Genomic DNA, 254988 nt, shown 5'->3' with positions numbered 1-254988 from the left:
TAAAGCTTCTTTCTTGTGAGTTATATCTCTTTTCATTGGCGTTACTGTGTCCCTTTGAGATTCCATTGCCTTTGGGCTTTACGTATGTGGTGGTCTTTATGGAGCTAATTGGGTAAGTTACTCTCAAATGTGCTTTTATTTGCTCTGATAATTATTTAGAGAAGTGTTTTTTTCCACAAAGGTAGACACTTCATCTGCTTTATATAAAAATGAAAGATAGGAGGGAAATACTGTAATATCTGTTTGATCAGCTGGTGTGTTTTTGGCACTTTTAAAAGCACTTTTTCCTGAATGGCATCTTGGAGTGGATTAGAGGCAATGCTGTTTCTCTGCTTACATAGCGCATGTCCAAATGCATTGCGTGGTTCGCTTCTATACAAATACCATGTACTCGTTCTGAAAGGCCTCTCAAAGATCCCCTTTTGCGAACAGTTAAGGTGACGTTTCATGGGACAGGAGTTTGAATGACAAAACCAAATCAGTGCGTTTCTGACCCCTGCTCCCTGCTGCTGGTTCCTGTTGCTTCATCCTGTTTCACCACCACTCACCTGTGTCACATCCTCAACTGGATCAGCAAGGTGGTGCGTGTTTTAAAATAAACACAAAGGCTATTTTTGAGACCCACATTGGGTCAGAGCTGCGGTTTAGAGTTGTGCTGGCACAGCTGAGGAAGAAGTGAACTAGAGCACAGGGATCCCTTCAGCCAGCTTCACTGCCAAGTCTGTGTATCATGAAAACTCGAGCCGAAGTTGTCATACCTCAAACAAAGCATCTCTGGGGAATTAGTGACTACTTGGGGTGTTGTGGACTTCAGTGTAAAACCACTTCTGGCCAATGACGAATGCCTAGGAAATATGCTGCTTTGTTTTTGATCAAGTAGGAACCTTTGCAAAAAGGGCTTTCAACTGAAAAAAAAAAAAAAAAAAAAAAAAAAAGGATCGAGCCTGAAAATCACTTGTGCGTTAGTTTAAACCTCTGGGTTTGTGTCTTGGAAGCAACGTGCTAAGGCCCAGTCTAATTGTTTGTGATGTTATTAGGGATGAGAGAAAGCACTGCTGCTGGAAGGCAAGCAAGTCCGTTGTCAAGGGATTCCCTCGGGGGAAAATAAAACCTGTGGCACATCTAGAAGTTGCTGCCCTTCCAAGATGCTTTGTGTTGTGCTGGAGGAAAAAATTTTGTAAGCTATAATCAGACAGACTGTGTTAAATGAGCTGCTCTGGGACCTTCAGCCAATCTGTCTGGCTCTGCATTAAAACTGGGAGCACTCCTGTGGTCTCTGCAGCCACCCTGAGTGTAAGGGTAGCTCTTTCTAAATGCAAATATGGCTTTTGCCCTCATCGTCTGACTGAGGCTTAGACCAGCTCTAACTCTAAAAGTAATTTAATTGTAATTTAATTTGATCAGATGTTGCAAGCACTCACATGTTTGCCTTTAAAACCAGTCCCATGAATAGTTTCATTAATGTTGCAGAAATTGTTTTGGTGATTGTAGTTGAATATGTGCATATATTGTTGCAGGATTGAGAGAAAGCTGCTTGCACTGGGTAGATTTTTCTTGAGATTATTGTTGTTTTTAAAAGAAGTACACATTTTTAAGGGACTCAGTCTACCGATAAATGAAGTCTTTTGATAATTTCAAGCAGATTATTTTTACCCATCTTTCTGAAGTTCTCATTCAAAAGTTGGTATCTCCCTGGATTTTTTTTGAAGACTAGGAAAGTATTAACTCAAACTATTTTTTTTATGAAATCACAAATATGAGCAATATATGTAAGTATTATAGACATAGTTTTTTAAGCTGCTCTAATGAACTATTAAAATTAAACTGTAAAAGAAATCTGTTCCATGCCAAAATCTTTTGATGAAGGAGTGGTGTCAGGTTATTTATGAGGAATGAGTTCTCTTGTTTATAATTCCAGGATTTTAACAAGTAAGGTGTTTTCCAGGGTCATATGCAATCCGTATCTGTCATCTTGGGAGTCAATAAAATACTACCTGGCTTCCTTTGCTTGCTTGTTCCCTTCATGCATTGCAAAGAAGTTGCAAGAAAAGTCCTTGATCCTTCCAAGGACACGACATGGTTGCACTCCACCAGCCTCTGCCGCGTCCCCTGCGTGTTTAACTCTGCGCCCTTATGGCTCGTGCCGGGCCCAGCTGTGGTTGTCGATGCTCCTGTATTCCTCGCGAAGGCCTGTTGCCGCGCGTGAGTGAACACTGATGTATTTAATTCGGAGTGATTGTAACGGATAAGACACTTTAGCTACCAGCAGCTGCTGGATTTTGTGGCCAGCCTTTCTGTGCAAGGCTGTTTGGGAAGACAAGAGTGGTCTTCCTGGAAACACTTGTGTGCTGCTGAAGCTGAACTGATGGAAGCTGACTTGAGCAAAAGATTGCAATGCCATTCTAGGAGCTGTTTTCATTCTTTTACTTTCTTTTGTGTGAACAGGAGTGTTTTTCTCAGGATTTTAAAAGAATTCAAAAAATGAGCGATAACTTTAAAGTTAATGAATACTTGAAATATAATTTAAGGTGTTTTTTCTTCCAGATGACATCGTAGTTATAATAAAGTTTGTAGATTAGTAAAATAGAACATTTTAAACATAGATGTTTGATATATATATATATATAAATATATAAATAAAATATATATATCAAATATATATATATATATGGGTTTTTTATATATATATATATATATATATATATATATATATATATATATATATTCTGCAGGACCATTTAAGAAAATTTGGGCCTAAAGGTAACACTTGAAATACTGGTTATGGCTGTACTCAGGACCTGATAATAACTATAGAATATTTCCTATCACTAGTGTGTGGAGCCTACCATTTATAGGATTTTGTTAGCAACGGTTGTCCCATAACGGTATGGACGTCCGTGTCCTTCTCGCTACTCACAGTCTCCACTCACCTTTGTATAGTTAGCGATGGTAATTGTGACTGTGTGTATGTGCAGCTTAGAAACGTGCAGCAATGAGCTTCCTGTACAGTTAAATTTGATATTCTCCCCATACTAGAGAAACCATTTCAGCAAAGATTATCGCATAGGCAACTCAGGAGCAGAAGATTTTTACGTGCCATTACTCCGTACGTCTTCATGGAAAGGTAAAATAATCCACAGCTGAAGTTCAAGGACCTTACAGCTGGGGTCACTGGTGTTTTATTTTATCAGATCACTTCTGTGATTTCTACAAATGCTGTTAGGCAAATAAATATAAAAAAAGAAATCTCATTGTGCACTCTCCGTGGAAATTCGTGGTGATTCTTGCATAAAGCTGATAACGTAGAATACGTCTCAGTTCACAGAAGGCAGTGCAGGTGTCTAATGGAAGAGTAGCATCGCCTTTTGAAACCAAGCTATCTTTTCGAAAAATAACCAGCCACTGTCATCTTTCTAAGAGTTGTTCATAGTTGTGGTCGACATGTAATTGAAGTGGATATATTTTTAAAAAAATCGGTTGTTTTCTAAATGGTGAAAATTATTATTGCTGTTCATTAAATCGAGGTCTTATGCTTTGAAGGTTTGCACTTAGAGAGGAGCCACACTTTGAAGTCTTTGCATTTTGTCATTATGAAACGTCCACTGTGAAAACTAGTCCCAGGTTTACTGGAAGAGCAGAAGACCTGCAGTTCAGGTGCATAATCAGAGTAAAAATGTCTAATGGTATTCAAAGCATAAGAACCCATAAAAAATAAATATATAAAATACATTCTGCTGTCTCAGAATCACTGTGTTTTTTATTATTATTTTTATTTTTATGCTATTATAAAATATCAGGTGATTTCAGATGAGTTTAAAATACTACTTCTTCCCTTGGTGCATTCTGAGGAACTCGTGCTTCTCTGAAGGTTACCTAGAATTGATGCAAACACAGACTTTTTGATAGGGATGTTGAATGGATTTCCAAAGGGACATTACACATCCTTGTACGACAGGCCCTTCTGACACGGCAAATTTGAACACGCGCTTCCATCGCGTGCTTTGGGAAATACCTTAAACCGAACCTCTAGTCTAACCTTCTGCACGTAATGGGCCAAGTTGTTGCAGGGCTGATGGTTGTTTTCATAGGGCAAAAATTGTCCTAGCAGCTGGCTTGGTCTGTTGGGTGGTAGTTGCTGCTGAAGGAGTTTGGCAGAAGGAGAGAGCTGTGGCTTTCTCTTCCTAAGTGATCTCATAGGATGGGGTTAGCAGTTGCCTTCCTGGTCCCAGCATGTTCCCCAGTGGATAAAAGCTAGGTGTATAAAAATTAAGGCCCAATTTTCCATAAGTATTTTGATGAGAATTAGATGCCTAAGCTGTTATGGTGCTTTTGATCAAACTTTTCTTCCATTGTTTTTATTTGAATTGGTTGTTATATAAGAACAGTGTGAATTTACAGGGATTAAAATTATATATATATATAATACATATATATAGTTGAAATCCTGAATCCATCAAAGCTGATGGAGACCAGCAGGACCAGAGTTTCTCCTTGTGTCACGTAGCCACACAGCGTTTTTCAGAACCTTTGCGATTAAAATTCTGTACCGTTGCCTGTTAATACATGGGATGTTAATTGTGCCAATAGCATTTTCACATGCAGAAATGAGTTTTATGGGTAACTGTATTCTGTTTTCTTTTGTTATTCTAGGAAAGAGGATTTTAGAAATACGTTGCTGCAAAAATGGAGACCAGTTGGCCTCAGTAGATGTGATGTTTTAAAGAATTTCTGTTCTTTAGAGAGAAAGATCTACTGTCTAGGTTATCAGTGGTTTTTTATGTTTTAAATATCTTTATTATCATACAAATACTATTTTTGTTGTAGTTCAGCTGATATATCTTCAGCAGATTTAAGATCAAATGTGTGTGCGTGAATATATATTTATATATATATATTACTGTACATTATTTGCATTAAGCAGTTATTCTTCCCCCAATCTTACTATGTGATAGTGTGAAGACATTAGCTATTACTAACCGATGTAAGTATATTAAAGAACACTGTCAAATACTTTCATTAATATTTTTAATTTTCCATTCATCATAATCCCTATTTGGAACGTGAGGAAGCCTCATTTGACCTCAGCTGTTTTCCTTACAGCCCACGTGTACCTACCCCTGTATCACTGCTGAAGCACAATCCATCATTTGATTATTCTAAATACTGACTGTTTTGCAAACTACCTTGCTTTGTTTAATTAATGTTTGTACAGAGATTTTAAAATATAAAGAGCTATATCATTGCTAAGTTTCATCATTGTTTTTGTATATCGAGGTCATCGGTGTCAGTAAAAACACAACGTTCAGATGAAACGGGTGTCACAAAATCTTGTGCATATGCTTAAAATGGTTATTTTGCTTCTGTCTTGAAGAACCACTTGAGAGGTAGCATAGAAGCTGCCACCTTGGTCTCGGAACTTGCAGCTTTTGTGACAGAAAAGGAAGGGAGGGAGGAATTTCTTACTTGGGAACACACTGGCCCGTACCTCACATGGAGTAAGGGGCACCTGTAGATGCTGCCACTGCTTATAAAGGAGTTGAAATGGGAAATTTTGGAGGTGAGAGCTGCTGCTGGCGCCTGTGGGACAGTAACTTGTTGCCTCATACCGCGCTGGCAGCGCTTCTCTGCTGCTTGGAGCGCGGGCAAGGGGAGGGGGAGAAAATCACAACTCGGAGGTGAGTGGCCTCTGCCAAGGGACCTCTTGGGGGAGCCAGCTCCTCCGAGACATCACTGCTTCTCCAATGTGACTGCTCAGCAAAGGAGCAGTGTGGGAGCTGGAGCGAGGTGGGGAGCTGAGTCTGGGGGTGCTTCAGCCCCGTTCCCCAGACCTCTGGGGTGCACTGAGGCAACACACCTCAGTCTGCCTGCAAGATATGTAGCCAGAGGCTGGCTACAGACCAGCATGTGTCCTTGAGCTGAGGGTATTCAGTGTTGTCGGGCTGTCTGCAAGAAGCATCGATGTACCTGGGATTATGTTCTCACCCTATCAGCTCAATTTTGTCGCAGGGCAAAGGGGCTGTTCTAGCCCTCGGGTATAGCTTGAGTTTGGATGCCTGACCTGTAGGGAGGTACCTGGCTGGGCATGGAGGGCTCCGGTTTGGGCTCTGCTTGTTGTTGCTGGCAACTTGCATTATTCCCATTGCCTTTGCCTTTCTCCTTCTAAGCAACCAGTATTATTTTTTAGTATGAGGAAGCTTTGATTTCTTCTGAATTAACCATGTTGGCCCCAGCAGGGTCTGCTGCCCACTAAGTCCACCCAAATGCCAAGTGGATGCGCTAACTTCTGGGGCCTGGCCTTAGACTGTCACCAGCGTTTTCATCCAAGAAAGTATCTTCCAGGGTTTGGATCCTGCATATGTGCATAGCCTGAGCATCCCTGACTTGGGATGGGCTGGGTGAACTCTGCTGGGCGCCAGCAACTCTACCAGGAAACGTGTTGCACCTGCGGGAGGTGGAAAGGGAGCTCTTCAAGTGCCAGGGGACAGTGAGAGCCCTGCCTCCCGGCTGCTCACACTTAAACTGTTGACTGTCCCTCTGAAGCAGGAACATCCATTTCCAAACGTGCACTGTTCATCCCAGCACTGTTCTACCTTGCTCCACACCTGCAGTTTGGTCTGACCCCTCTTGAACAGCCCAGTGCATCCTCCATTCTCTCCAAATGGCTCCTGCAGACATCAAGCGCTCTATCAGGCATCCACCCTGCTAGAGGGGGAGCAAGCCATAGAGACCTTGTGGCCATTAGCCTTTGTGGTGACAGCAAATAAACTCCCATCTTCTCTTCTTCTGCTCATCCCAGGAGGGAGGATGTATACAGCGGACTTCAAGATGGGCTGCATACCATATGCCAGACTGGGAAGCCCTGAGATATGCCGGGACTCTGGAAATGTTGCTTTTATGTCCTGCTTAAAGCACAGCTCGGTCTGCAGCAGCATCCAGAAACCATTACTGCTACTTTAAATAGCAGCAAGCTGAAATCTGTTCCTGTCACGAGAGACCTGGAACTGTTTCCCCTGGCTGAAGTGGCCCTGATAAAGGCCTGGAGAGTTGAAAGATGCCCTCTTTGTCGTTAAATCAATCAAAGAGCCACAGAAATGCCTTCTCAGATCTGCGCCCTTGGCTGGGGTGCAAAGTGATGGGCTAGCTGCACCCGTGAATGCACCTCCCACAGCTGGGTCCAGCCCTCCAGGAGCAGATGCAAAGCATGCAGTCTGCTGAACTGGTGCTCTTCCTACACATTTCCACATGCAAAGCAGTATGTTTTTTGACAATAGAGAAGACAGAGTGAAAGAGCAAGATGGGAAATCCCTGCATTGATGATGCAGTTGTGACTCAGTGCACTGTGTGGCTCAGTGAACCTTCCATACAAACAGCCAGTTGCAATACAGGAAAATGAAAGACCAGGCATGTGCAAAAGAAAGCATCAGCAATACGAAAATGTTTTCTGAGATGTCTTGATAGATACTGTCACCAACCTTGAGCTGTGGTCACCAGCCCAACCAGGGGTTCTTACTGAGTCTCTCCACGTGTTGGTTGATGCTGACTAGTGTAAGATTTGGACACTGCTCAGAGGGGAGAGCAAAGAGACTTTTAAAGGCACAACACAGATGTGACCTTCTCTGCCACTCGGAATTCATTCTGAGACAACGCTGCTTTCTGTTTCCTGAAAAAAGGCAATAGTTTTGTGGATGAAGGATGAGTGAGCAGGGACTGATTCCTGGAGAGATTTGCAAGCAATTCTTGATCTGCCTACATCCGCTCTGGCCCTCTCTGCTCAGCCAGCACCCCTACGTAGCAGAAGTGCTGGTACTGTCAGGATTCCCCCGTACTGTTTAGGCCTGCTGGGATTGTCTTGAGCCTCATGCTTGTTCAACCTGGGCTCTGGCTTATGGGGATCTGTCCATGGTGACTGGCTGCACATCTCCGAGGGAGGGCAGGATGGTGCCTGGGGATGCTGGTGCGTGGACCAATAGCCATCAGCAGCCACATGGGTCAGAGGTGTTACCAGGGACCTCTGCCTTTTGTCATTCATCATATTGCTGTCAGAAACATGGTCAGGAAAAACCCCACCCTGATCTTGCCCTTTCTCCTCCACTCGTTGCTATAGGGCGTTGCATCATAAGCCAGCTCTACCAGCACCGGCCTTGAGACGAGCTTCTGGTTAAGACGAGATGTTTCTGGCAGCCCAGCAACATTGAGTCTTGTCCAGCCTAATGGCACTCTCAACTGCACAAAGTAACTCTGCTCCCTTATTTGCAGGGCCATGTGTCTGCCTTATTATTCTTTAAACAAGTTGGTCCCTATGGCTCCAGTTGGAGGGAGAAGTCAGTGTCAAGGCTTTGTCTTTCTTGAGGTTGTATTTTGGCATGGATGTTGCACCAAGCTCCATGGTAGTCACTTAACAGCAGATGATGATCTCCTTCAAGGACATGGGTCTGGAAGGCATTTCTTTGTGCAATGAAATGAGGCTGGTGGCAGATGGGAGCAAGGAGGATATATGGAGGAGCTGTTTCTTCCAAAGTTGACACTATTTTTACCCAGTTCCTTTGACTTAGAAATTGGTGCCCTGTGGCAATTTCCTTCATTAATAGTATGTGAAGGTTATGGGAGAGATAAGTCAGTAGATTTTTATGCTCTTGTGGCTTACAGGAAGCACCTGTCTGTGGATGCAATGGGATGTTCTGATGGATTTTTTTTGCCCTACCTCCTTCTGCTCTGGCTCTTGCATGAGGAGTGAATTAGCCACAGAAGTACTGACTATGGGATGGTGAGTGGCACATCGTGCTCCATTAGCTGAATTCACAGTGAGTGGCAAATAGATACATGCTCTTCCAAGCATGCAAATGTGTCTGGTGTTCAACAATCAGAGGCTGAGGAAGGCAGCCCCATGGCTATGTGGCCCTGTGGATGGGCAGATGCACAGACACACGGCTGTTGCTGCCCTAGAAAAGTGTTGACTGCACGGGGACCCTGGGAACCAGGACCAAGGAAAAACCTTTACCACCCTTGGAGGCAACCATTGATTGTCAGGGCCATGCTTATAGTGTATGAATATTGCTGTGTCCCTAGCACAGCATCTAATTTTACAGTCGCACTTTACAGTTCATGTCAGCAAAAAATTTGGTTTTCACAAGGACAGCAAAGGTTTTTTGGGGTATATCCTACTGCCAAAATTCATAGTCTAGCTAATGCTCAGGTTAAGGCTGTTCAAATAAAGATAGGGCTTTGTAAACAGTAACAACTATTTTAGGGGACATGCAGGAATGGTTGCAGGCCTTTTTTTGAAATTAAAATCAAGTAAAAATATCTCCAATCGTAGGCATGAGAAACATGACCCAGCGCTGGTCACACCTCCACATTGACATATTTGTCCCCACTGGACATATTTGACCTGGCTGTTATTTTTTCCTGGACTACATTGTAACTCTTTAAATTGGAAATTATGAGTGAAGATTGCAGGATTTGAGCTCTCAGAAGAGCTCAGGAAGCCCCAAGGAGCTCTGCTGCAGCATGTGGTAGATTTTGCAAGTCTTCACAGGTTTGAAAAGAGAAAAAATACTCTCAAGGGCTGGCAAAATAAAAGAACAGGACCCTTCAGCTTCTGATGCTCTTGCTCATCCTTGCAGAGGGCGGGGGAAGTGTTACCCTCAACTTGCATGTTCTCCTGCCACATCTGCTATGAGCCCTTCTGCAAGTGGCGTCTGTCCTCAGTCCAGCACAGCACGGAATAAGTTTCCTGAAATGCAAAATTCGTGCTGAAGATGCACTGAGGATGGGACTGGGATGTAATGTCCCTTCTCCTGCAGCTTCCCCCCCCCCAGCTCCTCCCCTTGAGCCCCTGTAAGTTACTGCTCCCCGAGGCATGCCAGTGTTGTCTGACGCTCCTACAGCTTCTGTATGGTGATTATCCAGGATTGTTCCATTGAACTGATCAGGTCTTTTACATCATACACAATGCAAGTGTCCACCAAACCCTCTATTTCCCTGTCAATAAGTATGCTGGGAAAATGGATTAAATACCAGTTTCATGGTGCTATGACTACCGGTATCAAGCATCCAGGAATTTCTACCCTTCCCAATTATGCTTCAGAGGCCACAGTAATTAAAATGTGTAATCGAATTTTTACACCTGGCTTCTCTCCTGATGGAAAAGGTTACTGGTGACAAATCCTCTCCTTTCCCTTCCCTATGTTTCCCCTTGTTAGCGGAAGGAAGCTTAATGCAGGGCCAGTTCATTCAAATTGGCTGCAAAACTGTGATTGTCATCACAGCAAGAATTGCCCATATCTTTCATTTCTTACTGGGAAATTATGCCATGCTGCCCAGCCAGGATAGGGCTTTGCAGGCTTATTGAAATTTGTTCTCTGAAGATTTTTTTCAGGGCCCTACATATCATTGCAGAGTCTTGGTGTTGTCTTGCACAGTGTGTAGTTAGCATGGATTTGCTGGCTGTTGGTGTGGGGTTATCCAGGGTGATGCCATGGAGAGCTGCACCGGGAGCAGCAAGGATGAGGTGGCAGGTGACATTCTGCAGTTCTCTCTTTCTGGACAGTTTAATGCCAGTAACAAGGATGCTTTGTTGGAGCAGAGACTTGCTCTCCCGCAGCAGCTACTCAGCTATCAGTACTGATTCAGGGACAGATCAGTGGCACCATGTGGGATTTGCCCTAGGAAGCCCTGAGTTTAATCATGAGGTTGCATTCATCCTGCAGAAAAATGGATTCCTATTCCTGCTGTGCTTTGGTGGGTGGCATTTGTTACTTGGCATCCTTGGGAGAAAAATCAAATTGGCTGGATGCTGTCTAGCTGACATTAGGGAGCACCTCAGGCTGGGAGAGGCAACGCTGCTGATATGAGTCCTCTTGTCATCTGCTACTGTAGCCTCAGAGCAGCCCATTACTCCAGGAGTGACAGCCGACCTTTTTGCGCTGTGTTTGCATCACATTACAACCCCTCTTTCTGCTTTGGTTTGAAGCAGTGTGGGCCTGGCCCTGGGTGGTGTTTCAGCACCAAACATGGGCAGAATTTGGGTGGCTTTATCCAAAATAGATTTAGAGGAGCCACCATAACTCTGCAGGTATCACCTTTCTTTGCAGGTGACACCTCTGACAGCTTTGGTTCCTGCTTTCAGGGATGCAGTGGGCCAGGGCAATGCGGTCTGGGAGGTGAGCTGCTAGGATGCACCATGGAGGACCCAGCTCCCACCCCACTTATGTGGCCGAGGTTGCACTGGGGGCACACACTGGCCATACAGAGGGACATGGGAATCCCATGTTGGTACCACCAGAGACGGCTGCCGTGCCCCCCGGGGTGGGAGAGACAGCTGCCACGGGAGCTTTCAGTCTGGTGGCTGTTTGCTGTGCCTCACTGCCCACCAGTGTCACCTGGGACACGGATGTTAGGACAGGGAGGTGTCAGTGTGGATATCAAGATAGAGCAGTCAGCAGCTAAGAGCACATGGCTCAACTGATGCAAGGTTAAATGTTTCCATATCTCTGTGCTCCAGGTTATGGGCAGGACATCACGGACTGCACGCGAGGAGGCATGTGCAAGAGCAGAGGAAAAAGGCTCCTTGAAATTCAGTCTCTCACCAAGTAGGATTTGTTGCATTTTTTTATGTCATTTTTCACTCCCTACCCCCAACGGACCTGCTACTGAATTATTTTCCTAAAAGTCCCTTTAAAGCTTCTCTGTTGTAAGTTAATTGCTTGTGTTAGTCTATCCCTGAAAAAATGACCCAAGTTAATTACAGTGATTGTTGGGAGTATTGTTGGGCTGAAGGCAAAAATAGTCTCCAGGTGAAACACAGCAAGCATGAAAGCCTTCATCTGCACAGGCAGCTCCCTCCTTCCCCAATGAAGTCTATTGCTTTCCTTTTAAGTCAGCAGAGTAATTAAAACATCGGCTGGCTGCTGTTTTTATTCTAGAGGCCAAAACCCCCTTGACAGGTGCTGTTTGCACTGTGACTTGTATTGGCCATTCCTCACTTCTCTTTTGGGGGGAAAGGCCAAATAGCACCTGGATGTGCATGCCAACATAGCGTGGACATGGCCTGCTGTGGGCAGATGAGTGAAGGCAAGAGAGCTGCTCCTTTGCAGGCACCCATGGACACTCACTGCACCCCAGGCCAGCAGCTGCCCTGACAGCGCACTGGCGGCACCTAGAAGGAGCAACACTCATGCTGGGGAAATGGAGATGATGTCTGGATGCAAAGAGGGAAACTGAATACATCTGAGCATGTGCAGAAGGGAATAGAGCTAACTGAGCTTGCACAGAAGGCAGCAGAGCACATCTGAGCATGTGTGAACGGGAAAAGCGCCTAACTGGGGGTGCAGAGGGGAATGGAGCTATGTGAGGGTGTGAGGAGGGGGAGGGAGGTCGTGTGAGCACACGAGGAGGGTAAAGAGCTGAGCTGATGGTGAATGGAGGGAAATAAAGCTCATCTGAAGGCTCTTGGATGAGGAATGAAAGGATCAGTGTTCATATGGCGGGGAGTGGAGCGAATCTGAGGATGCGCAGAGGGAACTGGAAGAGATGTGAGCATGCATGGAGGTGAACAGAAGTGACCTGAGGGTGAGTGGAAAGGAACAGAGATAACCCGGCTCTGCATGGAGGGAATGGAGCTGATGTGAAGGCACACAGATGGGAATTGATAGGATTTGTACTCACATCACGGAGAGGTCTGAGGATGCACAGAGAGTGGAATAAATCTGACTGTGCCCAAAGCAGAATAGCAAAGATGAGTGGGACTGGGTGTGCAGAGGTGCGTGCTGGCACGTAGTCTTAGAGCTCCCTTGTCAGGTTCTGCACTGCTGCTTGGCTTTTCTTGAGGATATTTGATCCCCCTCTCTGGGAGGAAACTGGGATTTCTAAAAGCTTACTGTTTTGTTTTGCTTTTCTTCCAGCCTTTCTCTTCCCCAGATTATGGCAGGGAAGCATTCACTGCTGAGGTGGGTTTGCAGCAGAAATGCTTGACCTTAGGCAGTACGATGAGGTGTCACTTTGCAGATGCCACTGCTAAGAGGCGACAATGGGGATCCCACAGCCTCACAAGATGTTGGTGGCAGAGCTGGCACTGAGAGTGGGGCCACCCAGCCAAACCCAGCTTGGGTTTTTGTGCCCCTGCCCATTTCTTTGCCTCCTTTTTAAAGCAGAGAGGCAAAAAACAGTGAGGTTAAAGAAGGGTGGCAGAGGCAAGGGTGTAGCGAGCATCTGGAGAGCAGGGGCAAGAGCTTAAGCCCTGGCCAGACATGCCGGGCACAACCATCCCTCTGGGAATGGAGTGCTCAGGCCCCCAAAGCCGGAGCAGGTTTGAGCTGCGCTTGCTCCCCACTACAGAGCACTCACCCAACATCTGTTCCTGCTCCTGCCTCCTCCCTCATGTCCTGTCCTGGGCTTGCCAGTGCTCCCTGCCAGGTTCTGGCACTTCAGTGTAACAGCATAGCATCGCCTGTGCCAAAACCAAAAACCCCTTGTGAGGACATGGGAGCAAACTGGGGCCAAGATCAATGCAGCTCTCCCCAGAGCCCCTGTGCCCAGCTCAGGCCCCTGTGCTACAACTTAGCCCAAATGCCTGCTGTTTGGTGCTGCTGTCTCTCCGCTGCAGAGAAGCTGGGGATGGCAGCGGGGCCATAATGTGACCTGCCCATCAGCATGCAGGAGGCAGTGTAGGAGGGGGTGCACAGCACCACCCAAGACTGATACAAACAGCCATTTGGCATCATGTGCAGAGGCGCCCTCACCAAACAAGTCTTGTGGGTGACTTCTCCAAACAACCTGGAGATGACAGCATGAAGTGCAGCGAATGTCCCAGGTTGGACACGGAGCATTCCTTTGCCTCTTCCTGGAGTCAAGAGCCATGGCCATGGCTATCAGCTGTAGCTTGAGGAGGAGGAGGAGGAGGAAGAGAATGGATGCAGAAAACCTAGCTGGGGCTCAGGTGGCATTTCTCTAGCAAGGTTTAACATCCTGTGGGAGGGGAAATCTCACCCACCCGGAGACCAAACCCTTCCTCTGCCAGAAAATGCATTTACCTACGGGCTGGCACAGCCCTACTGCCCCAGTGCTGTGAGCAGTATGAGGGACGCTGACTCAGCAGCTGGAGCTGCACGCAGGCAGTGCACACCTGCCAAATCCAGGCCCATCCACACTCAGCATAGCACCTGGGCTCTGCGCAGAGCACTGCCACAATTTGGTGCTTCCTTCCAGGCAGACAGGTGTCTGGGCAGCGCAACCACATGCTGGCTGCATGCCTGCTTTAGCAATGCTCCTGAAGAGCTTCCCAAGGTTTCTCCCCACCGGTCTCCACACAGTGCTGTCAGGGCAGAGCATGAGTCATGGCTGCTGTGCAAGCCAGCGCTAACCCACCGCAAACAATGCTCATGGGTAGCATTCCTTCACAAGAAAAAGAAAGCTAAGAGCAGGGGAGGCCCCAGAGCAGGCACTTGGCTATGCTGTGGCCCTACAACCTGCCCGGGGACAAGGTACCAGGCCAGGACATGGACCTCAGTGGAGTCCGCACTGCCGACCTCACAGCACCCCCAAAACTGGCTGTGATTGGAAGCAGCAGACGCTCATGGCCTGACGGATCTGTGCTGCAGGCCAAGCCCCAGTGACCAGGAGCACTTCTAGCCTGCTGCAACCACTGCCCGTGGGCACTGCCCATCCCCACCGGGCCAGAGCTGTGGTCTGTGGCCACAGAGGCCAGTGCTCCCAGGGCGAGAGCTCATGGTAATGCAGGCCTCCCCCACTGATCCCCGCAGTCCAAAAATGCACACAGATTCTGAGGAAGAACCAGCCAGGCACCCACATGAGACAAATGCTCCATCACCCCAGCTGCATTTAAACCATAACAGCCCAACCATCACTTTGGTACCTCCTGCATTGCAGCCTGGGGCCATTCATGTTCTGCATTTGGGACTAGGCCAGAAACAAGCTCTGGAGCAAAACACAAGAGGGCCAAAGAGCTGCAGCAGGGCAGCACTCACCCCACACCTTGGTGTGGGGAGCTAAGGCCTTCGCAGCTGCTATTGGGTCTGGCAGACCAAGGAAGAGAGGGGCTGAGTCTGTCTGCCCCTGTGAACAAGGAGGCTGCCCCAGCCCCAAGAGACAGTTAATTAACAATATTGCAAGTTCCAGAGGCAGAAAGGAAAGGAGCAGCACAGTCACCCAGTATTGCACCCCCTCCAGATGGGCAGCAGGATCTGAGAGGTGCAGCAATGATGGTAGAAAAGGAGCTGGCCAGCAAAGCACTGGGCACAGAAAGGTGTGGCATTATCACTTCAGTTTGACAGAGAAGGAAAGAGGGAATACAAGGGGACTTGCTTCTAGGCACATCTGAAAAGAAACACCAGGACCCAGATGGGCACAGGACAGACCCATGGACACCCATGCCAGCCATTAGTCTTTGCTGCTTCTTTTCAGAACATTGTTCCCTGATAGAAGGAAAGCAACTCCCACCTCCCCTCCAGCTCTGCTGACAGCCTGAGCAGCATCCCAGCACTCAGGGCTCAGGAGACAAACACCCTAGCTGTTTCACAAGCACAGTGCTCACTGCAACCCTCCTCTCCCATTTCTCAAGCGAAGCTGGGGCCATTTGCAGGCAGCAAGTACAACACATGCCCCAGTGCACCCACTATGGACTAGACTCCAGTGTTTCATTTAAGGCCTTGCTGTTCAAAAAAAAAAAAAAAAAAGGCTGGTGGTGGGGACCCCTGGATTTGGCTAGCAGTGGTGACGAGGCAGGCCCAGGGTGCTGCATGGAGGAGAGGTGTCGTTTGGGGCTGATGCCCTTTGCACCTCATCCCCCATGTGTCCCCCATGTGTCCCTGTCCCCATTCCTGGAGAGGTGGTTGAGCTGTGTGTTCCCTGAGAGGAGGGCCCAGAAAGCATCCCCTGCTACTTGCTGGACGCCAGGGGATCGCAGGGCCATGTGCAAGGGCCCCGTGAGTGAGGTGCCGGGCGAGGGGCTATTTCTGCATCTGTGTGATGGGTGCAGGCTGCCGGTGCTGCAGAGGCAGCAGCTGGAGCGCGCTCTGCCCAGGGGAAAGGCCGCCACGCTGAAAGGAGCAGGAGCCCTGGTGCAGGCAGGGTGGGTCAGCCCTCAGCACTTGTCTTGTGCTGTCCGTGCCCCCGAGCGTGTGGGTGACCCGTTCCCCTTGGCTAAAGGTGCTGGATAGAGTGGGTTTCAGGGCGTGTGGCTGGACAAGATCACATCAGAGTCGGTATCAGAGCTGACCGCGTGTGGGGCACATGGCAAATTCTCACAGGGCAAAACCCAGACGTGGCCAAATGCCACAACGGTGTCACCCCCGTTAGCCTGTCCTTTAATCCTCACCCAGAAGCTCAGGACTCCTCCTCCATCCACCCCTAGGCACAGCTTGACACCTTCCAGCTGCATTCTTACCTGAAGAGCCCCTCCACCACCCTGCCTTCCTGGCCTGTCTTTCCGGAAAAGCACAGAGCCATCCGTGACAGCATTGCAGTCATGTCAGCTATCCCACCATGTCTCTGTGACTGCAAGGAGATCATAGCCCTGCGACCGCACACAGGTCTCCAGTTCCTCCGTTTATTCCCCATGCTACGTGCATTGGTTTACAGGCATTTCAGTCAGGCAATCGAGCACGCCGCTTTCCCAGGAAGGGTGCAAGAGGATGCCCCATAGCCATGTAGCATATGCACTTCCCTGGCTGCAAGCACCCGCTGGACGCATCCTGACTTGAGCCGCATTTTGTTGACTATCCTTTCTCTAGAACTCTGCCCTTCTGCTCGCCTTCCTGGTTTAAAGCCCTCTTCACCAGGCTGGACAACCTGTTGGCAAAGATTCGCTGAGTGCCCCGCTGAGTCACGTGGATCCCCTCTCTCCCCAGCAGTTGCAGACCTTCAAGCATGGTGCCATGGTCATAGGAACCCAAAATCCCATTGTCCACACCAGCAGTGCAGCTAGTTGTTAATTGGGAAAATTCGCCTACTCCTTCTCCCAGCCTTCCTCCTCCCTAGCAGGATGGAGCAGAAAATCCCCTGCTCCCCCAAACCCTTCACCAACATCCCCAGAGCTCTGAAATCCTGTTGCATTCTTTCGTAGTTGCCCTTGGCATCATTAGTGCCCATGGGAAAGAGCAGAAGATGGGAAGAGTCCGACGTGTGCACAAGTCTTGGCAGTCCTTCGGGGACATCTCACATTGGAGCCCCTGGCAGGCAGCAAACCTCTCCAGACAAGAGGGCAGCTCGGCAGATAGGTGCCTCTGTCCCCTGCAGCGGGGAGTCACCCCTGACAATCGCTCACCACTTCTTCTGGGTGTTCCCGCAAGGCACAGGGTCTGTGGGCCCAGCTGCTTCCCTCAAAGCTGTGCCCAGCTCCCCTTCAGCCTGGAGGCCACTAAGCCTGCTCCTCAATTGCAAGGCTTCAGGAGGAGGAAGGGCTTTCTCCTGCCACCAGAAGTGACCAGTTTGCAGCCACCTTCTACAGTGCTGTGATGGAGTGTTTCACTCGGCACAGAGCCCTCCTGCAACTCCTCTGCTGTGCGCGATTGGGACTCCTGGAGCCATATGGCCTCCGAGAATACCCTGTCTGCCTCCTGCTCCTTCTCACAGATGCTACGCAGCCTACCGACTTCCTCCTGTAACTCCTTTACCTGACGACACAGCTCATCAACAAGAGCACACCTTTTGCAGGAGGTGTTGGGTTGTCAGCCCGGGCCTTGGGCAGAGGCCCCAAGCATTCCCTACAGCCTGAGACCTGTAGAGCTGCATCTGCTGTCAGAGGGTCAGCATGGGTCGAAGCTTCTGACACAGCTGATGCAGCAACACCAACAGCTAGTGGTGAATGTGCTTTGCAGTGGGTCAGGACCATTCCTGAGGAATCGGGCACTACTAAGACTGCAAACAAATGGGCCTTCTTGCACCCTTGTGCACAAGCTGCTGCTGCTGCCTCTGTTCCCTGTGCTCTGGGAGCTGGGCTCTGGGCTTGGCTCCTCAATAGGCCTCTCCCTAGCACTGTCTCACAGGGTGCTTGACCTAGCCTAATCACGGGCCAACTAGATCAAAGGCCCCAACTCCCGCAGGCAAGAGAGCTCATTGGTGGCAGCTACAGCTAGCTAAAGCTTCTCCCAGGAGAAGTTAAGGCCTCCTGCGGTTGTCCTTGCCTAGCTCCCCTTTCCTATTAGCAGCAAGCACCTGCTAGTTCCACGGGGGTCACCACAAAGTCCCCACAACTTCCAACAAGGTCCCCCAAGGTTCTAAGCAGAGCCCACACAGGGCTGCGCAAACTGCTGCATCTCTTTGCTGCCTCTGTTAGCTGCTTTTTGGTTGGAGTTTGCAGGAGAGGAGCCTGGCCTGGGGCTCGGGATGCTGGAGAGAGACTTGTGTTGGTCTTGAGCTCTTTTACTGTCATCTCCTCAGGCTGGGCTTTGTTCCAGCACAGGCAGTGCTGTTCTGTTGCACTGAAGTGCCAGAAGCCCCCAGTGAGGAGCAGAGCCCTGGCCTGGATGGGGAGGGAGAAAAAGATGCAGGTGCAGGAGGGCATGTGGTAAGTGCCCCCAAGTGTGGAGGCAGCAAAGCTCAACCATGCCCTCGCTTTGAGGTGTGAGCAGCTCACTCCTGGAGGGGTGGTTGTGCCCTGTGTGTCCTGAATGCAGGGCCCTTGCTGCTTGCTGGAGGCAGGGGGAAGCCAGGAGGCCTTGGCCAAGGATGCTTAGAAAGTTGAATAAAAGTCCTGACAGGCCCTTGGAAAGGAGAAGTCTCTTGCGCCCTCCCCTCCTTCCCTACCCTCCTGCCCCCAGTCCTCCGGCTCTGTGACCAGCAGCTCTGGTGCAGCCTGCAGTGCGTGCCTGAAGTTGTGGTTTGGGGCCAGGAGTGAGAGACTTTGCTCTGGCGCTCAGGGCGTCTTCTTTACAACCTGCCCTCCGATATTTCTCCACATTGAGGAGATCCTTCCAGAGCCTGCTCTCCTGCAGGCTAAAGAGTGGCAGCTCGCCCAGCCTCTGCTCATCTGTGAGATGCTCCAGTGCCTTAGTCACCTTGGTGGCCTCTTGCTGGCTTTGCTGCAGCAGGGCCATGTCTGTGTGGTCCTGGGGCAGGCTTGCCAGCACGCAGCACTGCAGGTGTGGCTTGAAGGAGATGACCCTCGAGTGTCCACCAGCTTTCTTGCCCCCTCCTTCCCTCTAGGGCCCTGTTGCCTGGCATTCTTCCAGGCGCATCCCTGAAGAGGCCAAAGGCTGCTCTGCAGCAATCCAGGATTGTGAGCTTGCTTTTGGTCAGCTTGCTGCTCCCAGGATCCTGAACTTCACCATCCTGCGGTCAATGAAACCAAGGCTGCCCCCCGCCACCCCATCCTCGAGATTTACTGGGAGCAGAGCTTGCTACATGCCTGAGTGTACGGGCACTTCCACGAGGTGCCCCTCCCTCCCTGCCCAAGGGTGTGTATTTGCCCCAACTCCCTCCAGCTGCCTCCAGCCCACCTCTGGGTGTTTCGGTTTAGGAGGTCTGAGCGCCCCAGGGCTGTATGAGGGCCCTGATGACCCCAGCTTGGACCGTTCTCCCCAGGGCATGGTAGTGATGAGGCAGACCCAGGATGCCGCATGAAGGAGAGGTGTCATTTGGGGCTGATGCCTTTTACACCTCATCCCACATTTGTCCCTGTGGAGCGCTCACTGGGATGGAGGAGGACAGGGACAGTGAGGAGCAGTCATGGGGGAGCAGGGAAGGATGGGAGCAGCCTGAGGGCACCAGACCACCATGGGGGCCTGGGGCACCCGAAGGGCAAAGAGAGGTGTCGTGGGGGAGCAAGGGGGCCCTGGACCCCCTGAGGGGACACACCCTGCCCCTCTCGGGCGGTGACAGGTGGCACTAGGGTGACAGTGGGGCCCCTTGTGACTGGGCTCCTGTGACCCCAGCAGCAGCGTTGCCAGGCGCCGGCGCGGCCTCGGCCCCGCAGTGTCCGGGAGGACGGTGGCAGGAGAGGACGGGAGCGTGTGGGGCTGGCAAAGGAGGCCCTGAGTGCACCCGAGCTTTTCCCTGTTGTCCCCGGGCAGCCCCGTGGAGCCTTGGCCGTGCCGCTCAGGATGGCGGAGAGACGACCCCGCCGCCCTAGCGTGGCCTGGAAGGAGGAGGCGGAGGCCGATGGGGCCCTTGCAGAGGGCAGCTGCGAGCTGGAGCCCCACGAGGTGCGCACGCCCCAGGCGCTGCCAGGTGCCCCCCCAGTGGCGGGGACAGCGCTGCGGGCTCTGTTTCTATCTTGGCTGCCCTCCTTTCTCCCATAGATGTTTGGGGAACAGCACCAGCTTGCTGAGAGGACAGACATCCTGCTCACAGCCATCGGGGGCATGGGAGCTCCCAGCTCTGGTGTCGCGCAGGTGGCTGCTCCTGAGCTTGTGAGCGGGGATGCCTCCCTTTTGGAGCACGTATGTAGCGTGTGGGTGGCCTGCCTGGGGATCAAGCCCTTTGGGGGATTGTTTTCCCGCCGAGTCCGGGCCTGCCAGGCACCCGATACCCTGTGAGGCCAGCACCGAGCGGTGGCACGGGCAGCCGTTCTCGGTGGGAGCTGGGAGAATGGCTGCAGTGTGGCAGCAGCCGCGCTCTGAGCTGTGTTCCCTGCAGGTGCCAGAGGTGGTGGGGCACATCTGGAGAAGTGTGCAGTCCGTGAGTGAGGCGTCTGCACGGCACAGCCTGGACAGGGCTCTCCTGCTCTCCTGCACGTACCCCAAGGAGGTGGTTGTGAGCCTCTTGCGCTGTTCCCCATCCTGCGACAGGTAGGAGCCCTGTGGCCTTGAGTGTCTGGGGCCTCGCAGCCCTTAGAGCTCATGCCCTGTGGGCTGTGGGAGAGCTGGAGGTGTTCAGCCCTCTGCTGAGGGGCTGGGCCGGCCGCCTGTGCCCATGTGGCAGCCCTGGTGCATGAGGCAGGGCTGCATCAGGCAGAGCTGATGCCGGGTGCCTGCCTTGAGCCCCTGAGGCCGGTCACCTTGCTCCCTGCCTGCAGCACAAGGCACTTGAAGTTGGCCCTGTGGTGGCTGGTGGGGCAGGGCAGGCTGGGTGCTGCCGGCAAGGGGCAGTGGGCAGAGGCAGGGCTGGCAGGCAGCCCAGGCGCTGTGGGTCTGCCCAGGCCCGGGCACTGCGGCTGCGGCACCCGCTGACAGGGCTCTCTGGGCCTGCAGCGCTGCCGAGGCCATGTGGGGGGTGCTGGTGTCGAAGCCCGTGGCAGCGAGGAAGGTGCTGAGGGAGCTGCTGAACGTGCTGGTGGAGTGGCCAGTTCACAAGGCAGTGACCTCGGATGGGGACGACAGGGACGTCTTTTCCTTGGCTGTGAGTTTCCAGACTAGGCCTCGCTTGCCGCAGGAGCGCGCTCATCTCTGCGGGCAAGGGGCCCCCTCTGCCCATCCCGACCTAGGCTGCCCCAGCTCGCTGGGCTGCTGCTCACCACTTGTGCCCCCTGTGCCCAATGCTGGAACCATGTGTGGGTGGCCCTCCGCCCTGCTCCGTCTCTGCATCGTGCTTAGTGGGCTGGAAGCCTGAGTTGGGGGCAGGCTTAGGGATGAGGGCCGAGCTAGTGGTCTGGCAGGAGCAAGGCACAGCCCAGGTAGGCCTGTGCATTGCGGGAACGTTCACCTTGCCCTCGATGCAAGGAAGGCTTGTTGTGGGCATGTCAGAAAGAGAAGCTGATCCCCAGGAGCTGCCCTGGCTTTCCTCTTGCTGCACAGCCAGACTGCTTCTGCATGTGCCACGGCCCAGGGCAGTGCCTGAGCATCACCACCAAGACTGGGCCATACAGCAGGGACATCTCAGCAGCGAGAGCTGTCTCTGGGTGTTTTCTGCAGGCAACCATGGCGCTGCACGAGATCCTCCAGCCCCTGACGTGCCCACGGGAGGTGAAGGCGTTTTTCCCCCAGCTCTTCCTGGTGCTGCTCTTGCAGACTTCCTTCACTGCAGAGCTGACGCCGGAAGAGGCGGAGATGTGCTGGAGGGGATGCCAAGGAGGAGAGTGTGCTGCCAGCAGCCCCGTGAGGTGCTCCATCTCAGCCGTGCTGTCTCTGCTGCGCACCTTTCGGCAGGGCCAGGGTGCCAGTATGAGCCAGGCTTTGCTCTGCACATAGGTTCACAGTGCGGACCCTGAAAGCACTGCTTTGCCGTGCTGGCTACGAGAGCCAGGTGCTGGCCATGGTGAAGAAGGGTGGCTGGGACACACTCCTCAGAGCTGAGACCCACCACAGGGGAGTGGGTTTGCTGGCCAGGTGAAAGTCTCCTTGTGCCTGTGCTGTCCCAGCCTTTCTGCCCTGTACACAAGGTGCCTCCCAGAGCTCGCAGGGGTGCCCAGCTCTCCAAGAAAGCCTCAGCCCTTGTGACCAAGGCGTGGCAGATAGAGCAGCCAAGTCAGCTCCCGCTTTATCACTGCCCATCGCTGCGAGCTGCTGGGGAAGGGAGAGGTGATGTTCGGAGGCACAAGAGAGGGTGACGGCCAGGAGCAGTCCCCTGCCAAAGGCCTGGAGGGCCCTCCTGAGAGGCTGCGCTCGTGCCACTGAGAGCCCTAGGGGAGGGTGGGGTGTGTGCAGGCAGGAAAGGTGTTTTTGCCACCTCCCCTGGCCAAAGGAGCCTAATGATGCTGGGCACGGGCTTTCTCCTGGTGAGGTGTGATGGGGAAGGACCATGCCTCCCCATGCAGATGCTGCTGGCTGCTGGAGCTGAGTGCAAATGCAGTCTTGCCCTGCCTGTTATGGCCCCTAGGGCACTGGCTAGAGGGACAGGACAATGCAACTGCAGAAGAGGTTTGCCTGGGCTGCTCAGGCCAACAGTGCCTTCTTCCTTCTGGCAGAGAGATGAGGAAGAGCTCAAGACGCCTGCGAGCTTTCTTCTTGCGCCAGCTGTCAGTGCTGCTGCACGTGGAGGAGAACTACCAGAAGATCACTGCCATGGCTTTCCTCGTGGAGGTGAGCCTGATGGCGGGGGTGCCTCTGAGCCCTCTGCTCTGCTGTGCCCTGCTGCGGGGTGGGTGGCAGTGAGTGGAGCTAGGGCAGTGGGTGCACTGCGAGTTGTACCCGTGACTTGACCCATGTTGACCCAGTGGGGTAAGTCTTGTGCCCACCTGTATTTCCTGCCTCCTTTGTGGATGGTGGAGAGGAGCGGAGGAGCAGCACCAGGGGCCCTCTGTGCTCTCTGCTGCCTTAGGGCCAGGCATTTTCTGGGCCTGGGGCCCTTGCCCGGAGCTGCTGGTGGGTTGCAGCACTACGTGATGCAGGGAGTTGTGCCAAGTCCACCAGTTGCTCCCTGCAACGTGTGTTTCAGCTTCTGGCTTGCCTAGACCTTCGCTTAGAGGATGATGATGTCCTGAAGCTCTTTGCGAGGCATCTGCAGAGCCACAGTCAGGTCATGCGTGGGCTGGTGCTCAGAGGCCTCATCCTGCTGTGCAAGAGACCAGGGATGGTGAGCAGGAGGGGACAGCTGGGTGAAGCTATGCAGGCAGCATGGGGCTGGGTGCGGGATTCTGGGGAAGACACACAGGGGGCGACTGGTCAGGTGGAGAGGAGCCGGTGCTGCCCTCTCCCAACTCCCTGCGCCCCGACACCCCACACTGCAATGGCTCTGCCAGTACGTAAGCCCTGCCTGGCAGCAAGTTGCTGCAGTATTAGCCGTGCCAGCTTCTGGGACGGCAGAGGGCAAGCAGGTGTCTACTAGCCAGGCATTTTTGCCAGGGCAGTCTTCTGTTTCTTCAGCAAATGAGGTTGTGTTTCCCACAGGTAAGAAAAATGCAGGTCCTGCTGCCAGGCATCATGGAGCAACTGTGGGATGCAGACAGAGACGTCGGTACTAAGGCCCTGGTGGTGCTCAGAAATGTGGTGCACCACCTGGGCAAGGAGAACGTCGCCTGCATCGCTCCGCTGCTGGCCGAGATGCTGCTGCCACTCTTTGATTATGTAAGGCTGGGGGGGAGAGCGGGGTGCCCTGCTGGTGTGCCTGTGCAGGTGTGTGCGGGATGACAGCAGTGGTGGGTCTCCCTGTGTGTGTGTGTGTCCCAGCATATGAATTTGTGTTTCCCACCGGAGGCCCTGGGCGCTGCCAGGAGCCTTTTTGCCCGGTGGCTGTTGGGATCATGGCCCTGTGCAGCCCGGGGTGTCCTGGACTGTGGAACTGCGTTGTGCCAGTGCCCTCTCTGCCCTTGGCTGCTCCATGCTGTGCTTGGCCTGCGCAGCACCAGGGGCACGCCTGGGTGGAAGGAGACTGTGAGCTTGGAGCAAGCAGTGCTGAGCTGCCCCCTCTTCCTTCCCACCAGGAGCCTAGGCGTGTGCGAGAGCTCTCCATCCAGCTCTTCAGAGATGTGCTGGAGGTTATGGTGGGCACCAGAGACCATCGGCTGAAGAAGCAAGTGCACAGGAGCCTGCTCCCACTCTTCTTCCACACACATGACGAGAGCCCAAGCGTGGGGCAGGTATGGATTTCTAAGCAGGGGCTTAGAAGTTTTTGAGTAGAGCTTGAGAAGCTGGGCATGGGCTTTTCCCAGAGCTGATCTCCCTGGTCCCACAGTGCGCAGCTGCATTCCGAGGTGGGGGAGAGACCCAGGGAAGGAGAGGTATTCAGGAGAGGGGTCGGGCCCTGTGTCCTGGGTACCCAGCTCTGGGTCGGAGGCGCAAGTCTGGGCAAGGGAGCAGGACGGGGAGCCCAGCACCGGCCTTGGGAATGCCTGTGGGAGATAGTTGTGGCTGGGTCCTGTCTGGGTGTCCCTGCAACTGCAGGTCTTCAGCCTCCACCTGGCCTTGGCTGCAGCTCTTGGCGGTCTCTGTTGTTCTGCCCGGGCAGGAGCAGTTGCCGGAGGTGGTGGTTGGCCGTGTGTCTGCCCGGGGCATTGAACCCCGTGGCAGACTGGGTGCCCAGCTGCTGCCTCTTCCCATGGTGGGCCAGGGAAGGCCCCAAGGATTGCCAAGAGGAGGGGGATCCAGGGTCTTGTCCCATGGGCTGCGGTGGCACCTCCCAGTCTCTGCCGCTGTGTAGGTCTCGCTGGAAGCCCTCCTTGGTGCTGCCAAGGTCTTGAAGTGGGAGCAGCTCAGGCATCTGGCTGAGACAGCGCAGACATGGAGGATCAGCGAGTGCCTGGTAAGGATGGCCCCAAATCCCCCAGATCCAGCCCCCAGATCCAACCGGGCAAGGCCTGTCCCCCACCATGCCCGGTGTGTGGGGCCCTCTGCTGTGCCCCTTGCCCTGACTGGCGCCCAGAGCCGCCAGCCTAGAGCAGCACTCATGCTGCCCTTCTCCAAGCATGCTGCCCCAGCGGGCTCTTCTCCAGCTGGCCTCTGCCCTTACTGATCCCTGGGATGCTAAAGCAGACCCTGGCCCAGCTGGGCCTTGCAGCAGGAGGGCACCTCAGCATGCCTGGGGAACAGCCTGCCCTCTGCTCCCTCCAGCGCTCAGTGCTGGCCAGCTTGTGCACGGGAGTCATGAGCATGCCGGCAAGGGAAGCCGGTCCGGGGCAGGGGGACTGCCTGGCTGCGTGGGGAGGCTGCACGCCAAGACCATGCCCTTGTGCTCTCTCCAGCTGGCGAGGGGCAGGAGAGGACCAGAACACCTGCGCCAGAGCCTGATGTACTTGGAGAGCCCCCAGGAGCACTTGCGAGAGGTGGCCGTGAGGTTCACTGGTGAGCCCCAAGTTGGAGCTGGCGTGCCTCTCTGCTTCGGGGCAGATTGGCCTCAGCCCCAGCTGCTGTGCTGGCAACAAGAAGCAGGGTGCATGGCCAGGCTGCTAGGGCCTGGGCACAGGGTCACTGCTTGGGGTGGGCTGCGGAGCAGGATTTGTGAGGTGCTGTGTGTGTGTGCCTAGGGCTGCTCGGGCAGCGCATGAGGGGCTGGAGCAAGGAGAAGCTGGAGGACATCTGCAGGGGTGAGTGAAGGCAGCAGGGTGTCAGGCAGGGCTGGTGGGAGGAAGGCAGATGCTGGCCAAGGAGTTGCAATCCTCGTCACAGGCGAGGAGGACACTGCTGCCTGTGGAGAGCAGTGGTGGAGCAGAGAGCAGATTTTTAGGCGCCTTTAGGACATTCCTGGCCAGCATCTCGCAGCTGATGCATTTGTCACCCTGCTGCCTCCTGGCTGTGGGCAGAGCTGGGTGGGCCTGGCCGTGTCAGGAGGGGATGCCTGGGCTCTGTGCAAATACAGGGCCTTCATCTCTGCTCTGCTCCTTTCTCTCTCAGCCCTGCAAGGCTTGCAGGAGGACATCAGCCCTTCCATCTCTTTCCTGGCCACGCAAACCATCCTGTTCCTGCAAAATCCACGGAAGCAGTCTGAGGCTGGAGGCACCCCCGAAGGCCTGTGCTACCGGCTGAGAAGAGCGTGGGAACGGTGGCGCTCTCCTCTGTGTGGTGGTTGCCTTTGCTGCTGGAGCTCGGCCGCATCGTGATGCCAGCCTGCTCTGCCCACCAGGGCCACGTGAGTGTGCGGGGAAATCGAGGGGCTTCCTGGCCTCCCCCTGCCTGCCACCCACCTCCAGCCCTCAGGCCCAGCCTGGCCCAGCCTTGTGCTGCCCATCCACCCTCAGGTGTGCTCTCACAAAAGAAGCAGCTGTGTCTCTTCACCACGTGTAAGTGTCTCTTCTTTAGCGAAATGGACTGGGGGGAAAGTCAGGCTGAGAAAGACTCGGGCTCAGCCTGGGAGGGGGAGGGCACACACTCTCTGCAGCACTCTGCAGCAACCACAACATGCCCCTCTTGCAGCAGTCCGAGCAGCCCCTCGTTTCCCCTTGCAAAAGGCTCAGGAACAAAGGGAAGTGTGCAGTGGCCTTGAGAAGCCATGACCTGTTCTGCAGGAGGAAGGACCCAGAGCTGGCCCCTCGCCAGCGCTGGCTTCCCCTGGTGTGGCTGAGCCCCGGAGTGAGCAGGCTGCTGAGATACTCTGGCTCCAGCAGCCAAGTCAGCTCGCGTGCTGGGAAAGGCTCCGTGGCCAGGGGGCAAGGCTGCAGACGTTGCTCTGCCCTGCGGCCTCCCCTGCCATGCTCAGAGAGGAGGAACCGCTGCGCTGCGCGTTGCACGCCAAGGGCTGTGGTTGCCTGCGGCCAGGCACCTCAGGATTTGCTCCTGCAGGCACGAGAGCAGCAGAGCCCGGAGCTCTGCACAGGCAGTAGAGGCTCCAGCATATCCTCAAACAGATTTTACACCTTTTAGATGACAGTTTTATGCCTGGTGATTTCTTTCCTTCAAGGCCCTTCTTCCAGGCCAGAATAGGACTTGTTCGTGCTGTAACAGTTCCACGGCCATGTCTGATCGGCCAGGATTCAACTGGGAGCCCCTAACAGGCCATGCATAAAGCAGATCACCACTGCCCATCGAGGAGGCATCAGGCCTCTGGGCCCTTTGTCCGTCCAGAGTGCTCAGTAAATCAGTGCTGCCGGGCAGACACTTTACTACAGCCCACCTGTGGGCCACAGAGCCAAGACCCGGGCTCAGACTGGCTTGCCCCGGTGCAATCCCAAGGGCACAGAACAGGGGCTGGCAGTGGCTCAGCCCCTGCGGGGTTGCTGTCACGGGCTTGGCTGCCGTGGACAGCAGCTCGCCCAGCCCTGTGCGGCTGCTGCCCTCCCTTGCTCGGCCCTGGCTCTGCTCCAGGCTGGGCCCGCAGCCCTCGGTGAGGGTAGAGCCAGTGCCTACCACCTGTGCAAATGCTCATGGTGCTGCCTGCACCCTGGGCCCCTTACTTCTGTGCAACTCATATTTTGCAACCAGAACTCACTAGATTGGTTGGTCATGCCTGACCAGCACATACTAACAATTTTCTGCAGCTATTTTATTTTGGAGTCATTTCTGAAGCCTCCAGGTTGACTGCATATAAAACGTAGATGCCAGTGTCATCTCTGCTAGAACATTCCAGCACTATCGTAGTTCATTATAGGGCTTGGGGGGTAACATGTTGAGTAAGATTCAATGACTTAAGGACTTAATTAATTTGAGACTTAAATTAAAGTAAGACTTTTACCTAAAACATTTATTTGGCAGCGCCACATCCCAAAAGATTTCAATCACACAGCAAAAAAACAAACAAACAAACAAAAAAAAAACACTCAAAAAATTAAATTATATTCCTGTTGTCTCTGTTTTCAATTCCTTTGACAGAGATAGATGCCGTATTATAATTACCCAGATCATCTGCATAGTGCTATTTGGTGTTAGGTCACTATAAATCCTCTCCCAAACAAAACAGGGTTAACTTCAAAGATAGGATCTGGCTGGAATCTGTAGATCAAAACTGAGGTTCAATTTCAGAGCCTCAGGGAGCATCCTGCGGACTTCATCACTTTAACTTTCATCTTTGGCTGATATTTCTTAGTTATATCCATAATTTTTATTTTTTTTAAAAACCCTATGAGCCAATCTATCCAGGGACACAGCTCCTGGACTAATGTGCCAATAGGACAGTGTCTTGCCATGGACTTTTACTGAAGTGATGACCTGATGACAGATCAGATCATAGGTTGGGGATCTGGCTTGATCACCTACCAGCAGTGTCCTGATGGTAGTGTCTCCCAAGGCAGTGCCTGCAGAGTGGATGTGGGAATAGTAAAAAGCAGCCTTGCTTGAGCAACCAGAGGCCGTGTTGGGGTGACCAAGGCAGAGACCTCTGATGACAGCTCCCACCCAGGACTATTTGTGACACCTTCCCAGGCTACTTCTGTGCTGAGTTTATGCAATTGACGAGATGTTCTCTTTAGTGTATCTCTAAACAGTGTTGAGATGAAGGTGGGGAGTAAAACACCCAGGAGTTTCCTGCAAACTGTTTGGGCAAGTACATTTATATTTTATTCAACCACCACATGGGAAGAGCCATTTACGCACCACCACTGCTGACCATCTTGGTGCTTTCAGAGTAGTAAGTCAAAAACCATACATTCAAACTTGTTCTTATTCCAGAGAAGCAGATAATGTTCTTGACCCATGCACAGAGGAGTCAGGTGCTGGCTCTTCAGTGTCTTGGATTATTTCCTCTTTATTTTACCAGGGTTGAAAATCCACTGTCCTCCATTTTTTCAGAGTCTCTTGGGAAACTTTGACATTCAAGCTGGCAGTCAGAAATGTATGCAGGGTTGCAGGAGAAAGGCAGCAGCTGCAGAACTGATCAGGCAAGCTAAAACTGTACAGCTATAGCATCACTCAGATGCAACCACTTAGGTTTAGTCTGTATTATCAAGCCAGGCAATCAGAGCCTGCACCACCAATACACTACATACTCTAACCAATCAACCCCCAAACCAATAGCTAAATACTCTTCATGTAACACCATCTTGATAATACAATTCTCACCTTCGCCTCCTCTTTTAAAGGTGTAGGCCTGCTCATCTTCCACTACTGCCTGAGTTGGGTTTATTGCAAGCTTTGATGGATAGCAGTAAATGGAAAGAAAATGAGCTAGTCAGTCTTAGTTTGACAGCTATAGGCTGTCCTCAGTCAGGTTGCAGGGACTGCTGTGTCCGTGTGGAAGATGAAACAGTCAACTGCAATGACTGCTTAGCTAGAGAGAGAAATACTTGTAGTCAATATGGTTTTGTTTGGAAGAAGTTCTTGATGGGGGGGAACAAGGCATCTTCATAGAAATTAGCATTTTAAAAATTCTGTCCATGTCCTTTGAAATTTTCCAGTATTTTTTAAATGGAACTACAAAGCTTAGTCTGTATCTGTCCAAGATTTTATGAAAAATAATTATGAAATACTCATGTTCCTCAGGAAAATGGACTTTAATAAAACTGAGACTACAAAAGAGCCTTGAAAAAGGTATCTCTGAGAAGGAAGTCTATTTGTATGCCCCAGATCTCTCTTATTTTGAGCAATGAAAATCAACTGCCCCCAGATGAATAATCTTAACCCATAATAGCAAAAGCTATTAACAATAGCCATTATTGCAAAGTATCTAGCAATAGCTTGATGTAACCCTCTCATTTGCAGGTAAACTTTGCATTCATATGTTTCACAAGTGTGTTGAGAGAGACTGTAAGAAGGGCTACAGGTATGCCACAGAAAATGATCTGGGTTAAAATAAATAAATAAATAAGTTAGGCTCATTGCACGGAAGTAACATTTTTAAATTGTAAAGCCAACTAACCAATGAAAGTGAACACTTGAGATTTAGGCTACTGTCATTTCCAGACACTCACTGAAGCTCTGACTAGCTTCTCGTCTCTTGCAGGTTGTTGACCTCTTTCCTTGCAGACCTGCAAGGACTTCAGGTTTTGGGAGGAAGAAGGACCATGCTGAGAGGCAGCCATGATCCTTGCTCATGCTAGCCAGCTACTTGATGTTTCTCAAGCAGTGTGGCCACTGCCTGAGAAATGTTTAGAGGTCAGTGTGTATCTGCACAAACACTGGAGCCAAACCGCTTTATTGTGAAAACCAAGTACGAGTTCAAAGTGATGATGCTGAGAAAATGCCCTTCCCATATATAAGTGATATGAGCAAGCATCTGAGGCTGATTAAAAAAGTGCATATGGATTACTTTAAAGGCAACCACAGTTGCCTTATTTTTACACTTATCCACAATCCCTAGTTCAATGCTGGTTGAAGGAGAAAGCTGCCAGATTTCAGTGTGCATCTGGAGAGCTGGCTTTGCTGCTGATCACAGCTGGGTCTGCTGTCTCCACCTGGTGACAGAAAGGCTGCACTGGAGTCAGTCAGCTCAATGCCCAAGAAAAGACATTCTGAACGAAAAAGAAAAGAAAAAAAAAACAGCAGGCTTTCACAGTGATTTCACAGTGATCACAGCTGCACTTTAGGTTCCTCCCCAGGTTTCAATTTTCCTCTGGGGAAAGGAGTGGGAGCAGCCACAAAACACGTGATGCTTGTCCTTGAAAGTGGAGACAAAAACCATTATGGTACAGTTGTGGATATTGTATCTTACAGATACAATTGTTCTTCCTCTTATTTTTGCAGTTATGAATGTATCTTAATCATACACTGAGATAAATACAGAGAGGACTTAATCTGCAAGTTCGTCTACTATAAAAATGGAAGGTAACAGTATTAACACAAGGATACAAAGCTTATGACTAAGCTGTTTTGTACAATGGGATAAGCATTAACCATTCTGTTTAATTAGTTGTTCTGAAACCTAGAAAGCAGCACGACAGTGGTAGGAAAACACTAGCTAATGTGGAATCACAGCGCAACTTGTAATAGAAATAGATATATTAGCGCAGATTGTCTGGACCAGTTGAAAGGCATTATGGACACTTACGAATGTAAAATTATGTATGAACGTGTACATATATATTTGTAAATATGTATTATAACTGCAAAAATTAAGGGGAATAATGTTTCAAGATCTAGCAGAGCTCAGAAACAAAAAGGAAATCTCATACCTTTATCCTCTGCTGCCACCTTTTGAGGTTTTTTTTGTGATGACAGCTTTCAAGAGAGAAAAAAAATATTTTTAAAAATCAAAACCTGTGACTATGTCACTTTGCTGTCACCTCACTCTTTTCTCTCTTTTTCTCTGTTTCTATTTGAGTCAGCAAGGTGGATGTTATTTCTCTGAAGTCTAATTGCATGTGAACTTGTCCCCTGATACATATGGTGACCCTTCACCTAGTTCAGTGCGGCAAAACAGCACAGCCACAAGGCCCACCACTCCCCTCTATGCCTTTTCCCAGGGCTGCACCACTTTCAGGGCCAAGAGGTTTTAGCTTACATCCAAAGAGAAGCTCCCCTGCACCAGCTTGTGCCAGCTTCTTGTCCTTTTGCCACACACCTCTCAGGAATGTCTGGCTCTGTAACCCTTTTCACGCAGTGGAAGACAACAGTTAGATCCCTCTTTCATTTTCTCTAGGGTGAAAAGATCTCAGCTCCTTCATCCTCTCCTTACAGGCCATGTGTTCTGGCCTCCAACCATCTGGACACTGCCTGTTTGTCAGCATCTCAACTGCTGGCTACACTGTTGCTAATGCAGCACATCATGGGACAGATGATGAAAAGAGCCTTCCTGGAGCATGCAGGTGTTAAGATTATCTCAGCCTCTCCTTTACTGGAAATGGATGTAAGAGTCAGATGAGACAGCAAAATGCATGGTAATAAAGCAATAAGAAGCATGGACCACATAAAATGCTACAAAGCTTTTTATTTTCTTAATGAACTGAGGTATACGTTATATGTAAAATGCCACCATCACTTTACATGGCACACAGGCTAAATGAGAACATCTGACTTGGTGGGAAAAGGCACTGCTTTGAAATGCTAGGCTCTCCACTCCACCACCAGCAAGAGTTGTTTGCTCCACAGAGATACAATAAGCAGCTGGTAAGGACAGGAGAGTTGATACTGCTCTTTGTCTGAGGTGTCTTCACAGCTTTTGCTGCAGTTGCACAGGAGGAAACAACCTCATTGTCTGGGAGCATCTATGAAACATACAGCGCACAGTGCAGGTGGGTAGTAATATATTCCTACAAAAGCCAAGAAAAAAAGGAGCAAATAAAGGGACCTCTAACGGGAAGGTATTCTGGTAAAATTGATCTTAAGGAGAAATACCTGTTTCACATGTCTGCTTGAAATGTCTCTCCTAGTTCACTCCTGAAAAAGTTTCTTGAGGATAACAGAGCCACATAGATTTGCAGGACAAGAGACCCATCTGAAGCACCAAATGGAGCCAAATACTGCCTGGGGTCAATTCTGAATAACAAGAGACTGTAAGAGCTAGATCTGGTATTTACAAAACCTTTGTCTAATAGGAACCACACTCTCCCTTCTGCTGGTAATGCAGAACTTGCCTGCACAGTGCTTTTCTCATACACTACTGACCAGCTGACTCCAGAGACCACAACAGAATATGAAGCATCTGCTGGACTTAAATACATTATTTCAGGGCCCAAAGACCTGTGTCATTTTCCTCAGTTTGCTTCCATGGTTGAAGTAAAAACATAAGCATAGAAAAATCATTTGCCGATTTACTAGGATGATTAGTTTAACTGACATGGAAACTTGAAAGTCCTTTGAGCATGTTTCCTAGCCAAGCATCATTGCCAAGAACTCAGTTAACTGAGTGGCAAAATCACCCAAAAGGATACTGACATTCGCATCAGTCCAACTGAATGGATCTTTGGGAGGAAGATGGGAAAAAGCTTCTTATATTAGGATAAAACATATGAAATACAAGCTTTCTTTCATCGCCCTACAAACTCAATCTTTATGCCTCTCTCAGCATGGACTGTCCCACTAAGACTATCATTAGAAGAACTCAGTGCTTATGTAGAAATATCATCTCCTCTTTTTTTCATGAGCACTGACTGTATTGGAGAGTTTGTTCACAAATTACTACCTAAAAATAGAAGATTTCCCCAAGGAGCTGCAGAGTTTATGCACAATCTGCAGCTTACATAGTGCAGGGTCCAAAAATCAAACCACACTTTTTGTGAATAGAGAGGCAAGCACCAACCTGAACTAAAGATAACCAGGTACAGACAGAAATGCTGTACAGACCACAGTTGTGTTACAGTTATAGAAGTTAAACTCTTTTCCTCTTCTCCAAAACTTCAAAGGAAAAGCTTGGTTTACTTCATTTGTTACTCAGTTTCAGGACAAAGTTTGGCTTTTCAGTTCTCAGTTGTAGTGAGTAGTATTGTCCTGTAATCCGCTGACCAGTGAACCCTAGGGCAACTTTGTTTTCTTTGGTCCCATCAGTAGCTTGCTAAGAAAATGAATATTGCTTGTGCTTTAAAACCCAAATATCAGATAAACACTAAGAAAAGGGGAGAGGATTGAGTTGTAGCTTGGTCAAAGGGATATAGTTCCTTGTAGTCTTTCTTTATTCTTTTGTGCTCACCAGTACTGAAGTCCTTGAATTTCTTTGCACATTAGTATACAATTTTCCAGTGAGTTGGCTGCTCACAGTTTTTCTCTTTCTCACCACAAAATCGGTTATAAGTTGTTTTTGGATCAAATCCCAAGATCTCCCTTTCCTCATGAATCCGGAAGGAAAATGTTGAAACTGAGGTGCCTATAAAATACCTATGAAGAGATCAGAACTGGTTAGTAAAGAGGGCTAATTTTTAGAGTACAAGTAACTGATCTCAGTCCAGTGAATTTTAATGAATAATTTGTAATCAATTGTATGTTGGTCAAAGACAATATTTAGGTTTGTGACTATAAAATATGGCTCCACTAAGAAAAGCCAAATTCGCTACCTTGCATGTGCACAGATCCACTGGTCAATCACAGCCACTCCCCCGTCTTTGTAGAGTTCTAGCTCCTCCCAAGTGGGTTCAAACCTAACCATCTCAGGCAGTAGTTTCTTGAGCAATTCGACCTCTGAATAAGGGAAAGACACAAAGGACTCAGTTCAATTTTATGTTAGAAAGCACAATTCCGTTGTCAGAAAATTAAGTGCTTAACGGGACCCTGGGTGAATAGCTACAAAGCATGGAAAACCATAATCTACCTACGAATTACAGAATCACAGAAACAGTTGAGAGTTGAATTCTAGAACATTTTGCCAAATGTCAGAGTATTTTAGGCAGGGGAAGGAATCAGGGAGGCAGAGACACATTGCCAAGGGAGGCAATTCTGACAGGGTGGTGAAACCTGCAAATGGCAGAACTGACATGACTACCAGTTTTACTGTTTAATCCCACAGGGGTGATATATCAAGAGACCTTGAATAACAGCAAAATTGGATTAGTTATCACAGAGTCCAACCCTGCTGAGTCATTCTTGCAGATATTGTACCTGCGAGGTATAATATGTCATGTATTGAAACATAATCCCTAGATACTACCAGGAGGGGATGGTAGCCCTGGGACAGGTTCCAGAAGGGGAACCCCATCATTGGGGGTTTCCGAAAGTCTTGGCTAGACACAACTGGGGCTGCCCTGTGCTGATGTTGGGGGATAGTCCTGCTTCAAGGGAGAGGCAGGATAGGAGACTTCAGCGGCTCCTTCCCGCTGGCTCATCAGTGAGTCTACAAAACACAAAGGAAAGAGATGGGATGTAAAGAAGAGGAGGAGTAGGTAAAAACACCACATCCCTCATCCAGTTCCCAATCTCCCACCAAACAGACTGTCAAACTGCTTATGGGAAACACCAAACTAATGCCTGGGTACCACTCATCCTGGTTGGAGGGAAAAGGCTGCCCAGTCCCATTCAATTTACTGTTCCGGATTACAGACATGTGAATTTCCAGACATTCATGAAAATGAAGTAATAATTGCTGCGTTCATTGTCAGAAAGTTATCAGTCCTAAACTGACTGCACTCTGCCTACCCTCTTCAACAGCATCAGTGGCCAGGAAAACTTTTTCAAGTTTATGCATGTCCAACAGGCTGCGGATTTTCTTCACCGCTCCTTGCAGGGTAGGTACATCTTCTCTGTGACCCCAGATGAAGTCTTTCCTTCTGAGATGAACTCCTAGGTATGGACCACCTAGAGCGGTGCCTGTCTTAGCCTAAGCAAGAAAGATCATATGCTTTAAAACTTGGAGGCTCATGAATTTCCAGTCATTCATAAAAATGCAGTGGTAATTGCTGCACTCATTATCAGAAGTCAATGTCACCACTGTTGATTCTTACTGAAGAAGTCTGGGAATATGAACGTATAATCACAATGATCTGAGCTGTCAGAGCCAAATTCATAGGTAACTTCTATCATTCCCTGCAGCATACAGCCAAGACTAAACAAGTCAAAAGAAAAATATTACATTTATTATGGGAAACACATTCTGTTACAATTTTACCTTCATCTGTGTCCAGTCCTCATTGTAGTAAGTCCTGTCTGCTTCATCTGTAGATTGAAGGTATTTGTTTCTGAACTCGTTTCCCACCACACGGAGATGTTTAGCAAACACCATACTCCGACGCGTCTGTTGGAATAAGAGCATTTGCCAAGTCAGGAATAGGAAGAGAGCTAAAAACAAGTAAATAGAGGTAGTTTCACATACATAGAGCTCCTGGGATGTGTTTATTTTTAATACATCCATGCAGCATACAAGCAACAATTCCTAACATTTCATATTAGCTTTATCTGTTTAATCTGAATCATAACAACATTTTATCCAGTATATTCAGCTAATCCTGCAATATAGGGGTGTACTGAGTGGACTGTAGGTATCTACAGCAGAGGACAGTTAATATACCAAATTAAACACTTCAGTAATATGCCTTATCTTTAGGGAAGGGAGGGATGAAAGCTGGGCAGACTTGTAAAATACCTGTAAGTAAAAATGCTAAAAAAAAAAAAAAAAATCGCTGTAGCCACTGACACTCCAATCAAATTCAGTAGTTACCATCTCATACACAGTTAGCTCATAGCCTTCTTACCTTCTTATTAACAAGCACATACAACTGAAGTAAGTAAATTTCATGTGACCAAGGATACCTCATGTGACTGCTGACCAAGGATACCCCGGAATTTGGTCTAATTCTTAATTTTATAAAAGGCTATTGTCCCTGTTGAGTGATAAGCACCAAGTGCTCTGAAAATGCTGCACTGATTCTGCCTTTGCTTTGCTTTAGCAAAGAGGCAGAAACTAAAATTACTGGCCTTTTCTCAACTTTGCTGAGAGCAGCTGTCTATCCATATGCCAAATCACATTTAGTTTTCTGTAAGATCCATCAGTGTGGTAGCAGATGATCTATCCTCCTTTAAATACTTAATGGAAACACAAGTTTGCCCTTCCAGGATCTTTTAAGAGATCAGGATTGGCCTTCTAATTTCAAATCCTCCAGCAGTCCTTGATTCATATCAAGACAGGATACACACATACACCATCTACTGCAGAATGCTAATGCTGCAGTTCATGGAGAGACATTTTCACTACTTTTTCTTATTTGTCAGCTCAAAATGATTCTGTTGAGCATGGAAATGGGCTATCTTACCCAAGATGTTATGAAGAGGTTATACCCAAGAGGCAGCAGAAGCACACTTACATAACTCATGGCAGTGCAGTGCACTAGGGAGGACAGTAAATATCTTCAAAAACTATAGTCCCGCAACAAATATCTTTAAATTTCTCTGTCCTGACAGACAGTCCAGTTCACTAGATCTAGTTCGAGTGCAATCTCTTGCTGAAAACAGGACTGACTAGATACCTTCCTGTTTAAATTTTTCGATGAATCTAAGTTTGTGGGGGTGGGCAGGGGAGGAGGCCTGTTTTGTTGGTTATTTTCTTTTAATGCTTTGAGGCAGTCCCTCAGAAATGATGAAACCAAATGTAAAATCATTGGCTTTTTCAGAGTTGTCTTTAGAGAACTTTATGCTTCTGTAGAAATAGTGAAGCATTCACATGGTCTGCATGCTATATTGATGCTCTTCATGAGATTAAACAGTTACTGTTAACCCATTTTGGGAAGTCTTTCTGCTCCATAGCCATTAAGAATCCAAAATCAGTACCTTTCAGCATGCAGCGATCGAGAAGTCTAGCCAAAAATAGTGACAATGGTAACAGCAACATGGCTCAATACTAACTTCAAATATTTTTGGACACTGAAGAAGTAGGTTGCAAAGGGATGCTGGCTTGTTACAATTTAAAAACTTCTTAGAAGGAAGAAGGCATCTGTTAGCATTGTTTGTAATGAACTCCAGATGTTATCCACAGAGTTATCCCATGTAAGTGAACTGAACGACACTCCGCATTTGAGCTCTTCCCCAGTTCTTATTTCTAAACACCTGAATTTGAAATAGTCTTCACAATGACATTCTGGCACTACTCAGTGAGGTCACCCCTCCGCACTGCCGTTGTAATATTGTGCCAAGACTTGAGCTGGCCACACAGAAAATTTTGATCAAAGTTTAACCCACATTTCATTGGGCAGATTTAGCAATATTACTAAACTTAAAAAAGGGGGGAACAGAAAGAGGATTTCTAAAGACTCAACAGATGATTGTATGCTCATTCTAGTGGTTGGTGCCATGAAGATCTGTCTTAGCCAGATGAATAAAAGTGTCTACAAATTCAAAGTATTTGCAGACTTTTTCCTTCAAAGCTTTAAACCTCCTTTCAGTTTGTAAGCATGGGCACCACAAGCTGTATCTAGACTGAAAGTCACTTAGATTGATTCTGCAGCAAAAAAGATGAGTCTAGAGCAAAAAGAGCCCAGAACACTGCTAATGGAACATAATTACAACATGCCTACTTTCAGAACCCAATGTACAACTGCAGGTTTGTGCACACACCTGAGGTAGCTTCAGGATATGGGCATGTGAACAAGATAGTCTGGATAACAAGGTAACATGCTTCAGCTGACCTCTGGTAACTGCTGGTGTGCATGGAAACCTGTTTGTACACCCAAGAGCAGAGAGGCCTGCAGTGTTTAGCCACCTGGAGCAGCTCTTAAAATATCTTTGGCTGTATTTTTGCTAGCTGCCATTCTCAAGATATAGCAGTAGATACATTCTTATTTCCCTCTTTCAGTCACTGAAAATTGAAGATCCGTGTCTCCACAGAAAAAAATACATTTTTTGAGAAGCTCAAGTTGTCAGTTTGTTGGTTTAAAATTAAAAAAAAAATGCAAGTCAAATCACACAGGACATTTAAAAGATTTGCATGCTTGTCTAGAGTCTACCTAAAATGTTTGCCTACTCCAGGCATAAGACAATTGTGTAACCTGTTCAAGATCTGATGAGGGAAACAAAGCCCTGGTTCCCACCTAAATGGCTTGAGCAATGAAGTCATAAATAGTTAGTTGATATGAAGCTCCCCTAAAGAGATGCCCTAAAAGAATTGAGAGCTTTCCATCCTCACAATGTGCTAACATTTTAAGCTTCTGAAATGAGTCATACACTGGAACATGTTTCTCTGCATGCAACTTGCAAGAACAAATACTTTAATAAATCTTTAAACAGCTAAACAGCTTCTTAAGTGAAACACATTAAAATTTTTTTTCTTAAATTTTAGCATTTCATATCATATTATTTTGAGATGAAAAAGTATTTTTTATTACTGATTTTGTTTGTTATTTTACTTGGAACATACTGTTATGCTATATGTGTTTTGCTCAATAAATGAAAATTTTCTCTATTTCTTTGTCTGTATGACTATATCAAGAAAAAACAGTAAAACTAGAAGTTACACAGGTAGTTAAGAATTAAAAGACAAGAAAAAAATAATATTTTCCAGGAGACTATAAATTTATTTTACAATGTTTAAAGCACTGCTGTTAAGCAATGTGTGTTATGAATCTACATGGGTTCATGTCCTGATTTTTACAGGATTACAAGTCAGATTCAGAAATGATGAATAAGTCATGTTTTGGGGAAGTTATTCTCAATGAAAAATTCATGGTTAGTAAACTACAGTCTTGTCCATTTCTGAAAAATATACCATATACAAAGTGAATAGCCAGATATTTATAGCTGACAAGACTGAAGTTGAGACAATTCGTTTCATAGTATCAGATGATTTACTTCCTCTTAGAAACTTGAATAATATGAAACCCATTATATCATAACTCTTATTTTCCTATGGCTGGACCTTTATTTTTGTCATTAAAAATAAGTCTTTTTTTCATGGGGATTACTGTACTGCTGAGCCTTGCGTGAGTTCTTCCAAAGTGCTCAGCATTGCATTGAAACTGGTGGGAATTTTGCCATCAAAGCCAAGGAGGAGAGAATTAAGTCAATACTGAACACTCTGGGGAACCAGGAAATGCCTAACTTTGATGCCAACTAGTGATGAAACCACACAAAGGCAGTTCCCTTTGACTGTAGATGCATAGGGAAGTAATTCCACACACAACCCCTTGCAGGTCTGATTCTCTGGAGATAAGACATCAGAACAAATTCCTGCATTACATTAATCCACAGCAACTTAAAGACAATGTTTAGAGCGCACTACTGAAATACAAGACACAAGTTACTTTCAAGATTACCAACTCAGAGAAAAAAAACGAAGTCAAACTGAAGTACACACTAGTTACTGAATTTTTATCAAAAGCAAGTAGAAAATCTGGAGAAGCTAACTTGAAAATACTCACATTCCAATAATCTTTCCCTCCGTAGTGGTCATGAAGAAGGTTTTCAGCTCTGTCTAACATCACTGACCTATTAAAAATTGTAAAACTGAGTGCACTTCTCTTAGGAATAGATTTACATCACTATGTTTCTTTATACAGCAGCCAGGATAAAGCACAGACTATGATCTCTCTGCAAAGGGGACATAGGGAACAAGGGATTTGTTACCAATCTATTCTGCAAAAAACAAACTGCGACCCATAGCCTGCTGGAGAGACAACGGAACTATGCCATTGTATAATGGTGCTCTCCTCTTTAATAATTGTTACACTTAACTGTGATAATTAAACATAGACAAGAAATAACAATCCCTCACATAGCCCTCACAGTAATTCTTATTGGAGATACTGTACGATTGTCAAAGGGGGAAAAAGTGATCCAAAGGGGTGGATAGAGAAGAAGTGACCAGTGAGATAATGCTCACGCTGAGACCACCTGAGAGTCTCTTGTAGGCAGGACTGTATTCTCACAAAAGCAAAAGTTGAGGTTTTTTCTATGTGTGGATTAAAGTGCCACACAGTAAAATAGCAGAGCAAAGAGCATATAAATGCTATAAAAATGTGTGTTAGCAGCTATATACATATTTTATAGTGAAACTTCTTCACTGACATGAAACAGCCTGTGTTTTTTGTATAGTACACACAGTATAGGATTGTTTACTAGAAGTATAACTACGCTGCCAAAGTTGTGAGAAACATAAGAGGTATTTAGAGTTTTAAGCAGCTGCGAATACAGGAGGTGTTGATGTAGTCTGTGTTCTGGGTGGATTGAATAAGCAAACACAGAGAGAAATGTTTTTGCAGAAGGGTAGCCAAGTCATTATCTGGATTTTATGCTGCTAAAATGAGAGGAAGCAAATAATCAATCGCCTTTTGATTGTCATTGCTGATGAGCAGCTGGACACTTTTACCTACGGCTATAAATTATCTGGAAGATAGACTAGATTGTGCCAGTGGTGAAGTACTACATATAACAGAAAGCTTGAAGGTGAATCAGATCAATAGCTTAAACATGTCAATCAGCAAGACAGAATTTCTATGAATGACCAGGTCTGAATAGTAATAAAGAAGTATTAGGACTGTACAACTGGTTGTCTGGCCAGAATGGCAGTATCAGAAAAGGAGAGAGGCTGTGGAGCATGAGTCACTACAGCCACAGGGGATTTCAACTATCCCATGCAGACTGAGCAAACGTCATAGCAGGATACGACTAAGAGACTAAAATCTTAGACACTGTCAAAGACAGTGTGATGAACCAGCTAGGCAGGGAGCAGCTCTTGACAGAGTCTGAAGTAGGCGCAGGACACAGACCAAAATCTCATAGTGGAAGAGCTGATCTGTGATACTAACCATAACATACTTATATTCAAGATCTTACAGGATCATCAATGGCTGAAGAAAGCCTACCACAGTGGCATTCAGCTTCAAAAAGGGAAGCTACACAAAAATGAGGAAGTGTTGTCCAAATTAAGACAACAGAAAGGCTCATAAACTCTACGAAATTAAACAGAAAACACATTAAGGCAGGCCAAAAAAGAATTTGAGAAGCAACTAAGAAAAGGTCTAAGAGAGGTTTTGCTTCTTTGCTTCTGATGGGATGCACTGCAGATCCCCACTGCTCTACTGAGGAGAAGCTTCACCTCATTTCCAAATAAACTGTGCTGATATTATATTTTTGGAAGTATTTGCTTTCAAGGCAAAACTACACTCTAGCTTACATGATTTGTCTTCCTCCTATGGATTTATTCCCCTGATGTACTTATAGACTGCAATTATATCCTCCTACTGTTCCTAGCTTTTGCTTCGCTAATATGTCTCTGGGTGTTAAAAGGTCACAGCTGACTGCAAATATTCTGCTACTGAGAAAACGTAAGCATGCTCCATGTCTCTCATGTGATGGCTGTCCATTCCTCTGATCATTCTAATGGCATCTCCACACCTCAGAGCAGAAAGCTGAAACGTGCTGCTTGTTCTCTCTAAATCTAGCTCACACTAATGGGGACGGACATAAAAGACCAGGCACTGCCTTTCAGAATCTGAGATGTGAACCTAAGAAACACCAACTCTACTCTGTTCGTTCTCTCTTGACACAGGATGAAAGGGTAAAGGCAGGAAAAGTAAGCATAGAGGGGTAAGTACATTTAGATACCTGACTGAGAATAAAAAGGAGCTCATGGCAATTTCATGTTATTAGCATTGTGGCATTTAACATAACTTGCTATTAGGTCCTTTTTAGAGTATAAATTCCTTCTACAATGATTTTAATAGACCACAATAACTCAGCGATGAAATACTGCAACTGTTGCATAAGGCGCATAAACTCTCCCCACTCTTCCACACTGGCAATGGGTTTGTGGGCATGCAATGCAACAATACATAGTGACATAACGTAGCTCACTGGGCTGAAGTGTTCTTCAAAAGGATGGGAGCCACAACAGAGGCAGATCCTTGGACAGACAGACAAGAGACATTTAGGCCTCGTGTTTCCTCATAACCCCAGAACCATCCTCTGAAAGAGAACAAAAAAGTATTTGTTCATATGCCTGTATTTGAAATTAATGTTTATATATAAATGAATTGAATCAGCAGTATGCCCTCAAAAGAAGACGTATAATGTAAACAAACCATTCAGTGTCTATATAGATTTTATATGATATGTTGATTTACTAGAACTAGATCTTCCAGTATCATTATAATATTTTGTTACTGATATGGTTTAAAAACAAAGAAAACTAATTCCAAACATTCAGGGATTTACAACACTGTAATAAGCACGCGAGACCCTTCTATTAGAGAAGGCAAATTTCTTACTGAGTGCAACAAAAAAGAACACTAAAAAGACTGCAAGATACTACCTGTAGTATTCATGTTTGTCTTTGGAATACATAAGCTGGTCAATGCAAGGCCTTTCATCTATTTTCTCTTCCCACGTTCCTTCTTTCCATCCTTCTGCATAGCCTTGTAGGACATACACCTGTTCAATAAAGGGACCACCTGACTCTGAACAGGAAGCAAAGCAAAGCATTTATAAGCCCAGAAAACCACAGGATAAAGGTATGAAATAAAGTTACCTATAGTTAAAAATCTACTGTAAATATTAAACTAATCTCTCCCCTCCCTATTTTCCCAATAAAAAGAAGGGATGTTCAAGTGAGGCATAAAAGCTAAATGGTCAGGGTCAGGGTTTGTGACAACTTGTTAGTTTCACCCAACTGTGTGCTATTTAACGCGCCAAAAGGAACTGAAATACCATGAAAGCCTAAATACAAAAGTTGGGTAAAGTGAACCTTTTGCAGAACAAAAGAAGCCTGTCTTTGTTCATACTCTTCCATGTGCTATCTTTAGGTATCTGTTTTCTACCATTAAGTGTACTCCCATTTAGATTAATTTTGCCAATTGATTTATGTGAAGTATTTGAATACATGCAGCTTTGACTATGAAAAAAAGGATTTTCGTTGAAGAATCCACTTCACAGCTTTTACTGTCCAACAGTCTCCAGAAAAAGATGGCTTATTTGTAATTCACCAAAGATATGCAAGCTTCCCCCTCTCTCAACAGGGTCAAATAAAGTGGGAGTATCTTTGGCTTTCATCGGGGTACTAACTGTCTTTCCTAGGGGTCCCTAAGCAGGACCACAGGGCTACACAAAATGTTGAGTGGCAACTCAGGGTGCAACAGGGCTGAATAATTTTGGTTACTTTGTGTTATTCTGTGCTACTGCTTTGTACTCAGTACAACCAGTACTGCTTTGAACTCACTTTGTACTCACAAACTGTAGCGTGGATCCCACTTCCTTTTCATATGAATAAAAACTGGTAACTGGGAACACTTGGATTTTCAGGGGGAATTGGTAAACTTTACTTCAGTTTAAACCTGGCATTTCAAATTAAGCGATACTTCTTTTTACTACAAAACCACAAGGATATTTGATATGGTTTTAATTAAAGACATTAAAAAAGGAATTGGCATCTTTCAGACATCTCTTACTTTTATGATTAAGAACAGGTCTTTTCTCCAACAAGTTTCCTTCCCCACTTTCTAAAATATGATAGCCTCCAATTACTTTTACTAGCAAAATTTTGCAAATTTTTAAAATTTAATCAGGCTGGAGCACAAAGAACAAGGTACAACTTCTACACATTTGGAATTTAATCACATCAAAGATTCTTTTTCAAAAAAATAAAAGTCTATTTTGAGTATAAGTAATTCAACTGGATAAAGTCAGCATTGTTCTAAGAGGGCAGATTAGATAACCCTCCTGAACCTACATGTTTCTATAACGTAGACAACGAATGACAGTTTAAAAAGAAATGGCCTGTAAGAATTTTAAACAAGGATAGCCAAGGTTAAATACTGTGGCATAGTGTTCAGCAACATGAAAGAAATGAAAGAATATCTATTTCTCCTCCTTCCTTCTACTATTCACCCTCCACTGGAAGATAACAGCAGGGCTGTTTTCAAACAAACCAAATCAATCAGAATTAAGATTAAAAAAAATGTTCAAGTCTATGAAGCCTTTTTTTTTTTTTTTTTTGACTCCCCTTTAGGAAAAGCCAAAGTAAGTACAAGGACTCACCTGTGAAAAAGAAACACTTCAAACATTTAGTTGTTCACAGATTGTATTATTATATGCTTTACCTGCAATGAACTGCTCGTATTCAATGACAGGGATGTTTTTACTGAGGCTTGAGAGATCAAAAAACGCAGACCACGGGATTCGAACTTGCAGGATGTCAGGACTCTGCCAGTGATAAAGACGTCCCCAAGGAGGCAGAACTAGCACCCAATTTTCACTTTTCAGCAAGGTCTTCAGCAGTGACGCAATGCGAATATAGACATCTCTGCGAAGGTTGAACCCTTCAGGAGGATTTACGTCATACAGGAGGTATCTAAAGAGAACAAAGCAATATATTTACGTCACGGACATTTTAAACCACTCGCATGAATGATTTTTTCCTCCGAAATCACTCGGTGATTTCACTCTGCGGGGATGGAAACCATTCCCCTTTTGTGAGTTTGCTGCCTTGAGAAGGGAGAGGGATGGTGCGAGAGGAAGGCTGAGCAGCACGTGCTGCATCGCCAGAGCGGCCTGCTGCCGAGCCGCAGTCGGGACAGGGGTCCAAGGGTCTCCCACCACGCTGGGACCTCGCCTCGGGACCCCGTTGAGGCAGCTCGTACCACGAGCGACGAGGAAGAGGCCGCCAAGCCGCCACCGTGATCGTCTCGCAGGTCCGGGTGGCAAGGCAGGTACCACCAGGCTGCGATGCGTGACCGGCGCAGCGGCCGCCGTGCGCCCGACACCCCACAGACCAGCACGTTAACGCAGAGGGACGTGCCCGAAGGGCGGTCGGTCGCCCGTCCCTCCCCCACCTTCCCCCCCTTCCGCAGCCCGCCCGCTCACCGGGTGCGCGGCGCCGCGGCGGCGGCGGGGGGCAGCGCGGCGGCGCCGTGGCCCGCGCGGAAGGCGGCGGCCGTTGGCGGCCGTTGGGCGGCCGTTGGCGGCGGGCGCGTGAGCGCCGCCAGGCCCAGCAGCAACGGCAGGACGCGGCGGCCCGGCGCCGCCATGGCCGCGCGGCGCCACGTCCGGGGCGGCCCCGGCGCCGGCCCGGCCCCTCGCGGCGCGGCGCCCACGGCGAGAGACGGCGGCGGAGCAAAAGCGGCTTTACTGGGGCGCCGCCGGTGGCGGCACGTCCGCCGACAGCCCTCCCCCCCGCCGGCTCCCTCAGAAGAGGTCCGCTGTCAGGGGCCGGAGCTCGGCGCCGGTGGCTCTGCTCAGCTCCTCCAGGATCTCCTTCTCCTTCTGGTACATCTGCGGAAAGGAGGAGGCACAGAGGAAAACCCCTAAGGCGTGGGCAAGCACCATCCGCCCCCCTGCAGCCAAAGCCACGGCTAGCTCCCACCTTTCAGAGGACGTTTAAGAAACACTCCTATGAGTAGGCATTTTGCAAAGCTTTTTCCAAAGTGGACTGTCACTCAGTCATGTGTTCCCCCAGCCTGATTAATTAACACCTTACAGGAGAGAGCATAAGCTACTTCCCAGAGAGGAAACCCTGTAGGAGCAGGGCTTGTTTTTTACTGCAGGTAATTTTCTGTGTGATCTTAACCAGGCAGTTAAATTAATCTCAGTTCCACAACTGCACTACGTTTAAAAAATTTTTTTGAGATTTCCTAAAGGAGACAGACACGTTATTGCACCAAAGTGCATGTTTAAAATGCCACCCATGTTCTGCTCCTGTAAAAAAGGCATTTCTTTCTGGAAATGTTTTGTCTTGACAACTTTGCATGGCTCTTTCACCCATTCCTGCACAATGGAGGCACAGTCACACCTCCAGAATTACCTAGCTAAGAGTCCATGTGCAACCCTGTGTTTGAACTCTGTAAAAATTCATATACACAAAACACAAACATCTCAAGTGCCATTGACATAAACAACAGAGTTATAATTCTGTAATTTTGCTTGCAGGGACTTAATATTTGCAGACAATCAAGATGAATTAAATTAATATGAGTAAAAATAATTAATACGATTAAAAAAGCTGCAGGGCCTTCCATGTCAGTGCCAAGATTTGCGGGTTATCTTATCGTATGAGACACTAGAAAAGGAAATTCATTTGGTTTTGGTATGATGCATTACATTACATATAATTGCATGCAATTACATAATGCGTTATCTGCTACAGTTTCTGTCTGTTACTGTATCATACTATAAAGCTTCCCAACCTGAGGACACCATTATACCTGTTGCCACTGTGATTTCGTGTTGTGCTGGTAGCCAAGCAAATGACACAATCCATGGGCTGCAGTCACCTGTACAGAGAAAGAAAAATAAGCAATGCATACTACAGATACCTAGCGCTTGCCGCTAGCCTGCAAAAAACAAACTCAGCTCTTCCCAAACAAGCACAGTAACAAGATGCTGTTTCTGTATACAGACTTTCTCCCTACCCCCGATCAAACTCCACCTTTTCTGCCTTAGAGGAAAAAAAAGAGTTTAGTGGGCGGGGGCAGCTCACCGCGAGGACGCTGTCGAAGTCCTCCCCGCTGCGGCGGCACTGCTCGCCGATGTACTCCACCCCCAGGAAAATGTCCCCGAGGTTGTACTCGTCGCGGAAGCGGGGCCGCGGCAGCTCCCCCGCGGCCACCTGGTGGAAGGGGAAGGAGAGCACGTCGGTGGGCTCGTCGCGCCGCCGGTAGGCCGCGTTGAGCCGCCGCATGGTGCCGTTGCTGGCGCAGACCAGCGCCACGTCGAAGCGGGCGGCACCCAGGGCGGCCCGCAGGGCGCCGACGGCGCGGCGGAGCGGGGCGCGCCGCACCACCACCGCCCGCTGCGCGTTGCGGATCACCACGCTCATGGCGCCGCGAAGGCCCGCACCGTGCCGCCTCCCGCGCCGCCTGGCCCCGCCTCCCGCCCCGCCTCCCGCCCCCTTGGCCCCGCCTCCTGCGCCGCTCCGCCCCGCCTCCCGCCCCCTTGGCCCCGCCTCCTGCGCCGCTCCGCCCCGCCTCCCGCCCCCTTGGCCCCGCCTCCTGCGCCGCTCCGCCCCGCCTCCCGCCCCCTTGGCCCCGCCTCCCGCGCCGCACCGCCTCCCGCCCCCTTGGCCCCGCCTCCTGCGCCGCTCCGCCCCGCCTCCCGCCCCCTTGGCCCCGCCTCCCGCCCAGCTCCGCCCCGCCTCCCTCCCTGCCTCCCGCCCCCCGCCTCTCTCCCCGCCTCCAGCCCCCTCTAGGCCCCGCCCCCGCCCCGCCCCCCGCCCCTGCCGCGCCTGCGCCTGCGCCTGCGCCGCCTGGCCCGCCGAGCGGCGGCCATGAACGCGGGGGGTCCCTTCCGCGGGCCGCCCGCGGGCGGCTTCCCGGCGCCGCCGCTGCGGTTCGGGCAGGGCGCGGTGTTCGGGCAGGGCGCCGCCGCCGCCGGCCTCCCCTTCGCCTCGGGGCCCGCCGCTGCCTTCGGGTCGCCCTACGGGCTCGGCCAGGCGCCGGCCTTCGCGGCGGCGGGCGGCGGCGGCGGCGGGGCCCCGGCGGCGGGCGGCAACGCGGACTTCAGCTTCAAGCCGCCCACCAACCTGGGGGCCTTCGCGGGGCTGGCGGAGGCGCCGGGCGGCTGCGGCAGGGCCTTCGCGCCGCCCGAGTTCCGCTTCAAAGCGCCCGAGAGCGCCGCCTTCAAGCCGCTGGCGGGCGCCGAGGCGGAGAAGGGCCCGGCCGCCCCCGCCGCCTTCACCTTCTCGCCGCCCTTCGGCTTCGAGCCCGAGGCGGGCCCCGAGGCGGCGGCGGGGCCCTTCTCCTTCCCGCGGCCCGGCGCCGCCGCCCTCGGGCGCCCGGAGGAGAAGGGCCCGCGGCCGCTCTTCGGCGGCGCGGAGGAGGCGGGCGAGGCGGCGCCCAAGGGGCTGAAGCGGAAGGAGGAGCGGGAGCGGGAGCGCTCGCCGCGGCGGGCGGCGGCGGGCGGCGGCGGCGGGCGGGCGGCGGCGCCGCCGGAGAAGCGGGCGGTGCTGCTGAGCCGCCCCCGCGGCGGCGCCCTCTTCGGGCGGACGCTGCGCGACGTGCTGCGCAGCCAGGGCCGCGGCCACCGCGACGACGGCGAGCGGGCCCCCAGCGGGGAGCCGCCGGCAGCCGAGCCCCGGGAGCCGCCCCGCGAAGGTGGGCCGGGCCGGGCCGGGCCGGGCCGGGGGGCCAAGCACCCGCTGCGGGGCCGCGCCTCTCACCTCCCCCCGCTCTTCCAGGTGCGGCTCCCACCACGCCGGGGCATCGCTCGCGAGCCGGCGAGAGCGTGGACAGCCCGAGAGGGCTCTCGCCCGGTGAGCTCACGGCCATCCAGTGCAAAAACGTCCCCGATAACCTTAACGACAGGAGCGTGCTGGAGAAGCACTTCGGCCAGTTCGTCAAAGTCCGGCGTATCATGACCCGGCGCAATAAGAAAATGGCTGTTCTCCACTTTTTTGATCACGTGAGTACCGAACGTCGTAAGTTCGAGGCACACATCTCAAGTATACATCTCAGGTGTTGTAAATTCAAGGTATAAATTAAGTGCTTAGGCACCTACTGACTTTCGCTGTCATGAAAGCTATGCCTATGTGTGACAACACTGTATTTTCCGTACGAAAGCGCACGCAGATGAGAGCAAGTTGTGTTATCACAGAATGGTTGAGGTTGGAAGGGACCTGTGGAGATCATCTAGTCCAAACCCCCTGCTCAAGCAGGGTGCTGAGCTGACAGAGCCGTATTTAAAACGAGATAGCTGCCAGAGCTTTGCCTAACTTTAGCTGTGCGTTTAGTGCCAGGCTGAAACACCAAACAGATCTTTCCTGCTACCTAGTTGCTGTTGTGTTTCACCTAAACCTAAAGTTAAGCTATTGCACTGTTGCTTGAAATCTCTGTAGCATCAAGGATTAGGTGAACTAGTGCAATCTTTGCAGGACACTGCTCTTTGGGAGTACTGACCTTATGTCAGCACTGAGATCTGTTGAGGAGCTAGTTCTGAGAATCTATGCTCTGTTTCTATTTTGCGGTTAAAAATACACCTTTGATCTCAACTGTTGAAAGCTTGATGCAGTTTTTACAAAAGAAGCAACTTTGGGGAAGCCTGCCCAGTTCTGCTGACTATATGTTGGTTTTAAGTGTGATAGAACTTTGCAGAAATTGGTAAATGTTTATCTGTGGCAAAAACTGCATTATACAGTGTTGTGGTCCTATATTAGCTTTCATATTGTGCTTTGCTTTCTTTCAGGCTTCTGCTGCTCTTGCCAGAAAAAAGGCCAAAGAGTTGCACAAGGACATAGTAACATTTTGGCAAAAGAAGAAGACAAGTAAGTCTTTATTTTCAAATGTGGTAATTGAATGATACTTAAATAGAGTGACATCTCCTCCTGTTCTTGTTTTGTTTCTCTTGTACTGAGGACCATAAGAAAATGATCTGCACAGCAGGGATATGCAGAAATATTAAAACTTCCAAAATGTGGCAGTTCTTTGACTTGCGCTAGCCAAATTGTTTGGTGCACAGTGTTCCTGGGAGTGTTGAAAGTTATTTGTTAGAAGAGCATAAAAAAATGTTTTCCCTGCATCGTATTGGATGTTCCAGGTAGTCCTGTCTCTGGCAGCAGTGAATGCTTGCAGGAAAGAATAAGAACAGCATAAATTAAAGTATGTAGTTGCTTTTGTAGTAATTTCTTAGCCTTCAGCAGTTGTGGTTCAGGAGCCCTGGAAGCCAAAAGTTTTCTTAACACTTGAGAAATTTTATGAAGTTCTCCAGTAGCATCTCTAAAATTTTATGGTGAGGCGTTCAACAGCTTGCTCTTGGAGTGCATGAAAACTGACTGACTTTTGGATGTTTGCTGCATGATATTTTGGTATGATACCCACATTATTGTATTGAAAGAGACGGTGAACAGTTGTTGCTGTTTTGTCCTCACGTGAGTTGTATCCTTATACACTTCTGCCTCTTAAGTCCTCTCTTTTCCAGCCTGAAGAGTCCTTGTCTCGCATGCAAGCTCTTCCATACCCTTTTTACTGCATGTATTATTCTTGTTTGAACTTTCTTCTGGTTTGTTGCATCATTTTTGAGATGGAGTTTGGAGCTTTATGAGCGTTCATGGTGTGCATGCCATGCACGTTGTTGGTCTATACAGTCGTGTTCTCTTACCTTTTTCTAATAGCTGAGCGCACTGTTTTCTTGCTTTTTATTTTTTCGCACAAATCTTACTGAGTTTGATTTGCACAAGTGTCAGACCTCAGTGACGAGCAGTTATGGTCAGTTGCCAGCATCATGTTTTTTATTTAAAGTTAGGGTTGTGTTTTCCCAGGCTCTTTGTGATACATTTGTCTGCTGCTTTGCCCAGTTATTTAGCACAAAGTCCTTTAGTTGCTCTCCTCAGGTTGGCCTTATCTTTACTGTCCTCTTGTATCGAGAAAGTTTTAAATGGGAGGGTTACAATTGCATTTGAAAAGTCCATTATTTCTGCTCTTGAGTTCCTGTTGAGTAAAACACACTGCTTAGTCTGAGCCAAAATGCTGTTTCTGAGTGCTTGAAACCACCTGAAAGTGTTGAAGACACTTGAAATGACAACCTAGGTTTACAAGGGAACTTCTAAGCCATTCCTCTAACCACACAGGAAAATAATATGACAATAGTCATTTTCATGCTCCTATCTAGAAGCAGAATGGTCCTTTGGGATATTTGAAAATCCAGTTTCATATGCTCAGCTACCTACTTCCCAGCAAAAGCTGGGATGTAGGCTTTCAGCTTTTAGGAAAGTTTTCTCTGGAATTGAATTACTGAATATTTTAGAGTGAGTTTCTTCAGTTGTTGAAGTTGCTGTTGTGGGTATAAACAATTATATATTCTTTGACCAAGAAGAGGGAGCAGTATGCCTGCCTGGCTCTGGGAGAATTCAGCTTAGAAATGGGAAATCTGGATTCTGGTCCCTGCTTGGAATTAGGGTGGGATGTGAATGGCTGTCATTCACACCCAAAGGAATACTTGAACTATGAAGTGCCTCCTTTTCTTCAGTGTTGGGAATGCCGCTTGTGTACCTTTGGAGATTTTTAACCTGGGCATACACTTCAACTGTCAGCAAACGCATCGGTCACTGCAACTCTGACCCATCAGAAATTTATCTTCATAAAAAATGAATAGCTGCAGAATTGTCTTCCTGAGGATAAACATCTTAAAGCAGGACCTATATGGGTGCCTGTTGTCCTTTTGCATTTTATTGTGATATTGAAGTCTACGAGAACATGCATGTCAATATTCTAAAAAAGCTAGATCTGAAAAAGAACTTAAGATATTCAGCTTGATTAAAAATTTCTTCCTAGGAATGGATGTTTTCTCTTTGCAAGGTGTAGATTTAATTCTTGAAGGCATGTAAGCACTAATCTAAGTTTTGGTATGTGAAATTAATTATTAGAATGCTTTGAGGAGAGCACTGGGAACACTTTAAGAGATGTTGCTTACATTGGTGAAATGGATTTCATGTCCAGCAGAGACTTATGACTTGGAGATTATATCCCAAACCTGAGATGCGCTAAATTCAGATGATGATCAGAATTTATTAACTGGGAATCCGCTGAGGAATTACAGTTACTGCTAAGTAAATGAAAATGCTTCTTCTCTATGGATCAGTGATACTGAATAGCAATTGCTAGATTTATATTTGTACCTGATAAAACTTCTAGTGCAAGTTATTTTATAAACTTCATATAAATGCACAAAACCCTGACTTTTAGTTTTATTTCCTCATAATATTTTTAAACACATTCCAGCTTTTCCCTCTCTGTGAAAAAAATTGGAGTTGTTGGTTAAATAAATTGGCATATAATCTGGGTTTGTATTATATATCACTTCAGGTCCTGCAAAAAGAGAATTTTCATCCAAGGAGAAGAAAGGAGGTGAAGATGAAGGAAGGCAAAGCAGCGAAGAACAAAACTATCAGCATTCCCCTCTTCGGAAACCTTTAATAAGATCCTCTGCCAGTGGTGTCCTGCCTGGTAAAAGGTATGACTACTCCTCAAGAATCTATCTGATAGGAAATGAAGTGGTAGGAGGAAATGATAATCAGAGTGTACTTTTTTGTTGTTTTTTCATAACTTGAGTAACAGCACCTGTAAGAATGAAACATGAGGAAATAGAGTAAAACTGTGTCCAGTCAAGGCCAAGCACTAATAACACTGTTTTGTGGTTATACTACGAACCATTATACCAGATATTACATCTGTTCCTGAAGTGAGTGATTTCACTGTAGACAGATACGGCTCTGTGGAATGAGAGTCCCCTTTTCAGAATAGCTGGCGAGTTTGTCATGTTGTTCCCTTTCAAATAACTAGCCTACATATGAGTCCTTCTATTCTGTGTCAACAGTTGAAATTGCAGACTTGGTATTTTTGTTGTTGGTGGTCCTTAGTGGAGTGTGTAGCTTGGCTATAAGATCTTGCACCTGAGGTGTGGAGTCAGATTAAAAATTTTCCTTGAAAGTGGATGTTGGCAGGTGCTCGGTGTGAATGTGTAACAAAGGGCAAATTCACACTAATTCCATCTCTCATACGTACTTCTGGCTGCCAGAGATTCAGGGACATCCTGGGCTGGAACGGTGCTTGTGCCCTGCTACAATTACCAGTGAATCTTCCTGCCATCTGTCTGTTCTACTTCTGAACTTGTTTGTACCACTACGGTGTGCTGTAGTATTATATTTCCTACTTCAGGTAAAAACTGTGTGGAGAAAGAACTCTTCCATCTAATTTAAACTGGCAGATTTAATTGCTTAGCTTTTTAGTTTTGTTCTCATTGTGAGTAGGATTCATGGTCATTCCCTATAAATACTCAGTCTGTTCATAACTGCATATGTGGTTGCCCTGTCTGTTTCAGTTATCATTCCAGTCTGTCCTGGTATGGAATTCATTTTTTACTTATGATTCTTCCTGCCTATCTCCACCTACGTTTTTCTTGAGACTGAAGTGGTGAGAGGGGAGAACTTCTGTATAAAACTTACTCAGATCATACGTAGATTTGAGGCAATTGCTTGTTACTTTTCCCTAGTTGAAGAATGGCTCTGGTATGAGATATTTTCCTCCTTTATTGTAAGGGAACATGGATACAGAGAATCCATTCAGCTTTTCTACTATGGCTTTGTTTTCCTGAAGTTTTGTTTTGCAAGTTGAGTATCTTCTGGCCTAACCAATTATCTGGAAGCCTCCTGTCTTTGAGGCATGTGAAAATGATTTTTCTTAGTTGTTTTACACCTTCAGCAAATTGTTTTACACCTTCAGAATCTTCTTAGATGGCCTTTATTGTGGTTTTAAGTTTATCTGCACTTTTTGTATGTCCTCTTTTTATTTCCAAAGTTGGAGGATACCCCTTTACAGGTGAATAGCCTCTATTCTGCCGTCAAGTTGTACGGGGTGATGGGAATGCTGATTTATAGTCCTCTTGGAGTTGTTGGTTAACTTCTCTGCCTGTATTGTCTTTAGAAATGCTAAATGCTGCATTACCCTGTAAGCATCTTACCATTTAAGCAGCTACTTTGATTTTCTTTTTAATTGGTTTTGTAGTTTCTGTGCAGTTCTTATTTAAGATAAATGTTATTGTAGTTTATTTGGGGCTTTCTTCCTAAAAAGGTATTTGATTTGAGCTTTTTGGGGATGCTGCTTCAGAGCTTTTCTGTTACAGTTGCATTTTGAGCAAGGTCTTGTGCTGGGATATTAAGCTAGCAGGGCTTTTCCAGTTGATTTCTCTAATCAAACTTGGGAATCATCACTCATGGTATCTAAAAACTTGTTATATTCACCCTTCCTAGCATGCTTAAGAATACCTCACTATGTTGAAATTCTGCATTATTATTTTTGCCTCTATATGCTCTGAACTTCATATGATCATACATTGGTTTTAAGTTTTCCTTATGAACTCATCTTGCACATTTGTCAGCTAAAAGCAAGTAATATAAACATGGGTTGGTGGAATAATTTATGCTCATGCTGTGTTTTAGAACATGAAGATTCTCATGTGGATGATATCCATTTGATATGCATTGTCATATAATTGTAAAACTAGAAATACGTTGTGAAGTAATGAATATTCCTCAGTTAAAAAATTCTTACCGGCACCTAAAAATCTGTTAATAATTACTTGCTGCAAAAGGCATTCATTTCATCATGCTACTATGTGGCTTGATCAGGCTACTTTGTGGTTTAAAATGCAAGCTGCTGTGTACTATAACAATATAAAGTGCTACAAAAGCCATTTGATACTGTCTGCTCTAAGACAGGTTCAGTTATACCATTTTAAAAAGGTTGAGGTTTGCAGCGTAGTTAAGGATGGTTGCCAGTGTTGTCGAAGCAGTGCAGCATATTTAACTAAACTTGCTCATGGTGCTAAGTTTAGCTTGTTTCAGCCTTAGTAGGTGGTATATGCCTTGTTTACTTGGTGTGTTGTCCTACGAAGAAAATATTATAAACAGAGATACTAATGTACTAAACAACAGTGATTCCTTTAAAACCAAGGCATGTGGTAGTTAATTATTGATGAAAACCTTTTGTTTTTAGCTCTCCAGCCAAGAAATCTGGTCTCCGGAAGGCGCTACAGTTTGAAGCAGATCTTTTTGATTCTAGTTCTGAAGGGCAAGGCTCAGAGAACTTGGGAGCTTCCTTGTCATCTCTCAGTAACCTGATAGGATTAGTGGCTGAAACATCAGAGGAAAGATACCGTCTTTTGGACCAAAGGGATAAAATCATGCGGCAAGGTAGTGTTTGTAATTACACAAATTCGTATGAGTGTAACATCAATTTATCTGTTGGGAAGAAATAAGTGTATAGTATCTGTTGCATAGCTGTAGACTGGATAATGTTGAACAGTTCATAAAATATTTTTCTGTTGTAGGGGATTGTTGTACATACTAATATCTTGTAGAATATGCAAAAAAAAAAATCACATTTTTATGGATAGTGAATGCCAAGCTATTTTTCTCTGGTGAAAGGATTTTTGAGTACCTCATTGCAGTACATCTTGAGCCCTGACAAAAAGGCAAAACACTCCCTTTTACCAATAGGAGGAAAGTAAACAGGGACAAGGACTCAATTTCCTCCTTGCTGTGCAGGTCTGCCTCTCCTTTCCATGACCCTGGAGTTCATTGTGCTTGAGTGGCTCAGCTAACCAGAAAGCTGGGTTGATTTCCCTTTCCCTGGGCTGATCTGTTGTCAGGCTAGAATCCAATCAGCTTAAAGTGAGCTGTCAGGAATTGGACCTGTTTTAAAGAGGTGGGGAGAGAAATGCACATAATGAGTAGGAACTCGTGCCTGCTTATATACACTCTTTAGCTATCAGCTGCTGGTCAGCCAGGCTACCTCATCTAACTGCACTACCATGTGTGCCTGACTTGTAATTACAGGGTCTTGGTTTCCGTGACCTTAGGAGAGCCACGTAGGTAGGTTTGCACTCTTGCAGGTTCTTTGAAGAAACCTATGCAAAGCCTATCAGTGTTCCTCTAAACGTGAACTATTACACAGTTGAACATTGTTTCAGGAAATGTCTGCTTCATAGAATCAGTAAGGTTGGAAGGGACCTCCAGAGATCATCTAGTCCAACCCCTCTGCTCAGCAGGGTCACCTAGAGCATGTTAGGCAGGGTTGCATCCAGGCAGGCTTTGAAGATCTCCGGAGAAGGAGACTCCACAACCTCTCTGGGCAACCTGGTCCAGTGCTCTGTCACTCTCACAGTGAAGAAATTCCCCCTCACATTCAAGCGGAACTTCCTGTGGTTCAGTCTTTGCCCATTGCCTCTTGTCCTGTCACATGGGACAACTGAAAAGAGTTGGGCCCCATCTCCTTATACACATGGATAAGATCCCCCCCCCCAGCCTTCTCTTCCCCAGGCTGAAGAGGCCCAGCTCTCACAGCCATTCCTCATAGGGTGGATGCTCCAGTTGGCTGATCATCTTTGTAGCCCTATGCTGGACTCTCTCCAGTAGCTCCATGTCTCTCGTACTGGGGAGCCCGGAACTGGACGCAGTACTCGAGATGAGGCCTCACCAGGGCTGAGTAGAGGGGCAGAATCACCTCCCTTGACCTAACACTCTTCCTAATGCACCCCAGGATAGCATTGGCTTTCTTGGCCACAAGGGCACATTGCTGCTTCATAGTCAACTCGTCAGCCACCAGCACTCCCAGGTCCTTCTCTGCAGAGCTGCTCTCCAGCAGCTCAGCCCCCTGCTTGCACTGGTGCCTAGGGTTATTTTTCCCTAAGTGCAAGACTCTGCACTTGTCCCTGTTGAACCTCAGGAGGTTCCTCTCTGCCCAACTCTCCAGCCTCTCCAGGTCTCTCTGAAAGGCAGCACAGCCCTCAGGTGTATCAGCCACTCCTCCCAGCTTGGTATCATCAGCAAACTTGCTGAGGAGGCACTCTGTCCCTTCGTGCAGGTCATTGATGAAGAAGTTGAACAGGATGGGACCCAGTACTGAGTCCTGGGGGACACCACTAGTCACAGGCCTCCAACTAGACTCCACGCCACTGATGACGACCCCCTGAGCTCTGCCTTTCAGCCAGTTCTCAATCCGCCTCACTGTCCACTCGTCTAACCCACACCTCCTGAGCTTATGTAGGAGGATGTTATGGGAGACAGTGTCAAAAGCCTTGCTGAAGTCATGGGACACAACGTCCACTGCTCTCCCCTCATCTACCCTGCCAGTCATTCCATCATAGAAGGCTATAAGATTGGTTAAGCAGGATTTCCCTTGGTGAATCCATGTTGGCTACTCCTGATCACCTTCTTTTCCTCCATATGCTTGGAGCTGTTCCATCCCCTTTCCAGGGTTGGAGGTGAGGCTGACTGGCCTGGGTCCTCCTTTGTGCCCTTTTTGAAGACTGGAGTGACCTTGGCTTTCTTCCAGTCCTCAGGCACCTCTCCAGCTCTGCAGGACCTTTCAAAGATGATGGAGAGCGGCCTGGCAACAACATCCGCCAGCTTCCTCAGTAGCCGTGGGTGCATCCCATCCAGGCCCATGGAGTTGTGAATGTCAGGCTTGCCCAGAAGGTCTCTAATCCTATCGTCCTCAACCAAAAGAAAGTCTTCCCTTCTCCAGACTTTCTCCCTCACGTCCAGGCTGCAGGATTCCTGAGAGCTGCCCTTAGCAGTGAAGACTGAAGCAAAGAAGGCATTCAGTAACTCTGCCTTCTCTGTATCCTTTGTCACCAGGACCCCCGCCCCATTCAGTAGTGGCCCACATTTTCCCTAGTCCTCCTCTTGCTGCTGATGTATTTGAAGAAGCCCTTCCTGTTGTCCTTAACATCCCTTGCCAGGCTCAATTCCAACTGGGCCTTAGCCTTCCTCGCCGCATCTCTACATACTCTGACAGTATTCCTGTAATTCTCCCAAGTAGCCTGTCCCCTCTTCCACATTCTGTGTACTTTCTTCTGCTGTTGGAGTTTTGCCAGGAGCTCCTTGCTCATCCATGCAGGTCTCCTGCCCCCTTTGCTGGATTTCTTACTCATAGGGATGCAGCGCTCTTGAGCTTGTAGAAAGTGATACTTGACTATTCACTGTCTCCCTTGGACCCCCCCCCTTCCTTCTAGGGCCTAAACCCATGAGATTCCCCCAAGTAGGTCTCTGAAGGGCCCAAAGGCTGTTCTCCTGAAGGCCAGGGTTGCAATCCTGCTTGTTGCCTCACTTCTTTTCTGCAGAATCTTGAACTCCTCCGTTTCATGGTCACTGCAGCCAAGTCTTGTTCTACAGTTTTGGGTTGTAGGCCTTTTCATTTTTCATTCTGATCTCACCTCTTCAAAGCTGACTCTGAATTGTTTTAAGAAGTTATTTTTAATATCAACTGATTGTTCTGTCTCTTGATGTGGAACTGTAAAACAATGACTGGTGCTTGGTAAATTAGGATACAAAACACAAAGTATCTTTAGAAACTTTAGCCTTTCTAGCAAAACTGTTTTTCCTGCTGTACACCTCAGTATCAACATCCCCGGAGCATGGTGCAGCCCTGAGACAGAGTGGGGACCTCATCCTTGAGGGTTTCCAACAGCTAGTTAGACATAGCCATGGCTGCCCTGATCTGGTGTTGGGGGCTGTCCTACTCCAAAGTGGGGGGAGGCTGGATGGGAGCCTCTAGAGGTGCCTTCTCACCAACTCTTAGGTGAATCTTTGCACTCACAATGAACTTTTTGATGTCTATCCATTGAGCCTCCAGCTGAGGCATGTGGTATGTTTAGGGCTGTGTTGGCACATTAGGGTAATAGCTGGTAATGAAAGCAAAAAGGAGCAATGCTTAGCATTATGATTTCTGTTTGTTTGTAATGTTCTTAGCTCGAGTAAAAAGGACTGATCTAGGCAAAGCGAAAACTGTTGTTGGCACTTGCCCAGACATGTGTCCTGAAAAGGAGCGCTACATGAGGGAGACAAGAAACCAGCTCAGTATCTTTGAATTGCTTCTAGGATCTGACAAGGTATGAGCTTTCTGTATGCAGGGATTTGCTGCTCCCAGTACATCTGTTCACTTACTGTGCTTACATAAAGCTGTCAATATTGTTTAGCTGTTATTTAACAGAGTTAATTCTGGTGGAAAAATTAATTTCATTAGTCTTTCTATCTGTTCAGGTCCCTATTATAAAACAAGAATGCTAGGGAATTGCTGTTTCACTGTGACAGTGACGTGTCTTTTTTAATTTTATAAGCTTGGCTAGAACTGTAGTTTGGGGGTAGAAGCATGCAAATGTTGGTGATGAGTTTGAGACTTCCAAATCAGCACATGATTCTGTCATGAAATAAATATATTTGCTATCATAGCAGGATTGCCGTTAATAGGGCTGTTAATGTAAACAGTAGAGAATCTTTGAGCAGTCTGCTTCATGCTAATGTAAAGGCATGGATGTGATGAAACCCTCTGTATTCCTGAAAAAGTTAAACTTTCTTTCAGTTATCCCTTCTCTGCCTATTACAGGTAGATCATGCAGCAGCAATCAAGGAATATAGCAGGTCTTCAGCAGATCAGGAGGAACCTTTGCCTCATGAACTGAGACCCTCTGAGGTGTTAAGTATGACCATGGACTATTTGGTGACAAACATTATGGACCAAGGAGAAGGAAATTACCGAGAATGGTATGACTTTGTATGGAACAGAACTCGTGGAATAAGAAAGGTGAGTACTGGTAGATGGAGATATTTGGTAATAGAATGCAAATTGCCATGTGATGCTGTGAAAAGTGAAGCAAAATGTAGCAGGAATTCAAACATTCAAGTTGAAGTCTGATTCAGTAGTCAAAATACAGATTTTTCATAGGTAGTGCCGGATGACTGTGCTCTTCAGCCTTAATTGAAAATACATGTAATGCTTTGTTTATCCCTTATAATTAGGATATAACCCAGCAACATCTCTGCAATCCGCTGACAGTGTCTCTGATTGAAAAGTGCACTCGCTTTCACATCCACTGTGCTCACCATTTATGTGAAGAGCCCATGTCCTCCTTTGATGCCAAAATCAACAATGAGAACATGACTAAATGCCTGCAGAGCTTGAAGGAAATGTATCAGGACCTGGCTAACAAGGGGATTTATTGCAAGAGTGAAGCAGAGTTCAGAGGTTATAATGTTCTGCTGAATCTCAACAAGGGTGATATTCTCAGGTGGGAAGAATGGATATCACTTGTTTTCTCTTTGCCTTTGGGAAATAATGAGATTACAATTTGTCTGCAATTAATTCAAATGGAAATGAAGGCTTTAATTGCAAAATTATTTTGCCAAAGCAAAGAAATTAAGAACTATGTTGTTTTAATTTTTGAGTAGTTAATTTTCTGGCATTTTAGAGAGAAGGTAAGAACTGGGGAGGACTGTTTCTTTTATTCAAAAGAAAAATATCTGAGGGTTGAACAAGCCTTCAGATTTTTTTTTTCTCACTGAGGCAAGAGAGCAGTTCAGCATATCCAACTTCTTCTTCTTCTTTTTTTTTTTTTTTTTTTTTTAACAAGCATGCCATAGTAACTGAGCAGATTTGTTTCAAGGTAGAGCTTTTTTTTATTTTTTTTATTAATCTTAGAATGCAGCAGAAAATGTCAGTGAAATGCAAAACACTTGTCTCTGCATTTAGTTATCTCCATTTTCATCTGGTAAACTCACTGGTTTGGGAAATGGGGTGGTTTAAGGTGCTTTTGGCCCATGTTTAGTAAACTGGGTAACGGCTGAACCCATGTTTGCATCTCTTTGAAGTTGCAGCTCAGATACAGTGGAAGGAGTTTGCAAAAAGGGGAAATTTTCAGGTGCTATAAAGTTATTTCTCCTAATACTACATTTTCATCACATTTCTCTATATGCAGTGTTTATAGAATAAATTTCAAACGACAATTGTGTTTTTTGTGGTATATGGGGCAAAGGAAGAGTTTATTTTTAAGTTAAGCTTTTTTATTAAAATGGGAATATTAAATGGGAAAACTTGGCTTTCGTATTGCTTTCAACTTCTTAGGAATAAATTTGAATAAAACTTGCCAGAAGACTTTAGAAAAGGACTTGTGGGCAAATAGTGACTGTTTCGTTTCCTCAGGGTGGGACAAACTGCTATCTTAAACTGTCCTAACAGGTGTTTTGACTTCACCTTTTGATTGAGAAAAGTGTGGTAATTTCATTCAAAGAAATGAATGCCTCTTACCAGAGGTATATCTAAGCTTCCCTGCCTTATCCACAGTAGTATTGAGTAACAGACTTTTTCTGGGCAATGCCAGTTTTGCTCTTCTGGTCATCTTTTAATTTCCTTCCTCCTGAGAAGTTGGAGCAATGCACCTAAATATTAACATGGTGCTAGTGCTGATTATGCTGACTGCATTAGAATACACATGATGAGTTCAGCTATTAGTTTTGGTCATATAATTTGAAAGTCGTTTGTCTCTCTTAAAGCTTCTCTTCTTAATATTGTTTTGTTGGAGGTAGCTATCCAGTTGTTATTGTTAATGTTGAAACAGGTTTCTCTGTCTTTGTCCCTGCAGAGAAGTGCAGCAGTTTCATCCAGAGGTTAGAAACTCCCCTGAAGTTAGATTTGCAGTTCAAGCGTTTGCTGCTTTAAACAGCAACAACTTTGTGAGATTTTTCAAGTTAGTACAAGCAGCTTCCTATCTGAATGCCTGTATCTTACACTGTTACTTCAGCCAGGTAAGAAAAAGGCAGGTGGATATTTTCTAAAGGGTTAACCTGTAAAACAGTCTGGGACTTTTGGAAGGAAGTTTTTTCAGAAAGTGGAAAAATCAATAGATAGTTACATATCTCAAAATCTTGTGCTTACCTCTTCAGAGACTTTTAAAAAAATAATCAGAATTTTTTGCCATATTGTAAAATGAATTATCAATTTAAACTACTATAAACCCTTGCAAGCTTTTGCTCCTGCCCCAGACCACAAAGGATTGTACTCAAACAGTGTTGAAGAGGAGTAGAATCTAGAAAGCAAGTGGCATGAAATTTGAAAAGAAAGTTAAATCTGAAAAACTGTTTGCATGGAGAGTCCAAGGTTGGGTGTGGTTTTTTTTCTTTGGTTTGGTTTTTTGTGTTTTTTTGTTTACAAAATACTGCTTTTCCTAGTTATAACACTTTCATAGTTATTTGGGGTTTGAAGAACTGCAAGATCTTGAACTTAGTGGTCACATGGCTTTCTTTTTATCTTCCCTCAGATTCGCAGAGATGCTCTCAAGTCTCTCAATATTGCTTACACTGTGAGCACCCAAAGATGTACAGTGTTTCCCTTGGATCACCTTGTCCGCATGCTGTTGTTCAAAGACTGTGAGGAAGCAACTGATTTCATAAGTTATTATGGCCTGAGCGTTTCTGATGGGTAAGTGGTAAAGAGATTGAGCCTGAAGGTGCCCAGTGGGGTTAGATTAATGTTAAGCTAAGTACTAACATGGACAGGCCCTCGATGGAGTTTGCAATCAAAAAATACAAGCATAAGCAAAGGTTAGGGAGACTGGACTTTATGCAGAAAAAGCACTAGGGCAATGATAGGCAAAAAGGCTTAATAATCTTTCTATTTTTATTGCTGTATCTATGAAAATTTCCTTGATTTCACTTCATTCACTAAAGAAAGGGGGTTTGTGTTTCTATAACTACTATGTCTTTCCACACAGCTTTTTTTGTACCGGTACATGAGTGTTTACCAGGCTTGTTAAGGTGCTTGGGGTTTCAAGAATAAACAATTTCTTCTTGAAAATAGGTAAAAAGCAGGAGAGGCACTCCCCCAAAGGAGAGGCTGTGTATTGAGCTTAGTCTTTCTTGGACTCTAGGGAATTGTTCCCTAGAAAGAGACATTGTGAATAATGCAGTCAAAGGAAAAATTTTGATTTAGGCCTTTTTATCTTATAGTTGAATTTTAGTAAACTGTAGTTCTGTAGGAAGTTGGGATACATTTCTCATGAAGCTGACATGTTATGGTGATGCAGATAGGATGGGGTGAACTTGGATATTGTAAAAGGTTGAGATTTTAGGAGTAAAAGGAGTGTGAGAAAAGGAAACGTTGAATGGGAGAAGAGAGCGTAAAAGTCTTCATTGGAAGATGAGGAGGGTGTTCAAGGCCAACAGAATGTCTGCTGTGAAAATGCATAAATTATGTGGTGCGTTGATACATACAGACTTGCGATCCAGGCAGCTGGAGAAGGCAAAAAATTGAGTCTGTCACTTAAAGTGCTCCATTTGCTATTACTACTCAGCTTGGAAAGGGCAAATTAGTAAGACTGTAAGTGCCTGGATTGGAGTAGGATTGTGTCTTTTAAAATGATTTTTGTTAGGTAGTCTGAGCATCTTTGTCCATCACAAGTTCTATTCTGTCATGGGAGAATAGCAGTTAAGATAGTATTCTTACCTTTCCTTCTCTGGTTGCAGCTGAAGATTGAGATCTAGGCTACAGGGAACAGTTTTGAAAGCCCTGTGTCTGCCTTGCTTAGCTAACTAAGCTGTCATACTGAATGTATAGGCTGCAGAAGCTTTAAGTATATATTTTTTATTTTGCCAGTGCTTACGTGGAGCTGAATCGCTCGGCTTTCTTGGAGCCTGATGGATTACCCAAACCACGGAAATCGGTGTTTGTCAGTCAGAAACTGACTGTGTCAGTTGGGCAAGTTGTAAATGGAGGACCGTTACCTTCAGTGCCTCACCACGTGCCTGTGAGTAGCTTCAATGGACAGAACAAATACACTGGTGGTAATACAACTGTGGACCAAGCTAGTAGCAGCCAGAAATCCAGTGTGGATGCTACAGGTAAGTGTAAATGAGTATTTTAAACACTGTTTAGTAACATACTGCTGGATCACTTTGTGAATATCTTTATTTTACAGAGCAGAAATTGCTCTTGGCTGACATAGATTGAAATTGCATTCAAATTTGGGCATGATAAAAGCATGTTTTGACTTTAATATAGTTACATATCTGTAAAAGCTAACAAACTTCAATATTAAAAATATATTTATCAATACAGAAAATATACTAATGGAAATAAGCTTAAAGTTTTATCAACATAGGTGAAATAACTTACTGCTTTCAGATTGTCAAGTTCCCTTTTCAGTTTGCAGGTTTTGTATATTGCTTGTTCTCACTGTGTATAACTAAGTATCTTGTCTTCAAGCTGACTGAATTTATATTCTCTTTCTGGTCCTGATTGAAAGTATAAATATTGTGTGTGTGTGTGTGTATATATATATATATATATTTATATGTAAAACAATTTAATTAGCCCATGCAATATATTTTAACTTCAGGGCAGCAAGCTTCCATTTTGGACTTGTGTGATAAATCTCATCAGGTTATAAAACAAATAAGCTTTTGAAGATAATAAGTAGCAGGAGTAATTTAGCTTTTCCTTGTGATTAAATTGATTTTCTCTTAAGGGCTTGATTTCTGTCCCCTCCCCTGCCCTAGAAGGAAGAATGGAAAGCAAAGTTGTGGAATTAGATGTTGCAGCAGTAAAAGTCCAGCCCACAGCTCATCTTATGCCTTCACTGTTACCTCGTCCTCTAATGCCGCTGCTGCCTCCCGCCCAGACAATTTCCCAGTCTGTTGGACAACCTGAGCTTCTCCCTTCAAAGCCTCAGCCAGTATACACAGACACGGTAAGGGAAGTTAAAAACCCTTTGAGCATCTGGGAAAGATTTAGAAAATTATAGAATGCAACTAAGATCTGTAGATTGTCTCCAGATCCAGGAGAAACTCCCTGATCCAGTGCTGTGGTTAGTTTAAGTAGTTGTTTCCTCAAATTTTTTATTCCAAAAAGAAAATTCTTGTGTAATTTTAGATGCAGGTCTGAAGATGTCACTGCTTGCTTGCTTTCTTTGGATAAACAAAGGTCTGTCTGTTAGCATTTATTTGAGAAACTTCTAAGGCGAAAGTCAGTGATATAGTAAAAGTAGTTATATTGATTTAGCAGGCAAATTTTATTTTAGTGAATATTTACCTATGCCTTTAATATTATGATACTTATTTGAAATAAAATAAAGTCTTAAATGCATACCTTATGCCCTTGTGCTTTCCCCATCCCGCCAAGGTTTGGATTTATGCTAATACTGAATCTATGTTGACACATCATATTGCTTTGTGTTGGTTCTTGCACTTACAAAGTTAGCAGGTAGAAATATCGTTGTAGTTGCCAATTACAATCAGTTAAACAATTTTGGAAGGCTTTGCTCCCAATTTGTGTGTGTGTGTGTGTGTAGGCTGTCTTGAGTATGAATCCAGTTTCCTTTATCTGTTTCCTCCTCTGTGTTGTAGGACATTGCTGAGGTGGTGGATGGGCTTGTACACGACGTCCTCAAAGGAGAGTGCAGAGAAGTCAGCCGAGCGGGAGTGGCTTATATGACTGCAGCCATCTGGTAAAGAACATTTTCTGCTGGTTCTTCTGGAATTCATTGTCATCAAAGTTCCAGTTTGGCCTAGCAGCACCATGTACAAAGATTAAAACTAAGCAAGGCAAGGTTTGTAGCAGAGGGAGATTCTCTTACTGATGCAGTGGAGGAAAAATCAGCCCTTCCTTCACAGGTCCATAGCCTTTCTGATATACATTGATTAGATGATGTGCTTCTATAAACCTTATGTGGGATGACTCTAACATCACTGCTACCACAAACGTGTTGTGGATGTGAAGGTGTCTGAACAGGGACAAGAGGAGTAAGTTCAGGTCTGGATTACCGTTTGCTTCAAATAATGTTTCTACAAGAGAATTCAGACTTGCACACAGGGCATGGTGAAGGGCCATCTGGATGTCTCTGGACCATCTTCTCATTCTCAGCAGGTCTGTTGCCAACACTAGATCATGTCAGCTCTGGCATTGTCTAGCCAAACCACTCACAGCTTTGGCATTAAGTACCAACTCCAGTCAAATTATCCTATCCTAAGGAAAGGAAGCCCCAGAGCGGTCAGTTATGCTGTCGGCAAGTTGCATCACTGGGGGAACTCATGCTCATTAAATAATTCTGTGGTGCTGGACCTTACTGTCCTCTGGTAACTGCAGAGTGGGATGTGCAGCAACAGTCTGGCTGTAAAACGTTCTGGATGTCTGTCTCGCTCTAAATAACAGCATAGGAAAGGAAGGTTGGTTGCTTTTATACACATGTATGTTTTATTTCATCTATGTTGCTCAGTCCCAGCAGGCACAGTTAGAACCCTTTGACCCATGATTCAGCAGGCTGATAGAAGAATTAGCTTTCTTAATTTTGTTAGTCAGATTCTATTTTTAGCAATTCAGTTCTGGATTAGTTTGCTGGGTGTTGGCAAAGAGTAGGACAAGGACATAGCACAAGTGTTCTTGGGCTTCCATGTTGATGAACTATCTCATTTCATATGCATTCCTCTTCACTCTTTTACCCATCCAAGTATACTCTTGTTCTGGGCTAGAAAAATGGCAGAAATCTGAAATGATATGAGCTAAGCATGGCAGAGGCTGTGAACCAGGAATACACTGGTTGCTACACTATGGTGATCTAGCTTATTTTGTTTGGTTTTGACTTCTTTATTCAGGAAAAGTGAACATGATAGAGAATTATGTTATTCTAACTGTTTATTTTTGCTTCCACCTGGTAATGTTAAATTAAAATCAGAGTCCACATGTGGCTTTTAAATCTTGACCTGAAATGAGAAATCTTGGTCTCAAAGAAGCATGAGTATTTTGGCTAACCAGGGGCAAATGCTGAATTTGCAGAGTAACAGTATAACACAGGTTCTCTGTTGTGGTCTGTCACTTTGATCTGTCTCCTTAATGGCTCTGGATTGCCTGTAGGCCTTCTGACTTGCAGGATTTTCATGTAGGCATTTCCTTTTTTGGATTGAGCAAACAAATGAGTAGTTTGTTTTCAAAGCACCTTAAACAGGGCTTCCTAAAAGGGTCAAAGGATGTTATGCATTTGTGAAAGAAAATTTGTGAGGATCCAGAGCGTAAATGGGGCAAAGCACTTGGAAGAGAGAAGGTGATCTTTTTTTTTTTTTTTTTAATAAATATAGGTTTGAGTGCGGTTAAGCTGCATCATGAGAATTCCTTTCCTACAAAAATTTGAACTGTTCTGAGCTGTATTAAATGTAAAGCAATTGGCCTGTAGGTTTTGGATGCTTTAAGGGATCTTCTAAGCATTAATTTCCTTCATGTTCTTTGTGTCCTGTCAAGCATTAACATTTTCAGTAGGGTGGTTCAACCTGTTGGTTCATTGGTCCATCCTATAACATATTAATGTAATTAAAAACAGATTTAGGAGACCAAAATCATGTTGTCATTCTGCTTCAAGCTTGAGGAAAGCCACAGATGTATGTGTCGTGCCTAGTCTTTAAGGTTCTGAATGAAAATTTGCAGGATTTGAAAAGAGAATCACTGTTTTTGCACAGCATATCGGAGGCCACTGTGGAGGAACTTCTGGCTGAAGTGATGGGGGAGATGCTCAGACAAGTAGCGGGAAGCATGCATAGTGCAGAAAGGGAGCGTGTTAAAGAAGAAAGGCGAAGAGTGGAGGAAGAGAGGTGAGTTGCTGGTCTTGCAGGGTGGTTTGTATATCCCTCCTGGACAACATAAAAAGAGCAGGTGCAAACTGGCATCACTGGATGTGTTCTCAGACCCTGTGCCTTTCTCACATCTTGAAATCTCTAGATTTCTCTCATCTTGAACTGCCCTGAGATCATAGGGAGGGAGACTGTCCCTTTTGTATTTTCACATGATCTACTAGTTAATTTTTGGGTAACCTCACAGAGCCACTACAGAAATGGTGAGTGGGAATATTTGGGGAACTTCAATTCACCTAACGCTTCCAGGGAAGGAGGCACGTCCTGGCCTCGACGTGTGCAGGAGCTTTTTATTTCCAAGGAGTGAGCTATTTGTCTATAGTTCATTGGAGTAAGAAAGAAATAACCCCAAGATCAGCTGGCTCCATTTTGTTTATTTTTAGGGAGAGAAAACAGTGAGTGGGAACTTAACTTTAGGTGAATTAACTGTGTGTCTGATGCTGCATGTAACAGTTGTGTTATGAAGTGGAAGGCTTGGCAATTGCTGCTTGCGTAAACTTGTTCCTTCCTTCTAGGCAAAAGAAGGAAAGAGAGCAGTTAATAAAACAGTTGAGTCAGTTGGTGGGTATGGAGTTGATGGAAGAAGTAATAAAGGAGAGTGTTCAAGAGACATCAGGCAATGAATTAAAGTAAGTACTATGTATTGCACACCATACTCTGTTTAGGATGCTTTTTGAGAGTAAGAATTTGTCAGGAAGTGGCGAGCTTCTTGTTTCACCTTCCTCGAGGTCATCTGCAACAATAAGGTACTTTAAAGAGAGGGAAAGTGGACCTAGTGTTACAGCATGTTGTCAGCTTGCAGTTGCACTGTTATCAGGCAGAAGTAGTCCTCTGGGGCGAAAGTAATAGAAACTTTAGAAAATTTAGAACAAGGCTGCCCTATGTGCTTTTTCCTCTGACTGCATTATGCCCTAGCTGTAGACTTGCCTCTCGTTGTACGTATTTCTTTTTATACTGATCACAGGCTTCCAAACTTGAATGACTTTTCTGATCACAGACCTCATTTAGAAGTGCCATAGATTAAAAAGCAGCATATAAAATTCTTCCTCTTTTGCTAGGTGTGCTGATGGACTCTTTGTTTGCAGTACAGTCAGTTGTTTTAGCACTTGCCTTCACCTTACTGGAGGTCTTGGCTTGTTTCATTTTTGAATTAGGTGTGCCTTAGAAAGAGACCGGAGAGCACGTATTGCCCGCTGCTCAGAAGAAGTCTGTGCTCATGTAATGGACCTCTTTCTGGAAGATGAGATTTTCCAGATTGCTAAGGAAACTCTTCAGGAGCTCCAGTGTTTCTGCAAATATCTGCAAAGGTGAGTTGCCATCCTGTGATACAGTTGCTTTTCTTGGGAGTATTGACAAGCCAGTGTTAATGGTTTTAATTAAAAATGCTTGTGTTTGAGACAGCTGTTGCTGACTTGTTGGCTCCACCATAAGGATAATCTTAGTCTTACACTGCTAATATATAGAATCAGTAAGATTGGAAGGGACCTCTGGAGATCATCTAGTCCAACCCCCCTGCTCAGCAGGGTCACCTAGAGCATGTTAGACAGGGTTGCATCCAGGCAGGCTTTGAAGATCTCCAGAGAAGAAGACTCCACAACCTCTCTGGGCAACCTGGTCCAGTGCTCTGTCACTCTCACAGTGAAGAAATTCCCCCTCACATCCAAGTAGAACTTCATGTGCTTCAATTTCTGCCCATTGCCTCTTGTCCTGTCACATGGGATAACTGAAAAGAGTTTGTCACCATCCCCTTGATACCCTCCCTTGAGGTACTTATACACATTGTTAAGATTCTCTCCTCAGCCTTCTCTTCCCCAGGCTCAAGAGGCCCAGCTCTCACAGCCGTTAAAAACACAGAATAGTTGAGGTTGGAAGGGACCTCTGCAGATCATCTGGTCCAGCCCCCTTGCTCAAACAAGGTTAGCTAGAGCATATTGTATAGGATCACTTCCAGGCAGGTTTTAAACATCTCCAGGGATGGAGACTCCACAACCCCCCTGGGCAACCTGCTCCAGTGCTCAGTAACTGCCAAAGGCGGGGACTGAGGGTGGGATTCAAACCCACATGTGCAGAGCACAGTGGATTAGCAGTCCATCGCCTTAAACACTTAGCCCCAATGTATGGGGGAGAGGGGTATACTTCATCAAAGCCATTTAACGAGCTTGGTAAGAGACTTCTAGAAACTTGTAATTTCTCCTTGGATGTTTTCTACTGAGAGTTTGTTTTTCTGGATATGTGTTAAGTGGTTACTGTAGTGGTCCAAAGCAGAGATACATTTTCCCTCTGCTATGCTGCCCAAGTGCAGCCCGGTGGAGATGCTTCAGTTGGTGTTTCACAGCATTAGAAGAGGAAGCAGCAGGCTGCTTCTCCCCATCCCCCCTCCCAGCAACTTTTCTTGCAGAGTTCTCCTGTCCTAAGATTGTACTTGTTTCACTTCTGGATATATGTAATCATGTATGTAATCATATCTGCCTTCTGAAGGTTAAGCAGGATCCTAAAGATACAAAATACACATACATGCAGCAGTCAAAATTGAATGGTGCAGAAATATTTTTATGTGCTCTGAAAATATCAGAAGGAACAAAACACAAATACCAATTTATGAATTAAAATCTTTTGTCTTAACTTTTGTTGCGTATTCTGAATCACTTGGTTATTGAAAGATAGGCTAGCTTCTGATGATGAAGGCTGTATTAAATGTTCCCTCTGGCTTGATTGATTTGCCTCATAAAAATTCTTCAAAAACAGCACTACAGCAGAATCACAGAATGAATAAGGTTGGAAGGGATCTCTGGAGATCATCTAGTCCAACCTCTCTGCTCAAGCAGGGTCACCTAGAGCATGTTAAACAGGTTGCATCCAGGCAGGTTTTGTGTATCTCCAGAGGAGGAGACTCCACAACCTCTCTGGACAACCTGTTCCAGAAAAAGGCATACATTTCTTTCTACAAGAGATATTGCAGTATTGAGAGTATTATAGAAACCTTGTGCTAGAAATAAGCATGCTGAAACCAAGGAAGGATAATTATTCTTGATCTTTTGTTTGGGAAGCTTTTAGGGTGCAGATAGGACAGCCGTGCTTCCCTCCTGTGGTCCCTATCTGACCACAGAGAATGAGTTCAACTTGCTAAGCAGAAAGCTACTGCTTTTTTTGTCTGTATTTTTTATTATTATTAATATTTTTTGGATGGGGTGCAGTGCTGCCCCTTTTGGTCACTCAATACATGACTGGCAGGTTGCATCCACCGTGTGCTCTGAAAAGTGAATTTGCAGTTGTGTGCATGACTGTAGCCTGAGGCCATATCATCTCCCAAATGAACTGTCCGACCTGTTCCCTTTGGTTGTCTCTGTTTGTGGGATATTTCTGAGAGCCTGACCCAGTATGAAGATCAAAGAATAAGAAAAATGGTTTGAACCGAGGAAGTTATTAATAGAGCCTATTTGTATATCCTCTCCTGAAGGTGGAGGGAGGCAGTGGCAGCTCGAACAAAGTTGAAACGTCAAATGAGGGCGTTTCCGGCTGCTCCCTTTTGCACCGATCCAAGAAATAAACTGAAAGCGCTGTGCCCCAGTGCTGAGTGGCCAATAGCCGTGGACAACTTGGCCAAGAGAATTGTAAACCTAGGACATGCGGGAAAACTGGGAGTCTCTTGCACAAGGTAAGGATGCTTACAGTGACAGCAGTTGGCAATCTGTAAGATTTTTTTTGGAAGGAAAGTTATAAAGTACTCCTGGTAGAATCTGTTGTTAAAGTTAATGGTTTTGCAAAACAGTTTTCTTAAATACCCCCAAAAGACACTTTCTGTACAGAATGCTATTAAAAAATCAGAAAACCCAAAGAAATTTTTTTCTCCTATTAATAGCAACTTTCCAAAGTTTTTTTCAGTGACTTGTAAGGGCTTACCAACTTCGTTTTTATAAAATAACAGACACATTTGCCAGTCACAACCAACTTCTGTTTATAGATTAAATTGGCTGAGAAACAAGACAGTACATGAGATGAAAGTTCAGCACTTCTACCAGCAGTTGTTAAGGTATGTTTGTTGATCTTTTTTTCTTTCTTTTTTTAATAACAAAAATGCCAAAGGCCTTGAAAATGTCAGTGTGGAGTTACAAATGGAATATCCATTTGCTGTTTTGCTTCTGGAAGTACTCAACAGTTAAGGGAAACTGGAAGATAAATCCTTGAAAATGTTAGGACATACAATCCAATTGCTGTAGGTATAACCTTAAAATGTGTGTCAAATTTTATGCATTTTGTTCTTGCATAATATGGGGCATAGGCTGGGCATACAGACCTAAAGATAAAAGATCCATTACTAGCCTGGTTTGTGGCGCAAAGGGTTTGATTGACTATTTTAATGTGTAGCAGGAGGTCTATCTTCTCATGGCTTGTCACGCACTGATTCCTTACGTGTTTATTGGAGCAGGGTAGTTGAGCAGTGTGGAAGTGGAGTGATATATATGTGTTCCAACAATCCCCAAAATAAAGCTCATATTACAAATTTGGCAACTATAATTCTTGAAAGCATCTGATCCATGGTGAAATAGGTAGGTGATGGAGCTAATTCTTTAACTCTGATTTTGGACCTCTTTGACTATTTATAGTAGTCCAGTTTATTCAAGGCAAGAAGAACATTGACTTTGAAGGGATGCAACCCTTAGACAGGTCCATAGTGGGCAATCTCCATCCTTGGGCATATTCTAAGCCTTGGCTGCTAGCCAGGCTGTCTTGATCCACTGTTGGGGACATTTCTGCTATGAGGAGGCTGAACAGGGAGACCCGTCCCACTAGTGCTTCTGTGATTCTTTAAGAGTTTTTCCTGTAATGGTAATTTATTTTCTATGACTCTCCTCAGCAGACCTTCCCATAATCAAAAGCAGCCATGTTCTTCCAGTAACTGGTCATGGGTGTGCTCTGCAGTTGTAGAAAGTGATGTAAACTGGTATGTTCTGTTCATTGGAGTAGCTCAAAAACACGTGTGCAGTCAGTAAATGAGGTTGTCAGATGTTAATGAGTAAAGCTGCAATATTACCTGTTAGCTAGCACATTGCTTCAGAAAAAAATCACAGAACTTCCTGAAGCTGAATGATCAGTAACTGGTTTTGGAGCTTACATAATGGCAAAATGGTGCTATCACTGAAAAAAATATAAGATGCTACTTCAGTCTCTGTCTTACCCATTTCTGTCTCTCTTTAAGTGATTTAGCTTGGACTCCACTGGATCTCACCTCATTAATCACTGAACATATTCCAGTTCAGCAAGAACAATTTGTTTGGAAGGTGCTGTTGGTTTTGCCAGACGATGATGAATACACAGAGGATGATCCCAGCAGGTAAGCAGAAGAGCTGATTAGTGTGTTCCTTTCTCAAGCATGGCAGTAGAATGGAAGAAGACTACTAGTGTCCTCAACATATGTTGTTTTCACCTACTATGTCAAATTTCCCCCTTTGCTTTTTTTCCTCCAAAGTACTCAAAGGATGTGACTGCAGTTTGTTGCAAAGGCCTCCATCTTCTCCTGTCATTGTTCTTTGAACTGCTTTTGTTTATATAAAAAACAAAGAAAACATTGAAGTAGGTAATGATATGGAGAATTTCAGGCCATTTGATAAATATTTAGCAAAGTCTAAGCAATTTGAAGATTGTGAGTATAATGGATTATAATACTTAACAGGTGTTGGTGCCAAAACCCTAAAATACTGTATTTTGAGAAAAGAGGTTTTTTGTTTTCTTTTGTTAGGGTACTGGTGGATTGGTTGAAAGCTAAATTTGTGGGAGGCAGAAGCTGGAAGAAAAACATTTCACATGCAGAAGGAAGAATTCAAACGTTGACAATACTTAGTTCTCTTGGTGTTCAAGAGAACAGAACCATTCATGTCAATGTGTGTGTAAAGGTAGGTGAGAGCGATCTTCTCGTATCTGACAGGCAGTAAGTGTGCTATCTCTGGCAGTGGAAATTGTCTGGAAGCTTTTCATAGTGTGTCCTGACAGATGGAGGACATGATACTGGGAGGGATGGGGCAGTTGAAAACATAATTTAATTTTTTTTCCTGGTTTCCATTCAACTAAATAAATATGTGCTTAAATACAGTATAATATTAGAACCTGTTCTTTCAATTCCTAGTTCCAGATCAGGTGTTGAAGTATAGTTTTGTGCATCTGTTGGGCACATTCACGATGTGTGGATTTTCTCGGTGTGTTTTTATTGTTTTTTTTTTTTTTTAACTACTTAAGGTTTGTAGAGTGAACTGCAGTTTTTATTATGAAGATTGCTTTGTTTTTAGCTGCATTCCTGTTGTCATGCTTCTTGTTTAGGTGGCACATGGCACACTGTCTGACTCTGAGCTTGATAAAGCCGAGAGGCAAAAAGACTTGCTGGGAACCAGCGGGCTTATTCTTCTTCTGCCCCCTCGAGTTAGGAGTGAAGATGTTGCAGAAGATGATGTTTATTGGCTTTCAGCTTTGCTTCAATTGAAACAGTTGCTTCAAGCCAAACCTTTCCATCCAATAGTTCCTCTGGTGGTTCTAGTCCCTAGTCATGAAGAAGATGCCACAGAGAAAGAAGTAGAAGAAGGTATGTATTATTTCTGTGCCTTGAAATAACATGAATATTTAGGACAGCTTAAAGTAGAACAATTGGGACTAACAGTGTCTGAAATATAGAGAACATCTAGTTAAGAGAGAGAAGCATAGGAGTCTTCAGAGCTCTGATAGAAATCCAGAGGCCTTAAGGATTCATTAATATGGAAAGAGGTGAACTTTTCTTAAGTTTCCAAGTTTCCTTTGCACAGCATGTTTCATCCCAGGAATCTGGAGGTAAGGGTGGAGGGGACTTTGCTGTGAATGTATGCTGAGAGTGAGATTAGGTCTAGGTAGGAGGTGCCCGTTAGTTTGTTCTTTGTCTATATATGTGGCTGAGAAGAGAGGGAGCCCTTTCAGTTACTGTTTTTTTATTTATTTATTTATTTATTTATTTATTTTAAAGGTTTGATGCTGCAGGACTTGATTTCAGCTCAGCTTATTTCAGACTACACTGTTGTTGAGCTTCCAGGTTCTATCAATGACTTGCAAGGCACCAAAAGGGTAAGAAAAGCAGTTCAGAATGTGAAGAGATACTCAACTGCTTTATTATTAATCTCTTTGAATTGCTAACATCTTGTAAGGAATGATTGCTATATTACCAATAACTCCTAAAATATTTTTTTCTCTTAATTTTTGCCATAATTTTTGCTCAGAAAGTTTTTTTTAACCATGTACCTGAATTTCCTGGAGTCATATACTGCTTTTTCAGTAGTGATTCCAGCATCATCCAGAACTGTTCTGAATTATTGCTGCTAATTTTTCATTATTTGTGACAGTTCTCTTTTAACTCTCTAGAGATCAACAGCATTTGCTTCATAAAAGCTAGTTTCTTCTCTAATACTGAAAACTGCACTGAGGCTCAAATATTTGAATTGCATAAATACATTCTCATCTGTCTTGGTTATGTTGACTAGTTGTCAGACTTCCTGACCTCAGACAAACTTTTGACATCCCCAGTATCCTGCAGCACAGCAGGGAGTTCCATAGCACAACTGCTTGTTATGTGAACAATCTCTTCTTCCTTTTGGGTTTTGAATGTGCTACTTGTGAGCTTTAGATTGAGACCACCCAATTTGACAATTACTGCTGTAAATATCAGGATGGTGCTGAGTGATTTGTTTGTATTTTGCTATGCACTATTCAAGGCCCTGTTCCCTCAAACTTGGAGGGCTACAGGATTGGATCCTTACTATCATCATCACCTGGAGCAAAGTCTGCAATTAGCAGTGTTTTTTGTGTTGTAGCTCTCTGAAGCTGTCGGGTGGCTGATTTCCCAGTGTCCAGACTCCCTCGAGCTCTGCAGTCAGACCCTTCAGGAGTATGTTGAGGATGGGATTGATGGTGAATTTGGCAAGCGCTTCTATCATGACCGGAAGGAGAGGCATTCAGCTGGTCTGCCATCTCAGGAGCCAGGGGTCATTATAGAGCTGTACAACAGTGTGCTGCAGTTCCTTTCAGATGTGGCATCCTCAGAGCATCTGTGTGACTTGTCTTGGCCTGTTACTGAGTTTTCAGAGCCTGGGGGTAACAAACTGTTACCCCATCTCCAGTGGAACATGCCTGATCACCTGGCCTGGCTGAAGAAAGCTGTTCTTTCCTTCCAGATTCCGTATCTTGATCTGCCTCCGCTGGGTGGTATGTACTTCACATTTCAGTATCCCCTTGGCAGCATGTCGTTTTCTCAAATATTTGGCTGCGTTTCCTTGAACTGTCTGCATGTAAAGTTGATAGTCTGACACTCTCGTACATACTTGCAAACTACTTTTTTGTATTTTTTTCCCTAGCTCCTTGGCGTCCTGTTTGCCACATGGTTTTTCAGTATGTGTCTCAGATCGCTAGTTCTTCTCATACTCAACCACTGATCCAGTCTCAAGTGGAGAATCTACTAAGCAGAACTTTCCAAAAGTGGAAAAGCAGGACCTCTGGGAGTTCTGATGATGGACCTTCTGTTAATGATATCCCTTGGGATGATATCTTAGTACTTTGCATTGATCATAAACTGAGAGACTGGAAACCACCCAAACTGCCTGTTATACCAGGTATCACATGAACTTCTACAGTGCTGATGACATCTCATGCATAGCTACATTTAATAACTTGGCATAGGTAGCTTTACATATGGTAGTGAGTCATACATAGCATTAGTGCAGCAGATTGAGAGCTCTGGTCTTGATCTCCGCCTTCACATTGTAGACACATCTACTCAGGTTAGCTGAGATGGTAGATATGCTGGAGGAGGAGATTTGGCTTAATTGGTAAGTAAATAAACAAGCAAAACCAGAACCACTTTCTTAGACATTTAGTCGTTCACTTACAATAGGTACCTGAAATAACATGCTGAGAACATGTTCAGAAAATGAATTGCACGTATTTAAACAGCACATCTTTGGAGCTAGGATTCAAATCTATTTTTCTGCAAAAAGGGGTACAACATAAAAGAAGATTAATAAGGTTTGTGTCTTGAAATTCTGCGTGCTTTCAAATTCCAGTCTGCTTTTACTTGTGATGTCCTGTTTAGCTTAATTATAGGGAGACTCATTTAACAAAATGACTACCTGACTGGCTGAACACTGAATTTAGATGCACTAGAAATCTAAAATGAAGATAAAGCAACATTTTACAGTCTCTGGAGTCATCTGGTATTTGAAGAGTAAATCAACTCTACATGTTGAATGTAAAAAAAGAAAAGGCCTTTTACAGCATAATTTTCAGTGGCTTTTTAATGTTGAGTTTTTCCTCTGAAGGAGATGATCTGTACTGATACTAAATGTTGGGTCTGGTTTGTTCACAGAAGCGGTAAGTGAAGATGGCCAGATTCGTGTATACTTCTTCAAGGAGCACTTAAAAAACTTCACCCTCCCTTTTTCTTGGGAGCAAGCCAGACTGCGCACCCAGAAGGAGATCCAGCAGGACCATGGGAGGTGAGGTGACTGCTGTCGTTTCCTGTGTGAATGATGTTCAGCCACCAGTTATTCCACCAGAGCCACTTGGTGAAGTCTGAGGAGGTTGCTTAGGACCTCTGATGAGTGCATGGTGCCTTCACAATGTTCAAAACAAGCAGGAGGCATTCCCTCAGAATGTGCTTGCGTCAGTTGTCTTGAAATGAACTGCAAGGGTATCTGTGCAGAAACCAGATGGTAAATAATGTGACTTCTGCAGGGTTACTCAGTTCTCAAATGTGCTTGTCTGGAATGCACTTAAGTCTTACGAATTGTGAAATTCTACTGCCAGAGAGAGAAGACAGTTGTGGCTTGGATAGGTTTGCAATTAGACTTGTGCTGGGGGGGGGGGGGACTTGGAGGGACAACAGTGTGAGGGGGGAAGCCCGGAGGGATATGTTATGACCATGTCCTTTCTTTAGTAGCGCACCCTCCCTTCCATTCACCTTTACCTGCAGCCTGGGCCTGTCAGATGAATGATCAAAGCTATTTGCAGGTTTTGTCTTTCAGTAGGAAAGGTCTTTTCATCTCTTGGGAAAACTGTAAATGGTCTTAATTAAACACTAGGTAGTGTTGCATGGTGCGTTAAGCACGTTTTTCTTCCTGCTTTTTCTAACCTTCTAGCCAGTAAGGAAAAAATCAACATACACTCATAGCAGATTGTGCCCTTCTCTCTCAGGTCAAGAGTGAAGTCTCCCATCTCTTTTAAGAAACCCCACAGTGTCTCCATCACACCAGCTCAATATGGCACTGGCATGAGTGTGCTGTCAAGTCAGGAAAGGAGCATCCCCAGTGCCGCTGAACTCACGGACACGGTCGCAGCCCTCAAGCTCCTCCCAGAGCGTCTGTTGACCCAGCTGCAACTGGAGAAAAAAGAGAGCAGGAGGTATGTTGCTAGAACACCATCTAAGGCCATTTCCTTGCAGTCTTTGGTAGAGGGTTGTAAGTAGTTTAACCTGCCCTGAACTCCAACAGTATTTTTGAAAAACAGCCTATCTACCTCCAATTTCTTCTTCCTTCACCAAGTGCATAAGTTCAGGGCTGTTCCCCTGCTAGCTCCTGCTTGCATTACAAGAACTGTCCAGGACTGTTAGAAATGCTGAGAACTTTGAGGAATGGTTGGAAACTGTCCGTGGGCAATGAAGCCACCAATGAAAAGCAGTACAGTGATGTGTGGTGTTCAGTGGTCTTTCAAGATGGCATGGAGGTGTGCAGATGTTTTCATGCTGTGTCTTGAAATGCTACAAATGTTTGAAGGCCACTTTGGGATGGCAGTGTCTGAAACTTTTACATTTGCAACAAAGCAAGTGATGAAGCCAAAGAATTAATTGCTCTTGAGGTTGGCTAAAGAGCTTTGTCTTCACTCCCTTCATCAGCTAAGCGTCTTGAATTTGTTTGGCTCCTTTCTGTATCACAGCCTTCTACAATGGTTTTCCCAATAGCAGTGGGGGATGTCAGTGTTGGAAATCACTGAGCATTGTATCCTTGCAGACACCTCTGAGGCCCCACTCCCACTTAGTCTGCTGGTAACAAGAACAAAGCTGGGTTGCAGTTTGGCTAGCAGTTTGGGTCTCTTTCCTCCAGGTTTGAAGAACAGTTGCATCAATGCCTAGCTGAGGACACTGAGCCCCTTGGTGACATTATGGGTCCCCCTCTTTACCTCCCCCAGTCTCTGGTCTCCACCCCACCTGTCACATATCCGTTGATGAAGAGTCCCATGTCATCTGCTCAAGAGGTAAAAAGGGGGTGGCACTGGGAACTTATCTGCACAACACCCTTTAGAGCTACAGCTATTAAACCTGCTGCACTTGCAGAATTTAGTGAGAATAAACATGGGTACACAGTGTTAGATAGCCTTTGGAAATTGAGAATTGAAAAGGGGTGCTTTGATGATAACCTCCTCTCAGGGAGAGGAGTACTTCCTGCAGATCTGAAATGCAGGTTCCTCACAGATGTTAGTGCTCTCTGCTGAGGAAACTCTAATAGTATCAGCTGTGGTGGTGTACTCTAGCTTAAAGAATCACCTTTGTGGGTCAGCTTCTCTCAGTTAAAGGAAGGCTGGGGCCAGGGCGGAATATGCTCTTTTTGCCATGTCTCTTATGTGGGAGGACAATAGTGACCCCTGTGGTTATTCTCAAAAGTGAGAGTAGTCACTAAGCTGAGCTGTCTCTTGTTCGTACTGGATAATGCTTCTTTGTCAGTCTCATCTCTCTTTTCTTTCTGGACAGGCTGGGAGTCAAGTGGGATGCGAGCTTGTGGTGGAGGACCTAAGCCCAGCGCTGTCAGACAGACTGAAACGCTTGCAAAGGCTACTCAGAGCTAACAAAGAGGGTGAGGTTGCCTCTGAGCTCCACCTCTCTGCTCTGGTGGACATGGTGGATATTTGAGCACGGTTGAGGTACATGTGCAGACCAAGAGACTTCATAAGGAAATTCAGACAATTCACCTGCCAAAGTACTGAGGCTTGCTCAGAAAATAAGTAAATAAAAGCAGCTGTCCTTGCAGAAGAACACAGAGCAAATATGGGTCCTGGGCTGTTCTTGTGTGGTTGTCTTGCACAGAGAGGGTGTCCAAACTACAGTTTGGCTGGTCTAGCATTCCTTCCTATTAAGCTGTTCTATTTTACAGACGTGGAGAAGAGTCAAATCCTGTTCTTTGGAAAGCCCATGACTGACTTTTTTTAACCAACTCTCAGTTGGTGACCAGGTGAAGAGAGGCAATGAACTGGTTGGCGGATTAAATCTTTAGTTATACCTTGCAGCTCTGAGCAGAGTAGATGCAGGGTCAAAGCCTCCAGTATACTCCTTGCACCTCATTTTTGTGTGTTCTCTGCCCCTCACAACACTATTAAACCCCAAGGCATGCATGCAGAGAGCTGATGTTGGGACCAAATTTGAGTTTCTGTTGAAATTCAGATTGGAAAATTACTACGAGGAGAAGCAAACGGAGAATCTTTGTCGTAAGCACATGGCTAAACATAGCTTTGCCAGAAGAAAACAAGAAGGTAGTGAGTGTATCTGGGAATACAGCAGTCGGCCTGCATGGTCACAGTCCTAGGGATGTTGTCCCAACTCTGTACATGCTTAAAGCAGAAGTTATCTTCCTGCAGCACCTTGGATTTTAGTTGTTTTTGATGCTCAGGAAATACTTGATTCTGTCATTCTCCAATATTATAAAATATGGCGAAGTATTATAATATAATTATGGTCCCTGCAAAACTCAAAGGATTTTTGTTCTGCTTGGCCCAAGTTTTAATGTCTCAAATGAACATTCAACATAATAAGCAACTGATCTGTTTATTCTGCTTCTCATCCTCATGCCGAAAAGCAGGGTGTCTTCAATAAAGCTCGTAGGGAGGAATGATGGAGCATTGACTCTCTCTTCCAAGAGCAGACTATCTACCTTCTTCAGCTTTTAAGAGGCTGCAGCTTTGAAAATTGGAGACCTTTAATACTGAGTCCCAGGAAAGAGTGTGCACATGTATTGCATGCCTGCAGTACTGGAGAAGAAGTGTAGGGCTTGGTTGTTGTTTGTTGGGTTTGATTTTAGTTTTTTCCTGGTAGATCACCAGATCCTTCTGCAGCAGAAAATTCCACCTGATAAAAATGATTGCCTGCCACTCAGAGATCAGTTCTCTGAGCTTGTACCGTTTTACTTAGAATTCCCAGTCGTCCAAAATTGCATGTCAGCCCCCTTCCAAAAGGAATGGTTTCATGCTTCTTTGTTTTAAAATAGTATTTGTGTTAATTCTCTTAAAAATAGAATGGCCAATAAGAAAATAAGAAGTTTGGACTGAAGAACTTGTGCTTGGAGGCTGTTCATACTAGTAAAGTTTGGGGATGCTGGCTTGAGCTGTGTGAAATGCTGCACGTTTTAGTAGCGGGTAAAACTGCCGCGCTTCACCCCAGTGCTGCTGCCGACCTCCTCCGTTTACCCCAAATTCAACCGTAAACGTAAACAAGGCTGAAGTAGCTCTGGGACGCATTTCACACCACTGTGTTGTCTGCTGTAAACATCTTCTCTGTGTCTAATAAATTTGTAGCTGCTCCCTGCCTCTCTCCCAGCACTGTACTTGGGGCCCCCCGGGGCGCTCGCTGTCTTCAGACCCTGATGGAATAAACGTCCCAGTCCTACAGGCGCGCGCGGGCTGCTCTCTGTGGCCAGGAAGCCTTCACCCCTGTGCCTGAAGGAGCGCCGGCGTTACCCGCGCGCTTCCCGGACTTCCCTGAGAACCGTGGAAAGCTGCTCTGCAGCCAGCGCCCGCGGGCGGCTGGCGGGGAGCCACGGCGCAGGGACGGGGTGGCTGCTGTCCCCCCGGCCGGCTGGGCACCCAGAGACGCTGCGCTTCTGGCAGTCGGGAGGGTGGGTGGCGGTGTCCCGTGGGCTCCTCCCCGGGGCGCTGCACGCTCCCGCGTGGCTCAGCGTGTCCCAGGCCTTCAGCCGCGAGCCCCCTCGCAGCGAGCCCTGGGCAGACGAGCAGGCTGCTGTGTCTGCTGCCCCTTTCTCGAGCTGCTACTGCGGCACAGCCGGGCCCCGCGCCGGGTGGTGGCTTTGCTACTCCTGCTTCCTGCCAGGAGGTTCAGGGACGCGCACTTGCGTCCCAGCTCCCGGGCACGCTAAGGCTTTCACAGCCGGGGTGCTGCTGCGCCCACGGCTGGCGAGGGGCATCCCGGCGCTGCTCCCCACCAGCTGGCGTCTGCTCTCCCCCGAGCCTCTGCCCAGGCAGGCGCTGGGGAGGGCCCGCGGCGATCTCGGAGATGATGCTCCACTAACACAGGGCTTTCAGCCACCCGGGGCCCCGGCACACGCCCCAGGCTCTCCTCGGAGCTCTGCCACCCAACCCCAGCTGCGCGAGCTCCACACACCTCCACACACCGCAGCTGGGCACCAGCGCGCACCTCCCCCGCTGCCCCCTGCACGGGGGCGCAGGGCGGCGGCACACGCTGCCCGGCCTGCAGGGGCCGCAGCTCGCGGCGCGGCGCGGCGCGGCGCGGCCGGCGGGCACGCAGCACTCGCCCGCGGCAAAAGGCTGCGACGAGGGTGGGATTCGAACCCACGCGTGCAGAGCACAATGGATTAGCAGTCCATCGCCTTAACCACTCGGCCACCTCGTCCTGCCCCACACCGCGCTCCTCTGCCCACCAGCCACCTGCTGCCCGCGCCCCGACGACCCCGAACACCCCCGAACACCCCCGGCCACCCCCGCCGCCGCGCCGCGACACGACACGACACACGACACGACGCGCTGCACCCGCCCCACACGCCCTCCCCGGCACCGCCCCACACGCGCCACCGCCCCACGGCGCGACGCGCAAGGGCCGCCGCCGCCGCCCCACGGCGGGCGCCGCCGCCCCGCTCTGCCGCCGCCGCCCTCTTAGCGCAGCCGGCAGCGCGTCAGTCTCATAATCTGAAGGTCCTGAGTTCGAGCCTCAGAGAGGGCACGCCGCCTTTTGCTGCCGGCCGCCCCGCGCCGGGGAAGCCCTGCCCGCCCGTGCCCTCCCCTCGCCATTCGGCACTTCGGGCTCCCCCACCGGGGACGGGGCCCCCGCGGGTTTCCGCACGGACCCCCGAAAGACGCGGATCCCGCCCCTCACCCGCGCGGGGCCGGCGGAGGCCGTGGGCGGCGGGGCCGCGCCGCAGCGGCGGAGGCCGCGTCCCCCCCCGCGGCCAACGGCTCCGCGCCGCGGGGCCCGGGCGGCGCCCGCCGGCCGGGCCGGGGCCACGGCGCCAGCAGCGGGCAGGGAGGGGCCCCGAGCGGCGCCCTCTTAGCGCAGCCGGCAGCGCGTCAGTCTCATAATCTGAAGGTCCTGAGTTCGAGCCTCAGAGAGGGCACGCCGCCTTTTGCTGCCGGCCGCGGGGGGCTCTGCGCTGGACCGCGGGGTAGCCGTGGGGCCCACGGTTCTCCGCCGGGACCCTCGTCGAGTCCCCTGCGCCCGTCGGGCGGCCGAGCGGTTTTGGGGCGGCGGGGCAGACGTGCGCGGGGGTCGTGCCCAAACCGAGTAGGCGGCGGCAGCCGCGGTGTCACCCCGGGCGCTCAGCGAGCGGACGTTGGCGGGGAGAGCTTCCCCGAGCAGGGGCGGGCCGGCGAAGGGGGGGGTCGGGGGGGGGGGGGGTGCAAAAATTTGCCCTCTCTGAGGCTCGAACTCAGGACCTTCAGATTATGAGACTGACGCGCTGCCGGCTGCGCTAAGAGGGCGGCGGCGGCAGAGCGGGGCGGCGGCGCCCGCCGTGGGGCGGCGGCGGCGGCCCTTGCGCGTCGCGCCGTGGGGCGGTGGCGCGTGTGGGGCGGGTGCAGCGCGTCGTGTCGTGTGTCGTGTCGTGTCGCGGCGCGGCGCGGCGGCGGGGGTGGCCGGGGGTGTTCGGGGGTGTTCGGGGTCGTCGGGGCGCGGGCAGCAGGTGGCTGGTGGGCAGAGGAGCGCGGTGTGGGGCAGGACGAGGTGGCCGAGTGGTTAAGGCGATGGACTGCTAATCCATTGTGCTCTGCACGCGTGGGTTCGAATCCCACCCTCGTCGCAGCCTTTTGCCGCGGGCGAGTGCTGCGTGCCCGCCGGCCGCGCCGCGCCGCGCCGCGCCGCGAGCTGCGGCCCCTGCAGGCCGGGCAGCGTGTGCCGCCGCCCTGCGCCCCCGTGCAGGGGGCAGCGGGGGAGGTGCGCGCTGGTGCCCAGCTGCGGTGTGTGGAGGTGTGTGGAGCTCGCGCAGCTGGGGTTGGGTGGCAGAGCTCCGAGGAGAGCCTGGGGCGTGTGCCGGGGCCCCGGGTGGCTGAAAGCCCTGTGTTAGTGGAGCATCATCTCCGAGATCGCCGCGGGCCCTCCCCAGCGCCTGCCTGGGCAGAGGCTCGGGGGAGAGCAGACGCCAGCTGGTGGGGAGCAGCGCCGGGATGCCCCTCGCCAGCCGTGGGCGCAGCAGCACCCCGGCTGTGAAAGCCTTAGCGTGCCCGGGAGCTGGGACGCAAGTGCGCGTCCCTGAACCTCCTGGCAGGAAGCAGGAGTAGCAAAGCCACCACCCGGCGCGGGGCCCGGCTGTGCCGCAGTAGCAGCTCGAGAAAGGGGCAGCAGACACAGCAGCCTGCTCGTCTGCCCAGGGCTCGCTGCGAGGGGGCTCGCGGCTGAAGGCCTGGGACACGCTGAGCCACGCGGGAGCGTGCAGCGCCCCGGGGAGGAGCCCACGGGACACCGCCACCCACCCTCCCGACTGCCAGAAGCGCAGCGTCTCTGGGTGCCCAGCCGGCCGGGGGGACAGCAGCCACCCCGTCCCTGCGCCGTGGCTCCCCGCCAGCCGCCCGCGGGCGCTGGCTGCAGAGCAGCTTTCCACGGTTCTCAGGGAAGTCCGGGAAGCGCGCGGGTAACGCCGGCGCTCCTTCAGGCACAGGGGTGAAGGCTTCCTGGCCACAGAGAGCAGCCCGCGCGCGCCTGTAGGACTGGGACGTTTATTCCATCAGGGTCTGAAGACAGCGAGCGCCCCGGGGGGCCCCAAGTACAGTGCTGGGAGAGAGGCAGGGAGCAGCTACAAATTTATTAGACACAGAGAAGATGTTTACAGCAGACAACACAGTGGTGTGAAATGCGTCCCAGAGCTACTTCAGCCTTGTTTACGTTTACGGTTGAATTTGGGGTAAACGGAGGAGGTCGGCAGCAGCACTGGGGTGAAGCGCGGCAGTTTTACCCGCTACTAAAACGTGCAGCATTTCACACAGCTCAAGCCAGCATCCCCAAACTTTACTAGTATGAACAGCCTCCAAGCACAAGTTCTTCAGTCCAAACTTCTTATTTTCTTATTGGCCATTCTATTTTTAAGAGAATTAACACAAATACTATTTTAAAACAAAGAAGCATGAAACCATTCCTTTTGGAAGGGGGCTGACATGCAATTTTGGACGACTGGGAATTCTAAGTAAAACGGTACAAGCTCAGAGAACTGATCTCTGAGTGGCAGGCAATCATTTTTATCAGGTGGAATTTTCTGCTGCAGAAGGATCTGGTGATCTACCAGGAAAAAACTAAAATCAAACCCAACAAACAACAACCAAGCCCTACACTTCTTCTCCAGTACTGCAGGCATGCAATACATGTGCACACTCTTTCCTGGGACTCAGTATTAAAGGTCTCCAATTTTCAAAGCTGCAGCCTCTTAAAAGCTGAAGAAGGTAGATAGTCTGCTCTTGGAAGAGAGAGTCAATGCTCCATCATTCCTCCCTACGAGCTTTATTGAAGACACCCTGCTTTTCGGCATGAGGATGAGAAGTAGACTTGATTTACTCTTCAAGAAATACTAGATGACTCCAAAGACTATAAAATGTTGCTTGATCTTCATTTTAGATTTCTAGTGCATCTAAATTCAGTGTTCAGCCAGCCAGGTAGTCATTCTGTTAAACCACTCAGTTGAGCGGCTCTCCATCACTCAGCCACTGTCCCCTGTGGCTGTGGGGGTCTTGATGCAAGGGTTAGGCAAAGGCTTGGTGCTGCTGGGCCGCCACAGGATGCCATGAGAGTGGTGGCCCAGGCAAGCAGGGCAGCAGGGCGCCATGGCTTAGCTGGTTAAAGCGCCTGTCTAGTAAACAGGAGATCCTGGGTTCAACTCCCAGTGGTGCCTGGGCTGAGGGGACTGTTTTTCTCCCTGCCCCACACCTGATCTCACCTCCAAACCCCAGCCCTGGGCTGGGGCACCTCGGGAAGATATCCTTATTCCTCTTCGGACATAGCTTTGCACATAGATGCCGTGGAGGCCAGGTGAAAGGAATTAATCTAAAAGGGCAGCCAGGTTGCTGGCATTGAGATGGCTTAAAATCTCTTGTTCAGGATAAATAAAGGACCTCTTGCAAAAGACCCCCCTTCCCCCTATCAGAAATATTTAAGAGAGCTATTACTGCAGAAAGTGGCTATTAAGGAGTAAGATGATAGCCCCCGTGAAGGGGAAGGTGGGGCCAAAAAGCAGACTCAGCCAAATGAAGTGTGAAACAGCGATGAGCTAGGTGCTCCTGGAGAATGTGCCATCAGGGGTGTGCCTTGGGTGCCAAACAATGTGGCTTCTCATTTCAACTTCAGCAACCTCAGCCTGCTCCTGGAAAAGATGCAGACTCTCAGGGAGGTGTAGGAAAAGGCAGAAGGCAGGGTGCAAAGCCCGTGCTGCCCAGGTGCAGACCCAGCGTCGCCCTGAGCCAGGGCACCAGAGACGTCCGGTGGCTTTGGGCTGGCCTGGCGGAGGACCCGAGCAACAAGCTCGTGCTCCAGCGCCTGCCCCACCACCCCCCGATGAAGGGATTAGCCTTCTCTTATAGCTAATCCCAGCTGTCCAACAGGCCCAGCCACCCTGGGGAGGTAACAGAGCTCCTGCCATGTCCCCCGTGCCAGCTCCCCCAGGGAACAGATACCTCCTACGGCACCACGGGAGGAGGTATAAGAGCCCCATGTCCAACCCTGGGGAAGCAGCGATGCTGGGGGGACTGGTCATGTTGCTGCTCGTGGGGCTCGCCAGCACTGCGAAGGGGAGGCAGGAGCCAGGCCAGGGCCCGCACGCTGCCTCCATCATCACGGTGCCCAACGGGGGACCCTGGGGAGACTGGGCCTGGCTGGAGATGTGCCCCGAAGGGTCCTATGCTGGTGGCATCAGCTTCAAGGTAAAGCCTGTGCAGTGGAGAACGAGGCCAGGTGGGGCTCCCCCCGGCGCCTGGGGGGCCCTGGCGTGGCCCCCCAGCCCAGGAGCTCAGCCCAGCCTCCACGGCCTCGCAGGTGGAGCCGCTGCAGGGAGCCGTGGTGGACGACACGGCGCTGAATGGTGTGCGGCTGCACTGCTTGCCCCGGGGGGCTCGTGGTGATGGCTCCGTGGTGGAGTCGCAGAGTGGCAGGTGAGCCCCGACACCTGGAAAGCCTCCTCCATGGCTCTCCGGGGGTGATGGAGGACTTGCACCCTTTTCTCCTCCCCATGTCCCCTTGGCTCCTGCCTTCAGTTCTCTTTTTGCCCCCCATCCAGATGGGGCCGCTGGTCAGAGCCCCGCTGGTGCCCCCACCGAGGACGCCTGGTGGGGTTTGCGCTGCGGGTCCAAGCACCCCAGCACAGGCTCCTGAGCGACGAGGTGGCTGCCACAAATGCCCGTTTTGCCTGCTCTGATGGGCCGGTCCTGGAGGGGCCAGGGCCTGACCAGGGCGAGTGGGGCAGCTGGAGCCCCTTGTGCCCCTGGGCTGTGTGTGGCATCCAGACACGGCAGGAGCCTCCGCGGGGGCTGAAGAGGGATGACACAGCCCTGAATGATCTGCGTCTCTTCTGCTGCAAGGGGTGACCACCAGGAACCCACGGCAGGGTGTTCAGTCCCGTGGGAGATCCAACTCCACAGCAGAGCCTTCACCCAGGACCCTCTCCCTCCAGGACCCACTGTCTCTTGAGAGACCCCTTAGCCCTGGTGTTCTCCCCCTTATCCTCATGGGCTCCCTCATCCCACCCAGACTTTCAGAGTCTTGGGGACTGCCCTCCTTCCTGCCAAAATGAGCTTACAGTAAAAAAAATGCACCAAGACTGTGTTGGGACATGTCTGGTCACTGAGAGAGGGGCAAATGTGGGTGGCAGGGCTGAGAGGCCAGGAGCTGTGGCTGATCCCAGCCAGGAGCACATCAGTCCTGGGGACACAGGACCTGGGACAGTGAGAGACCAGTTCCGTCTTTCCCTCACCAAGAGGGGGCAGCACAGAAGGTGCAGCTGGACCCTCCTCTGAGGGCAAAAGGATGGTAGGCTGTGGGCAGGGCAATCGCACGCGTGCGTGCGTGCGTGCGTGTGTGTGTGTGTCGGGGGGAATGTAAGGAAACTTTCCTTCCCTTGCCCCAGGAGCAGGGAAGCTCCTGGGACAGGGTGCAGAGAGGTGTGTGTGTGGGGGGGGAGGAAGGGTCCTGCACTGCCCCCATTCCTGGCATTGAGGTGGCACAGCTTAGGGAGAAGTTGGGGCAGAGACCTCCAGTGGTGCCCTCATCCCAGGCTCTGCGGTTTGGAGGTGAGATCAGGTGTGGGGCAAGGAGAAAAACAGTCCCCTCAGCCCAGGCACCACTGGGAGTTGAACCCAGGATCTCCTGTTTACTAGACAGGCGCTTTAACCAGCTAAGCCATGGCGCCCTGCTGCCCTGCTTGCCTGGGCCACCACTCTCACGGCATCCTGTGGCGGCCCAGCAGCACCCAACCTTTGCCCCAGGAAAGGGCATCTCATGCCCTGGGTCATAGCAGGGTTGCTCACAGGGGGGCCTAGCAGCCCCTCACCCGCTGGTCAGGCTGGGGGCACAGTGGGGCGAGACTCCTGTAGCTGCAGAACAGGCCTGCTCGACCCTCCAAGCCCAAAGCCCTGATGACCTAGGGGACTGTTGAGGAGACATGCAGCGGGTGCAAAAAGCTGATGGCTGGGCCCCAGATGAGCTCTGCACCAGCTGGACAAAATCAGAAGCTGCAATGCCAAAAACGAGGGCTCGTCCGGGAGTTGAACCCGGGACCTCTCGCACCCAAAGCGAGAATCATACCCCTAGACCAACGAGCCAGGGCAGCCATAACTCATTGGTCCCCAGCCCCTGGGCCGCTGTTGGTGGGGATGCTCAGTGGGGTGGTGGTGTTCCCTTGGGTCGCAGGTTTTGTACATGGGCCCTGCTGCAGGCTACAAGGACCAGAGCAGAGCTGAGCCACATGTGCAGGGGGACAGCAGTGATGACCCAGGAGACTTCCCACTTCCCAGGAAAACAAAGCAATAACAAGGATTGGGTCAGATGCTACTGACTCAGCCTGTGGTGTACTGTGAGCCATGGGGCCACCTGGGTGCCCTTGGCAGGGGGCGGGGGGGGCAGGTTCCCACACAGCCCAGGGTACCAGCGCCTGGGGCTGTGATGGCCGAGAGGTGAAGGCGTTGGACTCGAAATCCAATGGGGATTTCCCTGCGCAGGTTCGAATCCTGCTCACAGCGAGAGGTTTTACTTGAGGAGTCCTGGGACTTTGGGCCATCCCTGGGCTGCCAAGCAAGGGACAGAGACCTCAGGAAAAATCTGGGCTGGGGGGAGGGAGCTGTGGACCTTGGCAGCCCCAGCCCTGAACCTTGTCCCCTGGGCAGCAGCTCCTGCCCAGAGGAACCCAGACCCTGGCAAGTACTCAGTCTCTGAGACTCAGACTGTCTCTGAGACAGTCCCAAGGCAGAAGGAGGTCCTGGCTCTTATTGGGTTGTTCAGGCCCCTGGGCTTTCTAATTTTTGGAGGATTAGGGAAGCAGCAGCCAAGGCATACAGAATGGGGAGCACAAAGACCATTTGTCCTGGGGCCGCCAGATGAGATGAGTCTCCAAGGGGATACAGTGGGGGACAGGGACTACCCAGGGACGGTGAGTTGCCTGCGCTGTTGGGAAGATGCAAGACCCCAGCTACGAGGTGCAGGGAGCAGATTTGTCTGCAAATGCTCCTAAGTGAGCTCAGCAGCGCTGGGGCCATGCCAGCCTGGAGCTGCAGGGGGAGGGACCTGAGCTGGGCGGCGGCCTACTTACAGTGTCCTGGCTCGTTGGTCTAGGGGTATGATTCTCGCTTCGGGTGCGAGAGGTCCCGGGTTCAACTCCCGGACGAGCCCTTGTTTTTGGCCCTATCTGACCTGCTTTTGCCCTGCTGATGCAGAGCTCGTTTGGGTCCTATCCCTTGGTTTTCAGCCGCCCTGCTTCTCCCTTCTGTGTTGCCCCCCGTGCGGGGGATGTTCGGCATTCTGGGGATCCCAGCTCCTGCTGTGCCTGTACCCTCACCAGCAGGTGAGGGGCTGCCAAGCCCTGGCTACAGCCATGGCTTTGCAGGGTGGGCAGCGGTGCCCAGTGGGCGCAGGCAGCCCCCAGGCAGGGGGATGTAGCTCAGTGGGAGAGCGCTTGCTTTGCATGTAAGAAGTCCTGGGTTCAAGCCCCAGCATTTCCATGTGTCTTTTCCTTCTCAAAGCTGTCCCCAAGGCAGCATCTGCTGTGGTGGGAGAGTCCTCCCCTCCCCACTGAGGTCCCCCAGGAAAGCCCTTGGTCTTTTTCTGTGCTGGAAGGACTTGAGGTTTCTTCCCAGGCATGTCCAGGCTCCGGGAAAATCTCCATCTCTATTTTGTTTTCCCAGCAGGAGCTACAGACAGTGGGGTGTGAGCGGGGTGCATGTTGTCTCCATTTCCCATGTGGCACATTGCTCCTGGCAATCTGTCCTGTCCCGTTCCAAGATACGCCAGCCTGCACAAGCCACCCACTCTCTTGTGCTGTGTTGGTGTGCCTCAGTCCCCTGCATGGGCCGTGCTGGGGTCCCACACACCATCTGGGCACACATGGGGCTGGTGTTGCCTAAAATGAGGGCTCGTCCGGGAGTTGAACCCGGGACCTCTCGCACCCAAAGCGAGAATCATACCCCTAGACCAACAAGCCAGGACAGTGCAGTTTTCCCCCTCCTTAGCCCAGCTGGCGCCTGTTTTGGCTCCAGGCTGGCTGACAGCCCTGGTGTGTCCCAGCAAGTGGTGGTACACGTGGGCTCATCCCTCTGACAGGAGTGTTTGCAGATAAACCTGCAACTATGCCGTGCTATTGTGGAGGGCTGCACATTGTACTTCTGACCTCAAGGCACCCTAACCTGGCACTTTATTACTGCCCGAGTTTCCTGGGAAATCGGAAAACCTCCTGGCTGGCCATTGCACTGCTTTGCTCCCCAGGGTGTGCAGTGGGGCTTTTCCCCCAAAGCAGCTGCTTGGGTGCTGGGGGCTAAAGAGAGTGTTGCCAGCAACCACCCAGCACCCAGACACCCCGGGCACAAGGGCTGCGTGCATGCTGGGCATTGGTGTCCTTGCTTGGTTGAAGGACATGACTCTCCCTTCAGATGTGAGAAGTCCCAGGTTCATCCCCAGATTAACCCTCCTCTTGGCCACCCTGGCCCTGGTTTTGTCCAGCTGGCATGGAGGGTCCTGTCATAGCTTGTGCCTGAGGGCTGGGGCACAGCAGGAGCAGAGGTGTCCAGAGCAACAAAGACAGGCAGCTTGTCAGGGCTGGCATATCCCGTGGACTAGGACTGTCCCTGCAAGAGCTAGGAGGGTTGTGCTGCCCCATGTGCATGTGGCTAAAGGTTACAAAACGCAGAATGGGCCAGGGCTTGTCCATCTCCTTGATGGGGAAAGGGCTGTTGGAGGCAGCACTGGGGAGGGCAGAGGAAGTGATGCTGGCACTGTGTCTCCCAGCAGGCAGCTCTCTCCTCAACCCATATCATGGCTGGGGCTGTGGTGTGGGCACAAGGGTCTCAGCTGGACCACAGCCCAGATGGGCCTGGTCAGCAGCTCGGCTTCCTGCCCCTGAACAGGTACAGGTGGAAGAACCATCCTCTGACCTGCTTGGGATCCATCCTCCCTGTTCCGGGGTTCTCAGCAGAGAGCTGCTGCCTGCACCCTCCTGCCCCTCTGATTGACAGGTCCTTTGGGAAAAGGGAACATGTGGAAGGATTTCCAAGGAGCCAGGAAAAAAACCAAAGCCCCAGCAAAGAGACCTTGACTCAGATTCAGATCTGGACTGGGAAATCTCCTTCCCCTGAGGGAGAAAGGTGAAAGAAGAAGGGAGGTTTCCTCCCAGGGTATAGCCATTTCTACCACTGTGAGAGATGGCATTCTGGAGAAAAGGCATGTGGAGATGCTGGGGCTTGAACCCAGGGCCTCTTACATGCAAAGCAAGCGCTCTCCCACTGAGCTACATCCCCCTGCCTGGGGGCTACTTGTGCCTACTGGGCACTGCTGCCTGCCCAGTGCAGCCCTGCTGCCCTGACACTTGTCAGTGTTGGAACACTTATGGGTTTTACCCCTGGAGGTTGATGCCAGTCTGTGGATGCCATCTCCAGTGATGTCCATGCTGGGACCCTGGCATTTCTTTGTGCCTGGCACTTGAAGCCCATGTGACCCAACCCACCACCACTCCATCATCCACAGAGCTGCACTGTGGCTGTCCCATGCTGGTGGGACATGGTGGGGCTGAGCCTGGCAGCCCCTTGCCTGTTGACCATGCTGGGGGCAGAGCGGGGCTGGGTTCCTTGGGTATGCGGGGACCAGTGCCCCTTGCCCTGTTGAATCCAATGGTCCTGCAGGCCCACTGCCTTGGGACACTGTGAGGATGGTGAAGATGATGACTTGTCCCCAAATGAGTTCTGCACTGGCCAAGCAACAGCAATTGCCAGGCATGGCACAGGACCCAAAAGAAGGAGTTGTGCAGGAGTTGAACATGGGAACCTCTTGCACTTGAAGCAGGAATCATACCCCTAGACCAACAAGATGACACAGCTGGGGCCACCCAACCAGGCAGAGCATAGGCCCAAGCTGTAGACCTCTGACAGCAGCATTTGCAAATAACCCCATGACACACAGCTGTGGGTCTTGCATCTCCACAAAAACATATGTATCTTTTTGACTCTGGGTGGCCCCTGTTCCGTATCATGTCCCTTCAGAAAGCCCAGTTTCCCATGACTTCATAAAAAAATGGTCTTCAGCTTCCTCAGCTTGCCAGAACCCCAGGCACCTGCACACTCCAGTGTGGTCCCCAGGGCCAGCAGCAGAGTCCTTGTGCAAAACCCATTCCCTTGGGCCCGAGGGCTTAATCATAGAATCATAGACTTGGTAAGGTTGGAAGGGACCTCTGGAGATCACCTAGTCCAGCCTCCCTGCTCAAGCAGGCTCACCTAGAGCATATTAGACAGGGTTGCATCCAGGCGGGCTTTGAATATCTCCAGAGAAGGAGACTCCACAACCTCTCTGGGCAACCTGTTCCAGTGCTCTGTCACTCTCACAGTGAAGAAATTCCTCCTCATGTTCAGGCAGAACTTCCTGTGGTTCAATTTCTGCCCATTGCCTCTTGTCCTGTCACATGGGATAACTGAAAAGAGTCTGTCTCCATCCTCTTGACACCCTTCCTTCAGATACTTATAGACATTGATCAGATCCCCCCTCAGTCTTCTATTCTCCAGGCTAAAGAGGCCCAGCTCTCACAGCTGTTCCTCAGAGGGCGGATCCTTTGCTGGATTTCTTACTCATAGGGATGCAGCGCTCTTGAGCTTGTAGAAAGTGATGCTTGACTATTCACCATCTCCCTTGGACCCCCCCCCCTTCCTTCTAGGGCCTTAACCCATGAGATTCCTCCAAGTAGGTCTCTGAAGGGCCCAAAGGCTGTTCTCCTGAAGTCCACGGTTGCAATCCTGCTTATTGCCTCACTTCTTTCCTGCTGGATCCTGAACTCCATCATGTCATGGTCACTGCAGCCAAGGCTGCCCTCAACCCTCACATCTCCAATCAGTCCTTCTTTGTTAGTTAAGACAAGACCCAGCAGGACACCCTTCCTCGTAGGCTCCTCCACCACCTGTGTCAAGAAGTTATCATCAATGCCTTGCAGGAGCCTCCTGGACTGTTTGTGCCTAGCTGTGTTGTCCTTCCAGGAGGTATCAGGGTGTTTGAAGTCTCCCATGAGAACCAGGGCCTGTGATCGTGAGGCTACTTCCAGCTGTCTGTAGAAGGCGTCATCGACTTGCTCTTCCTTGACAGGTGGCCCGTAGTAGACACCCACAACAGTGTCCCCTGTGTTAGCCTGCCCTTTGATCTTCTCCCATAAGCTCTCAACTGCTTCCTCTTCCACCCTAAGGCAGAGCTCGAAGCATTCCAGTTGCTCTCTCACATAAACAGCAACTCCACCACCTCGCCTTCCTGGCCTGTCTTTCCTGAAAAGCACGCAGCCATCCACGACAGCATTGCAGTCATGCGAGCTATCCCATCATGTCTCTGTGACTGCAATGAGATCATGGCCCTGTGACCGCACACAGATCTCCAGTTTCCCCTGTTTATTCCTCATGCTGCGTGCACTGGTGTACAGGCATTTCAGAGAGGTAGTCATGCATTAAGGGAGCATCACCACCCTGCTGAGCACCACTGTCAGTTGGGACCCAGGGGCTGGGGACCAATAAGCAAAGGCTGCCCTGGCTCGTTGGTCTAGGGGTATGATTCTCGCTTAGGGTGCGAGAGGTCCCGGGTTCAACTCCCGGACGAGCCCTCCCTTTGGCATTGTGGCTTCTGATTTTGTCCAGCTGGTGCAGAGCTCATCTGAGGCATGGCCATCAGGTTTTGTACCTACCCTGTGTTTTCCCTCAGTGGTGTCCCACAGTCGTCAGGGCTTTGGGCTTGGAGGGTTGAGCAGGCTGTTCCCCAACTGCAGGGGTCCTAGCACCTCTGTGCCAACCAGCAGGCAAGGGGCTACCAGGCCCTGGTTGCCCCATGCCCCAGTTCCATGGGCCAGCCCTTGCCCCAGGCATGAGGGATCTGTAAGTGCCAGGGTGGCAGTGGGATGGTGCACAGGGCTTGGCAGGGGGCTGTGGGCGACCCTGGGACATGAAGGTATCAGCAATGCAGAGAGATATCTCCAGTTTCCCCCGAGGGGCGTTCCCATCTGTGGGGTGTGGGCAGAGCCAGGACAAAGGCTGGGGCACCCACTGGGCCATGGAGGCAGTTGTTCTCCCTGGGTTGGATGGGGCAGGTTGTGGGGCTGGAGCTCCAGTGGTGGGCTGGACCATGCTGTGCAATGAGCAAGAGAGGATTGCTGTGAAGTAGGGATGGAGGGAAGGAGATTAGGACTCAGGGCATCCCTAGACAAGGGGCAGGAGTAGGGCACTGTTTGTTCTGTGGTGGGGAGCATGGGCTGGAGATGTCCCTGGACTCCTGAGTTCCCTCCCCACTGCAGGATGTGGATGGGGGAGGAGCCTGGTGTGGGGCCAAAAGTGCTGTGTGCTGTCCAGAGTTTGTCAGCGGCGTGGCTGGAGTAGGGTGGTTCCTCTTTCTGTGTCTGGGCTGTGGTGCCAGGGATGGGGCCAGTGCCTGGACATGGCTGTGTGCCATCAGTCCACTAGTCCAGGCATATTTTAGGCAGCCAGGCTGTGTGGGGTGGGCAACTGTGCTCTGTGGGTGCAGACACCCCCCAGCCAGGGGGATGTAGCTCAGTGGGAGAGCGCTTGCTTTGCATGTAAGAGGCCCTGGGTTCAAGCCCCAGCATCTCCACCCCTTTTCATCCCCAAGGGGACATGGATGGGGCTGTTATGGTCCCTGGCCCTCCTCCAGCCTAGATATCTCTCTGAGGTCCCTCTGCAGTCCAGGATGGTCCTAGGGGCCTTGTGATAAAACCTCTTGCTGTGAGCAGGATTTGAACCTGCATGGCTGTAGAGATCCTAGCCATTGTACATTGAGGAGATGGTGAGCCACTAAAAGTTATCTTGTATGCACAGGCCTGTACTATGCTGTGTTACGCTGCACGTATAGCTTGGCCTTCAGGCCTGTGTTGTGTTGCACAACAGTATCTCTTGGCCATTGGCCAAGACTGGATAAATTTGAGTGGCTGGTGGTAATGGGCAACCTGTGGGTAGCTCCTATTTGGCACTGGTGATTATACCACCTGCATGTCCTTGCCTGTATTCAAAACTGCAGCAGCAAGTTCTCACATGAACGTTGTTTTTGTTTGGCAGTAGAAACAAGGAATAGAATTGTTTCTCTTAAGAAAAATCTTTTGCAAGGCTGCAAAAGACCAACATGTTAGTTAAAATTTTGACAGACGACCTGCATGGCATGCTGCACCCTGATCAAAAGTTTGATGCTGCACAACTCTGCCTACCCTGTGTCTGAAGGGATGTAAGATTAACTCTACCATCGTAATTTTCCTTATAGTACCAGCTCCAATTGATAGCACTTTAAGCGACACTTTACTGAGTCTGAGTGCCTTCCTTACTGGGATCTTAATAAATCAGCACCTCTAAGTATAAAACAGCAGGGAAATCCTACCGGATTTAAGTCCAACTCCTTCACCCCTTGGCCACCACAGCCCCAGACACAGGCAGTGCAGGCAATGTCGGAATGTCCCCCCTCCTGCCCCAGGGCACCCATTCCCAGGGCCCCAAGGCCATTGCAGGAAAACCAGCTTCTTGGGCACTGGGGGTCAAAGCTGGTGTGGCTCGTCCCTTTATCTGGAGCACAAGGCCTGGGTGACATAGAGGTGTACACAAAACTGCCCTGTCATTATGGAGGTGATTCCTGCCGAAGGTGCAAGAGATGAGGAGTTCAGCTCCCAGGGCAGCCTTGTTTCAGGCCTCATGGCCCTGCTTTGGCCCGGTTGGGCCCCAGGGCCCCAGCAAAGCCTGCATTTTGGGGCCAGGGTATGGCAAGAGCGGTGGTGCCTGGCATGAAGGAGATAGGGAGCCATTCCAGATTCAGCACTTCTCCTCCACTGGAATGGTTCCTGTGACCCCCCCCCCCCCCCCCGTGTGTGTGTGTTGGCAAAAAATGAAAAACCCAGGAACACCTTTTGCTTGGTGGGAAAAGGGCTGCTGGGAACAGCAGAGTGGGGTGATGTGGGCACTGTGTGCCCTGGTGGGGAGCACTTCCCGGGCCTTGGCCATGCACAGAGTGAGTGCTGCAAGGGCAGGCAGTGCAGCTGGGGCTCTTTGCTGGGCCGTGTTGTCACAGCAGCTCAGCTGGGTGCCCCTGCTCAGATCCAGCCAACCTTTGCCCTGGGAGCTGAATCCAGAAAAAACCTGCAGCTGTCCTCCCAGTCCCAGACTAAGCAATCTCCTCCCCAGAAGCTAGGTAGTGGAAGAAGGGAGATTTCCTCCCAGGGCACAGCCATTTCCACCACCAAGGCCACCAGGAGAGATGGCATTCTGGAGAAAAGGCATGTGGAGATGCTGGGGCTTGAACCCAGGGCCTCTTACATGCAAAGCAAGCGCTCTCCCACTGAGCTACATCCCCCTGCCTGGGGGCTACTTGTGCCTACTGGGCACTGCTGCCTGCCCAGCGCAGCCCTGCTGCCCTGACACTTGTCAGTGTTGGAACACTTATGGGTTTTACCCCTGGAGGTTGATGCCAGTCTGTGGATGCCATCTCCAGTGATGTCCATGCTGGGACCCTGGCATTTCTTTGTGCCTGGCACTTGAAGCCCATGTGACCCAACCCACCACCACTCCATCATCCACAGAGCTGCACTGTGGCTGTCCCATGCTGGTGGGACATGGTGGGGCTGAGCCTGGCAGCCCCTTGCCTGTTGACCATGCTGGGGGCAGAGCGGGGCTGGGTTCCTTGGGTATGCGGGGACCAGTGCCCCTTGCCCTGTTGAATCCAATGGTCCTGCAGGCCCACTGCCTTGGGACACTGTGAGGATGGTGAAGATGATGACTTGTCCCCAAATGAGTTCTGCACTGGCCAAGCAACAGCAATTGCCAGGCATGGCACAGGACCCAAAAGAAGGAGTTGTGCAGGAGTTGAACATGGGAACCTCTTGCACTTGAAGCAGGAATCATACCCCTAGACCAACAAGATGACACAGCTGGGGCCACCCAACCAGGCAGAGCATAGGCCCAAGCTGTAGACCTCTGACAGCAGCATTTGCAAATAACCCCATGACACACAGCTGTGGGTCTTGCATCTCCACAAAAACATATGTATCTTTTTGACTCTGGGTGGCCCCTGTTCCGTATCATGTCCCTTCAGAAAGCCCAGTTTCCCATGACTTCATAAAAAAATGGTCTTCAGCTTCCTCAGCTTGCCAGAACCCCAGGCACCTGCACACTCCAGTGTGGTCCCCAGGGCCAGCAGCAGAGTCCTTGTGCAAAACCCATTCCCTTGGGCCCAAGGGCTTAATCATAGAATCATAGACTTGGTAAGGTTGGAAGGGACCTCTGGAGATCACCTAGTCCAGCCTCCCTGCTCAAGCAGGCTCACCTAGAGCATATTAGACAGGGTTGCATCCAGGCGGGCTTTGAATATCTCCAGAGAAGGAGACTCCACAACCTCTCTGGGCAACCTGTTCAAGTGCTCTGTCACTCTCACAGTGAAGAAATTCCTCCTCATGTTCAGGCAGAACTTCCTGTGGTTCAATTTCTGCCCATTGCCTCTTGTCCTGTCACATGGGATAACTGAAAAGAGTCTGTCTCCATCCTCTCGACACCCTTCCTTCAGATACTTATAGACATTGATCAGATCCCCCCTCAGTCTTCTATTCTCCAGGCTAAAGAGGCCCAGCTCTCGCAGCTGTTCCTCAGAGGGCGGATCCTTTGCTGGATTTCTTACTCATAGGGATGCAGCGCTCTTGAGCTTGTAGAAAGTGATGCTTGACTATTCACCATCTCCCTTGGACCCCCCCCCTTCCTTCTAGGGCCTTAACCCATGAGATTCCTCCAAGTAGGTCTCCAAGTAGGAGAGATGGCATTCTGGAGAAAAGGCATGTGGAGATGCTGGGGCTTGAACCCAGGGCCTCTTACATGCAAAGCAAGCGCTCTCCCACTGAGCTACATCCCCCTGCCTGGGAGCTGCTTGTACCCACTGGGCATTGCTGCCTGTCCAGTGCAACCCTGCTGCTGTAACATCTGCTGGCCCTGGTGGACTTACAGCTTGTGGTCATGGCCCATCCCATTCCTGGCACTGCAGCCCAGTTGCAGGAGACAAGGCCCCCTCTGCTCTGGCCATGCTGCTGACAGACTCTGATTGCACGCGGCGTTGCCAGCCCAGCACCATGCACCTCCAGGGCCGGTGGTGCCCACAGCTCCCTTTGCCTTGTCCCGGCACTCACAGGCTCCTTGCAGCCCTGGGCTAGGGGCACAGCTAGGGCTAGGCCCCACATAAGCCCTGGCACAGCCAGGCAACAGCAGTGCTCAAAAGGAGGGCTCGTCCGGGAGTTGAACCCGGGACCTCTCGCACCCGAAGCGAGAATCATACCCCTAGACCAACGAGCCAGGATGACAGATCTAGCTTCCCCAAACCCAGCTCAGGTACTCTGGGGCCCCTATGACTCTCCCACCCTTCCTGGGTCCTAGCAGGTTCCCAGTGCTTGTGGTGATGGGTGGGCATGGCTCTCTGGTTGGAGCCTTTGCAGATAGACCCCCACTGTGTGCCCCACAGTTATGGGGCCTACATCTCCTCAGTAGCACAGGGACCTCACCATCCCTGAGTGGCCTCTGCCATGTCCCCTCAGAGACACTCATATCCCATGGCTCCAGGACGAATGGTCTTCTGGTTCCCCCACTCCACATGCCTTGGCTGGGTCTTCCTCTCCTGCTGCCTGTCCTCGGGGGTTCATTTGAGCCCTGCCCCTCTCCCTGTGTCACTATTGCCAGGCTTCTGACCCCAGAGCTCTGCAACGTGTGGCAGCACACCTGGCAGGGGGGATGATGCTCATAGGGCCCTAATGGGCCATAACAGCCTTGAGCAGCCTCGCCTGGTGCTCCCATCAACAACCCTACCCACGGGCTAGAATGCCCCGTGTTAACATAGTCTGGGACCTTTAGTTCCAAAGAAGAACTTCAGCAAAGGAGAGAAGGGACAACAGAGTGCCCCTAATGCCTAGCTCCCTCCTTCAGTCCAGCCTTTCCCCTCAAGCCTTCTCTGTGGCTTGGCTCCTCTAGCAGCAGCCCTGGAACCTGCAAGTAAAACCTCTTGCTGTGAGCAGAAGTCGAACTTGCAGCAGGGAAACACCTACTGGGCTTCAAGCCAAACACCAGCACCCCTCTACCCTGGGATACATGGGAACCTGCCCCCCCATGTCCTGGGACACTCAGGTGGCCTCATGGCTCACCATGCACTGTCAATGCTGGTGCCCCCCCCCTCGCCCCCTCACACAGGTCAGCCTTGCTCAGTTTCCTGGAGCTGACAGCAGGACCTTTCCACAAAATCGAACCTCCTGTGTGCTGGGGCAAAGGGAGCATCACCAGCCCCTCCAGTACTATGGGCATCTGGGACACAAGGAGTGGGTGCCCATAGACTTGTTGGTCTAGGGGTACGATTCTTGCTTAGGGTACGAGAGGTCCCAGGTTTAACTCCCAGATGAGCCCTCCTTTTGGGCAGCAGCACAGCCCATGTATGCAAGCCAGGGCACATCAAGGGCAGTCATGCCTGCTGTGATGGCCACGGGCAGCCTGGGCGCCTTTGCCATGTCCCAGAAGCCCAAATGGATGGTCCCCATGAGAGACCTGCGAGCAATGCGACATCCTGTGCCTGTATGGAAACAAACAGAGGCAAAACCCAGAAAGGGCCAGGACTTGCCCACCTTGTCAGTGGGGAAAGGGCTTTTGGGGGCAGCACTGTGGACAGCAGAGCAGGGCAATGCCAGCACCACATGCCCCAGCAAGCAGCTCTCCCCTTGCCCTGCATCCAGAAGGAAGTCCCCTGACCTGCCCCAGAGCCACTCTCCTCCCAGTCCTGGAGTCACTGGACCAACGCAGAAATGTCCTCCCCAGCAGCTGGGTGCTTGTAGAGAGGAGGCTTCTTCCCAGGAGGCAGCCTTTTCCAGCACTGCAAGGCAGCTTTGTGGAAAAAAGGCATGTGGAGATGCTGGGGCTTGAACCCAGGGCCTCTTACATGCAAAGCAAGCGCTCTCCCACTGAGCTACATCCCCCTGCCTGGAGGCTGCCTGCGCCCACTGGACACTGCTGCTCACTCCATGCGTGGCATCTGTAACACCCACCAGAGCTGGCGAACTTTTGGCTCATGCCACACCCAGGTGCTAGCCCTGATCTTGCAGCCTGGGTGCAAGTCTTTGTACTTTGAGTGGTGTTGTGGATGAAAGCAAGCACCTCCAGCTGTGTTCAGTACCTTGGACATCTGGGATCTGAGGAATGGGTGTACAGAGACTGCAGCATCCTGGCTCGTTGGTCTAGGGGTATGATTCTCGCTTAGGGTGCGAGAGGTCCCGGGTTCAACTCCCGGACGAGCCCTCTTTTGGGGCACTGCTGCTGCCTTGCCAGTGCATAGGACTGTGCGCTGGAGTAAGGGCATAATGAGGGCACTAGTGCCTGGTGTAATGGGGACAGTGCCCTGTCTTGGTTTGGCATGTCCCTTCAACCAGGACAGTCCTGTGTGAGTAGGGAGCAATGTGTATCTGTGGGAAGACAGAGCCATGACACTGGAAGGTCAGGGCTCGTCCACCTCCTTGGTGAACAGAGGACTGCTGGGGACAGCACTGGAGATGGCAGAGCTGGAGGATTCTAGCACCACATGCCCAAAGGGGCGTTTCTGGGGGGGGGGGGGGGAAAGTGCCTTGCTGCTGGCCCTTTGCAGGGGCAGCAGGGCTAAACTGTGTGTTTGGCTGGGTGGGGGTGGGGAGGGGCACGGAAATGACTGGTAGGGATACTTTCCCAAGCAGCCCCCTGGCAGGGAAATGTAGCTCAATGGGAGAGCGCTTGCTATGAGTGCCCAAGGTCCCTCACTTCAGTTCCCATCATGTCCAGGTGCCACTTTACCCTCTAAAAGCTGTTTCCTGGTGAGCATCTGTGTTGGTAGGAGAATCCCTGCTGAAGTCTCGTAGAAAAGCCTTTGGGCTTTTTGCAGGCTGGGCTTGCATTTGTTCCCACGCACATCCAGGCTTTTGAGAAATCATCATGGCTGTTTCCTTTTCCTGGCCCCAGGAGCTGTAAACAGGGGGCATGCAGGTTGCGTATTTCTTTGCTTTCCCCATGGCACAGTGCAGTACATTACTCCCAGCTCTCAAGGGACCATCCCAGCTGATGGGATGTGCCCAACAAAGCAGGCAGCCCATCCACGTTGCACCAGGTGCAGCTGCCCTTACTGAGTGCTGGGGCCCCATGAACTGGTTGAGCCAAAGCAGTGCCCAAAAGGTGGGCTCGTCCGGGAGTTGAACCCGGGACCTCTCGCACCCGAAGCGAGAATCATACCCCTAGACCAACGAGCCAGGATGGCACAGCTGTTCCCCCTTGGATAACCTTGGCCTAGCCCTTCCCCAGCCCTGATCCAAGGAGACCCTGTCTCTGCCTCATCCATGGTGCCAAGAGAAGGCCAAGGAGAGCCCAGCAAGGTGCACGTGGTAAGGATTATCCTGTGGGCTTTCTCATTCACCTGGGACTGAATGAAATGGCCATGAGATGGCACCATTTAACACAAAGTTTCTGTGTCAAAGTGCTGCAGCTCTGATGCCAGTAGGACGGTTTAGCTGCAGGGATGAAGGGCTCCATCCACCTATCTAGCCTGGCCACTTTGCAAGGGTGGTATGCAGGGAATGACACCTGCTCCAGAAACCTCCCTGCATTTTCTTTGCTATCAGACAGTGATGTTTACTGGCCTCTCCATGTAGCCCTCTGTTGTCATCTATAGATCTGTGATAGCTCTGACAGAAAAGCATCTGGCTTTTACTCACAGGTGCCAGAGTTTGAATCCCTGTGTTGGTCAGAGCTGTTAAATGCAGCGAGTCCTCTATCCCTTGCACAAAAGGGGACCTGGAGCAGCAGATGATAATGAAGCATATAAAATGCAGAAAGGACTGCCATTCATCCACCTTCTCCAGCTCTGTGTCCCCCAGCAAAGCAGCCTGCTCCTTTCACCTTCAGCCCTTGCTCATCTGGTACAGGCCAGGTGTTGGTGGTCTCAGCCCAGCCAAGTGACATCTCCCCGATCCTTGTGTTTTTTGAGGGCATGGTGAACATCTTAGCAGTAAGAGTGAGGGATCAGCACCACAACTTGTTCCACTGTGGTGCTTTCCCTTCAGGGACTTTTTTTTTTTTTTTTTTTTTTTTTTTTTTTTTTTTACTTTTTTTCTTTTTTTTTCTCCAGGCAAGCTTTCCAGTACAGTTTACCAGAGTTTAAATGCTACCTGCTCCTCCAGGAAATAGTTGTATGGGGCTAAAAGCAGTCTTCATTGTTTTCAGGACATCTTTGTTTAAAAGGAGGACTCAGGTGCTGATGGGCCATAGATCAAGTGCAAGTCTGGGGGCTCGCCAGAGATGGGAAAGGCCACTGCCAATGGTTGAGGACAGTCCTGGCAGCAGGTTCCTTTCACAGCTGGCACAGCTGGAGGATGCCTTCCCTGTCTGACTTCTGCCTCAGACATACACACATGAGCCAGGTACATGGGTGATGCCCTGGTGATGCCAAGGTGTGAAATCAGGAGAAAACAGAGATTGAGGGTTCCCTGTCCACATGGTGCAGGGACTGGGGGCAGCCTGGCCAAGGTTGCAGCAGGGTAAAAGAGGAGCAGGCTGGCAAGACTCTGCAGGGTACCAAGGCCCCAAACCTGGCTAGCACTGGAAGGGGAGATGTAGAAGCTTCCCACATCCAGGTAGCCTGGGTGAGCCTGGGTGACTGAGGGTGCTCTTGGTGAGATCTGAGCGGATGGATTTTTGGGACTGGGGCTCCCTGGACTGTGGCAGGAGCATAAGGCACAGACTGTACCATGGACCATGAAGTCATGCCACTCCAAGATGCCGTGAGAGTAGAGGCCAGGAGAGCAGGGCAGCAGGGCGCCATGGCTTAGCTGGTTAAAGCGCCTGTCTAGTAAACAGGAGATCCTGGGTTCGACTCCCAGTGGTGCCTGGGCTGAGGGGACTGTTTTTCTCCTTGCCCCACACCTGATCTCACCTCCAAACCCCAGCCCTGAGTTGAGGGCACCACTAGAGGTTTCTGTCTCTGCACAGGCAGAGGCACCTGCTGCCTCCAAGCTGAGACCAGGTGCTTGGAGCCAGGTGAGTTGGAGAATGGAGCACCCCCCACCTCTCTGTGTCCTGTCCCAGGGCAGCCTTGCTTGGTCTTGTGAGGAAGGAGAGTTCCTTACACTCTGACATCCAACCATGACTCAGTGGTCAACATGGCAATAATGTTTATTGCCAAGCTTGTTAAGATTTCCCTGCCTGCAGCCTGTACCTGAGGCCTCTTGTCCTTTTGCACTCTGTGGAAGGTCCAGCTGCATCTTCCCTGTTACCTGCTTTTGGTGGAGGAAGATGCAATTAGCCTCTCGTGGTCCTCGTTCCCTATGTCCCTGGGACTGATATGCACTTGGCTGGGGTCAGCCCTGGCTTCCAACTTCTCCACCTATGGCCAGGGCAGCAGGCAAGCTCATTTTGGAGGAAATCTGGCTCAGATGGAACATTTCTTAGGAAACAAGTGGTTGATGTGGAATGTGAGATAAATTTTTCAAAGTTCTTGCTGTTCAGCCAAGCCCAAAGCCTGAAAGAACCAGTTGCATGTTTGGGTTGTTTGGTCAAATAGAAAAAAAAATTACTCACAAAAGCTATTGAACATCAGACGAGGTGGCCGAGTGGTTAAGGCGATGGACTGCTAATCCATTGTGCTCTGCACGCGTGGGTTCGAATCCCACCTTCGTCGGGTCCCTGTCTCACCTGCACTGTGCAGTGGAGCCTTTTGGTGCAGGGTCTGTTGTGCAGCCCTGCCTGAAGCAGTTGGTCGAGCCCTACTGCACTCAGAGGAAGCTGTCTGCATCTTTTGCTAGCTTACCTCAAGTGCAACTTCAGGCGGCTGGGCCCTCCCAGAGTATGCCCAGATATTTGTGAATATCACCCTCTCCTTGCCATCCTCTCTTTTTCCTGCCGTCTCCCTGATGCTGGGCTCTGCGACTTAGGGAAAGTATCTGCCTCACAGGTGGGGGGATGCTACTCAAAGGAAAACACTTGCAGAAGATGCACTGCCAGCCTTGGAGGGCTGTGCAGGGTCATGCCTGCTCCAACTGGCACAATGTGAAAGCAGTGCAGGGCCCCGGCTTGGAGAACAGGTACTACTACCCTGTTGTGCTAGGGTGAATCCATGCATGGCTGGCTTCCTCCTGCCTGTCTCTTTTGCTCTTTCATGTTAAACATATGTCTCCATCTGGATTAATAATCTGACCTGCTGAACCTGCTCTTAGTTGCTCAGGAACTTGCATTATCCTTCTGCATCAGGGTGACATGTGGGGTGCCACACATCCTGTATGGGAACAGGGTGCTCTTCCCCCTGCATGGGCAGAGACCTCTGTTCTTCCAGCCCATCTACCAGCCAGCTACTTTCCCTCCAGCTGACCACATCTCCTCTGGGACTTAAAGTGCCAACTTGAGGGGAGCCTTCTTTAGCAGGGAAAGCTTGCAACAGCCCAGGGATGCCAGCCAGGGAAAGAGACATTGGCACACACTAAATTTGGGCATTGCTTTTTTTCTTTTATTTATTTATTTATTTATTTTCCTTTCTGTACTGATTCGGTGAACCATTTTTTTCCCTCTCCACCTCTTGCACCCCTGGGATTCCCCATCACACGCCTGGGACAAAGATGCACGTTGCTGAAGCATCTCAATGTCTTAGTTTTTCTGAGAACAGCAAAGCTGCCATGTATTGGCAGCTCCTTCTGTATATTTCACTGTGTTTGCTGGATAAGTTCCTTGGGAGAGGACAGGGTGAGTTACTCCAAGATGAGGATGGGAAAGAGGAAAAACACCTGCTAGGAGGTTTTTATTGAAATTCTGGAGGGCATGCAGAAAGAAAAGTTTTTGCATTTCTCAGAGAGTATCTGTGCTTTGGCACAACTTGTGCTGGGGATGCCTGCCGCTCACAGTGAGAGGTCAGATAGCCCTCAGTCTCAAGGATATGAGCAAAATGATTTTAGTGTTCTTCATATTTCCATAACAGGGAGAAAACCCTGGTTTGCACCTCACATGGAGGCCATGGTGATTGCAGAAATTCATTGTGCCAGCCTTGCAAATATCTTCCCCCGGTGTGACCCCGTCTTTCTGCAGATGAGGATGTGGCAAAGCAGTGCTGTGGCTTGGAGGCAAGGCAGGGATGCCAAGGCATAGCTGCCCATGCTGGAGGCCCTGTGCTCACGTTCTGGCTTTCCCTGGGGCTGTGTTTCCTTCCCATGCTTTAAGGGGATCCCCCTGGGGAACCAGCTGGGAGTTACTTCTCTCTCTGCTGACTGTTACTCCTTCCCTCATTTAACCTATTCTGAATGAGAAATGATGATCTGGCTGTCGGAAAATGACAGTCCTGTTCCACTCCATTGCCGTGAGACACCACAATGCTTGGCCAGCCCTACAATCCTGGAAAGGCTGGATGAGTTTGCTGCAGGACAGCAAGGACCACCCTCACGAGGGATGTAGGAGATTTCTGGGGCAAAAGGGTGTGTCTCAGAGCCCAGCATCACAGATCCAGGGAAACAAAAACCCACAGCAGGAGATGGTTAAATGAGAAGAGTAGGCAGTGGATGCATGCTCTTCTTCAGGTGATGGATGAGGTTGTCCCTGTGAATGACACAGGGGGTTGCAAGGCATGCATGAGCCCCTACATCCACTTCCTGCAGCAAGATGGGGACCTACAGGCTTGCAGGGCAGAGATGTCTGAGAGAGGAAATGTGTGAGGAGACAAGGTCTGCTGGGGGGCACACATTCACCTTGGGGGCACTGTGAAGCATCAGCCCACCCAAGGACTGGGCAATTACAGGGTACATGGGGCAACATGAAACCAGATTGCCTGCAGCCTCGGGGAAGTGCATCACAATTTGAGCTTGGATCTTCCTCGTGGCACCAGCTGGCCTCTGTTACCAGTGCTGTTGACAGGGATGGGACCCCAAAACACCTTCCCCAGTGCCATCTCAAAGCCTTGGCAGCCCTCCACAAATACTATCTCACAGTGGAGGGTGGCTCTATAGCTCCACAAGGTTCTCCTCTGCTACCAGTAGCATGGGCTTGCCCAATGGGCAAAACTCATAGTGGGGAGCTTTGGAGTCTGGCACCCCCCCCCATCCAAAGTCAGATGGAGGGCTGCATTTCTCAGCTGTGTAGGAAATACATTGTGCAAAGCTCAGCAGTTTCCACAAGAGGATCTTTGCATTAGTAAATATAATTGTCATCAAAATTGCCACCTGTTGAATCTGAAAGCTGAGGAATCTAGAGTTAAAACCAAGCCAAGGAAATCTTTCCAGGCTTCAGTGTCCAGAAAACAAGTCCAGAAGGTAGCGCTGGGAACTCCTCCACCAGCAATACACAGAGGCGTGCCTTTTCCCGCTTGTACCAAGGGCCTTGGCTCTCCCCATCCTCCTCTGCCTTTCCACACAAGTCACCCACCTCCTTCTCCTTCTACCCCAGAAATCTGAACATTGCAGGGACCTATGGTCATCCCCTCTGTCATCATTACCCCTCCTGACTGCTTTCCTTCCCTGGATTTTAGGAAATGACTGTCTCTTCAGCACAGCAAATTCATGCACATAAGCAAACACAGGCACACATTAGTGCAGCAATTGTTGCATTTGGGCAAGCAACCAGCAACCTCAGCTCCTTTCCTGGACTTTTCATAGATACCAGGAACCTGCTGGTATTATGGACATCTCTCCAAGAGGTGAAATATGTTAGGACTCTGGCAACATGAGGATGTTTTAGCATTGATGGGAAGTTTTTTTACTTGAGGTTCCCTGACAGGGATGAAGGGGAAACCTGTATGTGTCAGGATGCTGCCTCCAAGCATCAGGCCATCCCCTTTTGCCCATCGGCTGCCCCAAGCACCCCATCACATTCCTGAGAGTGGTCCCCAGGTGGCACACTCCCAACAGGTTGGCTGCAGCCCAAGGGCAAGTGCCTACCAGCTGTAGATTTTGAGCTTCCTCAGAGACAGGAAGCAGAAGGCATAGGCCTGTTGCTGCTCTAAAATGTGCAGCCTTCTTTGGCTTTTTGCAAGAAATTTCAGGACAGAGGTAGCCTTTCACTCTCTAGCCTGTGTTAGATATATCCAGCCCTTGGATTGCTGGAAACAGAGCAGTGAACCTGGTGTTGCAAAGTACTGCTGAAAAGGAAACACATCTTTTCAGGGAGGCATGGTGGTTATTGGTCTAAGGCCAGTGTTTCTCCCCATTCTTTTACCTATAGGAAGAATAAGGGCTGAGATGACAACACATTCTGAATCCACTACTGAAGTCATGCTGATCTGACATGCTTGATTAGATATTATTTTCTTGGTTTTATTGTTCCTCCAGAGAAAGTGAGAACTCAAGCAGAAACTGCTCGTCTTCTGAAGAGAGTAAGGGTTAGCAAAACTGGCCCCATCTCTCTCCTGGCTACCTGCATTACCAGGAAGAGCTCTTTCCTGTATAGTTTGCCTTTGGTTTAATCCCATTCATTACACAAATCTGCTTATTTTAACTGGCTAACATATGCATTTTGTTTCCCCTTTCCTCTTCTCCAGACAAAGGACTTGTTTCAGTGCATGGATTGCTTGAATTCAGAATTTTTCACTTTTTATTTACTCCCATGCATATATTCTAAGTATCACAGCATGCACTGATAGTCTACTGCAGTCATACATGATCTAATGTGAGCACTTTGACTTCAAATACTTAAACTGAACTGGGAAAATGAAACACATAATGAGGCTGCAGACAAGAAGATCCCAGTCTGTTTTGAAGCTAGAAAAAAAAGTCTCCCCAGGAAAATCTATTTTTCTTGAAATCAGGAGGATGCACAATCAGAGGCACAAAATAGAGATGGAAGACAATCAGTGAAGGAAAAGAAACTCTTAGACTATGGGTCCAAGATGTGACTGTGACATTATGACTTTGCTATTCAAGAAAGGGAAAAAGCAGTTACTTGAACCCTGTGAGTTACCTGAACCCTCAGCGTCCTACTTTACTCCTGCAGGCTGCTGCTTCTGAAGCATGTATTCTCCTCTGCTCCACTGAAAAAACTGATTTCCCTTTCCCCATTCCAGAACAATGTTAATATGAGCTGTGCTTTACCCTAGTACCTCTAATTTTTATTTTATTTTTTATTTTTATTTTTTTTTGGTTGGCAGGCAGGGCAGGACTGAGCCACTAGGGACAATTCAGTGCTATAAATCTTGGCTTTGCAGGGCCATATCACCCTAGTGACTCAAGTGGCCCTACAAAATGGCATGTGCTCAACAGAGATGCTGAAAATACCTGGCTCCATACATACATTTCACACATCCCCCTAGCCCTTCTGTGATTATTCTGGGCTAGAAAATGTTTACACTTTCATCTGGTTTCTGCTAGCATTAAATGAAAACCTTCTTCAAACTTTCCTTGCTCCTAGAGCCTAATGGCTCACTTATCTGCTTGGCACCAAGTAATTGACTCCTTTTTCCCAACATGTAACTCACTGACTCATGTTTAAATGCAGGTTGGGACTTCTGTGAGTCCTCAGCAGTTTGGTGTCTAACAGAGTTTTAGCAGAGCAATCTGGTGTCACTGCCCTTTGTCTTTGTGGCTTTTCTGATTTTCTTGCCATTTATGAGACTGCACAAGGCTGACACACTGCAGGAACCCAGCCATTTTTCTTAGGGTTTGTGTCTTAGGGATGCAGGTTTTTTACCTTCAGCCTAAATTCCTGAACTCATAAGTTCACCTAAGATATGTTTGAGAGCTGATTTTCCAAGTGATTTATGATTGTGCTCAGAAAGAGATAGTGAGGGAGGGGAGGATGTGTGCCAGGTATGCACCTGCCCTAAATTCTGCTAAAATACTTTCCTGCTTCATAGTATAAGACCTAGAAGTTACTTTGGCCTTAGGAACTAACCTAATTACTGCTTGTAGCTTGAATAATTTCAAACTTACTTAGCATTAAATTGAAGCAAAACATGACAGATGAAAGGGGAAACTGTTTAATCAGCTGGGCGAGCTTTCCAGGCAAAAAATGCTGTTTGCTGGAGTTCCACGTGGAAAGAATGCACCTGCTTCCCTGTGGGTTGAGGCACGGTATAAAACCCCATACTGTGCCTGGCCCTGCCATCTGCTTCCTCAGACACAGCCTCCTCTGTCACCAGGGTAAGTCAGGATGGGTTCTGTCTCCTTCTCTGGGCTGAACTGTGGCTCTTACTGCTTTATTATGTTCCGTAAAAGTTCAAAGTTTGCTACTTATCTCCTGCCTGGGGAGGACATCAGGGAAGGGTTATTTCATTTGTAAAATGAGGCATCAGAGTTCGAAGTGCAGCAGCTGTGGGATGTGGGACTTACATGGTTAAGGTCATCTTCTACCCTCTGAAATTCAACTTTCCTTTTATGCAACTCAAAACAACCTCCTTGGTTTCTTGCAAGAGAGATACAGGAGGAGGGAAGGAGGAAGCTGACTTTTGCCAAAATTGTCTCTATGTCTTTTGGAAAGTCTTCCTTTGAGGGTTTCTAAACCATCCAGTCTCACCCTCTGGCTAGTTCTCTTACACTCTCTTTACCGGAGCCACTGAATTAGGGATCAGCAGAAAGAGTCCAACCTCTGCCTTGTGCTTATGCCTTGCACTGACTTTCAGGTTAACCTACTCACAGAGCAATGTCCTGCTATGACCTGTGCCTACCTGTCTCCTGTGGCCCAAAGCCACTTGCCACCAGCTGCAACGAGCCATGCTTCAGGTGGTGCAGGGACTCCATGACCTTCATCCAGCCCCCACTGTCGTGGTAACCCTGCCCGGCCCCATCCTCAGCTCCTACTCACAAAACACAACAGTGGGATCCACAGCATCAGCAGCTGTTGGGAGCTACCTCAGATGCTGTGGGATCCCTGTTGTCTCCAGCAGCTCCTGGGGGCTGCAGGAAGCTGGGCTGCTGTGCCTCGGCAGCAGACTGTAGAGGTTTTCCTGTCAGTGCACCTCATCCCACCAATGCCAGCAGAATGGCCATGTAGGAAAGGAAAAATGAAACACAGAAAAGAGATCCGGGAAGAGAACTAAAGAAGTGTCTGTGCGTTTCCAAAGTGTGGAAGTCACGTGCAGCTCCCCCCGGAAGGAACGGAGCCGTGTGAAGTTGCTCACCCAAGATTGTGCTTCTGTATATCTTTCTTGCTATGCTTTACTTAATATTTCCATGTAGATGTCCCATCCTATGGTGTTTCACAGCATTTGCTGGGCTAAAACGCTTATAGCAGTAGATGGAAGATAATAGTCATGGGCTACAGGGGCAATGGGGACAGGGGAACACATTGTAGGGATCAGTTTGTCCTTAAGTGGGAGATTGTCCTTAAGTGGGAGATTCAGATCTCCAATCTGAAGAGATAACCTACTCTCCAGGCAACTTACTGCTGTGTAGGGCAATTTCTGATTGAGATGGGAATTTCTGCTGGTTAGCTCCATGCTGTGTGTGTAGTTCACAGCATCCAGCCGAAGGGGTACTTTCTTAGCCTGGAAACCTCTCATGTTGCCCCATAATGACAATCTGCTTAGTGGCATGGCAGGGAGGACTTCCTTCCAGAGCAACCTCATTGCCTGCTCCCTTGAGCAGGTGGGAACAAGAATGCTGGACATTTCAAAATGGCCTTTTTCTTGTTTTTTCAGTGATTTTTTTTTTGGTAAGCTAAGGAGGATGGATGTGGGGCTCAGGGGGAAAAGGCAGATATGGGCTTCTCAGGAAAGGCTCTTTGGATGGTCACTGCATGCCCAGCTCTGTGCTGGGTTAGAGTAGAGCTACCTAACGCTACTCAAAATGAATATAAAAATATTTCCCTTCCATATGTCTCGAGGGCATTGCTTCAGCTCTCCTATCTCTGTAATGTTTTATGAGGATTAAAAGTCAAAGCTTCTTAAGATATATGCCAATGACAAAACCAGCCATCAAGCATTAGGCTTGTTGTTCTTACTCTTTACATCAGTAAGTGGAAGAAGGGACCTTAATACAAGTAAGTATGTAATAACTCACACCTAGAGAGCAAAGGTGCTGGAGTGAGGCATGTAATACGTCTGCAGCTGGTTATATCCCTTCATGAAGCAACAGAAAACACTTTGTTCTGCGCTGCTGCATGCGCACATATGCATGCATATATAGATATGTGACTGAAGCATTTTGCCTTCATTAGCTAAATATGCCTGTCTTCAAGTGCTAGTTCAATATGATGACTTTGGAAATGCCATTCCACCCTGGCTAGGCATACACCTTGTCCAGTGGCCTATGCCTGTGGCAGCATCCCTCCACTCACCCATGAAGGGTGGGTTCCAGCAATGCAAAACACAATGTACAGTTACCCAGGCTTTCTCTGAACACAAAGACATTCAGAAGCCCAACTTTGTCAAGATCTGCAATTGAACACCCCTTATTGGAGATATTATGGGGTGAAGCATCTTAAAATTTCTCAGAAACACCAAGTGTGATGGACACTCAGGCCTTTGGTAATGCTGTCAATGAAGATACATAAACACAGTAATAAAGACATTAAGAAAAAAATTGTAATTTCCCCATGCACTCTAGATACAAAGGCAAGAGCTGGACCAGCTCTCAGCAGTGAGCTTTGCTGTGTTTCTGAGCTGAGTGATCTGCAGTTCCCTCCTGTCTGAGCTGGTCAGTTAGTGACCACCTATGAGTTACAAAGCTGTCAGTATGAGGATAATTTAAGGGGTAAATTAGCTGTGGCTCTTGTCATCTGGTTGGTCAGCTCACGAGTGTCTCAGGGTAGCCATCCAATGTCACACACACCTGTGGACCGTCACAGCTCAGAGAATAACGTCATCCCTTGCCACAGCCCAAGTGGGACAGATGGTGGCTGGGTTAGTCAATGAGCAAGATCCCAGCACACCTACATGCAGCTTCCCTGCACACCCAGAATTGGAGACAAGAATCCTGGTGACTCAGAGCAGTGGGACAGGATGAAAAAACAGATCCACTGCCAAATCCTACAGGACAGGAAAAAGTGCATCCCACCCCAGCACACTGGCATCAAGCTGAGGGCAAACCCAGGGATGTGAGTGGCCTCTCTAGGCTATGTCCCTTGTCTTTCTCACCACGGCAAGGATTCCTGGTCAGAGCACTTGGGGACACATGTCCTGGGGCCAGCCATGTAGAGACAGGGCACCTGGGGCTGGGAGAGTGTGGGCATGAGGGAATGAATGGCATTTGTTTGCTCCCCAAATCTTCCTTCTTTTCCATGAGATTTCACACTGAGCCTTGCAATGTGAGAGTGGGTATCTGCTCTTGGGCTTTAGGAAGAAGAGAGAAAATGGTTGCAGAGTAGGGATAACAGAGAGGAAAGAGCACTATCAGGATAGCATCCTGGCTTGAGGCACTGACTGCTGCACCCACAGATTAACTGCAGAGCAGGGGCTTGCTGTGGGTTTCACTGAGCACCCTGTTCCCCATGCAAGGCCCTTGTGCCTAGCCTGGAAAGCCAGAAAGGCAATAACTCCAGCACCCCAGGGGTGGTGGTGGCTCCACCCCAGGTGGAGCGCTCCTCACTGAGTGCTCTGGTTCTTCTCCAGGGCTGGAAATCCCATAAAGAAGTAAAGTAACAGCTCTTCCTACTGTGTGAGTCACCTGAGAAGAGGCACACAAATCAAAAAGCATTCAGTGTCCTGGTCTGGCCCTGTTGGTGCTGCTCATGGGAGTGGTGCTTGTGGGGCTGCCATTCTTGCAAGGCTGCAACTCTACTTGCTTTGCCAATGCTACATCTCAGCCTGAGTCCGAATCACCTCCAGACACTGCTTCCAGCTGTTCCCTACCACACTTTTTCCTTGGAGTGTCTGCCACCTGGGAGACCAGCCCCAGGGGAAGGAGCTGCTGCTAGAGAGAGACAAGGATGAATGCGATGAAAACAGCTCAGATCCAAAAGCTTGACAAGGTGCTGTTATTGAAATAGCCAGGGATCTGAGTTTTAAATTCAATAGAAGTTAAATATACCAAGGCTGAAAGTTCACATTTGCTAAATATTAGGTATCTGCACATATCTCAAAGCAGAGAAGGATAATCCGCTTACAGCTTAGTAGAGATGGCTGTTGCTAGTGCTCATTGCGTAGCCTGGAAGAAATTGGGCAGCTGAACAGGATCTTGAAATAGGGGAATCATAGGAGTACAGTACCATTTCTGCCCACTCCTCCCCACAGCTCCATGACTTGTATCATAGGGAAAAGGAGAGAGGTTTGACTGCACGGCCCACAGACAGTTCTTCCTTCTTCCTTCCTCTGGGCCCACATGGCAGTGATCTGGATGTGCCATAGAGAGGAGACTGTTATTTTGGCACAGCCTGGAATGTGATATAGTTAGCCCATTCCTGCCTCTTGCAGGCATTACAGCACTTGGCTAAGGCAATTGCTGCAGCTGTTTGCTAGGAGCCAAATGAGAACCTGGTATCTGAGCCTTGCTGCATTCAGACCTTGCGAAAATCATCTCTTTAATCTGTTTCCTGTGCTGCTGCCCTACCCTAACACCATCAAGGAGTGGAGTCCCTACCAGCTGGGGCTCTCAGCTGGGCCATGGTCCTGCAGCAGCTCAACTTCCTACCCTGCAGAGGTACAGGCAGCCCTTGCCCTGGGGACTCCATCCAGAGAAAACATTCCCTGTCCTGCCCCAGAGCTGACCTCCCAGTCCTGGCACCCCTTGAGCAACGGGGAGCTGATGAGGGAGCAGCTTCTGCACCCCACCGACCCCATAGTCAGCAGGTCCTGGGGGCTAGAGAAAGGAACAGCCACAGGGATTTCATGTGCTGCTGGCACTTGCAGCCTGTGTCCCCTGTGCCCACCTGGCACCACCACCATTATGCCCACAGCTGTGCCAGAAGTTAAGGGGTGCCTAATCTGGGCTGGAGTGGACCACAAATGTGTCACCTTGGCTCGTTGGTCTAGGGGTATGATTCTCGCTTCGGGTGTGAGAGGTCCCGGGTTCAACTCCCGGACGAGCCCTCCTTTTGGCCCCTGTTTCAGGCACTGTTGCACAGCCAGTGCAGAGCTCATGGGGAGCCCAGCCATGCGCATTCACCCTTTTGACCCCTACCCCCACATGGCACACCATCCAGTGAGTGCCAGGGCTTCGGGCTCAGTAAGGCCAGCACATCTGCTCCCCATGCCTAAGGGTCTTGGTCCTGCTGTGATCCAGTCTGGATGGCAGGTGAGGGGCTACTTGGCCATGGATGCTCCATATACCCTGCTCTATGGAACAGCCCATGCTGGGGTGGCAGCAGGATGGGCATAGGGACTGTGAGTCCCGGGCACAAGGAGCTGTGAGGATCCCAGCACAGGCATCACTGGAGACAGCATCCACAAACTGACATTAGCCTCCAGAGGGAAATGCCTTTCCTCGCACCTTTGGCTCAGCTGCAGGATCATGGCCCAGTGAAAGTCGCAGCTGCACTGCTATTTCAGTGCCTGCGCTGCTTACGCCAGCCCTGGCCATGGCACTAGGTGAGGAGCGAACTGCCTGTGTGCATCCAGACTTTGTGCCCCACAGATTCAGTGTGCTGAGAGGGAGCTGATGATTTTCTCCTTGGTCTCAATGGCCTCAGGCCCTCGGACAAGGGCCCTGCTGCCACTTTTGGAGAGTGGAGAGGGGCTGACCAATGTGTGCGGGGGGGATAGCAGTGATGACCCAGGAGACTTTCCCACTTCCCATGAAAACAAAGCGTTAAGGAGGGGCCTGGTCAGAATGCACAGGGGCCAGCCTGAAGGGGCCAGTGGGGCATCATGAGCTCCAGGAACACCTGGGTGCCCTAGGTGGGGCGGGGGCGGGGGGGGGGGTCAGGTTCCCATACAGCCCAGGGTACCAATGCCTGGGGCTGTGATGGCCGAGAGGTGAAGGCGTTGGACTCGAAATCCAATGGGGATTTCCCTGCGCAGGTTCGAATCCTGCTCACAGCGAGAGGTTTTACTTGCAGAGTCCAGGGCTGGTGCTGGAGATCCCCAGCTGGGGCTTTGGGCCATCCTGGGCTGGTGCTGGAGATCCCCAGCTGGGGCTTTGGGCCATCCTGGGCTGCCAAGCAAGGGACAGAGACCTCAGGAAAAATCTGGCCTGGGGGAAGGGAGCTGTGGACCTTGGCAGCCCCAGCCTTGTCCCCTGGGCAGCAGCTCCTACCCAGGGGAATCCAGACCCTGGCTGGGACCCCTTGGCCCTGGAGCCCTTGCAGTTTTGCAGGTTTTGCAGCCCTGGGGGAGTTCAGGGGGCAGCAGGCACAACATACTTGGACTGGAGCCTATTATCCCTGGGGACATTTGAAATGGGCTTTCTGAGGGGATGTGGTGAGGGAGAGGGGCCACAGAGTAATGGTGAGGTTCTTGCACTTTGGGGAGGTGCAAGACCCATAGCTGTGGGGCATGTGGTGTGGGTTTACCTGTTGATGCTTGTACCAGAGGGCTGAGTCTGTGTAGTACTGCCAGCTCTTGTCTCTAGCTGGGTTCCATGTCATCCCCAGGGCCTTGAGGTGCTGCAGGTGGCCTTGAGTGTCCCCAGATGTATTGTCCTGGCTCGTTGGTCTAGGGGTATGATTCTCGCTTTGGGTGCGAGAGGTCCCGGGTTCAACTCCCGGACGAGCCCATCTTTTAGGCACCAGTGGGCCTATGTTTGCCAGGCTAGTTCGTGAGACCCTGTCATAGCCCATGCCTAGGACCAGGGCAGTGGTGGCCATTGCAATGGGGAGAAGCAGCTTGTTGGACCACGCTGCTGGCAAGTTTGATCCCAGTGAGAGTGATGTACTGCTGCATGCCAAATAGAGACAACTTGCAGCCCGTGTACTCCACTGTCTGCAGCTCCTGTGGGGAGGGAAAATGAAACAGTTGAGGGGATTTACCCAGATCCTGGAAGTGCCTGGGAAGAAAGCCAAGCCCAGTAATTACACGGGAAGCCCAAGGACTTTCCTTGGGGACCTAAGTGAGAACTCTTCCTCCATCCCAGCCACTGTCAGCAGGACAGCTTTGGGAAAGAAAAGCAGATGGAGATGCTGGAGCTTGAACCCAGAGCCTCTTACATGCAAAGCAAGTGCTTTCCCACTGAGCTACATCCATGTACCTGGAGGCTGCCTACACCCACTGGACACCACTGCCCACCCTGCACAGCCCTGCAGCCTTGAAACTTGCCAGGGCAGGAGGGTTTTACAGTCCATGGCCTTGGGCCTACTCAGCCCTGGTGCTGTAGCCTGGATGCAAGAAGAGAGGCATTCCTGCTCTGGCTGCACTGCTGACAAACTCTGGGCAGTGCACAGCATGGCTGGCCCTGCGCCAGGCACCTCCCTTGGTCAGGCTGCTCTGATGGCATGAGCTGATCTGGCCTTTCTTGGAGAGACAGAAAAACAGGGAGTAGGTGAAGGAAAGACCCTATAGCCATTGCCCTGGCTATGCTTTTTGCAGGCAGCTGGGGGATGCTGATGCCAGAGCTCCTTTGTGCCTGGGCACAAGGAAATGCATTTCCCTCCCCAAAAGGCTAATGTCAGTTTGTGGATGTCATCTGCAGTGATGCCTGTGTTGGGACCCCAGTGGCTCCATGTGCCTGGCACTTGCAGCCACCTACAGTTGGTGGCCGCAGCCAGCATGTGGGGCTGGGGCACAGTGCAGCTAGGATCTGGCAGGTCCCTGCTTGCCAGCTAGGCTGGAGAAACAGCAAAGCTGAGACCTCAGGCATGCAGAGCAGCCCCACTTGCTCTATACAGCACAAAGACCTGGGAGAGAAAGCCAAAGACCAGGCCCTGGATAAGCTTTGTGCTGACTGTGCTAAAGAGGCAAACATGGTACCCAAAAGAAGGACTCGTCCAGGAGTTGAACTCGGGACCTCTTGCACCGTAGCTGTGAGAAGCATGAGTGGATGTGGCATGAACTAAAAGTTCACCAGCTCTGGTGGGTGTTACAGATGCCACGCATGGAGTGAGCAGCAGTGTCCAGTGGGCACAGGCAGCCTCCAGGCAGGGGGATGTAGCTCAGTGGGAGAGCGCTTGCTTTGCATGTAAGAGGCCCTGGGTTCAAGCCCCAGCATCTCCACATGCCTTTTTTCCACAAAGCTGCCTTGCAGTGCTGGAAAAGGCTGCCTCCTGGGAAGAAGCCTCCTCTCTACAAGCACCCAGCTGCTGGGGAGGACATTTCTGCGTTGGTCCAGTGACTCCAGGACTGGGAGGAGAGTGGCTCTGGGGCAGGTCAGGGGACTTCCTTCTGGATGCAGGGCAAGGGGAGAGCTGCTTGCTGGGGCATGTGGTGCTGGCATTGCCCTGCTCTGCTGTCCACAGTGCTGCCCCCAAAAGCCCTTTCCCCACTGACAAGGTGGGCAAGTCCTGGCCCTTTCTGGGTTTTGCCTCTGTTTGTTTCCATACAGGCACAGGATGTCGCATTGCTCGCAGGTCTCTCATGGGGACCATCCATTTGGGCTTCTGGGACATGGCAAAGGCGCCCAGGCTGCCCGTAGCCATCACAGCAGGCATGACTGCCCTTGATGTGCCCTGGCTTGCGTGCATGGGCTGTGCTGCTGCCCAACCGGGAGACTTTCCCACTTCTCATAAAATAGAGTAGCTATGAGAGGCCAGGGTGACATACTCACAAAGGTGATTTGGGTGTCTCAGGGCAGGCAGGGGGACATGTACATGCATCCTGCCACAACCACACCTGGGCTGTGATGGCCGAGGGGTGAAGGCGTTGGACTCGAAATCCAATAGGGTTTCCCTGCGCAGGTTCGAATCCTGCTCACAGCGAGAGGTTTTACTCGCAGGGTCCACGCTGGCATGGTAAATCTCCAGCTGAGGCTTTAGGCCATCCTGGGCTGCCAAGGGCCCTCAGGGGAAAGTCAGGGCTGGAGAAAAGGGTGGACCGTGGCAGCCCCAGCCCTGTCCCTTGTCCTCTGGACAGCAGTTGCTGCACAGGGAGAGCCATGTATCATGGTTTGGCCCTGGAGCAGCCCGAAGGCAGGAGGGGTGTGCACCCTGGGCCCAGCTTTTGCAGCCCCAGAGAGCTGGGGAAGCTGCAGCTGAGGCATACAGGGAGGTAGTGCTATAGTCCTTTCCCCGGGGTCCTGGGTATATTCCCTGTATTGTCTTCTCTTTCCTCTCCAGGGGAGCATGAGAGAGCTGCTGGCTTGAGAGCAGAGGAAGAGAGAGAGGGAGAGGGAACATTTGGGGAGAGCCATCCCCCAGCAGCACTAGGCCCCATTCCATGCCCAGGGCTGTGGGATGCAGGAGCTGAGCTTGGTGGGGTCCCACTTGCACCATCATGGCTCGTTGGTCTAGGGGTATGATTCTCGCTTTGGGTGCGAGAGGTCCCAGGTTCAACTCCCGGACGAGCCCTCCTTTTGGGCACCACTGGCCCTGCTGTTGCCCAGCCAGGGCAACATGGCCCCAGGAGTGCCAAGCCTTCAACCACTGGGGTCAGGAGTGGGACTGGACCTGGAAGACATTGAGGATCTTCCCTATGTGAGTCTTCTCTTTGCAGCAGCCGGGCATCTCTGGTCTCCCCATCCTCCAAAGAGCCCCAGGGACATTGAGGATCATCTCTTTTCCTTTGCTAATGTGGACTATCCTCTAGGCAGGAGCAGGCCATCTGAATGGGTAGTCACAAAGGGGTGCTGGGGCCGGACAGCTGCTTTCCTTCATGGGGCAACACCTGTGACTAGTGATTAGTGGTCAGTGATTACTGATGAGCCCTGGTGCACACGTCACCTGTGGGCCTGGGGACATATTGCCCACAGCTGCACAAAGGCCAGAAGGACTTTTCTACCCAAAGTCACTGCTGTTTTGTTTAACCAAGACCCTTTCTGTCTCTTGGCTTTGGATTAGCATGGTTAATGAGAAACCTGAGCTCTGGGAAAAAAATAACTAATTGGATACTAGAAAGGCTTTTGGTTCTCCGTGACTCTGGAAAGGACTGCTCAGGCAAACCAGCACAGTGTATAGAACCCAGTACGTGGCTGCGGTGGTACAGGCAGACCCCAGCACCATGGCCAAACTGGTGGAGTGTGTCCCCAATTTTTCAGAGGGGAATAACAAAGAGGTAAGGGAGTAGTGTGGAGGAGGCGATGGGGTGAGAGGCACCGGGGGGTGCAGGTGGCTCGGTTGCTTGCAGGTCAGGGCTGTGAATCAGACATCTCTGCACAGTGTAGGTGGGTGGTTAGTCTGAGGTTAACTTCTGAAGCACTTTATTCCCTGAATTTTTTAGCTCAGTTTATAGTTTTCTGTTGCCACTACTCTTTGTTGCCTTTCCTGCTAGCTAAAATCCCACTGAAGTAAAGTCAGAGAAAGCTCATGTTGTTTCCTAGGGACAAAAGCAAGCCTGAAAGAGGCAGAGACCATAGAGGACAGTTTGCAGCATTTCATAGGAGTTTCACTAGTCCCAAAAGGTGCTTGCTTTGGACTGATGGTGTCCTGCAGCCCTATTTTGGCTGTGCCCTGCTGCAGACCCTGTGCCAGATTTGGTCTGGTGTGCCTCCAGGTATGGGCTGTGCAGGCAGTGCTTGCTGCCCAAATGCACGCCTTTCCCCTTTTTTGCACTTTCATAAGAAACAGGGATTTGGAGCCCTGCTGCTTTCTGCTACCTATAGGTTGCCAGGGCTCTCGACAAAGGTGGCCTGGCACATCCCATTTGGAAATCTCTCTTTCGGTTGTTTTGTCAAACATTATGCTGTCTAGGTTAAAATGATTCATGCTGGGTGTCTACATCAAGCTGAACTTTGGCCCTTCTAGGGAGCCAAAACAAAGGCTACACTAAAAATCCTGGTTACCCTAGGAAACAGGCTTTGCAGAGACAAATCAATTTTGAAGCTGACAGGGGACAGTATTTTTAGGAATAGCAATTTGTGACAGAACTTTCCAGCATGTAGCTGGCACCTGATCAACCCTCCCTCCTGTGCTACAAGGCTACAGCTTGCAGGGAGCCAGGGGCTGTGTCCCAGCACTGTGCTTCCCCATTGGAAGCAGGATGCTCATGCACTAGAGTCCAGCATCCTCAGTGGCATGGAGTGGTACCCACCAGTGTGTGGTCTCCTTCTTAATCATGGCCCTCAACCTCAGTGCCAGTGGGAATGGGGCTCGAGAGAGCTGCAAAAAGGCTCCTCCATCTTGCACAGCTCTCAGGACTGAGGTGGGCACCTCATCAGGCCTGCTGCCCAGTCTCCTTGTCCGTCTTCACCTTCTCACAGGTGATTGAGGCGCTGGGGCAAGCCATCTCCCAGACGCCTGGCTGCGTGTTGCTGGATGTAGATGCTGGGCCCTCTACTAATCGCACTGTCTATACCTTTGTGGGAGCCCCAGAAGCTGTTGTTGAAGGAGCACTGAATGCGGCCCGAGTGGCTGAGCAGCTCATTGACATGAGTCGGCACACGGGTAAGCCTGGGGGAGGCATGGGAGCTGTCCCCATGCCAAGCATCCCTTGGCAGCTGGGGCCTAGGGTGAGCCTCCCTCTTGGCTGCGGCATGCAGGAATGGCTCCTGGCATGCCTTGCATCGCCACAGCTGTGCCCTGGCAGCATGGCTCATCAACTCAAAATCTGTCTTTTTCTCACAGAGGCTAAAAATTGATACAAAAGCATTGCCAGCAGCCAAGCAGGGCACATATCACAGAATTTGTAAGGTTGGAAGGGACCTCTGGAGATCATCTAGTCCAACATCCCTGCTCAAGCAAGGTCACCTAGAACATGTTAGACAGGGTTGCATCCAGGTAGGCCTTGAATATCCCCGGAGAAGGAGACTCCACAACCTCTCTGGGCAACCTGGTCCAGTGCTCTGTCACTCTCACAGTGAAGAAATTCAGGCGGAACTTCCTGTGCTTCAATTTCTGCCCATTGCCTCTTGTCCTGTCACACAGGACAACTGAAAAGAGTTTGTCCCCGTCCCCTTGACACCCTCCCTTCAGGTACTTGTACACATTGATCAGATCCCCCCTCAGTCTTCTCTTCCCCAGGCTAAAGAGGCCCAGCTCTCGCAGCTGTTCCTCGTAGAGCAGATGCTCCAGCCCTCTGATCATCTTCATAGCCCTGTGTTGGACTCTCTCCAGTAGCTCCATGTCTCTCTTGTCCAGGGGAGCCCACAACTGGACACAGTACTCGAGATGAGGCCTCTCCAGGGCTGAGTAGAGGGGCAGGATCACCTCCCTCGACTTGATGGCAACACTCTTCCTAATGCAGCCCAGGATACCATTTGCCTTCCTGGCCACAAGGGCACATTGCTGCCTCATAGTTAACTTGTCCATCCATCAGCAATCCCAGGTCCTTCTCTGCAGAGCTGCTTGCCAGCAGGTCAGGCCCCAGTCCCCCGTATCTGCATCTCCAGCAAGCAGCACTGCCAGGCTGGATACCAGCCAGACTGTACAAAGCTCTTGCTCATATTCTTCTTACAGAGGGCCTGAAACCATCCTTTTGCTGAGCTGGAGTATGTATTACTGCCTCAAACACTGCGTTCCTTGCAGTGGAAATGCATTGTGGCAAACAGGCTGTAAGCTCAGTCTCCAAAATGGGCTGGGAAAAGGCTTTCCTTCATCCCTCCTTGTCCAGCTTACTCTTACCTGCTCCCTTCCTTCTAACATCTGGTCCTGTCCCCAGGTGAACACCCTCGTATGGGGGCCCTGGACGTTTGCCCCTTTGTGCCAGTTATGAACGTGAGCATGGAGGAGTGTATTGCCTGCGCCTACAACTTTGGGCAGCGTTTGTCGACAGAGCTGGGGGTGCCTGGTGAGTGGGGGAAGTGCTGGATGCCCAGGGCTGTGCCTCCATCCGCACCAATGCTTGACTATATAAAACAAGATGCACTTCTTTTATAAAGGCTTAAGTAGGGCAAAAATACTTTTTTCTCCAAATGGGCAAAAACAGACCTGCGGTCCCTGTTAGATGACATGCCACAACACCCCTTCCTGGCCTGTCCTTCATTCCCTGCGCTCTCTTGCAGTTTACCTGTATGGAGAGGCAGCACGGCAGGAGAGCAGGAAATCCCTGCCAGCCATTCGTGCCGGAGAATACGAGGCACTCCCCGTAAAGGTAAGTGTGCCCGGCAGCATAGGCCGTCCTGCCTAATGGGCAAAGCTGAGCAGCATCTCCTGGGCCTCAGGGAAGGATTTTGTGCAGGTGGGTGCCGAGGGCTGGCTTAGCTGCCACTTTACTCCCCCAGACCAAAACTTTGGGCCCCACAAGAAGCATCCCCTTCCTGATGCAATTGCTCATGCTGGCTGAGGGGTGTGAAACTAGCTCTCATGTGACCTTCTACTCTTTGCTTAAAAAAAAAGTGTTTAGAGGAAAATAATGCTGGGATCTTTCTATACTGACAACCTTACAAGTTTCCCTGGGAAGGAGTCTAGGTACAGTATCTGGATACTGGGCTGAATTTTGGCACCCCAGCACCAGAGTGATGTCGATAAACTGGAGCAATTTTAGTGGGGGCCACCAAGATGATCAGGGCTGGAACATGGACCGTTCAGGGAGAGGCTGAGGCAGCCGGGCGTGTTCATCCTGGAAGATTCATTGATTCATTTTGTCCTCTGTGAGATAAAAAGACCACAGAGAACTTAAGTGAAATATTTCCTTTGGCATGAAATGTAACATTTCTGCTTTAAGCCTATGGAGGCCTTTACACAGAACTGAAATGGGAGGAAGTTTTAAAGTAAAATAGTTAAAAAGAGAAAGAAAAATTGTGCCTTTTTACTTTCATTTTTTATTTCATTTGTACAAGTGTCTTGGCCAGACTGAGAGGAACCAATGAAATGCTTTGGATGCTGCTGAATGTGAAAGGGGTTGTTGCAGGCACCGACTGGGGAGGTAGACACTTTCCCTGGATGGACAGCTGTCCATCTCGGCACAGCCTCAGCAGCCCACTCATGCTGTTTGGCAGTGCTAGCCAATATACTTTCCTCCCTTGTGCTCTGTTTCACTCCCCAGCTTGTGAAACCGGAATGGGCTCCTGATTTTGGGCCTCCCACCTTTGTCCCCCGGTGGGGGGCCACAGTGACAGGAGCCCGGACCTTCCTTATTGCATACAACATCAACCTGCTCTGCACCAAGGAGCTGGCTCACCGCATTGCCCTCAACATCCGGGAGCAGGGCCGTGGCACTGACCAGGTACCCTCATGTTGGCCCTGTACTGGGCATGGTCCTGATTGCCCCTATGAATCTCACGACTGAGCTGGCCACTCCTGCACCTTGACCACAGAAGCTCTTTGCAGCCCGGGCGCTTGAAGAAAGTCCAAGGAATTGGCTGGTATTTGGAGGAAGAGAATATAGCCCAGGTTTCGACAAACCTCCTGGACTTTGAGACCACACCACTCCACGAAGTCTATGAGGCGGTCTGCCGAGACGCAGAGGTGAGAGGTATAGAGTGGCATGCAATGCTTTTCTCAACTGGGTACTTTGTAAAGGTTATCCCCCTGCAAGCTTTTGGCCGTGTCCAAGGGTCTGGCTCTGCTTTGTCTTGCTCTCAGCTCAGCAAAACCAGGCAGAGACCCAAGCAACAGGAAACCCCAAGTACTTAGTGACTGGCTGCTAATTCCCAGCTCCAGACTCACCACTGCAAGGTGGGAGATGTGTTGAAGGCATTTCTGTGTGCCTCTCAGATCCCAGGAAAGGGACCATTAATCCCAGATGGAAGAGTGGTAGTGGAGGCATGGCAAATATCTCTGGAGGGCAGTCATATTTCCACTGTCCTTTGCAGGATCTGAAGCTCCCTGTGGTGGGGTCCCAGCTGGTGGGGCTTATCCCCAAGAAGGCCATGCTGGATGCAGCTGAGTTTTACATCAAGAAGGAAAACCTTTTCATCCTGGAGGAGGAACACAAGTTAAGGCTGGTAATGTGGCTCCCCTGGCACCAAGACTGGCATGAGATCACAAGCAAGGTCTCACTAACCTCCCAAAGTGCCACCTTCTCTGTTACTGCTTGGAGATTTGAGACCAGGTCAGCCCCCAGGCAGACTGTATGCCCTTGTGGCATTTCACTTGAGAGATGATGCCTACCACTGGGAGTGGCCTGGCAAGCTGTGAGGACAAAGTGGGTGAGATGAACTGATTTACTGTCATGATCTATAGAAGCTGAGATGCTAAGGGGAGCAAAAACCCCTGTTAGAGGGTAAATCCTGTTAGGGCAGAGTACAGGCCTCTTAGCCTGCTTGTGTGGAAGCAGGGAGGGGAAGGAGATCTTCACAAAATTCAAGGACAGCATTTGCCTTCACAAGAAACTGTCCCAGGATCTGTGTTAAATGGAAAAAAAAATAAGACAGACACCAGTTTTCAGCTCCAGGAGGAGCTCCAGGAGTGGGGAGGAACTTTTCCACCGTATGGGGATTGTGCTAGATAAGAGCAAGCTAATTATTTATCAGTGCATTTTCCATTTGCTCTCATGTGGCTATGAGCATACCCCACCTTTGGGATGGGAAATTCTCTCAGACCCGGTGACAATGTGGGTTAGGGCAGTTTAAACTCGTTGGCCTGGCTCTTCTTTCCTTTCCCCTGGGTGGTAGCCTACACAGCTGTCTTCCAGGGACCAAAGAGCTCATGTTTAACTAAAAGAAGTCAGTAAAAATGTAGTAGGACGCATTGGTGCCCTAGCTGAGCACAGGGAGATTTGTGCCTGGTAGCACCACAAGGCACTACATCTTGTGCATGGATATACTGATCCTAGCTGCGGACTGATGTGGCATGTGCTGCTTCTTGCAGGTGATCAGCCGTCTGGGCCTGGATTCCCTGTCTCCATTTAACCCCCGGGAGCGTGTCATTGAGTAGGGACCTGCTTCTTGCTTTTCTTTATTGTGTTTGGTGTCTGCCTGGATGGGGGGAATCCCATGGTCCACCTCTTTTATCAAGCTTATTTTGGAAGCAGTGCTTGTATTCTTGCTACCTTTGGGCTCCTCCTGCAAGGAGCCACGGCACCACTCTGCTGAATGCTGCACACACACAGAGATGGACCCTGCCACCAAGAATTGATGGTTATGAATTTGGGATTCAGAGGGAACCCAGATCCCCCTGAAAGGCAGTAGGAGCAGATTTTATTGACAAATTCAGGCAAATATTTGTTAAATTTCCATCCAGCCCTTCCAGCACACAGCAGCGGAAATTTCAGCCTCTGACTCATGTGCTTTCCTCCAAAGACAGACACCATCTTTATAGCAGATAGTATGCTCTGTGTAGGAGAAGAGGAAAGGGAAATTCATCTGTGCTGGTGTGAAATGAGTATATGCACTTTAAGCCCCAGTCCTTGAAGCCCTCGGACATGACTGCAGTGGTACAGTCAGTGTCTAGGGGTAGACTTGCTACCCAGGCACATTTCCATGCCTATAGAACTAAGGGGTTTGGGACAGATGAAAACCTGTTGGAGAGAGCAGTGTAGGAGCATAGGCAATTTGTTGTTACGGGGAGGAGAAGGGATGTGACAGTGGTGACCAGTGCCCCATGTGCAGGGGGCTGGTAGCTGGTATGGGGGCTCTGACTCGTGTTTCTGCTGTGCCACAGGTACCTAGTACAGGCAGGAGAAGCAGACAAGGGGCTTGTGGCCAAGCCGCTGTATGCCTTCGTGCGAGCAGTTGGCGGGAGGTCAGCGGCACCGGGAGGAGGCTCTGTGTCTGCAGCTGTGTCTGCGCTGGTATGTGTCCCAGCTCCAGGGTGGGTGGCATGCCCCTGCCTACCTGAGTGCTCCTCTGGGTGGTTCCTTGTGAGGGCGCTTCTTGGTAGGCCAAGGCCTTGGAGGGGACCTGGTGTGGTGGCAGAGGTGGACTTTGAATCCCACTGGAGGATTTACTCCCCTTGCCCTTGCAGGGAGCAGCGCTGGGCTGTATGGTGGGGCTGATGAGCTATGGGAAGCGGCAGTTTGAGCAGCTGGATGCTGTCATGAGGAAGCTGATTCCCCCCTTCCACCAGGCCATGGATGAACTGGTGGCCATGGTTGATGCCGATTCCCGTGCCTTCAGCAGCTACATGGTGAGGTCCCGCTGCTGTCGGGCAGGTGTCAGGGAAGGGGGCGGTTTTCCAGCTGGGAGCAGGGTGGCAGCATTGCATCCCCCTGGAGACCTTTGGGAGCAGAGCTGTAAGCTCAACCTCAGGAATTGGCTGTTGGAGCAAGTGTACCCAGCTAATGGGTAAAATGGGGCTTCCTGACACTGTGAGTGCTCCCATTTGTCCAGGGAAACAGCTGGACATGAGCAAATCTCTGCTCTGAAAGCCCAGTAACTTGAAACAGAACCCAAGATCCAGGTAAGAGACATCGTGTGGGGTAAAGGGACATTTTTCAGACTATGGGAGCTAAGAGGTCTCCTGCAGCACCTGATGTGGGGCACATGGGATCTCAGAACAAGCTGCAGTCCTGGCTGACCAAACCTACTTTTCTTTACCTGCAGGAAGCTATGAAGCTGCCAAAAAGTACCCCTGAAGAGAGGGTGAGGTGAGCTGGGCTGGCTTCATGAATGAATTGGCTCTTATCACAACACCACTGCTGGCCCAAGAGCTTGCCTTGATGATGGGGGATTGCATGTGGCAGGAGAAGAGCTACCTGGGGCAGCATATACTTGTCCTGGTGCTCACGTGGGGGCTATCCTCTCCTACTAGGCGTGCAGCTGCCATGCAGCAGGGGCTGAAGACGGCGGTGGAAGTACCCTGTGCCCTGGCAGAGAAGGTGAATGGACTCTGGCCTGCATTAAAGGAGATGGCATGCCACTGCAACCTGGCCTGCAAATCTGACATCCAGGTACTGCCCCACACTCAGAAGCTGCTTCAGCCATGGAACTCTGCATGCTCTCCTGGATGGGACCTTGGAGGCTGCCTGGCTTATTACCTTCTCCAGCAAGGTTTCCTATTGCTGTGTGGCTCAGGTGGCCTTGGAGACCTATGACATGCATCTCTTAAGCTCTGCTTTTTGAACCAGCCAGTAGTTTTAGCCCACTAACTTTTTGGTAGATAGCAGCCCCAAAGGACCTCTTGACTCGGTTTTCCCATCTCTGTGGCAAAGCCACAGTTCCTACCTTCAGAGCCACTGACTGAAAATACTGGGTTGGAAAGCACTGCTTCACATAACAGGCCAGGCCTGCATGCTGCAGTGAGCATCAAGTCACTGAGACTAGAAATCCATGGGCAAATTAGAGCATAAGGGTCTGACCTAATGTAGGACCTTAAAATGTTACTCTGTTTCACCAATAAAGGCTATTAAAATTGCTTTTCAAAAACCTTTTCCATAGGTGGGAGCCAAGATGCTGGAAGCTGGTGTGTATGGGGCCTATTTCAATGTCATGATCAATCTCAAAGACATAACAGATGAGAAGTTCAAGCAAATGGTAAGCAGGGGCTGCATTGTGCCCTGGTACTGTCACTGCGTGGGGGCCCTGTGACTGAGACAAGGTGGGACAGAAATGCAGAAGAGGTCCCCTGAGAACATTCTGTTCTGGGGCTGGGCGGCCCAGGTGTCCAACACACTCAGCACCCCCGGCCCTTCACCATGAGCAAGGTTTGTGCTGGGCTGTGCATGGCAGGGCCAGGCAGCAAAGACAAGGGAGTGACTTTTGTGTCCTTTCAAGTGGCAAATGATTAACTTTCTCCTTCCTTGTGCAGATGTCCCAGAAGGTCTCCGGGCTCCTGGAAGAGGCGAAGCAGAGCTTGGCACTTGTGCTGGCACTGCTGGAGAAGCGGGCAGTGTGAGAGGGGCTCAGGGCTGGGCTGTGGAGCTCTGCAGCAGCAAATACAGTTGGGAAACACATGTGTCCCTGCCTGGGCTTCTTTGGCACCCACTCTAGGAGAGCTGTTCTGCTCAGGCAGAGCCCCCCATTGTGTCCCCTGGCCCGAACCAGTGTCTCCCTGGCTCAGACAGGGAGGGCAGAGAGTGGATTTTGGTGGTGGAGTGTAGTTCCTCTGGCTCACGCCAGAAAGGACTGGTCTGGGCCTGGCCTTGCCACCCGCAGCCCCAAGTCTGTCTGTACTGGGTTGGGTTCAGTGGTGAACCTGGGGTCACCCCAGCCTGCTGCATGCACAGAGCTCCCCAGCTCTAGGGCAGTCACCTAGCCAGCACAACTCAAGAATGCTCGTGCGATACAGCTCACAGGCGATGGCTGGTATAGTAAAACCCTGTGCATGGGCATCTCCTGACCTTACACACACCCCTGCATGCTTTTGCACTCAGAAAACATCCCATGACACCCTCCTGCCTCTAGGTCTGGGGAATGTCCTCTCCCTGAGTCACTTGCTGCAGAGTGTCTTTTTTTATTGTGCATGACAAGCATATTTGCGTTGCTCACTGCCCTAGGGAAAGGAGTGATACCAAACACAGGACACCATTGGGTTGTGTAAATGGGGGCACACCACAGGGACAGCATGGGGAAAATGCTGCCCCACCTGCCTGGAGAAAATGAGACGAGCATCAGGCACCCAACCTTTCCTCATGTCTTCATCTGCCCCACAGACTACAGCCATCTGCATCGTTAGATCTAATGGCAGATATTTCCTCACCTACCCTCACACCATTGTAGCACCATGACCTGCTCCAGGGGAGCCCCTGCCTCCCCTGATCCTCATTTCTCTGGCAGTAAGAGGGGAGGCATCACCAGCAATCTCTGACTGCCCATCCAAGGTGAGAGGGTGCCTCGCACAGTCCCCTCTGCCTCTCACCTGGGCTGTCCCAGCTCCAGGGCATTTGTCCCCAGGAGCTGGACTGAAATGCAGGGACATCTTGGTAGAGCTTCTTGTAGGGTGAAGGGGGGGGAGGTGGCAGCAACACCTCTGTCTGTTCTCACTCTGACACCCAGGCATTTGGCTGACCTTGGATGCCCTGCAGCGCCCATGGACAGGGAGCTCATCCCTTCCCCATGTCTATCCCCTCCTGGGATTTTATGTTGGTGCCTGGGGCACAGACCATGGTTCACGGCAGGGACGCCTGACTCACCCCACCAGCTGATGCCAGGTGCTGAAAATCTCCACCCTTGCTCCCACATTTTTATCAGTCCTAGCAGACCTTTGTGCCTGGGCTGGGTGCGGTGTGTTTACATTTCTGTATGTGTCCAAGGTGACGGTGAAAGCAGAGGGGAGCAGGGAGTGGTAAAGCCAGTTTCAGTGCTTTAGGGTGTCAGCCCTGCCCTCAGGCAGGGCCCACCTATTTAAAGGGTGCCAGAGTGCTGGTCCTACCACCCCAGGGAGAGCCGTGCTAGAGACAGTGATCAGAGCTGCTGCTGGAAGAGGTGCAGGTCCTCTCTTCTGACTAAAGCGGAGGTTTGAATGTCTGCATTTATAGCCAGTGGGGCTGGCAAGTGTTTTGGGGTTGTGTGTGTGTGTGTGTGTGTGTTGGGGCTATGCATTGTCACAAGAAAGCCACATTGCAGCCATGCAGGGGTGGGGGTGGGGGGGCAGGACCCTCTGTTAGGACCCTGCTGTGTCTAGCAGACCCCGAGCCAAGGCAAGTTGAAGACAGCCCCTGACTCAGTAGCTGACTGCAGAGTGCTTGCTGCAGCTGCCTTTGCTGTGTTGTTTTTCTGCAATTTTGGTAAGTTAAGGCGGCTCATGAGGGAGCGGTACATAGCAGAGCTGGGGGGCAGTCGGGAGCATCTGGAGCAGTGGGAGCACAGGTACCTGTCAACCAGGGTGCACTGATCCTGTGGATGGGCTGGGCTGGGATGCTGTGCCCCTGGCCCCATGGTGTGTATGCAGTCAGAGGCTGAGCACACAAACTTGCTCACAGCCTGTGCAGAGGACATCCTTTGGACCTGAGCTGGTTTACTATTTCCTTTAACTCCTTTCAGTTGAAGCCATCTGCCCAGGCTTTGCAGGTTACACAGAGCCAAGGTAGTTGTTGCTGGGGGACAGGGCTGACACTGAGAGGGACAGAGCAGCTGTGAGGATCTGTGGTAGAGTGAGATCCCTGGGGAGATGAATATTGTCTTTGTGCTTGGGGATAGATATTTGGGGCAGACAAGCCAGGTCCTGGCTGCTCACAGCATGATGACATACCTGTGGTTAGAAGTACAGTGTGGACAAGGATATTTACGTGGGGAGCTAGGTGCAGCAATGCTATGGAACACACTGGAGCTAGATGTCAGACCTGTTTGCACAGCTGGGGCCACCTAGGTCAAAGGATGATGAATTCAGGGCTGGGTCGGTGCCCAGCTGGGCTAAGGAGAATCTAATGGTGATTGGTATGGCCAAGTCCAAAGACTAAAGTGCAGCTAAAAGAGCCACATTCCACCTTTGGACTGCAGTGCTCTTTAAACTTTCCAGGCCCTGCAGCCTTTCAGGGGGCAGTACATGGCGTGGCTGTGCCCTTGCTGTGGCACGAAGGCCAGTACAAGTGTGCAAGGCAAGAGGCTTGTGTTGCCCAACCCACACACTTGTAGAGGGTCTGAGAGTGAAGGGAACCACGGCTGCTCAAGTGAGGGAAGGGTTCTCATGGGATATCCTGAAGTGCAGCCTTGGGTTACAAGAGTAGCCGTTAACCTCTTCATTTGTCCTTCCCTTCCAGCTTGGAGGCTGCAGGAGGATGTGGAACCCCAACCAAGGTGAGGGGGCTCAGCATGGCCTGGGGAGAGCCATGGGCATTGCCTGGTCTTTGCAGACTGGAGAGTGGTTTGGTGCGATCTCCACTGACACCCAAAGGGATTACTTTGCTACCAAAGGGTGATGGGACATTGTTTGTGATGAGAGGGGGGTTAAGCTGGGGCACATCCTTTACGTGCAGGGGTACACAAGCTCCCTGCAGGCATCAGCTGTGCGGGGAGCTATGGGGTCTGGCAATGTTTGCAAACATATACTCTCTTCTTTCCAGGAACACCCGGAGGAGTACCACCACCACAAGTGCAAATTTGCCCACCTGCCCCGGCAACATGCCCTGGGTCCTACACGCCACCAGGTCCCTATCCTGGCTACCCTCCAGCACCATCTGCCCCCCCTGCAGCCCATCCCATGGGACACCCAGGTAGCTACCCCTGTGGTCCCCCTCCACCTGGCCCCTGCCCTCCTGGACATCACCCCCACAGGCCCCACCATCCAGGGCATCACCCCCATGGGCACCCCCCACCAGGAGTGCAGGTGTGCCCACCGTGCCCAACTAACTGCCATCAGAAGCATCATAAGAAGCACAAGAAGAAACACTCAAAGTCCAGCCATAAGCACCATGGAGGCAAGGTAAGGAGAAAGAGTCCTGCTCTGATCTTTTCTGACAATCCTATGGTCACCCCACACATGCTGTAGCTCTCTAGGCAGGCTTCTCTGGGCTAGAGATGTTGTGGTGATGTACTGAAACATCAGCTACATCATTTCTTGAAGTCATTTCAAATATTAGGTCTGATGCAGCTCAATATACTAGAGGAGCCCTGACACACACATCAGGTGTACTGAATCTCAGGACTTCCTTCTGCTTACCAGTGGGTCATGTCTTTGTAAGGCTCAGTGCCCTTCACCACAAAAGCAGTTCAGTTCCCTCTTTAGAATCACTGCTGTGGAGCTAGTGATTTTATTGCCCAGAAAATTTCTTTTTCCTTTTTTGAGGATTTTCATTTTTGAGGATTTTTAAGTGTATGCTTTTCTCCAAAAATGTAGTAATTTCAATAGACATTGAAAACTTTTCTTTGTTTTCATTCCTCAGCCTTCAGAGAGTTGTTTTTTGCCTTTTAAAGGCTGGTAAGGAATTTGCTTAAGAATTGTCCATGGACTACTTCTGCATCTAAGAGAGAATGTAAATGGTGCCAGTTTTTCATAATCAGATTGTAGCATTAAATACACTTGCTACAGAGTACATGAAGTACTCAAGTGTTCATAGAATGGGGGCTTCACTACAATGAGGAGCTGGCAGAAGGTACACTTTGTTTACAGCTGTACAGATTAAAAAACATATGTATCTACACATATCCTGTCAAGCATCTAAAGAACAATCTAGTCTTGTACCCGCAGAGAGGAAATGTGATGTAAACACCAAATCCCTGTGGAGGGAAGATCCTCCCAAATGCTTCTGGGAGGCCTACAGAAAATGCCTTCTTAGTGACTGGCACCATCTGGAGTAGGTTTGAGTAAGGAACAAAAACCCTGCTAAACAAAAACTCCAGTACCACCACCAGACAAGCATTTTGCAAGCAAAGCAAACCATGAGCTCCTCTTGACATTTAACAGCTTGGAAAGTTATCTGCCTTGACATTTGCCCTCACTGACAGAAAGCAGAACTCTTCTGGAATTTAATGAGCCTTAACATCCTTTTAAAATAACCCCTCCTCCTTCTCAGCCTCCTCCCCCACTATGTGCCTGCAATTATATTCTCCAAACATTGTGGCAGAAAACATTGTGGTTTCCAACTGTATAATGTGGTTGAAGGCCAGGAAACTCTAACAGTATCAGAATAAATGTTGTGATCATTTTATTAGTAGCCGTTTCATCTTAATGCCAAGGTAGCCCTGCCAAGACACTGAAATTTATTGTCTGAGGCCTTGATGTTGTGATAAATCACACATAGGCTTGCTCTCAGCGTGATATTAACATTGCTAATTACAGGCTTACAGTTAAGCCAGTGTGCAAACCTGAGTACACGACTTTTGCTAGAGTGCAAAGATATTTGGAGAAAGGTGAGTTAGCCAGCTCTGAATGCAGTCAGAGATTTGTGTTGCCTGCATTGCACCAGATGTGTACGCCACAGACTCAATCATGACCCAGGTTGGCTCTGGCACTGGGAAGACACCTGACCCCTTTATGGCCCCTGCACTGGGACAGCTCTTGCTGTTGAACTTGTGCTGTCAGCTTAGTGTTACCAGAGACACTTGCAACAGGTCCTGCCAGCAGCTGTATTTATTGTATATACTGCATTGGGTGGATTGGTAAGAGCCAAACAATAAACAGCCGGGTACCCAGGGCAAATATCTAAAGATGTAGGATCATTAACACCTATTATAAATGGCATGAATGAGGGGCATTTCCATGCTATCCTAAAATCATTTACTCTCTTCCTCCTCCAGCACTCCTCAAGCAGCTCAAGCAGCAGTTCTGATTCTGACTAAAGAAGACAGGTCCTACCTGTCTGGCAATGAATCAACAGAAAAAAACAAAACATGAAGATGAATGTCCCATGAGGACTATCAGTTTGTTCCTTTTGCCTTTCTCTGCAAACTGGATTTTGCCTGTTGAGTGATTTTTTTTGTTTTTATTTTGTAAATTCTGAAGTCTGGAATCACTGCAAGAACACAACCAGCAATTTCTTCCTGTCTTTGGAGAGAGCCCTTGCCTGGATGAGAGTCATTCTCATAACTCTGCTCTTCACTAAAAATGATCCATGAAGAATGCAGGCAACAGTGCAAGGAATACCATGTGATGATTTGCAGTTGCTGTTCTGTGTGTGATTATCACTGTATGATAATGCTAACTACTAAAATGGATCCCAGCACTTGTTAGAGCTCTTTAAATCTTTCTATCTGTGGAAGGAGGGTTGACTGGGGAATTTGGGGGCCCTCCCCTTGCTGAACTGTACAGATTGACAGGATAAAAATTTGGATATTTGAAATAGAAAAAAAGTAGTGTGGTCTCTTTCCTAGGCGTCTGAGCCATGATTACAGGACTGTGGCATGCATGCTCGGTGTATAGCTGGCAGAAGTGAAAAGCCTGTCAGTGCTGCTACCATGGTTTTGATGCAGAGCTGCTAGAGTTACTGGTGTATTTATCTACTTTGGCCACTGTTGTAGCTCGAGAAGAGCCTTTCTAATCCTGTTATGGAGAGGCCTCTGTTGTCACCAAGGTCTGATTGTTAGACCCAGTGGCACAAACATGAGCAGCTCACCACATCAGAGTGAATTTCCAAAAAAGATATGCAGCCAGTCTCACAAAGATTTAATGTTAGCACACCCTGCACTCCATACTACATGGCTCTCAGCCAAGCTATCAGAGGCTCTTGTCAGCTCAATGGGCTGTCTAGGTATGGCCTATGCCTTTTGCTGGCCTGTGTTTTCAGGAACTAACTTCTATGTGTGAGATCTTTGTGGCACTGCTGACTGAATGTGCATGTGTGTGCATGTGTGTGTGTTGGGGCAGTAGACCCCATACCTGGAAGGGAGGTGAGTGTCTTTGGTTACCCACTCATCATGGCTTGCAACTAGATGCTGTCATGTTTCATCCTGTAACTTCTCAAGAAGCTTCCCTTATAGGTCTCCTTTTCAAAGGAACAAAGAAACACAGTAGTGAACCTATAGGCACACTGTTTCTCAGTTATAGCAACAGTTTCTCAGTTTCCCACAGCAATGCATGCACTGGCCCAGGCTTGTGCTGGGAGTGCCTCCTTGCATCCATGCTGCAGGTGCCTTTGCAACTCTTGCCTGAGGGACACCCTACACAAAACTCATATCCTGCCTAACCTCTCCTCTCCATGCCACCTCCACAACCCTGCATTCTACCTTACAGAAATGCCCTGTTCTTTGGGTATTCCCCTGACCAGCTTCCCATGCTCTAGGCACACAAATGTTGGATGAAAGAGGAACTGAAGAAGATATGGGGAAAGCTTGATTCAAATGCCACACCACTTTTGCAGTGGGGAAAGGCACACAGACCCAAAGAATAGTTTGAGGTTGGAAGGGGTGTCTGGAGATCACCTGATCCAGCCTCCTCCCCACCCCTACTCAAGCAGGGTCAGCTAGCACAGATTGCCCAGAATCATGTCCAGTCAGGGTTTGACTATCTCCAGGATGGAGACTCTACAACCTCTCTGTGCAACCTGCAATATTGAGCTCCCTCACAGTAAAAGAAACATTCTCACACTTCTAATCAAAGAAAGACAATGCTACAGAGACAATCACATCCTTCGACGTCCTTGAAGTCCTGATGTCACAGCATGCCAGAATGATCACTAATTCCCTAATTCCCCCTCCCCAGTTCATGACTAGAAAAGACCAAAGAGCTGTCGCCGAGGCTCTGACCACCTGTAATGCCTTCAGGGATCTCTCACATTTCTGGCTGGTCTTTATGCTGCCATGACTAGTGGTCTCACTTCATTACTCACACACTTTGGGGTGTGCACCTTGGTGCCCAGCCTACAGGAGCTCATCAGTAGTCAGGAGCATGGCCCAGATACCAAGGGTGAGTAAAAGAGTGGAGTTTTCCCTGCACGGGGTCAGAGGGCTAGGGAGCAGGATTAGACTCTAAACTGCTTAAGGAGATGAGAAACCAGTACCATAGGGCAGAGCAAAACATCTGTGCTCTTCTCATTCATAGCTTTGGGCCTGGAGAACATGAATGAGGACACTACCTTGGTCATACTGAAAGTCATGGTCAGGATCGGCGCAGCAGGGAAGCAGGAGAGTAGGCCTACAATGGGATTGTGCATGGTGGGCAGTGGGGGAGAGCTGGAGCAGCCCAATCAGCTCCTTTGGTTCCTTCTGCTCCTCAGCAGTGCCCTGCAATCCCTGAGTTGGGGTGCTCATCTTAGGCATCAATGGCCTTGAGTTCCATTTGAAAGAAAAGGCAGAAGATAAATGTTTCCTGAACACCAGCAGTGAGGTGGGATCTGGTTGAATGCTGCAGTCCTTGGGAAGAGCAAAGCTTCTACTTTTTCATGGTCATTCCTAAGAGAATTCCCAAGGCTGGAGCTACAGGCTGAGCCAGACTAACTGCTGCACTCGGAGTCCTGTAGAGATGTATTCATTTATAGAATGGTGTTCCATGAACTCTAGGAAAAGTCAAGCCAGTTTAACATCAGGAGAATCAGCAGCTCATTAAAATCAAGCAAACAAACAAAACTACAGAGGCTTTGCAGGATAGAGTGAAAAGAGTTTATTTGTTGATTTCTGCAGACAGCATAATCCAAGTTCAAATCTGGGTAGTGCTTGGCAGATACTGGTTGGAATAAGGCACCATGGTTATTTTGAGCACATTAGGATGACAGGGTGAGGCAACTCCATATGCTGCCTGGTATTCTGAGAGTTGTTGGGAGGCATGCTAGTCCTCTGAAGCTGGATTTTAGGTAGTGTAACAGGTTCTGGTGAAGGTAGGGATGACAGAAGGAAGCAAGGGAAATACGGCCCATAGGAAAATTAAAATCTTTAAGTTGGTGTATGAAATTTGAGATTGATAGATCCCTGAAAAAAGCATCTGCAGACAACTGTAGAAGGTAGCACAACCTCTAGATTAGGCTGCTGCCTCATCCCATCATACCTCAATAAAAAGGAACAAGCAATCAAGGACAAAGCAAAAAAAAAAAAAAAAAAAAAAAAAAGGCACATTTCTGACCATATCAAGAATCATGTGAGTTGTCAATAAAGTCACCCCTGAGTGCTCTCACAGGGTAGAAGAACTGAGAGAAGTAAAAGGATGGGGAAGTGATTGGGAAAAGAGCTTGCTAAAAAAATGGGGATGTCATGAGCATAAAACTCCTCAAGGAAGGTGAGGGAGAGCAAGAGTTTCTAAAAATTAGAGATGATCGTTTGTTCTATTGAACTAGAGAAGTTTCCTGTTTCTTTGGTAAGCCCTCCTAACATTACAGTACATACACAAAGGAATGGCTTGGTATGTGTAAAGCGTTACAAAAATACTTCGTATGGCTCTGTATCCTGCTTTGATCTTAATTAGCACCATAAATGTAAGATACATGACTTCATCATGAAAATCAAATAAGAGCTCTGAATTTTGGCTAGAAAGGAGAACCCAGAGGTTAGCTGTGTACAAACCGTTCTGGGCCAGCTCAGAGTTGCTAACAACCGTACAAAAAGGGAAGAAAATAAAACAAGTAATATCTGGGATGTGTATATTGGTGAGAGCAGGACATGTGTACTCCCTTCAATTAACATATCCACCTAATAAACCTGTCAAAGAAGCTGGGCTGGGAGAGGCTGGCATAGTCCTTCTCCCGGAATATGGCTGACCGGTCCCCGAGGCCAAGCTTCAGCAAGACATCCATGTCTACGTCACTCCCAAGAGCCACTACTGTGGGCATGACATCCTGTTTCTTCATGGAGTCAATGGCCTCCTCAAGGTTCTGGCTTCCTGTGATGCCATCAGTGATGAAGACGAAGGAGAGCTCAGCGTTGCGCCGGGCAACTCGTTGTGTGTCCCCAGGGCTGCGCACAATGTTGTTGATGGCGTGAATGATGGCTGACCCAATGTTGGAGGATGAATCCAGATACTTGATCTGCGCTAGGGCATTGGAGATTTCAGTCAGGTTGTACGTTAGTGGGAAGACCACATCTTGCTCCTTCTCACTGCCGTACTGCATAAGCGCAATCCGGGCATTCATGTTGTCATTGTTGCTTCTGGCCAGTGTGAGCTGTCGGGCTACCTCCTCCACAAAGTTGTGGGCCTTCCGGAAATTCTGTTCCCCAATCCTTTCAGAGCCATCGAGCAAGAAGACGACATCAACAGGACGCTGTGTGCACTGGGCCACTGCAAGCTCTGCAGGAAAGAGAGAAAAACAACAGTTGGGAGTGTAACAAAGCCTACAAGATAAGATGAAGGCTTCTTTCATGCCATGTGGGCAGGAACAGCCTCTGTGTATTTTTGCCTAAAGGACCAGCTGTTGGTGGCTGGTAACAGGATCTTTGCTTTTCATTTCCTCAGCTCCTGGGCACTGGCTTTTAATGGACACTCATTCTCAGGCCTATGACAGACCACCACAAGCATCCAAGACATTAGATAGATCTGTGCATTTTATGCATTTCATCCCTAGAGTTACATTCACTTCTTATACTAAAGCCCAGCCCCTTTCTGTAATGGGATGGCTAGAGATTAAAGGCAGATGGTATTTGCAAACATCTCAGTTAAATATAGAGTGTGGTTTACTCTTGGAGCAATTCTTCATGCAAAAATCTGTTGATTGGAAGCTGATTTCACACTGTGCCAAGAGTCATTTCATCAGTAATCACTAATTCATGAAGAGCTTATAAAGGTTAAGTCATGTGGTTGAAAAAGAAGACTATCCTTTTTGGTGCATCTATATGTAGTGAAACAGCTTTTGTAACAAAGACCTATAGCTGAATAAAACATGGTAGGAAACTGTTCTTAAGTCTTTTGGATCAGCACTTGTCCACAAAGGAGGCATGCAGGCATATGAATATATGCAGTGAATGAACATCAAAAAAAAAAAAAAAAAAAAAAAAAAAAAAAAGGCAGAAGAAAACAATATTTAGATTCAGATGTTAGTTTTAAATCATTCTTTTGTTTCTTTTGTCTCCTTGCAGCAGCTGTGTTGTGTCTGATGTTCTTCTGCCTGCATTATTTCTGTCAGAAACATTTCAATTTCTGCATTTTTTGATTTTGTTCCATTTTTGGATAAGCATTCTTTTAAGTTTTCTTCTCCACTGAAAGCAATAACCAGGAAAATGATTACAACAGCAGTATTCACTCGTGATGTGCATGCTATGACTGGCCACTTTCTGAGGTATTTCATCATGGTGGTAGCAGAGCAATAGCCATACTATGCACTGTTAAGCAATTCTATTAAGACTGAATCTTGAAAGGGATAAGGTGAAACAATGCAGTAGAATCATGTTGTGTTACACGACTGGAAAGTAACAGAGGATTCTGGAGAAGCTTCAGTCTGAACATCCATTTCCAGTAAAGGGTAATTTTCATCATATGAGTTTCACATTAAGTTGAATTACAGTCCTATGAACAGATCCGTCTACCTGACAAAGTACTTTCTCAGTGCTGAATACTCTTATACCTGGAGCTGGATTCAACACTGTGGGGTGCTGAAGCAAAGTGTTTTGTAAATCCTCATATGATCTGAACAAAATGAAAGTCTGTTTAGTAGGAAAGTATAGCTATACACAACAGAAAACTTGGCAGGTATGCAGCGCATTTAAAAAGTCACATGTAACTGCACATGACTGAACACAGAATTTGACTCCACTTCCATCTCTACTTATGTGGTCAACATTCAGTGAAGGGCAAATTTGTAAAATATTTTAAGCCAAATAGATATATACACTCTAGAGACTACTGAGCCAGTGTGCAACATAAATTCAACAGCCTGAGACTGTGCTCCGAATGTAGCAGAAACACTGATATTACATACTGTTGTACTTGCAGATTATTTGACACCACTTTATCCATGATAAAACATAATACCTGATACAGCAGTTTCCAGTCCTTGTGGTTCACCCCAATTTGCTGGGCATGGCAAAGGTCCATAGTTGCATTTATGTTTCATGTTCACTGACTTTACAGTCTTGCATTTCCTCTTAGGCTATATTTCAAGACATATCTATAATGATGCCATGTCTCAAATAGTGCTTACTGTACACTGACTTACTGCTAACAATGGGCCTCTGGACTGTCAGTTCTGATTCAAGCAGAAAGCCATCTCCAATTGGAAGCACTGAATATTTCTCCACAAGCTGTGTATAACTTCATATTTTCAAATTCTATTTAATACTCCATTCTTTTAAAGCAATATAGGTATGTACTCACCTTCTTAGGTGACTCACCTGACTGACCTTCTTAGAAAAAGCTTGTCTAAATGTACATTCATATCATACTTATCAATACACAAGTGCTGCTACCAGAAGGATATTTTACCTTGGCTGTACCTGCACCAGTGAACTCCAGGCTCTTACATGCTCTGTGTATGCTTCATGTAGCCATGAAAGGGGAGAGGCATGCCCCTTTCAACCACATAATCTGAAATTTAAGTAGGGCTTGCAAAAGAGGAGTGGAAGTGATGCCTCCATATCATGCCAAAGTACTGTTACAGGTCTTTCTCCCCCAGGGCTTGTCTATACACAGTCATTGCGATTACAAGCAAGAACTCCCCCGAGAAAGGACCTAAAGTGAGCTTTAAGAGGTCCTAGTTACACAGACATGAGCAGATTGCTACTCAGAGTGCAGCAACACTCTATGAAGCTTCAACAAGAATATAATACGAGGCTAGCTCTCCACAGAGCTGCCCTACAGATGACTACTGCGTGACTACCCCCCTCAGAGAAACTCCTCTTACTGCTCTGTCCTCCCAGATAGATAGGGCTGCCTTTAAGCCATGTCATAGATTAAATTCCTTTAAACATGAGTTATCCCATGAGAACATTAATGTAAATGACAGCGCAGCAGCAACAAAACCATGGGTTTTGCCCCATTCTATATCATGTTTTGGTTGTACCTTATTCTCATTTTTTGGAGGATGTTGACACAAGTGCAGTAAGAACTCTGCATATGGCAATACTACAGAAAATACGCTCAGTATGCCTGTTACGAATAGTGAGAAGAATTTAGGGAAGACAAAAGAGCATTTCACCTTCCAACGGCCTTGAGATTTTCGTTCTTGACTGCAGATGATCCTATGAAATAAGCCCTTGGATGCACCACCATGAATTAGGCCAAATAATCTCTTCATATTGCACTTTTAATTGGAATACCAACCCTTTTCATGCAGCTTATAGCAAGGCATGAATGCCTGTAGCTCATCATACCACAAACTCCATGCTAGGAAACATCTAAGGCAGTCCAAAGGAAGCAGCACTGCAGAAATACCACCAACTTTCTTGCAATTAGTAATCAAGCCAATGATGTGCAAGGTAATCCCATCCATTCACATAATGCTCCTGCTTTTTCTCACAGCAAAGTAACTTGTATTTGCTCTAGCATTTCACAGTAGAGATGAAAGAAATAATGAACAAGTGAACTGCTCTCCCAGCCCTTTCCTGGTCTTCCCAGTTCACAGCCTCCTCCCATGTCATCTGAGAGGTAGGAAGTTTCTTCTCCCCCAAGCACTAATGTGTGCTCTTCCTTTACCTGAGGATTTTCCCATGTCAGTGAAGCAAACACTGCTGTGTTGAAATCTATCTATCTATCTGGTTCGGTCAGAGGGATTCACCAGGATTATGTTATCAAACCATTACATCCACTTGCTTTTGTCTAATAAGAGTCAATGCAAATTCTGCTCAGGCAAAGAGACATTCTCTCATAAATATTTTTCATGGTTAATTGATTTTTTTTTGAGGTAAAGAAGATTGGTTCCAATGCTTGTACTTTGCTTGGAAATATTTCCAATAGAAATGGAATAAACAGCCACTGTGTGATGACATCTGAACTCACTTTCCTAAAGATTGATTGAATTTCAATATCATCCAGCAAGACAGGTTAGCCCTAAGATGTTCCTTTCAGAATAACATCTCCTTTGGGCTTCCAGTCATACATATGCTCAAGGACTCCTCTTTAGCATCACGATTGGAACAACTTAATTACTTTGAGTTCTCAGATGCACCACAACAGGCTAAATCACACACTAATTTTAGGATAAAAATCAAAATAGAGTAAGGAGTTTGGCCTTGCAAAGACCATCCGTGTGTGGATTATAAGAAGATATTAGCATATGAATTCAGATACAAACAGTTCCTTACCCTTCTGCCAGACCTTTGCCTAAAACCGTAAGCAAACCATTTAAAGCTAAGAAGAGTTCTTTGAATATTTTTCTCGTTATATTCCAATAGCGGAATTCTCTGAACTCCCTGGTATTGCACAGACCAAGAGCAAAAAACTGCTAAAATGTTTAGAGAAATAGTCTTTGTGTAATATATTTAGCTTGATCATGAGCTGAATGACACAAACACCTCTGAGTGCCTGTTGCTGGACAACCTCTAGCCTAGTTTGGCAAGCCCCAGTTGTTGGAAGAAAGTTGAAATAAAACCTAGTAATATTGTTCAAAGTAGGCAAATTCCTCATTCAAATTTTCATTTCTGAGCTTGACTACAGTCTGGTAAGTGGCTCCACTTTACATACCTGAAAATAGACTTCATAATAGGCCAAACACATTATCTGAAGACTGTACATCTCAATTTTGCCCATTAAATAGTACATTTGCTCAGTAGACTTTATTACGATAATACCATGTCAATTAGAGAGGCTGCAAAATTTACTTGCTGGCACTAAATACTTCCACTCCTGCATCTGTACATTCAATACTTGTGTTCTCTTTTTATAGCTTTACAGGGCAATGGTTATTTTAGAATACAAATAGCAATCACCTGCCTAACTTTTTGAGAAAACCATTGGTAGCTGAACTCATGAACATATCACTCCTTGTCTAAGCAAACATTCCCACAGCACAACTGGTAGGCCTATAGTCTTCTGAATCAGGACTAGAACTGGTTATGAATTTTATGTCATGTTTAAATATGTACTTTTAGACATCTTAATATATCACACAGTTATGACCGTGCAGCCATGGATTTTGCTTTGCACTTCCTGGTCCCACAAGTCTCTATCTCCTGGCTATGAATAGATAAATGTTGCTATTTAAGACAGAGAGAAAAAACACAGGAAACATACAAGCAGAATAAAAAGCACACAAAGCACGTACTGCATATATTCTGACAAAAGCATTCTTCAGGATTTGGTACTCTTGATGGAAAGCCCAGGATGCTCTTCTTTACTACGTGCTCTTTCCATTTAATATCACAAACTATCTATTGAATAGTTGTATAGAAATGCTAACTGCAGCCAAAGGAGATGCATCTTGCTTTGTCAATCTTGCCACACAAATAGTTTGCACAACCTGAGGACAGGACCCAGTTCCCAGAAAGAGAACACAAAAGACACTTCAGAAGCAGTCAGCAAAAAGATAATGTAGGAAGGTGCGTGAAAAGCATATCACTAGGCTTTCCGCAAAGGACTCACTCCTGCCCTCAGTCACGTGTGCCAGCAGTTTCCTCCTCTCATCCTTGGAGCCTTGCGCTCCTGTATGGCTGAGGATTGTGCAACAGTATTTCACCCTGTGACAGACTAGCTTGCCAGTACAGAGGAGGAGTATTGGGAAGGTAAAAGGAGGAGCAGCTTGGCTGATTCAGAAACCAAGGCAGAGCAGCTGTCCTGCTAGTGGCTGGAAGTTCCTCTGCAGAAAAGCAGTAGGTAAAGCAAAAGCATCACTTGTAATCTAAGGAGAAAGCTATCATGCTCATCAGCCAACCAAGCTGGAGAGATCCACCTCCTGTGTCACATACCCGGCTGAGCATAACCAAGTTGCCTCACTACCTGTGTTTCCCCTAAACTAAAAGCATCTATTGATGTACTCATCCTCTCTGCCAAGTAGGCACTTGAGGAAAGATGTTTACAGGTCCAAACGATTCTCCCGTCTCCACTCAGCCTCTGCCTCCACCCATTTCATGTGATCTATAATGGAGATGTCAGCAAAGCCCTAGCACAGTTTCTGGGTCCCCCACAATCTCGCTGTGCACCATTTTGAAGGTGTCAATGAACAGGTCCATCCACTCTTGCCGCTCATTTCCAGTGGCAAACTTGGCTTTTTCGGCGGTATAGGCCAAAGTGGCCACCAGCTGGGTGTACATGCTGGGGTCCTGGGTTTCCCGCGTGGAGTTTAGGAACTGGGCGATCGAATGTGTGGTGCTGGGGAAATCTATGTTGACTCCCTCTTCCATGGGGCGGAAAATAAGTGGGTTTACGTTCCCAGGGTTCCTGTCATCTGTAAGTGAGCGTCAAAAGAATATTTTCAGGGGTTTCTAGCAATGGCTCTCTCTCTGAATGCTACCTAGATTTTCTATACACACTGCACCAGATGTGGACAGAATTAACAAGGGAAAGAGAAGTAAAGTCCAAAACAAAACTCTAAATTTCAAGATCTAAGTCTCAACAGCCTTGTTAGAATGCATGTCCCAGAGCTGAATGTGGCTCTTGCGGTAAAAGCTCTCCCATGCCTTTTGCAAGAAGGGCTATAGCAAAAGACAACTGGGTGAAGGAAAAACTGCCAATGGCTTGCAGAACAGCCCTTAAAGGTAGCTAGGATAGCGTTCTTCAGTGATTAAGGAAAGATCTACCTCAGTAAGGCCAGATGAGAGGAAATGCAAATGGCACTTCTACAAGTTGGGGGCAAAATAGTTATTTATATCTCATAGGTGTTCTGCCTGGGGCACCTGACTTGTGGAATTAGGTATTACTAAATCTTGAAGAGCATTGGAAACACAGACTATATAAGAGAAGACAATCAGTTGCTTATTTTTGAGAAATTAATTGAATTAACTTATGGACTAGATAACTGTCTCTCATAACAGCTGAGAGAATAAACAGCATTTGGTGATTTAGTGACCAGAAACACATTTGTTGAGGAAATAAGGGATTCTTACTGACATCACACACCCATCAACCAAGAGTCCTCAGAAAATTACATAAAAACCTAACTGCCCAGTCTCTTCCAACTAGTCTAGCATATTCACGATGGAGGAAGAGCAGTATTCAGAAAGAAGGCCAGAGGGTCCAACTCTTCTTCTGCATATGGGATTAGTTGATAACAGCTGTCAAACAGCTTTGAACTCTGTTACATGCAAACTGTATACGTGATACTATACAGCTGGGGAGCTGGAAAGACATCTAAGAGAAAGCATTACATAGACTCCTAGCCTGGCACTTAGCCCTTTGTACTTTGATTAGAATTAATACTCTGTTCTGTATAATGCTTCTGTGTGACGTCTGTGACAATTCAGTATCCTAAGAACCTTGGTTTCCACCTGACTCTACTGAGCTTGTATTTCAATTGAACCTCAAAGCTCAAAGCAAAGCCTTTTGTATGGGTTAGAAAAAGCCTCACAGAGCATCATGCGGTTTGTCAAAGCAATTGGTCAGTTTAGTTTTGCTCAGCATTTAACTCTGCCTAGGCCTCATGTCAAGAAACGTGTATACTGTAAGAACCACAGTGAGAGGTGATAAGGAGACATGAGTCTGTCCTGAAAACGGGAGAAGTTGGATTTCCTTAGACCAGTCACTGAAAGATGGCATGCCTTCCTGGCTTCGTGTATCTGCAGATGAGAATTCATAAATCTGATGACTCATCTGGTTCTACAAGGCAGCAGAGAGGATGCTGGGATATAATACCTGTCCCTTTCCATATTTGCCTGATGTAACGTGTGTCTCCATATTTTCATGACAGTATTCAGGCTGGAGCTCTGGTTGTTCCTTTAAGTGCCAGGACTGCAATTCTGAAAGTCTAAGGGCAAAGAACAAGGCTGAGTATAGCTCCCTCACTGAATCTATTATTTGGCCTATCTACCATTTGCACACATGCATTGCATATGCATTAAGCTCATTCACATACCCTGCAAAGGTCAACATCTCCATCCAAAGGGTTTGCATGTGACTTAACATCAGCTCTTGAAAATGTTCTCAGAGAGCAAGAGGAAGCTGAACACTGATGCACAATTCTTTGCCTTGGCTTTATTGCAGCTGAGAATTCGCAAACAGTATTACATTCCTTATTTAACTTCTCATCTAGCATGTTTCCTTACTGCTGTGTGGGTGTGATTGTTGCAAATCCTTCTACATGATGATAGAAATGCATCATGAACAGTCCAGTACAGCAGGTGGAAGGTGCTTTGGGCAAAAGCCCCTAAATGCCTGGGCATAATTTAAAATCCACTTAATCTATAAGGCGTACCATAGTTCCCTGCACACAGGGACAAACTTTCACCTATGTTGAGATAGGTGTATTGTTACTTTCAACAGGAGGGCCATGCTTAGCATGCCACAGCTTTCCAACTCTCCTATCCTGTAGGATTGCAGGTGTGTAGGGCCTGCACAACATTCTGTCCACCTGTGGCATGGCTTGAGGGAATTACCCAGGAGGGAATCTCCTCAGAAGCTTCCTCATATCACAGCTGTCATTTCTGTTCTAGTCTTCAAGCTTGTCTGGTATGAGCAAACTGTTCTCACCTTGTATCAGAAAAAGAAATACCCAAGTGAATTGTATTAAAAGGACAGCCAACTTCACCTTGCTTTGGAGGGTTGTGTTTGTCCAGAACATGAATGGGCCACTGCTTAAGTCAGTCTCTTTCTTGCAGTATTCCACAGAAAGGGGAGGCTGAAAATACCAAAACCTTTAAAGGTACCTGAACAGTCACTAGAGTGACATGGAAAAGTTGCCTCCTCATGCACGGATCCACAGGACACAGTTCCTCAGAGTACTTGACAGAGAAGTGTGCCTGGACAGCTCAGCACCACAGTTTGACATTGCTTTCTCTGAATGTCCAAAACCAAACATTCAAAATACTAGTGTAAAAGTCAGATTGTAGACAGGAATAATTATAGCTTTTCTGACCATTCTGGGACCAATTTTTCTTTTCTTCAATATGGAAAAGAAAGGGACTTCTTTAAATACGAAGACTGGGAGTTGAAGCTTGGGACTTTTAGAAAAATATAATCACAGTAAAAAATCACAAGAAATGGCAAAACTGTCCCATATATGCTTTGCATGTATCATCAAATACTGTATCTACTGTATTTAAATATTTAAACAGATACAGAGACTTGGACAGCCAATATCTCTAGAAATTCAGGTTGCAAATCTGCCCCTTAACAAGCAAAATGTGATCAAGTAAAGCTACCTGCAGCAAGCAGCAGCTGTCTCTTTTATAGCAGAGGATCCTTACAGCCTTTTTCCTTTGATTCAACACCCTGAGTTAATTGTTAATTAAAATACAGCCAGTGTTAGAGAAGCCAAAGCTTTCAGTCCACTACAATGTAATTTTTCAAACAGTTTCTACTCTGCTTTACCCTCATCATTCACACAGAGCATCCTGCCTGGTGCTGCAGATTTAATTCTAGATTTCAAAGGTCACATGGGTTTGGAAGTTTAGCAAGGAGATTTTGACTTATTCTGTAATAGAGATAATGAGCAAGTGAGAAATTCATTACTGAATCTGGAGGTCAAAACCTGCTGGCTCCCAGGAATTTGGAAATCTGTGTAAAGTTCTGTTGCACTTGAACAGGAAGATAAGCAGAGCTGAGTAAGGCGTGTTCACTAACATGGTGCACTAGTACCTGTGAGGGGAGTTAAAAGAGCCAGGAAAAGAGCAGGAGATGAAAATCTGGGGTGATGAGAAGTAATATAATTTCCCAAATTCCTGGCCATATCAAGTGAATGAACAGGATCAAACATTCCCTCCCAGTCCTGATTCTTGTGCACTCCCCCCTAGACCTACCACTTCGTGCAGATGGCATGAAGCTACTTGTAAAGTTTACCTGTTTGACAGGGCAGCTCAGGACAAACAATCTGTGGATCTAGAAAGAAAAGAAACAAGGAAATCTGAGTGATGTACTCTTCACGGTTTAGCAGTCAGTGTTGCAGATCCAAGCCCCTCACATGGGAAAGGGACATCAAAGGACAGCCCCGAAAGGCTGTCCTGCTTATCTGAGGAAGGACCACCTACCCAGGGCTACATAATCCCACCAGGTGTGGGTCAGCCCCCTACCATGAATGATCCAGCTTATGCACTACTGGCCAGCCTACTGGGCACAGTTCTGCAATTGTTGGAAAGCACTATATACGACTCCCACTCCAAACCCTGTGACCAGGAAACTTAGTTCCTGTAAGAAGTTCAGGAACAGGTACAGACCTGGGCAGAGCACATCCTCCATCTTGTCAATGAATTCCTCTGCCACCAGATCTGAGAAGAGTCTCATCTTCTGGACTCGTTGAGGTTCATTGCAAGCAATGGAGACCAGGGTCTCACTTTGTTCTGGCTGATCAAACATGTCCCCAATGCCAATGGTGTTGACGAGCACATCTCTACCACAAAGAGCCCCTAGGTTCTTGTCGTCATCTCGGGGGTCATAGCGTCCATCTGTTATCACCACAGCAAACACTTGGGCTTTCTCTCGCCTGCTTTCCTTAATGAGCTTGTTGTAGGCAAATTGGAGAGCAGATGGTGTCCAGGTGCCCCCAGCAATCCACTCCAGACGTTTCACTGCTTCCTTGAAGCTTGACAGTGAATCTATGCGTTCATCATCGAGTTTGATGGCTTCAAAGGTCCCATCATGACTGTACTGCACCACCCCAACACGGGCACCTGACAAGGACATGTCAATGTTATTTGGCATTGCATCTTCAGGGACAAGTTGAGAAAGTCAGCAAGCTTTCATATCTGTGAAGAGCTGCCTAAGTGGCCTATTAGGCAGGGAAGGGGAGAGAGGAAGGAGTAGAAACTACTACAAAAATGAACAACAATGGATTGCACACCAGGGCAGCTACAGACATATGTGGAAATTAATGGGATACAAGACCCTTTTCTCTCATACATGCTCCTTATACATGTCCCTCCCGCCCACACACAAACACTCCAGACCTGTTTCTGACTTAGGATCCTTGGCGATAGAGCCCAGCCGACTGACCACATTGACAACAAAATTTTTCTCCAGAGTGAAGTTGGTGTAGCCAATACTCTCTGAGCTGTCTATGACGAACATAATATCCAGAGCACCACAGCGCTTCTCACAGTCTGGGGAGAGGAAGAGAATGAGGAAATCTCAAAGGCTGAGGACAATGGGAACAAGAACCATCAGGGCATAAAAAATTATAAACAGGAAGATGGAGACATTTACTATCACTCCAAAGATTCAAAGGATCTGCTGTGCTGCCCAGTCAGTAGTGCAGAGCGAATTTTTGTGCATCTGTCAACAGAAACCTTGTTAATCATGTTGTGCACTACACTCTATTGTATTATCTGGACCACGCAATTTGATTATAGATCTCTGCTCCTGAAAAAGCAGAGCTGAATTTTGGGACATAAAGCAGGCAGCCTCAGCCTCAGGCCATTCTCAGTGGTGGGCTCAGACTTAAGTGAGCAGGTAAGAATTTCTTTCTCTGCTACCTTATCTGCAGCATTACAGCTACAGCTGTACAGCGTACAGCATTACACGGAGAAACCAAGGAGCCTCTCTGTGCTAGTGGCTCAATGTGCAGGCCAGAGCAGAGGCCATCCTGAAAGGCAGGCAAGGTGCCTGAGGCTTATTGGATCTCTATCTCACACTGAGACTATCTGTATTTTGTTTGACCACCCTCTTGAGCTCATAGAGGCAGAGCACCTTCAAGGATAATTGTCTATCTGCAGTTGCTCTCCTGTCTGCTGATGCTGTCCAGGAAAGAGGCCAGTATCTCTGCCCCTAATCACCTCCATGGAGACACTACTCAAAGGATGGAGAAGGCCTTTACTGGCCTCCTGCTCAGAAGCAGGCTCCTCTACAGGCAATCTTTGAAGTGACAAGCAGGCAGGACTACCCAGGAGACAAAGGTCTGCCTTCCTTCCTTCCAAACCTGGCTGGTTGTTGTCCCCCTGCACACAAATGGCTTACGATTCAGAAGCAAAGTAATAGTCAGCTCACCACAACATCCACATGTTTCTCTCACGTAGGTCATCACATCACAGTCCTGCCAGCAAAGCAGAGAGACAGGGTTCAGAGTGAGTGCTATCCCTTTCCTTTCAAAGCAACTAGGCAGCCCTGCCCTCGCCCTCTGAAGTGAAAGGCTCTCCTTTCACTTCCTACCCAGCAAGCCCCCCATCAAGAACAGCTTGAGACTGTTTCAGGTCCCATTGGGAAGTTACAGAACCCTTGCCTTGTCCCTGCCAAGGTGGCTTCAGCCTTGCCCTGTTGCAGGATGACAGCACCCAGATCTTTTCCAGGACCTATCTCTGCGTGAGCAGCAACAGTATCTAACATTGTTTCATTCTCAGGCTGCATTAAAAAAAAAAAAAAAAAAAAAAAAGAAAGAAAGAAGAGCGAAGAGAGAGAGAAAGAGAAGGGAGAAGAGAACAGTCTTACTTACAGTTAGGCCAGGGTCTCCTGGTGGTCCAGGAATTCCCTGTAAGAAGAACACAGTGCTTTCAGGCACAACTTTCTTAGGAGTCCCCATTGGGAATTAGACACCAGTGCCATCAAGAATCTGGCTTTTTGGAAAGATCTGCCATGGGAAGGATAGGAAAGCCTCTCTGGTTGCCATCACATGTGATCAACAGCTGGAATGCCCAGTAAGTCAACTCCAGCAAGTCCTACTGTAGGGAGATCTGGTGGAGCATCTGAGTTTTAGAGCAGCAGGCACATAGGAGAAGTGGGGAGAAAAGTAGTTGGAACATCTGGTCAGACATGATTGAATGATACTGCACCTCAGGGCCTGGTTCACCAGTTGGGCCTCGGGGTCCAGGCTCACCTCCTGGGCCAGGGTCACCCTGAGAAAGAAACAAAGAAGAGTCGAGCATTTTCCTGACAATGCTCATGACCCACACTGCTGGTGTTAGGGGCTGTGCCTGTTCAGCCCATCAGGCACAGCCCTACTAAGCAGTGTCACCAGCCTGTGATAGACAAGCTTAGAGACATGAGACAGAAAAGACGCTTGGCAGTGCTCTCACCAATATGTGGCTATATTAGTTAAATATGGGAGAGCAGACTGTGTACTCTGGCACAGCTCCCTAGCGTGTCAGGTGGCTATAAATCACACTTAAAAGGAGCACTTAAAAGGGGCTGCGTGGTGGTGACACAGTTGCCTCCTCCTTTCAGTCCTCCTGCGTTGTTCTAGCATGACCTGACTGGCCTCCACAAACACAAGTCCTTATAAAGAGACAGTTACTGGAGGACCATGGCCCAGTGTCACCAAGTGGGGAGAAAAATCTAGCAGCTTCTGCTTTTGATTTTCAGTTTCTGCAAGGGCTTTGGCAAAGGTGTGAAAGGGGATGCATCCCTTCCCTGAACTGAAGCTATGAACAATACTGAAAGTGTACTTACTGGTTCCCCCTTCTCTCCTTTTGTCCCTTGCACTCCTTTTGGTCCAAGCTCACCTCTTCCTCCCTGTTCAAAGAAGGGAGAAACAGATCCAGCACAGAGAACATATGGAGGTACTCAGACAGATGAATTACTGCTAATGAATCCATCAAAAACACACGTGTCTGGCCTGTTTATCCTGAAAGAGCAGCTCAGCACAGAGTAAATAAACTGTATTTACATAGGCCACTCTCTAACAGACCGTAATTGAAGAATAAAGAAGCTTTACAAAATGTATTTGAGATTGTTTCACAAGGAGATAAGCCTGGAAACTGTACCCAGGGTCAGGCTGATCACCTACAGAGCTAGCCCATCTTTTTCCCTCAGTACAGTTAATATTCACAACCAGACTGGAAACACACACCTCTAGAGAGAAGATCTGGTATTTGCTGTGGGCTAGGTAGTACTTTGGGCATGCAGTGGTTACAGGCTACTTCAGAGAGGGTTTATTCCACAAAGTGGAGGCATCAGCAGCTGTCTCTTTCATGGTGCTGCCCCCTTGAGTGGAGTGCCTGGGCTTCAAAATAGAGTGCAGAAAACCCCAAAGAAAACACTGAACACTTGAAAAGAGGCCTTACAACTTGGCACATCCAAAGCTTGGTGGCCTGCACCACTCCCACAAAAGTGCTAGCATACCATTTGGAGATGGAGAAACAAACCATTTCCCCCAGTCACCTTCTCACAGCAGCTAAGCTGTTTCTTTTGTCTTTTTAAAAATAGTTTGACCAGAAACAGTCTTCTTGTCTGAAAAGACTGTTCTGTACCTTCCTTTTGTTTTATGGCTGCTTAGCCCTGATTTGAAGGACTGAAACCATCTTGGCTGCTAGTCCAATGTCAGCTTATGAAATGCAGCATGTGAAGTGGTGGGGAGAAGAAAATCAGGAGATGGTTGCTCATTCAGAAAGCCAGGAAACAACTACCTTGCATTGCAGTCAGGCCAAAACCAGACATACAAGGGAAAACACCCTTACCTTTGGTCCTGGTTGCCCTTTCTCACCCTTGTCACCCTGGGAAGAGAGAGGAGTGAGTCAGCATCTGACCAGTAATGGATTCCCATAGTGCACACCTCTGTTTGAAAGCTATAATCAGGGGCTCAGAGCTAAATGACCAGTGAAATTATAAACTGACAGTTGGGGTGGTGGGCACATGTATCTCCCTGTCACCTCAGGTAAGATTGGGGCCCTCTGAAACTGTGACATGGAGCTGAAGGTGCTATGGTTGGGTTCAGTCTCTATGAAGTAAAATGGAGATCTTATTCATAGGGACGGGTTTTGGACCATGGTCAGAATGTCCAAAAGGTTGATGTTTGAATCTCTAAATTTGCCAGCTGAATCTGGTGAGTCAAATAATTACTGCCCTGCTCTCCTCTACCACAGAGAGGCAGTTAGGCAGTCAGTGTGAAGGACACTGTGGCCTGCAGTAAATGCAGAATGACACTCCCTCCAGCTTCTTGAAAAGAAGCAGCTGCATTTGCAGCAGGTCCTAACCTTACTTTGCCCATTCGGTTTTTGACTGCAGTAATCAGTAAGTGTGGGACAGGAAAGCTGATATTTTCAACCTAGCTTTAGAGGACAGTGAACAGATCTGATGTCCCAACATTTCTAGAGGAAGAGTAAAGCTTCCTGACAGGGAATCCTCCTTGGAGCCCTTCAGCCATGTGTGAATGAAGCATCCCTCTCCTCTGAATCCAGATGGGGCAGAAAGACTGACGTGGAAAGACTGCTTCCTGATCCTCTTCAGACTTCAATTTCTGATGGCTCTCATCATATTTCCCTCCTCCTTTTGTCTTCCCTGAAGGTGTTCAGCTTCAGTGTTAACTCCTCCACTGACACAGACTACCTGTAAAGCTGCTGTAGTGCACATACCTGCACTGCATGAACCACACATACCTGCAGTCCTCTGGGACCAGGATAGCTAAACCCAGGTCTGCCTCTGTCACCCTTTAGTAGAAAAGAAATGACTGGTCAGCAACCAAACCCAGCCTTTTCTGACTTAGCGATGCCAGCGACAGCCAAAGCCATTTTCATCCACCCCCCAAGGGAGAGAAACTGCCAAGAGCTATGACTTCTTCACAGCCCTCTCTCCCAGCATTTGGGCCCTGAAACATTGGCAACAGACATTTGGAGTGAGACTTGAAAGAGTCTTGGGGACATCATATGTTTGGGACATCTCTGAGTCTTTACAGGCTGAGGAATGTAACCAGCTCTGTTTCGGCCAGAACAGGGCCTAAGACTTTGTCCCACAGAGAAGACTAGATTTGAGTCACTGCTGTTTCCAAGACATGAATAGGTCAAAGAGTTTCTGCAGCAGAAATTGGCTTAAAAAAACCAAAAAACAAACAAAAAACAAACAAAGAAAAAGAAAAAAAACCCCGTTCTTAAATACACTGAGTTGCATTCAGAGACTTTACCTTTGGTCCTGGTGGTCCTGCATCACCTCTTGGGCCCAAGTCACCAGGATCTCCACGCGATCCCTGCAGGATAGTTTTGGGGAGAGTAGAGAGAATGTATGAGAATATTTCCTGTAGCTCCCTGGCCATATGTAGGATCATGCTGGGAAAACTAGCTGTTGAGACGATGCCACAAGATCATCTCCCTTCCCAGTGTGTTTACTGCAACAGTGACTAATTCATCACTTGGGTTCCTGCCTCCCACAGAGCTACCCAGATGTCATGGCAGCACTGTCAAAATGGGGTACTGGATTAATCACAAACCTAGGCCAAACAGGCATTTGGAGCATCCCCATTTTCATTAGCCAAGTGCTCTGCTCTGATGCTGTTATTTTGTTATTTTGGCAACATCTGGGTGGTGGGAGTGCTAGAGAAGTAATGTTGCTGAGCACTGCTTAGCTCAGAAGCAAGGATTCCTGGGTCCTGAAGTTGCTCCTTGATCCTCATAAGGACTAGCAGGGGGCCTCTAGGCCATTTTTTGGGCCTCCTAAGGCCCAAGGCAAGAAGGTCTTGCAGTCTCTCCTCTGGGGGTGGCAGTGCAGCCAGCTTACGTTGATAGGGCAAGCTGTCACCACAGAGGGAGGAGAGGATCACAAACATGTCCCAAGAAAACTTACTATATTGCCTGGCTCTCCCACAGCACCTGAAGGGCCTCTAGGTCCTGGCAGTCCTTGGTCTCCCTGGAAAGAAAAGAAAGAACTGAGAATATTCAAGAACAGATAGAGATGCATCCCTCTGAGCCACGTGGCCTCAATGCTATGCCAGGCAAGTGCTCTGGCACCAGAATGATTCCTCTGGGGGAATATGGAGTCCTAGCCCCATTTCAGCCTCTCTGAATGAAAATCCACTCTGCATGAAACTCTTCTTCCGATGGAGGACTGGCTTCTCATCTTGGCTTGCGATGGCAAGTGACTGTCCTATACAGGAGAGAGAGTTCCCTCCAACCACAACCCCCCAGCTACACTTTCTGTGCAGCGAGAACTGCTTAGCTGTGGGTCCAGCCCTATCTCTTCAGAAGCATATGTACAGAGTGAGGCTAGAGGGAGGGGACAGCTGCATCAGGTACAGGCTTGACGGGGGAGTAGGTGAGCTGTTCTTGGGGCAGTAGCAGTATATCTCTAGTGGCTACTGCAGCCCCACTACTTGCTTACCCTTGCTCCTTTGCTTCCAACTTCTCCGGGCAGGCCGCGAGGACCTTCTGGACCAGGATCTCCCTGTGATGAAGATAAAGATATTCCTTGTCAGGCAGGTCTTCCAACTTCATTTGTGTGCTAGGCAGTCTTCTGAGGATTGAGGAGGAGTGATGCTGTTCTCAAATCTGGTGCCTCTTAGCAGCAGTTCAAGAGAGGATGTCAGGGCAGGGTGCCCTCTGTACACAACTGTCAGCCTTGAGCATTACCATCCTTCATCCTCACTCACCTCTGGATCAAGTCCTGCTAGAGTAGGATTCACATGCACTTTTCAGAGCTTACTGTCATGACTCCTTGAGGTCAGGACACAATGGGAGCAGAACTCACAAGCAACACTGGGATCTGCAATTCCCTGCTCTGGCCTTGGGCACTTCAATGGCTGGGCAGCAGTGCATCATGCAAGCGTACACATCTGGTCTTGTTTGCAATGGTGTGTGCAGTTGCTTTACTCACCCTTTCTCCCTTGGCCCCAGGGCTCCCTTTACTGCCTTTTGTCCCTGGATCTCCACGTCGACCCTTGGCAAACACAGAAAGCAATGTCATAAACTGGATGCAAACAGCAATGTTACCTGAAACAGTGATGCTTGGCTGCCTCTGCCTTCCCCCTCCTAGCTCAAGAAACACATCTCCTGACCCGCCCCCCCCCCCCTTGGGAACGTGTGCCTGACAGCAGGGGAACATGCATGCCCATATCAGACACTGCTTGGGGGCTCTTGGGAAGTCAGAACCAGATGATTATCTTGGTACGGTCATTGTTGCAGTGTCCACACTGACACTTATACTTCATCCCCTCAGGATTAAATACTCTGCTTTATTTTTAGCTCATCTGCCTTAGCTTCCCTCTTTGGATCTTGCACAAACACATCAACTGATCTGCACCACCTAGGCTCTGGTCTCTTGATACTGATGGAGCTGTGCTGCTTTATTCTTCCTAGGGATGTTGGCTTCAGTCCACTCCTGTGAGAAGTCAGTGATCTGAGGAACTTTCTAGAGGACAGTCTAAGTGTACCTGGGCATGCACAGAGGCATGTGGTTATGTGGGAACATGGCGTGCTTCTCTGAAATGATTTAAGTGAAATGGCTAAAGGAACACTTTAAGACATCAAATTTAGAATTATAGAGGTACTACTCTGTTAAGATGAGGAAGATTGTGTTTCAGGTTGCTGAAAGAACCTCAGGGTTCTTGGGCTTCATGCTTTTAATGTTTTCCTTGCAGTTAAGGGGACTGGATAATATCTAGCTGGCAGGAAAGAGTCTAGAACAGTTGTAAAAAAAAGAGGGGAAACCTATGCAGATTATACAAGAAGCAGACAATTTAAGCTACTTGCCAGGTATAAATCATTTGTTGCCTCATCCTTGGTGTGAACTGCCATGACAAACTCAGAGGTAACTCTCATGTACTCTCACAAAGCCCTACCAAAGTTAAGATGAGCTCCAGGCAGGCATTAGCACTCACACTGGGATTTATCAGCAATGGTAGACAAGGAGATATGCACCTGTTAATCTTTTGGGATGCAGAAAGCAGGGCAGGCAGGCAGGCTAACAGGGGAGATTCTTGGCCTTGCTCAGACATCAAGGTAATAGGTTTCTGTTGTCTTTCCTGATGGCCTGTCCAAAGTTCTTTTATGTACCTGGATCATACTGCAGTGTGCACACTTTTCAGAGAGCTTTTCAGAAACTTACAGGCTCTCCTTTGGGCCCAGGAGGTCCTGGTTCACCTCTTCCTCCCTTGCTTCCAGGAGGTCCTTGGGCTCCAGCATTGCCTGGAAGACCCTTGGAAAAGAAACAGAGTTTGTGTAAAGACAGAGGAAGATGTACATCTGTTTTCCTATGTCATATAGTCCATCCTTGAACAGACTCATATCCGAACACATCCCTTCTTGTATTTGTGTAACAGCTGCCCTGTGACCAGTGGCTCACTCTCTGCAGCTGATAATGCTCTGGATCTGTGCCACATGGAGCAATTCTAGTAAAACAGTGGAGATATAGATGTTGCATGAACCTACCGGGCTCCCTTTTTCCCCTGGAGGTCCTGGAGGTCCACTGCGACCAGGCCGGCCAGGATCTCCCTGAAATAGCCAGAGAACAATGGTCATTACTGACATCAGGATTTTGTTGTATAACACTGATAAGCACCATATGGAACCCAGCGAGGATGGTCAGCAAAACTCTTCCCTTGGTTCCTGTTTCTGGTGATAGGATCCATGCCGCAGAGGCAGGATAGAGTTTACCAGCTCTGTGAGTACCAGTGAAGTTAAGAATAAATGTAATCAATGGTGTCTCGCTGTCCCTACTGGTAGTCTCTGTCCATACTCGCTGGTCACTGTTCAGAATACATGTACCTTTGCACCTTCATCTCCTCTTTGTCCTTGTTCTCCTGCATCTCCTGGATAGCCATCAGGGCCCTAGGGAGGAAAAGAACTAAGAATTGTACATTCTTCAGTAACATTAAATGTACAGTTTTCTTGCAGAATAAATCAAAACCCTTAGAAAGTCACTCTGTAGTGCCTCAAACTCAGCTTATGCTTGCTGCTACTCTTAATGTAAAGAGCAGCTGCTCCTCCATTCATTGAACAGAGCAACACTAAGGGATTCCAGTTTTCCTGCCTATGGAAAGCAGCCATTTCAGGCTGTGGTCCCTTTTGCAAGCCTGGGACTGGACTATGCAATAGATAGAAAAATGGGCTAGTAACCTCTCATTAGCCATATCTTACTGCATGTGTAACTCATTCATCAGGTAAAGTTAGTGGGGCTGCTCATCTGATTTGTTGGATGAAAGAATAATGCATTCCTACCTTATCACCAGGGTCTCCCTTACAGCCTGGTGGTCCAATTCTCCCCAGCTTGCCCTGGAGAGCGAACATTCAAAAGAAAAAGACAGAAAAATTCTTGGTATCAGAAGGGAAGAAATATAGCTCTTCATGTAACAGAGATACTGATTTTAACATTATCAACTGAACATATCTGTGATCAGTTAAAGAATAAAAAGCAAACGTGTTCCTTAAACAGAAATGTTGCTGTCTGTAGTGTGCAGATACAAATGGAGACAAATAATGTAGTCTGGGCACCTTGGAAAATCCTGAAGGGCTCTAGGGCTATTGCTAAGAATTCAAGAACATTCTCCCCGCATATATGCCCTGAGTCGTAAGTCGAGGCTTATGAAAATATCTCTTGAAGTTGGATTTCACAGTCATTCATGTCCAACATTGTGTATCTTAGTAATCATGCTATCTGACCAATGATTTTAGAGTAATGACAGTCTAGCTCTGTGCTCCAGAACTGCTTTGTTAGAAGCCATTATACAGCTAGTCCCAGTTGGAGAGGGGTAGGAAAAGTCAACACTTAGATCATCCATATGCTAGCATTTACTGGCTTTTGTATAATGGACATTACTGGCAATTTTCAGCTCTTTGCTAATACATGGAGTGTAATTTCATGACACAACTAAGCCAGTCTAACTAACTGCTCATTGATGCTGAAAGAGGAAGCTCAGTTTCCCTCCTTGCCAGGTTGACTCAAGTGTATGATGGAACCACAGCTTTATATCTCAATTATAAGACTTCTGTGTCTTAGAGCTTCAACAGGCATTTTAGACATAGAAGGAAGAATTGCTGTAAACTCACATTTCTACTTAGCTGGGAAGAAAATAAAGTGCAGAGCAAAACCAATGTATACTAGTCAGCAAACAAGGCCAGCTAAAATTTTCTCAACTTAGGCTACCTCACCTTAGAGGGGGCAGAGGGTTTTAGGGACTTCGTTACAAGGTACTTGAACTTAGCCTTACATCTTTAACAGTAAAAGCAAGCAGCACTTTAGAGATTAAACCTTAGCACAGGAAATTGCCTGTAAAAACTAAATGCATACAAAGACAGCGTACACATCCTGTATGGGTGTATGTAGGTCACTAACACTAAAGATGAGGTATCTACACCCAGATGATCTGATTGTAGCAAATTCTGAAGCAAGAGCACAGTCTGGGTTATATATTCTTGTAGCGAGCTTGATGAAGCTATATAGCACTTCTGTGACCTGAATGAATACATCTCCAACTTAAATATTTCTACAAGACATTGCAGAATAACGTGCAAACAAGTTCTTAGAAACCTCAGTGAGATTAGGATGGAAGTGGCTGGGATGGGAGAAACAAAATTATCTGTTGGCAAAATGGGACATCAAGAAATGAAGCAATGGTAGTGAATTTACAGTATGTTCCCGGCGCTGTTACCTTCTGGCCATCAGTGCCGTTCCGGCCTGCCAAGCCAGCAGCACCCTAGGATCAAGGGGGGAAAAAAGAGGGATTAGTTATCTGTTAGAGACATTCAAAAGTTCAAAGGTGGAACAACATGCAAGGTAGAAAAGGTCCTTTCTTACCCTTCGTCCATCAGATCCAATCTCGCCCTGTGGAAAAAAAATAGGACAGGACTCAGCCAGTCTGCCAATATCATGCTCCTCTCAGTCATAGAACCATGTTCTAGGGAAGAATGGCTAGACTTACAAAAAATTTCCTTCTGGTTCCTTAATTTGTATATAAAGGGACTATGGATGCTCGGACACAGTGTTTTGTGCAAATGACTGCAATCTCTTTGTCACTCTCTGCTCCGTAGAAAAAGAAGCTGGGACCCATTTCTCCAGAGAGTTCCTTGCTTCATATTCTCCACTGACCAGACCATCAGCTGGTTCAAAGTGTTGTATTTTCCCTAATGTCACAAGCAAAAGAGTGATCTGCACTAGCCCTGGATCAGGCTTTGCTTTAGTTAGTTATGAAGTCACTCAATGCAGTTTCTCCTCTAATGCTAGAAGATCTACCTATATTTTTGAACATCGAATGTTGGAATGTAACTGACTACCCCACTTCCCAAGAGGCTTAGTAAGAACATAAAAAATGTCACAAGACCATGAAAAATGCCTGAAGGAGGACACAGACCTTGAGAGGCATTGCAAAATCTCTCCTCATTTCCTCAAGCTCTTATTAATAGGATTATTTTTCCCACAACCTTGGCTAAACTCTGACACAAACCACCTTCTATTACAACGAACAGATGCCCTCTGGCCCAGTGACCTGACACCATCAGAGCTTTTTTCTCACCTTTTCTCCTTTCAGTCCTGGAACACCCTAGGGCAAGACAAAAAGAAAAGAGGAAAAATGTTCTGTTAGGGCTTGGGGACTGGCAGCAGTGGAGGCAACACAGAGAGCAGACACGCAGGGGAATTACAGGTGAGATGGGCAGGTCAAGAGGGAGAAGTAGAGCTCTCTGCGCCACCAAGGACTGACACATGCCTACCTACAGGCAGCAGTTGGATCCCAATGCTTCACATGCTTTCCAGAATAAAACAATTCCTAAAGCCATGTCAAGTGCCTGAATCAAAGCAACTGGAATTATAGAACTCCTTGAATGCTAGTCAGAAGACTTTGGAGGAGAAAGATATGCCAGGCACCTGACTTTGACATGGTGGCATTCAGGTACACAGTTGGGGAACTGACTGATGGGTGTCCTCTACTTTCAGTAGAGGAGGGTAATGCAGGGGAGGGGCAAGAAGGGAAGCAATATTGAATACTGGGAAATTAACCTGAATTTCTCCCTGCTTTACAAACAAACAAACAAACAAACAAACAAACAAACAAAAAAAAAAAAAAACACCCCAACCAAACAAAAAAAAGCAAAGAGCTCAGTCACTGGCTCTATGATTCTTACCTTCGGACCAGGGTATCCAATTGGGCCTTCAATACCTGGATCACCCTTAAAGAAAAGAGAAACTGAGAATTAACAAGGGCATAATGCAGATGCTTACTGCAGATGTTCACTTAACACTGGAAGAACACTGCTAACTGCAGCAGAGGGAAGAGTTTCCACAACTCACCTGTCGTCCCTTCAGTCCGGGGGAGCCTGGTTCACCCATGTTCCCCTTCGCACCCTAAGAACGAAACAAATCATAAGACAGGGCTTGGTACTAAATGTAAATAAAAGACAATTTCTAGTAACATCAGGTTCTCTTTGGCTGCTTCGAGAGGGCCTCCACTAGCGTGCTCGGGGAAGCAGATCTGCTTTATCCCAGGGAAGGCAGGAGAAAGGCTGTTTGGGGAGGGGAACTCACAACCTGGCTCAACAGAGGTTGGAGCATGCTGTGGATTTGGGTAGAATGAGACACCCTGCACACGAGAGTAGCACATCCTGCTGAGAAAACCTGTGGTTTGCTCCTGCTGTCCCAACAGCAATTCTCGTGTCAAAGGTGCTCTAAAGTGTCAAAGCTCAAGCTGGTCTTGGCTAACATGGCTGACTCTAGGATGCTTCTCTGCACTGCTGCTGGTGCATCATCCTCAGCACGATCATGAGGAGATACCAGTGCTGGGTGTGTGCTCCTGCAGTATAATCTCCCAGGACCAAATTAGATGTTGCAGAGTTCTTTCCCACAAGGATGCTACATGTTTGAAAGCTATTGCAGTTGAAGTGAGGAGATCTAAGGATCCACAGAATATCTGTGACAGGCACTGGCATTATTTTCTTCGCATAGAATAGGACGACTTACCTTCTGCCCTCGGTATCCCTTAGGACCAGGTGGACCTGCAATCTCCAGGCAGCTCATCTTGTAGCACTGAAAAATACAAAATTAAACAGGAGGTTTACAGTCGCAGTGTGCCTTTCACTTCGTGTTCTGAGCCAGTATGCACCCAAAGCACGGCTGTGTGTACCAGAGGTCTATGCTGCCCATTCACTTCTTCCATTGATTGAAGTGGTTAAAAACTGCCAGTGACAAACTGCTAAAAACTGTGATCCAGTAGAATCACAGTTCAGGCAGTTATAAGCATACTGAAAAATCCTACTCATAAATTAAAAGCAGAAAGTTACCATAAACACATTCATCTCGGTTTGGCTCTGGGCCCAAACCCAAAGAACAAGACTGTTAAACGTCTAACAAAAGGCATTCTGGGCTTGATGTTCTTGGGCCCTCAGTGGAATTCACCTGCATTTTGGTACATCATTCTGCATACATCTCTATCTGGGGGCCAAGGTCCATCCACACAAAATCAACCTTCATTAGCTTTAGTTTGCAGACCACCTACAAAATATGTCTCCAAATCCAAAATGATGAGATGAAGCCCCCAGAGAGATTAAGTGAATAGACCTGAGTCCACTAATGTGAGGGAAATCACAGGGATAGGGATGCAGAAAGGGGAGAGTCTATTACCTGATTTTAACTGGTAGGTAAAATGACTGGTCCCCAGACCCTGTACTTCCTTCCACAGGCAGGCAGAGTTCCTGCCCTTTGTAGCTCAGAGTACAATCAGGCCCACTCTTTTGAAGTACAAGCTGATCTACTTTAAGCAAGGAAGCTTTAACCTGTGTTTTGTGGGAATAGCATAAAAATGCTGCTCACTCACCTCTCCATATGCTTCATGTTTCTGCAAAGGAGAAAACAGGATAAACAGAATCAGTAAGCTAGTCATCTCTAAGAGAAAAATATCATTACAGCCATGTGTCTCCCCTTGGAGATGTATATTACTATAAGGAAAAGAAAGTAGTAAAGGTCTCACGGCTTTAAATACGCCTGACAGAATCCCTGATTATCAGTGGCTCGTGGATGGGGCCTTAAACATCATTCTGATACCTGACAGGAAGCTCAAACCCTCACTCTGCAATCTCATTTTGGCATACTTTTCCATGTGGTCCCAGGCTTTTGGAAGGCCGCATAGATCTGACCTAGTGGAACAGACATCGTTTGGATGGCAGCCTATCTAGAAATGCCTTGCTGCATGTGCTTAAAGCATCCCAGCTTTCCATGCACAGTTTCTCCTGTCACCTCTCCTTGGTGGGGTGACACTGCTATCCTGTTTTCCCGAAGGGAACACAGGCACAGGGACTCTGCATGATTGCTCAGGGTGTCCCACATCTCAGCCACACATTGCACTACTGAACCAGCCTTTTGCATTGCTAATACTGTTTGATGGGACCTTTTATATGCTTAATGGTGAGCACCTGTCTCTGAGGACTCCCCCTAACTATCCCTCTCTGCCACACCATTTTGGCTCCCCTCATTATACTCTCCGTCTCCAGTTCAAGTAAGAAAGAGCATCTGGGGCAGCATGAGTCAATGGCACTTACCATGACTTGGATTATCCTCTCTGTAGTGTTCACATCGATGTCAAGGGTGTCTTTCTGTGTGATGGCATAGTTGTTGCGATACAGCTCATGTGGCAGGTTGGCAATCTCCCGTAGTCCCTGCTCATAGACGTTCTCACTGGGGGCCACTGCAAAGAGCTTGATCCCCATGTCTCGTGCCCTCTCAGCTTGCATCTTCATTCCTCCACAGGGACTGCCAGTTACATGGCCATCTGTGATGACCACTGCAAAATTCACACCAGGGGCCATTTGGCTCTGGATCTGCTCTGTCATGTTGGAGATAGCACAGTCTGTGAAGGTGCCCCGGCCAAGGTAATTAATAGCATACAGCTTGATGAGGTATGTGTCTTTGCTGCTTGTTAAAGGGCTGTAAATTTCCACCACATCCGAGTAATGAAGTCCTCCAAACCTCCAAGTGATGGAGACTTGGTTCTGATAGACCTCATTCTCCAGTTTATTGATAAACACAGGGATGAACCGCTTTATTTGATCCACAAGGCTCTGGATAGGCACAGTCTGCAGAGCAACACTCTCCGAAGTGTCAATGATGAAGTACACGTTGATAGGGCAGTCCCTCTTTTCTGCATGGAAACAATGATCTGTCAGAGCACTTTGTGTAACATTGCATCCCCTTCTTTAATGCCCAGAAACGGGCCACAGAATTTGAAGAACACAGAATTTTGAACAGAGCAAAATACAGCACAAGGCATGAGATTCAGATTCCTGTGAGGGTGTTACTACTGCTACTAATCATAAGATATTTCCACCTGGACTGGAAGAAACTAAGTCCCTGATTAAGGAAACTGATCATGTCCCTGCTTTGAACAGAGAAGAGCAAGGATAAGATCTTTGCTCTCCTGTGCTTCAAATGAATACCCTGACTGCTACACTGCTGGTTGCTCTCTCTAAGCTATGGACAATTTCAAAAGAACCATACCCAAGTGCAATACTGGGAAAAAGCTAGTCCTAGCAGTAATATCTGTATTCAGGCAGAAGATGCTTTAGTATTAAGGACTTCAAAATCTTAAGATCCACTATGTTGAATCAGTCTTGAAGTCTTGCTGTTTTCTCTACTCAGGCTGGACATATAAACAAACTCCTTCACATTGCAACTAGTAAGTGTGAAAATCATCAAATTCAAAATTGATTATTTTTAATGTTGGATACGGAGCTCAGTTCTGAGGACTTATTTGTATTTAATATTCCATCAGTGGGGAGAATCTAGCACTAGCAGATCTGAGCTCTTCATTTCCAAACTCTCCGCACTCCAATACAAACTCAGAAACGAGGGTTTTGACTTTCCTACGTAATGACAGATCACTATGCCAGGGTACTGCCCAGGAGTGCAAAGGAACAGATGAAGTATAACATGCCAGAAATAGTTCCTTGTGAATAGGCTCTTGAACTGAGAATGGTCATAGCTTTCCAAAAAATTACTACCTACAAAGGAGAGAGAGAGAGAGAGAGAGAGAGACTCAAATTATCTGGTTAATACCTGCACAGGAGGTAGAACTGACGTCTCCAGGATCGAAATCAAACTGAGCATGGAGAGGAACTAGCACCATACAAAGAAGAGTGGGAAAAAAGGCTTGTTGGAACATCTCAGCAGTTCCTCTGGATACTTAAATGCCTGTAGGAAAATACAAGTAAGTTGTTAAGCACAACATACCACCTCCTAACTCTTCTGGGTACAAGCAAAGCCAGCCATTGCTCCCAGTAAACCCTGGAGAGTGACCCTTCTACTCATATATTACCTCTCCATCACTGCAATGCCCAAAAGGGGATAAGTCTCTGGGTCACTAATGTAGATTTTTATATTGATTTGAAAGCTAAGTAACTTCAAAACATTTACTTTGCTGGAGTCTTGTGCAAGTAATTTAGAAGTATTTTAGCTCCTCTGTCACTCTGAGAGGAGGGAATCAGGTGATGGAGCTGTAGACAGCATGTCAGGAGCTTCAGATTCCACAGTAACTCTCCATATGTAGTCCAGCTGCCCCCTAATCACATCAGTTCCAGTGAACATCACTTCAGACTCATGTGGATGTAACCACCTGCGCTCATTTCTTCACCTGCTCAGTGTGAACGCAAGTGGAGTGCAGCAGGCCCCTTCTGCCTCCACCTTACCATGATGATGCCTGTACATACCCTAATGATTCAAAATCCCTTGTTTAACCGTGCTGCTGTGTAGCAGGCACAACCTATGGGGTGAAGAGATGGATAAAGAGGCATTTGAGAAAGAGCATAACTTTAGTATTCAGCACATGACTAGGACTTTAAAGTACAGCTGCACATGTGAGCACATTCTGTGTAGGGTTATGATAAGACCTGTCCAGGGCCCTCCATTCAGAGAGACTTGGACAGGCTGGAGAGCTGGGTGGAGAGAAACCTCATGAGGTTCAACAAGGACAAGTGCAAGGTCCTGCACCTAGGGAGGAATAACTCCATGCACCACTACAAGCTGGGAGCTGACCTGTTGGAAAGCAGCTCTGCAGAGAAGGACCTGGGAGTGCTGGTGGGTGACGAGTTGACTCTGAGGCAGCAATGCGCCTTTGTGGCCAGGAAGGCCAATGGTTTCCTGGGCTGCATTAGGAAGGGTGTTGCCAGCAGGTCGAGGGAAGTGATCCTGCCCCTCTACTCAGCCCTGATGAGGCCTTATCTCAAGTACTGTGTCCATTTCTGGGCTCCCCAGTACAAGAGAGACATGGAGCTACTGGAGAGAGTCCAGCATAGGACTACGAAGATGATCAGAGGGCTGGAGCATCTGACATCTGAGGAATGGCTGCGAGAGCTGGGCCTCTTTCGCCTAGGGAAGAGAAGACTGAGGGGGGGATCTTATCAATGTGTATAATATCTGAAGGGAGGGTGTCAAGGGGATGGGGCCAAACTTTTTTCAATATTGCCATGCAATAGGACTAGAGGCAACAGGCACAAACTGAAATAAGGAAGTTCTGCCTTACTGATTATGTGATAAATTAAGCAGAAGGAAAAGTGGAGATCTAGTCTGAAAAGGCCTTGGGGATGCATACAAGTGTTCAAAAGAACCCAGGAGTTTAAAAGATATTCCAAGACAAAACACAAGCAACAATTATCATCAGCAAAGAATGTGGAGGAAGAAGTTGTCTTTATGACAGAATCACAGAATGGGTAAGGTTGGAAGGGACCTCTCGAGATCATCTAGTCCAACCCCCCCTTCTCAAGTAGGCTCTCCTAGAGCATGTTAGACAGGGCTGCATCCAGGCAGGCTTTGAAGATCTCCAGAGAAAGAGACTCCACAACCTCCCTGGGCAACCCATTCCAGTGCTCTGTCACTCTCACAGTGAAGAAATTCTTCCTCACATTCAGGCGGCACTTCCGGTGGTTCAGTTTTTGCCTGTTTCCTTTCATCCTTTTGCATGGGACAACTGAGAAGAGTTTAGCCCCACCCCCTTGACACCTTCCCTTCAGTTACTTATAGATAATGACTGGAGGACACTTGTGCTAGAACGGCAGCTTCATGGCACACAGGCCACTTTTCTGCTTGGTGGTTACCTCAACACAAGCCAGGCAATAAGAGATATGTGTCAATGTGTTATGAAAAGTAGGCCTGAATGAACTCCAGAAAGAGAGCTGCTTCCTTAAATGTCATTTGCTGGTAGCTCTTGGAGTAGTCCAAGGCCTCAATGGATATGAAAACACATTCATTCTCCCTTGAGTGGGGCTACTCGGGCATTGCAGGGGAAGTATGTGCAGCTAGCTGCTGCCTTAGGTGCATTGGAAATGGTATTACATGAAGACAACAGATAGCTCAGCTCTGCTACCATCTCACTAGAGTCCCCTTTCTGTGTAGCTAGTGACCAGCTATTCCACAGTGAGATATATCCCATTTCAGTTTACAATGAAAACTTCAGTGTATATCACAGGATTCTGCAAACTGGTTTACATTGGAATGGCCTCTTTCTATCAGTGCTGATGGTACCCTTACACCAGTGACAGCCTTCTTCCTTACTAAGGGCTATGCATTTTCCAACAAGCTTGAGAGAGCCAAAGCTCAGGTGGGATTTTAGATAGGGAAAGAAGGAACCCACAGCCTTTGGAGAATTTCTGGGAAGGGACAAGAGGTACAGAGATCTGAAAACTTCAGCAGCACCAGTTTGGGGTGCCTCACATCCATGGCCCAGGAAAATCTCTAATGGTCAGGGCCTTTCACATACCTCCACCTCAACACCCAAATGCCCCTGCTGATAACTTTGGCCCTGGGTCCTTTCCCTTCCCCTCCAGCAAGGAGCTCAGAGAGGCTGCAAAACTATTTAGCAAAAGATCTGCGTGTGACCTCATAAAGTCCATGTATAGGTCAATGTGGCAGAGAACAGAATAGATGTTATAAGTATAAAATACTTATTTTAAAAAGGAGCATATTGGTTAAGATCAAGGCTTCCTCACTCAAACTACAGGTTTGTCTCATCTTATCTGTCCTCCACAAATGAGATTTGCAGGAGACCTTGATTTCTTGAAAAAAATAACAACTTTGTGCATTTAGACAGAATCATTTTAAAGCCAGTCCTTAGTGATTATGCAGGAAGCTGGAGACATCTCCAGCTTTTGGAGAGACTGGAAATACTGGAGGTTTTGGCAAAGTACCATCTGACTCACAGATCACAGCATCCCGAGTTTAACCAGCTCCCTTCCTCCAGCCATATGTGAGGATGAGAAAGGCACAGTGCAGAAGAGCTTCTCTACAGGGAGAGTCACATGAATTAGAGAGGGGGCAGTTAAAACTTCACAGATAAGGGTGGGGTCAGCTCTGGCACACGACTGCCCTTGCCCACAGCTCTCATGACTTTATACTGTATCAGTCTAACACTATGGCCTTTGCCACTGCACAGACAGAAATGGGATACAGAAAAACTACATCTCAAAACATTGGACATACTTTACTACCTTGCCATCCATGATCTCTTTTATTCTACTACCTTACACAGTCACTTAAAAAAAAAAAAAAAAAAAAAGTTTTGCTGCTCATGCTACCTATTTGCACATACTCATCTGACTTCCCATGTCAACGCCCATATCCTGGTCCTAAGAGCAGGGATCTCCCCCCCCATGCCAGCCAAGCAGTCGTTTCCAGCACAGCCCCATCCATTCCCTTCTCAGCCTCAGCTTTCAGGGCTGTGCCAGGGACTTTCCACAAATGTGAAGCATGGACCAGGAGCTGGAGGACAGGGCAGTGAGCGCAGCATTCAGCTGGAAGACATATACAGGTCCTTCCCCACACATTAGAAAAAGTGTTCACGGATCTCAGCATGTGGAGCTACACTAGCCTTCTGCTATAGCAGAATCCCATTTGGTGATTTCATTAATAGTACGTGGATGGAGGAGGTGAAAGCCTCTCTTTGTTTAAGGAGTCTGCTAGGTTAGAATAGGCACCATTGCCTAGCCCATCATCCTCACAGTGTTATCAGCTGTTGTGATTCTGTTGCAAACCTCATAACATTTGACATTTTGCTTACAGCTTCAACCCCTGCTGTGAAGTGTTTGGATGGAAATCTCAGCTTTCACTGACAAAAGTGTATATTTGAGACTACTGCATTTTCTGGATGTTAGAGACAATTTCTGAGTGGTGGTAGGACAGAAAAAAAAAAGAAACAGAAAGAGCAAACTGAATATTATGACTTTGGCAGTTAACTCATGATATTTGAATACCTGAGTTTGCCCATGCTGTTCCTTCTTGTCTCCTTTCCTTCCCTCTGCAATAGCAGGACCAGGGTTTTGTAGAAATAAGGCCTCACAAGGATTTCACCTGAAATTTTCTTCTCTCAGTAGCTGTACTGTTAAGTGATACATCTCTTTTTCCACAAGAAAGATATACAAAATGCATGCAAGGAAAAATCCAAGAATCTCCAGGAATGGTTTTAAGTCCCCTAAACAGATTATGAGGGCATTAGGCTGTGTTAGGTGCTATGCTCCCACTTGATGCCTCAAGTGCTCAGCAGAAAAGTGTATGGTCTTGACCCATGCCTCCCATGCCTTAGTAGCGCCCTATAGCATGCCTGTTGTTTCCACACTCAACTCACACATCAGGAGATCCAGTCACTACCCACACCATTGCAAATCTATATGAAATTATCTACACAGGGCCCTGCAATAATGGCGGTCTTAAAGGAGGCCCCAAGGTCTGTGCTCATGGGTACCCCCTTCCACTATGAACATCTGAATTAGAGGTAATATTACAGCAAATAAATGATTTGTAATGAAATGACTGTTTCAAACATGCAAATTACTCTGGGCTTTGTTGTAAACTTATAAATTACTATCTGCACATTGTCTCTGGGGATACTCTCTCTTCTCATAAGGTAGAGGAGGAGTTTGCTGCAAATACAGCTGACCTTATCCTTCATAGTGCCCCAGAAAGCAGAGGCAGTTTATCAATTTTTAATGCACTAGAAAGTTCATCTCAAGTGCCTGGCCAGAGACCTACGGTCTTGCATTCATTGATATGCCTGAAGTTCCTCCTGGTTCACCTTATTCTTCTGCTTCAATACTACAACATCTGTTATAGCTGAGGAAATTATTTTCCGGAATTTACAAAAATTCAGGTGTTCCTCATTCTAAGCTAACTCTGTTTGCAAGGAGTTTATTTAAGGCCGCCAAAATTGTGTCACTATCAAGAAAGAAAATTACACTAGCTATGTAGACTAAATTTTAAAACTGCACTGCTGGTCTATCATCCACCCAATCCCAACTTTTCATAGTCATGACCAATGGGTAGTGCCTGTGTTGCTATCCAGATACACAGACAGCATTTTACTCTGCTCAAACATTTGTTAAGTAAAATAAAACCAGAAAAAAGTGTCTCTCATTTGGAAAAAAGTTCATTTAAACACACATCATCTTCCTTATTCATATGCACTCTGTATTTGCACATTCTATATGAAGGAATTTCAATGTTTGTCACACTCTCTACCCAAACACATCCCATAGCCTTAATCAATGGTGAGCCATCCATTGGGATGGTTTCCTGCATGTTGTAGGGAGTCTAGCTCTTTCACGGCTATCCTACTGCAGTTATGATAGGATTTAAGCCAGTGCAAGATGCAACAAAAGGAGACCAAACTTGTAGAAAGGTTGGCTGCAGCTGGGAGAAATAGACTCTGCCCAGATATTGTCCCCCTCCTCTGCAAGAATGGTCTCCTTCCATAGAATAGAATATGCCACTGCTGGTGAATATCGCAAGCACTTTTGTATGCTCATAACCTCTAGCAAACTATTGGAATTTTGGTAGCTTCAAACCAGAAAGAAATACATACTTCACTTTACAGCGCTAATGCAGGAGTTCGGAAATAAAGAAGAGCTACATAAATAGCTGACTCCAAAAAACCAAACGCAATGAACTCCGCAGGAGTTTTCTAAGAGGCTCCGAAGAGACCTTTGAAGAGATTGTGCAAATGAAATTCAGCATAAGTAGGAGACATAAATTACATGCTAGTCTAATCTGGAGTACATACCTTTATTTCTAAGTTTTTTAAAATCACAGAAGAGTAATATAGCAGATCAGTCACTGTGCTTCATGTCAGCAGAAAGATATCATGCTGTTAGTGTTACAGACAATTACTTAATTGCGTTATAACTGATGAATTCAACTAAGTTGCACTAGGGAAGAATTTGGTTCAAGAGGTCTTCAGAGAAGGAGTTTCTAGATCTCTGGTGGCCCTGGCACATGAGAATCTGTCACTCAAAATACCTGCACCTGGAAAAAAAATCTTGCACTTGGAAAAATGCCTGAATTCTCCAAAAGCTGAAAAGATCAGGAAAAAAACCCTTACCCTTTCATGGCAGTTTATACTGTCTGAAAACAACATACTTGAAATTAGCAGCTTGTTCAAGAATCTTTGAGCAGTGGCAATAGCTGTGTAACCCGCAAGGGCACAAGCTGGAATTTCAAAAACTAGTTCTTTTGTTCTCATCTGAAAAACCCTCAATAGTTGTACAAACGCTATAAAAGAAAATTCCGCCTACCTGGAAAACAAGTTCATCAAAATTTCTTCCAAAAAGCCTCAGGAATGTCAAGACGATAACTTTGTGGAATTGCTCGTATCAAGAAGACTTTTGCATCTTCTGCTGGAATGGTCGTTTTCCCTTTTTCGGATTGTTCTGGGTGTCTATTTTTAGGGGAGCGAAGAGATCAGTTGGGAGTAGCAGAGGCTTCTCCAGCTGAGTTCCTCTATTCCCTTGCAGACAGGAAACTGCCTTCTATATTTCTCCTCCTTCAAAACTGTGTCAGACAGTGCCTAATTTGTAATAACATCAAACATCCACGGAGAGTCACTGTGAGTCCACCAACATCTCAGGATGGACCACTCCAACACTAGTCCCCTCTGAGGGCGCACACTGGGGTGGGGCAAGGTTGACATGTTTGGAGCTGAAGGAATTTTTTTTAGACAAGCTTGAAGAAGTCAAACTTTTCCATGATGAGGCCCCTTTTTGCGGTTGGCATTGCTGCCTTATATATTTACACCATCAAATAGTTTTCCTCTTTCTTTCAACCTTCCTCCTCCTTTTCCCATCTCAGTAACATATCATGAGTAGAACAAATAAAATAAGAATGTTTCAAAAAAAAAAAAAAAAGAAAGAAAGAAAAAAAGAACTTACGTCTTAGCATTTTCAAATACTCGAACATTATCCAGGTTCTGCCGAGACATCCAAGTCTGAGTATTACCTCTTTCTATTGATTCATTTCCATTTTTTTTTTATTTCAAGAGTAATTCTTAGCACAGCTAAATGAAATAAAGGGGCATATGTCCCAAGAAAACATGGAGAACTGTGAGGACTTTCAGAAAAACAGCACATTATCCGCTGAGCCATAATTTTCTGTCTTCAATCTTTACAGCCACATGGGCAGTGTAAAGGGACTCAAATTAGGCCACAGTTGCCATATGGACCAAGTAAGGAAATCAAATTTAGCCCTCATTTAACTCTATTTACTCCCATACATGACTCAATGGACAGATTTCTGCATAGGATGTGCACTGACATGGATTAGTTGCTCATCCTCTGTATAGCTGACATACACATTACTATTGCTGCTCACAGTACATCCCATATACTGAACTGCCATTTAGTATTCATTTAAATGTCCAATGCAGAGACAGGAAATGTGGAAAGATGAACACTAGAAAGAAAGAAGAAAAAAATCTGCTCGATTTTCTATTCTCCTCAATGATTCTGTAAAGAGTTTGCAACAGGGAAGACAGTCAGGCACTGATGGCTACTATTTCATCTATACTCCCTTGTGGAGTTAAATGTGATTTATGGTATGTTTAGCTGTTACTTTGTAAGCTGTGTAGTAGCCAGTTTTTTAACATTTGAGTTATAACTCCCAATAAAATGTAATCTTTCAGTTTTAAAAATCACTTACATCTGAAACAACTTTATGCGACTGCTGCGGTTCTCTGGAAAATAACTAGCTACTGTAGGTTTTTTGTGCCCCATCTATCTGGGATTCCACTCACTCCACGCATTTCTGAGATTATACATCAGTGTGAGGATCTTGCTTTCTAAACATGTTAAGAAAACCAAAAAAGAGCCCAGATTACTAAAAGTGTTTAGTGAAAATAATGAAAGTTGCTTTTCAAATATTTTTAAGATTGTGGTTGATAATCTCAGCATTTTTACTGACTATACACCGAACAATGGAATTTACACCCTTTTTTATTTGCCATTTTCTGAAATTCTTCTTGCTTCCTAATTCTATTCCTACATGGACAAGCAGTGTCTTTGTATTTTCCCCTGAATAGTCGGTCCCTGCTTCCATCTTCCATTTACTTCCTTTTTATGTTTGAAGCCAGTCAGGAGCTTCAAATTCATCCATGCTGGCCCTCTGCTATTCTTGCTCGACTTTGTGCACATTGAGAAGGACTCTTCCTGTGCTCTGAGGAGGTTGTCCAAGATGACCAACCAGCTCTGCCTTTGCCCTCCAGGGCAATTTTCCATAGGATCCTACCAAGCAGTTCCTGAATAAGCAAAAAATCTGTTCTTCTCACATTCAAGGTTGTAATTTTATTATTGGTCCTGCTCATGCCTCTAAAAAGCTTGAATTTCACAGTCTCATAGTCCCCGCAGACAAGGCTGCCTCCAGACTTCACTTCTTCAACCTGTTCTTCCTTGTGTTTGAGTAGCAGGTCCAACAGAGCATCTTCCTAGTCAGGTCATCAATCACCTGCATCAGCAGATTGTCTTCAATACATTCCAGAAACATCTCTGAGTGGCTGTGTGAAGCCTTCCTTGTGCCCTTCCAGCACATATTAGCATGGCTGAAGTCACCTGTGAGTACCAGGGCCTGCAGCTATAGTGATTTCTCCACCTGCCTAAAGAAGACTTCATCTATTTCCTCTTCTTGATCAGGTGGTGTGCAGCAGACAATTCCTACAACATTATTTTTGCTGGTCTGTCCTCTGATCCTTATGTCTCCCAGCTCTCTTATATACAGAGAGTGCAATCCCTTTTCCTCTATCTTTCCTGAAGAGACCGTATCTATCCTCTGTAGCATTTCTGTCAGAAGAGCTATCCCACCATGGCTCCATAATTCAAATGAGGTTATAGCTCTGCACTTGCACATGGACTTCTAATTTTTTCTGCTTGTTCCCCATGCTATGCATGCTTGTGTAGAGGCATTTGATATGATCCATAAATCGTGCTGTTTTTACAAGGAGAGAGTGAGTACCTCTCCTGCATGCGGTCATGACAAGATACATCTGCTCTGTTCCTTGACCCTTGCTTCTCTTAATATTATGATAACACCCTCTCTGGCATGGATCTCATTCTTGTACAGTAGCCTTTCTTCCTCAAGGACTGTCTCATAGTCATAGAAGCCAAGCCCTATCTGTGATAAGAGCCATGCACTCATGTGTCGACCCTCTGGATGAGTCCATTTCTGCTCAAGCCATTCTTCTTCACTGGAAGGATTCAAGAGATACCACCCGAGCTCTCATGCCCTTCAACTTTGCCCCCATGGCTCTGCAGTCACTCTTGATGTGCTGCGGTTACCCTGGCAGTATAGGGGTAGCAGAGGCTACAGTCTGAAGGCCAGATAAGGCTTGGTAGTCCCTTTGCAAAATCTCAGATCATAGTCCCCATCAAGCAACAAACCTCCAGAGTCATCTAGTGAGGTTGGCAGAGGTTGGTACCTCTGACTCCTGCAGGAGGGAGTCTCCACCAATATTACAGGCTCATCTTATTTTGACATACTGCCAGACAAGTCCTGTTTGTCCTCACCAGTGCCCATGGTGCTATACCTATCATGCAGTTGCAGATCAGCAGGTGGAGTGGGATCATCACAAGCTTCCAACCTTCCCTTTAAAGAAACAAAAGAACAAAACACCATTTTCATAAACTAACCTAGGTCATGAAAGGCCCAGAGCATAAATGAGAAGGGTATTATTGACTTGCTTCATAAAAGGGCTGTGAGATGCTCCAAGGACCTGGTAACATCAGTCTATGAGTCTCACTGACAGTGCAACTTGCCTGTTTCATGGCTGAGTCCACTTCGCACAACCGTGTAGCTACAGAGAAGGTGTAAACATGAGCAACATCCCCTAGTGTATTTGATATTCTTGAAATGTGGTAAGATGAGAAAGCATTGCCAGTTTTTCTGAAGAAAAAGCAAATGTTCATTTGATACCATATACTATAGCAATATTTCCTGGGATTTAGGCCACTAAGCCAACTGCTCCAGGATGTTTAGAGAGTCACTGAGAACACAGAAGTGCAATGTGAGGCTTTGCATACTTCTTCCTGTTTTAACATACTGGGGTTAACATTTAGGTCCTCCATGCTATCACAGTTCTTATTTACTTAGCACCTGGTTTTTATACACAGCATTTGCGTGCGCATAAATTATTATTTGCTAACACATAAAGAAGTAAAGTTTGGAGTTTCTATTTTTTTATTTTAAACAGCCTCCCAAACTACATCATTATTGAAGCCTTGCCAGATACAGGGCTAGATCTGTAACATTGTGGTTTTTCACTCGAGATCAAGATCATTAGTGATGTCCCAGAGACTCCACTTTGTTTGGATACTGCAGAGGGAAACTGGATAGCCAGGAATGGAGATGGTTCTCCCTGATTTTTCAACTAGTCCTGCAATACACAAACTTCAGAAGAACTTAAATGAACCACTCTTAATTCCAGAACATGACATTATTGTGATGCAGCATGCTTTTGTTTTTCCTATGATAATGTGGACAGGGACCTAGACTGTTATCGGGACTGCAAGTTCCATGTGTCACGATGCTTACATAGCAGCAAAGAGGAAGGTTGAGTGAGGATAGATGAAGGAGTGCAGGCAGAGGCATAGAAAGTGAAGAGGAAGAAATAAGAGCAGAGGTGGGGGTGAAGCATTGGTGTGGGGAGAGAGGGGAGCAAACAGGAGTGAAGGCTGGAATCACAAAGGAAAAAATGACTCTTGCCATGGTAGACTGAAGCTGAATCAAAATAGACCCTTACTCAACATTGCCCTGCATAGCAAAACTCTCATTATGAGAGACTTCCCAAATAGTTTCCAGGTCAGGGCTGTGTAGCAGAGAAATGTAAAGATTTCCATATTTGTTTAATACTTATCTTTCGCTATGTTTGCCAATATCCTTTTGCCAATTTCTGCTAAATAATAATTTGCACCCAGCTCCCAGCTGTCTGTCCCAAGTGCAAACTGCACCTAGTCTATGCTTTTTTTTTCACAGCCAGCTCTGAGCCTGCCTCCCACTGTGCTTTCCTCTTCTTTCTCTCATTTATGTTACAGAAGGACTTTCACTTGTCTGATTTAATTTCCTTTACAAAATCTCTCAGCTTTATCAGTGTCATTCTAGATCAACTCTTCTTGCCCTAAGGTACAGCTATCTCCGTTGATCAATACATATAGGCTTCCTGATTATTTCTAATAATCTTTCTGAGGTGGTTATTTCTATCTCACTTGTCTGGAGACCCTTGCTCCAAGTTTTATTTCTCCTTTGCTCAAGATACAGCTTCCTGATGCTTCAAGCACTCTGGCTTTAAGAAATTACAGAGCTTCTCCTGAGCTCCTTTGTCAACTGCTTTACTGCAGACTTTCTTTTTTTCTTCTTTTTTCTTTTTTTTGAAGCCTGTTCATTTGAAATGAAACATAACTTACAAACTGGTTAATATTTTACCTCAATGAACTGTGAATTGCTCAATTCAGACTTAGTTTCTACAGTTAGCCTTACTACACAGTGTTAATGGCTTACCAATTTTGAAGGACTTCTCTCTTGACAGGCCAGTAATGTCCTTCTCCCTGGAACAGCTAAACTGTCACGCTGTCAAGAATCTCTAAAGTAGGAAAGGATCTCCTTGTACTCATTAACTGTCACACCTCAAATTTCACAAGTTGGACAACCTCCCTAGAGACTCCAGCTTAACTTAACAGTTTCTGGCTGAACATTTATGAATTACTGAATCCCCACGTAACTATGTCCTTCTATGCAAAGGTACTTAGGGACTATGAACAAATTCCCACTTAACCTTCCCTTCTTCTATCAAAATGCATTGAGCTCAACCCTTTCAATACCAGGGTAAGCTAAAGAGCCTGGGATTCTCCCAGAGGTGTCAGTCAGTAGCAACACAAAATTATATGTCAATCCAGAATCAAAAGAATGGCTGAGTGGGTAACAGAGTCAGTACAGAGGGAGGAAAGATTGAAATCCTGTCTTTCAGAATACTTTCCCTTTTACCAGTTTCACAGTCCCATGTTTTTTTGTGCTTTCATCTCTTGCAGCACATTTTTTCCATAAAGCCAGTCAAGAATCTTGAGTCCTGAATCTTACTGAATCAGTGGTAAGAGCTTTGCTTAGTGAGGCAATTGCATTTCAGATTGTTGGCAAGTCAAGACCACACGGAGGTGGGTGATGCCTCCCTGATTCGCAGCATATGTTGGCTAATCCTGAACTTCGTGGAGACTTCAAACTATCTTTAGTTTCATATGCCAGGGCAGCAAAAGCGTTAAAATAAGCATTTTGTGTCAGTGAAAGGCAGTGAGAGCAAAATGACCCAGCTGCATTTGTTTTATTTTCTTGTCACCAGAGAAACGAAAAGGAAAATCTTGCAGTGGTGTTTCCATGAAATTAAGAGAAAAAAAGTACACACAGTTTTAGAGGAAACCTCATTCCCCTCCCCAGCCTTTTCCCTGTGATGGTTCAAAAAAAATGTACATTTTTGAACTTAGTCACTTCCTGCCCCACCCAAGGTCGTTAATCCCATGTACAAACCTAAAAAGAAAGAGATTTCATTTTCCCTTTTTCCTACCTCTGAACTTCTATCTAAACATTTTTTTTTAACTGCTGGAGCCTGGCAGTATTGCCTCCCTATGAAATAATGACTCTGTCTAAAGTTACAAATATAATATAGACTTTTGCTGTTAGACTTCAGCTAACTGTATGAATAATATTCCCTCAAGACATATTCAGTAAATTAAACCATAAATCTACTGGGGGCCACTGTTTTGCAATGACTAATGAATATAAATAGAAAGCAAAGGAATTAGTGCATTGCCTGGGAAAAGAGGGGGCTGGAAGTAAGGAATCAGATAAAGCCTTTCCTCCTAATGTGGGGGTACAACAGAGTGGTCTGTTTGGCTGGGAATAGATTCCTCCTGATTGGAGCAATTCCCTCAGAAGTCTAGTGGCCTGGCAGAGACATACTAGGGCTCAACAATTTAGCTGATTTATTGGAAATGCTAGTCTTGTCTTCAAACTCAACTTTGCTCTGCAGTTACCACACTGTTCTGCTGACCCAGGGTCTTAAATGAATGTTCCCAGTATCAACACTTCTATGGAGCTGAGTCCTTGGGACAGATTATCTGTAATTCCTATTTCAGCTAGTCCGTTAAAAACGAATTAAAGAGGAAATGCACAAAAGCCCGTTTAAGCCAATGGGAGGCTTTCTGTGGGCTTTGGAGCAACTTCAAGGTTGCAATTTGTAATTAAAGACACTCAGCAAGAAAAAGCATTAATTTTTGCATCCTGAAATGCCCTACTGATTCCCCAGAGATGGAGTGGTCGTGGGAATTGAGCTTGGCTGACCCCATCTTGGAACAGGTTGCCCAGAGAGGTTGTGGAGTCTCCTTCTCTGGAGATATTTGAAACCAGCCTGGATGTGATCCTGCCTAACATGCTCTAGGTGACCCTGCTTGAGCCGGGAGGTTGCACTAGATGATCTCCAGAGGTCCCTTCAAACCTTACCTGTTGTGTGTGATTCTGTGATCTGGACTGTTTTCACACAAGGGTACTGTAATGGAGCAGTCAAATAGGAACCCAGTTCAATACTGAATGCAGCAAGCAAGGTTTGCCTAGTGTAACAATGTGCTGGTACAGCTACAGCAATGCCTCCAATGATGCATAAGAGATGCTTGTCTTCCGTGAGCAGCTGCACCAGTTATGTGCAAAAAGCATCAGAAAAGTCTCCCCTTGAGTGTCTCTGTGCTGTAAGCTCCCCCCCCTTAAGAAGTTAAGAACTGAACTGTAATATCTTCTTGAGTTCATACAGCAATAAAGAATTATTTCTAGCTACTCAATATCAATATTACCCTCCTGAACTATCTGCATGATGAGTGCTGTCCTGGAACAAGGCCTTCCCTCATGACCCAATTCCTGACCAGAATAATGCCAAATTTATTACAGGTTAAATTAGTAATAGCTTTTGCAGCTAATTCAAGTCTCGTTAATAGTGTGTGCCACAATTATGTTGAGATGTGCCTCAGAACTGAAATAATACTGACCTCTGAAATCTCAACTCACTTCAGCAACCAAGTCACAAAGCTGAACTGCAGCATGTCTTCAGCCCTCCAGGAACTGACTTTTTTCTTTGCCTTTGCATGGGTAGTTGACTATAGAGAGCTACCCTGCTCTCTGAACACTACCTGGCCAGGGGACCATGAGGAGCTGCCAGGGCAACCACCCAGTCGCTGTTGCTAGTACTACAGAACTTTTCCACTGTTTAATGGTTGTTGCTTTTCACATTTTTGATGTGAATCCAGGGAACCCTCCACAGCATTTCATCTCCTGACTGTTCAGGCTTGACTCCCTGGTCATGTACAACAGAGTCCTACTTGTGTACTTTTGGCATGACACTTATCACGTCCACTTCCCCTACCCACAAACTGATTTTTTTTCTCTGATATAAAATATTTTAGGCCCCTGTTTCATTTGTAGCTGTATTTTTATTCTCAAGAAATTTGTATTTCTGTATCAAAGAGTCCTTCCAGCCAAAAACAACATCCTAGTAGAACTCCCCTCTACTGACAAGGAAAATGGTATTTGAATGAGTGTCATAAAAACTCAAATAGGAATTTTATGTGATTATATTAGATTTCTTATATGCATATCTAATTAGTAGCACGATTAGTACCTAATTGTATCAAGATTCTTATATGAGTTGTTCCCAAAGGTGCTTCTACAAAGTAAAATTAATATTTTGCATTAGTAACTTATATTCCACTGGGACAAAACAAGTGAATATTCTGCAGAGGAAATCAACAATGAAAAGGGAAAAAAAGGAGAGCAATATTCCATCCTTTTTTGGTTTCTTGTTTTTGATGGTACCTTAAACCAGCCCAAGAGATCAGGGTCATAAAGGAGTTACCAGGGGACTTTTGCCAGGAATTAGGCATATCTTTTTTACCAGTAAAACAAGATGTCTATGCTTTTCATCTGAGTATTAATGTGACTCCAGCCTTCAACATCATATGAAACAATAAATAACATCGTGTGTTCAAACTAATTCTCATGAAAACTGCCAGTGCAACTCAAGCACTTATCTCCCATCCCTATAGGCTGGGGTTTTTCCAGCTTTAGTGAGTGATAAGCATAAAATAAACTTTGGGAGGCAAAAATGCAGGCATGCACTCACTGTCTTCTACGTACAGTTCTCTACCTCCTCATCTGCCCCTTATCCATCCAGGCGTTGTAACAGCTTCTACCTACAAAAAGAGACTATAAAGAGAGAATCAGAAATGGACAAATAAACCTGCATTATTTGTTTCTTTAGAAAATAATCTTCTTGGACACACAAGGCAGATTCCCATCTCACATTAAGATTTCTCCTGAGTTGCTTTGGCAGTCTAAAGAATTCCGAAATGCCTGATATTACCTCCTTGAGTGCCTCTTCGCACAGCAGTATAAGTAGTACAGCTGTATTAAAATTGTGCCCTGACATCTACACAACTCTTGTCCAAATCCTAGTTAAGTCACAAAATACATCATTTGTTCCTATCCTAAAATCATGGTACTTATGGCATGTTCATCTGTCTGTTTGCAGGAAAAATTCAAGGTTTAAAAGGCAAACTGGAGCATCCTTTAAAGAGACATGCTCATATTTGCATACTTTCCTGCCTCATGAAATCAGAATCATCAGCTTATTTACTTAACACATCTGTAAATTATATGAAGATGAAAGAGATTTCTGTAATCAAGATACAGTATAGCATAGACTACTTGCATAGAGGCTCAAGGATAAGTACAATTAGAAAGGATGGAAGGTGGAAAATGGACTAAAAAAGGGAAATGTAGAGGAAGAACTTGTAGGAGCCACCGGAAATCCTGTGGGGAAGTTAGCGTCCTACATTCCTTTTGGGGAATCCAGATAATTGAAGACTGTGGGAGTACTGGATAGAAAAGCCCAGACCAAGAATGATTAAATTCTTCAGGCGTCTCATCAAGAACACATGGATCCTATTGACAGACCACTGCTTTGGCTGGTGGTGAACAGAAATCTCCTTGGGGAAAGGACTGAGGCCTGGCAGCACTGGACAATAGGAGATGGCAGGGAGCAGAGAGAAACTGGTTTCGGTTTTGGCAAAACCTCTCTCATGTTTTTTCTCTGTGAACAAATGGCAAGCTTGTCTCTGGTCCAGGGCTTTGCTTTTGAAATCTGTGGGGAGAGGCAGAGGAATGTTTGCTGCTTTGCAATCTTTGCATGGTATAGATGTTGCAGCTGCCTTAGAAAACTAGTACACGCTCCTTGCCTGTCAGCAATGAGAATGATTACTAGACGTGGCTGTTATGGAGCACAAATGTATCAGAGGGAATCTGAACCAGAAATGGTAGTAAAGATCAAAGCTCAGGTTCTGCAAGTCTGAGCTGCTAAGGTCAAAGAACAACTCAAGTCCTAATTTCAATATCATGCTGGTTTAGGGATTCAGCTTTCAGCAGCTGCTTTCTTACCACCCAAAGTTCAAGCTTATATGTTCCACAGGAACCCAGCGTGATGGACAGAAACATCCAAATGGCACTGAAAACACCAGTTTGTGTCCAGCAAACTTGGTATTCAGCTGAAGGTGAAGCCTGATGGAACCCAAACTGTCTCAGACCAAAGCCACTGGTGCCCCTTCATTGTTGTCACCAGTGCCCCCTCCACTAATTATATTGCTTCAGATTTTCCATTCTCCTCGATGTCTCAGTTCTGCTATTGGAGTGTTGATTATGTGCAACACGATAAGGGACTATACCAGCTTGAAATGTCTCTCCAATTGGAAAACAGTCTAATCCAACTCCTGCGATCAGAAGAAAGATTTCACTGTCTTCAGTGAGAAATGGATCAGACTTGAATTCTTGCAAATAGGAAGCACATAACTTCTGCATCCTGAGACATGGGCTGAGGGATGATGCTCTATCATGATGTGCTGATTTTAAATGGTTTCCACCTTCTTTTCTGGAATAATGGACGTAATACAGATCAAAAAGCCAAGAGCTGTAGACAGGACTTTATCAGCAGGTCCAGGCAATCATAACAGATTTATTCTTCACATGATGGTTTTGTTCACAACCATAACTCTTCTGTTCATAGAAACTGAATGCTTTGATTATAGAAAAATCAGCTCTCGCAAAGATTACATGCTTTGGATGGAAAAAAGCAATGGACTGCTTTCAAAAAGTTTCTGTGGAAATCATGTGTTTCTACAGAACACCCAGAAGTGAGCCAAACATTTAAAGGAAAAAATTTCAACAATGGAAAGGTTATCTATACACTGCAGAAGAAGGGGAAGCAGCTGTCAACTTAATGCTCAAGTCCAGCTGCATGCATCTTTACACCCTTTCGATACCTCATTGAGTATATTACAGCAAACAAGCCATTTGCCTTCTCTCATCTCCTTCAGGGCTAAAAGATGGATGGGCTTCTGAATGGCTTGTCATTTGCCTGCCAACACCCTCTTTCAGAAGGCAATGTGGAAGTGTTTCCTTATTCCTCATCCATGAAAAGAATCTAGTAGGTGCTTTATTTTTCTTTTGGAGTCCTTTCTTAAATATCTTTTTAGTAGATGCTTGCCAAAACCTGACAGCATCCTGCTGATATGCTGAGATAATTGCTTATCGTATTGATTGAAAGAACCTCTGCTTTTATCCCGTTCTTCCCTGGTCTTCATGGCACATTGTTTAGGTCAGGCTCCAGCCCTTCAGGTGGGGTTTGTGCAGTATTGAGGGTCCACATCTACAGTGCTTAGGTCCTACCAACATACATTGATAAAGACTACTAGCTCAGTTTAGGCTCCCGTTGGCAGTGACACTAGTAAAGGGTCTGCAAAGTATTAAGCTTTCAGTCAGAATGAAACTTGTGAATTTCTCACTCCCAGGAAAGACTACTTTGATGACTAACAGAGCAAGTGAACTTAGTCCCTTGCTGGGAATGGGACTTCGCAAGCTCTTTCCCATCAGTTCATTAAATTCCTATTCCCTTTCTTAAAGTATCCTCCTATGGGGAGCAAAAAGGTAGATCAGCTTCCATGTGAAACCACCACCCGGCAGTTCAGTTCCAGTTTCATTTAAGCACGTGCTTCATTTCCACCAAAGCACATAGAGCCAAAGCAAAAAGCACTGGGTTTTCATTGCCTTGATGAACTTTGGGCTTAAAAGGGAAGCTGGTTATATTTCCAAACCAGGACTCTTAGGTGAGCAAAAAGACTTTTCTTCTGCTCAGTCATCCTCAATCCAGCTAATCCACAGTAGCCAGGAAATAGCATAGGTAGGGGAGGGAGAGCTTCAGGGATACTGACTAGCTAGAGCAAGAGACAGCATGTCACATGCTGGTGCTGTTCCCCCAAAGACACTAAATGTAGACAATGCAATAAATGAGCAGCAGGCACAACCCTTTTCCAACTCAGAACATGACACCACTTTATCTGCCGTAAAGCTCTTCATAAGGCAGGAAAGCTTTTCCCATAGGCTTGCTTGGATACACAATATTGTAAACCTGCACATCTGTATCACATGGAAGGAATCTGGATTGCACATGTGGTGTTTCTAGATACTTTCTCCCTGGAGGTCAGCAAGGAGTATTCAGTATTTCCTCCTCTTCCTTGTGCTGTAGTTTCAGTTCCTGTGGTGCAGACACCTCTCTCACTTTGGTGGTGCACACAGCCTTGAAGGTGCTCCAGCACTGCTTGCTGGCATTCTCTTCTCCCTGCCTTCCAGAGGGATCAGGCCCAGTGCTCAGCTGCTGTGAGCCGGCAGCTGATACCAGCAGATCAAATGGCTGCCATGCTCTCCTTCACAGCGTACCTAACCAGCCCTGGGCAAGGAAAATATTGATAACTGCAATGACATCTGTGTTCTCTTCACCAGATAGTCAGAGTACCCATTTCTGGCCAGAATGATCCCTAATGATTCCCTTCAGTATCCTGGGTAGTGTGCTCCAGTAAGAGACATTTGAAATACATAACATGAATATACAGAGCTGGTTTCTTCTAGTGTGAATCTATAGCCTCCCCTTTTGAATACTTTCCATCTGTGTAGAGATGGGAGGCAAAGGGAAGTAAAAATCCCAGCCATAAATGGAAACATTTGCAAGGAATGGGGTAAGATCAGCTGCCAAGTTACAGTTACTGCAGTATGACTAAGCAGCAAAAGCAGCACATGATATTGTACTTTCAGTAAGCTGCTGCTGTTTTACATAGACAAAAAATATATAGCTCCACTCTACTCCTCCATCATCCTTAACTACAGCATGTTGATCAGGATCACAAAGACACTGGAAGTTTGTGAGCAATGGGGTGCATTGCTCCTTATATCAGACTGTTAGTGCTCTACAGCAGGGGTGGTCCCAAATCTAGCACGACTACCGTGCAGTAAGAAGACAAAAATCATTTCAAAAACTATTGAAATTCCCCAGACCTTCCTGAGTCTCTTCTGAGCCAAAGTGACAGGATGCAATAAAGAGGGGAGAGGGTCCCTCTTAATTTAATATTTGTCATGTAGTGTATCACATACCTCTCGTGATTGTAGAATGCTTTCTTCTGAAATTACAATTAGCCCAAAGATCTAGAGGGAGGTAAAGCAGATGACTTTCTGTTGAGCCTGGCTGAAATGGGAACCAGCTACCCTTGGCCTTCACACTGACATAAGGCAGCAAATATAATTTATGTCTCGTAGGAATATCTTTAGTCGGAACTCTTGTTCCATACATGGGAATGAACATCATGATAAAGTGTGATATTTAGGAATGATCTGTTTCATTAGATTCTCATTACCCTCTTTACTCTGGATTTCATTTTCTGAAAAATCACCTTCTTTGGTCTAGCTACATACAGTCTTGATTTGCTTATATCCACCCAGAACACTGCTACAGTGAACCTAACACTTTGGCCTTGGTACATCTTTTCTTGCAACTTACCACTGGTCTTCATCCTCTACTTACTTTCCTTTCCCTAGTGCTTCCCTAGCTTATTCCTTTCTGTCTATATTGTGTTAATCAGTGCCGAGAAATTGATTTCAGGTAGCCCATGATTCTAGCCTCTATTACCTACTTCTCAGATTTTCAGATATTCCCTTTTGTTCAGGAGTCTCACGTCTCATGTACAGCTCCTACGAAAAGGGGACTCCTAGGTCCTGCTGCAGTATTAATAAAATTGAGTTTTATTAAAACTGAAATCAGTAAAAATATAATGTTTTCAAATATATCAATTGGAAGTACATATAAATCACAACTTACGACGTTATGTTGGTCAAATTTAAAGCCAAAACTGATGTTCACTTCATGATATAGGCCTAATTCTGGCAGTAAACAATCCAGGTTTGGAATGATATTGAAAAAAAAAAGTACAGATAGGAAAATTGTTTGCAAATCAGCAGGGGGGTTCTTACGATAGCCTATTAAAATCACTTGCTTACTAAGTTTCTTGTAAAATATCAGTAAAAATTACTAGGCACTTACTCACTGATTTTTTTTTACATGATACCCCATTTTAAAGGTTTCAATAGAATAAAAAAAAACTTTTTTGATTGTTTTAATGTGAATTTCTTGGAAAAGATGTCCATTGTAACACAACATTTTTACTAATGCAACACATATATTCTTGCCAATGGATAACAAACAGTTGCTAGTTTAAAATCAACAGAAAAATAGTGTTTGTGGGTCAGCTGAGCACTTTAATCTCAATTTCACAACTTTATGATGAACATGTGCTTTTAATTTGGCTATCAAAGTCGACAGAGTGGAAGAAAGTGGAGACATAGCAGTTGCAGGCTCAGTTGAACTATCTGAGCTCATGGGAAATCCAGCCACGAGACAAAAATACAGAGTAACACTTTGCAAGAGCTGAAGGGTAGTGTCTGCTCTTGGGATCATGTATGTAATATAGCCATGCACTTCTGAAACGGTCACCACAACATCTTTTATAAATGGCAGAGAGAAATGGGCCTTGTAGGTACCAGTTTGTCACCCTCTAGCATGTTGGATGAGGTTCCAGTTAATTTCACCCCAGAAATGTTCATTTCTTATCCTTGCTATGAAGGGGTCCTAAATGATTAGCTTAGACTAAGGTGTATACATTGACAATAGGAGCTATAGGAGATGAATGCCACTGCAAAAGACTATAAATGAAGGCATCTGACCTGGCAGTGATGTACAGCATTTAGCCATCTCGGTAAGGCTTTTCCATGTTCCTGCTTGATGCACAGAGGACAGATTAGATCCTCTCATCAGAAAACACTAAACCAGAAGTGTTTCTCAACAGGACTTTGACTTTGTTACGCATCACTGCCTTTGGCCTATGTCACCTATCACTCAGGATGTTTTTCCCAGAGTCTCTTGCACAAGAGGGAAAGATTCACTTCCTACCTCTCCCACAGGCTTGAGGCATGGTCTTGAGCAACCCCTGTTTCTTTGTTCTGCAATTCACCACCTATACAGTAGCTCCCATAATATTTTTCCAGCTCTCTTCCTTACACAATAACCAATCATCCGTCGCAGGCAAGAAGTATTATACAGACGTCTTTGTTAACCACATTTTCTGTATCCTCTGGCATTACATAGAGACCAGGCAGAACACAACCCAAAACCTGATCTTCTGATTTTAAAGGAGGAGTGTTTGAATCGTGTGATGCCTCGCTGACCCATTTACAATCTTGAATTTAGAGGCTTCTGACTTGGTTGTTTCTGTCCTTATTATGCAGGACATATATTAGTATATTATAGTTTTTCCTACCAAATTGCCTTCTTTTGTGAATTTCCTTCCCTAGACTAAAGAGGATATGGAAAAGCTGTCTAGTTAGCATACTTTCTGCCATGGATGTTTGAATGATAACTCAAATGTAGTCTGTTTACCAGCCAGGCTGAGTCTACTAGAGCACTCAGCCAGCAGCCTGTCAGCAACTGGGACGCTTGTTTGCAGTGGATCACCCTGAACAGCATAGCTCTTGAGATGTGATGATGCCTATATTCTATATAAAGAACGCTATGGGTGCATATAACTGAATGGCTATTCAGTTGCAGAGCAAGTATCAGGACGATATTTCTTGGCCATGCCTTGCCTTGCCACATCCCTCAGGGGCTTCGCAGACCGAACATACATAAAGCATTTTGAGCCCAAGGGATCAAGAAAGCCCAAATCCCCATGTGACTATGAAGAGTGGAGTAGTTCCAACCAAGTTTGATAGCACTGGATTCTCAGCTCCCATGTGCTTGCAAATGAGCCAGCAAGATAGCTAGCTTGTATAGCAAGTGGGATAGCATGGGCTAGATCATGAGATATCAGCTGAAACTGGAAACTGCAGGGACCCCGAGACTCTCAGCCAAATTACACAAACTCCTGCTGATCTTTCATCTTTGCTAAATGGAAAAATCCCACTTTTCCCCACCACCTCTTTAAGTGAGCATAAGCAGTAAGTTAATGCTGCTAGATAGGAGCTACGTGTAACCTCCAGGCACATACAGAGCTCTCAAGCATACAAGGTCTCAGAACACTACTGCTCTCATTACACACAACCCTCCTCCTGCACTAGCAGAGCACATGGCCTTCCAATATTGAGAAAAGGTCTTCCTGGCATAGCAAGGGATCTGTAAGACCCAAGGATGACGCAGAGAGAAATGACACAGAACAGGACTAGCCTGCAGCCTGCCTTGCATTGCCTTGGGATCTCTGTCCTTCTTCTCAAGGTTGGTAAAATCAGCAGCAATTTCCTGTGCAAGTGAGCCTGGTGTTATTAACTCTCTGCACCTGGAGAGTGGTTTGAGGGAGGAGCTGGCTGTTTTATTTGGTTAGATGATATTGAATGTTCTTGAATTGTAAAGGCAAGACGGAAAGGAAATGGGCTATAATGGGCATAAGACATGTGCAACACTTTGGGTAGGAACTGTTCAGTCAAATATACTGCTTGGTTTGCCAGTTTTGCATAGTAAATGACTATTTCAGCAGGACCCCAGCGTGTCCTGGGAGATGGAGTTAGGTTAGCATACCAGGATGCTCTTAGGAAGGCTAGGTTTGAATGCAATAAGCTGCCACATGTTCTCATTTCCTCTGAGTGCCAGACACCTTTTGACACACTTTTCAGAGAGGCTGTAGATTTCCAGATGGAACTCATCCAGCAACTGTCAGCTGTCTCTTGTTAAATACATGCCCAGCACTTCCACACCAGGCCTTTTGAAGCAGATGAATTTCTGCTTTGTTGCAGTCTGCTACAAAATGTCCTGATCTTTGTCTGGGACAGGCCTGCCCTAGAAAATCAGAAAAGCAACATGCTGTTTTTACAGACTGCCTTTGAAAAACTCAGGTACTTCTGATCAATCCCATGGAAAATGCCACATGTAATAGTGTTTAGCTTTCACATTACCATTGTCTAATTTTAGATGTGGAGATAATTTTATAGCCAGAAGTAATATCAGAAATCCAGAAGCCTTAGAAACACACTGAGCTAAGCTCTCACATTTATATAGAAATAAGCATGATTCAGATGAGGGAGCAGCTGCTTTGATGCTCTTGAGGGTTTGGGATCTTTAGAGCAAGAGAGGGATTTGCAGGGATTTCAGAAGCACTTTGAGCTAATGTCCATGTTTATGAAGGTCTAAACTGCTTTCTAGAACTAAGCCAGGAAAGAAACACCAGCCAGGATCTGACTGAGATATCTTTTCTCCAAACTTTGGAGCAATGAGAAACTATGGGTACTAGGTACTGAACTTGCACTCTCATTCTTGTACTGTTTGCTTTCTTTTAAGACATGAAAAATACTAGTTGAGGTGTACTAGATTTGGTTGTTGCAGTGAAAGGAAAAAAAGAGCTAGAGGAAAACTTTAGGGCAACCTGTAGATCATGCTACACTAGATTTGTGCCATGTGGAAAACACTCCTTTTAAAAATGGGCTGCTCCAGACCTATGAGGTACTCACACTGTCTGCATCCTGTCCCGCCACATCCTCTCCTCATTAGCTTTGTGAGGCCAGGACAGACACGGTGGCAGTGACAGCACACACAAAGTTGAGGTGCAGGCTCCTTGCCTGCCTGCAATTTCTACTGCAAATAGTATGTTGAAACTGCTGGCTGACTTCTGTCGGCAAAGATCTGCTGCTGCCAGAGCTAGCCAGCATCTGTACTGGACACGCCTTGAACACGATACAAGGCAGGAAGTCACACAATTTGGGATCAGGCATTTGAACTATGATTTTAAAAAGTGTGGCTCAACCTGACTGCAAGAAATCAGGGAATGAATTTGTGTGACTGCAGAAATTCCCTTCTGGTTTACAACAGCATCTGCTGTTTAAGGCTCCAGTAGGAGTTAATCCCTCATTTTTGTCACAGGAATAGCTTGTTTCCGGAAAGCTAAAGGAACATCAAAGAGCCATTACCCCCACAGATAGGTCAAGGAGGTATTAACAAAAAGAACAACAAAAAAAGCTATGGAAAAACTCTCTATATGAAATGCATATGTCTGCTTTGAACCTCCTTATACAGGGCCAGCATTCTTTATTTTATTTGCCATGTCTCCCTGAGGGATCAGAGTATAAATTGGAGTGCTTATGAAAGCCAGGTCCTGGAAAGTGCCTGCAACTACTGTGAGGCTTTGGGGGCCAGTTTAAAACCTGTTTTAGATACATATATTTTGTTCCATATCATGCAGAGTTCTTCCTCATTGCAGAGGCTTTTGGGGCCTTTGGCAATGATGTACAATGTTGTAGCAGCCTTTGGTCCTTTCCTCATGAGACAGAGATGGGCAGGAAAAGAAGAATAGGGAGACTCTAGTAATTGCAAAGCTGAAACATTAGTCTGGCAGGTTTTGAAATTATCTAAATGACCAGAAGCACAAAGTCCACTGCAAGTGATTGTGTTTCATTCCTGGTTTTTGTGCTCTTCCATTCCTGTATGATGCTGCAGCAGACAGCTACATCTGCACATCACAGATCACATTCCTGTGCCAGTCCGTGTGTGGTGCAAACCACAAAGTTTAGCAAACTGTTTCTCTGCTTCCAAACTGTGTTCTGTAGAAAGATGGCTTTAATTTTCTTTTCTCAAGAATCTCTTTCTTGTCCTTGCCCCTGCCACTGAGAGCATTCCTAGGCCTGTATTTTCAGGATACCAGATCAGATTTCAACTTTCATTTTAGAAAATGATTTTTTCCTGGGTAGTATTAAGTTCTTATTGAAGATGGCTAACTGAGCATATTCTGCTAATCCATATATAAACCAGAGATTGCTTTGCATAGCTTGTTTGTTAATTGTTTCAAAGATGCCTTTATACGGACAATTTGTGCTTTAATCCCTTTCTAGTCTCTAGGACAACTGTGCAAAACAAACATATTGAGATTCTCACTCTTCCTTGCCAAAAGAAGTACAATTTGGACTTATTAAATTATACTTCTAAAATTGCAGGTGCCAGAAAGGCTTTTTGCTGTCCAGCAAAATCTTATTGGGAGTCAGGTACAGGCTATGTGCGGGCAGGAGGGAACTGATCACTGCTGACAAATATTCATAGACCCACGGATTTGGTGGGGAGGGACTTTTATGGTTAAAGATCTCAAAATTAAATAATTCTTGTATAATTAACTTGTGGGCCAATCAGAAAATAAAGAGTGACTGAACAGACTTTTTAAGCATATGTAAAAACAACCCCAAGCAGGCTCAGGACCAAGGAGGAAGGACACCCACTACCATTTCAAAGCAGTTTTTTTCGTATTGTCCTTGTATAGACAAAATTTGCTATGAGGACCTCATATGTCTGGAAAGAAGTCCTCCAGCCTTTTTTGCTATAGCCTTATCTTTGAGTGCTCCTATAGGCTTCTGGCACCGTTGAGGAGAATGGGGTATTTAGGTCATGAAAGAAAAACAAGAAGGCAAAGAGGCCTCAGGGAGATTAAAAATTCTGTTAGAAAAGGAAGAATGTGATCTCCATGTCCACAGTGGAAAGGACAAGGAGTGATATGAAAAAAACAAGTGCAAGAAATATTTAGGCTGGATATTAGGAAATATTTTCCAAAGGCAACAATAGTAACACTATTAGCAGTGCTAATAAATAGTCATAGTGTTTTACACTAAAATAGATTGTCTGTAGATGCTGTAAAATGTCCATGATCAGAGACCTTTAAGTTTGGATAAATGCACATCCTACAGGGAAAAATAAGTATCCTATCAGGCAGAACATAGCTTTAAGGTGGAAAATGGGTCAAATGGCTTCTTAAAGTCTTGTCATGCATTATTTCTTAGTGCTTCGAAGACTGAAGAAATCTAAGTTCAATGAGGCAATATCTTTTATTAGACTAACAGATAGATTGTGGAAAAAAAAAAAAGCTTTTAGACAAATGTTTAAACCTATCAGGCCTGTTACAATGTAGTTTATGCAGGCAGATCACATGACTCCATAAGAAAGATGGTGCCAAAAATTTCTTTGATGTTTTCTCTCACTAAGAAAATCTTGTGCAAATGCCAAGATACTTCTGTGTTGTGTTCTCCTAGGGTACTACAAAGCTGAAGGGCCTTTGTTTTCCGTTTGTTCAAAATACTTCTATCTGTTGTACTGACTCCATCAAACACCTCCACCAGTCCCACCTCAGGTAACAAGATGATGTATAGGTGCTAAAGTCTGGGTCATTTACACTCTTGGAGCATCTACTGGGGTGGGGGTGGGGGGAGAATGCATCCAAAATCATCTCCTAGGAGATGCCTCCTGACAAGGAAAGGTTTGCATGTAAAATGAATCAATATTTTTGAATCTGGAAAGTCTCATTCCACAACACAAATTCAGTACTTTGACTCTTTGTGCAAACCCAAGACAAAAACAAATGTTAACATGATGGAATTTCCTGCAGATTTGATTTTTTTTTTCTTTTTCAGAACTTCTTGGCATCACCTTACCAGCTTGACTATCATAGTGCCGTATCCCAGCAGTGAGACAAACAGAAAACATGCTGTGCAACTGGCTGAGCAGGAAGGAGTCTCTGGAACTAGTGTTTTACATAAGGAGACACCTTCATGTGAGTGCTAATGCTTTATTCCAGGACAGAGAAATTGCAGGCCTGAAGGGGGGGGGTCATGATTTTCAAGTCCAGTATATAAAAGAGATAGATGGGTTACACAGAGATGAATAAAAAGTCCTACATCATCAGGGAAGAGGGGTTATGAAACAGTACAATGGCTAAGAGCCTGTACAACACTTTTGTTATAGCAGAAAGAAACTCAGCTGTATTCCCATTTTGACATTAATCCAAAGCAGTTTCCAAAACAGGTTTCTTGGCTCCAGACACAATCAGTGTATGTGCCTGTGTTAAAGGAACATGGCAAGGCAAATTATGAAAGACTCCTCTTCTCCAGATATATACCGGTAAATGTATATAGGATATATAATATCTTCTTATTTCAAGAAATAGTTCATCTCCCAATTACTTTGGAATCACACAGAATCACAGAGTGGTTGAAGTTAGAACAGACTTCTGGAGATCATCTAGTCCAACCCTCTGCTCAAGAAGGGTCACCTGGAGCATGTTAGACAGGATCATGACCTGGTGGGTTTTGAATGTCTACAGAGAAGGAAACTCTAGGAGAATGAAGTTTTATAACCCAAAAAAGTGTCCTCTGGCAGAAAAAAACCCAACTCCTCCCACATTTCTCCAGAAGCATGATGTTAGGGGTGGGATGTGGCTGCATTGTCTCCATCTTCTGCTATTTCATTCTTTCTTCCTTTTAATATATTATTATTAAAAAGATGTTCCCCAGCAATATTTTCATTTGGTTCAACAACTTGGATGTTAAACTGTAAAGTGTTTCCTGTGAGTGTCCATAACAATGAATGGGACCAGGAGTTTTGTTCTCCCGGGACAGCAAGCAAGTGAAACTGTTGCAGTATTATTTCCTTGGAATAAATTGCTCCATTTTTTCTCAGTCCTCACTGGAAAGGCTCTGTAATTGTCTCAGTATGCTTTGTAGAGGGGTTTTAATACACTCAGGTCTCCAGAAATGTCTCTCTGGAGTTCCCATGTGAGGTACAGCCCAAAGGCACTTGCTATCCTCCCATCTAATCAGAGATTCTCTCTGGTCCTGGTGCAATTACCAGGTTATAAAACCAAAGGGCAACCCACTTACATTGCTCCTCACGCCAATAGTGCCATTGCACTCTTGTGATCACCTTTGTAGTTTCCCTGGCTTAACCTGGCATGGGAATGGCCCATTGGTTGGTTACACTCCTTGTCTTGGCCCTGGACGCTGGGCTTGACACTCACATTTTATGCCCAAGTGTAGCTTGGGCTTAAAATGTTCAAAGCCCAAGCTTGTCCTCAGTTTCCTAACCCTGCAATACCACAGGATTGATTGCACAGCACAGTGGGGGCAGTTTGAATGGGCTTGCCAGATTGAAGAGTTAGCGGGTAAATGAAAATGAGCAATTGCACAGCAAGTTGCAACGAAGAATGGATATTAAGCAGAGCTGATTTAGAAGCTTGCTAACAGCAGTTCAAGCTCCTCTAGAATTAGTTGTTTTAATGGCCTTCTTCTTCCAAGCTTTGTTTGGTTTGTGAACTAATCTTCCTCACTCCCAATCAAAAAGCCAAGCACTTAAGAAACAGTATTTACACAAAATAGAAAAGCAAAGAACTGGAAAATGAACAGCATCAATTACTCATTTCAAAAATATATCAACAGCCTTTCACAGTCATCTTTTAACTTCTTAGTGAGACAACTGCTGGGCCAGCTGGCTGCATCTTCCCTCCTGTCACATGCCTTCAAGAGCTTCTTGTTGCTACTGTGTCCAAAAGCCCTGCCACAGACCTGTTGAGGGGCGTACCAGGGTTATCATTTTTGCAGAAGATTAGAGAGTACAGGTGTTGTAGGTTCAGTATGACCTCCCGGCAGATAGCAAGGACATTCTTTGAGGAACAAGGCCCTGAATTAACATGCTTGTTACATGCAAAATTTAGTTCTCTGCAACCAAAGAAGCTTCCTTATGTGTAAATCCAGCAATTCATTGTTTGTCTAACTGATTTCTGCCCAACCTAATCAAAATCCAACAAACAGCTACTTTACTCTGGTTACAGTATGAATGCTTATAATCCAAATTATCCAATTTATGGTGGGAATTAATAATAACTGGAAGTGCTATACGCAAACCTTCTAGAGCTATGCCATCTTCTCCTACTATACCCCATATGTACTGTTGTGGGGAGCTATGAGCATCTTAAGTGCTTTGCCTGGGGGAGTGTGATGAGGGTGTTGTTTCTTCCTCATTGGTCTTGGATTTTCTCAGAATTACTTTTACTTTTCAAGTCCATAATTCTTAATGGGTTATGGTCTTTTCTCTGCTATTCCCTGCAAGCTTAGATACACCATGATTCCTTCTCCATGTATGATATTTCTTTTAAGGGGGAGAATCATGCAACTGCATGGAACAAAGCAAAACTTGAGCTAAAAAAAATTCAGTAAAAACCACAGAGTAGGCCACAGACATTTGAACATCAGTAATTTTGCTGTTCAGTTAGGACAGGCTGGACAATGGTCCTTTGCTCCCTGGGCAAATTGCAGACACAACAAATGTTTCCTAAATAATTTCGCATACACAATTAAGAATCAAGCTAGAGCAGCTAATTATTGCTACAATGCTTGAGGCCTGTCACTGGCATTGTGAACACCAATTTGGCTTGGTTACAAGCTAAGGGAAGAGTTGCCATGAGAGGCCTGTGCAGTTATGCTGAACTACTAGCCTGAAAGCAGCCAGCAAGAAGCAGAAAAGCCCACAGAGAAGAGGCATTATTCATAAGCACCATCAGCAGAAGTGATAAAACCCTCATACAAATAGTTGCACAGACCTTAAAAACAGGGGCCTTCCTGGTGTCGCTGGAAGTCATACACTTCCACCCTCCCCCATCCTGAGAGCTGCCATTCCCTCCTTCCCTGCATCACACAGCTCAGGCTCTTACCTCTGCAGCGTCTCTCTTGCTCTCTTCTTTACTCCACCAGTGCAATGCCGCTTGAGCTCTGGAGGCCATGTCTTCTCCTGGAGCTCCACATGGGTCAAGATCTCTTATGCACTGGGGCAGTTGCTCCAGTTGCAGGTCTGGGGCTCTGCAGCATGTTACCACCACTGCCATGTTGTCCCCATCAGTCCCATGCTGTCCTGGGCAGTGTCTCTGGGGAAGGAGCTGCCTGGGGCAATGAGTGCTTGGCAGTTCTGTGCGGTAGGACTCACCTGGAAGAAAAGCACAAAACAGCTCCCTCCCTGGCATGGAGGTAGCATTCACGATGCTACAGCACCTTCCTGTCTGTGGTGGGAGCACTGCAGACCCAAGCAAGCACTGACAGGAGTGCAGTGAAATGACTCAGACCTCAGGATTGGCCATATGGCGATGTGCCAGTGGCAGAGAGGTTATCCCTGGGAGAGGAACTGTGCCTACAGGATAGGATTTGGGATAAGAAGTAGCTGAATGCTGAGAGAAGGCTGCGTTGGCCAAACTAGGCTACGCTGCTGCAAGGTAAGCAAGGGGAGATAAGATGGGATTAACTCCCTCTGCATCCAATGGGAAACGTTTTCTTCTGCTGGAAACTGGGGCTAGACATAGCTCTGCACAAATACTGAGATAGAGCTGCATGATGCCAGGAAGAGTCTCCTGCCATCCCTGATGTCACTGGAGAAACGATGATGAGGGCACTCAACTAATTTGAAGACCTGCCCTAGAGGCAAAGCGACAAAGTTAAGTAGGTCTGGACAGAGGCAAACAGTGCCAGTAGGCTGGCGTAGCTAAATTCCCACTTAGCTTGCAGTTCCTAAGTGCAAGCAGTCAAATATCCTCATTTGCATGAGCTAGTTGGGCAGGATATTTCTCTCTTGCTCTCCAGACTAACTCTCTTATGTCACTTTGCCCTGTCCTTTAGCACTTTAGTTCTACAGTGCTGCGTCATTCTGTTGCATTACTGTTTTTTTCAGATTACTCATAGGATATGTGTTCAGGGAGTCCCACCACAGTAGCAGAGCAGCATCAGTGGCACTCACCTTCCCTAGCTATTATCTTCCCATGAAAGACTGTGAATCAGCATTGCTGCAAATAAGGAGAATTGAGTAAGAGGAAAATACAGAAATATGGCTCAAATTCTGTCATTGTTACATAAACCCCTTTGCTGAACATCTGGGGAACATCTGAAGCTCAACAAAGCAGACCCGCAGGCAGAGACATTTTTGACCCTCCCTGTAATGGAAGCCTAAAAATTGAGACTGAAAAAAACAGGATTAAATGTAGCCAGAAAGGAAGACAAAAGGGGTCTAGCGTATAGGGACTGACTTTGGCCCAAACACTCAGCAATGATTCTTGTGATCCTGCCTGGACAGTGCACAAGTACAGGGAGAGACAAGGCAACAAATGTAAAAATAAAGAATTGGATACCACTGAAAAATTGCTGCTGGTCCCTGTTTTCTGAGGAAGCCCTTGTTTCATCAGATTCTGTTTAAGATGCTGATTCTTGTGGACAAATTGGAGTTTAAAGGGACTATTTTGATTTTCTCATGGGAAAACTGAGGAACACTTCAAACACTTCACAATTTTTGCAGGGTCTAGATTCTTTTAGCCTTTTAGTAAATCAAAAAATCAAGGATATGGTTAGGTAAAAGAAAGTGCATAGAAGCAGGAAAAATCCTTCCATTCACCCACTTTTTTAGCTTAAAGCACGGAAAAAAGTTGTAGACCAGCCAAATGTAAGAGGAAGCTTTCCATAGTTTTTCCTAGGTGTCTTTTACCTTCCCTCTTTTTCCTTATTGGGGCACAGTCCTCAGAGAGAAACAAAACAACCTTTTTTTTCTTTCTTCCAAGTATTTCTGTAGCAAACAAATATTTTATGTGGAAAAGCTGGAAGGAAAACCCTCCCCATGCCCTGGGTCACTTCTGTATGCATGCTCAGTACAATGGCCTGGCTAAGAGATGCTCTGTGGGTTAGCACGCTCCCCCGGGGAAGGAAAGAAGAGGGGATGTATCTCGGTGATGGGGGGGGGGGGGGGGGAAGTGAAGCAGGGAAGGAAATCAATCTTGCTGAGTCCTTGGGGAAGATTCTAAGCAGCTCCCTGCCTGTCATGAGTGCAGGCAGCCCCTCTTTTCCTCCCCCTCTGCTTGCAGCTGACAGTGACTCAGCAGAGGAGCAGTCTGTGAGCAAGGCCAGCCACAGCTCAAGCTGGAGGAAGAGAGAAAAGAAGAACATTTGGTTTCTATTACAGAAGAGTGGACAAAGACAGGTCAATATCTCCAGGAAGAAGCCTGGGGTGCCAGACCTTTCTGAACCTCCTCCTCACAGTCGCAAGAGAGGAAATTACTACATTGCAAAGGGCTGCTTTCTCCCACTCGCCCTGGCTGCCTCTGTGGGTCTTCATCCCTGAAGAGTCTCAGCTCACTCTACATTTCCCCTGCAGCTGGCCCCTCTGTCTGGCCCCTCGCGGTCATTTGTGCTAACACAGCTTTTCTTTCACATGGAGGCTTAACTGCAGCAGCTCCAGCCCTGCTCCCTTAACAGCCTCTCGAGAAAGCCACTGGCAAAGTACTCAACACTGCATGGGTCCAGCCAGCCCCTCACTGCTGGGAGCAAAGCTCCAGCCTAAGGTACTTTGCCTTTTACAGGTGTGTCCCTTGGGGAGATTATCTCCTCTGGCCTCGCAAGCTGGAAGACTGTTGTGTGCTGAAAGTCATAAAGGAAAGGCTCCAGGCAGCAACTGGAAATAGAAGGAGACCTCCCTTAGCACATGGGCTGGGTGCAATGCTGTGGCAGCAACTGCCTTCACCTGTGAGTGGCCAACTACCATGCCAGCACACTGCCTCTTTAAAGAGGAGAAGGGTCTGCAGGAGGAGCCAAAACCCAGGTGAGGCACTCAGGGACCAGAGCAGGTGGAGGTCCACAGCCCCTGCCTTCATGCATGGCTCTGTCAACTCAAGTGGGTGATGCACTGACCTCCTAGCCTTTGATTCTCCCTCTGGTTTCTGGAGGGCCAAAATCCAATTAGGGGCTTCCCTCCAGATCCGTCCGCTTCCAGCATCACCCTGAGACAAAGCAATGTGAGTAGTTGGGCAGGGCTGATGCTTTCTGCTCTGGCCCTTTCTCCTCTGCTACTCCCAACTCTGACAGACACTAAACAAGCTGGCTGCTTTTCCATTTCTTGTCTTTGCCATTCATAAAGAATAACACCCTGCTTATACACTTGGCTCTGGTGTCTGCCTTGTGATGTGTTCCTGCACACCCACCTCTTTACAGCGAGCCAAAGGGGAGCAGGCGCTGTGCAAATACAAAGTTTACCCATGACTGGTAACTCCCTGGTCTGTCTAGCAGACTTGTGACTGCCCACGGGTACCTCCTGAAGCCAGGCCCTCCAGCCCTGCACTCTTTGGCCAGCTAGCAGTAGGTGTGTAACCCAGTGGCTTGTCTGTATCATGTTCCCTTCCGTAATGGATGATTCACATAGACGATTACGGTGGCCTGTTAAGAAATATTTCTTGCTGTAACAATAGCAGCCTCTATTACATGTAGACATGAAGGCATTTTTTCCTAACTTTCTGTTGAGAGGACAGTGGAACATCTGATATAAATGCCTCTCGTAAAAGGACATCATGCAAACTGCAGCCACTTGCACAGCCTCCACAGAAGTATTCCTCAGAGTTTCCAGCTGTGAGGTGTCTCTGGCATTGTAGGACTTCCAGGGAACCCATGTCTCAATAGAGGTGCTTGTCCTGGGAGAGAATATGACTAAAGAGAGAATATGACAAAAAGGAGAAGCAAACTAATGCCTTTCTGTTATCAAAACATGACATGAATGTGGGCCAGTGTCCAGGGAGCAAGTGTATTTGGATGCGTCCACAGCAAAAGGTTGCAACAAGCACCCAGGCCATACAGATATGGGGGAGACTGCTCAAAGAAAGGCACCCTTTTGAGTTGTCTTATGGTGAAACACATAGGCCCTTGGGAGGAGTTGGTTTGTTTTGGGGAGGAAGAGAGAGGTTCGAAAGAGCTTTAAAATAGTAACATTTTGGTTAAAAGCTTTTATGCTCCCTCTTCTTCATTCCAGTTCTCTGTATCTTTTGCATCAAGGCTTAAACATCTCAAATCAGGCAACTGAAACTAGCAGATGCCTCAAACATTAGATCTCTGTTGCCCATCTGTAAAAGGAGTAGTTCATCTGATGACACACTGGGAGGAGAAAAAAAAAAAAAAAAAACAAATGCTTGGGGAACACTCAGCCTGGCAAAGCTGGATGAGGAATTTGATTACTCTCACTGCCAGCTCTGTCTCCAGAGCAGAGTCCTCAGCTATCCGGGAAATGAGGTACTAAGAATAGACACAGAATATAAGCAGAAAGCAAATAAAGCACATACTCTTCACCTGATGATCATCACCTCTCTGCAGGAGAGAATGTGGCCTGGTGTTCTGAAAACAACTGGGTATAATTGTGTAAAGACCATACTGTGAGACATCAGGGACCATGCTGTAACTGGAAAGAAAACAAAAGTTGTGTGTTTCATAGGATCATAGAATCAGTAAGGTTGGAAGGGACCTCTGGAAATCATCTAGTCCAACCACCCTGCTCAAGCAGGGTCACCTAGAGCATGTTACACAGGGCTGCATCCAGGCGGGCCTTGAAGATCTCCAGAGAAGGAGACTCCACAACCTCTCTGGGCAACCTGTTCCAGTGCTCTGTCACTCTCACAGTGAAGAAATTCCCCCTCACATTCAGGCAGAACTTCCTGTGGTTCAATTTCTGCCCATTGCCTCTTGTCCTCTCACATGGGACAACTGAAAAGAGTTTGGTCCCGTCCCCTTGACACCTTCCCTTCAGGTACTTGTACAAGTGGATAAGACCCACCCCCTCAGTCTTCGCTTCCCTAGGCGGAAGAGGCCCAGCTCTCACAGCTGTTCCTCATAGGGCAGATGTTCCAGACCTCTGATCGTCTTTGTAGCCATATGCTGGACTCTCTCCAGTAGCTCTGTGTCTCTCTTGTACTGGGGAGCCCAGAACTGGACACAAGACTCGAGATGAGGCCTCATCAGGGCTGAGTAGAGGGGCAGGAACAGCTCCCTTGGCCTGTTGGCAACACTCTTCCTAATGCAGCCCAGTAAACCATTGGCTTTCTTGGCCACAAGGGCACATTGCTGGCTCATAGTTAACTTGCTGTCCACCAGCACTCCCAGGTCCTTCTCTGCAGAGCTGCTCTCCAGAAGGTCAGCCCCCAGCTTGTAGTGGTGCCTAGGGTTATTTTTCCCTAGGTACTGGACCCTGCACTTGCCCTTGTTGAACCTCATGAGGTTCCTCTCCGCCCAGCTCTCCAGCCTGTCCAGGTCTCTCTGAATGGCAGCACAGCCCTTGGTGTATCAGCCACTCCTCTCAGCTTGGTATCATCAGCAAACTTGCTGAGGAAGCACTCCGTTCCCCTCTCTTATGAGAGCTCAGTGTTCTTTGCATGGGATTTTTAATGCATTGTTTAATAGATGAAGATAATTCACAGGATTTCTCAAATCCAGAACATTCAATAATGACCAGCTTTATGATGAAAATGAAATATGTCTCTTTTCTTCTATTTTTATGTTTGTGTGAGAAGTGCTGGATCCCAGCGGTCTGTATTTCACTGAATGGATTTGAAAGCATAATGAGCTCCTGATATTCAAGATAGACAAAATTCCAACAAGATTGTGGAAAAAAATTTATTTGTCAAATTTCTGAAGTGGACAATTTTAGCAAAATATAGGCATAAAATAAAACTAAGTTGGATTTTTGGATACAAAGTAAAGAGTTTGGATGTTGATACCTGGTAATCACTGTTGTTTTCTTAGAAGCGCATGAAGTTGTAGCAAGAGCACCACTGGAAGCACTGAACAAAATCTCGCCCAGTCAAGCCACACATTCAGCGTGGTCTTGGAAATAACTGTGTAAACATGAAGGGCCCACTTCACCCATGTAGTGATAGCACCTTTATCAGTATATCTGCAGGATGTGATTCAAAGCCCCTGGCAGGTAATGGCAGTCTTTCCCTTGACTTGGCTGAACTGATGATTAGGCCCTAATTCAATATATAGTACAGTTAGTGCATATCTCTAAGGACCAGGTGCCTAATTCCTAGATAGTCCTGTGGAAAGTATATGCCCACAGAACTCACTGGGAATTAGACAGATTGGTGCTTTTGAAAAAAATAAATCCACTAACTGGGCTCAGAGAGATTTTCCAAAATAGAGTTTGGACCATAACAAAAGTTGTCAGGCCATTTGTGAGGTTCCTGGTTTCACTGTAGGACCATGAGATTACTTTGTGAAGGAGTGCAGTTATATAGGTTCTTCACTTGTTTCCCCCACTTCCTATGGCTAGTCTGTCTGTCATTTTGTTGGTTTTCAGCCCCCTTGCTCCAGGTGAGCGCATCCGCAATGAAGTATGCTCCACCACCCACCTTCACCCTATACCTGGGAAGTTAGTGCCCAGTCCTATGGCAATGGAGGCCAAAGATGCTTTCCACCCATGTCTAATGAATGAGTAGTTTGGGTAATGAAGTCCAGCCCTCCCTCAATAGCATGGGAGATGCAAATCAAACTTGCCAGCTGTGACAATGATCCCCTCTCAAAGCTTGCTGAAGTGTTGGATGTTTCACTTGAAACACAGTATTGGGTTAGGACCATTGTGAGCCAAGTAAGTGCTCAGCTGAAGTTTGAGGAAAAGAGGTAAACAAACAAAAAATTGGTATCTGAAAAAAAGTATAATCAACCTTGCAAGACTGGACAAGTCCTTAGTGGTATGAAATTCCTCATCTTGATTCTTTCTTAGTCAAACTGGTGGGATGAGATTGCTTCTGTTGTTCTGGAGGCTTATTGCTAGGAGTGCTTGTGTTTGCCTGCTGGCAAGGGAGGAGCAGGAAGGCAGTCAGAATAAAAGGAGGAAGGTTTGGGGGCCAAAAGGGTAGAGGTATAGAGGAAGAAGCGGGGCAACAAAGGAAAGGAGACTATGCACAGACAGACTGTGGCACTACGGCTATCTGTATGGACACAAGTTCCTCAGGTTGATCAAGAATACAGTTAATTTTTTTTTGCTTGTTTTTCATTTTTAGGGTAGACAGAAGCAGGCACAGCCCTGGCAGAAACCCACTTAGCTGCTCAGTCAACAGCTATTTTCCTGGAGACAGTTTGGTAGAAGACACCACGCAGCAGAGAGGTATAGTCGGGCACGCGGAAGAGGTGGCGCTCCCCATAGACTACATCATAGTCTGCACTCTTTCCTGTGACCAGGACACGGATGTTGGGCTCATTGACTTGGCTGCCCACTGCCAACACATAGATTTCAATGCCAGCTTGCTGAGCTTCTTGTACAGCCCTCTCAATGGCTCTTGTGGTGATCCCCTGAGAGTTGCCATCAGAAAACACCAGCACCCTCTTCTTTGCCCCACCACGGGAAGACCTCTGGTACAGCCCCATGACGTACCGCAGAGCAGCGTTGATGTCTGTGGCATCATTAATGAACTCCATGTTGTCAATGGCTTTGGCAATCACTGTGTAGTTGTACTGAAACTGTGCTTCTACCTTCTGCTGGTTTCTGCCACTGTACTGGACCACTGAGACACGCACAGAGTCATCAGCAGGCTTGCCTGCCCCCAGAAACCGCTCTGCCAGCCGCTTCACGAACTTCTTGGTGGTCTCAAAGTTCTTGCTCCCGACACTGGTGGAGCTATCCACCAGAAGTGTGATGTCCGCTGGCCCAGCAAAGGTGACTGCAAGGAGAAAGGGTTGTTATGTTGTTTCTTTCCCTATGTCTTTCCATGTGGAAGGCCACTGAAGTCTCTAGCTGTCTCACAGGCTTTCTGTTTTGACATACTTATGGAATCTCCAGTCTTTGGCTATTTGCTGCCCCAGTTTCCCCTACCCCAGTGCTATCCTACACTTCTCCTTTTATTCTTCCATTCTTTCTTTTATTGGTTTATGCAGGGCTGTACTCCCAGGAACTTATTTGGCTTAGAAAATCTAATGACAATTGTTACTTACCGCATGGGACTTTTTTTGAGCTATGCTGCTCTTTCTTGTCTGGGGTACAAATTCATTTCCTGAGAGGACTTATTTCAGTGATGAGTCTTAGGACTGTATTTGCTTTACTTCTGATTTTGGGATGTATCTGACTAAATTCCTGCTTGTACTGACTTTTCAATCCACTTTCTCAAATACACTGTTAGAGTACTGATTTTCCTGTTTTTCTTTTCCCAATGCATTCTTGATTCAATGCTCTCACTGCCGTATAGTGACAGATTTCTCATTATTTGACTTAGTGAAAGCCTGTGAGTCAGTCAGGACTAAATCTAGCACAGCCTCCTTTGTGGGTTTGAGGTACCAGAAAAGTAACTGTTTAGGCTTTTCCTAGCCCAGTCCCCTGAGTGCCAAGTGTGTGAGTCTGACCAGGTTTATTCACTCTTTTCCAGCCCAAGCCTGCATGCTGTATATCCAGGCCAGAAGCAGAGCACAGGTGCCTTCCTGTTGCTTATACCCTGTTGCCAAAGGTCTCCATGCTCTACATTCTTACAGATACAGATGTCCCTTCTCCCCCCTGCAGCATCCACAATCCCTCCGTGTGTTTTATGGCATGAGGAGTGAATACTCACTTGGGCAGGTATAGTCTGGACATTTCTTCTCTGTTAAAAAGATCAAAAAAGAGTATGTTACTGGCCCACCCAAGAAAAATCACTTCTCCTACACCACAGTTTTCTATAGACCTAATAGTGGCGACAAAGACTGGGGGCTTACCTAGCTTAGAGCCACATTGTGCAAGGTGATGTGCAAATGTTATAAATATGCACCAGAGAGCACAGATGTCTAAAAAATACTATGGAGAGAGCTACGCTGCACCAAGTGGGGATCTAGACATGATTGTGAAGTGTTCTGAGACACAACATTGAGATACAGGTTCCTTGTTTAACTAAAGTTTGTATGCAGCTCTCTCCTCTCAATGCCTTAGTACAGCTTAAGAGAATGACTAGGGTGTGTGAGAGAGGGCAACCCTCACCCCTCACCCTTTTATTGCAGCAGTCCTTGCTATGTTCCTTATTGCCTTCAATCAGATCTCTGGGGCTTCTGCAATTTTCCAGGGATGGTGAACAAGACTAGCCTGTGACCAAGACATTCCATAGCCCCCAGCTGTCCTCGCACAGGGCTTTCCCCTACCTTGGCAGACATACGAGGTGATATTCTGCAAGAAGCTGTCATCCAGGAGCTCAGCATAATTGTCCCTCTGAATGGACAGTCCTGGTCTGGTGGGTCTGCTTAAACAAGCAATGTCATTCAGGTGATCTGGATTTGGGGGAGTCCGGAAAATGTCACCTATCCCAAGGGAAACCACCTGCAGGAAAGTTAAAAAATCCATTACTGGTAGCTAATAAACATGTTCATAAATACGGCTGTTCATTGCTCAGACTAGTTGGAAGCACCAGGTCCTTTCAAACAGGCTGACAGGCCAGGTGAGAGGAGCATGGCATGACTATGTTCTACAGCAAACAGTCTTCCAGATGTGGTCTCTCACTCTGTAAGAACACTTCTAATGACATGTGTCCTCCTGCCTGGCCTTGGGGAGCAAAGGGGTGGAGAGCCCCAGAGAGCCTGCACTACTCTGACACACGGTTATTATGTGGTTGTTTCTTGCCGTTAGGGTGCTTCCCCACACTTGCCAGCCTGCCCATGGTCCCATGCTCTTACCGGGGTGACATCGCACAGGGAGGAGAGTGGGGTAGGGTCCCGCAGGGTGTCAGAGCGTCCATCTGTGATGACAATCGCAACACGCTTGTCAGAAGTGAATCTCCGCACCAGGTTCTCCTTGGTGAACTGCAGGGCCTCTCCAGTGTAGGTGCCACCAGCTATCCATTTCAGGTTCTTGACTGCCCTGCAAGTACAGACATCAGTGAGTTTACAAGTCCTGCCCCACAAATATCTTTGAAATGTCTGGGAACACATAACCCACTAAAATATTTGCAAGGCAAGGCAGCATCCCACATGCTCAGCGCTTTGTGAAGGCAATTGGCAAGTTCCTTGGCCTCAGTACCACCTACAAAGCTATCAGCAAAATGTGTGGCTGCTCTTGCATGTGACTGGTGGCCAGGGATGCTTCAGGGAAGCTGGAACCCATGGTCTGGCAAGGCAGCCCTTTCCTTGACTGAAGAGCAGTGATGGAAAAGCAAGAGGCAGACATCAAGGCTGAGCTCTACCCCATGCCAGAGTGACAGTAAGCCAAGATGAGGTTCTAGTGCAATTTCTGTGTCTATGAAAAGGAGTTGAGACCAGACAAAGCTGTATGGGACATGCATGCATTGCTCAAGTAACAAGCTTATACTGCACTTTGGGGACAACCCATAGTGGGAAAATAGAGGGTAGGACTTCCTGGTACACACATCTGGTTGATATAATAGTAGTCACTGCTTTCCATTATAGAGCATTTAGCATCCTTACAACCTGCATGAGTCACCGGCTCAGAGGTAAAGGCTGAGATGTGAGTAGGGAAGCCCTTGGTTGGGTCTCTGAATTGTGCGTGGACTTACTGTTTGAGTGCCCCAATGTTGTCTATGTTGGCATCCCCCATGGCCACCAGCTCTTGTGTGTTGTCATGGCTGTACTGCACTACTCCCACACGGGACTCACCAGGTTCAAACTGTTGAAAAAAAAACAGAAGCCAATTAAAGCCAGATACCTGCAGGGTCACAGAGAGCTCAGAAAACCTGCTAAAGGCTTATTTGCATCTTCCATGCTGAATGCCTTCACTGACAAGCTTTGCTGCCTCTCCTCGAGAGCACTATTTATTCAGAGCAGAGGAGTGCCAACTAGAGCAGATACAAAGGAGGATGGACATGGTCAGGCATGGGTGCTGGAACAAGACCCAAACCCAGGCTTCCCAACTCATAGTCTCAACACAAGCCATTGACTGTAATGGGTGGGTGGGAACAGACCCTTTCTCAAAACTTCTGCTTTTCTTCTTAAACAGAGCTGCTTCCCAGCTCTACTCTCTCAGGCTTTCTACCAGCTCTCTGTCAGCAAAGGAGACCCATGTTTGCCCACAGAAGTACCTGAAGACAGGTTTTCTCAGCTCTATATCCCTTGTGTTCTACAGCTCTGTCTGATTATACCTGAAGGAAAAATTTGATCTCAAGCCTCCCTTCAAAAGCATAGAGGTTAGTGGAATTTCTCATGCTTAGTAGGTTACTAGAGAGGAGTAAGGAGTGTAAACATTTTTGTTCTTCTTCAGACTGATAGACTCACTATTGAGAGAATAATGCTGTTTTGGCTTGCAAGGATTCTTTGTTAGCAGTGTGCTTAACTGATTACCTACATGCAAATTTGGGGGCATGCAGAGGGTGCCTAAGGAGCTGACAGTCAGGGTACTTTGGGAAGTTGCAACACATCTCGTGTGATCTACCAGCCTCTCAAAATACACATCAGAATAAGTAAGAGTTCAAGAGACTGACTGATTGTTTAGGAGAATGCAGTCCCCTATGAGCTGTCTGTTCTGGGACACAGAGGAAGAGGTCACAGCTGTAGCAGACAGAGTTCCTTTGCCAGAGAGAATGAAATATCCATATTTTGGTACAACAGACTCTGCTGTCTTGCCTCTGCTGCTCTACAAGTCTGGAAGAAATCAAGGCCCATCCTGCTTACACACTTGAAGCTGAGTCTTGTGGAGTTCACTTGTATGTGGAGGCACCTCCCTTTGGTTTCTTCGGTTGCCGTGAGAAATACGTGCGAGTGTATGACTGTATTCTGGCACATCTCACCTTCACACGTTCATCCTTGCTTAGCCGATCAATGACTTTAATGATGAAATCCTTGGCAATCTGGAAGTTCTGCAGGCCGATACTCTCCGAACTGTCCAACACGAAAAGGAGATCGACAGGGCCACATGTACACTCTGTAGCAAAGCACAGGAGCAGAGGTTTATATTTTTTGTCCAAACAGCAATGCCAGAGGAGTGTAGTTTGCAGAGAAGCATATCTCCAAAGCAGGGGTGATATCTTCTGTCAGTACAGAACGGGTGTCTGTGCTCTATTCACTCACAAAACATGATACAAAATGAACATGCAAAATAGCTACATAGAGATTTGAGAATCTGTTTGCTGATTTTTCCATTTAAATCTTGCTCAGTGTCCCTTTTAAGACATATAACATTTCAAAGGTATCAGTACCCTTTAACATCAAGTAACCTATTCCAGAGCCTGTTTCCTCAGAAGCCTCTTCACTTCTTCCATTCACTCAGCTCAGGAGAACAGAGGCGATACAGCTGAGCTTTGGGACGCTGACTCAGCTTGCTCCACTCTTTCCCATGGCTGAAGGACATAATGTGTCCTTACCCCTTGCTTCAAGCCTTTGGATTGCAAACCAAACCCATCTAGACTGCTCTGGAGAAAGAAAACTGGTAATTTTCTCTGCAGATCAGTGAAAGATTTGTGAGAAGGAGACAAAGCTGGATCCACAGCATGCACTAAAATGATGTTCCTTTCAATTGTGAAAAAGGTGGGGAAAAATCACCTGCAGCTTTGCAGGCATGAAGTACCTTGACAACAATTTTCTGTAATTTGGAATCTAGCTACAGCAGCCTCTGAATCTGTGCTGAGCCCTCTCAGAGAGCTTGCTGCCTTCCCCTATTTTGCTTATGTCTCCTCACTCCTGTACTCTCATCACATATTTATGGTACAAGGCAAGGAGCAGGGAAAGGGAGTTACGGAACCAAGAAAAGAACTAGTACATTTTTATAGAAGACTTTGCCAAGTAACACTCACCGCAGCAAGCTAGAAGAGAAGGGAGAAAAAGAGAAACCATTAAAAGACTGGATAGAACCATTTTTCATTCACTAATCCAGACTGCAAGTGTGCGTTTCTGCAAACCTAAAGATACCTTGTCTGGACAATTCAAACTCGTTTGTTCATGGAGGTTTACCTCCTGTTTGAAATATCCAGAACTCTCTCCTGTTTCAGACTGTACTACCACGGCCTGAAACACTGTATGTGGCAGAGCTCTGTTTCTGGACACACTGATGTTTCCCTTTTTAAGTGTAAATAATGGCTAATCCTTTATTAAGGATTAAGTAAATCACCAAACTATGGAGCACAAACTATATTTCGTAAGTACTATGTACTGCTCCAGCACTTCATGGCCACGGGCCAAAAATCGTTTGCTATGTGTGCTTTCTTCAGTTCCCTTACAGTCTATATTTGCCTATATTCCCAGCTGCAGGGAGGACTTTCACCTCTTTTTCTCCTACCATCTTGGCCTGATTTCCCATGCTCCCTTCAATCTGTGTTGTCTAGTGCACCATTCTCCACATTGCTGAGTTTTCTGTCATGGCTCTCAGCAAGCAACTCATTGAAAGGGAGCAATGTCCCTTGTCCCAGCTGGAAAGCATCATTCTCCATGCTGCTTGGGGACTGTCTGGCTTGCTAATACAGTCAAGCTCTGTAACACTCTGGCTGGCAGAGCAGAGTATGGCCTTGCTGCTTATTCCTCATGAATATGCAGGGTGCTTGGTGGGCTCCTCTGCCTAGCACGGAGCTGAGCAAAGCAGCCACGTCCCTCTTGGCAAGGATCCAAGCAGGGCCAAAGGCCTGGAAGAGCGGCACAGGGATACTCACAGCACATCTTCATGATGATGTCCAAAATTTCACATTCCTGAAAACACAGGAACAATGGTGAAAAAGGCTTCCTGGTTCCCACGGACCCAAGAGCCTCTGCTGCTCACCAGCCCAGCTGCTGCTGTATGCTCTCAAAGCACATTGTGATCTGGAAATGAGTGATGTTTTGTTCATCTTGGAGCAAGTGAGGACTAGAATTTGTTGGCAGTGAACTGCACTTGCTGCTCTGGCTGCCCAGAAGAGACTACATGGAAGGTCCCAGCTCACCACCCAACTTGCTCGATCTTTCCTCTGCCTATGTTGGGTGCTGCAGACCAGGAACAGATTGCTTACCAGAGCATGGGGAGACTCTGATCTTTGTGATACCATGGCCAAAACATGTTCATGTCCCTCCCTTGCTGAGCAAATGTCATAGAATTCATCTTAAAGTGAAATGGAGGGGCTAAGCTGGGAAAAATACCAAATGCTTCCTACATACACGAGAACTGATGTTTTCACTCTCTGCAGGGGACTTGATGGTGATGGACTGGCATGAAGGAAGGAAATCTGGCTATTGAGACTCATGGGGACAGTAATAAGGGGCAGAGAGCATCCAGCTTTGTATTCCTTTGCAAAGCCCAGAAATATAAGGCTTTCCCAGCAGCCTCCCAGCAATGATCTCCCTCCCAGGAGCTGTTGTGTGGGGCAGGGGAAGTGCAGACCAAGGAAGTAAGCAGTGCCCAGACCCTGTCCCACTCACATCTGGTCCTGGAGGGCCTACAGGTCCTGGTGGTCCCTGTCAAACAGAAACATTGAGAGAGTGTTTACAAAAGCAGCCAGTCCCTCTGGGGTGAGCACTGCCTATCTCTTAGTAAGCAATACAGAGCATGGTCTGGAAAAGTTATTTAGCCCCCCCAGCTGCTGATTCCTGTGCTGGGCTTTGAAGAGGTATATCTGTTTGCTTGCACACTGCCCCGAGGCTGTGTGTGAGGAAAGGAGACTGGCCACCATGCACACTGTGCCTCTCATGGTAAGAAGGCAAGCTTTCATCACAAGCAGCAAACACACGCATCTTGTGTCCTGCTGATGTGAGTGAAAATGTGCCCCTTATTGCCACCATAACATTTCAGGAGAATGGACGCATTTCAGTCTGGAGATGCCTCTCCTGTACTACCAGGCTAATGGAGGGCAACACAAGCAAGCAGTGACTCAATATGAACTGGAACACTTTCATATTCAGGATGGCCACTCCAAAATGCTGTAACTCAATAGAAAACCCTTGCTGATTCAGTCATTTGAGAATGTTTTGTTCAGGAAAAAGCACAAATGTTTGTGTTTGCTATTCTGTTTTGGAATGAATGTGGATGTCAGAGAAGCCGAATTGCCCACAGAGAGAATTCTGCTTGGCTCTGCAGAAACATCTGCTGCTAATTTCAAAAGACCCATGTACTTGTGTACTTCTACAGGCCACTGCAGTGAGCTTTCAAACTTCCTTGCCACTACTTTAAAAGGAGTCACACAGAACAAGTTCACTGGAAGCTCTGCTTTTGGGAGCTTTGTCAGCCTGGTATGCTCTGCTCTTTGGTGCAAATCCTTTCAGCGCCCTTACTTACCGGACGGCCTTCAGGTCCCCTGTGACCCTTTGCTCCTTTGCTGCCCCTGGGGCCTGGTGTTGTGTTCTGGAATAAAAAAAATAAAATAAAATAAAAAAACCACAGATCTGTACATGTCTGAATGATGAACAGCACTTTACACTTCTAGATGTCAGCTAAGTCCTACTTAACAATAATTTTGCCATGGAAGTATTATCTGAGCTTGCTGTGCCCAATAAACAAACAAACAAAGATGTTGGGAGTTTGGGATGGACACCAAGAAAATCTCCTTCCCCAGGATAATGGTGCAGCACAGGTGCAAATATAGGTGCTACCTGGAAGCATTCAAGGCCATGCTGGAGATATTACTCACTTCAATCCAACCAGTCTGGAGACATGCCAACCATAATGCACAGAATGCAAATTGAATGCCAGGAGAGAGCTCCCCTTGCCATCAGATGTTGCCCAGTGGCAAAGGGTGCTTGTAATCCAACAAAATCTGACAGGCTCTGGCCCACTAGCAAGGTAGTGCTAGATCCAGTCCAAAGCTTCCACACTATGTCCGGGGAGAAAAATGATTCAGCTTTATACAGATTACTCACATCGTTGCCAGGGTCTCCAGCTTCTCCTTCATCACCTTTAGGACCAACATAGCCCTTTGTTCCCTGAAAAATGAAAAAGAGAAGACTTCAGCATAGAAAGCCATTGTTAGCATGATAAGATTGGTTCATTTAGTGACCTCCTAAGAACTGGCCTGGTGAGGTGCACAGGCTGCTTAGCACCAAATTACAGAGCTATCAAGAGAGAGTGCTTCTTTCAGGGCTTTCACTGTAATTGTCACTGTCCAGCTCCCATTCACTGGTACTTCCCATCCTAAATGCTGGCCTTATGGGTGCACCTGATGGTACTCTGCCCAGGCTTCCATCCTTGGGTGTTATTACTCGTGCCACCCAGGAAGTACTGGTACATGAAGCATTCACTACAGAGGGAAGTGAGCAGAAGGGAAACAGGTTTTTGGAGGAGTGGTCTGGCTTGGGAAACCCATTTCACCAAAGCACCAGCCAGAACACATCAACCAGGGCAATCAGCACTGGGTATGAGAGGAAGCAACAAACTTACATTAATGCCAGGGCCACCTCTGTCTCCTGGCTGTCCCTGGGGATGAGGGAAAGGAAGTATGTTAGATTGGATAAGCAGAAATAATGGTCTTATGATTTCTAAGTGGTATACAAAACTTACGGGGGCACCTGGGAAACCAATTGTACCATTCCCTGGAGGGCCGTCTTCCCCCTAGAAAGGAAGGAATGTGAGATGTGAAAAGCAGACCCCTTAGATGACATAGCAGCAAGATCCTGCTCTCCTTGGGCACTAATCACCACAGCAAAATGTTTGTTGGAAAAATATGTAACCAGTGTGTTGGACACCAGTGCAGGCAGTTAGAAAAGCTATCTTACTTGTAAATCAAACATGATGGATCTACTGCTACTGAAAAGAGAGTCCCTCCTTGCTCTTACAGAATTGTACTTAAAAGTGCCAGTCCGCTCCATATTAAATTCAGTCAAATACTGTTCCTCCTCCCTCTTCTCCCCTGAGACAGATAACAGTTTTGCTGTGGCTCAGATGCCTCCTCTACCCCACCATGAAAACCCCAGGCTGTAACATATGCCTCTACACTCAGAGAGTGTTGCTCTTTTGCAAAGCCTTGGTGAATGTAAGAAGGACTGAGTCATGAGCTTATCTATCTTACAGGTTCCTTAACTCCTTTATTTTGGAAGGAAAAAGAAGCAGATACATTGGGAACAGGGAAAAAGAGGAAACTTCAGAAGCTCTGGGAGTTTCACTGTCCCTCTCAGAGACTGAGAATGGTGGGGGATGGTTACAACCTAGGTGGGAATACCCTGGGAAATATTTGATCCACTCTGGAACAAATATCCAGAGATATGGCTCTTTGTGCCTGCAGATGTGATGTATATTCAAAGCAGGCTATTTGCAAGTTTCCTGAGCATATCTCAGGTGTTTAGTTGTATATGATTGTAATTTCTTCTTTTCTTCCTGAGCTGGGCAGTGCTGTGTGGGACCAACCTACCATTGATCCTTTCCACATTTCACACCAATCCAAGAAAAAAGTAGCACTCACCCTTTCTCCCATCAAGCCAGGTTCTCCAGGCAAACCAGGTGCTCCAGGTAATCCCTTTGGGCCCTGAAAGGAGAGGGAGAAGCAGTGAAGCATTCTGCAAAGTTTTCTGAGCTGGGAAGATGATGTCTTCTGAGGCAACTAGATGCTGCTCATTTTCCTGCAATGCTCTAATCCTTTGTGCCCTACCTTAGACCAACCGCCTACTTTGGCGAATACAAACAGGAGCTTGGAAGAAGTCCACTGTCTTTCAAGGGCAGCTGGCAGGATAAACTGCAGACTTCCGTTCCCTTAAGAGCTTCTTCAAGCCCATGACAGGAGACACTTTGCTCACATGAGAGCAATGCAAAGCCCACAGCTGGGCCAGAAATACAGCTTCTCTTGGATATCGGGATTTGATGTGCTGGTAGATTTTGGTAACTGCTTTTGGAGAGCAATTCCATTAGCTTCTGCCAGAGGAAGGGCAAAGTGTGGTGTGAAGCCACGTCACTTATGGTGCAATCACTTCCTCTCTCAAAAATGGTTTCTAGGCTGTTGGACAAAAGGTAGTCAGGGCCTTAGGGACTCACAGAAAATGCCTTGATGTGCTCACCAGAAAATTAGTCACTGAGTTTTTATCTACAAAGAGTTTCCAAGATTTGTGGGATTTGTGGACAGCCCTAGTGAGCAGCATCTCCTGGTCTTCCCTTGCTATTTTCCTTCCCCCAAGGAAGATGATGTGATGAAACAACACTGACCTCATTTCCACGGGGGCCGTCATCTCCCCTGTACCCCTTGGGTCCTGGGGGTCCAGCTTCACCCTAGAAAAATACAAAGAGCTCTCACAATGAGGTTTTTCTCTGGTTCTTCTGCTCTGAAGGGCAGGTCCCTTCATTTCATGACATGGTGGGTAACCACCCATACCTTGTACTCATCAATGAGTCACCTGTGCCTAGCCAGATTTGACAAGAAATGCTCTATTGATGGGGGTTAACAAAGGCAAGGAGATGTTCCAAGAGGTATTGCAAGGGGCAACAGGGCAATAACTGGCTCATCATGCGGGTGCATAATGTGGCTCCCAGTGGAGTGCTCTGCATAATGGCAGGGTAAAAGAGACCTAGCATGGCCTCCATACTCTGGGCAGTATTGGTGATGTGCAGTGAGAGCCCTGCTGTGACTACTAGTGCCCAAGGAAGTCCTGAGGACTAGGGTCACCCCTGCTTACAGGGGATATCTGATCTGATCTGAAGCTGAGCTGTGTGAAGACGGCTCTGCTCCAACTAGTGGTCACAGAATGCTATAGGGTTGCATGTGGTTCTCCCCACGCTCTCTCTTCCTCTACCATCTCCTGCCTGCACTGGCTGAGTCACAGGCTGCAGCTCTCTCCACTTATTCTTTGTTTTCTCTGAAAAGTCCCCTCCAAGGCAGCCAAGGCCAAATCACTGCAGAGAGAGAGGCAAAGCAGGAGGCTTTTCAGGCTGAGTTGTGAAACTGTACGCATGAGTTGGCTAGACATGCTTTCAGCTCAAGCAGTGGCACCCAGGCTGAGGGAGGGACTAGCCTCTGAACAGTTACAGGAATGCCCTGGAATACTGGCGTGGAAATCACTGCCACGCAGCAGGGCCTCTTACTGCTCCAGGCACTAGCTGGTTATTCTGAAATAAACTCACACAGCCATCATAGGGGACAGTGCTCATTTCTAGCATGGGTTAGACAGCCTTGGAAAGGGTCTGTGAGCAGCTAAGAGACAAATGCATCCTGCCTGGTGAGCCAAGAGCTGATCCAGGTACAGCACTCAGTAGGTCTATCCTGCTCCATCTGAGAGGTCTGCCTGCCCCTATTAATTTTAGTGATAATTTCAGATTCCCATGAAGTAGTCCTTCTGCCCTTGGTGGAATTGAATATCCTGGAAGTAGAAATAATTTCTGCTTTGAGAATAGTGCTTGTTCACCTCTACTTCAAATTGTCAATTCTGTTCTGAGACATATCAGCAACTGGGACCAGCTCCACTCACCATGGTGCCCATGGGGAGTGGGAGCTGTTTAACATGGCGTTCAGCCCAGTTCAGCCTTTACTGCTGCTCTCTCTCATCATCCAGAAGTTGAGGAAGCTGAAATCTTCTCCTGCTATCATCTGTCCCTCTTCACAAGACACTGCTATGGGAAAAGCTGGTACCAAACATCCACGTTCACTTCATACACCTTGTTCCAAGCAAATGCATATGGATGGGTGCAGAGGATTTAAAATATACAAAGTGTAATGTAGAGCTCTAGACTGTTTAAAAACATGTGACTCTATTCCTACATGATAGCCCAAAACACAGAAAGCCGAGAAGGAGGAGTAGAAACACATGATCGTTCACATCAGCCAAAGCTGGATCCAACTCTTGGCTCACACTGTCTGTAAATAGCCTCACTATAGCATACAAGTGCAAATCCCTCATGGTCCTGGAGGAGTTTGTGAAAACGTAGGATTTTAGGACAGGAATTCTTTAGCAGCTCCCTGTCCACTTCCTCTCTGGGTGCAACAAAGACCACAGGAGGGACAAACACTACAGCCAGAGACCACCAAAACCTGCTGGGGAGATCAAAGAAAGAGTGAATTGACCTTTAGCTTCTCTCACAGACAGAAGGAGAGTGAAATGGAGTCACAGGTTAGTGGGAGCCTTTTCCCCTCGCCAAAAGAAATACAATCCACAAGCCAGAGCTTACAGATAACATGACTTGAAAACTACTTGCATTTGCCAAAGTATTCCCCTTGTCCAAGCCCAATTACACAATTATTTTTAATTTTGTCAAGCAAAAACATTTTTCCTCAGTTTATGGAAAAAAAAAATCTTAGCTTTGCAACTGCTTTTAAAATCTCCCTGGCAACTGAGGCACTAGGGCAGTCCTTTGGTCTGGAGAGGTACTGGAACAGCTGCTGTAACAGTTTGTTCTCTGACAGGCGGTTAACTGAAGTCTAGCATCCCTGAGAAGAGAAGACTGATGTCCCACAGGCTCAGTGACCTGCTGCAGCTGCCCCTTTTTTCTTCCTCCTCTCCACCAGTGAAGACTGGCTGAAGGCAGGATCTGCTCCATCCTGGTTCCTCTGCACACTTGCACAGCCTTTGCTTCTAGGTTTGTGTCAAACCTCCACCAGAATTCTGTCTTCTTCTGCATATCCCTATTCCTGCCTTGACCCTGGAATGAACCTCTACTACATAGAGAGTAATTCTAGTCCTTCCTCCTCTGCCCTTGTCATCCTGCAACACTGGTCCATTACAGGTATGCATCCAAAGAACTGCCTTTCTACCAATGCCACCTCCCAAAATGACAAAGCACAGGGGGAAACTTCATTGGTGCTGACTGAAGCAAATACTGCCAAATGCTCTTTGGTTGCAGCAGGAGCTTAGCTCAGCTAAAGGCAACAGGAGCTGTACAATCCTCCTGCAAGAGTTTGGTGTCCTTTAGCACAAAGCAGACTTGAGGGCAGCTTGACTGTGGGCAAGCACAACCATGGCACAAGACTGTCCTTTCCTCATGCTGTTGTCTTCCCTCAGGGTCACCCATGTGAGGGATGATGTCAGTGCAACAGTGGCCCCTTCACAGCTCTCCTACACTCCAGATCTCCTTCAGGGCTCCTTAACACCTTGTTTAACCATAAAAGGTTCAAAGGCTGGCTGTCTCGTCTTTGTCCATATACCAATTATGACACCTCATCCCTTAGCTAAGTCCTACTCCAACAGCACAGGAACATTTATCTCAGTGCTTTCCTGTGGCTTGAGCTCTTTCTTGGTAACGCTTGACTGACAAGGGTAAGAGAGGAGTTGTCACCCTCGCACAGGCTCTATGTGGACCCCCTTTCCTTGGGTGGAAACTCTATCAGTGCAACCAGTGCTACATCCATTGAGGATTAACTCAGTAGCACCTCAGGGCTTGGAGGCATTGACTGGAAGCTGGTACCACACTGGGAGGAAAGAGCCTTTAATCGAGGAAAGGAAAGAACCTTTTCTAAGGCTAGAGGTAGCCAACTCTGCTCTTCATAGAGCCACTGGGATCTGCTCTTCAGAAAGCCAGGCTAGCAAGGACAAGCTGACTCCAGAGCAGGACTAGACCTCTCAGTGAGCAGACTTAGGGAGTGCTGGCTTTGGGACAGACAGTTTAAAGATCCCAGTGGTGTCAGGGACACTTCCAGGCCTCCGTCAGGCAATCCTCACTCACACAAGCTGTCTCATTGACTCCAATGACCAAGAAAAGCCATGTTTGGCCCCTGGCCTGAACATTTTGTGCATTGCTGCAGCTCGCACTTGCCAGTTTCCAAATCTGTCTGTCAGACATGCTGGCATCTGTTTCTATTGGAGGGAAATGACGTGGAGGTTTCTCTGTCCACAGTCCACCAGCCAACTCTTCACATTCTAGCCATGTTCGTGTTCTAAGTTCTCCTAGAAATCCCCGCCCCTCTGCATCAGCTCCATTGCCCAGTCTGGAAGATGCTGGAAACCTGCCCCAAGTGGCTGTGGCATCAGTTAGCCTTCAACCCCAGTTTCTCTGCTGCCCCAGCCATTTCCAGCTGAGATCCAGAAGGCTTATGCACACTCTTACCGGCTCTCCAGGTGGTCCCAGGGGTCCTTCCCGCCCTTGGTCACCTGGTGGCCCAGGTTCTCCCTGAAAACAGACACAGAAGAAATGAGAAACTCAAAGAGGGGTGTAAGACACAAAGGGTGTTGCATGCAGTGGGAAGCACAGATGCAGCACCAGTAGCACATGCTGGGAAGAAATACAGTCATCCAAGGAAGCAGGCTCTCAAGGCAGATTCAGGTCAAAGGAGTTGGTTAGGAAACTATCAGAGGTTTGGGAAAAGAGAGATTAGTTCACCTTGGCTAGTGTGGCCACCTCAGAGCCAGTGTGATCCTTAGATAAAGCCCTACTGCAGGATGGGATTGTCTGCCTCTGGGCATTGCATTTCAGCCTATTTTCCATCAGAAAAGCAAATGACTGGAGAGAACCACCCCACTTCACTTTGAGAATGGCTTCTGTGTGGTGGTACATGCCTTTGTCATGTCACTAGTGTATATGGCCAGGGTGACCCTGCTCTCTCTCTCTCTCCCCTTTTGCAAGGGACTCTGCACATAGTCTTGGCCCTTGCCCCCAAACCACTTAGTGGCTCTTCCTGGCTGCGTTCTCCAATAGTTGCTGCTTTTCTAGAGAAGCTCTTCCATCCTGAGCAGTCTCCACAGAGAAGAGCTTCTCCCCCCCCAGAACATGGTCATGCAGAGACTCCTAGCTAACATCCTTCTTCCTCTATCCTCTCTTTCTTCAACTGAGCCCATCCTGCTCCACAGAGTCCCAGCTTCTCAAGTGGGTGCTCAGCCAGTGGCTGTTTTGCAGGGGAGCAAGAGAAGGTGGCCTAGAAAAGTAGGTACTAAATCCCTGTGGAGTTAACAGGATTTCCAAGAAAACGGAGCTGGAGGACAGCACACACAGGAAGGGGATGGGGAGATGTGCTCAGCATTGTCCCCTCTCACTGTTGACACTTTCCCTTTACATTTGCTAATGCTTAGCATGCTGAGCTGGACAGGTGGGAACCTTACAGCCAAGCAGTTCCCACCCACCAAGATCAGTCAGCAACACCTACTGCAAGACAAGCATCTTTTAAAGTGGCACTGCTCCTCCTGCAGCACCCAACATGCAGATTCAGACAGCCTCCAGCCCCCTGAAAAGTTCAGCAATCTCCTATGACAGCCACACTTGACTTAAAGGAAAGCACACTTTCCTTGAGGAAAGCAGTTGAAGCTTGGAGACCTAAAGCTGTTGTTTGCAAGTGGAAAGCTTCTATTTGCCTAAGCCAAACAGTAAATATAAAACATAACTTCCAAAGGGCCCTGAATGCTGGTGGAGACGTTTCTGGCAAGCTTAGCAGGCCTCGTGCTTGGACTGAAACTTGGAACAAAGCAGCCCATCGTCTGCTTAACAATTTAAGTTCAAGGCACTGGCGTGTCTTCATCTCTCGCGCACATCTGCCTCACACACCACATACAGTGGAGCTGCCGTTCCCGGAGCAGTAAACAGGAAATGGGAGTTTGCCAGCAGCCCCTTTCCAGAGCTCCTCACATACCAGCTGCAGGCTGCCCCCTCCCCAGGATGGCCCCAAGTCCTGCTTGGCCAGACAAATAGCTCTCTCCTCCTGCCTGCCTCGGAGTTGTCCCACTGAGTGGGTGCATGGTGGTGACAGGTCCTGGCTGTCCCTGTAACAATGGAGATGGGAGGAGTGGTGCAAGGTCCTATGTCCCAGCCAAAGGGGAAGAGGCAGTATTCCTGTTGTCTTGTGCTGGGGGGATGGAGAACAGGAGCAGAAGGAAATCCCAGGCTTGTCCTCATGCAGTCCCATCCCTACATGGCCCTACCCCCTAAGCAGGCCCTGCCTTCCCATCCCCAGCCATAGGATGGCTGTTGTCAAGGACAGAACATCCCCTGTTTTTGTATTTTATTTTCTCTTCCTCTCCTTCTGTCTCCCAGGGCCCTTTTGAGTCTGGCTGCTGGCCTGTGTGCTGGGCATGGATCGTGACAAAGGAGGGCCAGGATGCTGCTGGCAATCTGCCAGGATCCTCCTTGCAGATGCCCTCCTTCCCATCAGCCCAACCCTGCCCAGCAACTGCCCCTCATCCCTCTTCCTGGCATGTGGTGTGTATGGTACCTCCCGCCATTTGCAACATGTTTGTCCTGGCTTGATGGTGGCTTCTGCCCATCCCTCCCACGCACACGCGCCCGCTCAGTGACTCATCTGTGGCAGGCATACAAAATACTTTCCTAGTGACTCCTGCTCAGCCAACATAACTCTAGCCTCAGTAAAGGGGAAGGAAGGGATATTTGCCCCGTTTCTCCTCATCCACACACATTTTCCTGCATACAACCCTGTGGCTAACAGCATCCATGCCCTCTTTAGTGAGTCACAGGTACTCAGGCCCCCATACCCTGCACAGATCCACACCCAGCCTTGAGCCCAAGGAGGGTGTGTATGCTAGGGAGGAAACCTTGGCTTTCTACTTTCCACCACAATACCTTGCTGCTGGTTTTACAGCCTCCAGGCAGGGGCTAACTGCTCTCTCTCTGTTCTTGGCTTTCTGGGCACGCTGTTCCCTACGTTTTGGCTGTTTACTGGTTAGCCACAAGCGTAGGGGGCAATTGCAGAGGGGCAATAGCAGGTCGCTCCCAGGCTAGCAGTAAAAGATGCACTGAAACACTGAGCTTGCTTCCTGGATCAGGACAGTTGTGTCTTTCTAGCCTCTAAGGACAGCAGGATGAGTTTTGTATAGTTCCCTTTCTCCCAGGCCTCGCTTCTGCAGACAGCCCATGGCTGTCCTCCTGAGTGAAAGCATACTGTTCCTGACCCTGGTGCTAAAGATGTAGGAGTCTAAAGCATCCCATTACCGGAGTCTGGGTGCAGGCTGTCTGGCCCAGGCATAACTCACACTCTCCAGGGCCAGCAAACACTGCCTGATGGTACTAGTGCTGGGGATGTGCTAGGCTTGATGAATCTGCTCCCTTCAAGCCCCACTGTCCCCATATCCAGCGCTTGCAAGAGACACTTAGAAAGTACAGGTGGGGGTCACGAAAAAGAGCTGCCAAGCTGGCCTGCAGTCTGATAGAGTTAGTCACTGGGCACCCGTTTCTAGCTCCTTGCTGCCAAACATGCTCCTATTTGCAGACAGATGCAGAGGTCACCCCACAGATGCACTCACCGGCTCTCCTCTTGGCCCACGATCACCAGGTGAGCCTGGGGGCCCTCTTTCTCCATTGCCGCCCTGCAAGGAGATGATGAAAATGTGAGTTCAGGAGCTGTTCCCCACGAGGTTTGTGCCTCCCTACCCACTCCCAGCACCTTGGCATGGGCACAGACAGCCCCACTGAGGGTAGAACCTTCCCTTGAAGTTCTCATCTCAGTGAGTTCAGTCCCAGCACTGTTCATCCAACAGCCCTTCAGCTCACTGGCACAGGGACAAGCCCTGGCAGTGGGAGTAGTTCTGGCCCCTGCCCTGCCTGCAAGGTGCCCAGCAGCAGGACTCTCTTACTCACCCGTTCTCCAGTCAGACCGTCTGCACCTGGAGGGCCCTGCAGGAAAATGACAGAGGTGGTCAGGCTCTAGGGACTGCCAGCAAGCAAACACAGAAGCCAACCACTGGCACATGTAGAGGACTCACCTCATCTCCTGTCTCCCCTGTTGGTCCAGGTTCACCAATGTTGCCAGGTGCACCCTGCATAAGGAAATCACAGAGGTTCAAACAAGACACATGAGCAGTTTTTAGAGCAAATCCTTGTGTGTTAACAGAGCACAGCACAATTTAGCCTTGAGCAGCCTCTGTTTAGAAGCTATGGCTGGAGCGAGCACCACCCTCCCTCCTTACAAAGCAGGGCTCAGGGCTCCTCACATGAGCCCCTGCATGTTGAAAGCTGCAAGGACTCCTGCTAACACCTCCTAGGACTGGCAGCATCCTCAGGAAGCAGTGGGGAAACTGGTGCATCCTGCCTCGGGTCAGACTGACCATGGAGCTTCTCCATACCAGCTTCACAGACCCATTTCCCTGTCAGTTTGGGCTATCAGAGAGTGCAAAGAAATCTGCTATGGCAGTGACCTGGGAGCTGGCTGTGGCTTTGCTGGGGTCACACAAAGCAGAGGACAAATGCATACATGGACATTTCACCAACCTTCTCTCCAGGGCTTCCAGGGATCCCCTGTCGGCCAGGTTTTCCATCTTCTCCAGGTTCCCCCTTGACAAGGATACAAGGTGCCATTAAGGCTTTGTTCAGTACCAAGGAATGGATCCGTGCTATACATACTGTCAGGAGCCAAAGCTTGCCCCAAAATGCCCTTTAATTTGCAACCCAACCTGCAATCCCTCCCTGGCCACCCTGCCTGGCCAGCATTTCCCTGGGCAACAGCCCCAACCCCAGCAGATCTCTCCACTAGCCTACTGGCCCAATGCAAGCAGCCCTTTTGCAGGAGCCTCTCAACATTTTGGAGCTGCTCGTGCCTGGCCTGCAGGTGCCCGTTAACCTCAGGCATGCAGAGAGCTGCAAAGGAAATAATAGCTTGGAGTCACCAGCAGGCTGGGCACAGCCCTAGTCATGACGGCTGAATCTTATCATGGGTGACAAGCAGTGTCCTCCAGCACAGGCTCACCCCCAACCAGCATGAGGGGGCCAGAAATAGATCGACCACTACCTCTGTTGACTGTGCCCCTACACCCAGCGTAGTCTCTCCCACACAATCCTGTAGGGTTTTCCCCATCTGCAGAGGGGATGAGGATCATCTCCCCGTGCAGGCAAGTGTTTTCCAGTACCCCTCCATCTGAGTTCTGTTGGGGCAGAGCAAAGGAAGCTCAGCAGTCCATCATGCAGTGGAGAGGAAGGCTGGAGGCATGTGTCATGGCTGCATTGTGGCTTACCTTTTGTCCCTTTGGTCCATAAGCACCAGGATCTCCCTTGGGTCCAGGTGGGCCTTGAACTCCCTGTTGAAAACCAAGCTGGAGTCACTACCTGCAGGAAATCAGGCACAAACCAAGGGTCCTTGCAGCCTGGCACAAACCCCAAGTGGGAAGGAAGGGAGGAATGTATACTCAGGGGAGCAACATGGGGATGGAACAGCACTCTTATACTACTTTCATGGTGCTGTGCAAGTCACACTGTGGTGACTTGATTGTGCTATGAAATGTTGCAAAATGCAACGTGTTTCTGCAATTCAAAAGAAAACAGATGGAAAGATGGTTGTTTGGCCTTGTAGCTGGACTGCAGAGATACTGATACCACTAAGGACGTGCCATCCTGGGAGCGGAAGGGATCAAATCAATTCTGTTGAGGAGACCGCAAAGGTATGGGTGTCTTCCCCACACACAGAAATGAGCAGAAAACTCAAGGAATGTAACTTCAGAATAATAGTGTCCAGAGCCCTTCAAAGACTCTCACTGGTTCTCTGATTAGTGTGGAATGATCTTTCTCCAAGACTCAAGGAAGGACTCATGAGCTATCTGTGCTAATCTACTTATGGTTGAAATTTTCCTGCTCTTGACCAACAAGGCACAATTTAATATAAAAAGGGCAACTGAATAGAAAATAGTGTGATCCTATATTGGATTTTGGAGGAATGATCATCCCTTCTTCCAGGTTAATATTTTTTAAAGGAGGTATCTAAATTTGAGAACTCTAACCTACAAAGATAGGTCTGTACCTGTAATTTTATATGCATATAAGCATCTTCATTCAAAAGATGCCCAAGTCTCATGCCAAAAGGAAGCATGAGGGCCTCTCTTCTTGCCCTCTGCATAGCACAAACCATAAACTAAACATCTCTGTGTGCTTCAAGACTACCTTGCAGAGATGAGAAAACACCCACTGCAAGTGGGTGGGTATAAAGCCACCAGATTTAACATAGCTAGGATTTTACCTAGGATCTTGTAGTGATTCAGCTACTGGGATTTTCCTTCCTTTCTTTAGCTCTTTGAGAGCAAAGCCATTCTCAGGCTCTCCAGAAGAGCTCCTTCTGTGGTGAGTGGGCACAGCAGATTGGGATTTGTTAACCTTGGGCTTGCCTATTTGGCATTGAGCACTGTTAACCCAGTCCCCTGCCTGAATGCCCTCCAGTCAAACACTTGCCCAGCACATGGCTTGCTGGGCATCACAGTACAAAATGGGGAAAAATTCATAGCAAGGACAAGAAAGCCTGCTCTGATGAGTCCTCAGAGATGCTGTGCCATGGATGCATGTGTATAGGCATATTTCCAGTCATGGCAATTAGCTATTCCCTGGCCACAGTTCCCTTCCTGTGGTGCTCCCCACTATTGTGTGCCACAGGAAAAGGCCCACCTAGCCTTTCTAGTGGGCTGCGTTCATTCTTTTGAATGAAAGTCAAACCCAGGCAGTACGTACATCAAATCCTGGTGAGCCTTTGCAGCCAGGTAATCCAGGGTATCCAGCTTCACCCTGTTAGAAAGATAAAGCGAGCATCTCCATGAACAGTGCCTGTGGGAAGCCTCTGTCCCAGTGCCCTGAGAGGGGTGATTTCAGCCTTGTCCCTGGCTGGTAGATGAATGTCCCCACAGGGAGGGAGTCCCATTGCACTGTGTGTGTCCTAGGCTTCAGTTCCAGGACACCATAATGGTTATGGAGAGGTGTCTGGGCAAAATCCATGATCTTCAAGTTAAGCAAGGCACCCCCGAGCAGAGATTTACCTTCATACCATCGATGCCATCAATTCCACGCCTGCCCTTCTCACCCTGAAATGCAGAGAAGACACCATGAAGAAGTGATTTCCAAAGGCCCTTTCCCCTCCAAGTGTCAATACAAAATAATAAATAGTACAAGAGCTGACCTTGGCTCCCTTGGCTCCTCTTGAGCCCTGTGAAACGAAGGAGAGAGAGGTCAGGCACCTACACAGGGCAGATTCATCTGTCTGCCAAACTGCTGTCCCCATGCCAGCTCAGTTAGAGGGGGCAGGATTTCACAGAGTCCCTGAATGCCACGGATCTCTCCCCTTCTGCTAGGTCATGCCTGTTCCACAGTGGTTGCCTGCACCTTGCAGTGCATGGATGGATTCCCTGGGGCTGCATCAGCTGCCCCTGACAGCCCCCCCTCCCTTCTCTCCCAGCATAACTGGTGTCAGAAGAAGGACTAGGGTGCAGTGGCTGGGCTGGGCAGGAGGAGCATGTGTGCACACATATGCAGACGTGTACCTGACCTGTACGCCATCCAGCTGCACAGGGCAGACCAGCCTTAGGACTGCTCCAGGTGTGGTAAGACAGGCTGGGCTAAGCAGGAAGGGGGTCATACAGAGCCCCTCAGCACATCCTTGCCACTCTCACCTTTTCTCCTCGACTTCCTTTGTCACCCTATAGATGAAAGAAGAGAGAAAAGGGGAAGAATGAAAACAACTGTACCAAGGAGCCTGCAGGTTATCTAGAAACCATGCCCACGGCCCAAAGCGCCAAGTACCTTCATTCCTTGGTAGCCAACAGGTCCCATGTCCCCTGGCCTGCCCTGGAGGACAGAAATACAGCATTACAAAGGCAGATACCAGCATAAGCTGGGCACAAGCCCCCATCACCATGGAAGCAGGTTTCTCCAGTCTCTCAGTCTGAGACTGACCCCCACTTTTTAACATGTGCCTGCAGCCAACTTATGAAATGTGGTTCTGCAGTGCCTCTCAATAAGACCATTCTGTTGGGCTGCACTTCCTATCCCTCCTGTAACACCTACACCCCCATGGTGGCAGCTCTTATTTTAGCTGAAAACACTTTCGAGGACTAGGTCAAGTTTATTATTTCAGTCAGAGGTGTGCAGGGTGTCTTGATGGAAACTGCTGCTGGTTGGACTCCAGCCATGACCTCCCCACTTACTCCCACCTCCAGCCCATAGGAGGCTGGGAGTACAGGATTTCTGTGGGCACAGGATTTCTGCCTTCATCTCCTGTCCCTCCCAGCTTGGTAACCTAGCTCATCCTTGGGGTGAAGGAAACTATGAGCTTGGGACAGATCATTTCAGATTGAAGTGGAGAACAGAAAACCCTTGGGAAGAAAAAACGTGTGTACATGTCATGGGGTTTCCAAATTGGGAACATACACACTGACTAACTGCACTTACGTGTACAGGGAAAATGCACCTCCCAAAATAAATGTACCTAGTAAAAACGGGCAGAGGAAAGAAAAATTTTCCTCACACTATTAGCTTATTATTTACCAAAGGCTTCCCTGTAACACTGCTGTGCTTGTAGTGTCAGAGGACATAGAAGGGAGCCCAGAATACATCCTTGTGCCAACACACATGAGTCAGAGAAGTGCCCTCCAGAAAGAGTGGCTACTTTGGGCGAGGAACAAGGAAGTCTTGCAGCGATGGGAAGGAGGCCAGCCTGCTGGACCCAGTCTGGATTGCTCTGCTCTTCCCACACCACTGCCCACAGAGGAGAAGAGTGGGCTGGGAGCCTTTGGTTAGTGGGGCAGCTGTAGGCTTGGAGCGTAGATCAACATCACCCTACTCATCCCAGGAGAGGGCTGGCTGCAATGTCATCAAGTGCCCCATGGAAATGGAGTGACAAAGGGGCAAGCGCTGGCATCCAACAGGGGGCAGTGAGGGAAATGGGAAGTGTAAAGCTCGGGTGAGGGTGCGGTCCCAGCACGGCCTTGGTCTTGCAGGGTGCTGGGTGCAGGCTGGCAGGTGCTGACACAGCCCCCATCTGGGTGCCCATCCTGTCCCATTGCACTGTTACTCAGATGTTGAGGATGCATTGGTGAATTCTAGTCAAAAGTCAGTGGTGGCCAGAAAATAACATTTCCTGCAGCACTTGAACAGAGTCACCAAGGTCATTCCTTTACTTACTGGCTCTCCAGCATCTCCTTTCTGGCCAGGAAGACCTGGCTTGCCTCTTTCTCCCTGAAACACAGGACAGAAATAAGTTAGTTCATCACCTTTGGGAAAGTTATCTCATACCCTTGGGCACAAAATGTTGATTTGTTGGGAGGAAGTGGAGAGAGACAGTCCTAGCATCAGTGCTCCATGCATATGGGAAGGAGAGGCTCTTCCCCTGCTCGCCTGGACACAGGCCACATGGAAGTGCACATCACTAGAGTGTAGTGACAGGGCACTGAGTTCCTGCAGCTCAGCATGGGTTTGCTGGAAAGTTGCCAGGTGGCTGGCAGTGACAGAGAACCATCCTCTTCCCCAAGCTGAGTGAAGCTGAAAGCAGGGGAGGACATGGAGTCCTCCCTGGTTTTGGAGCATCCTCTGATAACCCAGCCCTACTACCTCATTTCCCCAGCAGCTGTGGCTTGTAACTATTCACTCACCTCATTGCCTGGGTCACCAGGAGGTCCTGGGGGCCCTCTGGGAGGCTGCAAAAAGTCAGGAGAGAAGTATGGATTAGATCACAGACAGAAGCACAGTCTGGAATGGGGGAACACAGGTAGAGGGAATAGAGGGCCTTGAAAGCCCAACTTACCTGGCACTCAAAGGAGCAGCACTGTCCAGAGAGAAGGAGAAAACAGCATTAGAGGCACTGAGAAGCACCAGCACCAGGGACAGGCTTCATACCATTCCAAGGAGGAGCCACTCAGGCTGGTAAGGGGCCCAGCAGGGGCAGCAGAGGCAGGGCAATACCATGGAGCCCCTGCGCAGCCTAGGTCAACCTGTGCAAGGGCCAGGGAGGCACTGCCTCTCTATGCCAGGACAGAGGATGGGCTTAGGTACCAAGGATGGTGCCTGGCATTAGGGAGTGGGGTTTCCACCGTGCCTGGGGGACACTCACCACTTGCTCCACATTATCTTTCTGCAAGACAAAAAGCAGAGAGAAGGGGTTTGTGAGGGACAGGTAAGCTCAAGAAGGGGGCAGGCCACATAGGGGAGGGGAAAAGCAACGCTTACGATCATGTTGATGATGGTGTTTATGGTTTCCTCCACGTCAAGCTCCCGGGTCGGCATCAAGCTGGTAGCAGTGAAGTTCCGACGGTAGGTATGATCTGTGGCAATGATGTTGAGTCGCTGATCCTGGAGTGGAGAGGCAGAGTGAGACCTGCAGGCACCCATGTGGGACTGTTCTGGGGGATGCATCAAGGCTACAGAGCTGCATCCTCCCTCAACCCCTTGGCACCTCCCCAGGCTGTGGCCTTCCTTGAGTGTCAGATCCCCACTAGCTAGTTATGCTGTGTGACCGTTCATCACTGAACACAGCTGCTGTGCTTGGGGCATCCAGCCCCTCCTTTGCATCAAGTGCTACTCTGCTGGTGATCTTGTGGGACCACCCAGGACATTCACCACGTCAGCGCTGTGGGGAGCATCCTGCCTGCACGATCCATACCAGATGGTTGGGAGAAATGGCAACGGAGAAGACTTTGATTCCCAGATGTTTGGCTTCATTGGCAGCATCATCCAAGCCTCCACAGGGCTCCTTGTACCCTTCCAAGGGGTGTCCATCAGTCACCACAATCAGGTATTTATTCTCCTTGTGATGGGAGCCACTGTAAGGGTTTAGCACACTTAGTTGAAGAGAGGCAGCTTGGGCACTTCCAGATAATCACTCTGAGCAGCACACCAACATACCTCATCCCAACTAGCCAGAGCACTAGCAACCTGCCACCCTGTCATCTGTTTAGTGTCTATGTGAACTCCTCCTCCCATGTGGGAACAGCTCTGCCTGGTGCATGGAGTAGTCCTCTCCAAGAGCTCCTAACCTCCATCCATCACAATGCTGCTGCCCAAATTATCCCATTCATCTCCCCTGGTGTGCCTAACCACGGTACCAAGGTGACTTGCTGCCTTACCCAATGAGCAGCTCCTCAATGCCCCGCTTTATCGCACAGTCGGTGTATGTGCCCTTCCCGATGTAGTTCACAGCTGACACCCGGTTCTTCAGCTCATTCCTGCCACTGGGCATCGAGGTGAGGCTCTTAATGAGTACAACCTCGTCACTGTAATGCAGCGCCCCTGCATTCCACACTAAGTTTCGGTCACAGCGGTAGTACCTGCGTGGACAGAAAAGGATATAAGTTTTCAGTACATCTGGACAGCCTCTGACCTTGCCTGTGCCCTGCCCTGCATCTCTGGCTCTGCTTCATTTGTGCCAGCTCACAATGTAAAACACAAATTCTCTGCCAAGTATAACATGACTTTGCAAGGGAGCTCACTGCTTTCCTGCAAGTCACAGCCTTGTGCTTCAGTAAACATAGGACAGGACAACCTGAGAGGGCTGGGATATGCTTTAGATGCAAATTCCAGCTGTGGGAGCTGGTTAGCTTGTCCAGAGTAGGTGGAGGTGTGAAGGACTACAGGTGGTGGGCACCCACAAGGTCAGACACTTTGGCTCCCCAAAGAGATGTCAAACTGCAGTGACTGAAACTGAGCAGGAGAGTTTCAGCTAGATAATAAGGTACATATGTGCAAGGCAGGTAACCACTGAAACAGCATATCCAGGACTGTAATGAATTTTCCATTCCTGGACAAATTCAGATTGAAGTGGGATGTCTCCCTCTGAAAGATGTTCACACTCAGTGAGGAATGTGCACTGAAGCCCTCCTCTACATGCTGATCTGGGTTTGCTTTGTAGTGCCAAGGGAGTCTGCACCTGTGAGTACATGGATATGGGTGCGCAGGACAGAGGTATTGCTACTTTCATATGCCTTGGCCTGGCATCATACTTAGTGCCCCAAAATGAGTCTTTTTAGACTTGGGGAAGCTGAGATCTGTCCTGAATGGACAGAGCTACACAGCCCCCCATGGTGCCTGGATGCAGCCCCCTCACTTCTCCAAAATCATCTTTTCTCTACATGACAGCTCCTTTTCCCCAAACCTCATGAATATCACCCACTGGTCTCTCCTTCACTCTCCTGACTGCTTGCCACCACCAGGTGCCTTGCTGGCACCTCATGCCATCTGCACCATGAACACTGCAGACATCAGGCAGCACTGTGTGCATCATGGTGGATGGCAGGGTGACTTCTCTGGAGGACATGAACAGCAGCAGAGTAGTCATGAAGGCATTTGGGGCAGACTTGGGAAGTCAGTCTGTCCGTCTGCACACTGCTGGGGCTCTGAAGAAGTCCCAGTGCCTTGCTTAAGAAAGAGACAAGCTGCAATGATGGGGGCCTGGCAGATTATTTCCAAGGATGAGTCTCCTGGTCATTTTATGCCTTGCATCACAGTCCTTATGGCTACACAAAGAGTAGGTGAAATTCTGATTGCCTCTCACCCATCCTAAGGAGGGGGCCTCTTTCCCCTCCAGTTCTCGCAGCACTGGGACATCCTTCCAGCTGCTTATTTGGGCACTGGTATACCTTTCCTGCTGCCTAGAGAGGTTCACAAAACAGCATCCAATGAAGGGAGCTGCCAGGCTGCTGGGTCAGGTCTCAACACAGAGCTCCCTGCCATAAGGATGCTGCCAAGCATCCAGTGGCTTTTTAACTGAGGCACCCAAATTTAGGACGGGAGGGGAAGAGTGAATCCCCAAGTCATATGGATCAGAGAGCAGGATGCATCCAGCTCCATCACATTTTGAGGACCATCTCTGATATAATTTGTTGGAAGAAATGGTCCACTAGCAGGCCCAAAGCCCCCACCACAGAGGCTTTGCATGCCCAGAGGAGCTATGCTTTGCCTTCTTCCTGGGCACACTGGGCTCACCAGGATCTGCATGCCTCAAGTGCTCGTGGTGCTCCTGCACATCCCTGAATCTTCTCCCAGCAAGGTGAGCTGTGGCCTCTGCCTGCACCCTGTCTCAGTATCATGTCTTCTGGGGATCTGGGTGCTTTTGTGCCCCTGGATACCTCCAGGCACCCTCATTCTGGAAGGTCTGGGATGGTGGCTGCAAGGCTGCTGGCTAGGAGCAGCCTGGAGGGTGAGCAAGTATCAGATAAAGGGCTGAGCAATGGGATAGATAAGGGGTACCCCACAGAGGCCCCCATGACTGTGTTCAGCTGCACAGGGTGTCCTCAGAGACAAGGGGGTTCACTCTGTGGGGTTGCCCTTTTGTGCTGAGTTTAGTATCAGAGGCATCTGACTGCCACCTGAACTCCCAGGTTGTCCTTTGCTCAAGAACTACTGGATAACAGGGATGCCCACTGGCCCCATCCAGCAGCCTGGGGCATTCATCTCTCCTGGCCTTGAGTCCTCCAGGACTACCCTTACAAGGGAGATGGGTACTTCTGCAGGAGGCTCTCTTGTCCAGGGTGAGGAGTGGGGAGGGACACACGTGACATGTAAAATCAGCCAGACAAATCAGCCCTAGAGACCCCTGCTTCTCTTCAGGGACACTAATGTGTCCTGGAGACAGCAACAGAGATGCCTTCAGAGCAAATATCAACACATAGAGGAAGATTATTCCTACCCAGCTTTTCTCCATCTCAAAGCAGGGTCACCCCATGCCTGCTCTGAGGCCTACACCCCTGTCTGGTTACCTTGTACAGTTCTGGGATTGTTCATCCCCCTTCACTTCCCTGCCTGATGGAGAACAACATCGCTTTAGCCCTAGAAAGGCCAAAGGCAGTGGGCTTGGGAAGCCATTTCTGCTGCTCCAAGGAAGCCCTTGCTTTCCTGGGGGCGGGCACAGACAGTATTGCTTAAAGCACACTGCCGCCTTCAGTGCAGCTGGAGCAGAAATAGAGCAGGCACAGGGAGCAGAAGGTGGAGATGCTCCCATGCATCCCTTCAGCAGCCCTGCTTTCCTCCCAACCACATGGTCGATGGGCACACAGAGCGCTCTCAGCATCCCACTAAGCCCAAGGCCCTTCCCCATGCTTGTCTTTCACAGCTGTAGCAAAATCAGAGTCTAAAGCCAGCCAGATGTATTTGGCACAGAAAAGAAAGGGCCTAGGCGGGATGACCCACTAGTGTGCAGAATGGTTGTTACCTCAGCAGGCTGGGAACTATGCTTGTTGATGGGCAGCAAAGCATAATTTCTGGGCTGCTACAGACCCCTCATTCCACCTCCACCTTGCAGAGAACGTACAGGGAGGCCTAGGTCGACCCAGAGAGAAAAGCGAAAAGAGTTACCTGTCTGTTAACTTATCAATGAACCGGTTGGTGAAATCTTTCACTTGCGTGACTAGGTCCCCAAAGGGCTTCACCCTTAAGGCGACACTTTCTGAGGTATCCAGGACAAAAAACAGGTCCACGGGGCAGTCTGGGAACAAGCACAAAGACAGTGGAGTTGCAAGGCACCCCTCGTGCACTGACTGCCTGGTGAACACGCTGGCTCTCCGTGCTGTTATAGCATGCCCTTGCCACAACACATCTGCAGTCCAGCTCCCTTCCTACTATGCTCAGACACTTCACACTAATCGGCAGCTTTCAAATAACAATCCATGTGAGGACATGCAGACATACATGTATAGCTGAGCTCGCTCTCCTATAGCATTTCTGTCTTGTCATTAAAGATAAACTGGATTGCATCTGAGCATATATTCTGAAAGTATTGATTTGTTGCATTTAACAGCTTCCTGTGTATTTTTCCCCTTTGCATTCAATTAATGTCTTTCTGAGACCAATATTAGTTATTTAAAATAATGTGCAGTTGCAGGAACAACTTGGAAAAAAAACAACAATACATAATAGCAATTAACACAATGAGAAATTAATGATTTTGTAAAACATCTTGGCACAAATATCATTGAAAAGGAGAGCAAAAATAAAAATAGAACCTAGCAGTCAGTGTCAAAAATCAAACTCTTTCAGAACACTAAACTGATACCAGCTGTCTGTCATCCTCCCTGCTGCATCCCAGCCCCAGTAATAACATACTTGATAAGACAGAGCCAAGGAGAATTGGAAAAAAAAACATTAAAGATAGGTGGGTACATCTTGCAAACACTTTTAAAATATGCATTGCCCTGTACTGGAAATACAACTCTTCTCTAAAACTTCCTGACAAAGCTGTAACAGCAAAAAGCAGCTGAAGTGTCAGCTCAGCTATGCAGGGAGCAAAATGGCAGCTGGGCTTATCTGCTAATCTCAGGGTAGATGGGAGAGATAAAACACCCTGGAAAGTGGTCCAGGCTTACCTTGAGCATTTGCAACTCGGCTGGTGACTTCTATGCGTTGAGCCCACAAGCCTCCCTTCAGGAAACAGACTTGAAGTAGCAAAGTGAATAAAAAATTTTGCAGCCTCATTTTGCTTGCTTCAGATTATCATTTAGTTGGATTCAAGAAAAAGAAGGGAAGGAGAAACTAGGAGAAACAAGAGAGGCCACAATCCAGAGGAAGGAATTGCTGAAGATATTTTTATTGCTTTCTCCGTGGTTTCTGTAGAAAGAAGAGCAGGCAGGAGGGTTAGGGTGAGGAGGAGATTTTTTCAGTCTGAGGACGGAGGGAGGGATCAGGGCTGTCAGCTGTTAGTCAGAAACGAATGAGGCATTTTTTGTTATCCTTTTTCCGGATGTCACTGTACCTGCAACAGCACCCCTGGATTCCGCATCTGCACCCGAATCACTGATGCCCTGGAGATAGAGATCTCCTTATGGAGAAAGTGGGAGTGCTGCAAGCTTAGCAAAGCCTCAACAAAGGAAACTCCGAATGTCGCTCATCAGACACACTTTTGGGGATCAGCCTTGTCTGCACGTGGCCAGCAATGGAAGATGGAGCTGGGAGACAGCTTAGGGCATCTGGCGAAGGATGTGAATTCCCCATTCTTTCTGCCCAGGGCTACTGGCCAGCTGCCAGCAGGAGAGTGGGCTTCTATCTGGGAAAGCAAGGGACAATGAGAGGAGAAACTGCTGCTGGCTTGGAAGGTGACCTATCTTTGCCCTGTTAACCTAGGGGCCTCTGCCTCAGGGCACACCTGGAGCTACCCCACAGCCATCTTGGTGGGAGCAGTGCAGAGATACCAAGCTTTTTTTCTGGAGAAGCACCTTCCTCCCAGGCTTTAATGGGTTTTACTCTGTCAGAAACATGAGTGGCAAGTCAAGAATAATCCAACGACCCCCACAGATTGGGAAAGAACCTCCTAAACTCACTCCTGAATTCATTCCTTGCAACATGGACAGGGAATGAGATCTGGAGTAGGGATGTGGGAGTAGAGCTGTCAAGACCAGAAGGCAAAAGTAGAAGCTCAAAGTCCGTGGGTAGACTTGGAGATAGGTACCCTCCTACACTGTTTTCTCCTGTGTGACAGTGCTGGCCACACAGTAGGAGAGTCTGAGGGCACACAGCAGTGGGTTGGTGACTCCACAGCCCTTGCAGACAGGGTGAGGCCTTGCAGACCATCCACTGTTCAAGGCCAGCACTGGAAATCCCTGATTTGCAAAGGTGATGATGCCTGCCCCCTTCATGGGACAGGCCTGGCTCTTCCCAGAAGTAGAATGATCTTGTGGATCATCCTGGATGTCCCAGTGGAAGGGACCTTGAAGACCCCATATAAAATCCTACTCATAACAGTAGAGTGATGACCCATGCTGGGAAGGAGATGTTTAGTGTGCAGAGCCAGGAGAGAAGTCCCAATGTTGCTTAACTCTGACTTGTCTCCTGCCCATGCAGCTGTTGTAACATAGGCACCAATTCCAGAAGCGGGTATTGTCAAATCACTCAATGACAGCGGGAGCATTGATTCTCAAGAGGAGAGGGAGATGAAACCTCTGGGGGTTGATTATGCTACAGCCATAGGCTGCATCTTCCACAGGGCACTTGCAGCCCTGGACAGAAAGCACAGGAGAAAACCAAAGGCTGTTATTAAGTAACAAATTCACAGTTTGTCCAGACCTAGCACATACCTTTCATTCAGAAATTGAAATGAAAGCCAGACAGAGGGGCTTAATTTGGGCCAGGTAGAGCATCTCAGGAACACACAGAGGACTAGGATCATTCAGAAGAGCAAAACAGGCAACAGCAGGAACCCAGCCAGTAAAAATGATTTAGGCATATTAGTTGCAAAAAGGGAAGAAGAGATCTGCCAGGAGGAGTTAAGGAATATAGGAACATTGTGGAAGGACAAACTACATTTTAGTTCATGTTCCTGGTGACACCAGGAAGGCTGTAGCCACTTGGTCTGTCTCTGGTGCTGATGTGGCAGACCCAAGGCAGGCCTCACCACTCCATCCATGGAAGGTAATCCCACAGTAACCCCAGGCATGGATGTCAGAAGCCTCCTTCTGCTATGGCTGCAGTGAGAGCTGAGGGAAGCTCCTTGCTGCTTTGTGGGAACATTCAGGGCACCTAGCTGCCACCAATGTCACCCTGAAGTAGCAGTGATCCTTACAGACAAGCCTAATGCTTAGGATTAGGTCTGTAGGGCACACACTTGCAAAAAGCAACCGTAAAACTCATTTTCTGCCAGTATTCTCCTATTTCACTTTTCAGTCAATGCATTATGGTTTGAATCACACTTTCATGGCTACCTAGCTAAGGGAAAACAGCCACTCTTCCATTGCTTCTCAGTTTTGTCCATATTTACGCTTCTGCTTACATATTTGCATGATGCCTTTCCATTCCAGGTTTCTGCACAGACTTTCAAAGAAGAGTTTTCACACCCTGGAAACAACCTTCCATTCTGTCTCTCATATTATTCAAAATAGTCCTTTTCCCTGTGCTTGTTTCGAGTAGCAGCATAGCCACTCATTAACTATCCTGGGGAAAAATTTGAGTGACAGGATGCCAGGGTCACAGAGAAGGGTCAGAAGCCCAAGAAAGAATGGGGAAAAGAGTAGACTCTTAAGCCCCTTCCTTTTACTCAGAGTAAAGCTGGGTCCCTAGACATCACCTCCTTCTGCAGTCACAGCTAGTGACCAGTAAGGGCTAACAACCCTGCGCCATGCTGCAGGATCTCTCCAGCTATACTTTGGGACCACAGCAAGGTAGAGCAAGAAGGAGTGATGTCCTCTGTTACGGACCTAATCTGGGAATAGCTTGGCCTCTGGGTTTGTCAGGACATCCTTACCTACAGCAGTTCAGCTTATTTTGCCTTTTGGCCAGGCTGCACTACTCTGGGGCTGATCATCTGTGCAGGTCATCCACGAGCAGCCACTGGGACAGCTCTAGGAATTCTTGCTGAGGGAGTTCCAAAGCAGAGCTGTGTTTTCCCTCTGCACTATATAAACGTCATAAATGTTCTCATAGACATTAACTCCAGCAAAAAGGACGTGGGTTCTTCAAATAATTCATTTAGGGAAGACTTTGAAATGCAGGTCTAGTCTTTAGTCTAATTTTCCAAAGGATGTCATAAACCCACCTTATATAATTCATAGTTGTGACCATTTCTTCCCCTACTGGCATGACTTGAGTCTTTCCACGCCTGCCACACCAGCAGGGAGCCATCACCCTTCTCCACAGTGCATAATAATTTATCTTCTCTCTGCAGTGTTGTGACTAGAACTCCTTAAATTCATGTGGACATCTACTTTGGGACTGCATCATCCCCCTAGAAATCATCTTTTACCTAGTCCCAAATTCTCCTCCTAGAGCATCTCCCAAATCTCTTTCCTTTCCTTCTCCTCTTCCAACTCCCACCCTTCCTAACCATAAGCACCCACCACAAAAAAGTAGCAGCTTGTCCTTTTATGCACAAAACCAGTGACAACCTCTTTGTACAAGTGATTCAGAAAAGAACATTTTTGGATGTGGAGAAAAGTCTCAAGCTGAGATCTTTGGTTAGCATTAAAAAAAGAAAGAAAAAAAGCTTTACCTTCACTGATTTGAAATTGCATTAGTGGAGGAGCCTGTCTGAGCCTGTCGATAGACCACTGAGGAAGATCCATCAGATAATGACTCTTTGAATAAATGATATCAAAAATCAGTGGAAGAAAACACAGATTATGCTAAAACAAAATCTAATAACCCAGCACAATAGACACTTTTTCATGACAAATCTCTTCTGGAAAACATGAATGCAGCAATTTAGGTGCACCTGTAGAAACTGAAATGAAAGCAAAGGAAAGAGGAGAAGCTGATGGTCTCAAGGAGAGGCAGGACCACTGCCAGGGATTCCCTGTGGCTCCATCCTCACCATTTTTCCAAGCTGCAGTACCAAGGCTGGGAGGGAACAACATGCCTTTCGGGTACAGTCCCCCAAGTCGGGCACCGCAACAGCGTTTCACTCGGTTCTCTCTGATTTTACAGGAAATGGACCAGAGAAGACTCCCCATGGTGGGAATAGATAACCCACAGACCCTCTCCTTCACTGGGGAAGGGGAGGAGATCTGCAAATACAGCCTATGGAGAGCCTCAGGCTCCCATTTGCTTTGAAAGAGAGGTAGGAAGCCCAGTAAGGCTCCCTCTTGGAGGCTGGGCAGCACAAAGGTAGGTGCTCATAGCACGAGATAAAACCGTAGCAAGCCCACCATCACCCCATGCAAAAAGAGAGATTTTTTTTTGATGCTTCAAATAAAGGATTTTCCCTAGCCTCAAATCTTTAATATCAGTGCAAATCTGATTGGTCTATAAAGCCAACAAGGCTCACAGAGATAGGAGAGTTTTGCAGAGCTACACTGGTGGCATCAGGAGTTGAGGCCACAGACAGGTAAATTTTCAAGGCATCTTACCTCTCAAACCTCACTGAAGATGGTCTCCCAGAGATCCAGCATGTCTAGGGGCAAATTCCTGCTATGTGACAGTTCTGGGGAACCTGATCGTATGGGAGAGGCACAGGAGTGAGGCATAACCACCACACGGCATGGGGCTCCCTGCCCATGCCCCTTCCCTTTCCCTTTCCCAGGGGCTGAATCTGAGGTACAGGACTCCTCTTCATGTCCTACAGATCTCTAACACACCTCCTTGGGGATAGTGTGGGGTAGCTTACCTGGAATTTTAAAAACAGCCACAGGCTGACAGCAAGTGGCACTTTGGGAAAGGATCTACATTTTTCAGGTCAGTGGAGGCAGCCTGGCATTCTGCAAAACAGTGAAATTTCCTCCTTCCTCCTGAGAAATTAGGACAGAATAGCAGCTCAGCCTCACTGATATTACAGGTTTCCCCCCCCCCCTTCCCCCCTTTTACCCCTTTGAAGGTGTGCGTGGGGGAAGCGCATCCATCTTAAAAACTGCCTGGTTGCTCTGCAGAAGTTTGTGAGCTGGAAGCAAGTCAGCAGCAGCAGTAAAGACTTCATGATAATGGTATGGCTTGTGCAAAGCATCTCCTGGCCGTATATGGCTCTGCACAGCTGCAGTCCATCAGGCCCAGCTGCACCCACTCCCCTGCGCCCCACAGCGCAGGCCGACAGCGCCATCGGCATGTCACTGTGAGAAGCCAGCAGCGCTGCAAGCCAGCAAACGGTGCGGGGAACTAGGCAAAGCAGAGTCCCCCCTGGGCAACATGCAGTGCCTGGGCTGCCAGAGGAAAGCTTGAGTGATTCCCTGCCTGGTACCTTTGCTGTTAACCCTAGAGGTCTGCAGAGCTGTTACTGGGCATAACATCCTGGCTGTGTTTTCTGTGATATCTAATAGGACTGCAGTCTTGGATTAACATACAGCTTTGCCTTTTCCAGGTCTACAGTGCTAAATAAGGGATAACAGCTGATAGCATCCCTAAGGCATTAAACTGCTGTTTCCCTGGAAAAGTACAGACTAGTTTTGCAGAAATTCAGCTGGTATGTAGCCAGCCTTTTGCTAGGAGTTTGGAAGCTGACTCAAAAGCATGTTGCAATCATTTGGCCTAATACTATGCTGTCATGTCGTGAAATCCAAGGACGTGTGCCTTAGTTTCAAGAACGTCCCCTTTCTCTCTTCTTTCTTCTCTGGAAGATGCCAGTGCAGCTGAACCCTCTGACTCAGCCAAACTCACTACATCTGGTACCCTAACTCTCTGCCCTGCCTCTTCCACACAATCCCTCACAGTCCTCTTCTGTGCCAGGTAAAGCCAATACACACCAAACCCTGTCACGGATGCAAAAAGGGCACCCCTTCTTGAATGCCTTCATGACGAACCCCTCACTGGGGTTCTCCTTCCTGGAGTCAGCCTCCTTCCAAAATGTGGTACAGGAGGGCAAAGGGAAGTCCTCTGCAATGCCTGTTTGCCCCAGCAGGCAATTGCTCTCTAGCCAGAGTGAAAGTCACCCAGCTGGGCTTTGGGCTGACAGTCATAGTCCCACAGAGCCACTTCACACAGTGGGAGCAGAGCTAGCAAGTAGGATTGTTTTAGTCCAATTCCTGGCTGAATGGAGGCAAAAAAAAAAAAAAAAAAAAATTAAAAGCAATCGGGATATAATTTTTTTTGTCTTGTTTAGCAACTGAGAAAAAATCAGTTTGTTCCATTTTTCTGATATTAACTCTTTCATGCAACTTTTCCTTTCCCTTAATCAAGTCTATTTTGAAATGGAAAATGTTCTTTCCAAAAGAAATAAGGAAATGAATTGAAATGAATTCCCCAGGGAAAAGCCAGGACCAAACTCATATGCTCATAGCCAAATGGTTCATTTAGAAAGTGGGGAATGGGAGTGTGCCAGGTTTCCAGCACCATGTTCTGTAGCTGGGGCAGCTTCATCCCATTACAAATCCCTGGGAGAGACTAGAATTAAAAAGTAACCGAAATTTCCCTGGTTGCAACCACACGAAACAAACACCAATGTCCAGACCTCCGAACTGGCTGAATCACATTCTTCCATTTCCTGGGGACATAAATATTCAAGACTTACTAAGTGTTTGGAATAACAGAGATGTATGCTAGAAAAGACTTTGCTATTCTCCTATTACCATGGGATAGCCACAGGCTATTTACCCCTGGGCTGGCTGTACGACCCCAGCCCCTAAAGTTGCAGAAGACACAAGCCAGTTTGTCCATGAGTCACTATGGTCTGAGTTGACATTTCTTTCTGCCTCACTGCCCTGTCTCTGTTACAATCCCACGCAGTGGGAACAACCATGGTCCAAGCGGACTGCTGGGCCAACCACAAACTCCACTGAAAAGAGTGTGGTTTGTGGTGTTTCCACACATGATAATTTAAATTCCCACAGTGGATCTTTGCAGGATAAGACAGTGGAGAAGTCCCTCCAGGCAGGAATGTAGTAAGGAGAACACCAGTGCCTACAGCTAAACAGCTGGTGACATCTCCAGGTGGGATGCAGAGCCCTCAAAGGAATGTAGTTTGTAAGAAGAGGTTCTTGCAGCACATACAAGTATTAGTTCCAGTAAAGCAGGCCTGCAAGCTTCATACTGCAGGCAATAAAGCAGATGTAGCAGCAAGGGTGCACAGGAAAAGGGTCTCATGCTCATCATGCCATCTGCTCTGGCAGCCACAGGCATAGGAGAAAAGCCAACCCATGCCACTTAGCATCTTCTGAATACCTTGGCATTTTTTACTTGAAATGGCACCTTTACAGTTTTTCTTCTCCTAACAGTCTTATAAATCTGGTAGAAGGCAGGACAGCCAGAACGTGGCGCTTCCCGTCTGTTTGAATCACTAGTTCATATGACCTAACGTGAACTTCCCCACTTCTCAGTTTGCCAGCTGGGTTTCTCTTTCACTAAATAGGTTCGAATAGGCCCAGAAGGACTTTTCCCTCCCCTCCCTCTTTTTCAGCATAGCTTGGGAAGAAAATTTTCAGCTCCTGCTAGAGGCTGATGGCATCGCGTAGTGCTCAGTTTGCCTCTACAGACTGTCTTCAAAATTCAGGCTGAAGGAGCTCTGAGAGTCCTAGCCTCTTTCCCTCCTTTTCTTCCATGCTCTATAATTCCCCAAAGTGTATGTTCACTTTTGCTGGAGGAACAAGGGAGACTTGCTCCAATAAGCAGCCACCTTCAAAGACTCTTGAAGACGCGGCTGCAGTGCGTTCAAGGGCTCAGAGGCATTGGGGGGTGGTGGTTTGCCTCAGCTGCGGTGTTTCCAGCCACCCGCCTGCCCCCTGCCAGACAAGTGCATGGGGTGTAAATCCCAGCACTGGTGGGGATGTTCCCCTCATTCAGCAGTCGCTGTGAGGGCGGCCCTGCTTTGCAGACCCGTTGTGAACCAGAGCCATGCGAGGGGTAGGGCAAGACACGGCTGACCATACCATGAAGCTGTAGCCCCTGCGCATGTCATTGGTTTGGGATGGGTTAATTTTTGTCCCTGTTACCTCACACTGGCCTCCAGTTCTATGGAAAAACAAACCATCTGGTAATAATATGTCTATAATAGCTGTCTGAGTCTGTGGGAAAGCTTGGCTTAATTTCTTAGAAAAGAAGAACAGATCAAGTGAGAAGGGAGATTTTAAAGGCAGTATTGCAGCTTGCAGAGAACAGATAACACTTTCTGGTCCCTTTCTCCAGCCACCTCTTTCGCTGCCCTTGTCCCCATGTCACAGGTACAGCTGCATGCTGTCCCCATAGCCACTCGCCCACAGTGGCCAGTGCCAGGCCATGCCTTCAGGCCCACACTCTTCCATGTCACTTGAGGACATCTTCAAAAGACTGGATCTGTCTCCTCTAGCAGCAAGCTGCAAATCCTTGTGCCATACTCCCCCCAACCTCTCCTCAGGGAGTCATTACTAATCTTTACTGATGAGAAGCAGGAGATAGTACCCATCTCTGCTGCAAGCGCTTACTACAGTTGTGCTCAAAACATCTTCTCACTCCAAGCCAGACCTGCCCCTGCTTCTCCTTCACTCCATCGCACCACAGACCCCTGCCACTGTGTCCCTGGCAACCAGGAGGGAGAGCACCGTTGCCCCCAAACCTCCCTCCGCTGACTGTTCCCACCTCCAGATTCTGCTGCAGAAAGCTGAAGAAGGAGGACTGAGTGTGTTCACACAGACAGCATACAGGCATCATCTGCACAGGAGTGGCTGAAATGGTAGGCATTCTCCAGAGCCACACAGGATGGATGGAGTCTGTGCCTCTCCTCCCAGCCCAGAGCACACCTCCTCCCCAGCAGAGCTGACCCCTGGGAGCCTGACAAGGATGGCCAGACCCAAGTCCTCAACACTCCCACAGGTGCTCTCAGAAAGGCCTTTCTTTTCTGCGGATGCAAAGGGTGAGAGCAGTTCTGAACCCCAGGCAATGCCTCCAAAAGCAAGAGATGAAGTCTCATGGGGATCAAATGGTACAGTCACCCTTGGAAAAGTAAGTGGTGCTAGGCAGAGATGAGGCTCTTTAGGCATCACAGCCATCATTTGCCTCTTTTGCGAAGCATCCAAAGAGCTGCTCTTTTCCTTTCATTTAGCATTTTAAAATGTCTGAAATGAACTTGCTCTACATCATTATGGCAGTGACCTGGGATTGCAGCCTTCACAACTCTAGTAATGCTACTTCAGGATCTCAGGTTCTGGTTTGGGGTTTTGGTTCAGATGCTTATAGGGGGCCCAAATCCCAGATTCAGATGTGAACACAGAGAGGCTCCACTTCTGCTCCCCCCCAGGAGTCTAGGCCCACAAACCCCTGCTCTGAGCAATTGCTTCTGAAGATGGCACCAAGGGCTGAACAGGCCTGTGAGCTAGCCGCTACAGCTTGAACCAACCAGACACCAAGCAAGAAAGTTTGAAAAAGAAAAAAAAAGAAACCCACATCTGCCTGCTCCTTTACTGAGATCCAACTCAACCTTCCCTTAGGGTTGACCACACTGGTGAATTCTTTCTCTTCGTTATATTGTCCTTATTCTGTCCATTCTGTTCAGTAACAAAGCACTAATGCCAAATCATCACAAGGAAGGATGACTTGGTGATACTTCCAGCCTAACCAGAGGCTGGTGAAAAAAACCAAAAAACTCCAACCAAGCAAAAAAAGCAGCCTATATGAGTCCCATCCACAGCCCAAAGGGCTTAGTACAACTCTCCTTGCTGGTGCAAGGAGGAAGTCTACCCTGGTTTAGCTCTGATGTTCACAGAGCCCATGCAGGTCCCGGGTAGGCAGCCACTCATTGTAATGGCACTTGGATGCACACTTCCAGGCAGCTGGGATTCTCCATCATGGGCGAGCAAGTGCTTGCTGAACAACTAGTCCCATGAGCCCAGGCATTCCTCCAATCCATTGGCACAAATGGACATGTCAGATAAGTAGCAGAGCATTTTCACTCTGGATTTGCATGCTGTCCAGCAGAATCAAGCCTTGCACCATGACTGCAGCTCCTCAGCCTTAAGGCAGATGGAGGAATAAAAATTTGAGCCGGAAGACAGAATAACTTAGAGTTTAAGTTAGTCCTTGTGTCAAGGTTACCACAGCCTGACCCTTGATGATCCATGGGCCAGGGAGAAAACCCTTTTCCCAGAGGAATCACTACATGGTGGGCGTTGTGAGATATCAGGATGCAACTCATTCAGCCTACTAGAAAGGGCCTTTCCATGCTCAAACAGAGATGGAATCTCACAATCTTCCTCCCACTCCATCACAGAGATTTGAAGGCAAATAGAACAAAACTAATTTTCATGACAATAAACTTTCAGGAAAAATGTGTACTTTTCATTGAGAAAATAAAAACATCTGAATTTTAAAAAGTCAGAATTATCCTGGTTTGGGGGTAAAAATTGACCAAAACAGGAAAACATTGACATAACCTCTAGTGTTCTCTTATTTTTGGAGAGGAAAAGAAAAAAAGAAGAGGAGGGGGATTTCTGGTTTTCTGATAGAGAAGGGAAAGCAAATTACTGGAAGTGTTAGAGCTTCAGTGTTATTACTTGTTAGTTCATAGCCACTTAGCAGCTAATTTTTTGTTCTTTCTTTCCTCCAGTTGGACCCTGCTGTGTTAGCAGCAGCCTTGCCTCGCTGTGACCACCCAGTAGCAGGGTGAGGTACCCAGGAAATGCCAGTATCATCCTTGGTGCCACCATCACTGGGACTGGGAAGAGAGCACTTGTGGTTTCCTTCGTGCCATAACAAAGCTGTTAAGCCTGGGTTTTCTCCCATGTGGCATCTCGTGGAGGATATCCAGCAGGCACAGTACAAAAACTGGTTGGAAAAACATACGCTAACCCCTAGAGCAGTTGGATGGAGAAGATTTTTTCCGTTTCTCTGCAGTAAAACTTATTGCTTGGGCAAATACCAAAGAGAGTGTTTGCTGGGCCAGGCACACCTTTCTTGGGAAGAAGGCACCAGGCACTCTAGGAACAGCAAAGTGATTTTGCCTCTAGCTGGAAGGACTGGGAAAGCCTTCTAGTCACTGCCTGACAGTCACTATGTCCCATACCAGGGAGCTGGAGTGGTCCAAGGCTCCTGCCACTCCTTAATTTGCAAACCTGGACCAGCATGCATCAACCTGCAAAGAGCTGAATTATCCAGGTTAAAAAGTTGGGTTTCTCCTGCAATCTAGGTGTGGATTATGGTGCTATTCCTAAACTCCCCCCCCCATCTGCAGATGATCAGCAGGCTGTTGCCACATGGCAACATGCTGAGCTTTGCTCTGCCCATTAAGAATTCAGACCTAAGAGATGAGATGAGCTGCAGGAAGCCCAGTGTGAAGCCAGGTACAGGATATTGATCCTCTCCTCGTCCAAGGAACTATCCTACAATCAGCAGAACTCGTGTGCACACAATCAAGACATCTGCTCCTCTCCTCACCTGCAGCCCACAGCAACCCTACAGCTTCGAGCTGTCTATGGGCATCCCCCTTTGAGCAATCTTTGGTCTGAGAAAGTCTCATATGTTTCCCAGGACACTTTTTTTTCAGCCCTTTATCTCAGCTTCCCCACATATTGCTACTCTGTTGGCTGCCTGAGTCAGTCCTCGGACTGGTCCCAAAAGGTCAGTAAGCTCCAGGGTGTAAGGAGGAGGCACAGGACTGCCAGTGCTCCCCATCCTCTACCAAAGCCACATGGCAAAACTCCAAATGTCTGTTCAGCGTTAGTCTTTTGCTTTCACCATTCACTGCCTGTTTTTCAAAATGCTTAGCATATCACCATACTGTACCCCTTCTCGCCCTTAGCCTCCCACACAGTGCAAATACCTCAGCTTTGCTGCATCACAGATCAGGTCTGACTCCTGCAGCAGAGCCACAAGAGCATCCATACTCTCCTTCCTGCTTAGCTTCATATACCCCCTATTCTCTTAAATACAGTCTCACTTTCCTCTTGCATCTGCAGAAAGCTCCAAACCCCTGGGAAGCATGGAGGTCTCTGCTTGGATGTCCTCCAGGTAATTTAACCCAGCTGGTTTCACACTATGGTTCTGCACGGAGACAGCATGTCCCTTTTTTTGTCCTGTTGCAGTGAGTTAATCCATCCTCAGGCCAGCAGTTTGCATACATCTGTCAACTTTGTGAGGTCCCTGTCAGCCCATTCCTAGACTGTTTCCAGAACTAATTTTGTCAATATGGATCATTTATACTCGTATCACTACAACAGGCATCACAACTTATTGAGAGGTTTTGCTCTTCAAGAGCATTTGTAGGATGCAACAACATTTGCAGCTGAGCTCTCGTTACAGCAGAATGAGATCCAGCCTTCAGCCATTTCCTAGAAATGTAAAACAAGTTAGCTACCCTTTCTGGCAAGGACGGCTTCCCGACCCACTCTGAGGGATGCCAAGCATCATCCCTGGCTCTTTCACAGGCAATGAAGAGCAGATGTAAAACACTCAACCACTTTGCTATCCCAAAACCTATCTATTCTCTTCTCCCTCCACTCAGCATTTAACTGTAACTGAGACAGCAGCAAAGATGCTGAGCTAGAGGAGAAACAAACAAGATGGCTGGTGCTTTGGGGAGACCTCTGGAGAGCAGCAGTAGTGTTAATCCATAGGTTCAGCCCATCTCTGGCAGGCCCCTCCCAGAGCAGGGCTTGCTGCAGAAGAGCAGCTTCCACGTCCTTGCTGATGACAACCCATGCTGCAGCTACAGCTCTGCCCTCAGGTCCCCCTGGCCCTCCTTGCTTGGCTTCCTCCCAGTGCTATAAGCCAGACATGTGGCCAGCGCACCAGGGCTGTGCTCCCAGCACTCATGCTTAGCTCAGCTCTGCTCTTTGGCTGGGGAACAGCTCTTGGTTCTGCAGTGTCCTTGCCTGAAGCCCTATGAACAGGCAATACTTTGCTGCCATTAAAAAAAGGAACAGCATCATATAAGCACTGTGACTCCACCAGTGGAAGGCTCCAGGACATGCCAAACATGAAGGGATAGCTAAACAACTCCGCTGTAACGGAGCAGAAACACTTGAAAAAATCCTTCTATTAAAAAATGATAGGCCACCAAGATGGTCAGGAGCTGGAACACATAGCATAAAAGGAGAGGCTATGTTTCTTCAGTTCAGAGAAGAGATTGAGGGTGGGGAGGGAAGGGGAGGAACCAGATCTCAGCCTTCCACTGCACAAACAGGGGCTATGGAGGAGACAGAGCCAAACCCTCCGAGGCATGCAGCAGACAGACAAGAGGCCACAGACACAATCTGCAGTAAGGGAAATCCCAACAGGACACAAGGATAAACATCTTTCCTCCTCTGCTTTTTTTTTTATAGAAACACTTAAAGGTAAACAGGCTGTTCCAAATCTCCAAACACTCACCCTCTTGTTAACCTTATCAGGAAGAAGCAATCAAACACTGTAGCAAACTGACGTAGAGCAGATGGCTGGGGAGGAGGGGGCAAGGACAACCTCCCGACTCCTCTATGCCTTCACAGGCTACTGAGCCCCAACATAACCAGGGACATGGGTGCTCTGCACATCAGCATCCTGCAGTATCATACCCATCCCAGGCCTTGTAGTCCCACAGAAGCCCTGGAGGAAATGCCAGAGCAACCAGGTGAAGAGAACTGCTAGCTAAAATCCATTTTCCCCAAGGTCTGGGCAAGGGATTCAGACCCTGCAGGTGGGCAGCAGGCACCAGGGGGCTAACACAGTGAGATATTTAGGGCTGCCACTCCTCTTAAATAGCACTATCCCCAGCAGCCCTATCCTACTTGCTGACATGGGCTGAGCCTCAGGTGCTTGCTCTCACAGCTCAAGGTGCAACACCAGCTCCTAATTAGATACTGTTCCCTGCCCATTATTTCTCTCTATAGGGAATGTTATCACTGGTTCCAACTACTATGCAAGGGTGTGTCTGTGACTGCAGCCATGCAAAGTGCTTGCAGACACCCTATGACTTGCAGCAAAGTGGGGAAGGAGTGCTCCAAGGGTCAGAGATAGGCTGAAGCCAGCCTGGCCCAGGTCCTTGCAAGCATTGGGCTCAGGTGGCAATTTGTCTTGTTTTTGCAGGGGTGCTCATGCAGTGCCACTGCTCCAAGATACCAGTGAGAGGAGGGGGCAATGAGTCTCATCTCTAAGCCAGAGCAGGGCCATGCAGTCAGCTGCTGGGGGCAGAAGGAGAAACCCAGAAAGCTTGTTTGCTTGCAAAAAGTGGGGGTCCAAGCCTGGAACTGCATGCTGCAAGTGCTTGTGCCTTGCCAGGCACTGAGCTGGTCTGGCTGCTGGCATTACAGATGCTCATAAATCACAAGAGCTGTTACCAACTGATAAGAATTTGCACATTCAGTCCATGCATGTCATTGTCCAGCCCAGCGCAAAGGTAGTGGTACCAGGACTGGGTAGGAAACGTGGCAAGGATGACTAAGGAGGCTTATGGTCCACCAAAAACAGCTCTCTATGCAGATGGGGAGCAGCTCTCCAGCCAGATGCTGAGCCTATGTGTGTGCTCATAAATGAATACTTGGCTGCCTAGAGCATGGCCAGCAGAGGTGGTTCATTGTAGGCGACCTCACAAGGTAACAACCTATTCCTGAACAGGCAGTTTGCTTCAGGACCACTCAGCAGATGTGTAGTTCAGGTGATAGAGGGGAGATGGTCCCTGCTGTATCTCCAGCCTAACTGTACTGGTTGAAATATAGCATGACTGTACTCCTGCTTGTGGCTAGCAGCTAATACCTACCCAATAGCCCACACGGAGAGCAGGCAGACAGGAGCCAAACCAAGACTTCCTCCGGCTGTGCCACAGGCTGACAGCTCTGCAGAGCACTGGTGTAATAGGCTGTGGGGCCCTAGCACCCCAAAACTAATGGGATGAATGCAGCCTGGGTTAGCATGGCCAAGGTCACCCCCAAGCAGGGGTCCCACAGCAGAGCTTCACCAGTGGTAGCTGGGCCAAGTGCCAGCACCCAAGCAAAGGTAAGCGTGCTCCCTGCAAAGAGAGTTTAGCATGCATAAAAAGTAGGCTCCTGGAGCAAAACTAAAGCTCAGCAAACTGCTGAAATACACCACTGTCCATGGGCACATAACTGTAAACCCTTTGCAGAGCCAACGGAGAGTAGGGGTAATGTGCACCATGCCCTTCCTACACCTTGCCCATCCAAATGGAGAGAAAGGTTGGAATGGGCATTTTACCTTCATTTCGCCATCAGGCCGAGGTCCACTGAGACTGGGAGGGCAGTAATGAATTTCCTGGCTGCCTTGCTGCATTTCAGCCCTTATGCCAAGACAGGGTGGGGTTAGAAACCCCACATGTGTCTGGGCCAAATGCAAAGCATAGGATTTAGCCAGGCAGCTCGGCTTCTGCTAATCAGTGGGTGATACCCTGCACAGGACTACATTGAGCTACGGGCACTCCTACCTCTACAGGAACCTTGGAGTTGAAAGCTTATCCAAGCACAGGGGTCAGATGAGTGTGGGGGTCTGGCAGCAATCATGGCATGACAGCTGGGGAGCAAGGATGTACATAGCTGTGTCAAGGTAAATCAGGGCAAGTAGTGTGGCAGGGAGGGGTAGCGGTATGTCATCATTTCTCAAGTGAGAAACCAAGCCTCCTGGGGAAAATGCATGCTGCAGTGCAGCATGAAATAGCACTGCGGGTCCCCGCCAAGCTCCAGGACTGGCGCATGGCACCAGGATGGCCTGGGGTGGACTGACTTGAGAGGAGCCATTGTATGAGGCATGCTGGGCAGCATGTCCCCCCAGCTGAATTGCCTGTCCTCAGCTGGCCTGCAGCCCCCGTCATGGGCTGCTCCCTTCTGAGGGCCTGGCGGTGACTCACATTTGCTATAAACATGTCTCCTGACAGATAATGAATCTCAGCCCTTGCCGCCTGGATGCCTTTTGGGAAAGCTCTGGATTTTCTTTGCGCTGCTCCCCCCATCCAGCTCCCCTTCCCCTTCTGGCAGCTCCGCTCCTGTGCGTGATCGTTTCCTGATGCAGAGCAGAGCCAGGAATCTGAGGCGCTTTTTCCAGCCGGCCGCCTCTAGGTTACAGTTTACTTCAAGAACTGCGTGGGCCGAGTTGCTGTGTTAACCCTTCTGGGGAGATGGGCGCAGAAAGACAGGGAGCTCCTGAGGCACCAGGCTCAAGAGCAGGGTGGCCCCACAGAGTCCCTCCTGCAGACTTGCTGCTTGATGCCAGAACGGGACATCCTGCCGCTGGCTGCTGCAGCCATGGCCATGCCTGTGGGGCAACTGAACAGCATTTGCAGCCAGCCTATCTCTGCCTGGAGAGTGGAGGGAGGTGGCAGTTCTCACTCCAACCTTCTACCACTAGCTGGGCAGAGGGCCTTAAATAGCAAGAGCTTTATTGCATTTACACAAATAAGCCATGAAGTACAGGATAAATCTTGATTACCTAGAGGAGTGCGGTGTTAGAAAAGATTGACATGTAGGCTGGGGGCACAAACAAATACATGTCACAGGGGTGGGAAGAAGCACTAAGTTAGAGCTATGCTGGCAGGACACTAAGGAGCGAAAAAGAAACAAGGAGAAGAAACAGAGAAATCCTCTTTTGCAAAAGCTGGTACTGCTGGATCGCAAGCAGCCCCATGCCATACAAGATGGTTACAAGCTCCCATCCTCTTCCAAGCCACTGCTCAGGATTTCCAGTCCCTGCTGATCCTCCAAGCCATTGATGAGGGAGCAGACATGTCAGGGACTACCTAGTTAAACACAAGTCTATTCATTTACAGGCAGGGTGGTTTTGTGCTTCCAGTTCAGCCATGCGGGGATGCGACAGTATGACCGTGGTGAGGGAGAAGCTAGCAAAAAGCTGGCAGTGTCTTCAGGGCATCTCCAGCGTAAGCCCCCAGTGCAACGTCTGCTGCGATGCTCCAGTTATGCAGTGAAGGTGTTTCTCACATGGGGCTCTGGATCCAGAGAACTGGGAAGTCAATTAATGAAAATGGTCAGGGCTCAGCTGAGGCTCCCAGAAGCCTCTTCCTCCTCCAGATCTGTCCCCACCCATGCCTTGGGCTCTGCAGTCACACAAGGCTGTCTCAGCCCTCCCCCCCAACCTCAACCACGCTCTGAGCAACTCCCCCATTGCTTCCGAAATGCTCCAATGTGATGCTTAAGACATCTGTGCCCCAATGGCCTTCACAGTTAGAAGGCCGAGCTCTTCACTGACAGCCTGACAACCCAGCAATACCAGCAAAAAAACCCTCCTTTTTCTGGTGAAATTCACACCCTACCATATATTACAAGTTTGCACAAACATGCCAGGCTTCCAAGGTACTCATGCAATGTACCACTGCTCTGCAGAAGGTCTAAGAAGTGGTTGGACCCCAAGACCATGAATACCATATAGCCCTATACTGCCTGCATGACTCCTGTATCTAGAGGGTGGAGGGATGCAAAGATCATGGGGATGCTGCTTTTCCAGGACACTCCTGAATGCAGGAATAGTCTTGCCAGAGAAAGTACTGCAATCTTCATGGAGAGCCTCCCAGCATCCTCCCAAGGGAGAGGTGGGGAGAGGGACAGATGGCTGGATGAACTCTGGGATATGCAAACTACCAGGCTGATTGGGAAGAAGAAAGGGACAAAAGATGGCAAAGGGAAGAAGCCTGGATGAAAGGCTGAGAATCTTCCAGCTTTTATTCTGTCTAGAACTGAGATGAATCTTTCATTGCAGCCTGACAGTGTGGCCAGTGAAGGTGCATACAGAGGCTGTGTACTTGGACACTGAAAATGGCTCTTTGGGAGTCCTGGAGGAGACATTCAAAAGCACAAATGCCACAGGCTTTATGCCGGAAAATGCATTGTTACCAGATGCTGGTTGAGGTAGAGGGGTGGCAGAGTGGGGATGTGCAGGTTGCGGTAGCTGCCCCTCAACCTTGGCCTGCTGACAGAAGCAGAGCAAGCAGCAGTGCAGCTGAGGCACGGGGACGGTCCCAACAGTCAGCTCTCTGGGGACAGTCTGGGAAGGGCAGGCAGCAGCAATGGGGCAAGCAGGGGTCCCCTGGGCAAGTCATGCTCCCCATCCTTCACTTGAGGGGGGGGGTCACCTTGCTCACCACACCATCCCACACCACACACTGTGGATGTCTCTGGCCTGAGCATCACCCCTGAATGCCTCCCTCCCTCTGCTCTGCAAACGCAGTGCCTCAAGGACAGCAGCAAGAGACTGGCCTCATCAGTCAAGCATTTCAGGTGCACAAGTCTGGTAGAGAGCAAAGTCAGAACAACTCACATTTTTCTGCAAGTGGCTGCCTTGTTCCCTTGCTCCCCTGCAAGGCAGGGCTGGAAGCAGCCCCACTGAGCAAGAAAGATCCAGCCCCATGAGCCCTCCAGCTACCCACCAAGCATCTGTTTGTTGCAAGTGAAACTGAAAAATCTGTTTTAAACATGAATGGAAGTTTCTCTTTGACGCAAAATTTGCATTTTTTAACTAGCTTTTTAGGAAGTTGCCAACAGTGCACCATTCCTCTGTGGCACTCTCCTGAGACATTTTGGAGCATGATTCTGTGCTTTGTAACAAGTAGAAATGCCCCCCAGATAAGGATGGTACTGCCTGCAACAGTAACCTCAGAGTATGGCATTGCACAGCTGGTTTATGGCATGTTTGGCCACAGCCTCTAAGGAGTGTGGGCACGCCTACATGGGAGCTTTTCCCCAGAAGGAAGAGATTGCAAAGATTCAGCAATCCTACCAAGAAACACTAAATGAAAACTCTCAGGTGAATGCTAAAAGAAACTGTCTCTTTCTCTCCTTTACAATGAAAACCTTGTCAGGTTTCTGTTTCAGTTTGACCCTAAGTGATGGATACTATCCCCAATTTGGAGCTAATGTTACTCCATCCCTCCATCCCACTCTTTGGAGAGGGTTAAAAAGCACTTGCTGTTGCCCCATTTGATCAGCACTCTTTGTGCTCAGTTTGGATCCTAGCTGCTTAATGGCCTGCCATTGCAATGCCCTGGGAGCAGCCTGGCTCCTCAGTGTCTCACCTGAAGGGTCAAAATCCAGAGAGGGGCCAGAGCCAAGTGGTCCAAAGTCTCATGCAGCACTAGTTAGCCTTTTGGCCCAGTCACAAATGCTCTTGGATGTATATTTTCTGCTAGATATAAAAATGCCACTGATGCTTCAGGGAACCAGAAGATAGCATAGCATTCTGGGAGTGTTTCAAATATGCAAGTCCTCATGCACATCCCAGCCTTCCGTTTTTGGGATCAGAACAGCTTATTATAGAAACAATATGTGTGTTTTAAATCAGAAGGAGCTGGAGTTCAGCGTGGAGTTAAGCTCATGGTACAGCTACAACGCCTCTTGCCAGCAGTCAGGGATTTTTCTCATCACTCCATTTTATCTAACTCATCTCCTAACTGGTTTTGCTGCCTGTGCGTGGAGCCGACATGATTACAGATTTCTGGGAAGAGACATCCCTGTGGTTAAGCTGCATAAACACTCATGTGGGAATCCTGAGACATTCTGGTTTCGCACTTGGACAGATTTAGTCTGCGGGATGCTTTTGGAGTGATTCGGTACCCCTTGTTCCTCTTGCAAGACAACTAGGCTGAGGGTGAGTAGGAGGAGCTGCACATCTGGAGTTAGAAGAGTTGCACATCTGGTACATTCAGTGCTTCCTAAAAGTCACTGCCACGTTACCCTTTGGATTGAGGCCTCAGGCTTGAAGCACAGCACAGTTGATTAAGATCCACAGCTGCATTTTTTTGAAAGGAAAGTAAAAAATAACCCTCTGAGCAGCGCACTGATCCTAGTGATACTGAACACAGGAGCAGGAGAATTGTACCGAGCCCTTGACCTTTTTGCAAGTTGTTCCAACCTGAGCTTAGGCCTAGTGTCAGTTGCAAGTGTTTCTGAAGTGAACCAAGGAAATCCATTCCCCTTCTGTGCACACAAGGCACTGAGGGTCGTCAGAGCCGCTTGAGAGCTTTCCAATGAAATGTCCTCCTTTTGCGAAATGTCAGGCCACCAGAATCAAATGTGCTCAAGCCTGTTGCAATGAAATTTGGGCGTTTCATGTTGAGAACCTCTTCCCTTGGTGTAACCAGTAGCTAGAGAGTATGGGGAGACATGAGGCTGAGAGTTCAGGGTCCCACTTGCCAGTCTGGCCATGCACAGGTGGCTGAGATGGGCAAAGCCATCTTTGTAAAGGTCTGTGGAAATGGTGCTCAGCTGGGCAACTGCACAGGTTATCACCAGGAGAGAACCTGTTTACTGGCTGAGGATAGTCTGCCCCTTCTCAAGCGCCATTTCTCATATGACCTTCCCAACAGCATGGCATGTGAGCCCAGATTCCCTGCAGATGGGAAGGGGCTGAGGCTGGAATCACTGCACACCCAACTATTGCCTGTGGCCCAGGCATCTCCACTTTCACATGTCACCTTGCTCATGTAGGTCCCATCCCAGGTTGTAGGAAACACCTCCCAGCAGGGGCCAAAGCCCCTGTGGCACAGCCCCTGAGATGGACAGCGATTGGGGCTGGCACAGGGCAAGATGGACAGGCCAGGGCAGCACATGGTAGGAGAGGAAAATAATGCATTTAGGGGAACTTGAGGAGAAACTAAATTATGGCAGACAGCCCCCCCGCCCCCCAGACCTCCCACAGTTACTTGAGCTAGGACCTGAGCTGGAGCACAGCACATGCAAAAAACAGGGCAAGAGAGACATCTAGTGACCAGTTGGAGGGAGTTTCTACATATATCCTGGCTCCAGGAGCTGGGGCACCCCTCCATAGGCTTGTCACCCCTCAGCACAGGCAGCAGGAGGTGACAGCTGGCACTTTGTCCAGGTGAGTGGCACAGCATTACCTACAGGGACTGGGGATATAAGCCCACTCCATGGTGTAGCCAGGCACCAAGTTATGCCCAGGGGACTTTACCTATGCTCTTCCTCCTGAGGCACGGGTGCCAACTGGGGTTTCCTTAGGGCCTTGGCCAAGCTGTGCATGCTAACTGCCCTGTCGCTCTCTTCCACTCACTGTAGTGCAGCAAAGCAGGAGCCCAGGCAAGGCTGCCCTTGCCTGGGTTTTACGAGCCATGGCAAGGTGAGAGATGAGGGCTCAGAGAGCTCCCAAACCAGCTGTCGCAGGGCTGGCTCCCTTTAGAAGCTGCCTGCCACATCGGGGCTCTTTGCAAGGAGGCTCTGCAGTTATGAGGAGCTGGACTTCTGCGCACCCAGGTTCTGCAAACGCAATGAGAAAGCTGTCAAAAGGACTTTACGCAGAATTCCAGACATCTTTCCACCTCTGTGACCAAGGAGAAAAATGAGATTAAGGATTCATCCCTCCCACAGCACCAAGAGTGAGCAATCCCCTACAAACCCTACCTCTGCAGGCACTGGGGAGGGGGTGTAAATTACCCTTTCTAATGGGCCATGAGCTTGAAATTAGAATAATTAAAAGTGACTGGCATGAATACATTAAAAAAATGAATTACATCTAAAAGAGAATATTTAAATTTAAATTGTTTCCATGGTGAAAGTCACTTTCCCTTAGGGGAAATAATCTATTTTTTTTTTTCAACTGCCATTATGTGCTATATATTGTATTTGCTAAAATCCTTTTGAAATTACAGTCTGTGAAAAATACATAGAACAATTTTCCAAAGACTTAAATTTTGGAAAGATGACCTAAGAAGGCTATGAAAAGGAGGTGAGACCTTCAGCTGATGCCATGCATACATGCAAAATACTCAGCCAGCCCCTCTCAGAAAGAGAGAGGGACACCAGAAGTTGGAGAAGGATGAGGCATTATTCCACTTCCTTCTTGTCAAAGCCACACTTTCCCGCAAAATAACAAATTCCCAAGAATTTAATGAAGGAATATTGAGATAGTCACTTCCAGGTTGAATCATTCGATTTAGATAAAATGCATTGCTTTGATAGGGAAAAAACATTACATTAAAGGTATTTTGTTAACTGTGATGGTCATGTTGCGTTGAATATTTACATCATCATTAGAGATGTGCGTATATTTTTCCCAGTGGCATGGCTGTGGATGCCTCTCTGTAGCATTTTAAGATCCTATAAACTGCAAAACCAAGACAGATAACAAGGATTTAGTCAAAGCAAAGCAGTCTAGCTTCTTCCAAAGAAACTAGCATGTCTTCATGCTATCTTCTTTTGAAAGAAGTTGAGTTTGACATTTCCATGTGATTTTGTTGTTGTCATCAACATGCTCCTAGGAAATAGGGCAATTGTTGTTTAAATACCTTTCTCTAGTCCTCAGTCATGCCCAAATGATGATAAAGAAGCTGCCAGACTCCCACATCACACTGAGTTTATCTCTTTTTTTTTCTTTGCAAAATAACATAAGAAATCTGACTCAAACCTAAGCTGCGAAGTCCAAACACTCCAAAAGTGGGTAATGCCTGGATGAAGAGCACCTCAGCCACTCCAGTGTGATGTATCCTTCACTGTGCTGTCTCACATAGTATATCACACCCTGTGTTTTCAGCAGGCTTCTCTCACTCAGTTCCTAGAGCAAAGGGCTCAGCTCCTTCTCACTCAATGTAAAACTTAAATGCATACTCAGGAGAGGCAGTGGGCCAGGCTCCAATCCTCTCTACCACCAGCATGGAGACCCTTTGCAATGGGGAGGCAAACAAGCCTCATGAGGTTCAACAAGGGCAAGTGCAGAGTCCTGCAGTTAGGGAGGAATAACCCTAGGCACCAGCATAGGCGGAGGGCTGAGCTGCTGGAGAGCAGCTCTGCAGAGAAGGACCTGGGAGTGCTGGTGGATGACAAATTGACTATGAGGCAGCAATGTGCCCTTGTGGCCAGGAAGGCCAATGGTATCCTGGGGTGCATTAGGAAGACTGTTGCCAGCAGGTCGAGGGAGATGTTCCTGCCCCTCTACTCAGCCCTGGAGAGGCCTCATCTCAAGTTTTGCATCCATTTCTGGGCTCTCCAGTGCAAGAGAGACATGGAGCTACTGGAGAGAGTCCGGTGTAGGGCTGTGAAATAATTGATCAGAGGTCTGGAGCATCTGCCCTATGAGGAACAGCTGCAAGAGCTGGGCCTCTTTAGCCTGGGGAAGAGAAGACTGAAGGGGATCTTTTCAATGTGTATAAGTACCTTAAGGGAGGGTGTCAAGCGGACGGGACCAAACTCTTTTCAGTTGTCCCATGTGAGAGGACAAGAGGCAACGGGCAGAAATTGAACCACAGGAAGTTCTGCCTGAATGTGAGGAGGAATTTCTTCACTGTGAGAGTGACCAAGCCCTGGAACAGGTTGCCCAGAGAGGTTGTGGAGTCTCCTTCTCTGGAGATATTCAAAGTCCATCTGGATGCAATTGTCTAACATGTTCTAGGTGACCTTGCTTGAGCAGGGATGTTGGACTAGATGATTTCCAGAGGTCCCTTCCAACCTTACCCATTCTGAGAATCTGTGATATAAAGACAAGATCCTGGAAGCAGAAGGCAGAGTTGAGCCCAAAGGATCCCAGGGAAGGGCATGTGGCCTAGACATGGCAAATCTGTCCAGACAAGGAGGCCAGTAAGAGAAGTTAATTAGCATATGATAAGAAGAAAATTAATTTCAGGAAAAAAATGAAGCATTGTGCAAATCAAGTACCCTCCCCTTTATAAAAAGAAGATCTAGAACCACTCAATAAGTGCATCACTCAGTGAGGAGTTTTTCTTCTTTCTTTCTTTCTTTTTTTTTTTTCTTTTTTTTTTTTTTTTAAGTTTGTACATGACCCCCACCTCCTGTCAATGTAGATAAAATGGTACAGAGGGAAGGATCATGCTGGAGATTGTGGGGCGACCCAGGAGAAGAATAGTCGGAGCCCATTGGTAGCAGAGCTGCACAGACGTTTATTGAATACAAACATTGACAAACACAGCCGGCTCACAGAGCTTCCTGAGCTATCATCTAAAAGTCGCTTGTGGGGATTGTCATGAGAGTGCTTTCAAAAGCCCCTGGGGATTTCAATCCTGTATAACTGAATTCTTCCTATTTTCAATTGCTTGTTAGTTAAAAAAGAGTATTTTTAATGATTATTATTCCCTTCTTTTAGTAATAAAA

General features: G+C 47.7%; 8 protein-coding genes and 28 non-coding genes across 41 annotated transcripts; 21 read left to right on the top strand and 15 right to left on the bottom strand.

Annotated features, from left to right (window-relative positions):
• Positions 1-32038: 32038 nt before the first annotated feature.
• On the bottom strand, positions 32039-45499 carry POFUT2 (protein O-fucosyltransferase 2). 4 transcript variants are annotated; one of them, XR_009958735.1, is made up of 10 exons: positions 45336-45499; positions 44573-44823; positions 42790-42934; positions 42333-42443; positions 39899-39965; positions 35662-35787; positions 35193-35373; positions 34118-34241; positions 32466-33941; positions 32039-32380 (listed from the first exon to the last, which is right to left on the bottom strand). XR_009958735.1 is itself a non-coding variant. In XM_062578350.1 (10 exons), exons 1-9 carry the CDS (start codon positions 45497-45499, stop codon positions 33788-33790), a joined length of 1323 nt encoding a protein of 440 aa, XP_062434334.1. In that variant the 3' UTR covers positions 32039-32606; positions 33757-33787. The 4 variants fall into 4 exon arrangements, 3 of the variants coding, with proteins under 3 accessions (XP_062434334.1, XP_062434335.1, XP_062434333.1); XM_062578350.1 differs by having other exon boundaries at positions 32039-32606; positions 33757-33941; XM_062578351.1 differs by having other exon boundaries at positions 33757-33941.
• Positions 45500-45579: 80 nt separating this feature from the next.
• On the bottom strand, positions 45580-47286 carry YBEY (ybeY metalloendoribonuclease). 2 transcript variants are annotated; one of them, XM_062578383.1, is made up of 3 exons: positions 46948-47286; positions 46673-46741; positions 45580-45743 (listed from the first exon to the last, which is right to left on the bottom strand). In XM_062578383.1, exons 1-3 carry the CDS (start codon positions 47284-47286, stop codon positions 45657-45659), a joined length of 495 nt encoding a protein of 164 aa, XP_062434367.1. In that variant the 3' UTR covers positions 45580-45656. The 2 variants fall into 2 exon arrangements, with proteins under 2 accessions (XP_062434367.1, XP_062434368.1); XM_062578384.1 differs by lacking the exon at positions 45580-45743 and adding an exon at positions 46418-46527.
• Positions 47287-47733: 447 nt separating this feature from the next.
• MCM3AP (minichromosome maintenance complex component 3 associated protein) lies at positions 47734-80969 on the top strand. The gene is made up of 28 exons (XM_062578382.1): positions 47734-48559; positions 48643-48866; positions 49647-49725; positions 52262-52409; positions 54950-55146; positions 58708-58847; positions 59342-59539; positions 59755-60023; positions 61374-61536; positions 62049-62209; positions 63383-63627; positions 64285-64475; positions 65131-65231; positions 67231-67362; positions 67917-68030; positions 68556-68708; positions 70859-71056; positions 71363-71431; positions 72599-72733; positions 73139-73292; positions 73714-73972; positions 74384-74481; positions 75225-75615; positions 75765-76019; positions 76772-76901; positions 77599-77805; positions 78504-78654; positions 79148-80969. The coding sequence occupies exons 1-28, from the start codon at positions 47734-47736 to the stop codon at positions 79304-79306; spliced, it is 5547 nt and encodes a 1848-aa protein (XP_062434366.1). The 3' UTR covers positions 79307-80969.
• A 982-nt stretch (positions 80970-81951) lies between these two features.
• Positions 81952-82033, bottom strand: TRNAS-GCU (transfer RNA serine (anticodon GCU)). Its single transcript has one exon. It is a non-coding gene; the product is annotated as a tRNA-Ser (tRNA).
• A 254-nt stretch (positions 82034-82287) lies between these two features.
• On the top strand, positions 82288-82360 carry TRNAM-CAU (transfer RNA methionine (anticodon CAU)). The gene has a single exon. It is a non-coding gene; the product is annotated as a tRNA-Met (tRNA).
• Positions 82361-82678: 318 nt separating this feature from the next.
• TRNAM-CAU (transfer RNA methionine (anticodon CAU)) lies at positions 82679-82751 on the top strand. The gene has a single exon. It is a non-coding gene; the product is annotated as a tRNA-Met (tRNA).
• Positions 82752-83042: 291 nt separating this feature from the next.
• TRNAM-CAU (transfer RNA methionine (anticodon CAU)) lies at positions 83043-83115 on the bottom strand. The gene has a single exon. It is a non-coding gene; the product is annotated as a tRNA-Met (tRNA).
• A 235-nt stretch (positions 83116-83350) lies between these two features.
• On the top strand, positions 83351-83432 carry TRNAS-GCU (transfer RNA serine (anticodon GCU)). Its single transcript has one exon. It is a non-coding gene; the product is annotated as a tRNA-Ser (tRNA).
• Positions 83433-85434: 2002 nt separating this feature from the next.
• On the top strand, positions 85435-85508 carry TRNAT-AGU (transfer RNA threonine (anticodon AGU)). Its single transcript has one exon. It is a non-coding gene; the product is annotated as a tRNA-Thr (tRNA).
• Positions 85509-86364: 856 nt separating this feature from the next.
• On the top strand, positions 86365-87192 carry VMO1 (vitelline membrane outer layer 1 homolog). The gene is made up of 3 exons (XM_062579367.1): positions 86365-86532; positions 86645-86760; positions 86886-87192. Exons 1-3 carry the CDS (start codon positions 86365-86367, stop codon positions 87190-87192), a joined length of 591 nt encoding a protein of 196 aa, XP_062435351.1.
• A 747-nt stretch (positions 87193-87939) lies between these two features.
• Positions 87940-88013, bottom strand: TRNAT-AGU (transfer RNA threonine (anticodon AGU)). Its single transcript has one exon. It is a non-coding gene; the product is annotated as a tRNA-Thr (tRNA).
• A 340-nt stretch (positions 88014-88353) lies between these two features.
• TRNAP-UGG (transfer RNA proline (anticodon UGG)) lies at positions 88354-88425 on the bottom strand. The gene has a single exon. It is a non-coding gene; the product is annotated as a tRNA-Pro (tRNA).
• A 334-nt stretch (positions 88426-88759) lies between these two features.
• On the top strand, positions 88760-88842 carry TRNAS-CGA (transfer RNA serine (anticodon CGA)). The gene has a single exon. It is a non-coding gene; the product is annotated as a tRNA-Ser (tRNA).
• A 574-nt stretch (positions 88843-89416) lies between these two features.
• Positions 89417-89488, top strand: TRNAP-CGG (transfer RNA proline (anticodon CGG)). The gene has a single exon. It is a non-coding gene; the product is annotated as a tRNA-Pro (tRNA).
• A 736-nt stretch (positions 89489-90224) lies between these two features.
• TRNAP-UGG (transfer RNA proline (anticodon UGG)) lies at positions 90225-90296 on the bottom strand. Its single transcript has one exon. It is a non-coding gene; the product is annotated as a tRNA-Pro (tRNA).
• A 1237-nt stretch (positions 90297-91533) lies between these two features.
• TRNAA-UGC (transfer RNA alanine (anticodon UGC)) lies at positions 91534-91605 on the bottom strand. Its single transcript has one exon. It is a non-coding gene; the product is annotated as a tRNA-Ala (tRNA).
• Positions 91606-93860: 2255 nt separating this feature from the next.
• TRNAP-AGG (transfer RNA proline (anticodon AGG)) lies at positions 93861-93932 on the top strand. The gene has a single exon. It is a non-coding gene; the product is annotated as a tRNA-Pro (tRNA).
• Positions 93933-94858: 926 nt separating this feature from the next.
• Positions 94859-94930, top strand: TRNAA-UGC (transfer RNA alanine (anticodon UGC)). The gene has a single exon. It is a non-coding gene; the product is annotated as a tRNA-Ala (tRNA).
• Positions 94931-96595: 1665 nt separating this feature from the next.
• On the bottom strand, positions 96596-96667 carry TRNAA-UGC (transfer RNA alanine (anticodon UGC)). Its single transcript has one exon. It is a non-coding gene; the product is annotated as a tRNA-Ala (tRNA).
• Positions 96668-98140: 1473 nt separating this feature from the next.
• TRNAA-UGC (transfer RNA alanine (anticodon UGC)) lies at positions 98141-98212 on the bottom strand. Its single transcript has one exon. It is a non-coding gene; the product is annotated as a tRNA-Ala (tRNA).
• A 362-nt stretch (positions 98213-98574) lies between these two features.
• Positions 98575-98646, bottom strand: TRNAP-CGG (transfer RNA proline (anticodon CGG)). Its single transcript has one exon. It is a non-coding gene; the product is annotated as a tRNA-Pro (tRNA).
• Positions 98647-100232: 1586 nt separating this feature from the next.
• Positions 100233-100304, bottom strand: TRNAA-UGC (transfer RNA alanine (anticodon UGC)). The gene has a single exon. It is a non-coding gene; the product is annotated as a tRNA-Ala (tRNA).
• Positions 100305-100551: 247 nt separating this feature from the next.
• On the top strand, positions 100552-100623 carry TRNAP-AGG (transfer RNA proline (anticodon AGG)). Its single transcript has one exon. It is a non-coding gene; the product is annotated as a tRNA-Pro (tRNA).
• A 902-nt stretch (positions 100624-101525) lies between these two features.
• On the bottom strand, positions 101526-101597 carry TRNAP-CGG (transfer RNA proline (anticodon CGG)). The gene has a single exon. It is a non-coding gene; the product is annotated as a tRNA-Pro (tRNA).
• A 1560-nt stretch (positions 101598-103157) lies between these two features.
• TRNAT-AGU (transfer RNA threonine (anticodon AGU)) lies at positions 103158-103231 on the top strand. The gene has a single exon. It is a non-coding gene; the product is annotated as a tRNA-Thr (tRNA).
• Positions 103232-103938: 707 nt separating this feature from the next.
• Positions 103939-104020, top strand: TRNAS-GCU (transfer RNA serine (anticodon GCU)). The gene has a single exon. It is a non-coding gene; the product is annotated as a tRNA-Ser (tRNA).
• A 10179-nt stretch (positions 104021-114199) lies between these two features.
• On the top strand, positions 114200-114271 carry TRNAP-CGG (transfer RNA proline (anticodon CGG)). Its single transcript has one exon. It is a non-coding gene; the product is annotated as a tRNA-Pro (tRNA).
• Positions 114272-115139: 868 nt separating this feature from the next.
• On the top strand, positions 115140-115222 carry TRNAS-CGA (transfer RNA serine (anticodon CGA)). The gene has a single exon. It is a non-coding gene; the product is annotated as a tRNA-Ser (tRNA).
• A 601-nt stretch (positions 115223-115823) lies between these two features.
• Positions 115824-115895, top strand: TRNAP-UGG (transfer RNA proline (anticodon UGG)). Its single transcript has one exon. It is a non-coding gene; the product is annotated as a tRNA-Pro (tRNA).
• Positions 115896-117256: 1361 nt separating this feature from the next.
• TRNAA-UGC (transfer RNA alanine (anticodon UGC)) lies at positions 117257-117328 on the top strand. Its single transcript has one exon. It is a non-coding gene; the product is annotated as a tRNA-Ala (tRNA).
• A 619-nt stretch (positions 117329-117947) lies between these two features.
• On the top strand, positions 117948-118029 carry TRNAS-CGA (transfer RNA serine (anticodon CGA)). Its single transcript has one exon. It is a non-coding gene; the product is annotated as a tRNA-Ser (tRNA).
• A 516-nt stretch (positions 118030-118545) lies between these two features.
• On the top strand, positions 118546-118617 carry TRNAP-UGG (transfer RNA proline (anticodon UGG)). The gene has a single exon. It is a non-coding gene; the product is annotated as a tRNA-Pro (tRNA).
• Positions 118618-119266: 649 nt separating this feature from the next.
• Positions 119267-127917, top strand: FTCD (formimidoyltransferase cyclodeaminase). The gene is made up of 14 exons (XM_062579366.1): positions 119267-119320; positions 120465-120648; positions 121862-121990; positions 122205-122293; positions 123188-123367; positions 123472-123609; positions 123957-124088; positions 124954-125015; positions 125746-125875; positions 126049-126210; positions 126627-126670; positions 126835-126973; positions 127461-127556; positions 127831-127917. Exons 1-14 carry the CDS (start codon positions 119267-119269, stop codon positions 127915-127917), a joined length of 1626 nt encoding a protein of 541 aa, XP_062435350.1.
• A 1490-nt stretch (positions 127918-129407) lies between these two features.
• Positions 129408-133748, top strand: LOC134142226 (proline-rich protein 13-like). The gene is made up of 4 exons (XM_062579066.1): positions 129408-129477; positions 130721-130757; positions 131024-131382; positions 133197-133748. Exons 2-4 carry the CDS (start codon positions 130739-130741, stop codon positions 133236-133238), a joined length of 420 nt encoding a protein of 139 aa, XP_062435050.1. The 5' UTR covers positions 129408-129477; positions 130721-130738; the 3' UTR covers positions 133239-133748.
• Positions 133749-135978: 2230 nt separating this feature from the next.
• On the bottom strand, positions 135979-170735 carry COL6A2 (collagen type VI alpha 2 chain). 2 transcript variants are annotated; one of them, XM_062579423.1, is made up of 28 exons: positions 170493-170731; positions 163996-164130; positions 162483-163081; positions 161762-161782; positions 160909-160974; positions 160243-160296; positions 160077-160121; positions 159470-159496; positions 158755-158781; positions 158609-158653; positions 157179-157232; positions 156726-156788; positions 156390-156452; positions 156067-156156; positions 154837-154899; positions 154345-154407; positions 153811-153873; positions 153155-153217; positions 152634-152684; positions 151716-151751; positions 150709-150771; positions 150093-150155; positions 149756-149791; positions 149314-149359; positions 148278-148430; positions 147549-148001; positions 147175-147213; positions 135979-137607 (listed from the first exon to the last, which is right to left on the bottom strand). In XM_062579423.1, exons 2-28 carry the CDS (start codon positions 164099-164101, stop codon positions 137000-137002), a joined length of 3060 nt encoding a protein of 1019 aa, XP_062435407.1. In that variant the 5' UTR covers positions 164102-164130; positions 170493-170731; the 3' UTR covers positions 135979-136999. The 2 variants fall into 2 exon arrangements, with proteins under 2 accessions (XP_062435407.1, XP_062435408.1); XM_062579424.1 differs by lacking the exon at positions 135979-137607 and adding an exon at positions 142004-143629 and having other exon boundaries at positions 170493-170735.
• A 29132-nt stretch (positions 170736-199867) lies between these two features.
• COL6A1 (collagen type VI alpha 1 chain) lies at positions 199868-231241 on the bottom strand. Its single transcript, XM_062578149.1, has 35 exons — positions 231001-231241; positions 229994-230123; positions 226771-226971; positions 226308-226467; positions 225875-225997; positions 225759-225779; positions 225453-225473; positions 225301-225345; positions 224834-224887; positions 223454-223498; positions 223324-223350; positions 222834-222860; positions 222694-222738; positions 222392-222445; positions 220915-220977; positions 220175-220237; positions 219670-219723; positions 219545-219580; positions 219211-219273; positions 216074-216136; positions 212249-212311; positions 211515-211577; positions 210617-210667; positions 210497-210532; positions 209980-210042; positions 209399-209464; positions 208546-208581; positions 207807-207843; positions 206958-206966; positions 205956-206089; positions 204729-204838; positions 203893-204076; positions 203365-203539; positions 202806-202835; positions 199868-201926 (listed from the first exon to the last, which is right to left on the bottom strand). The coding sequence occupies exons 1-35, from the start codon at positions 231107-231109 to the stop codon at positions 201316-201318; spliced, it is 3072 nt and encodes a 1023-aa protein (XP_062434133.1). The 5' UTR covers positions 231110-231241; the 3' UTR covers positions 199868-201315.
• Positions 231242-254988: the final 23747 nt, after the last annotated feature.

Source organism: Rhea pennata, chromosome 6 (assembly GCF_028389875.1).
Source record: "Rhea pennata isolate bPtePen1 chromosome 6, bPtePen1.pri, whole genome shotgun sequence".
NCBI lineage: Eukaryota > Metazoa > Chordata > Aves > Rheiformes > Rheidae > Rhea > Rhea pennata.
This window is presented reverse-complemented; position numbering and strand designations above follow the sequence as displayed.

Bases quoted from the DNA above. Each gene is read 5' to 3' on its own strand.
- POFUT2 (XM_062578349.1), bottom strand. From the start codon at position 45,499: ATGGCGGCGCCGGGCCGCCGCGTCCTGCCGTTGCTGCTGGGCCTGGCG. The intron at 35,788-39,898 runs GTGAGTATTTTC...TTATTCCAACAG, and splicing joins GAGGGAAAGATTATTGGAAT to ACGCGTCGGAGTATGGTGTT. The intron at 35,374-35,661 runs GTAAAATTGTAA...TTTCTTGCTTAG, and splicing joins AGGACTGGACACAGATGAAG to GCTAAGACAGGCACCGCTCT.
- YBEY (XM_062578383.1), bottom strand. From the start codon at position 47,286: ATGAGCGTGGTGATCCGCAACGCGCAGCGGGCGGTGGTGGTGCGGCGC. The intron at 46,742-46,947 runs GTGAGCTGCCCC...TTCTCTGTACAG, and splicing joins ACTTCGACAGCGTCCTCGCG to GTGACTGCAGCCCATGGATT. The intron at 45,744-46,672 runs GTATAATGGTGT...TCCTTTCCGCAG, and splicing joins CGAAATCACAGTGGCAACAG to ATGTACCAGAAGGAGAAGGA.
- MCM3AP (XM_062578382.1), top strand. From the start codon at position 47,734: ATGAACGCGGGGGGTCCCTTCCGCGGGCCGCCCGCGGGCGGCTTCCCG. The intron at 62,210-63,382 runs GTAAGTGGTAAA...TTATTTTGCCAG, and splicing joins GGCCTGAGCGTTTCTGATGG to TGCTTACGTGGAGCTGAATC. The intron at 73,973-74,383 runs GTATGTATTATT...TTTATTTTAAAG, and splicing joins AGAGAAAGAAGTAGAAGAAG to GTTTGATGCTGCAGGACTTG.
- VMO1 (XM_062579367.1), top strand. From the start codon at position 86,365: ATGTTGCTGCTCGTGGGGCTCGCCAGCACTGCGAAGGGGAGGCAGGAG. The intron at 86,533-86,644 runs GTAAAGCCTGTG...ACGGCCTCGCAG, and splicing joins CTGGTGGCATCAGCTTCAAG to GTGGAGCCGCTGCAGGGAGC. The intron at 86,761-86,885 runs GTGAGCCCCGAC...CCCCCCATCCAG, and splicing joins GTGGAGTCGCAGAGTGGCAG to ATGGGGCCGCTGGTCAGAGC.
- FTCD (XM_062579366.1), top strand. From the start codon at position 119,267: ATGGCCAAACTGGTGGAGTGTGTCCCCAATTTTTCAGAGGGGAATAAC. The intron at 120,649-121,861 runs GTAAGCCTGGGG...TCCTGTCCCCAG, and splicing joins TGACATGAGTCGGCACACGG to GTGAACACCCTCGTATGGGG. The intron at 126,671-126,834 runs GTGAGCTGGGCT...CTCTCCTACTAG, and splicing joins ACCCCTGAAGAGAGGGTGAG to GCGTGCAGCTGCCATGCAGC.
- LOC134142226 (XM_062579066.1), top strand. The intron at 131,383-133,196 runs GTAAGGAGAAAG...TTCCTCCTCCAG, and splicing joins ATAAGCACCATGGAGGCAAG to CACTCCTCAAGCAGCTCAAG.
- COL6A2 (XM_062579423.1), bottom strand. From the start codon at position 164,101: ATGTTCCAACAAGCCTTTTTTCCCACTCTTCTTTGTATGGTGCTAGTT. The intron at 157,233-158,608 runs GTAACAGCGCCG...TTCGCTCTCCAG, and splicing joins ACGGCACTGATGGCCAGAAG to GGCAAGCTGGGGAGAATTGG. The intron at 153,218-153,810 runs GTAAGTTTTCTT...ACTATCCTGCAG, and splicing joins TGGGAGAGCCAGGCAATATA to GGATCGCGTGGAGATCCTGG.
- COL6A1 (XM_062578149.1), bottom strand. From the start codon at position 231,109: ATGAGGCTGCAAAATTTTTTATTCACTTTGCTACTTCAAGTCTGTTTC. The intron at 224,888-225,300 runs GTGAGTGAATAG...CCTGTGTTTCAG, and splicing joins CTGGTGACCCAGGCAATGAG to GGAGAAAGAGGCAAGCCAGG. The intron at 204,077-204,728 runs GTAAGTCCACGC...CTGTACTTGCAG, and splicing joins AACATTGGGGCACTCAAACA to GGCAGTCAAGAACCTGAAAT.